This window comes from Eubalaena glacialis, chromosome 13, assembly GCF_028564815.1.
Source record: "Eubalaena glacialis isolate mEubGla1 chromosome 13, mEubGla1.1.hap2.+ XY, whole genome shotgun sequence".
In the NCBI taxonomy this organism is placed as follows: Eukaryota; Metazoa; Chordata; class Mammalia; order Artiodactyla; family Balaenidae; genus Eubalaena; species Eubalaena glacialis.
The window spans coordinates 87,144,292-87,431,435 of NC_083728.1; the positions used below are offsets into that span (position 1 = coordinate 87,144,292).

At 50.0% G+C, this 287,144-nt stretch overlaps 5 protein-coding genes across 7 annotated transcripts in view; 4 read left to right on the forward strand and 1 right to left on the reverse strand.

Annotated features, from left to right (window-relative positions):
- The window catches only part of MYL10 (myosin light chain 10), an 8,583-nt gene extending 5,746 nt beyond the window's left edge, over positions 1 to 2,837 (forward strand). The window contains exons 5-6 of the mRNA XM_061208299.1: positions 2,410 to 2,458; positions 2,739 to 2,837. Coding sequence (XP_061064282.1) covers positions 2,410 to 2,458; positions 2,739 to 2,837 — 148 coding nt within the window. The remainder of the gene's footprint in view (positions 1 to 2,409; positions 2,459 to 2,738) is intronic.
- A 30,677-nt stretch (positions 2,838 to 33,514) lies between these two features.
- COL26A1 (collagen type XXVI alpha 1 chain) lies at positions 33,515 to 208,888 on the reverse strand. 2 transcript variants are annotated; one of them, XM_061208184.1, is made up of 13 exons: positions 208,585 to 208,888; positions 165,625 to 165,747; positions 134,684 to 134,781; positions 55,703 to 55,764; positions 50,030 to 50,186; positions 47,649 to 47,747; positions 46,810 to 46,962; positions 44,894 to 44,977; positions 42,948 to 43,000; positions 39,099 to 39,134; positions 37,888 to 37,935; positions 35,976 to 36,060; positions 33,515 to 35,141 (listed from the first exon to the last, which is right to left on the reverse strand). In XM_061208184.1, exons 1-13 carry the CDS (start codon positions 208,740 to 208,742, stop codon positions 34,981 to 34,983), a joined length of 1,317 nt encoding a protein of 438 aa, XP_061064167.1. In that variant the 5' UTR covers positions 208,743 to 208,888; the 3' UTR covers positions 33,515 to 34,980. The 2 variants fall into 2 exon arrangements, with proteins under 2 accessions (XP_061064167.1, XP_061064166.1); XM_061208183.1 differs by having other exon boundaries at positions 134,684 to 134,787.
- LOC133104011 (histone H3.3A-like) lies at positions 192,550 to 192,953 on the forward strand. The gene has a single exon (XM_061209641.1). The coding sequence runs from the start codon at positions 192,570 to 192,572 to the stop codon at positions 192,951 to 192,953; it is 384 nt and encodes a 127-aa protein (XP_061065624.1). The 5' UTR covers positions 192,550 to 192,569.
- Positions 208,889 to 235,644: 26,756 nt separating the features above from the next.
- IFT22 (intraflagellar transport 22) lies at positions 235,645 to 243,906 on the forward strand. Of its 2 annotated transcripts, XM_061207953.1 has the most exons (5): positions 235,645 to 235,765; positions 237,503 to 237,579; positions 237,707 to 237,796; positions 238,449 to 238,651; positions 239,429 to 243,906. In XM_061207953.1, exons 1-5 carry the CDS (start codon positions 235,727 to 235,729, stop codon positions 239,575 to 239,577), a joined length of 558 nt encoding a protein of 185 aa, XP_061063936.1. In that variant the 5' UTR covers positions 235,645 to 235,726; the 3' UTR covers positions 239,578 to 243,906. The 2 variants fall into 2 exon arrangements, with proteins under 2 accessions (XP_061063936.1, XP_061063937.1); XM_061207954.1 differs by lacking the exon at positions 237,707 to 237,796.
- Positions 243,907 to 284,339: 40,433 nt separating this feature from the next.
- The window catches only part of FIS1 (fission, mitochondrial 1), a 3,759-nt gene continuing 954 nt past the window's right edge, over positions 284,340 to 287,144 (forward strand). Inside the window, exons 1-3 of the mRNA XM_061208367.1 lie at positions 284,340 to 284,475; positions 285,327 to 285,459; positions 286,818 to 286,894. Of these exons, the coding sequence (XP_061064350.1) occupies positions 284,431 to 284,475; positions 285,327 to 285,459; positions 286,818 to 286,894 (255 nt within the window). The 5' untranslated portion in view covers positions 284,340 to 284,430. The remainder of the gene's footprint in view (positions 284,476 to 285,326; positions 285,460 to 286,817; positions 286,895 to 287,144) is intronic.

Below are 287,144 nucleotides of genomic sequence, written 5' to 3' on the forward strand. Positions count from 1 at the left end.
CCTTTGCCTTCTGTTTTGGTTTTTCTCTCCCCAGAGTCTCAGGTGATAGAAGGACTGGGGTCAGGTCAGGGTGTGTCGCAGCCCAGTCTCCTGTCCTGCCTGGAACTCAGGGCATCTCAGGCAGCTTCCAGCCAGGAGCCAGGAAGCCGCTGCCCTGCCCAGTTCAGCCATTACTAGATGTCCCTTCCCCTCTCTGGGCCTCGGTGTCCCCATCTGTGTGGATGTGTACGGGGAACATGGGGTCCCCAGGCGAGGGCTTCCCAGTAGCGAGGGAGGAACGGGTGGGGGTAGAGGTGGGCCCTGAAGGATGACTAAGGATCGCCCTGGCTGGAGCAGAGAGGGCATGTTTGGGGTTGGTGAGGAGGAATGGGCTGTGGCTGGAGGGCGGGGGGCAGTGGGGGGGGGTTGCAGGCAGCACAGAGAGGAAGGCAGGGCCTGTGTGGGGTAGCCCTGGACCTTGGGTCTGCCCTGGGGGCATGGGAAAGCCTAAGAAGCAGTTAGGCAGGGGCAACATGGAGGCCAGCCTGGAGGAGGAGAAGAGAGGGTTGCAGCCGCCACAAGGGTCTTGGCCATCGGGATGGAGGCGAGTGGATGGGTGAGTGAAATACAAGAGGCCAACACCAATGGGATCCAGGGTGTTGGGAAGAGGACTGGGCCAGATGTTAGCCAGGGCCCGAGTGGATGTGGGGATGGAGGCGGAGCCATGGGAAGGAACCAGCTCAGCTGGGGCTGCAGAGAGAGTGAGGTGGCCGTGGGCAGCTGTCCGGCCGCCACTGGGCTGGCATCACTGAAGGAGGGAGCGCTAATGCCTGCTATGCCTGGGAGCCTCAGCCCGGGGAGAGCACAGGGCAGACAGCCAAGACTTGCGGGCCGGGGCAGGCCGGGCAGAGGCAGCCTGTCCAGGGGCTGAGACACTGAGCCGACTTCTGAGCCGACCTCTGAGCTGTCCCTTCAGGGCCTCCAAGGCCTCCCTGGGCCTGTGGGTGACCCTGGGCAGGCAAGATTTCTTCCTTAGTCACAGGCTTCACAACCAATTACTGTGAGGCTTGAGGCCTCGGCTGGAGGCTCATTTTGCTTTCTATTCAATACTAGCATAGCACGTGATGGAGGTGGGGTGGGAGTGGGCAGGGGGGCAGGGAGGAAGAGAGGAGGGTCTATCTTGTCTCTCAGACGTTCTTACAGCCCCTCACCCCCCAGAGTTTTGAGTTACACTCTCCTCAGGGGTCGGGGAGGGGTTCCCAAGGTTCCCGAGGGTTTCTTCAGGCTGCAGCCCTCTCCTTCACCCCTCCCTCAGAGTCCGGGTTCCCACTCCCATCTTGGAGACCTAGGGAGGCACTGGGGGAACCCCCTGGGGTGGCCCGAACCCACCCCTCTGCTGCCACCCACCTTCCCTCCCACTAGAGCAAAGTCAGGGCTGGGAGGAACCCTTTGGAGACCCAGTTTGGGAACTGCAGGCGCCATCCCCAGGCTATGGGATCTGAAAGACATGGCTGCCTGCCAGGCAGGCCACAGAGGAAGCTCTGGTTGAAAGAGAGTCTGTGAAAAGTCCCCAGCGTGGAGAGATGGAAACTGTGACTGTCCTGTAGTAACATAAATAGTGGAAAATGTGCGTCGGTCTGGAGCAGGGCGGCGGCTGCCGGCGCCACAGGGCACATGGGTGCTCAGGGCTCTGGTCAGCCCTCTGGTCCCACCCCTGCCCTCTGCACCCCCTGAGAGCTCTATGGAGCCCTCTGAGCTCCTGGGGGCACCAATCCCTCCCCCACAGCCTCAAATGCCCCACCTCTGGCCATTCCTCCAGGCCCCGGGCAGCTCTGGCCTCTGTGGGCAGCTGCTCTTCTGGACCACCCAGGGGGACAGGCCCCACCCTGCCGCTGCACATCAGTACCCCGCCCGAGCCTCAGTTTCCCTCTCTGTAAAAGGGGGATAATAGTACTCCCTTCCCAGTGCTGTGAGGAGCAAAGGAGACCTGGGCAGGCGCAGGAGGACACGGACCTGGGTAGCCTTCCTGCCCCTTGGCTGAGCGCAAGCACCTTGCACGCTCCGAAGCGCCTTACAGATGTCAGCAAAAATCATAAGCTGAAGAAGCAGTGCATCTAGAACCAGGGCAAAGAGGCTCCCCTCAGTGACCTAGAGGTTGATTATTAGTGCACGATGGGACATCAGAGTGGCCCCCACCGTCATGTCGGGGTCCCAAGGTCATTTCATTGGGTCCCCATCTGATGTGAAGAGGGGAGTCCACATTACAACGGAGGCTGAGAGCTGAAGTGATCGCCCGAGGCCACACAGCCATCTGGGGGCTGTAGGGCCAGCCCTGGTTGGTGTCCTCCTGGGCCATCAGCCCCAGGATCCGCGTGTCCACATACAGAGTGGCCCTTACCCTGAATGTGACCCTTTCTCTCCCTTGAACAGCATCAAAGAGAAGCTCATGACGCAGGCAGACCGCTTCAGCGAGGAGGAGGTGAGTGCCGGCTTTTCAGGGCCTTGCCCAGCGCTGACGAGCATCTTCCTGGGAAGTGCTCTTTCTTTAGTGATCTGCTGAGATGATGTCCCCCTTGACTCCTAGGATGGGAACAAGGATGGGTGGGATCCTGGCCTGCTGGCCTGGCCTCTGTGGCCTCCACCCTGATGCCTCCCTCTCCAAAGAGGGGAGCGACATTCTGCCTCATGCCCTTGGGTGACTCCCGGCTCTGGCCCCCCCCTCGGCCCTGGTTGAGGCTGACTCCCGGCTCTTTCCCCAGATCAAGCAGATGTTTGCTGCTTTCCCGCCAGATGTGTGTGGCAATCTGGACTATAGGAACCTGTGTTACGTCATCACGCATGGCGAAGAGAAGGATTAAAAGGGGACCACCGACGCCCACCCCCACCCCATACACACATTCAGAGGCAGCAAACACGGGGCCGGGCGTGGGGGAGAGGGGCGGCCGCTGAGGAGCCCCTGCAGCCAACGTGTGTGTGCAAGGAAAAGGCTCCCTGGCCTGTGGGTCAGGGGCAAAGTAAGAATAAATAATGTAACAAGGTCTGAGGTTTTGTGATTAATGCTCCAGTTGGGGAGAAAGCTAAACATTCCTATGTTGTTGGTTTTTCCAAAGTTTTTACTTCCTGGCTTTGCTCAAATGTTCCTGATGAGCTGGTGTTTAGAACTAATTGACAGTTTTAATGATCCCCAGCTGGGGCACGGGACACTGCCTTCATTTATGAAGCTTTTATTGAGCACCTAGTGCGTGCCAGCCCTGGTGCCAGTCCCAGGGACGTGGAGATGAGCCAGCCCTGTCCCCGGGCCGAAAGATCATGCAGTGAGGGAGACAAGAACTGGGGTGGGGACACAGTGGGGAGGAGGTGGGAGCGGGCCAGGAGAGACCTGGCAGCTAGAAGCCAGACAGAGGCAAAGAAGGCGGTGGGGGGAGGGGGCGGGGGGGTGGAGTCAAGGGATGTTTAAGGAAGAGGCAAAGATTTCTTGAACAGGGCACGCATAGCACCAACCATATAATAAAAGGGCAGAAACTGGACTTCAAATTGAAAACTTCCACTCAGCAAAAGACACCATGAAGGGCGTGAAAAGGCAAGCCCAGGCTGGAGAAGATATTGGCCACAATAGATATTGACAAAGATCTTAAATCCCAAATATACTTAAAAAAAAATCCTACACATCGGGACTTCCCTGGTGGCGCAGTGGTTAAGAATCCGCCTGCCAGTGCAGGGGACACGGGTTCGAGCCCTGGTCCGGGAAGATCCCACATGCTGCAGAGCAACTAAGCCCGTCCGCCTCAACTACTGAGCCTGTGGTCTAGAGCCCGCAAGCCACAACTACTGAGCCCGTGTGCCACAACTACTGAAGCCCGCACGCCTAGACCCCGTGCTCTGCAACAAGAGAAGCCACCACAATGAGAAACCTGTGCACCACAACGAAGAGTAGCCCCGGCTCGCCACAACTAGAGAAAGCCTGTGCGCAGCAATGAAGCAAAAATAAATAATAAATAAATTAAAAAAAAAAAAAAAGGATGTAAGGTCCGTGGAAGCAAGGGTTTAAAAAGAAAATCCTATACATCAATAAGGGAAAGATAACCAAAACAGAAAACAAAAGCCAGGGTAGGTGACGAGGTCAGTGGCAGAGCTGGGAGTGGAACCCAGGCAGCATGGCTCCGAGCCTGTGCCCACAAGCTCTAGCCCACACTGCTACACCCCGCACTGGGACATGGGGGCGGGGGCTGAACTGGGGGTCACAGTGAGGAGGTCCCTTTCCTTGTCCCTTGCCCTCCTGCATTCCATGTTCCCTCTGGGGGAGGTGGGGAGAGAGGCGTCCCCATCCGCCTGGGGCTCCCAGGCTCAGGACACAAGGGGCAAGATCTGCGGAGCAGGGCTGGGGAAGGCCCGAGGCAGAGGAAGAGGAATATTCCAAAAGATCCCTCCCTCCTCCCAGGCCTTGCTCTCTGCTCTCGAAGAGTTTAGCTTTCCTGGAAATCAAGGACTCAGCTGCCGAGGAACTCGTCAGACCTGTTTGTGTCCCCAGGAACCAGGCCAGAGCCAAGCTTTTGGAGGGAGTGGGAGCCATGGCTACCTGCTCCCCCGTCTGGCAGCTCCGGGCTGCCCTACTCCGAGACACCAGGCCTGCTGGCCCTGCATCGGCCTGGCTCCACGAGGACACGGGGTGGCCAGTGGGGAAGGCCGGAGGGTCTCCATGCAGCTCAGGAGGGGAGACTGGGAGCCCTTCCTTTGCTCATTCATTCCTCCGCCTTTCAGACAGCTGTCCACTTACACCCACTCTGTTCCAGGGCCCAGACGCAATCAGTAGCGCCTATAACACCCACCTGGGCTCTGGGTGGGGGACCCACAGGTACAGGAGGCTCCAGTGGCCTAGGGCAAAGAAGGCGGGAGGGGAGTGGGGGACCAGTCGTGAGGCTATTGGTGGCTCCAAGGCCCTGGCCTCTGCTTTTCTTGGCGTTTTTCACAGCATTGCTTGCTCAGGGCCCCTCCCCCTCCAGCTGGGGCTCATTGGTGGTCTTGGCTGCCCCTGACCTGGGCCTACCACCAGCTGCCTTCAGTCTCCATGACTCTCTGTCTAGTTCCCGAGGGACACCTGGGTTGGCACTCCACGACCCCTAGATGGGTTCCTCCAGGTCCTCCTCTGGTCCAGGCAGCTGGGGTGGTCTACAGAGCTGCCCCTTCCAGGGGTGGGGGCTGAGGCTCCTGAAAGCCAGAGAGAAATTGACTCCTCCCTCCTGAGTCATCATATCTGGAATCACCTTTTTAAAGGTACCAGAACTACTTGTGGCCTCCCCCACCTGACCACCTGCCCCTTTACCACCAACTTTATGGCTCCGTGCTTCCCTGCACAGCCTCATTCAGTTCCTTGAGTGCCCTACATTCCCTCTGGCCACAGGGCCTTTGCATATGCTGCTCCTGCTGCCTAGGACACTCTCCCACCCACTCTCCCACTCTCCCATTGGATAAGTGCCCAATTACCCCTACTCAGCTTTCTGCTCTCAGCTCCACGTCACATGCCCTGTCCCTGAGGCCTGGAATAGGTCAAATCCCCTTCTGTGTACTTTCATGGCACCAAGTACTTTTGCTGGGGAGATGTACATGATGCTGGTCTTCCCCAGAGAGCTGTAAGCCTGGGATCAGGTTGGATTTTGCCCAACACTCTACCCCTAGCAACCCTCACTGGACCTGGCACAAAACAGACTCTTGGGAAACATTTAACCAACTCCAGGAGGCCCAGAAAGCTGATCTTGAGGTGCATGAGGCCTCTGGAGGCAGCTTCTGTGGCCAGCACTGAGGTCTGGGCCTCCAGGAAGACACCACGGGCCAGAGGCTGAGGTCAGGGCCTGCACCCAGGCCAAAGCCATGCCCGAGGCTCCATGGGACCTGCCTATCTGTCTGGGCCTTAGTCTCCGCATAGGCAGAATGGGACCCTGTGGTTCTCCGGGTCCCAGGGATTTCCAGCTCCTTGGCAGCAGCAAACCCTGAGGCCGTGGCCACCCCCAAAGGTGACCTGTCTCGTAAGCTGGCCAGGCTGGCTCTCCTGGAATGCTTGGTGGCCCCAGCGCGCCCTGGAAGGTGATGGGCAGCAAGCCCAGGCGAGGCCATGGCAGGTCTCCGTGTCCCCAGGGAGCTGCGTGCAGGGATCCTGCCCTGCCCTGGTCCCGCCAGCTCCCCCAGCCAGCTGGGTCTTATTGAGGGTAACTAGCCCAGTGAGACGCCTGGGTCTGGACCTTTCATTTTCCACTGTGATCCGTTAACTGGGGCCTTCGGACAGTGGCCCCCGTATAAATCACGAGGGGGTCACTGTTAAGAGAAATGGCAAATTCCTTCCACCCGTGTGGCTGGCTAAATTGATCCTGAGAGCAGATTCCCTTCTGGCGCTCACTCAAGAATGGCCAAGTCCTTTGAAGGTCTTTCCAGGGTGGACCCCGGGGCTTAGAGCCGGCTGGGCGGGGAATCTCCCCGGGAGGCTCTGCTAACCGCGGGCGGGTGGGGCCCCTCCAGGACCTCGTGGTTGCTGGAGAGACCCTGCCTGATGCGGCTCCACCATCACTCTGTCTCCGTGGCAACCCTGGGGACGACTCTGCACCTCTTCACAGCCAGGAAGTGGCAGGGGTGGGGGGCTGGGGGGAGCCAATGGTGTCCTCAGCCAGGAACAGGGACGCTAGACCTCAGAGCAGTAATGAAACATCCCGGTGGAATTTCAGGCCTGGGGGTGGGGAAGGCAAGCAGTGAGGTTCCGAGGGGACGCCCCAGTAGCCATAGAGTCTGTTTGGTGGGAAAACTACTCCATTCCCTCTGTGAGCTGAGCCCTGGGCTGGGCTAAGATTTCAGTCTGGCTGAGGGTTCATCTGGGCCTCCCGGGACCCCTAAGTATCTGTGTCTATTTGTCTCTTCCTGTCTGTCTCACACATCCAGCCCTCAAGTCTCACTTGACAAAGGTGAAGGGAAGCTGAAGGCGGGGAGGCCAGGATCAAGGATGAGGGAGGTTGGGGAGTGTCCTGTGAGTCTGTGCACGCAGGGTGGGGAAAACCTATTTTCTTTAAAATTTAGGTATTTATTAATTTTTGGCTGTGTTTGGTCTTCGTTGCTGTGCACGGGCTTTCTCTAGTTGCGGCAAGCAGGGGGCTACTCTTCGTTGCAGTGTGTGGGCTTCTCATTGCGGTGGCTTCTCTTGTTGCAGAGCACAGGCTCTACGTGCGAGGGCTTCAGTAGTTGTGGCTCGTGGGCTCTAGAGCACAGGCTCAGTAGTTGTGGCGCAAGGGCTTAGTTGCTTCGCGGCATGTGGGATCTTCCCGGACCAGGGCTCGAACCCGTGTCCCTTGCATTGGCAGGCGGATTCTTAACCACTGTACCACCAGGGAAGTCCGGGAAAACCTATTTTCAAATCCCTGTCCTGGGGCAGAGCATGGAGCTGGCTCAGGTGTCCCACAAGGCAGAGCCGGGCAGGTGTCTGGAGGAACAGGGACCCAGCCTTTGGACCTCTCTGGCTTTCTGAGCCATCCTGGGGACAGGCTCCTTAGTAGGAAGTGAACTACCCGTGACTGGAGGTATGCAAGCCGGAGATGGTGAACACGTGGCAGGGATGGGGCTTTCTGGCTTTTAGAACCTGAGTTGCTCCTCAGGGCAGAAAGATAGGGGTGCATAAAGCACCTAGCTCATTGCCTGGTGCACAGTGGGGTATCCCTCCCCCCACACCCACGTGGCTTCACTGTGGTCCAGCCGGAATCACAGAGCCCAGGGCAGGCTGAGCCAGAAGAACCTTCGGTGAACAGATGAGGAAGCCAAGGCCCAGAGGGAGCTCCCCCTTCCCAGCTCCAGACCTACCACATTCCTTCCCTCTTTCCGTTCACACCCCTGAACATGGTCAGGATCACATTCCTGTCCAAGACCTGTTATTGGGGTGATGGGCTCTAATGCGTGTGTGTCAGTGGGACAGAGCGGGGGGGCATGTTAGCATGCAGCCTCTTGGGTGATGATGGGGGACTGTCAGATGTGATTTGGGGCCTGTGGCGGATCGTGGGGGACCTGGGGCTCCTTAGTGACCAAGAAGAGGGCATCCAGGAGATGGGCTGTGTCTTGCTGAGCAGGTCCCTCCGTCTCTGGGCCCCAGACTTCTCGGTACCACGAGGATGCTGGACTGGGCTGGGGAGGCCCATGGCGTGGGCCTGGCGATGGGGCCGGGAGGGACAGGCCGGCCTGGAGCCACCCTAATCGGGGGCTTAGCTCCGACTTCAAAGCTGGCGGTTTCAGCTTCATTGGAATTGTCCAGCCATGGTGGGGGTGGAGAGGGGGTACCTGGTTCCCATCAAGTTCCAGAGGGCCCTTGGAGGGTGGAGTGGGTGGCAGGAGGACAGGGCTGAAGATCTCAATTGGAGCATCTGGGGTTCGAGAACCTCAGCGCCTTATGGCTGTGTGACCTCAGGCCAATGGCTTAACCACTCTGGGCCCTAGTATTTCTCATCAGAGAAACAGGACGAGTGGTACATCCCTCTGAGGGCAGAACCCGGTGTAGGGCCTGGCCTTGGGTCGTGGCCTCAGTCTGCAAGGCCTGGTGTGTGAGCTCTCACTCTGGCTGCGAGGGTGGCCCTTATGGCCCCACAGCGCCATCTATTGACGGCTGAGGAGTCTGGCCAGGCTCCGGCTTCCCCAAGGCCTTTAGAGGCCTGCATCTTCGAAGCAGCCATGGGTGCAAGGTTAAAAGTGCAATTTGAGGGCAGACAAGTTGGCATGTGAGTCCAGGCTGCCTCAGTTCAATTTCTGGCTGGAAGACAAGGCAAGCTCGTTTACCTCCAGATTCCTGCAAAAGGCAGCAGCAGCATTTAAGAGCACCCTCTGTGTACCAGACGCTGTGCTTCACATGCATTCACACGTAGAACTCAACAACCACGGGAAGTAGAGCCTACTACTATCCCCTTTTACAGATGGGGAAACTGAGACCAGAGAGGGTAAGACACTGGCCCTAGGCTGCACAGTAAGTGGCAGAGCTGGGATTTGAACCCAGGCAGTCTAGGTCCTCATCCTCTACTTGTCACCACAGGCTAAGACACATAGCATAGCTGCCTTGCAAGGTTGCAGGTAAGAGTCACTCTTGGTAGTTGGGCTGAAACCCTTGGTTCAAGTGCTGTGTCACAGTGACTCCAGCACAGGAGTTGCATTTGCCCTGGGTTCTCGTCCTGGCTCCACTATTCACTTGCTAGCCGTGGGGCCTGGGTGAGCCACCCAGCGCTGGGTGCCTCAGTGTCCTCATGGATGGCTCAGCGCAAGGGTCAGAGATGAGGCATGGAAGGGACACCCAGCTCCTGGCAACCGTGAGCGCCTCATTGTTCTCAGGTCCCAGGGACGTCCTTGCTCTGAGCAGGTGGGGCCCTGCTGGTCCACGTGTACCCGGAGATGGGTCCACAAAGCCATCCTCACACTGCCACAGTCCTGCATCCCTGGGGCACCAGAAGGCTGGCAACTGGGGAGGAGCTGGGCGTTCAGAGGGAAGGGAACATCATCCCGGTTCCCGCATCCGGGAGAGAGGGCTGAGGCTGCCTGAGCCCTGGGGCCTTGAGTGGAGGGAGAAGCAGCCGTGGAGGGACCTCATCTGTCAAGCCCGCCTCACACCTTGATCCAAGTTTGGTGGGAGAAGTTTTCCTCTTCTTGTAGGCCTCCAGGTGTCCCCTGCATAGCCTAACCCTACCACCCACTTGGGAATCCAGCGACTCCCAGGACAATGATGGGGGTGGGAGGAAATGCCTGCCACCATCTGTTTGTGATCTGCTCTGAGACCCCTTGTTTTCTGGTCCGCAAAGGGGGTTACATTATGGCTCTAGCCACTTCCAGCTCGAAAACTCCCACCTTTCCCTTCCTCCCACAGTGGGCCCATCAAAGTGTTGGATTAACCAAGGACATGGTCCTAGGCCTCCAAACACCTCCACTGGGGAGCAAGCTTCCTGGCCACCACGGTGGGGGATGAAAGGGCCAAGGATGGGGCCACAAGGCTCAGGCTGCTGGGATGGCCGTCCCGGTCCAGCCTCCCTCTTTCCACATGGGCCTCCGTTGAGTGGAATGCCCCTTCCTGGAAGTGCCCCCCTCAGCTCTGTAATTACTGTTTTTTCTCCTTCTTGCCCCACCTCCAAGCTTAAAGTGTTTGCCAGAGATAGGAGTCTGCTGTAGAAGCAGGAGGCCTGGGCCGGCTTGAGCATCGCCAAATAAAATGGAAAGGAAAGTGGGGGCCCCAGAAACCTGCTGTCCAGTTTGGGAGACTTGGAGACGAGACCATAGATCAAGCTGGCCCAGAGGAGCGCTGACCAGGGGCCGTGGACACTCTCTGGGCCACCATCCAGAGAGGCCCTCCTGGATGGAGCCTGTCTCTATGCAACCTGCCAGTGAGGGGGTGAGCTCCCTGTCACCGAGTGCTGGGGGGCGTGGTCGGCCTGAGCCACCTGGTACTTAGCCCTTGACAGTCTCCACAACATTTGGACCCCCACTCTGAGGTTCAGGCCTGCCACCATCTGGGAGGTGGGCCAGGCAGGCAGCAGAGCCCATTTTACAGATGAGAAGGCTGAGGCCCAGAGAGGAAAAGTGACTTGCCTTTGGACATGCAGGCAGGAAGTGGCAGAATAAACCCCAGAGGCTGAGGCTGAGGACTCTGGGCCCAGTGCTCTCCCCATTGCCTGCCCTAGGGGTCTAGTCCCTGGCTCTGGGCTGTTTCCTGGGGGTGGGCACAGAGGACATGGGTGCCCAAAGAGTGCTCAGTGATGGGGCAGGTCATGGACCCCGAGGCAGACACCAGGAAAATGGTGAAGGTCTAGGACGAGGGGGCGTTTTAGACTGCCCGGGGATGAAGCAAAGAGGTGGACTCAGAGGCGGGTGATGGGCAGTGCCTGAGGCTGGAGAGAAACTGACAATTTTTGAACACCTGGGTGCCAGGCCCTGTGCCTGGGGCTTCATGTGGTTGATCCCTCTGAAACCTCTCTTTAGCCCTGTGATAACTGAAAATAGATCTTGACAAAGACCTCATCTCCTAAATACACTTTTTAAAAATCCTACAGATCAATCATGGAACAACAACAACCCCAAATCTACAAAAACCCAGGTAGGTGACAAAAAAAAATATCCAGATGGCAAATAAAGACAAGGTGTTCAACGTCATTCCTCATAAGGAAAACGCAAATTAAAACGTCAATAAGGTACACACCCACCAGAATGGCTAAAATGAAAAAGATGGTGCATATAGTATTCCCATCCTGCCGATGAGGAAGCTGAGGCTCAGAGAAGCTAAGACCCCCGTCCAATGGCCAAGGATGCCCAGGGCCTCCTGCCCTCCAAGCCCGCCATCTTTCTACTCTTAAGGGTGTGGCCAGACTGCCTTTTGCTGACCAGAGACTTCCTGAATGCCTCAGTCACTTTGCAAACCACCAGTGGTCACCTCCTTTGGCCAGGTCCATGCTGGGGGCTGGGAGTCAGGGCCAGCTCACCCCTGGTCTCTGTTCCAGAGCAGCTGTGTCCAAAGAGCAGTGGGTGCATCCATAAACCGCCCACGTATGGGCTGCACAGAGTCCTGGGGGGCCTGGAGGACGGAGCCCTTGCTGCCAGGGCCTGAGGGAGAAACCTGGGCACCGATGAGCCTGAATTGCCAGAACAGGAGGAGCTTCGGGGGGCCAACAGATAGCCAAGTTCACGGGTGATCAGGAGGCAGGCCCTGAGACTGAGAGAAGCCCTCAGGGTCAGGTGGCAGGGCCTTGGGCCTCCAGCCAGAGCTGGAGGTTTATCCTGAGGGCACTGGGAGCTGCCCTCCAGGGCTTGGGGGCCCACATGGGCAATGTGGCCTGGCCTTCCCTCCAGGGAATGGATGGCAGGCCAGTGTTGCCATCCACAGAAGTCGTGACAGAAGCCACTGCTGGACACGAGGCTGGGTGCAGGGAGAGGTGTGCGTGCCCCGTCCTGGTCTCCTGTCCTGCGGGCACTCGGAGAAGCCGGAGGCCACTGTCCCGTCTTTGCAGGGGGAGCCAAGTAATTGTGCCAGGAGGACAGAGGGCAGTGGCTTCTTTGGCCATCTGAGTTCCATTGCTTCTGGGTCAGTTTTGGCTCCCGGGCCATGCCCTGTGAGCTCACAGAAAAGTCGGGCCTCCCATGAGCTGCCGGCCAGGGAATTTTCCATCCAAGAGGGAGTCAGCTGCTCCCCCTGGCTGGTGCCTCCCCTGCAGAGAGCTGGTGGCCATCAGGGGACGAAGCCCGGACCCAAAGTCCCTCTAGCTCCAGCCCCCAGCTGGGCCCGGTGCGTTATGGCCACCGGTTTGCGGTGGTGTGTGTCTGCCTGGTGTCACCAGTCAGCTTTGTCAAAGTCGACCAACCGGAGCGGACAGGCTGCCGGGTCCCAGGGAGCAGGGCCTAGGGGCCTGGGCCACCTCTGCCCCGGGCGCTCGGCGGGTCCTGGGCCCCAGTCGGGCCTGGGCTTGCCGTCAGTGTGGACACCCTGCTGCCTGCCTGTGCAGCCCGCGGCCCCACCCATCTGTGCCCCTTTCTGGGCTGGAATGTGAGTCCGTGGAGCGAAGTGTCGGCCAGGCCCCGGAGGCCCGGGGGCCTGTGATTTGTGTCCTGCACATGGGTCATCAAAGGCTTTACGAGGCCCGCTGGCAGGCCCTCTGTGTTTCCAAAAGGTGAGATCATGCACCTGAAAGCAGGCCCGCCTGGCCCTGCGCCCTGAATGGGCTTCTTGTTCTCCAGAACCCGGTTGTCAGCTTCTGGCTTGTGAAAGGGAGGTGGCTCTGTCAGCCGCTCCTGCCCGGCCCGAGGCCCTGCCAGAGGCCGGGCAAGGGTGGGGCAGCTCAGGCGTGATCCTGAATGTGCCCACCCGGTCGGGAGGCCCTGATCTCTCCGCATCCCTGGTCCCAACAGGCTGGGCGTGGGGAGCGGGTGCTGCATCACGGAAACCTACACTGTTTGGCCCACTCAGCATCCTTGGGGCTTCTGATCCTCAGCGCTCAGTAGGGGCTGTGGAGCCCCTTCATTCAGCAGCTGGGCTCTGATACCTCCCCTGGGATCCAGCCATCTGCCCTGGAGGGGCTTCCAGCCCAAGAAGCAGAAGGACAATAAGTGGGTCTCAATGGTATGATACGGCAGGTGGGATCTTAGAAGGATGAGCACAGAGGAGGGGGTGAATGCTGGCCTGGGGGTGGGGGGAAGGCTTTGTGGAGGGGGAGCTATGGTAGGGGTGGGGTTGACGGCCGACTCAAAGGCCTGCAGGGGCACCGGTGGAGGGCAGGAAGGCAGGCAAGGCACGAGGAGTGGGACAGCTGCTGTGACCCCTCCCAGAGAGAGGCATGAGGCCTGGAGCGCTGGCCAGGGCAGGATGGTGGGGGGTAGGTGGGGGGAGGGGAAGGAGGAGGCGTCTGCCTGGATGCTTAGCGGGTGACCCTGTCCAGCTGGGCCCTCTTTTCAATTTTTAATCCCTTTCTTCAAAATCCTCCATTCCTCCCCATCATCAGAAAGTTTCATTTTGACCTCTCCTCGAATGCTTTCTCAGCATTCCTCCCATAATTTGTTAAATTTTTGTACACTCTTTGACCATTTTTATACTTCTTCGAACTTTCAAACTTTCAAATAAACAAATAAATAAGCCAAAAAGTCCACAATTTTTTTTTTTTTAATACTTAGTGGACCAAGGAAATAAATGCTTAGAAACACATACAAATCTTTTGATGCCGTGTTTGAAGTTCAAAATGATGATGCACATTTAATGTCCTCCAGCAGGGGTTGGTAAACTTCCTGTAAAGGACCAGACAGTAGATCTTTTAGGCTCTGCAGCCGTTTGGTCTCTGCCACGACCACAGAAGTTGGCCATTGTGCAAAAACAGCCATGGATCATACGTACACAAATGACACATACCTGTGCTCCAATCACACTTTACGTGCCGAAATTTCAATTTCATATAATTTTCATGCACCAGTCACCAAATCATATCCTTCTTTTTATTTTCCAGCCACTTAAAAATGTGAAAACCAGGACTTCCCTGGTGGCGCAGTGGTTAAGAATCCGCCTGCCAATACAGGGGACACGGGTTCAAGCCCCGGTCTGGGAAGATCCCACATGCCATGGAGCAACTAAGCCCGTGCGCCACAACTACTGAGCCCATATGCCGCAACTACTGAGCCCGCGCATCTAGAGTGCAACAAAGAGAAGCCACCGCAATGAGAAGCCCACGCACTGCATTGAAGAGTAGCCCTCACTCACCTTGACTAGAGAAAGCCCACGCACAGCAACAAAGACCCAACACAGCCAAAAATAAACAAATAAATAACATTTTTTTAAAAAAGTAGAAACCATTCTTTCCTTGTGGGTTGCACAAAAACAGGCAGCTGGCTGTTTTCTGTAGTTTTTGGACTCCTGTTCTATAGTGTAGAATGGTTAATCTTTTGAAAAATAGTAGTTAAATACTTAGAAATGCATACACATCTGGTAAATGCATATACTATATGTTTTAGTTACTTGTTGCTGCAACAGAGTGCCCCAAAATTTGGTCGTTTAAAACAGAAACAATCTTGCTAAATCTCGTGATCCTGTGAGTTGACTGTGTTCAGCTTGGAGGTTCTTCTGCAAGTGATGTTCATTTGGGCTGCAGCCACCCAGGGGCTCAACTGGGCTGGAATATCCCGGTGGCTCATTCATGTCACAGGCAGCTGATGTTGGAAGTTGGCTGGGACTTTAGCTGGCGCTGTCAACCAGAGTGCCTGAATGTGGCTTCTCCACATGCTTGACCATGACGGCTAGATTCCAAGAGGGGGTTTTCTAAGAGGGAAGAAGCGGAAGCGGCCAGTCTCCTTAAAGGCCGTGACTGGAACTAGCACAGTGTCCCTTCCAGGGCATTCTAGGGGTTAAGCATTACCCATCCACTCAAGCAGAAGCTGGCTGAAGCCCATTTAGGGACTTAGGGCTAAAGCAAACCTGCTCCCTGGATTCCAGGAGCTCCTAGGGCAGCCGGCCCATGAATAGTTTGACAGGATCAGGGCAGAAGCCTGTGCTAAGGGCTGGGGGCACCAGACATTCTGGGAGGTGGACTCCAAGTCAGGATTTCGGAGGAGGTGAGGCAGGGCTGAACCTGGAAGAAGGTGCCGGAGCTGGCCAGGTAGAGAAAGAAAAGGCTGTTGGGCTTCCCTGGTGGCACAGTGGTTAAGAACCTGCCTGCTAACGCAGGGGACACAGGTTTGAGCCCTGGTCCGGGAAGATCCCACATGCCGCGGAGCAACTAAGCCCATGGGCCACAACTACTGAAGCCCGTACGCTTAGAGCCTGTGCTCCGCCAACAAGAGAAGCCACCGCAATGAGAAGCCCTTGCATGGCAACCAAGAGTAGCCCCCACTCGCCGCAACTAGAGAAAGCCCACGCGCAACAACGAAGACCCAATGCAGCCAAAAATAAAAAAAATAAATACAGTTATAAAAAAAAAAAAGAAAAGGCTGTTGATTCCAGGCCCGGGCTGTGCAAGGGACCCCAGGCCACAGCTGCTCGGCCCCGCTGTGGGTCAAGCCAGGCATCCTGGGCAGCTGCAGAGGGGGATGGGGGGTGGAGGGGTGGACCAGGCCAGGGGAGCTGGCAGGCATGAATCTGCAGGGCTTTGAGCTCCAGGCTGCAGAGTTGGGACCTTGTCTGAGGCACTGGGGAGACATGAAGGGTGCAGATGTGAGGGGGTCTCCCCAAGGAGAGAGGAAGGTGCTGGCCTTCACCCAGAAGGCCTCTGGGCCCCTCCCATCCTGGGCTCCCCCTCAGCACCATGCCACCCCCTGACACCATGACCTTGGCCAGGCCTGGGCCCCAGAGCCACCCGCGTCGGGCAGCAGAAAAGCCAGCCAGCCAGAGGCCCACCCACGACTGCCCACCTGGGAGTACGGCCCCGGCTGCTGACGGGCCGCCAGTCGTGCTGGGAGATCCCAGGGTCTCCACAGGGGAGGCCCCGGCGCTCCCTAGGCCCGGGTGCGCAGCCCAGGCTCTCAGTGCCTTTCTGAGAATCCCCGAAGAAGAAAGAAATCAAAGGCTGGGGATTGAAAAGCAAGGATGGGGAGGTATAAAACAAGATTTCTATTGAAATAATTTCCTCTAATTGCTGGTAAGAGACATTAATTTTCCTTTTGAGGCTCCCCGCAGCCCCGGGCGCCCCGGGACGTGCCAAGGTGGCAGCCTGTCTAGCCAGATTATCTCAGCGCCCGTCCACAGGGCTGGCACGGCGCCCACAGCGGGGGCGGGCTGGGTGCTGCTCAGCTCAGGGTTGGGGGGGCCCGGAGTGGAGAGGGAGGTGGGGAGGGAGGAAGCCCCTGATGTGGGGGCTGAAGAACGAGGGGCCTACGGGGCTCTGTGTCTCGGGCAGGCCCCCTGGTCTGGCTCCACCCAGGATGGACGCAGGGATGTTGGGACCCCGGGAGGCCTGGGCCCCTCTTCTTTGCTGTGGAACCACTGGGCTTTGGACACAGGGCATCGGCGGGGTGGAGGCCTGAGAAACTGCTTCCTCACCTTTTCTGCCCTTGACCGTGGCCCCCACCGAGGACAGGTGAGGCCAGCACGGGTGAGACCAGGGTGACAGAGGCCCGAGTGAGCGCCCGCCTGTCCACGGCTCTGCACGGCTCCCCTGGGGGAGGTATGCCTCATTATTACACCCATTTGACAGAGGTGAACACTGAGGTTCCAGGTCCGGGATAGGTCCCACTGTAAGAGGGAGGCTGAATGGAGCTTCTGTCCCCGAGCCCAGGGCCCTTCCCATCACACCTCGGTGTTCAGACAGCAGTGGGGAAAAATGCAGGGGACAATCCAGATTCTTTAGCAGTGCATTCAAGGCAGTCCTCATCTGTTCCCACCTCTCATCTGTTCTCTAAGTGTCCCTTCTCCTGGTCCCTCCATCAGCTGGGCTGGAGGCTTCCTCTGGGTTCCCCCAGCGCCAGGCTTCCTCTCCCAGCACCCGTCACACACAGCGACTGCCCTGGCCCCTCACTGGCTGGTGCTCCCTCCCTCCTGGGAGCACCTCAGTATCTGGGCTGCGTCTGAGCTCCCTCTGTGTCCCACACCAGCCTGGGGCCCACGTCCACCGGGGTGCACGGGGGATGCCAGGTGGAAGGAAAGCCCCAGGCTGCAAGGCAGTGGTGTGGAATCTTTCAGCGGGTGGTGGATCTCATGTCATCTTTTACCCTAAGAGATTTTTCCTTCCCTTTTGATCCCTCGCGATTTATGAAAAATAGAACACATGTGTTCCTGATTAATTTCTACAAAATCACAGAAATGTTGACTTTTTAAGAGAGTCATTTTATGTGGAGGCTCCTCTTAGATTCTTTCAAGACTTCCTCTGCCAGGGAAGTTGAGTTTGGGGAGGAGACGGGTCACCCTGCCACCCCCCAACCTTCCATCGACACGAGAAGCAGCTGTGTCACAAAGGCTGACCCTGGTGGCCAGGTGTCCGGGGGTGGACAGTCCTCACTTACAGTCCTCCTCGGCTCCTCGTGGCCTTTAGGATAAAGTCCAGGCTCCTTAGCCTGGCACTCAAGGGCTATTCAACCCAGCTCTCCCGGCAACTCTGGGCCCCCCTCTTCTCCCTCGGGCACCCTAATATCCAGCCTCATGGAACTTCTACTTCCTCCTAAAACATTCCATTCCGTTCCTCTCTCTATCCCTTTGCACATACTGTTCCCTCTGCTGGGAATGCTCTCCCTCAACTTTTTCCACCTGACAAACTTCTACTGATCCTTCTAAACCCAGGTTCAATGCCTCCTCATCTGTTCGGCGTTGGCTGCCTAGCCCAGGCAGCCCCCCGTGCTTACCCCAGCATTCTAAGTATTGAGTCCTCATTTGACCAAAGAGGTCCAGTCGCACCGCCTTTGGCCTGCCTCTTAGGGTCACCAACCCGGGCACGCAAAGATGAAAGGCTGGTATGTCATGGTAAGAAGTAATTAAAGGGGACAGACAAACCCTCCCCAAATGAAAGCCAGGCACAGTGTTTATTTTTGGTGTTTTATGGGGTGATTTTGAGGATGGGAGATGGAAAAAGAGAATTCCAGTAGGAATAAGCAGCAGATTTCATCATTGGGCTGGGAGGAAGGAGAGAGGAGAAACAGTCCCTCTGGTCCAGTGCTCACCATTGGGCTCCACCTGGGTCCAGAGGAACTGAGTTACTGCCCTGGCCCAGAGCTGGTCCCAGGCAGGATTTTAGACCCCAGCAGAGGTCCCCTGGCTCCCCACCTTCCACCCCCATGCCCACCCCCACCCCGAACCCTGTTCTCAAGTGTTTTGTAGCTGATCTTGTAAGCTGGATAGAATGAATACAGATCCCCATTTTACAGATGAGCAAGCTGAGGCCCAGGAATGAAAGCATCAGCTTAGGCCACATGCTCAGTTAGTAGCCGGGCAAGGATTGGAACACGGGGCATCTGCCCCTACCGCTTAGGCTGATTCTTTCCAGCCCAGCTGTCTCCAGCCATGGGAGAGCGGCCCTCGGGGTCTCCAACCTCCCACCCTGATAGCAGAGGGCACCAAATCAGTCTGTTTCCTCCAGCTGCACCAGGCCCTGGCCTCCTGGACTTCCTGCTTCCAAGCCTTACCATGACCTGCTGCTTCTATGCATGAGGAAGGGGGGCAGAAGGCATGAGGAGTTCCAGCTGTGAAATCACATGGCCCAGCTGTGGGAGGCTGTTCAGTGGGCGGGCGGGCTCTGAGACAAGGAAGACCCTCATATGCCAGATCATCTCCTCCCTATCCAGCCACAGTTCAGAGAACCACCTACCCTCTCCCCAAACGCTAGAGCCAGGGAAATCACAGAGGGCTTCCTGTAGGTGGGGCCCAGCTGTGGGTGGGAGCCATCCTCTTGAGTAATGGGAGCCTGAAGCCACAATGGAGGCTGGGAGGAACCAGGGGTTGGGAAAGAATAGGAACTGCTAAGTGCTGGTAGGAGGAGCGGGTGGTGAGAGCGTGAGGGGAGAGAGCTTGGCTCGCAGGGAGCATGCAGTGTATCATGGAAAACTTCATGACCTTGGGTGAGTCCCACTTCCTGAGCACCTATTAGGAACCTGGCTCTGGGTCCTTCACAACCAGGCCCCAAAGAAGGCATGATGGCAAATGCTTTATCCATGAGCAGGGACCAACATACACCATTTTGGAAGAGGGCTGGGTGTAAATCCCCCATCAGCCAATACTGATCTAGATTCATCTCTGACATCTTGAGCTTCTACTAGAGCCCTTCCTTGCTGTCTCTTGTGAATTGCATTTAATTAAACATTTTCAACCACTCTGGCAGGAATGTAAATGCTCACCAATCAGCCATGTGCTTCTCTATTTCCCAGCATCCTTTGCGATTAGCCTGGGGCCATGTGACTGGTTCTGGCCAATAGGATGTGAGCGGAGGTGACCCGCATTCCTTCTGGGCTGAAGCTGTTATGAGCCAATGTGTCTCCATGTCTCTCTTCTCCTGCTGTGGCAATCTTGGAGGGCCTCACGTTCCAGATAATGAAGCTATGAGACGGAAGAAGCCCTCCACATCGGACTTTGCAGCAAAAACTAAACTTTTGTGTTGGGCTATGCACAAACTTAGGTTTGAGGCTTTCTCTAACGCTGGTTACCTGTGCATTATTACCCTGAATAACACAATCCTGGGAAATAGGGATTATTGTTTCCATCTCGCAAATGAGCACACCGAGGCCCAGAAAAGGGACTTGGCTGAAATCTCTAGAACCACTGTCAGCCCACTGTGCCCAACTCCAGACCCTGTGAGGTGTTCTCGGCCCCTTGCATTGTCAGCTTATTAACAATAGCCCACAGAGGCACAAGCCCAGGAGAGGGAGAGGCAGAGAACAGCTACAGCCTGCTTTGAAAAAATTGCATGTTGTGAAAACCCCATGAGGCTTGTGTAAACCACGATGTGCAGGGTGACTGCTGTTCAGAAAAGCACAAAGGATGCCTAAAATGGGCCAGACGCCTGGGTCCCTCAGGGGAGCAGCAGCATGTGTGCGGGGCATGAGGGCAGCGTGTGAGGCCAGCTGCCAGACGCTCTACCTGCAGCATGATGCACGGCAGGTAGGGGCCGGCAGGATGACAGAGACAAGGCAGAGATAGGGCCTGATTTACGGGCACCAGGGAAGAAAATGCAGCCAAGATTTATGGGGGCTCAAGTGACTCGTTGGAGCCGAGTTTATTATCCATCATGTACATCTGAATGTGTATTTATGGCTTTCCAAATGATTCTGTCTTGCTGAAAATTATGTGCAAAGAACATCAACAGCAGTTCATCTGCATTGAGAAAGGCTGATCCAGAGTGGAGTTCAAGGCCTCTCCTCGTCGGCCAGGGAGGCTGGGGGCTGGTCTCCTTTGCGTGTGCACAGGTTCGAGAAGCGGACACGGGTCAATGGACGCTCTGAGCCAGGCCTTGCATTGGAGCCAGCGTGCGGAGATGGACCCATCTCACAGGGCGCTCGCTGTCTGCCCGGCACTGTGCCAGGCACTGAGCCAGGTGCTAGAGCTCACAGTTACACTGAGGAGGCAGGGAGGGTGAGAATATTAACTCTGCCACTTCACTGCTGGGTGACCCTGGGCAAGCTACTTAACCTCTCTGAGCCTCAGTTTCTTCGCCAAGAAAATGGGAGTAACAATGATGGCTACCCCAGACAGTAAATTAGGAGGCATACAAGATACTGCCTGCAAAGTGCCTGGGTTCTCTGATCAGAGGGAATTTTTCTCTCTCAGAGTTTTAGGTGCATGTGGGTCTACTGGAACCCCAGGAATGCAGATTCCTAACAGGGGCTTGTCTCAGGACAGAGACAGTTAAAAGTGAAAGAAAAAAACTGGGATCACCACACCCCCACCCACCAGGTTCTCAGTCTTGCAAGATGCCCCATTCCTGGTTCTCCTGCCAGAAGACAGGGTTTTTCTTAGAGCTTATTCTGTTTTCATTCACTTCACCTCACTTCCAGGATTTGGGTTATGCTAAAGTTTAACCGAGGAGATGTGGAGAAAAACAAACAAACAAACCAGAAAACTCACAGCTATTTCAGCCATTCTTTGCATTTGGATTTCCCTCCCCAGTCCACTTCTTAGGATTGACTTTCCAGAGTCCTCAGATAGCTGCTTTATGTATTCTGTCCAGGCTTTTTAATTCTCATCAGTGGGAGAGGTAAGGTGGAGTGTGCCTACACTCTCTTAGCTGGATCCAGGAAGTCCTATAACTGGGATTGGTATAACACATTCAGTGACCTTGTTAAACTCACTTACTAATGCTAACAAGTTGTTCACAAATTTAAAAAAACAGTTTTCAATGCAAAAATCTCTTCATCTGTGAATAGCAGCAATTTGTTTCCTCCAATCTTTATATCATTTTCTTGCCTTACCAAAGGGGTTGGCAAACTTTTTCTGTAAGGGCCAGATAGTACATATTTTAGGCTTTGCCGGCCATATGGTTTCTGTTGCAACTATTCAGATCTTCATTGTAGTGTGAAAGCAGCTATAGATAATATATAAATGAATGGGCATGGCTGTGTTCCTATAATATTTTCTGTACACAAACAGGTGGGAAGGAAGCACTTCCGGAACGACAGAGTAAGGACTTCCAAAAATATGCTACTTCATAAAAGCAATGAAAATGCTGGCAAAAATTGTCAAAATCAACTTTTTCATGGCTCTAGAAATTAACCAAAGGCTTTAAACACTTGAGGAGTGTTTTGTTTTGTTTTGTTTTTTAAATTACATGGCCAAATCACAGTCAGAACAGCAAGCTTTGTGAAGTTTTAACTTGCCTTATTCCCATTTCCCTTTTCACAGCTCCACTGTAGGTTTTGAAAAGCAATAGCCTCACAACTATGGTGGTTGTGAAAACCAGTAGCCCAGCAGCTACTAGAAGGGAAAGAAAAGGTTTGGAGCTTCCCCAAAAACCCCATGGCCAGAGAACTGTCACTGTTTGACCTGTCTGGCAGCTCCCTGAAAAGCTGCATTCTCAGGGATTGTCTTTATTTGACCTCAGTCTTTGCTCTGTGTGCCCTAGCTCCAGGGCATTTGTCAAAAACAATCAGCTGCAATTGTTTAATTTTGTAGCTGCCTGAAGTGGTGATACCAGTTGGGGCTAAAGAAAATATTAAAAGGAAAAGCTGGCAAATGAGATGTCCACAGGGGGCTTTGAAAAGCTCCAACATATTCTTGGGTTGCTTGAAGGCCATATGCATGTGCATAGCTCTGCACATGCCCAGGAAAGACCTGTGACGGACCTAATTTCTCACCTCTGGCTGACCTTGAGGCTCTGCACAATCAGGAAGTGAAAGCTAAGGCTAGAGCATTGAAGGTATGCCCCATCACATATGCAAAGCCCCTCAACAAAGGCTGGAAGACTTAACGGTTTAAAGGATTTAAGGAAATCTCTATCTAATCATTAGCTGACCACTAAGCTAACTGAGCAGAAACTTCAGTGGCCAAACACAACAAAGAACACAGATTTTGCAGAATTAGTTCAGGAAAGTCACTAAAGAAATAAACAGTAGCAGCAACAATAACAACAAATCCTTGGCAAATGGTGTTGCCTGGGAGGGGGGAGATCTGATTTCCAGATTTGCCTCATTATATTATTTTTAATGTCCAGTTTTCAACAAAAATTTATGAGACATGCAAAGACACAGGAAAGTATGGCCCATGCACAGGAAACTGTTCCTGAGGAAGCCTAAACACTGGACTTACTAGACAAAGACTTTATTTATTTTTCATTTTTAAAATTTTTTTATATTTTTGTTGCATTTCTTTTATTTATTTATTTGTTATTTATTTACTTATTTTTATTTATTTTTGGCTGCTTTGGTTCTTCGTTGCTGTGCGCGGCTTTCTCTAGTTGCGACGAGCGGGGGCTACTCTTTGTTCCAGTGCGCAGACTTCTCATTGCGGTGGCTTCTCTTGTTGCGGAGCAGGGGCTCTAGGCACGCGGGCTTCAGTAGTTGTGGCTCGCAGGCTCTAGAGCACAGGCTCAGTAGTTGTGGCACGTGGGCTTAGTTGCTCCACGGCATGTGGGATCGTCCCGAACCAGGGCTCAAACCCATGTCCCCTGAATTGGCAGGTGGATTCTTAACCACTGCGCCACCAGGGAAGCCCTAGACAAAGTCTTTAAATACACAGTTATAAATATGTGCAAAGAACTAAAGGAAACCAGGTCTAAAGAATTAAAGGAACAACACTAGTAACCAACTGAACCTAAATAGACATCTACAGAGCATTCCAACCAACATCAGAACACATATTCTTCTCAAGTGCACATGGAATCATATGTTGGAATCATATGTTAGGCCATAAAACAAGACTAAATAAATTTAAAAGGAATGAAATCATACAGCATGTGTTCTCCTGTCTCAACAGAATGAAATTAGAAATCCATAGTAGAAGTATATTTGCAAATATGTGGAAATTAACTAACACACTCTTAAATAACTAATGGGTCAAAGAAGAAATCACAAGGAAATTAGAAAATACTTTGAGATGAATAAAAATGAAAACACAATATACCCAAACTTGTGAGATGCAGCTAAAGCAGTGCTGAGAGGGAGTGTTATAGTTCTAATTGCCTATATTTAAACAGAATAAAGATTTCAAAGCAATAACCTAAATTTTTACCTTATAGGAATACAATAGAGAAAAAACAAAACACAAAGTTTGGTTCTTTGAAAAGATCAGAAAATTTGACAAACCTTTCGGTAGACTGACCAAGAAAAAAAGAGAGAAGAGTCAAATTACTAAAATCAGAAATGAAAGTGGGGACATTATTACTGACTTTACAGAAATAAAAAGGATTATAAGAGAATACCAGGAATAAGAGTATGCCAGAAATTATATAACCTAGATGAAATGAACAAATTTCCAGCAATCACCAATCTGGGTGACTGTATTTTTCTAGTCTAATTACTCTGGGTAGAATCTCCAGTACAATGTTTAATATAAGTGATGAGAGAGGAAAATCTCATTGGTGTTTTACTGGGCATTTCTTTGATTACCAGCGAAGGTGAATATTTTAAAATATGTTTATTGCCTTTTTAAATTTCTTCTTTTGTGCATTTCTTTTTGGCCATTTTTCTATTAGAACATTCATTTTTATTTATTTGTAATTGCTTTTTTAAACATTTATTTATTTATTTATTATTTATTTTTGGTTGCATTGGGTCTGTGTTGCTGTGTGTGGGCTTTCTCTAGTTGCGGTGAGCGGGGGCTACTCTCCGATGCGGTGCGCGGGCTTCTCACTGTGGTGGTTTCTCTTGTTGCGGAGCATGGGCTCTAGGCGCGCAGGCTCAGTAGTTGTGGCGCACGGGCTTAGTTGCTCCGCTGCATGTGGGATATTCCCGGACCAGGGCTCAAACCTGTGTCTCCTGCATTGGCAAGCAGATTCTTAACCACTGCGCCACCAGGGAAGTCCTGTAATTGCTTTTTATATATGACCCTTTGTCACATTTGTTGCAACTATCTTAGCCTTATTTGTAGTTCCCCAATAAATTTAGTTAAAAGGTTCTTTAAAATACAAAGAGATTTAGTTTTATGTATTAAATTCTACCTATCTTATTCTTTTTATTTTTTCCACTGCTTTTATGTTTAGAAGTCTTTAGTCACTCCAAGATCAAATATTTGTCTATAATTTCTTCTAGTTTTTTAAATAATTTCCCTTTTTACATCGAATTCTTTAAATCGTCTGGAATTTATACTGAAGTATGGTGTGAAGGAAAGAGCTAATTTTATTTCTTTCCAAATAGCTAAGCAAATGTCCCGGCATAATTTATTGAATAATCTGTTCTTTCCCCACAGATTTGCAATGCCACCTCAGTAAGTTGAGATGCGGTGATCACCTTGGCAACGGGGCTGTGTTAAAAGCATTTGTTCTCACCAAGTGGAGGGCTGGTGCCCAGCAGGGCTCAGTCTGGCCTCACTGCACATCTTCCCTAATTAAGATGCACTTTTTGGTTTTGTCTTTTTTCAAAAAAAAATTTTCCTTTTATAGCCATGATGCCAAAAGAAAATTAAGGCCAAAGTCCCTTCACGTCTGATCTGTTATGAGCTGGGCCTGCCAGAGTGGTTGGAGCATGGTGGGGGGGGGGCATGGATGGTGGGGTGAGAAAGTGGAGAGTGATGTACTCCTGATACATCCTGAGGACCTGGATGGATGTCATCAAGGTCCTTGAATAGCTGAAGGGCGGGGGTGGAACGGTTATGTTTGAGAATACAGCTCTGATGTAAAACAAAGCAGAGACTTCCGCTGTTGGCCCAGAGGAGCCCAGCTTGGGGCCCTAAGCATTCCCTCCCCTCCTGGGAAGGCAGCTTCTGCCACCAACAGGCAGCAAAGCCCACACTGCCCGTTCTCTGGGGTTCTGGCCTTAGGTTCCCAGAGTTCTCCTTCCCTATCAGGTATCTGTGTCCAGGCTGGAGGGTATGACACCTGGACCTGAGCTCGTTTGCCAAGAGCAGGAGAAGGAGTCCTCCTCTGGGGAGGCGCCAGGGAGCCTGATCCCAGCAGGGGACACCGTGAAGATGCTTGATAACCACCCTGAATGCTGGGTGACCGCAAAGCCACCTACTGTGAGAGGAGAGTGAGCAAGAGGCCATGGCAAGCTATGGTGGGAAGACGCAGAAGCCGTGGTGGGAAGACGCAGAAGCCGTGGTGGGAAGACGCAGAAGCCGTGGTGGGAACACGCAGAAGCCGTGGTGGGAACACGCAGAAGCCGTGGTGGGAAGACGCAGAAGCCGTGGTGGGAACACGCAGAAGCCGTGGTGGGAACACGCAGAAGCCGTGGTGGGAACACGCAGAAGCCGTGGTGGGAACACGCAGAAGCCGTGGTGGGAAGACGCAGAAGCCTTGGTGGGAACACGCAGAAGCCGTGGTGGGAAGACGCAGAAGCCGTGGTGGGAACACGCAGAAGCCGTGGTGGGAAGACGCAGAAGCCTTGGTGGGAACACGCAGAAGCCGTGGTGGGAACACGCAGAAGCCGTGGTGGGAACACGCAGAAGCCGTGGTGGGAAGACGCAGAAGCCGTGGTGGGAACACGCAGAAGCCTTGGTGGGAACACGCAGAAGCCGTGGTGGGAAGACGCAGAAGCCGTGGTGGGAACACGCAGAAGCCGTGGTGGGAACACGCAGAAGCCTTGGTGGGAACACGCAGAAGCCGTGGTGGGAAGACGCAGAAGCCGTGGTGGGAAGACGCAGAAGCCGTGGTGGGAACACGCAGAAGCCGTGGTGGGAACACGCAGAAGCCACGAGCAGGCAGAAGCCATGAGGCCGGAGACAGACAACGAATCGTGGTGAGAGGAGGGATGGACACGCGGCGGAGCCATGAGAATCAGCAACCTGCTCCCGCTGCGAGGTCCCCAGGGCTGACTCAGATCCGGCGCTATTCCCTTGGGGAATCCTTTGTGTCTCCTGCGGTCCCTGGAGCTTTGCAATAAGCCCTGTTACTCTCGGAGGCACTTGGAATGGGTTCATCTTGCTTATAACCAAAGCAGCCCCTATCGCAGTCAGTGTGAGGGGCCCCAGCCTGGTGCCCTTGGCCTTCCACTTGGCACAGCTGCAGGCGGTGCTGGTTGCCCTGGGTCTCCAGGCTTAATTAACCACCCACCCCCTTCCTCTTCTCCCTGAGGACCCGGGTACCCAGGCCTGTAGAGCCCTGGTCCAGGCATCCTTCATCTCGTGCCCTCCCTTCCCCTCCTCAACCAGCGACAGAGGACGGCCTGAAGGCCGGGCCCCTGAAGACCCAGCTCCTCCTCCCGCCTCACACCCAGCACGAGCATCCTTTGGGTGAGAGCCCTGACCCCCGAGATCAGAGCTTCCCTGCCCTGTGCTGCAGGGGGGCTCCAGGCAGTCTCAGGTGGCGGCCCTTGGAGGCTACCAGGGTGGTGCTGGGACAGCCAGAGACCCCGGGCTGGGCACATTGCTGGGTGCAGTTCTGGCTGTTTACCCCGAGTGCTGTGCAAATAATATCCTGTTCTCTGTGAGCCGTGTCGTGAGAAAGATCAGGAAGCTCTGCCCCAGGTGAGGGCAGAGCAGCTGCACTTCAGGACTGACCGGGCCTGACGGCTGGTCTTCTAGCTCACCCACTGGTGCCCGGCCTCGCCAGGGTTCTTGCTGCGCCAGGAATCTGGTAAAGAGAGAGGACAGTGCCGCCGGCAGAGAGGGTGAGAGATTCTGTTCCCCAAGTCCTACAGGATCTTTGCAGATCAAACCTCAGGGTTTGACTGAGATTTCTGGAATGTGTCAGTCCTACAGAGGGGCTTTCAGAGCGGCCAGGGACCTTACAGGTCATTGTAGTGGTTAAGCATATAGGTTCTTGTTTTGCCACAAAGAGAAATGAAGCCCTGATACAGCCACAACATGGATGAGCCTTGAAATCATCATACTAAGTGAAAGAAGCCAGACACAAAAGTGTCTGATTCCATTTCTATGAAATGTCCAGAATAGGTAAATCCGTAGAGACAGAAAGCAGATCAGTGGTTGCCTAGGGGCGGGGGGAACAGGAGGATTGGGGGGTTTTACTAAATGATGTGGGATTTCTTTAGGCGGCTGCAAATGTTCTAAAATCAACTGTGGTGATGGTTGCATAACTCTGAATATACTAAAAACCCCCGAATTGTGCGCTTGAAATGGGGGAGTTGAATGGCATGTGAATTATTGCTTGATTTTAAAAAGCTCAATTACAAAAAGGGGGGTGTAGGCTGCAGGGTGAGGTGGCCTGGGTTCAAATCCTCGCCCCACGACTTGGTACCTGGGCAACCTGGGGCAAGTCACTTAACCTCCTGGTGCCTGGATTTGATCACCTGCAACAAATGAAGATGACAAATCCTGGGGCTGGTGTGGGGATTGAATGAGTCAATGCACATGACGGGCTCGGCATGGTGCCTGACCCATGGCAGCAACTGCTCTTACTAGTTCAGTGAAGCAGCCCTTTGTTGGACAAGGAAAACGGAAGCCCCGAGAGGTTAAGTGACTTGCCCAAGGTCACTGTCATAGACTGAAGAACGGCCCCCAAATATATGTCCAAGTCCCAATCGCGGAACCTCTGAGCATGACATTATTTGGAAAGAGGGTCTCTGTGGATGGGATTAAGCCAAGGATCTTGAGATGAAGAGATCATCCTGGATTACCCAGTGACAAGTGTCCTTATGAGAGACACATAGAGGACAAGACAGACATAGGAGAGAAGGCTGTGAAGACAGGGACAGAGGTTGGATTGATGTGGTCAGGAGCCAAAGGGATGCCTGGGGCCACTAGAAGCTGGTAAAAGCAAACATGGATTCTCCCCTGGAGACGTCAGAGGGCGCACGACCCTGTGGACACGTTGATTTCAGATTCCAGCCTCCAGAACTGTGGAGGATAAGTTTCTGGCAATTTGTTAACGCAGCCTCGGGAAACTGGTCCAGTCACTCAGCCCGTGGAAGCAAAGAGCCAGACTCTTGATTCTAATTATCACTTGAATCCCCTTCGAGTTGTATTTATGTGAATAAAAACCAGCTTCAACCCCAGATACTATGAGAGTTCCGGAGGCGGGTTCTGTGATCCCCTTTCAAGATGGGGACACTGAGGCCCAGTTATCACTTGCCCATCAATGTGTCACACACCCATCAATATGGGGGAGTGGGAGACTGGGACGTGTGAGCCCAGCTGTCTCCTTCGGGACACACTGGCTAACTAGATTTACCAGCCCCTGCCTGAGAAAGTATTTAATTTGCCTTTTACAATGCACCAACTGCATGTTAATTAACTGGCAATTGAAAGTTATAGGTGGCATAAGAATTTATTAATAACATTGGAAATAAATCTCCCTGGAATTCAAGTAATTGCAAATCTCATGAAATTCTCTTTTTTTTATAATCCATAAAACAGGTCTGGCAGAGAGGTGTTCCAGAAACCTCGAGGTAGTTGGGATTGCAGGTGTGGGATTGCCAGTGGGCAGGAGGCTTCTGTTCTGACCTAGGACCGTCTTGGATGCCCACCTGGCCCCCTACCCACCACCTCAGTCACTGCCTCTGGGGTCTGGGAAGGAGTCCCTCTCCTTTGTGAATGTCCTGTGACTCACTGCAGTGATCAGAGCTGGGCACTGGGGATGCACGTGTGACCCTGCCCACAAGAATATCACAGCCGAGTGACGTGGGGTCGGGGGTGGAGCTGTGAGGGTGCCTTGTTGATCCAGAGAGGTGAGGGCTTGGGCTGGGGGACCCCAGTAGCACCCGGACCACCTCTGGCTGGGGCCCAGGGCCAGAGTTGGGCATTTCCTGCCCATCCAGCAGGAGAATAGCCCCCTGTGTGTCTTTGGGACATGCCAAGTGCAGGACGAGTAGAATGTGCCCCCAAGTGCCCTTCCCCTCAGCCTGGAGGGGGCCAACCTCGCCCAGTGCATTCTGGGAAAAGAGATACTCACAGGTGACCTCTGAACCCCTGGGGGTCAGGCGAGTGTCTGATTAATTTCCAGCCTCACCCTGATTCCCTCCTGGTCCCAGGAAACAGGTCATCATGTTCTCTTGAGTTCCAATCCCAAGGCGGTGCAGCAGGAAACGTGAGGTCCTATTGGAATGCCCAAGAGGAACCCCAGCCTGGGCTCACCAGGGCTTCTGGCCCACTTCTCAGTTTTTGACCGTGACCATCCAGCCCCTCCATCCGGCTCCCCATCCCAAGGCAGCACATCAGCTGTGAATTTCTGCCTGAGGTCAGGATGTGCCCCGAGCAGCGGCAAAGCGTACCCCCTCAGCCCCGGCTCTTGCCATCAGCTTCTCATTGCCCGCGTCGGGAGAGATGTTAAAAATATTTTATGATCCGTGTGGCACAGGAACCCACCCATCAGAACAAGTCCTCTTCCTAGCACTGGAGCGGGGTCCTAGATTCTGCGGAGGCTACGGGAGGGGTCGGGATGGTGGGGGGCATGTGAGGAGCTGGGGTCCGTCAGCACAGGGGTGTTTCGATATTTTAACTATAGGTTTCGCTGCCCCAGTGGGAGTTACTGAAGGTCAGCCCAGCCCGAGTCCCCTCCACGCTCACTGTGGCCACCACATCCGGGCACTTGCCAGAAGTCACCATCTGACCAAGGGGATCCTGAATTTCTGCTTTGGCTGGTGGCTGACTAAGGGGTGCTGGTGGGGGTCCCTGGCTATGAGTTGAGGAGCTGCATCCAGGTCCCACACCAGCCCTGTCCAGGAGACCCTGAGGACCCGCCCATGGAAAGGGGGGCCCGAGCCGGGGCCCTGCCTGAGCCTGTGCCCTTCAGAGCCTTGCTTCCCTGGGTTCAGCTAGGCAGGAGGGTGAGGAGAAGAGGGTCCTTCAGACTAGGGCTGCTCAGGATCCTGGGGGAGGGGGGTCTGGAAGGGAAGGTGTTAGTAAAGAGCTGTCGGTCCCTGTCCTGGTTTGATCTGGACACTGGGGCACAGGAGAGAAGTGTGTGCAGGAGGCATTGCCTGGAGGGAGGCTGGGTGTGCCCTGAGGGTAGCTGGAGGATGTAGAACAGAGCAGACTCGGGGGAGGAGACAGGGAAGGGGGTGCGGGGTGGAGTGAGGGGAGGTGAGGCCAGGGGGTCAGCCTGAGCCAATTCTCCCTCCTTAACCCCCTGGGTGGACCCTGCAGGCAGGGCTGGGGTTAGGAGCTCAGAGATGCCCATCCCCTGCACTGGGCTGACCCTCATGAACCCCGTCCCCAGGAGCTGCAGGGAGAGGGGCAGTTTCAGGCAGAGGAGGGTGCCTGGCCTTGGAAGCCCAGTCATGGATCCTAGGGGTGCTCTGGGCAATGCACCCCACCATCTGAATCCATCTTGGGACCTGCAGGCTGAGCAGGTTAGGGTTTCCACACATCAGCACAAAGATGCTCATGGTCATGACAGAACAAAGGACCAGAGGGACACAGCCCAGCTGTCAGGCTGCAGGGGTCAGAGGAGGTGATGCGTCTGAGGCCTTCGCCCAAAGCCAAGAGCTGTGCTCCCGATGGGGCCGTAAGTGCCGGACGCCCCAGGCACCCCCTGCTCTCTCCCACGTCCTGCAAGCACCAAGCGCTGGCCTTGCGGGGCACCAGCACCCATAGGCTGCACAGAGACGAGACCAGGTGGTGCCTCTCTCGTGCAGCTGGCAGCCAGGATGGAGGCCCGGATGATGGCGCCAGGTTGCAGAGCCCAGGCTGGGGACCAGAAACAAGGGAGCCACTGCAGATTCATGATTAAGGGGGGATGCTGCCAGGCTTGCATTTCAGAAAGATCGATCTACCATCCAGGTGGAGGGGAGAGGCCAGACTGACAGTGAAAACCGGCCACAGCAGCCCATCCGCTCCGGGTCAGCTTCTCCCCCTCCAGTATTTAGGGTCCTCCAAGACCTGGTCCCTGGCATCTACTTCAGTCTCCTGTGGGAATTCTGCTCGTCATCTGCCTCCGACCTTTGCTCACACTTGCCCATCCTGGCAGTGCTGTCCCTCAGTCTCTTGGTGGATGTGAAGTCCACTCTTCCTTCTAGAACCACTCGCTGGGAGGCTGTGCAGGGCACAGCTCCCCTGACTTCTCCAGGTCCACGAATCCTGGTGCCCTGGCCCCGTCTGACACCCCGCAGGCTTGGCCTGTCCACCCTGCTGGCACGAGCCCCCGTTGGACGTTGGTTCCCTCCTGCACCCCTGTTGGTCCCAGTGGCTCTGAGGTGGGCCTGGGAGCACCTGGACATCCAGTCCTGGGGGGAGGTCACTCCAGGCTCTGCCAGCCCCCAACCCAGGCCTGCCCCGGAAGGTGCAGGCTCCAGGGCCAGGGTACAAAGGGAGGCATCGTACGTCTAAATATTTAAAACTTATATGTTCAGCTAATCAACTGTTAAATAAGAGATGCTCTACACTCCTACTTTGATAAATATCCTTTAGAAGGACCAGGAAGGCCAGGTTGATTTCAGGTTGTGACCTTGCGGAGTTCTGCACTGGACCGTGATGGCCCGGGCAGAGCCAGGCCCTTGCCCTTTGAACCATCCCACGCCGCCCACTTGCTTCTGTTTGCACTGAGGGGCTTTGTGTGTGCATGTGGACACCCACCCTGCCCGCCTGTGCTCAGTCTACACCCCCCCACCTCCAAACAGCAGCCCCTGATCTAAGGATGCTGATGTTTGTGGGGTCTGTCCTTCAGACATTCAGGGAAAGAGGCCCATGCAGACCATGGGCTGGGGGCCACCGGGGCAGCAGATTTGGGGTCCCGGGTAAGGCAGGACAATCTCTCTTAGGGCCCCCCGTCTGCCGCCGGCTCAGCGAGAACGAGATGCCTCGCGTCCTGCTTCACTAAGGGGTGGGGGGCTTAGCTTGTCAGATGGCATTGGTCCTCACGTAGCCCCAGGAGGTGCACTGCTCCATGAATGAGGCTTCACCCCACAAAGAGGGGGTGCTCTGGGCAGGGGGAGCTCCAGTGAGCTAGAGAAAGAAAAGGGGGCTCAACCCTCCAGGGGGAGCACTCACACCTTTGCCCATCCCACCCTCTCCCTCCTGCATCCCTGCCCAAGGGGTTAACCAATGAGCTGCCCCCTTCCCTCCAAGCCTTTGCCGATGCTGTTCCCCCGCCGACCCCCGCTGATCCCTGAAGACCCCTTTCTCCTCCAAGGCTCCTCCTCAGGCCCCGGCAGATCAGCTGCCCCCTCCATTGTTTCGATGTGGCCACGTGGCATGTCATATTGGCCAGGATTCACCACTGTCACTAGATGTGGGCCTTCCGGGTACGGCCTCCTGCAGCACCGGTGGGTCACCGCGGCCGGGCTTGGCAGCAGCTCTCAGCAGCCGTCACTAGGTGTTCTTGTTGGGTAATGGGGTGGGTGTCCCCATCTGGGGGAAGGCATTCCTTTATTAACAAACTGATATCTCATCTGGGCCAGGCCCTCGGCGGGGGCAGCAGGGAGGGAGGTGGGCTGGGAAGGTGGAAGTCAGCCAGACCCAGCCCTGCTGTGAGGGAGCTTGCGGAGTGCCAGCTCGGGACGAGGATATTCTAGGGAGACAATGTGGGGCTGGGGGCAGGGGGCACCAAGCCCTAAGCTTCCGGCTGGGAACACAGGGTCTTGCAACGGGAAGGAGGCTGCCACCAGAGCAGAACTCCCCTGGGTCTCATGTGCGGTGGGGTGGCCCCAGCAAGGGTGAGCTCCGGCTGGACACGGCCTGCAGGAAGCCCTGGGTGGCATTCAGCCAGTCCCCCACCTCGGCTGAGGGCTCAGGGGAAAGTCCGAGACGCTGGGCCCCCAAGTGGACGAAAATGTCCAGGACCCCAGGCGCGGGGCAGGAGCATGGTGGGTAGGGGTCCCTCTGCCCAGAGCCCTGAGCCCTCCCCACTTCACTCTCCGTCTAGCAGAGCTGGGCCCAGGCCCAGCCCAGAAGCAGAGCTGCTGGGTAGAGGGTGGGGAGCCTCTGAGGGGCTCCCCTCGCTCTCCCAGCCCCACCATGGGGGCTCCCGGGGGGCAGAGCCAGGCCTCCCTGCCTCAGGGCCTTGTGGTCACCTTGGCTCCCGGGGGCTCCCGTCGGACACCCCTGGGGCTGGGCCTGGCCGAAGCTGACCCGGCACAGCCAGCCTCCCCAGCAGCCGCCGCCATAGGACACCAGAGCACAGCGGGGAGAGCACCTTTATTGTCAGAGGGTTACAGGCTTCCCGCCGCCTCTGACCACCCCTCCGTGAAGACAGGCCTGCAGGAAGCCACGTCTTGGCTCCCACACGGCCAGCCCTGCCTCAAGGGGGCAGTCGAGGCCTCAAGGGCAGGGAGAGGTTACCAGGGCCCAGAGGGACCAGGCCACAGCCTCCCAGGCGCACCAAGGGCAGTGGGGACGAGTCGCTCCTGCCACGAGGGGAGACGCACCTGGGGCGGTGCCAGCACCTGTGAATGTCTGAGTTTGCGGCCGTCGCTGAGACAGCGAGAGAGGAGCACCAGGGCCAGTCCAGGGCACAGGGAGAGGCCTCGAGCGCTGTGGCCTTGAGAGCTGCTCTGGGGCACCGGGGACCTGGGTGTCTGCTGCGGAGCCTGGCTGGGACCACAGCGCCGAGGGCGGGAGCATCTCTCCCCAGCAGAGCCTGGGAATCAGGCAGCAATCCCTCCTCCTCCTTGGGACATAGGACTTGCCGTGTAACGCAGAAGTGGCCAACCCTGCAGCTTCCCAGAGAGCCTGGGAGAGGGCAGGGCTGCAGGGATGGCCCCTGGAGGGTGCACATTTGCATTAAATCCTCCCTCCTCCCAGCTCAGCGGTGGGAGGCCCTGGCAGGGTGGGTGGGGTCAGAGAGATTGGGATGCAGCAGTGGGCAATGCCAATTCGGTTTGAGGGTCCTTGCACCCCAACGCTCCTCTCTCACGGTCTCCAAGTCCACGTGACTATTATGGGTTTATTCAAGGTCTCCCTGGCCTCCGAGAGCAGCTACAGGCCAAGCTGCTCCCCAACCCGTGGAGCAGACCCCGAGCCCAGGGAGGGGAGTCGAGGAAGGAGGCCCAGGGCCCCCGCTGTCTCGTGCTGGGCAGGGCCCTGCCCTCCTTCCCAGCTGGAGCCTCAGGAGCCACCCGGCCCGACACCCGCCCTGAGTTTCCCCGTGCAGAGGGGAAGCTGGCAGGGTAGAGGGAACATGGGGTCAAACCCTGCCCCAGCCATCCATGGTCCGGGGGCCTTGGGCAGGTGAGTTACCCTCTCCAAGCCTCTGTCCCCTGTGTAAAGTCGGGGTAACAAGCCTACCTCCTAAGGGTTAAATGAGACAATGTAGGGAAGCTCCTCGGACAGGCCCAAACGATGCAGGGACCCAGTAAAAGATGAGTATTATGACTATTCTCACAGCCCACCCAGCCCACCAGACCCCGTCTCCAGCAGGGAGTGCGGGTGAGGAGGGAAGGGACCAGAGCAGGGCTCTGGCCTCTGGCCCCTGCCCCTGGAGCTGCCATCTGTCCCCAAGGCCCCCAGCCCCCAGGAGCCAGTGTCCCTGACGATCGTCCAGGCCTGGAGCCCGGTCCCACTCGGGGTGTCCTCAGGTGCCAGTGGCAGCACAGGCCCCGGGGCTGGGTCTCTGGCGGAGTCGGGGCTTGTCCTGGAGCACTGGCCTCTTACTTCCTGCCGCTGGCCCGGCCAGCGCTCCTCTGCCCAGGGTTGGGGCCAAGCAGGGCAGCCAGGGAGCCATCGGGTGGGGGGCCACCACGCTTCATCTTGAGGTTGGCTCTCAGAGCGGCGTCCTGGCCGGAGCCCCCATCAGGGGAGGCCAGGGGATCTGGAAGGAGAGCAGGAGGGTGGGCTTGCACAGGGCCTTGGGAGCAAGCAAAGCACCTTCACTTCCAGCCCCGCCAGCAACGGAAGCTCTGTGCCCAGTGAGGACACGACAAAGCAGCAGCTGGCTTCTACTCGTCACGCATCCATTCACTCACTCATTCATCCATTCATCCATCCACTCATTCATCCATTCATTCATACACTCATTCATCCATTCATTCATACACTCATTCATTCATTCATTCATCCATCCACTCATCCACGCGCTCATTTCATTCATTCTCCCATTTGCTCATCTATTCATTCACCAATTCACTCATTCATCCATTCTTCAACAAATGCTCACCAGGGCCAGGCTCCAGGCCCTGCAGAGGTGCCAGGGAGAGACATGGAAACCCCACCCCACAGGGAACTGAAGGCTCAGCAGAGCACGGTGGGGAGACAGGAAGGCGGCTTCAGGGAGGAAGAGATCCTGGAGCAGGTCCTGAAGCGGGAGCTGGTGTTCAGGAGGCCGAGGGACCAGCCTGAGCAAAGGTGCGGAGGCGGGAAAGGGCCTGGGGTAACCGGATGATGGTTCTGTGTCACTGGACACCAGGCTATGCTGGGGAGGGACTTGGGACCTGGATGTCGGTCACGGGCAGCAGGGAGCCACGGAGGGTCCTTGAGCAGGGGTGGGACAGGGCCAGACTGGCAGCCAAGTGAGGGGCCGCTGAGGCAGGGAGAGCAGGCACCAGAGGCAGCAGTATGAGGGCAGCAGGGAGGCGGAACAGAGGGAGATTCGGACTCGGCGGCCACCTGTGGGCCTGCCTGTCCCCAGGTCCTGGTCACTACGCACCGTGGATCCCAATCATGTGCTCCAGGATGAGGACCCTCTCAGCCAGGATCTTCAGCGCCTCCCGCAGCTGCTGCACCCCCTCGCCCTGGGGGGGGAGGAAGCAGCCAAGGTCAGGGCCGTCCTGCTTCAGTGTACTGTCCCAGCCCTCCCCACGCCCGCCACTTCCCTCCTGTCACCAACATCAGTACAACAGCCATCATAGGGTGGACATCCTGACGCCAGGGCTGGGGTTTGAATTACTATTCACAGACACGGAACTTGACGCACAGAGAGGGTAACCAGAGTCCTGTGGCCACACAGCCTGGAAATGGCCAACCGGGGCTTCACACCCAGACCTGTCTGCCTCCAGCCTGGGCTCGTCCTGCTCCCATGGCTGCCTGCTGCTTCCTCTGTGTGCCCTTCTTTCCAGAAAATACTCTGTTGTGGGCAGAGCACCTAGTACGGGTCCACGGGTTGGGGGTGCTTTGCTTGTTTCCTTCCTGGCACTGCCCACCCGAGAGATTTCCACAGTGGTCACCCAGGCGAGAAAAAGAGAGGGCAGAGCCACGGATTCTGGAATGCCAGCAGGAGGACGCGATGATGGCACGTCTGCATTTCTGGGACCCAGCCTACACACGGGCGAAGGACCTCGTGTGTCGAGACACGTGAATGAGCTGATTAATTGAGAAGACAGGTGACAAGGCCACTTTGAAATAAAAAGTGATGGTGGAGAGACAAGGCCCCGCCCTGGAGTCAGCAGCAAACAGGCATCTTTGGCTGGTAGAACATGACAGCTCTGTCATGACATGCAGATTAACTGAGCTTAAAACAAAAGAAAACCAAAAGCATGCTACTAAGTTACAAGAGAGAGGTCTTCCCACCATAGGCCGTGAGAAGCCGGGCTGTGGGTGGTGTCTGGGATGGGGGTGTCCCAGCGAGGAGCAGGGGGTCCAGGCCCCCTCTGTCAGGACCCGGCTAAGCCTCAATCCCTGGGCCACAGGATGCACGCTGATGAGATGGGGCGGGGAAAGTCGTGGGTATCCTCTCTGTCTCCCATCACAAGTGACCCCCGCATCCACATCTTCCTCCCACGGCCTCCTGTGCCCAGCACGGCTGCCCTGATTCCAGTCCCGCAAGGACCTCCGGAAGGTCCCCTGGCCCCAGCTTCACCCCTCCAGCCCAGCCCGCCTCCCACCTCTGCAGATACCCCCACCCCTGGCTTAGAGCCTCCCTCAGCTCTCTCAGTTAAGGGGCACTGTGTGCCCACCGAGCTGGCCAGCCCGCTGAGCCCTGACACTCCCACGGGACTCATTCTCAGCTTGCAAGACCTCCCCTGCTGGCCCTACTGCCTCCGCCCCCTTTATCCATCACCCTGGTCCCCAGCCTCCTCTCCTGGTCCCAGAAGGCATGGCTCCCCACAGCCATGCTGGCACTCCATCTGTGCCCCCTCCCCGTCCCATCTTGCCCTGGCCCCTGTGTGCTCCCAACCTCACTCTTTCATCGTCCTCTCCCACATCCACATGCCCACGTATCCTTCAGTCCACCACCGCGACCTTGGGCACACCCGTGTGCCAGGTGCTGTCATGGGAGAGTCCTGTCCCTGGAGAGGGACCCCACGGCTTGAAGCCTCCTTAAAAGAAAGGTCTTTTCTGCAGGTCTGTAGTTCCTCTGGCCCTCTCCGGCAGGGTCTCCCCTCCACTCAGGCCCCAGGCCGGTCACCCCATCTGTGCTACCCCATTGCAGCCAGCTTCACCCCGTGCTGCAGTCGCTATTCACTCAGCTGTCTCCCCCGCTGGGCTGGGACCCCATTCACCCCGTGACTGATGCCCGGCTCAGGGCCGATGGTGGCAGTCCAGCTCTGTTGGGTACCCGCTCTCCTGCTGAGACACAGCCAAGGGGCAGGAGGGAAGCACGGGCCCAGGGGCACAGTTACCTCAGCGGTAGCTTTCTCCTCCTCTTCCCCCTTCCCACCAGGCTCGCCCTGGGAAGAAAGTCATGCAGTCAATGATGGGTGCAGGGTGGGGCACTTCTCCACCCTCTCCAGCTTCTCTCCCTGGGCACCCCTGCACAGCCTGGCACAGGGTTGATTTTAGGGGCTTAATTCTGTTTCTAGGGAGGGAGGAGTCAGGTTTGGAACCCCACGAGCTCAGGTGTTGCCCCTTCCAGGGATCAAGTCCCCGGCATTTCAGGTCTCTGCTTCCCTGACTCTAAAATGGGGCCAGTAACATCAGCCTCACATTAACACCTAGGTGGCCACTTACTCCTGTGTGACCTTGAGCAAGTTACTTTACCTCTCTGTACCTCGATTTTCCCATCTCCAAAATGGAGCTAATAATAGCCTCATAGAGCTATTAGGAGGATTAAATAAATCAATCTCAATAATAAGCTTGGAGAAGGCATGGCTTTGGAGGCTAACACTCCTGGGTTTAAATCTTGGCTCTACCGTTGCCTAGCTGTGTGACCTTGGGCAAGTTGCTTAACCTCTCTGAGCCTTAGCTGCCAGTTCTGGCAAATAGGGAAAATAAACCACTGTCTCATGGGGTCACTGTGAAGCTTAAACATGCTATGGATGAAGAGGGTTTCCACATAGAAGATGCTCAGCAAAGATCCACCCCTTTCCCCCCAGCCCCATGCCCCTGACATAAGACTTGGGCACGAAGGAGGTACCCACCTCCTTGGCCCTGGAGATAGGGGCTGAGACTCATGAATTCTTATTTCCAAGAGGGGAATTAGAGGTCAGCTGTCTATGTCTCTATTCCTAGAAGGTTCAGAGAAGGCAAGGGACTCTGCAGGTCACACAGCACATTAACCCAGGGGCCTGGGCTCCCTGGAAGGGACCTCAGGACTCTCATCCAAGCCTCGCAACAGGAGGCTATTTCAGTCCTTACTTCATACGCTCAGTGAGGGGGCTCCCACCTCCCAAAGTCACCCCTTCTCAACTTGGGCAGCTGGCACTGCACCCAGGTTGCCCGTTTCTCTCCCCCCGCCCCATCCTGGCTGGGCTGGATCTGGCCATGCCTGGGGAGGCTGGGGGGCTGAACTCAGCCAGGCCGCCTGGGGCAGATGCCCGCCCACCTGGTACCCTGGGCCTGCACCAGAGCCCATCGTCCTGGGGGTGGCCCATCCACACGGTCCCACACTTACAGGCGGCCCTGTCACGCCCCGCTCTCCAGCCAGGCCCTGCAGAAAATCAAACAAAGCAGATTAGGCTTTGCCTGTCCTTGACAGCCTCTCAGTCCTCCGCTGGCCCTCCCCCTGCACTGGGCTCTAGAAACCTGAAAAATGGATGAGGGGAGGAGGATGGCGTAGAGGAAACACGAAGGCCACAGCTGGGGGCCTCCCCGGTCCTGGCGCCCCCACTACTGGCCTGTGTATGACCCTGGGCCTCAGCTGAGCCCTCCATCTCCTCACCTGTGAAATGGGGCAATGCCAAGTATGGTTATCACTCCGAGAAGGGGACCGGATGGCAAAGCACACATCCCCCCAGCACGCGAGAGAGGGGCCCTCAGAGAACGAGTGACAGCAATGGTGATCGTGAGGGTGCCTGCGTGGACTCCCCGTCAGCGCTGATGCCCAGCCGGAAGGCTCCCCAGGGCCCCAGACCTGTGCATCCAGCCGTCCTCCAGCACCCTCACCCAGCCAGCCAGGAGGTGCTCCCACTCGACTTCTCCAAAGTGGAACTCCTGGTTCCCCCCAGACCCGCCCCCGCCCTGCAGTCTCTCCTCTCGGAAAGGGAAATGGCTCTGCGGTCCCGCGGCTGCTCCCGCACACACCTTGGAGTTAACCTTCCCTTTCCCTCCCTCACCAAATTTATTCCATCAGCCAGACCTGTCAGGTTCACTTTCTAAGTATGTCTGTTCACTTTGCCATTTCCTCTGTGCTGCTGTGGCCTCCTCCCTGGTCTCCCTGCTCCACCGCCGCCTCCCCCGCCTTCCATCCCTCCCGCAATAGCCAGAGGGGCCTTGGAAAGCTGTAAATCAGGTCACGGACTCTCCCTCCCTGAACCTCGATGAGTCCCCTTTCCACTGTGACCCAAATCCACACATCAGCCCTGCAGGTAAGGCCCTGCCCAATTCCCCCCCCATCTCACCCCACACTCTCCTCCGCCCAGTATGCACCACGCGTTTCCCTGCTTCAAGACCTCTGCACCTGCTCTCCCGTCTGCCTGGAACGCTCCTGGCATCTCTGCAGGACTGCTCCTTCCCGTTCCTCGGGTCTCAGTCAGAATGTCCCCTCCTCCTATCTGTCACCCCCTCCTGTCACCATAGGTCCTTTCCCAGTTACTCTCTATCATGTCTGCCTCCTGCACTAGACTATCAGCTACCGGAGGGCAGGGATCCCCACTTGCTTGTTCTTGTGCCCAGTACAGTGTCTGATGCAATTGAGGCCTCAGGACATACGTAGTTAATGAATAGCATTCGTTAAGGGTCTCCGAAGAGCCTGGCATTCTCCACCTGTTTTCCCCATTATTTCTCACAATGAACCTACCCAGAAGGGATTTTTATCCTCATTTCACAGATGGAGAAACTGAGGCCCAGGGGCTCAGGGACTTGTTCAGGGTCACGCAGCTGGAAATTGGCAGAACCAGGCTTCAAACCCAGGGCTGTCCGTCCCACTCAGGAGAAAGTCGGGACCACATGGTCCCCTGTTATTGTCCCTTCTCGCTCTTCTTTGACCCCTGTCTAGGAGACATCCCTCCCCACAAACCGCCAATTCTGAGGTCTCGACTCCTTGGCAAGGATGGAGACAGAGACTGGGTCATCAGACGGGCCCCACCATCCACAATGAAGCCACAGTCCAGCCCATCTGGTGGCCATTCTGACATTGTCAATACTGGGACAATGGAGCCTTGGAACCAAGCTCCATCCCTGCAGTGTAGGGGCCTGGGTGGGTCCTGGCAGTGGGTCCTGGAAGGGGGCTCTTCGACACCTGTTCAGTGGGGCCCTGGGGAGCCAGGGACAGGCCGGGCACTGCCTGGTGCCCCTAGCATCCCAGCCCTGGCTACAGACCCTCAGGTTTAAGGAAGGACCACTGCAAGGAGGAAAGGGGCCAAGATGCCACCAGCCTGAAGACGCCCCATGCTGATGCCCGGTCACGCCGTCTCGAGCGGGGCTGGACGAGCAGCTCTGACTTGATCCCCTTGAACCTCCTTGGAAGCTTGCAGGCCCTGGGTCCCCACAAGGCTGCTGCGGGCACGGTCTGCACAGCCACCCAAGGCAGCCCCGCCCGCAAGGGCCTGGAAGACCCTAAAAATCAACCAGCTGGCAGGATCAACCACCCCAAAGCACCCACTGCATTCTTGGCACTCTGCTGTCCTGCTGTGTGACTCTGGCAGGTGACAGAGTCTCTCTGAGCCTCCACTGCCCCATCGCTGCTGGGATAGAATGATGGGATCCCTTCGCACCGCTGCCCTGCCCTGCCACTATGCACTGGGGCCACTGGAGGACCCCCACTGCTCCCAGCCCTTTCCGTGAGAGCATCTGTCGGCCTTTCACACGCCCTCCTCCCCCTCTTCCTGCCCTTTTGTCAGAGCTGAGCAGGCCCAGCCTGAAGGGAGGAGGGAGCCCCCAGAACCGGAGAACCAGGAGAGACCGCGTTGCTGGCACAGGGCTCCTGGCGTGTGGAGCTCGGCCAGACGCCCCCTCCCAACCTCCTACAGTTCCCAGGGCCTCTCCGACCCTCACCGCAGTCCCGTCACTGTCACTGTCATTCTCTCTCGCCCGCCCCCACCCCTTCTCTCTGGGGCCTGTGGCTGGGAGCCTGAGGGGCCAGGAGGGTGCTCTGGGGGGCCCAGGCTCCTGGCTAACCTGGCCACCCCACCTGACTCAGGAGCAGATCAGCTCTGAGGGCCTCCTGCCCCCCCTGCAGCCACCCCCCACCCCCAGGCCCCGCCTGCCGGCCTGGTCTGTACCACATCCACCCTGGCTCTGCCCTACGCCGTGCACCCCACTGGCCCTTCTCCTCCACGCCGTAACCTCCTGGTGTGAAAACACACGGGGGACAACAGAGAGACATCAGGAGCCGTGGGACACTGGTTCTTTGACGTCTAGAACATGTGCTCTAGAGGGCTGGCCTCTGGCCCCGGGCTCCGGCTGTGTCCTCGGCTGGTGTGGCTGGTGCCCTCCCTGTGTCTGGGGAATATTTGTCAAATGACTAAAGGGATGAATGAATGTGTGGGACTCCTGAGGTCCCAGCACCCACAGGGCCAAGGCCCAGATCCACCTCCCTTGCAGTGGGAGGGGGGCCACCTCTCAGCCACTCCACCCGACCCGGGCCTGAGTTCCAGGGACCTCGGAGCCCTCAGTCTGGACGAGGCCCAGGGGAGGGGCTGCAGGAAGCTCCATGCAGACATCCCCAGACGCCACCCTTGCTGCCTCCACGTCTAGGACCACCCCCCTCCTCCATGTGACCTCCCCCCCAGGCCCCTGGGCCCCTGCAGCACAAGGCACATCCCCCTGGCAATTTATTTCTCTTTCACTCCCTGTGACAATCCACCAGGGAGGGCCTGTACACCCCGTCTTAGCAGCTGAGGAAGCCAGAGCCCAGAGAGGCTGCCTTTCTGCCCAAGGTCACACAGCTGGGAGGCAGAGCAAGCTGAGGTTCCGGGCCGCACAGTCAGGCGTCAGAGTGCCCCCCTCACAGGCAATTCTCCTTGAGGAGGGGCCACGGGCTGGGGTGGACGTTCTGTGATCTTGGCCCAGCTCCACCACACGCTCTGGACGACCTCGGGTGGCACCTGGGTCTCAGCTCATTTATGTACCGGGAACCATGTTAGCACCTCCCTGGCATAGGCAGAGCGGGCAGCAAAGGGTCGCTGCTGCTAACAAAACCAGGACCCCACGCCTGCCTTCCCCTGGGGCCCACGTGGACCCAGGTGGGGACCGGCCAGGTGGGCTGGCTCCTTCCTGAGCAGCTGTGCTGGTAAGAAGCCAGGCTCCTCCTTTCCTGGAGAGACAATGCCCCCTCCCTTGCCAGAAATGGGAAAGACCTTACCTGGGATCCTGGTGCACCTGGGGGTCCAGGGGGACCGTGTGGTCCAGGGGGACCTGCCGGCAGAGTCACAGATGGTCACCTGGGGCCAGAGAAGCCCGCTGCCCCCATCAGCTCTGGAGAGGACCTTCCCACCCTCCCACCCCAGATCCTGCCCTGGGTCTGTCTCCATGGGCAGCAAAGGAAGGTGTGGTGAACGAATGGTGGGGAGGGGGGCACCCGCTCCCTTGGCCTCCCCTGCCCACCGCCAGAGCGGAGAGCCCACCTCCACCCACTCTCCCTGCAGCCCTGACACCACAACCAGAGCCCCATCCACGGGGCCACCCCGCAGCCCCTCCCCAGCCGGCTAGTCCCCCGGCAAATCTCGAGTCTCTCCCTCCTCGGGACCTCAGACCTGACCCCTCTGAGGCCATCCTTCTTGCCTGGGTTACTACAACTGCTGCCTGACCATCTGCCCTCCACGCAGCCCCCCAGAGTGACCTTTCAAATAGGTCCCTCTCAGCCCAGCCTCCTCCACCTTCATCAGTCAGATACCCCCTTCTGGAAAGTTCATCTGCATCCGTGCCTTTGCCGATGCTGTTGCTTCCTCCTGGAGCTTCTCCAACCCCTCCACACCCCAGCAAACTCTTTGCTACTAGTCTCAGGCTAAGCATCACCTCCTCCAGGAAGTCTTCCAGGAACCTACCCCACCTCTTCTCTAGGCAAAGCCCTGACACAGACCAGCCGCTACCTCTGGCCACTGTCGGTTTGCATGCCTGTCCCCCCCATGGGCCAGGGAGTGCCCAGAGGGTCAGGCCAGGCCTGATGGGTGCAGTGCAGGGAGTGGTGTTCCTGACTGAACTTCCCGAATGCTTGGAAGAGGGAGGCCTCCGTCCCCAGTGGCCGGCACAGGTCTGTGCCTCTTGGGCTGCTAGGCTGTACCAGTGTGCCCCCGGCATGCTTAGGGAGGACCCGCAGGAAAGTGTACCCCTGGTGGGGTGACGATCTGGACTCAATCTAGCTAAAAGACAAACACCCTCCCAGCTCACTCCCAAATACCACCTTTTAAATGGGGCCACCCTGGCCCAGCTGCTCGCCCAGCCCTGCTTTCTCAGACCCTATGGGATTCACTGATAGTATGTGGGTACTGTTCGCCTTCTCCACTAGAATGTAAGTACCATGAGGACGGGAATCTTTGTTTTGTTTATTTAAGTATCCCAGGAACTTAGAACACTGCCCAGCTGAACAGTGCTCGGTGAGTATTTCCTGAATTCATGAGAGAGTGAATGAATGACAGAGAATGAGTGCCCGGGTCTGGAGCCCTAATCAAGAGGTGCCCCACCCGCTGGCCCCCAGGGCCTCCGTTGCTCATTCATTCACAGGTAGACCCTGTCAGAGGAGACATCCACACACCTGGGTGCCAGCCCCTCCCCTCACTCCCCTCCTCCCCCAGCGAGGGCCCCATCCCGTCCCCTCCCCACACTCCCCTCTTCCCCCAGTGAGGGTCCCATCCCGTCCCCTCCCCACACTCCCCTCCTCCCCCAGTGAGGGCCCCATCCCATGCCCTCCCCCAGGGCCCTGCTCTCTGTCTGCAGGCCCAGGGCCTCCTGTCTCTTATGGGCACCTGCCCCACCAGCTCCCTGGGTCTCCCGCATGGCCCTCACACCGCCCGTGCAGACCCATGCCTCCCCATACCCAGAGCATCCCTGCTCTGGCTCACACGGGGGCAGCCCGGGGCTGCATCATGTGGGTGTCAGGGCTTGTTCTGGCAGAAACACTGTGTCCAGTCCCAGGGGAGCTGCTGCCCGGGAGCAAGAGGCCCCACCTCAAGCCACTGCTGGCTGGGGCAGACCCAGTGCCCTGCCAAGCCCATGACCCCCAACTGGCCCCCTCAAGGCCCCTTGGTCCAGGCCAAGCCCAGGAGGGGTTACCAGTGGAGACCAGCCTGTGCTGTGGCCCTCTGTGCTCACCTGGAGGGCCGGGGGGGCCCCGGGGCCCTGGGACGCCCGCCAGCACCGTGTCCACGGCGGCAGAGGCCAGCTGCGCGTCTGCATCTGCGGGAAGGGCAGAGCGGCCCGTGACGTGGGGGGCAGGGCCGGCGGGGCTGGGGGGCTAGAGCTGAGATCCCCCGGAGCCAGGACAGGCATGCCCGGCCCCACTGGGCCTCACTGCAGCCCTGGTGAGCAGTTGCCATTGCTCCCACGACTCAGAGGAGCACACAGAGGCCAAGTCAGAGGGCAGGGGAAGCCCCCGTGGGCTCCATTTAAAGCACAAACTCCTTCCTGAACACTCCAGGCCCTTGACTCTGGCCCCACCTTGCTTACCACCCAGGCTGGACGTTCTTCCAGGGTCCACCCCACACACCCATCCTGACGTACCTGACTAGCTCACTCCTGTGGGGCCTCCTCCAGGAAGCCCTCCCTGCCCACCCCTCTGAGCTGCAGGGCCCTGGGCTGCTTCCCTCAGGGCCCCAGAGCCGGGTGGAGTCTGTCTAATGGCCTGGGTCTCTCCAGGGGGAGCCCCGTGTGACTTTACCCTGCCCTATTCTCAGAGCCAGGACCAGACAGCCAGGCTTGGAAACGTCTGGATGGGGGTGGCTGCCTCTGCCTCTCCCTCCACTCATGGAAGCCTGGAGAACCCTTCCATAGGCCTCACGGCGGGTGGCCTCCTACAGGTGCTCAGTCCTGGCCAGCCAGGTGTCCCCACTGGGGCACCCCCCACTGTCCCCAAACATTCACACCTGGGTCTTCCAGGAAAGCTGCCCTCCCTCGGGGACCCCAGGGCTGGGGAAGGAGGGTCCTGTCTGAGGAGGGCTCCCAGCACTAGACGCGGCAGGTGGGCAGTGCCAGATGCAGGGCATCGCGCCCAGGCCAGGGCAGGCTGCAGCTCTCCTGGCCCAGGGATGCCGGCTGCTGAGCCCTTAGACGCCCGAGGCACTTTACACGCATCATCCATTCTCCCCACTAGGGGGCACCACTGAGCCCACCGTGAGGGTGAGGAGGTTGGGTCGTCAGGGAGTTAACACTTTCTCCTGCCCCTGTACCCACTGAGGGCAGCCCAGGCCCCTCAGTCCCCTTGGGAATGAGCCCCTCCCTCATGGCTGGGGGCTGTGTTTTTTCACCCCCAGAGCAACTCCATCAGGATGTATTATCACCCCTCCTCTACGGATGGGGAAACTGAGGCTCAGAGCGGGACACTGTGATTCAGGCGCAGGTCTCAACGCTCGAGGGAGGGCTGTGCTGCCGCGGGGCGGAGGGGGCTTGGGTTTCTCCGACAGCTGACAAAGCGGTCCCTGGGATGTCACCCATTCAGAATTTCAAGTCAGTCCTGCTTCTTAAAACCCTTCCCACTCCCCAGGGCCCTTAACCAAAACGATGCCCGCCGTGGGCTGCCGGCCCCACCCCCACCCCCGTCCGCGGGGCCTCCCTGGAACCGCCCTCCCCGCGCGCTGGGGCGGCTGCTTGTGTGCTCAGAGGCGCCCTCTCGCGCTAGACTGTAGCCTCTGCAGGCAGGAGGCTGTTTTGCTCACGGCTGTACGAGGCGGGCGGGTAAAAACAGAGTCCCACATGTCGTAGGTGATCCATCAACACATGTCCAGTGGCCTACAGTGAGGGGATTTGTGGAGAGGACATGGGGTAACGGATGACCCGAGGCCAGGCCAGAGAGCGGAGTGACCCGCGGGGGTCAGACCCCGGGGCAGGAGCTGAGCGCGGGTTGCCGCCCCACCCCGCATCAGTGCCCCCAAGGCGACCCCGCCCCCCACTTGGCAGAGCCAAGGCTCCCCTCGCTGACAGTCGGCTTCATGGGGTCCTCTGGGGAGGGCTGGTCCCGCTGAAGACAGGCTCAGGCCCGCCCTCCCGCCCCACCCCGCAGGCATGACACTCACTGTCCTTGTCTGTCGGTGGCTGCAGGGAGTAGAGGACGCCTTGGGGGCCGTTTGGAGGGAGGCCTGGGCTGCCTGCTGGGCCGGGGGCGCCGGGGGGGCCGGGGCGCCCCATCTCTCCAGGAAGCCCACGGGGCCCTGGCGGCCCCAAGAGGCCTGCAGTGGGGAGGAGAGGAGTCACAGGAGGGCCGGGCCTCGTGGCTGACGTAACAGAGACGAGAAGCAGACCCTGAAGGGGATGGGGCTGGCGAGGGCCGGTGGTGGCCTCCAGGCCCAGGGACACCCTGGAGGGCTCTTCCGGGAGCTAATAACATGACTTCCCCTTCCCAGCCCAGTGCACAGGGGACCCGGGGCAGCTGGATGGGAGGTGAGGGAGGCAGGGACCACAGACCCAGTGGGGGCTCCGGCCAGATGCCCTCTGCCCGCTCCAGGGACCTCAGCTCTGGGGAAGGGGTGCCGAGGGTGGCAGCCAGCCTGGGCCAGCCCTGTACCTGCCCTGACAGGGCCCAGGAGGAGCTGGGTGGTCTCTGGAGGTGTTGTTTACATGGCTGAGCACAACCCCCAGCCCCCAGGAGCCCCCCCGGACACCTGCGCCCACAACTCCAGAAGCCTTCTCTTCCCACAGCCCGGGGCGAGACGGAGCCCTAAGGTGCTTGGGGTGAGGCTGCCGTAGGGGTGGCAGTGGGAAGAAGTGAGCCTGGAGTCCCCCAAGATGGCAGTCATTAGCCCCAGCAAGAAAGGGGGTGTCTGGGATGCCTCGCCTGCTCAGACAGGGGAGAAACCCCAACCCCCTTCCCCCAGTGGACAGAGTCGGGTCGGGGCGTGTGGGGGGGTGTCCTTACCAGGAGGACCTGCTGGGCCCTTCTCTCCTGCCTGGCCCCGGTCACCTTTGGAGCCTGGGGGACCTGCAGGCCCTGGTGGTCCCGTCTGTCCCGGGGGCCCTGGGGATAGAATGAAATGAGGCCTGAGAACACTGTGGGCTGAGCTGCGCCCCGTGGCTCCAGGCTTGACCACCTGGGCTGTCCGGTCAGACCTGCCTCCAGGAATCCGGCCCACCTGGGGCCCCCCACAATGGGCAAAGGGACCATCATTAGCTCATATCAGTCATTACAGCTTGCAAACCATTTTTGTTCCTATTAACGTCTATGATCTCAAGAGCTACTTGTGTCCCCACTTGACAGATGGGGAAACTGAGGCTCAGAAAGGTGCGGCCCTTTGCTCAAGGTAGCAGAGCCAGGCTGTAAATGAGTCAGAATCCTCTCTCCACGTCCTGCTGTCTCCTTGCTCAGGCTCAGGAACTGGGCTTCTGGCAAAGAGCTTCCCAATGAGGCCTCCTTAGAGACCCCAGGAAGCCCTGAAGGACATGTCTGCCCAGCTTCAGGGTCTCCAGGCCCCAAGGGTGGGCAAGAGTAGATGGAGAGGCCAGGGTCCCCCTGTGAGGCCTGGGGACAGCCCCTTCTCTCCCTCTGGAAGCCCTGGGCCTGGGGAGGATGCTCAAAAATGCCTGCTGAACTGATGGAGGCCCTGGAGATGCCGGTTTCCAGAGAGATTCCCAGCTGCTCGCCAGGATTCCAGGGCTCATCCAGGTGTCAGCATTTGTAGGGTTTGTGCTCCACCTGGTGGCCATTCTTGGGAACTGCACGTCCTGGTAGGAAGAAAGGTGCCCCAGGAGACCCGGAGCCCCTCCCAGCTTCCTCCCTCCCCTCCAGGGGGTGTTGGGGCCTGGGTCCTCCAGGGGATGAGAAGCCCCCCCCTTCCCCCCAGCCCCCGCTCCCTCCTCAGTCCCAGAAGAAGGATCTGAAGATGAGCATGGGGCAGCCCTCTGGAAATGAGACTTTGGGGAGAGTGGCTAGAGAGGTGTGGGGGGCTGGGGGGGGCCCCAAAGTGAGACGCCCCCTCCTCTCATAGCAGGACTAACCTCACCCCTGCACCCTCCCAGCCTCCAGAGACTGCAGAATATCTGATGCTTCCCTGGCCCCAGGACTGGCCACTGGAGGCAACTCTCCCACTGCTGGGGGTCTACAGGCAGGGAAGGGGATGGAGCGTGTGCTCAGAGCTGAGTCTGGGCAGGAGTGCTAAGAAGCTGGGGGCTCAACCTGGGGACAGGAGGAGGGAAGGCGTCACCTGCAAAGGGCTCCAGTGGGGCCGAGAATCACTGAGTCAAAATGGCCCTGGATCGCTGGGTGACCCCAGGGGTCACTTTTCTGAGCCTCAGTCCTCTCCTCTGTAACCTGAGCTTTATGAGCTTACTGGAATGATTAGCAACGATATCTGTACAGACTAGGGTGATATAAAAATATTTAATAACTGGCACAGCACGGATACTGACCAGTCAGACGAGATCTCAGCCTTAAACCCTTGAGTTCAGCCACACAGACAGTGCCAGCTCACCACCCAGGGTAAAGCCCCAGCGCTTCTCCTGGCACGTGGCAGTATTCAACAATGCTGACTACTAGTATTACAGTTATTATTACTGTTCTGCAGTCCCAGGGAGCAGAGCCCAAACCAATGGATAGAAGCTGCAGAGAGAAAACGTTTACCTCTGACTTCAAAGTGTGGTGGGAAGGGTGAAAACAACAGGTGAGTGGATGTCTTCCAACTTGGGTCAGAGAGTTCAGAGAGGATCCCCCAGAAGGGGGGCAGTCAGTAAGCTGCCCATCCCTGGTGGTATGCAGGCAGGGGCTGCTGTAAACTTGAGCCAATCAAGGATGGAGCTGGGCTGGGGGCCTAAGTGCAGATGCTAAGGGGCAGCAAGGCAGTCAGTGAGGACAGTAGCTGGACTGTGAGGCAATAAGGAATGGTGAGGACTGCGGCCAACTGCAGAGCTTGAACGGGATCTGCAGGGGCAGCTGTGACTTAGCTGCAGCCAATTGTTTCTCTTTTTTAAAATTTTTGTTTTAATATAATTTTTTGGCCACACCACACGGCACGTGGGATCTTGGTTCCCTGACCAGGGATCAAACCCGTGCCCCTTGCATTGGAAGTGCGGACTCTTAACCACTGGACCACCAGGGAAGTCCCAGCCAATTGTTTCTATTAAGAGACAGCCAACCCCAATGGCCAGAACTTCCATTTTTCTAAGAGAAGCGAGAAATCCTGGTTTTTATGTGAAATCCCCCCAGGTTTTAAACATTAGCTCAGTTTTTCAAAATGCCATGTGGGCATGTATGACCTCCTTGTGCAGGCCCTGGGAGGCCATGCCTCCCCTGTAGGCCTCACTCACCGGCCGGGCCTGTGGGCCTTCTCCTTTGGGGCCCAGGGTGGGCGAGAGGGAGGGCGTCAGGGAGAAAATCCTCGTTCCAGGGCGGTGGGGTGCTCTGGGGGGTCGGCAGGTCATTGTCCGGGCCCGAGGGCCGCTCTGCTGCTTCCAGAAGGAGAACCTGGGCCGGAGAAGGGCAGAGGGTCAGGCCCAGGCCAGGCCGGGGACACATGTGAATGGGAACGTGTGCCCCAGGAGACCAGCAGCTGCCCCCTGCTCTTGGGATCACCAGTCCCCTCGCTGGAATGTTCTCCCACCCCTGCCCCCCTCCCCTTCCCATTTCAGGAAGCCCTCCTGACCCTCGGGCTCAGGCAGGTCCCCTTTGGACACGTTCAGAGTCACCGTACTTTTCTCCTAGGGCGGCTGTCGCTGGGATTAGACAGTGGCTGTTGGAATAATGACCACGGTCACCTCCACTTCACCGGCTCCTCCCAAGGGAGGGACTGGGCCTGCCTCTCCCCCACACACCTGGCTCAGGGCACAGACAGCAGTCAGGGAATGTTTGTGGATGAACGGATGGATGGAAGGAAGGAGGGAGGGAGGAAGGAAGGGAGGGAGGGAGGGGCAGAGGGAAAGAAAGGGAAGGGGAAAGGAAAGGAAAGAAAAAAAGAAGAAAAGAAAAGAAGGAGAAAGAATAAATAAATGGGCCCAGCTTGATGCATGATATTTAGCAGGAGCTCCAGAAAAACAAAGGTGGCCATGGTCACTCAGGGCCAGCCTGGAAAGCAGCCTGTCCTCTCCCCTGGAGGAAAGCAGGGGTCAAAAACCGAAAGGACCCAGGGCCTCGGTGGGAGACTCTCCCTAATTCACGTGAACTGGGAGCCAGGAGGCCTCAGAGGCCCTGCTGTCCCCAAAGAGGCTAGCAGGGGGCGCTGCGTGCCCGGGATCCGCACAGGGCAGGCAGGCAGATGCTAGAACACAGTAGACCCACCCCAGCAGAGGGGGGCCCTGGGGTTCCCGGGCCATATCGGATGGAGCCCGGCTTCCTGTCCCGATCTGCCAGACGGGAAGGAAGAAGTCCAGTGTCTCACGTCCCCTCCAGCTCTTAGAAACCCGAATCCCGCGTCCTGCTAGAGTCTACGACTCAGTGTGTGAGATGAAAGTGTTCTGAGAACGGGGCTGAGGGTGGGCCTGGCTGGGCCCCACCCCGGGCCGCCCCCCACCCCCATCAGAATCACTGGCGTCTAATTCCGCAGGTGCTGCTGCCTGAAGGCATCCAAACTCCAGCCCCCTGGCCTATACCCCACCCTACGCCCACCCCAACACGGGAGTCCGTACTTCCCGGAGGGCCTAATGGGCCCCCAGGACTCTTCCAGTGCCCCTCTGCCTGCCTGTGGCCCTCGCTCGGCCCGTCGTGTCCCCCCTCCCCAGGCCTGTGGCCTCAGGCTCTGTGACAGCCCTCTGCCTCCCCCACCTACGCCTGCCCCCTCCCTCTCCTGCAGCCCCGGGTCCCCACAATCAACAGCAGTGGGTGAGGACCTCCTGCAAAGCAAACCCGCCTAAAAACCGCCAGTATCTCCACACACTTCGTACACAGGCGCCCACCTTGGCCTCACCTGCGTCTCTTCCACCCCCCTCTGCTCCAGCTGCCCTGAACTCTCCCAGTGCCCCTCAAGCCCAAGACCGCCCCACCTCCAAGCCCGAGCTCCTGCAGGGCCCTCCACTAGCCCTGCCCCCAACCCCGATCCCCCCCCACCCCCCCGGAAGATTCTGAGATCCAGTGAGCTGTCCCCTCCTCCCTGTGTCTGTCTGACCCTCTGGGCAGAAGGGGGCCCTCCCCTCCTGTGTGTCCCCTCAGCTCCTGTACAATCACTTTGTGCCCACAGCCAGGGCGGCGGTGGGAGCAATGCCACCAGCCCCGCCCTCAGGAGTCGGGACCACCTGGGGAGGGGGCGCCCTCCTTGCTCTCGGTCCCCAGAGCCCAGCACAGGTTAAGTGCCATGTGATGGGGGAAGCTCAGACCCTGCTACCAGCCAGGCTGGTTTGAATCCCTGCTCTCCTACTAGGTGACCACTATGTGACCTTGTGCAAGCATCGTGACCTCTGTGGGCCTCAGTTTTCCCATCAGCAAAATGGGGGTGATAACACTGACCCTGCAGGGCCACGGGAGATCGGGAGCGCTCAATACATGGGCACCCCGGTTAGTCCTGCTGATGCTGGGACGGTGGGGGGATCACGGGAACAAACGGCTGCCTTCCCAGCGCCCAGGCCTGGCTGGGCTGAGGTTTTGTGGCTGTCCAGAAAGGGTCCCTCTGAGCACCCCCTCCCACCAGGTCTGCAGTGTCCCGGGGCCTGGGTGACAGAGTCTCTGAGGACTCTTGGGAACAAAGTGGCACCCCTGCATCAGATCTCAGGTCCCCATCTGTGTTGGGTGGGTGGGTTCCTGACCCTTGAGGCTCCGGTGACCCCCAGGGCCCCTGTCTCTCAGCCCCTCTCCTTTCTGGTCCTCACAAGGGCTCATGAGGCAGGAAGGGCCGCTGCAGCCCCATCACAGGTGAGGTGGAAATAGAGGCTCAGAGACTGCAAGTGACTTGCCCAAGGTCACCCAGCAAGTAGGTGGTGGGGCCAGGGCCCCATGTGGTGCCTCACCCGCCTCCCCACAGCCGGGCCACAACCTTGGCCTCAGTGGAGCTTCACGGAGGCACAGAGAAGGGGAGCAGCTGGCTCAGATCGCACAGCAGCTCGGGGGTGGAACCCCCCCTCCTGAGACCCGGAACCCCCTCTAGGAACAGAGGGTTACAATTCCTGCCCCAACTACTGACTGTCCACTGGGAAGCTGACCGGCCACGGCCAAGTGGAGGAGCTGGGCGGCAGGGCAAGGAGACTTGTCTGTCGGTGCCTGTGATGTGGGACCCAGAGCCGTGGCTGTGAGGATGGAGGTGAGGAGAACTGTCAGTATCTGGTGCCCCAGGGCTTGGGGGCAGGAGGGTGGGCGAAGGCAGGAGTAGCTCCCTTGTTTCTGGCCTGGCTCTGGGGATGGTGGGATTGCCACCAGTCAAACAGGGGCGCAGGAGAGGGCAGGTTTGGGGGTGAAGGTGATCAGTCCGGGGGGTGAGTTGAGATGCAGTGTCTCGGGGGAACCTCCAGATGGATATATTTAACAGGGAGTAGCCAGGAGCAGTAGGGGGTTTGGAGCAGCTTGGAAAGATCAAGGAGGGGGCACCCGGCCTGGGCTCCGGGGGTCAGGCCCAGCTCTCCTTTTGTGGCAGAGCTCCCAGGACTCCCAAGGGGACCCGCCACCTGCAGCCTTGCCCCTGCACCAGACACCCGGCTCACTTCTTCCTGGGGCACTTCCCACGCAGACACCAAGGCCCACAGAGCCCACGGACCCGGGCAGAGCAGCCCTGGCCATGGTCAAGTTAGAATCAGCCCCCACCAGAGTCCAAGTCCTCCTGGCCTGGCCATGGCCAACCTCCCAGAGAAACTGACCCCATTCCTGCCGGGCATGAGCACACCAGGGCGGGCAGCAGTGGGCGTGGGGACATAGCCCAAGAAAACCAGACCTCGGCCAGCCTCGGAGGGCAGTGGCTCTGATGACGTCATGGCAGCCTGGCTGATTGGCCAGGACACCGCCTTCCTGCACCAGAGAGCAGCCGAGTTCCGAGGCTCCTGTGACCCTCACTCAGGGAAATGCCCTCGGGCTGCCTCCCACTCAGTCTGGTCCTTGGAGTCAGAGTGTAAACTGAGGGGCAGGAGAGGAAGGAAGGCAGGAAACTTTTTCTGCTGGCCTTCCACCCCACCATCGCCCAACAGCCATTCCAGCCTGTCCCAGGAAAAGAGGGTGGCAGGAATCTAGATGAGCTCCTAGGTCTGGGTCCTGTGGCAACTCGGGCACCATGCGGAGTGTAAATGGAACAGTCCCTTGTGGTCGCCTGGCCTCCAACCTCCTCCTCTTCCTTGGCTCCAGAACCCCCTACTGTGTGCCTGCAGGTGTGCCCCAGAGGAGGAATCATGACTGGCCAATTACTCATTTTCCCAGCTCCCTTGCAACTAGGAGGTGGGCATATAGTCCAGTGCTGGCCAACGACAGATAATGAATCTGTTGGGGTGCTTTACTTCCCCCCCCACTTCCTGCCTTTGAACAAGGTATAAGGATGTGAGGCCTTGAGCTGCAGCAGCCACTTTGTAACCATGAGGCACTGACCATGAGGCCAAAAGCCAATTCACTAAGGAGGTGGAGAGGAAGGCTGTGAAGAGTCTGGGTTCTTGAGCCATCAAACCAATCCTGAGACCACTAACTTCTGGACTTCCTATTGAACTAACAATAAATGGTAAGGAATAAGCTGCCAGTGGCTGGGTTTCTGTTACTTGCCACTGAACACATCCCTTCTGATATGCCAAAACAGGTTTCTTGTCTGAAGAAGCAGAAGTTGCAGTTTCCAGGCCTCAGAGTTACTGCTCTCTTATGCCAGCTGCCTGGGTTCTGACTCCCCATCTGGGGTCTGCCTGCCCGGTTCTGCCTTCACCCACCTGACCCCAGCCCTTGACCCCAGCTCCATGTTCTCTCTGACCCCTGTGGGCTCACCTGACCTCAGCACAGTCCCTGAGGCTGCGGGGTTGTCCTGGCTGCTAGCCTGGCTTGTGTCCCCCTCCCTCTGCAGGCTGCTGCCTCTCAGGGCCCTCTGACCGGGCTGACGAAGCTCCCAGGGGCCCAGTTTCTCCAGGGGACACTTGGGCATAAAGCAGGCAGGCGGGCAGCTGGAAGGTGATCCAGATAAGACTCAGGAGTTGAGACAGGAGTCTCCCACCCCCTACCTGGGGATCCAGAAGAAACGCAGTGGCAGCCACCTCTCTGCACACCCGTCTCGAGCTACCTCTCCTGCTCCCCACCCAGGAGCCACCTGAGCTCACGCCTGTCCACCAGCCTCAAAACAACCCAGTGAGGGGCCCGGGAAATGTCTCCTTCAATTTCCATTTTACAGGGCAGCAGACTGAGGCCCAGAGCTAGGAAGGGACCTGCCAAGGCAGAGCAATTACTGGGACAGCCCGACGCCCCCACCCCTTGTAGTCCCCTGAGGTGTACAGAGGGGTCATGACCCTCACCCTCAGGGCCAGAGAGTAAGCCCCACACCCAGCCCGCTGCGGTGGACTTGGCCATGGTCGTGGTGCAGCCTCTCGAGGCAGAGGGAGGTGTCAGGGTGGGAGGACCAGGGGAGGAATTGCTCATGGCGGGAGGGCATGGGCGAGGGCTAAGTGGGCAGGGGACAGCTGGCACGGTGCCAGTCCTCCCCCAGAGCTGTGACTTTTAACACCCCAGGGTACTGGGCCTGGGCCAGGGCAGGCTGTCAGCCAATGCTCTGCCAAACCATGCGGAGGTTTCAGGTGCCTGGAAAATGTCCATCAGGCCAGCCAGCCTGGGGACCCCACCTTTTCTAAAGTCTCGGGTACCAGAAGTTCATCCCAGCATCTTCCCCAGCATCCCTCACCCCTGGGACCCTCAGGTTTCTTGCTCACCCCACTCCCTTCCCCAACCCCAGGAGACTGGCCCGGCCCAGAGAAGGTTACCCAGGGCCACTGAAGCCCCAAACAGCACCCATCCCCCAGGACCAGGCTGCTCAGTCCTGCTGGGCTCCCTGGGGCTGATGCAAGCCCCTCCCCAACCAGCTCCCCAGGCCCAGTATCCCCAGACCATCTGACCTTGGCCTCCAGCGTGGTCAGCCGGTCACTCATGTCACTGAGCCGGGTACAGTTCATGCATTCTGAAAGAGAAGAGGTGAGAGTGGAGTAGATCCTGGGGAGAGAGCAGCCCAGCCACAAGGATAGCCTCTGGTCAGGCAGGCGGGGAAATCTCTGAGCTGTTGCCAGCAAAACTCCTACCCATCCTTCAGAGCTTTATCCTTAGCGCCCCCTCCTCCATGCAGTCTGCCTGACCTCTGACCCTCCTTTCTGGGCATCCACAGCACAGAATACTGTCTGTTTACTCAGTGAATTGTCCGAGCCAGCACCTGGGATGCTTTGTCAGTCTGTGGGTGCCGTATGGGTGGGGTCTTTGCCTATTTTGTTTGTTCATGAATTTCAGTGCCTGACACAAAATAGAGGCTCAAAAAATATCTGATAGTTGATGAATGGATAGTAAATGAGACACGCTCCCTGACTTTGAGAACTACAGTCTGGGGAAGGATACAGGCAAATAGACACAGGCTGGTAAGGGCTATAAGAACAGAACATGCAAAAGAGCATCATGGGGGATGTCAAAGCCCATCTGGGGTGGGCAGTGGTCCAGGAGGGCTTCCTGGAGGCAGTGGCATCTAAGGTGAGGCCTGAGGGATGCACAATGACTGGTCAGGTTCAGCAGAAGGAAGAATAAGGGCTGAGGCCCCGAGGAGAACAGAACAGAGGAGCGTCTGCCAGCAGCCTGGCCTATCCGAGCACACCTGCGGGCCACCAAGGCTGGAGCAGTGGGCTGGGCCCTGACACAGGAGGCCTGGGGGGGAAGAGCTTGGCAGTATCCTGAGGCCAATGGGCTGCTGTTGGAGGGGGTGAAAGCCAAGGTCAGATTTGCAGTTTTAAAAGCTCACTCTGGCAGCGGAAGTGTCCCATGGGTGGGAGTGGGAGGGCCTGGGAGCCGGAAGGCCAATTAGGAGACCAGTAACTGTTAACCTCCCAGGCATACATCTCCCTGGGCTGTAATCATCTATTTATGTCTGTCTCCCCCAGAGACCCAGAGCTCTTTAATGAGGAAATAGATGGTTCAAAGCTGTTCTAAAGAGCTTTTATTGCTCTAGAAGTCAAGAGATGCTTAGATTCCTCCCTCAGTTCAAAGCCTGACCCTACAGGAACCCCATTCTGGTTAAACAGACACACGAGAGGTATTAGGGTAACTCGGCAGGTCCCACTTGGTGTTCAGAGACCCCTTGGCCACAGCGAGGCCCCCATGCTCACCAGCGGGGTCCCCGGCCCCCCATCATCAGCCTTGTCTGTCCCCCATCTTTGTCGCTGAATGCAAACCACCTTGTAAATGTCCCTATTTTAAAATAATGATTGCTCTGTGAGAGATGTGAGGAGACCACCAGGATCTTAGGACCATAGGAGTAGGTGATTCAGGCTGTGTCCTCCCCAGGGGCGCCCAGCCTTGAGGCCAGGGGTGCTGACAGTCCCCACTTTTACAAGGCACCAGCCCTACCTGGCTTTACAATGTGGGCTGGCAGGGGTCCCCTCATCCTCATCTCCCTCCCCATCTACCCTGGGCTCGGCCCAGTCAGTGGTTTATAAGCCTTTTTTAGGAACAGAACTCTTTCTCCCCCAATAAAACCTTGTCAGTAACCCCGATACATAAAAGAGATTAAAGGCTGAGGCGTAAACACTGAAACTTTAAAACAACCAGAAGAATGTATACAGTTGTCTGACTCGGGGACGGGGCAGGACTTCACAAAGGATCAGCGAGAAAGGAGGCGGTTTTCTGGTTAAACATGGGGAATTGAACACACATGTTTCCCTCTAGTTCCTCCCAGGAAAGGGATGGTAAAGGAAGAAAAAGGTACAAACCACAAAGCGGGGAGATGGGCAGAGGAGACTTCTCAGTGAAAGGCAGCCAGGGGCCGAGTCCCAGGCTCGCAGACACAGGAGGGCTTGGAGATCAGGGAAAGGCGAGGGTCCTCTCTGGGCTCAGTGACCCACCCAAGGGGAAAGGCCCACAGGCACTGATACCTGGGGAGGCCCCCTTCCCCCCGCACCCCCTGTACAATGGCCTCCAGTCAACAAGGCCAAAACACACGGAAAGAGCCCCAGGGGGCTTTTAGTGCCTCCCTCCTAAATACAGATGGTCCAGGATTCCTGTGCCTCTGAAAGAGGCCCTTCATGGGAAAGACAGACATCAAAACAAACAGGGTCCCATTTGTCATTCCACCCACCCTACCCTCCACACATCCACCCACCCACCCACCCTACCTCCACCCTCCACCTTACTTTCCACCCACCCACTTTCCCATTCATCCATCCCCCACCCCTCCCTTTACCCCCCGACGCTACCCATCCCCAACCATCCCTTCATCCACCTGGAGGCACCGTGGCTGCCCGTGAGCCCCTTGGTGACCCCGTGCTGATCCTGATGGGCGGGTGGCAGGGCAGCATGAATGGGGTGCCTGCCCTCGCAGCAAAGGCCCAAGAGCATCTCATGGGGGAACAGGCACTGACTCTGGAGGAGGGCTGGCCTGGAGAACTTTCCTGTTTGAGCCTCAGCTGTCCCCTCCACACACAGGAGGGCACCACCCCACCCCGGGGCCCAGCAGGAAGGGGGGGGCAGGATGGCCATGGGTGAGGTGTCAATCAGAGCCCCAGCCCCGCCTAGTGAACATTCCGGAGGCATTTAGGGGCCGTGAACACATTTCCAGGGTGTGAGGCAACAAATAGGACTCGCTGCAGGGGGGAAGGCCAGCAGAGGAAGGGGTGAGCCTTGGGCTCTCCCAGAAACCTATTCCTGGAAAGTGTGCTGGGCCCGGACCTAGTTTGCTCTGGCACCGGGCACCCTGCTTGGCCTGTGGGGAGCGGCTTGGCTGTCAGCAGGCACAGGGGGTTCCAGCTCCCCAGCCGCGGAGAGGCGCAGCCAGCGGGCAGGGGCGAGGCTGCCAGCTCAGTCTCCCTGTGCCACCTGCCCGGGCAGGCGCTCTGAGACTGGGCGGGTTTTATGGTTCCCCTGGCATTCTGTCATCGACAGCAATTAAATTATGCATTTGACTTTCTCTAACTACTCCTCGGAGCGGTGGAAATATGGAGATGGGCCTGGTGGGGACAATCCTGGCTGTGTGACTGGCCGAGGCCCTGCCGCCTGGCTCTGGGCCGGTTCCCCCTCCCGGAGACGCAGACTCTAACTCTCTGGGATTCTAAGGATTCCCACGTTCCCAGCACACACAGGCCCGCGAGGGTTTCCTAGTTTTGAGGACACAGCGGCAGAACCTGTGTTGGGAAGTCTCTGCCAATATATCAGAAGGGTGGATGTGCCAGGCGAACTGGTGTGTGTGTGTGTATGTGTGTGTGTAAGAGAGAGAGAAACTGACTGCTTGGCGTGGTCAGTAGAGAGAGCACTATAGAGGCCACTAACTCACTGTGTGGCTTGCGAGGCCCTCTTTCTCTCTGCACCTCAGTTTCCCCATCTGTAAAAGGGGTTTACATTGCTCAGCTCCAGGGACCTCAGGCTCCTGGACTCTTTGCTCCTGCCCTCGCCGGCCGGCTGCCCTCTCTGCCTCTCTCTTTCTGTTCCTCCTCCCAGGGCACCCCACCTTGGTGCCTCCAGCTTCTGCCTACCTCACCCATCCCTTTCCTGCTTGGGCCACGACACCCTGACAGGCGCAGCCAGGGTACTTGGATGGTTCTGTCCCCAGAGGCCCAGCTCCCTCTGAGAGGTCTCTGAGATGGTCTGCAGGTACGGGGCATTCGCAGGGTGGATGTCACCTGCAGCCAACCCAACGGGGCCCAGCTGGAAGAGACCCCTAAAACCCCCCGGGAGACCTTTGACCCTAGTCAAGACTCCTAGGGGAAGAAACTTCCAAGGAGGTCAATAGAGTAAGATACTGTGGGGACAGAGGTAGGGCAGGCCAGCTAGACTGGCCATGGGTGCACACAGGGCACCACAGGAACAAGGAGGTCCTGAGTGATCTGTTTCCCTAATGTGACAAGAGCTATGGAGGTAAGCTCCCCCCCGCCAAAAGCCTGACTCTAGGGAATGAAAACTGGGGGTAAAGAGGGGTACAGGGGACTCTCCTTTCTCACGGTAAGCCTTGAAGAGCTACTGGCCTTTTTAAAACAATGTATATATTTAATATACATAATATAATTTAAATTTTTAACTGGGTGAAAACATGAAACGTGCTTATGATGCTGTGTGGAAAATATACAATATTGTATCTATTCATGAGCTGGCAGGAAACAAGCCAGTTGCAGGCTGGAGTTCCAGAGATGGTGCCACCAAGACATGATCATTCCAGATTTTTCCAGTCCTGGTGTTTCCAATTCAGCCTGCAGCTCTTAAGTGCCCTCTGGTGCTCTGAGCCCAGCTCCGTGGGTAGCAGCGAGGACCTGCTAGGAATTTTGTAAAATACCTTCCCTGCGGGGTTTCCCAGGTGTCAGAGTGGTTAAGAATCCGCCTGCCAATGCAGGGGACACGGGTTCGAGCCCTGGTCTGGGAAGATCCCACATGCCACGGAGCAACTAAGCCCATGCGCCACAACTACTGAGCCTGCGTGCCACAACTACTGAAGCCCGCACGCCTAGAGCCCGCGCTCCGCAACGAGAAGCCACCGCAATGAGAAGCCCGTGCACCGCAACAAAGAGTAGCCCCCGCTCGCTGCAACTAGAGAAAGCCCGTGCCCAGCAACAAAGACCCAACTCAGCCAAAAATAAATAAATAAAAATACTTCCCTGGGCCTGGGAAGCCACCTTTCCAGTTAACTTGTAGAGAGCCGCTTGTCCAGGTACTTGCAGACAGATCGAATTTTTCTAAGACACATACCCCAGAAGGAAGCGTGGAAAGGACAAGGCCAGGCCAAAGGTGGGGGCCCTACCCTGGGCCCCACTGTGCTCCTCCACACATGCCAGAGCAACGAAGCCCATCGGGGGCCGGGAGCCTGCTGGTTGGATGGAGCTGTGGCTGCTTGCCAGGCCCAACCGTGGGGCTAATGGACAGGACAGAATAATTAAATTCCATCTTTTTCTATATTACGGATCACAGAGAAGGCCAGATATTTTTTCAAGAACTTCTGCCAAGAGTTTTTATTGAAAGGTAATTTGAGTTTCTTCTTGGAGAGGGGCAGCCTTGCAAGGGTGTCATCGCTGTAGAAACACAAATCCCCAGAGGACCAGCTGCGCTGAAGCTGCTCAGAGCACAGTGGTAGCTGGCCACCTCCACCCCCGACACCAGCAGCCCCTGGACTGCAGAGCTTTCCAGCAATGTTCAGAAACCCCCCGTGGGGAAAAGGGACAACACTGGTGAGTGAAACCAATTCACTAATGTTAATCAGTCACCTACAGGGTGAGAGGCAGAAATACCCTGGCATGTGTCCCTCCCTTTATGAGTGAGGATGATGAGATTCAGAGAGGTTCAGCAATGCACTCAAGGTCACACAGCTTGTTGATTAAAGGCCAGAATCAGAACCCAGGCCTTCCATTCCCATAAGGCCATGGTGGGCTGGGCTAGGTGCCCTGGCTGGGGCAGCAACTCTCAACGTGATGTGAAAACAGTGCCTGGACCATAGCTGGACATGGGTGAAGTTTGTGATTTCTTCACCCCACCATGGCCCTAAAGACTCTGCTGACCTAACTGGCCAAGTCTGTCTTCCTCCCTCTCTACCTGCACATCCAGCCCAGAGTTCAAGATTGTTGGGTCTTGTACCATGGCTGGATCACACCCCAAAGCATCTTTGCCCCAATGAAATCTAAAGAGGAATTATTGGAATTATTAAGTTAATTTAGCAAGGTTGATGGAATACAAAGACAGTTTATAAAAATCAACCATATTCCGGGACTTCCCTGGTGGTCCAGCAGTTAAGACTCTGCGCTCCCAATGCAGGGGGCCTGGGTTCGATTCCTGGTCAGGGAACTAGATCGTGCACGATGCAACTAAAGATCCCGCATGCTGCACGCCACAACTAAAGAACCCCCATGCCACAACTAAAAAGATCCTGCCTACAGCAACTAAGACCCAGCACAGCCAAATAAATAAATAAATAAATAAAATAAAAAGCTTGCCTTCAATTAAAAAGAAAATCAACCATATTTCTATATATTGACAATAACATCATTCACAAAAGCATCAAATTATCTAGGAATAAATCTACTGAAAACTATAAAACATCATTGAGAGAAATTAAAGAAGATCTAAATAAATGGAAAGATATGTTCATGGATTGGAAGGCCTTATATTATAGATGTTAACTCTCTCCCACTTGATCTATAAATTCAGTGCAGTCCCATTTAAATCTCAGAAGGCTTTGTGTATGTTGTGTGTGTGTGCGTGTAAATTTGCAAGTTGATTCTAAAATATATATGAAAATGCAAAGGTCCAAGAATAGCCAAGGCAATCTAGAACAAATAGAACAAAAGTGGAAGACTTTTTTTTTTTTTTACAAAATTTTTTTTTTGTTTGTTTATTTATTTATGGCTTGTGTTGGGTCTTCGTCTTTCTCTAGTTGCGGCAAGCAGGGGCCACTCTTCATCGCGGTGCGCGGGCCTCTCACTATCGTGGCCTCTCTTGTTGCGGAGCACAGGCTCCAGACGCGCAGGCTCAGTAGTTGTGGCTCACGGGCCCAGTTGCTCCGCGGCATGTGGGATCTTCCCAGACCAGGGCTCGAACCCGTGTCCCCTGCACCGGCAGGCAGACTCTCAACCACTGCGCCACCAGGGAAGCCCAAAAGTGGAAGACTTTTAGGACCAGAAATGAGATCTATTATGAAACTACAGTAATTAAGACACTGTATTATTGGTGCAAAGATAGACAAAGAGACCCACACTTACACATTCACCTGGTTTATTAAAAAGGCACATATGAGTACAGGAGAGAAAGGATGGACTTTTCAATAAATGGTGCTGGGTCAATTGGACATCCAAATTGAAAAGTAAAATAAAAGAATCTGACCCATAACCCACAGTACACATGAAAGTCGATTCCAGATGGATTGTAGATCTAAATGTTAAAAGAAAAACAATACAGCTTTTTTTTTTGCAGTGCAGTATGGCTTTCAGTATCTTAGTTCCCCAGACCAGGGATCAAACCCATGCCCCGGCAGTGAAAGCTCCAAGTCCTAACCACTGGATCGCCAGGGAATTTCCAACAATACCGGTTTTAGAAAAAATAGGTAACTTACCTTCATGACCTCAGAATAGACAAAGGTTTCTTAGGACACAAAAAGTACTAACATTAAAGAAAACTTTGATAAAATGGATCACATTAAATTTAAGAATTTCTTTTCATCAGAAAACATCATTAAGAGAATGAAGAGGCCTATCACCGAGTAGAAGAGGTCCTTGGAATACATAAAACCACAAAATAAGATGCCAAATGATTCATCTGCCAATGCAGGGGACATGGGTTTGAGCCCTGGTCCGGGAAGATCCCACATGCCGTGGAGCAACTAAGCCCATTCGCCACAACTACTGAGCCTGTGCTCTAGAGCCCGCGAGCCACAACTACTGAAGCTCGCGCGCCTAGAGCCCGTGCTCTGCAGCAAGAGAAGCCACCGCAATGAGAAGCCCGCGCACCGCAACCAAGAGTAGCCCCCGCTCGCCACAACTAGAGAAAGCCCATGCGCAGCAACAAAGACCCAACGCAGCCAAAAATAAATAAATAAATAAATAGATAGATAAATAAATAAATAGATAGATAAATAAATAAATAAATAAATTTAATTTAAAAAAATAAAAACATCTTAGTGATGGTGAAGAAATTTAAAAAGCAAAAAAAGGGCTTCCCTGGTGGCGCAGTGGTTAAAAACCCACCTGCTAACGCGGGGGACACAGGTTCGAGCCCTGGTCCAGGAAGATCCCACATGCCGCAGAGCAACTAAGCCCGTGCGCCACAACTACTGAAGCCCGCGCGCCTAGAGCCTGTGCTCCGCAACAAGAGAAGCCGCTACAATGAGAAGCCCGCACACCACAAAGAAGAGTAGCCCCCGCTTGCCGCAACTAGAGAAAGCCCGCGCGCAGCAACAAAGACCCAACGCAGCCAAAAATAAATAAAAATATAATAAATAAATTAAAAAAAAAAAAGATGCCAAATGGCCCACAGTCATAGGCGGAGGGGTCAACTCATTAGCCGTATCAGGAAATGCAAATTAAACCACACCCACAAGAATGGCTAAAATTAGACTAACAATGCAAGTATCAGAGAGAGTATGAGCCACTGGAACTCTAAGAGAGCATCAATGGAACGTCCATGGAATAACCACATTTTTAAAATGTGGCAGTTTCTAATAGGGCTGAGTAGGAGCAATTCCACCTCTAGATACAAAAATGAATAAATACTTTCACCAAAAAACACGTGCAAGAATGAGCAGCATTGCTCATAATAACCAAAAATTATAAATAACCAAATTCCCATTGGTGGCCAACTGGGTAAATTGAATATTCACAAAATGGACTATTGACACAGTAAGAAGTGCACGCAAACCACGTGCAGCCGCGTGGATGAACTTCACAAAGATGACAGACCCCCCCCCAAAGAGCACACACTGTGTGAGTCCATTTATCGAAAGTTCCAGCACAGGCAGGACAGGTCAAAGGCAGTGGCCTGCAGGTTAGCGGTTACCTTGGGGAGGGCAGTTACCAGAAGAGGCAGGAGAAGGGCTTCTAAGATGATGAAAATATTCTCTTTCTTGAGCTGGACACTAGTACACAGGTGTGGTCAGTGTATGTAAAACATGTCAAGCTGCTGTCCTGCTCATCCTAAACCACCAATCTGACACGTCACCCTCCAATGCTCCCCGATGCCCTTAAGACAACCCCCACCCCTGGGATGGGCTACTTGCCATGCTCTGAGCACCTCTAACTCTTCTAGGCCTTTAGCATTTGTCTGTCTTGCCATCGCATCTAGAAATGGCTTGCAACCACCCCATTGATCAGCGAATTCCTAGTGAAGCACCACCTCCTCCAGGAAGCCTTCCTTGACCACTCTAGGCAGATTCAGGCACCCACCTTCCCACCAATTGCCATGCATCCTGTGTACACCTTGCTGACAGCACTCGGCGGCGTGGACGGGGAACCTCTTGTGTACCCCTCTTCCCTGTGGGGCCATGTCTCACCCATTCTCGTATTCTGAAAAATGGGAGCAGAATGTTCCTCCATCATATGGGGCTGCAAAGATGCTCATGTGTCCTCTTGGGAAGCAGCAGTGCCACCCTTGGGGAGGGGGGTGAGCAGATCTGGAAGGGGACTCCCAGCTCATTGTGCAGGTAGCCTGCCTTGGAGGACCTCAGGGGGCCCCGGGGGAGGGAAGGGACTGCTCTCTTCCCACAGGGGGCCGTCTGTCCCAGGTGCACCCTGGCAGCTCTGTGCCGGGAGCTTCCTCACTGTACACGGCAGGGGCTGCAGCCCCTGAGCAGCTGTTTTCCATTTCCACCAAAGTCAGGAAAAGCGGAAGGGGTTTAAAGTAGAGATAAGGAAGATGTTTTGATGCTGAAGTTCATTATATTCTGGCTTGTGTCATGGTGGGAGGGGAGGAAGGGAGGAAACGTTCTCTTCCGATTTCACAAGAGCAGAGGGTCTGGCCCATGTGGAGCCATGCAGGTCATAATAATGATCAAAAGAAGAAAAACAACTGGAGTTCACGGAGCACTCAATCTGCCAGACGCTAATGGAAGGGCGAGACCTTGATGCACCGCTTTTCATGTAAATTTGTCTAATTCCCGCAACAACCCAATGAGGGAAGAACCATTATTATCTCTGTTTTACAGATGAGGCAACCCAGGCACAGAGAGGTTAGGTAACTTACCCAAAGTCACACAGCTAGTAGGTGCCAGAGGCTGGATTCAAACCCAGGGAGTCAGGGGCTGCCATTGGCTCTTAGCCATCATCCTGGCAGCCTCAGGAACTGGCCTGTTGAAAACGCCTGAAGTCCCAGGGGGCTCCTTGGAGCCCTGCCCTCGGTGGCCCCCACCCTGCTGTTCTCTGGAAATCCTACCCCCAGGGTTGTGGGGTGGGGCTCCACAGCCTTTCCCCAGATGCCATCCTGGCCCCTCACCCCAGCTGAGGGCACCACGGCATTTCCTTTCTAAAACATTAGGGCCCTCGACTTCTGCGGGGAAAAGACAGGAATTAAATAAATGCAATTCTTTAAGAAATGAGACCCTTCCCAAAAGTAAGTAGAGTCCCGCTGCTATGTAGGGATGACATGGTCCCTTTGCCCCCCTTCCCCAGAAGGCAGCTGGGCCCCATTGAGAAGAAACCCAATCTGGCAGTGGCATGGGGTGGGGACTGCGGGGCCACAGGGGCTGGCACGCAGGGAGGGGCATCAGAGCAGCATCAGTGGCTCCAAGAGGGTCAGGGCCCTGCTGCTGGGGAGGGGGTGTGGGAGGGGGCATAGAGAGAGACCAGCCCACAGGCCACGTCCCTGTACCAGAATGCAGACATTCAAGGGTGCGCGTGGGAGTGAGCATGAGTGTGGATACACTCAGGTCTAAGGCAGGGGGTCTACATGGGAGTGTCTCTGCGCGTGGACATTTGTGTTCACATTGTGTGTGTGTCTCTGTCTGGTACTATTTCTTTCTTTCTTCTTTTTGGCCGCACCACGCGGCATGCAGGATCTTAGTTCCCAGACCAGGGATCGAACCCGTGCCCCCTGCAGCGGAAGCGCAGAGTCTTAACCACTGGACCGCCAGGGAAGTCCGTGTCTGGTCCTATTTCTGACACGTGGGTGGAAGCTCAGAAACATTCTCCATTTCCACGGGCCCCGGGGTTTACAAAGCCCTTTCGCATCTTTGACATCTCTTGGTACCTTTGTGGCCAGTGAGGCCCCACAATCCATGGTCCCAATTTATACCTGTGTTAAGGGCAGCTCAGAGTGGGAGAGGACCTCCCCAGGTCACACAGAACTGCAGCAAAAACCCCAATGTGTTCTGGGGAAGGCCAGGAACCCTCCCATCCCACCTACACCCCCCATGGGGACCCAAATGAGCCAGAAGAGGCTGCAGGAGGAGGAGCTGTTAAATCCAGGGGGCTGGGCCCCTGCTCTGGGAGCACACGCCTTCTGATGGACCAGGAATGGGGTCAGCATTAGGAACTGTGCTGTGTGCGTGTCCTCAGGCAGAGTGCAGCCCTCTCTGGGCCTCAGCTTCCCATCAGTCAGATGCAGGGATGGACTTGATGCTCCCTTTCAGCCTTTTGTTCTCTGAGTCAGTAACCGTAACTGGAGCCAGAAGGCACATCAGCTGGGCATCCACCTTTCCCCTTCTCTCTCCTGTGAGAAAAGGAGCCAGGCTTTGCTTCCTGCAAGCAAATGGATCATATCACGGTGGCCCATTCCCTGGCTTCTGTGGTGAAATGTGATCCCCTGGGAAGCATCCTGTTGGGCTGGAGAGGCCACCTGGTGGGTCCAGGCAATCCACAGCCCAGGTGAGGAGCAGAGGCCATGGTTCCATCTTGGCTCACCTGCTCCCCATCACTGGGCCCTCAGCTTTCCTCCACAATAAAATGGGACAATAGTCCCTGCCCTGTGTATTCATGAGGCCCAATCCAGACCTTTGCCATGGGCTTTGGTACTCGCGTTTGCGCAGGAAGGATATGCAGGAAGGGACAAACTCTCCTGGGTCCATGCTGGGCGGGGTAGTTGCTTGGACATCCAGAAGCCGTCAGGAGGACAGCACAGCCGGAGAGAGCACAGCGTCCTCGGGACCCTCCAGGCAGCAAAGATCCAGCCTTCTGGTCAGCAAAGCCTTTGGTATTTGGACCATTTTGGAGAGAAACTCATCTAAGAAGTACCTGACTGCCCAGCCCCCAGAGTGGAGGTATACAGCACACCTGTGCTGACCAATCACAGGGCACCCAAGTGTGGAGGGCGCTCGCCCTTGAAATGAATGTCTCCACTGCACCCCTCCTTCCGCCCTCACTAACCACCGGGATTCCTGAACCCTGGATTCTGGGTCTGGATTCATGCTCTCCCTGAGTCCTTTCTGTGTTGATGATGACGTAGTAATGAAAGCCGTACTTCCTGGGCATCTCTAACGCTCTTCGGGTGTCACCATGTGCATTACGCATCCTCCCCATAGGTGTTTTGGTTCCTCTGTTACAGATGATGAAAACGGAGACTCTGCGAGATTATGAAGTTGCCCCAGGCCCCACAGGCAGGGGCAGGAACCAGATCAGAGATGCTCCAAAGCCAGTGCTCTTTCCTTAACGATTCCTGGCTTCTGATTGCTCTGGCCACGTTGGAAACATCCTAAGCAAGGGAGTTAGAACTGTAGCGTCGGTGAGCGCACCCAAGAAAAGTGTGTGCGCTTTAGTGCCTGGACCCTGGAGCCCCCTGAGGCTGCTCCATCCCTGTCATGGCTGTCTCTGGACAGGTGAGTTACAGCAGGTGATGGCAGGTTTGTTTGACACAATGAATGACTTTCTCATCAGCACTGCTCCCAATGGGCTGTGGAGTGGCTTTCCTTCAGACTGGCATGGCTGGGAGAAGTCCGTCCCCAGAAATCCACGGCATGAGAACGGAACAGCCAGAATCCCGCAGGATAAAGGACTTCTTGGTCCTTGGTTGGGGCTGGAGTAGGGTCCCCACAGCTGGGGGGTGCTTGGATGAAGATGGCTGTGGGACCATTTGCTCAGCAGAGCGATTTCCAGCCTTCCAGGAACATCCCTCAGGACTTAAAGGGGGTTTTATCACAACAGAAATAAGAGATCCAGTCTCTGCAGCCATTTGGGGGATCGAGAAACTGGGGGGAGGGTCATCCCCGCATATGTTTTATCTTTCAGGGTTCACTGATCCAGCTGCTTCTTTTGGTTGGATTTCTGAGGTTCGTGTTCTTAATCTGAAGTTATTGTTTGAAGTGCTCTTCCTCTTTTTTCCTCATCCAGAAAGAAATCATAAATATCTCCAGGGTCCCACAAAGCTGGCAGGCGGCCTTGCCTGGATCTGAAAGCTGACACCAGGCACAGCCCAGGGAGACGAGCTCTGATTCCCGACCCTCTTGGACATGTGGCGTCAGTACTGCCACCATCACTCTGTGTCAGTGGGAAAGAATCCCTTTTAACAAGGCTCCAAGCCCAAGGTCAAGGTTCAGGGGCCATAAAGCAAAGCTGGCTGACCGAGAGCCTCCAGAATATGGGAGGGGCTGCCTGACTCTGCTAGGTAGAGCGCCCACAGCCTCGGCCCCAGGCTGGGGCCTCCCCCTCCTGCAGCGCTGGTCCAGGCTCAGGAGAGGTGATGAGCTCTCTTGGGGAAAGAGATGATGTGCTCCAAAGACAGCAAGAAGGGGCCATAGTCACTTTGGTCTTGGGGCTTTCAGAGGAAAATGGTGGCAGAATTCAAAGTCCCCAGGCAGGAGGTCTGGACGGGGCAGTGCATCAGAGGAAGCCCAGGCAAAGAGGCCTGGGAATCAGCTCTGACTTTTCCCTGCATGCACCTGGGCAGGCCCCTTCCCCTCTTGGGGTCTCTATCCCTCCAAAGGCAAGGGGAAGGCCCAAGGTAGCTTCAGCTTTTATTCAGGGGTCATCTGGGCTCCAGGAAAGGCCTTGGTCTCTTCATGGCGCCATCTGCCTCTTGATGGTTGTTTAGGGGAGCTGGGACATGAGCGTGGGATGCTTCCTCTGACACCAGGTCTCCTGAGTTCTCTATAAGAGGTCGAATCTCAGTCTGGAGGACCATGGGCCTGACCTCATGTTGGAGAGGGCCCAGAGCAGCAGTTATCAAATGCTCTTTTTTTTTTTTTTTGGCTGTGCCCCACGGCATGCAGGATCTCAGTTCCCTGACCAGGGATCAAACCCGTGCCCCCTGCAATGGAAGCACAGAGTCTTAACCACTGGACCGCCAGGGAAGTCCCATCAAATGCCTTTTTAAAAGGAAGAAGTCTTTTTCCTATACACAATGGCTTCTGGGACCCCAACAGGTAACAAATCAAAGAGAGGCTGCTCCGACTGCAGGGGGTGGGAGCCTAGAGCCCCCAAACCACCATCTGCCCCCTGGGTTCAAGGTGGGCAAGAGGTAGATGGGTCTCGGTCTCCCCACCCCCGGTTCTCAGACACCCAAGGGAACAGCATGTGATGAGGCCCGTCCCACATCCAGTGGGGGACGTAGCGCCCACACAGAAGCTTCCTGCTTCGTGACAGGGGGCCGTCTGGACTCAGCTTCCCCAGCCAATGTCTGGGGCTTACATTCTTCCGGGCCTGGCCTGCCCCCTCCCTCAGGGGCCACCATGCACTGGTCAGCTGCCCCTCCACCCTCCTAGCCAGGAGTGGGTCTGGCTGGAGCCCAGCCCCACGTGGCCTCCTGTCGAGACACGGAGGGAGGAGGAGTGGTCAGGTGACAAGACTCCTGACTCCCAGGGTCAAACCTGGACTGCATCCTTCCCAACAGGAGGAGGTTGTCATGGCAACTAAAGGACCACTTGAGATGCGGCCAGTCCCTTTATCAGGCACAGACCTTCACTGAGGATGGATTTTTCTGCTAGTTGCCTGTAGTTTCCAGCCCCTGATCTGACTTTCTAGATCACAAGTCAGACACAATCTGACTCTTTCTTAGAGACACTTTCCCTCCGCCGACTGTCCCAATAGCTTAAAACCCATTCGAACAACAGAAAGGCATTTGTGCAGGATTTACAGTGTTTGCCTAATAGCTCAAGGCTTAGTCATCTCTCTGGGCCCTGCCCATCGACAAGCTGTGTTACCTTGGGGAAGTTACTTAATTCTGAACTTCAGCTGCTTTGGCCCAAAAGATGAGGATAATCAAGGCCACCTCCTAGGGCCCTGAACCGGTTAGAGAGAATGCAGGATCAGCACAGAGTACGTGCAGAGAAAAGGCAGCTATTATCTGTACTCATATTAGAAAGCAAATCTCCCATACAATTGTAAAGACCAGAAGGGGCTTAGGGCTATCTCACCGGGCCCTTTCTTTTAACAGATGAGAAAACAGATCTGGGGTGGTAAGTGGTTCATGGCCACAGTCACACATTTGAGGTGGTGGCCCACCCAGGGCTAAAACCCAGTTCTGGGTATGCACCTTTTCACCTTCCCAGGGCAGGCACCTCGTTCCTCCCCCTTAGTCATTTACACCATAGTAAGAATGAGTCCATACTGTACCACTGGGAGCACAACACCTTACAAAGCACTCTGCCGTCCCTCTCTCCTGCCAGAAGAGCCTAAGAGGAAGATAATATAATCCCCATAATTAAGGAGGAGCAAGATGGTCCAGCCCAGAAAGGTAAAATGTGGCCCAGGATCCGGAAATGCCAATCCTCCTGGCTCAGCGGCTCCATCTGCGTGCAGATTAGGGGAGGCGGACGAGAAACCTTCTGCTCAGGCACGGAGCACAGTTACTGGGTCGGGGTTCTTATTGGCCACGTTTTCCCGCATCCAGATCCTGGTCCGGAGCAGCGGGAGAAGTTTCTTTTCCATGAACAGGGCTCATGTCCACACTGGTCCTACCCCAGGCTCCTGGGAGCCCCGCTGGACTCACCAAGTGGCAGATGGGAGAAGGCTCGGGCCAGACGCAGAGCCCTTGCAGGGGAGGTGAGGGGACCGCCAGAGGCTGGCCTCGGTGTCTGATGCCTGCTCCCTGCTCACAGCTGGGCTGCAGTATGCGGGGAGGGAGAGCCCCACCCTCCTCCCTTCAGCCTCTCTGAGCTTTAAGGATATGGGGGGCGGGGGGGCAGGTGGGCCAGGGATTCTGGCAGATTCCAAGGAAGCGGTCTCGCAGAACCCAAGGGCCTGGGGTGGAGGGGCAAAGAGTGGAGCGGGGAGGGGCTGGGGTAGGACCCAAACAGCACCGCTTTGGGACCACTCACCGTCCCAGCCAGAGCCAAGTCCAAGGACGAAAGGAGTCTGGAATAAGCCTCCCTACTGGGAGTGCGGGGCACCCGGTCTCCTCTTCCTCCAATACCGCCCCCTCAGCCCCGTATCCAGGAGCCCCAAGAGGCAGCTGTCCAAGACTACAAAAGTCTGCCCATCTGGTGGGTGTGAAATGCTCTCATTGTGGTCTGAATTTGCATTTTCCACACTGCTAATGAGGCTGAACGTCTTTTCATAGGTTTTGGAGCCATTTCTCCCCAGCGCCTCCCCTCCAGCCGTGAAAGGCCTGTCCGTGTTCTTGACCCATCTATCTACTGGATTCTTCTGTCTTTTCCATATTGATTCACGTGAGTTCTTTCTGTATTTCTGATACCAACCCGTTGTCAATTTTACGCATTGTAAGTATCTCCTCCTAGCCTGTGGCTTGTGTTTTTGCCTTTGGTAAGGCTGCCTTTTGTCAGAGAGAAGTTTCCCAAACTACTTTTTTTTTTTTTTTTTTTGCCACGCCATGAGGCATGCAGGATGGTAGTTCCCCTGACCAGGGATTGAACTCGTGCCCCCTGCATTGGGAGCTCGGAGCCTTAACCACTGGACCACCAGGGAAGTCCCCCAAACTATTTGCTTTTAATTCCTTTAAAGGTATCAGGTGGAGTCGTGATAGTTACCTCCCTATCCCGTTCACAACTTTAAAGGGGCAATTCTAATGACTCACTCATACTAGCGTGATATTGACTGACTCGGTAGCTGAGTTCTACATGGCCAGAAGTTCCCTCCTCTACCTTGTTTGCCAGGAGTTTCCATCATGAATAGGTGTTGAATTGTATCTCTTAAACTGTTCGTGAGCTGAATCACATGAATAGACTTTCTAAATTCTCCTTGGTCACAATCTATTACTTTTTGTGCATGGCCAGATTTAAATAGCTAATATTTTATTTCGGATTTTTCACTTGACTCATCTATAGCTCCAACCCAGAACCAACTTGGCGGTCCCAGAACTAGGGTAACTTTCAGTCCTGAACCTGTGGGAGGTTGAAGCCCAAGGCTTTGGTTTCTCAGGCTTATTTTTCTCCTTCCAAAGTCCAGACAGACAAGCTTCCTCGTTACCGCGAGCCAGGGGTGGACTTTTCCTGTCTCTTCTTTCACTACGTCTCAACTATCGCATCCCGTAACACAGGAGCCCACCCTTTCCCCCTGTTTTGGCTCAGGTATAAAACTTGGTCCCAGATTCCCAGGACCCACTTCCCCGCCTACCATGGGCAGTCACAGCAACAGCATCAGACCCTCTGCTTCCTTAGCTTACTGGGCACTGGAGCTTGAGGGGGCCACAGAGCCTGGATGGATCGTGCGGGCCCCCGCTTGGTCTCTGCCCTGGAGGGGAGGCACAGAAGCACCGGCAACCTCTTCCCTGCTTTTTTTCAAGCTGAAGTTCTATGTAAAATGTAAAAGAAATGGTTCTTGAAAATGCTGATGAATGAGGCAAAAGGATACAATCTTCCTCCTAGCCAACCAGCCGATCCAAGCACAGGGTAATAATACGCAGTACTTAAGTGCTGGTAGAATTCACAGTAGTCTAATGTTAAGAGGTCACCTGGGCCTGGATTATGGAGAGATTCTCAGTGTGTGAGCTCTGCCCTGGGTTCACACCTTTATGAACAAGGGCTCCTGCTATTGGCCAGAGCCAATTCCCTTGGGCCCAAAGTTCTTTACGTAGCATACACATATATAATATTTATATATATGTGTGCATATATTCACACACATATATACACACATATATATGTCCCCAAGGACTGACGTCCAAGCTCTGAATGAGCATGAGGCGTCTGATGCTGGGATCACACACACACGAACATGCACGCACATACACACACAGGCACACACATGCACATATACTCACAACACATGTGCAGATGCCCACACACGTACACTACATCATGACACTCTCTGAAGTCTTCCTTTTTCTTTTTTTTTTGGCTGAGACTTGTGGCTCGTGGAATCTGAGTTCCCAGACCAGGGATTGAACTCGGGTCCCCGGCAGTGAAAGCACTGAGTCCTAACCACTGGACCGCCAGGGAAGTCCCTGAAGCCTTCCATATAGGACATTCCAGGTTGAGACTTGACTCAAAAGCCAAGAGTTGGGACACCCCTCCATCCAGCCCCGAGGCCTGTGGCATGTGAGGGTCTGGGGGAGCCAGGCAGAAACAGCAGCCAGCTCTGGGAGGCAGGCCTGAGGCTGTATGTGAAGGGGGAGGCCAGGTTTCAGCACCGATCAGCTCCCAGAGCATTCCCCAGATGGCAATGACCCTGGAAAATTCTGGAACACAGAACTGGGCACTCACAACTGCCCAACATTGGGAGAAATAGATAGTAAATGACCTCACAGATATTCATTTGGCAAACACTGCCCAGGACCCTGGCACTGGCCCTGGCATTCAAGATTCAGGGAGTGAGAACACAGACCCAGCCTTTGAAAGTTCCATGGCCCTGGGAGAGGCAACCTACGGGACCATTATAACAGCGAGCCAAGGAAGCCAAGGGGGTGGGGCAGGGTAGTCAAGGAGGGCTTCCTGAGGGTGGCGGCCAGAATATAAAGAGTAAGTCGGAATTACTGGGAAGGGAAAGTGGTACTTAGGTAGTTTCTAAATCTAACTTGGTTCATAATTCCCCAGACTGATGCCGGGAATCCAAGACTCCAGCTCAGGCGTGCCCAGGGCTCCACCAGCTGCCTATTGGTCCAAAGTAGCAGGATCTCTCACCGACCATAGAACCTCTTTCCCAACAAGTGGGGCTGGTCTGCATTCCCAGGAGTCCATGATGGCTGTAACCATAGTTGGTCCCTCAACGAACATTGAGGCTAAACTCCATCTTATCTAGATGGGGACAATGGCCCAGAGAGGGTAGGAATCTACCCAAGAAAGCCCAGCCAGTCAAGAGCATAGCTGGACCAGAGCCTGGGGCCCACACGCCAGCTCCAGAAGGGCTCAGGCCTCTGCAAGTTCTCCATCCTGCAGTTGTCCTCAGCCCCGTCGGGGTTCCCCAGGCTGTTACCAGCTCCCTTAAGGAAAGTCTCAAATTCTCTGGACAACAGGCTCCCCATCAGCTGCGGTGTCAAGTGCAAACCCCTCAGATTGCCCTTCAACACCCTCACAGAGTGGCTCTGGACACCCCCAGCCCGAATCCCCCACCTGTCACCTTCCCCACATCCTCCCTCTGCATCACATCGCATGGCCTGCAGCTCCCAGAACAGACCTTGCCCTTCTCTGGCTCCTGAACTTCGCACATCATCTCTGTGACAGGGCCCTCCTTGACCCCACTGACAGACGCCTCAATCATGGCCGAGCAATGGACCTGGAAGGACTGGGGCCCCATGTTGGGAGGTTGGTGGTCTCGGGGGACTTTGAGGAAACCATTGCTCCTGATGCTTTGGGCAGGGTTGGGCTGTGCCCATATTTAGCACCACTGTTTATGAGCCGACTGCAGCCCCACCCTAGGACAAGACATGGAGACTACGGTTTTGATCAAAGGCTACAGAACCCAGACCAAGTGCAAATACAAGGAGGCACCAAAGCATCCTTCCACTTTTTGAAAAAGGAGGGGGAAGAATTTTACCTTGAATAAAGATAAAGAAATAGACTCAGCAGATGCAAACTATTATATATATAGGATGGATAAACAACAAGGTCCTACTGTATAGCACAGGGAACTATAATGTCCTGTGATAAACCATAACGGAAAAGAATATGAAAAGGAATGTGTGTGTGAATATATATATATATATATATATATATATATATATATATATGACTGAATCACTTTGCTGTACAGCAGAAATTAACACAACATTGTAAATCAACTATATTTCAATAAAATAAACTTTTAAAAATGAAATAGACTCAGAGACTCAAAGAAGAAATGGGAGTTAGACAAGATCACCCAAAAGAAGCCAGGGCTTGAACCCCACCTGCCTACCTCCCAGGACAATGCTCCTTCCTCCATCCACACTGCCCACCCCACCCCAGGCCAGGGGGGCTGGAGCTGGGATCCTCAGATGGAGAGTCAGCACCGCTGGACCAGCCATCTGCAGACCACAGAACCCCTGCAAGCCTGCAAGGGGACAGCACCTCCAAGCTTCATGATCTGATAATAAGAAGAAGTCTCGAGAAGCATCTCCATGGGAGAGGCTTCCGTCTCCACATCTGGCCAGGAAGGGCTGCCTCCAGCTCTGTGAGTTCTTGGAGGCCCAGCAGCAGAGCCCAGCTGGGGCTCTGGGCAGCTGCAAGTGATGCAGAAGCTCAGCGGCTGGAGCCCTTGTGGGTCCGCGAAGTGAGGGAGCATCAGTCTGCTCCATTCTGGGAAGCGCAGGAGATCGGCAGCAGGCCGGCATCACATCGCCAAGGCCATGAACCTGGAGGGGCTGGGGCTGGTGGGGAGGAGGGAATGGCTGGTCAGGGGAGTCCACATCCCACGCCCCATCCTCCAGCAGGCGGCCGAGGGCTCTGGGTCACTAAAGCTCTTGGGGCTTAGGGAGAGGAAAAGGACCGCACACTGAGGCCAGGAACAGAGGAGCCCTCAGGAGAATACGTCTATTGGAAAGGCAGGGGGTTATTCCCCTAAATGTATCACCCAGCCACACACGGCAGAGTGCAGGATGCTCAACTCAGCAGGGTCAGCAGCTGTGTTAAGGCCAGTAGAGGGCTCCAGGCAGGATGGGAACCCAGGATGCTTCTCCCTCCACCATTCACACGTTCAACCTTCCATCGTCCGTTTATGCAACAGACGCTCTACTGTGTCCTGCCGCGGGTCAGGGGCTACGGCACATAGTAGCCAGTGGGTCCAACATGCTCCTTGACCTTGAGTCTGATGGCGGAGACATGGGGTCACCAGACAGCTCCTGTGATGTCCCATGTGCTGTCACAGTAGTAGTGATGGGCCATTTGAGAACACGGAGACATGATTTGTCAGCAGAGGCCCCCAGAGTGGGAGCAAGCAAGTGAAGATGGCAGGGACGCTGGTTAGGGGAAAGGCCAGCCCGGGCAGGGGCCCCAGAGCACAGAGAGCCCAGCACGTCCCGGGTCAGGGTAGCTAGAACACGGGCCCTGGTCTCATCATGCCGGGCCCTGCACACCTGCTAAGGTGCCTGGGATTTATCCTCAGAGTGGCAGAAGCAGAGGAACAATTTAAAAGAGGGAATAAGAAGCAGCAGAGGCTTCACCATGAAGCTTAGGCTTCTGGAACCTTCACTTGCAAGGGGTCCTTCAAGAGAGAAACTCTAGGCAATGTGTTCACACGCTCACAGGTTTTTGTAAAATTCACCAAAGTAAGAGTTTTCTATGTATTCTTTTCATTTAAAAGCCCCTCAAATTGGATAAGCTTCAGGGCCCGTGAACCTGGATCTGCCCCTGGATGATGAGATCAGATCTGGTTGTTAGAAGGTGCTCCCAGCATAAGATGTACGACACCGGGGTGAGCCCGAGCGTGAGCGATGGACCTTGGGTGCTTAGGGTGTGTCCGTGTAGGTTCATCCATTGTGACAAATCCACCCGTCTAGCGGCGGATGTCAGTGATGGGGGAGGCTGTGAATGGGTGGTAGCAGGGGGTACAAGGGAACTCTGTGCTTCAGCCCAATATTGCTGTGACCCTAAAGCCGCTCTGAAAAAAATTAAGTCTTTAAAAAAGACAATTGCTGGGGAATTCCCTGGCGGTCTAGTGGTTAGGACGCTTCCATTGCGGGGGCACGGGTTCCATCCCTGGTCGGGGAACTAAGATCCAGCAAGCCGCGCAGCGTGGCCAAAAATAAATAAATTACTTAATTTTAAAACATTGCTGTTGGAAGGTGCTGCCGGGCTGAGTGTGGGAGGTGGATGGTGTCCACTTTCTTAGAAGAGGGTCTTGTCCACTTTTTCTAGACACACAGTAGGGTATTCCGGGAACGCTTGCTGATGGAGTGAGACCTGCCCCCTTCCCTTTGGGAAAACTTTTCCCAGCCCTGCACTTAGGTGGGTTCCAAATGCTGAGGGTATTTCCTATAGACAGGCAAGATTCCCATCACTTGCTCAGCCCCGCTGTGGCCGGTGACCGTGACACCTCCCAGGCCCACACCTGACCCCATGGGACGGGGCAGCTTCAGGGAGCTGGTGACAGAGCCTGGCCTGGGAAGACCAATGGCATCTAATATTCAGCCTGACATCATCTGGCTGCAGTTCCCAGAGACTAAAATTAGGCCGAGGAAATTTAGGATGCTGCTTCAGATTTCCAAAAGAAACAGGGGTGGGGGCCAGAAAATGGATCATAAGAGAATTTTTGTGACTCAGTCCCAGCTAGGGAAAACAGACATGAGCACCACTTGTGGGAAGAGGTAGAGGAATCTTTTATCCATTCACTATAAAGGGAGACCCAAGCTCCCTGAGCTAGCACACTCCCACTAGGGGCTTCCTGGTTTAGCCCCATTTCACCAGTGGACCCGAGAGATGCCAGGCCCTGTCCAGGGTCAGCTGGAAACTGGCTGGTCTCCATCTTGAGCCCAACTCCTCCATACACTGCTCTGTCCCCCCAAGGACAGAGTTTCCTTGGGGTTTCTTCCCCAGTTATGAGCGATGGGGGGGGGGGTCCCAAAAGTCCTGCTGTTCCATCAGAACTTAGTGTGTTTACCCCCAAGGATCAGCTGAGAAAGGTCTGGGCCACTCTAGTGGGTGGGCAAGTGCCTGAGAATTTGTGGGGGTTTTGTGGCTTTTTTTGCTTGTTTTTCTATAAATCTATTTATTTTATTTATTTATCTTTGGCTGCGTTGAGTCTTTGTTGCTGCGTGCGGGTTTCCTCTAGTTGTGGCGAGCGGGGGCCCTCTTCGTTGCGGAGCACAGGCTCTAGGTGCACGGGCTTCAGTAGTTGTGGCACACGGGTTTAGTTGCTCCGCAGCATGTGGGATCTTCCTGGACCAGGGCTCAAACCCGTGTCCTCTGCTTTGGCAGGCGGATTCTTAACCACTGTGCCATCAGGGAAGTCCCAAGAGCCTGAGAATTTGAAAAGTGACCCTTATCCCATGTGAAATGGGACCCGGCAAGGATTAGGGGGGTCTCTCCTTGTTTTCCCACTGAGGCTGAAGGACCTTGGATGCAGGGTTCTTAATGAGAGATCAGGGAACCCTCGAAGGTTTTCAGTCTCTGAACCCTTGGAAACTGTAAGCAAGACGATCTGTCCTGCACATGTTTTAGAAGAAACTGTCTGAAGTTTTGTCCAATTCTCAGAGTTGGGGATCCATGACCCCCCTAAATGTTAAGACCACTGCCTTGATTGTCCAGTTCAATCCCCCCTCTTACAGATGAGGAAGGAGGGAGGATTGGTTGGAGATGCTGACACACACACATGCAGGTCAAAAACAGGTAGAAAGATGGAGCGGAGGAAATATCAGGGCAGAAAATGGAGCCAGGGGTAAGTGAGGGGATGAAAAATGGAACTGGGAAAACCACCACAATTGTCAACCGTTCGATAGTATGGGGCTCTAGGCTTTTTAAAAGGTAAGACAGAGAATCACATCCCTAGAACAGAAACCACCAGCTGCTGGAGAAAACGGAACTTGCACTTCTGGCAAAGGTCTGAGGAGCTCCTTCAGGGACCTCCCAAAAAGGAGGGTAAGTGGAAAGGTGATGTCCTCAACGCCTCCACAGCAGAAAGCCATATCGGCAGATAAGGAGCCTCTCCCAGGACCTCCCAAGGTCTCTAAAAGCAAACCTGGGCAAGGCAGCCCCCTTACCTGTCCTGTGGGCCATTCTACTGCCCTCACATGGCTATGGTGAGAATTACAGGCACCAGCTGGCATGAATCCCCACCCCACACCAAGCCAGGCCCAGAGTAGGCAGGAGCTGTATACAGATGTGAGTTTTCTTCCTCAAAATGAAAAGAACAGGGACTTCCCTGGTGGCTCAGTGGTTAAGAATCTGCCTGCCAATGCAGGTGACACGGGTTCGAGCCCTGGTCCAGGAGGATCCCACATGCCACGGAGCCACTAAGCCCGTGCGCCACAACTACTGAGCCTGCGCTCTAGAGCCCGCGAGCCACAACTACCGAGTCCGTGTGCCACAACTACTGAAGGCCACGCGCCTAGAGCCCATGCTCCACAACAAAAGAAGCCACCGCAATGAGAAGCCTGCGCACCGCAACGAAGAGTAGCCCCCGCTCGCCACAACTAGAGAAAGCCCGCGCGCAGCAACAAAGACCCAACGCAGCCAAAAATAAATAAATAAATAAATAAATAAATAAATTTTTTTTAAAAATGAAAAGAACAGGACAAGTCACCATCGATGCCTGTTGCAAGGTAGGGAGAAGCCAGGTGGGCAACTGTTAGGAATTTTCTGGCATCTTCAGGACTGCAGTATTCCGAGAGCATCCCCCAACAGAACTGTAATCCTGGCAGCGCAGCAGAGACTTGGGTCTATTTTGGGGATTTCATTTCCAACTTACCGGGCAAATGCTTTCAGAGTTGCAGAATAAATAAACAGGGAGGCGGATGGGAAAACTAACATCCTCCACCCACACCCCCAAACAGCAGATGGAAAGTCTGACTCCAGCACAAGGGCTATGGAAGACTGCAGACCCGGAAGGTTTTCAGTAGCTCCACCAACGGGAAAGAGAAATGTGCTCTCTGAAGAAGCCAAAGAGGGATCAGCAATAAGTGGGAGCCAGGAAAGGGCGATACCCCTCCACACTGGCAGAGCCAACTCAGAACTGGCCTGCCCACGGCAATTACAGCTCAGCACATGGAGCCCTTGAGGCAGCCACACAGCCTCAGTGCTGAGCAAACCCAAGGATGCATTTCATAAACAAGGAAATGGAGGCTCAGAGAGCCTAAGGCCTTCCCCACAGCACACACCGGGAAGTGGCAGAGCCAGGGAAAGAACCCAGGCCTTTAAAAAAGCCAGAGCCATACGTCTTGGCCAACTGATTTTCATCAAGGGTTCCAAGATCATTCAACGGGGAAAGAATAGTCTCTTCCACAAATGGTGCTGGGAACACTGGATATCCGCATACAAAGAAGGAAGTTAGACCCCCACCTCACACTATATACAAAAATTAACTTGAAATGGATCAACGACCTAAATGTAAAGCTGAAACCATAAAACTCTTAGAAGAAAACACAGGGTAAGCCTTCATGACCTTGGATTTGGCAATAAATTCTTAGATATGACACCAAAAGCACAAGCAACAAACGAGAAAATAGATAAATTGGGCTTCATCAAAATTAAAAATGTTTGTGCATCAAAGGACATTATCAAGAAAGTGAAAAGACTACCTACAGAATGGGAAAAATATTTGCAAATCCTATATCTGAAAAGGGTCTAGTGTCCAAAATATCTTGCAACGCGACAACAAAAAGACAAACAACCCAATTTAAAAAAGAGCAAAGGACCTGAATAGATAGTTCTCCTAAGAAGATATACAAATGGGCAACAAGCACACAAAAAGATGCTCAACATCATTAGTTATTAGGAAAATACAAATCAAAACCACAATGAGCTACCACTTCACACCCTCTACGATAGTTAATAATAAAAAATTTTTGGAGGAATTCCCCAACAGTCCAGTGGTTAAGACCCTCTGCTTTCATTGCCGAGGGCGTGGGCTCGACCCCTGGTCAGGGAACTAAGATCCCACAAGCCTCATGGTGTGGGAAAAAAAAAAGGAAAAACAAAACAAAACAGAAAATAGCAAGTGTGTTCGAGGATGTGGAGAAATTTGGAACCCATGTACATTGCTGGGAATGAAAAATGGTCCAGTTGCTATGGAAAACAGTTTGCTGGTTATTCATTAAGGTAAACAAAGAACTACCATAAGACAGTGTAACAGGGGCTTCCCTGGTGGCGCAGTGGTTGAGAATCTGCCTGCCAATGCAGGGGACACGGGTTCGAGCCCTGGTCTGGGAAGATCCCACATGCCGCGGAGCAACTGGGCCCGTGAGCCACAACTACTGAGCCTGCGCGTCTGGAGCCTGTGCTCCGCAACAAGAGAGGCCGCGATAGTGAGAGGCCGCGATAGTGAGAGGCCTGCGCACCGCGATGAAGAGTGGCCCCCGCTTGCCACAACTAGAGAAAGCCCTTGCACAGAAACGAAGACCCAACACAGCCATAAATAAATAAATAAATAAATAAAATTTAAAAATATATATATATACAGAAAGACTTAGTGTAACAGGGAAGAGCTAAATCAGACTCCACGTTCGATCTATTTCTTGGACTTTAACTTTTGCTTTTTGTTGCTTTTGTTATTGTAATCATACATAATGGCCTGCCTCAGGGAACCCTGCCCACCTGTGAATGGCTGCAAGAAAAAAGAAACTAACACATCCCCTCACCAAGGCTGGTCATTCCAGGACATGTTTTGCAAGACTGATGGCCCTTTTACTTTACCTCCTCACCGCCTCTCCCTCTCTGACTCTATAAAAGAAACTGGCATCCAGACCCAGATAAGATGGTTTTTCAGAGACACTGGTCTGCCAGATTTCCGAATAAAGTCGTATTCCTTGCCTCAGCACCTCGTCTCCGATTCATTGGCCTGTCGTCCGGCGAGCAGAGCGAGCTTGGACTCGGTAACAAATTTGGCTTGGCCAGCCACGAGCCTTGCTGCCTAGCTGGTCCCGCTCAGGGAATGTTGGGGCAAGGCCCTAGCAGCTGCCAGGACCATTTGTCCTGAGGATCTTCCCTTCAAAGTTCCCTTGAAGCGGCACCAGGTACCCCAGCACTTGGCAGTTGAGGCAAGGAACCGAGAAACTTCCATTTGGGGAACTTCGGTTCCATCTGGGGCTACAAGTCGACGGACTCGATTCGATTCTGGGGGGTAAGTCGCTCTGGCCTGCACGCTGGGAACATATTCTCCCTTCAGTCTGGGCTTTTCCTTTACGGGAAAGCCGATCTGGTTGGGGTACCCTGCTGGAGGGGGGAATTGTTGTTGGACTCTACCTGATTCTGGGAACCGGTTCACTGGGACCTAGTTCGTTGGTTGTGTAGGGTAAGTCTACCCCATCTGGGAACGGGTTCGTTGGTCTTGTCTTGGTTTTGTCTTGGTTTTGTGTGCATCAGTGCTAGAATTTGTGCCTTTTGTGTTGGAATTTGTCTGCGTCTTTTGTGTCTTGGTGTTATCAAACTTTTAAAAGTGGAAAATATCTATCCTGAAGGAGAGCCCTTTGGGGAATATATTAGATAAATGGGCAAAACATAGTCGTGAGGCTATGACTAAGAAAGACATGATGTACTATTGTAATAGGGTGTGGACCCAATATATGTTAGGATCAGAAGAACGATGGCCCCTGAATGGCTCACTCAATTATTACACAATCTCACAGTTAGAAATGTTCTGCAAAAGAGCAGGGAAGGACTTCCCTGGTGGTGCAGTGGTTAAGAATCCGCCTGCCAATGCAGGGGACATGGGTTCAAGCCCTGGTCTGGGAAGATCCCACATGCGGCAGAGAAACTAGGCCCGTGTGCCACAACTACTGAGCCTGCGCTCTAGAGCCCGCGAGCCACAACTAATGAAGCCCGTGCGCCTAGAGCCGGTGCTCCGCGACAAGAGAAGCCACCGCAACGAGAAGGCTGTGCACCGCAACAAAGACCCAACGCAGCCAAAAATAAATAAATAAATAAGTAAATAAATAAATTTACTTAAAAAAAAAAAAGAGCAGGGAAAAGAGATGAGATTCCATATGTAGGAGCATTTATGCTATTGCATCAGGAGGAAAAGGAGTCAGAGGGCTGCCCCTTTATGGCACAGTGGTCTGAAAGGAAACCCAAGGGGAAACCTGATCTACAAGGGAATAGGAAAAAATGAGAGTGGGGACATGTTATTTCAAAACTTAACCCCTCTTCCAGCCTATCCAGCTCCCCCAGTGGCTGAGCTGGCTGCACCGGCAGTTGTTCCAACTGCCCCCCTCCCATGCCGCCAACATATTCACTGCCTCCTGTTTCCCCTACCCAAGGGGATCAAATAGAAGTTTCTATGATAACCCCCAGGGCACAAGGACCTGGTTTAGTACCACCATCTAAGACCCGACAGGGCACCCAATTTGGACCGGGAGCCACTTCTGCAGCAGGGCAATTTCCCTTGCCCCAATATCTTGTAAGAGGCCAGGGGACTCCCTTGCACTTGAGGCGTCCGATTCTGATTTCCCCACAGGGGCCTGGGTAACATTGACAGTGGGGAACAAGTTGATTGATTTTCTAATAAATACGGGTGATCTTAAGAGGCTTGTAAATACTAAACAAAGGGGAAACAAAGTCATCCTAGGAGAAACTTGACTGTATCTTTGAGATACAAATGTCCTATCTGGTCTTCTCAAAAACCCTTATCTCTGCCATCTTTTTAAAATGCAAATTTTGAAAAAGTGGGTACAGTAATTTAGAACTTGACTTGTTTTCCTTTCCATAAATATTAGTAGAAAGGGTTTAGCCATCTAGACAAGTGAGCTTGATTTGTTCCATCTGCCAGAAAACCAACTTTAATCCAACCTCTTTTGTAAACTGATGGGTTTTACATTGCTGTACCTGAATCAGGGATGAAATTTTGAAATGAGAACTATGATGTTTGTCTGTTTGTTTGTGTATTTGTGTGTGTTTGTGTCTTTGGATAACATTGCTGAGGTTTATCTGTAAATGAGCTCTATTTAATCGGCTTAAAGAAAAGTAAGCGCTTACAAACCAAACAATTCTACATACAAGAGAAATTAGGGCTTCCCTGGTGGCGCAGTGGTTAAGAATCCACCTGCCAATACAGGGGACACGGGTTCAAGCCCTGGTCCGGGAAGATCCCACATGCCGCGGAGCACCTAAGCCCGTGCACCACAACTACTTAGCCTGCGCTCTAGAGCCTACGAGCCACAGCTACTGAGCCCGCATGCTACAACTACTGAAGCCTGCGTGCCTAGAGCCCGTGCTCTGCAACAAGAGAAGCCACCGCAATGAGAAGCTCGCGCACCGCAACGAAGAGTAGCCCCCGCTCGCCGCAACTAGAGAAAAAGCCCGCGCGCAGCAAAGAAGACCCAATGCAGCCAAAAATAAATAAATTAATTAATTAATTTTAAAAAAAAGAGAAATTAAGCTAAATGAGTTTCAGGTTCACGTGAACTGGGAAATATATAGTATTAAATTAATACCTGGTATTAATGTTTAAGTTTGTTGATCTAATTAATATAGACATGTCTTTAGAGCCATCAACATTAAGTTTGTTGATCTAATTAATATAGACATGTCTTTAGAGCCATCAACATTAAGTACTTTCACTGCACCTAGGTTTAATAAAAGTTAAATAAATCTTGTTATATCTGTTGCAAATTTGTCAGCAAGAAAAATAATTTGATATGATGAAACTTTAAATATAAATGAGATAAGACCTTTTAGGTAAACTATAAGAATAATTATGGGGCTTTCCTGGTGGTGCAGTGGTTAAGAATCTACCTGCCAATGCAGGGGACACAGGTTCGAGCACCTAAGCCCGTGCGCCACAACTACTGAAGCCCATGTGCCACAACTACTGAAGCCCGTGCGCCTAGAGCCCCTGCTCCGCAACAAGAGAAGCCACCACAACGAAGAGTAGCCCCCGCTCGCCGCAATTAGGGAAAGCCCGTGTGCAGCAACAAAGACCCAACACAGCCAAAAACAAACAAACAAACAAAGAATAATTATGTTCTAAAAATCATCGAAAATAGTTTCTCCAGATTTTGGTAACTATTACTTGCCTCTTGGTTGTCACTGGAAATTAAGGTTTCTAAGAATCGGTGATTCTAATTTAAATATATATATAATTAAAGCTACTGAAAATAATAAGACAGTATGGTAGAATGTGTGTTTTCAGTTAAGAAGGTAGTAACGGAATTACATTTTACTGAGAAAGTTTTATACATGGTCAGGATTAACTAAATTTACATTGAAGTTAACTAAGTAAATGGATTTTGTTAAGTAAGCTAATACAAGACTGGAATTTGATCTCTCTCTGTTAGAAGTGCTCCTTTTGAAAACAGATGATCCGTATTTGTATTCTTTTAATCGTTTTGTGACTTTGGTTAAATGAATAAGTACTGTTTCACAGTGACCTACGATCCTGTTGTGTTTTAAAACCTTTTTGATATTTTTAACAAACTTCCCAAATATCAAAATCTGACTAAAGCTTTTTAGCCTCCAGCTGACTCTGGGATACTTTGAAAGAACATCTCTCAGACATCTCAGAGACAGATGTCAAACTAAGTTTATTTGGTATGTTAAATTACTTCAAAAACATTGTCAAGTGATTGGAGATGAACCTTAGGTTATAGTGTATGGATAAATGTCATTTATACAGATATTCCAAAATTTATGCGGAATCCCTAACATCTGATATGTCCTGATACATTATCAATCATAATACTAGTTATTCTAAAATGTTATATCCAAGTTTCCTGCTAATTGCATTGTACTCAAATATTTAACCATGCTATTTTAAGTTTTGTCCTGATGCTTTTACAAAATGAAGATTTTCAAGAAGACTGATTAAAAAGGAACTTTTTAACAAATATAAGTTTCTGATAGCCTTTAGATAATATCACTGGACTGGGTAACAAATGACAGAACTAATGGGAAACCTGATTATTTTATCCCGATCAATGGGAATTAATTACATGGGACTGAATGAATTGGTAAATATGATTTATAACTTTATGACTTTGGGAAATATACTGGCTTTAATCTTTGTTTTTCAGAAAAACCTTTTCTCTTATGCTATGACCTACACAAGTTGGTAAAGTATGTAAAAAAGACAAAACGTTTATCTTTTTCTCTCTACCTGATCCTGCCAGAATTTGTTGTCTCCAGCTGGCTCTCCTGTGGACTTAATATTATGCTAATCATTGTTTTAATTTGTTCTTTGTTCCCAAATTGTTTGTGCTTTGTCTCCCTGCTGCACTATGTCTTTGTTAATGTTACTAGCTGCATTACTTATATCCTGTCTATTTTATAAGATGGTTGTCTCTTGCAGTACCCAGTGTGTAACCGGGCCTCCAACAAAACTTCTATGGCTAAACATCTTAAGGAAATATATCACTTTTATAACATAAAATAATTGTAATAATGTGATTCTAGGTATGGGAAGAAGCAACGAGGGAAAATGTCTCCTGGATCATAATTAGACAGAGGATCCAGAGAATCTTTAATTATCAATAGGGCCTAATCCAAAAATTAGCACCTGGAGTGGCATATCAAGAATTTTCACCTGACCTGGGATAAGCCTTCCAGCACCGTGGGACAAAATTTGATTGTGAAATGTCTCCCAAATATTGGTCAAATTCCTGACCAAGAGAAGAGGATCAGTCATTGGCGATTGCAGCCCTCCAATGTGAGCTGGTGAACCCTGAGGAAACTCAGGAAGGAGAAGAATACCTGCCATCTAGCAGCCATCAGACTGCAGCCACTCCCTATGGCGAGCCCTGAGGAAACTCAGGATATGAAAATACAGGATACAGGCCCCAGATAGCTGTGGTGCATATCAAAGAAATTATTTCAGTAAGCCCAGACTCTTGCATCTTCCCATACATAGGAAAACACTAAATTCCTTAACTTGAGATGCAGCCTCCTGGGCTTGAAGTCCTCAAAATTCCTGATAACTCTCAACTTTTAGGTTGTGAATATTTTTAAGTCTACAGGTATAAAGTAGACACTTCCAAAGCGGAACGAAAGACAAATCTCAACATTTGGAACACTGACACCGATGGCGGACACTCCCAGAAAGATCCGTCTGACGGAGCAGTTAGAACGTTGTCACCCCTTTTTCCACAAGATTGTGGAATGGACATTGACAGTGGGAATTGTCACAGGCAAGAGCTAAATCGGACTCCACTTTGGATCTGTTTCTTTGACTTTAACATTTGCTTTTCGTTGCTTTTGTTATTATACTCATACATAATGGCCTGCCTCAAGGAACCCTGCCCACCTGTGAATGGCTGCAAGAAAAAAGAAACTAACACATCCCCTCACCAAGGCTGGTCATTCCAGGACATGTTTTGCAAGACTGATGGCCCTTTTACTTTACCTCCTCACCGTCTCTCCCTCTCTGACTCTATAAAAGAAACTGGCATCCAGACCCAGATAAGATGATTTTTCAGAGGCACTAGTCTGCCATCTTCCCAGTCTACCGGCTTTCTGAATAAAGTCGTATTCCTTGCCTCAGCACCGTGTTTCCGATTCATTGGCCTGTCGTCCGGCGAGCAGAGCAAGCCTGGACTCAGTAACATTAGCAATTCTACAGTTAGACCTTAGGTACATGCCAAGAACTGAAAACAGGTCCTCAAACAGCCATGCGTACATAGAGGCTAACTGTTCATAACAGCACTATTTCCAAAAGGTGGAAATAGCCCAAATGCCCATCAATAGATGAATGGATAAACAAATTATGGAATAATATTCAGCCATGAAAAGGAATGAAGTACTGATACATGCTTACAATGTAGATGAACCTCCAAAACATTATGCTAAGTGAAAGAAGCCAGATACAAAAGGTCACATATTGTGTGATTCTATTTATATGAAATGTCAGAATAGATAAATTCACAGAGACAGAATGTAGATTGGTGGTTGACAGAGGCAGGTGCGGGGCGGGGGGTGGGGGGGCAGTGCGAGGTGGAAAATAATCGGCTAAGGGGTTTTACTTTGGAGTTATGGAAACATTTTGGAACCAGAGAGAGATGGTAGTTATACAGTATTGTGAATGTGCTAAATGCCACTGAACTGTTCACTTTAAAATGGTTAGTTTTATGTTATGTGAAATTTACCTCAATAAATTATTTTTAAAATAAATAAACCTGAAAATCTAGTAGAAACTATAGGATATGCTTCCCTAGGCTGGACAAGACCCCCATCCCATCTCAGGCCCCCGATCCAGTAAGTTGTCTCCAACCGCCCCACGGTGGTTGAGCCGAGTCCTCTGAGCTAAGCCATTAAAGGACACATCCAGCCTGACCACTTGGGCTTTGCTCTGGTGTACGGGCCCCACCCCAAGAATGACGGGCAAAGTCACGCCCCAGCGGGAAAGGGTGTTGGTCTGAAAAAGGCGCTGCTGATGTAAATCCCTCAGTCCCAGACTCCTATCTCCTTTCAGATAATTGCCAACCTCACTAGAGAATTCCTGGCCCCCAGGCACTGCTTCTCTTTGGGACCGATTTACACAGCCTTTCTTACCAGCTGCCTGCACGCAAGCCCCAGGCAGATGCGATATTTGCAAGATGAAGCTGTGGCTCAGACAGGTGAGCGACTCTCCAGGGCCACAGCGGGTGACAGAGCTGGGATGTGAGCCCAGGCTTCTGATCCCCAGGCTGCTGTGATGCCCAATGTCCATTTCACTTCCTGTCTCCCAGCATACAATCCCATGGCTCCCACAGAATGGTCATGATGCCAAGACAGACTCAGAGGGCAAAGCCCTGGGTACCGCCCTTCCCTCTGCACCTCCTTAGCATGTCCCTTTCTCAGTCCCTGGGGCTCCAGGCCCTGCCGCCCCCCCCCCCACATCAGGGCAGGGGTCAGCAGCCTGCAGACCATCAGGCTTCCCCACCTCTCCCTCCACCCCTGCAATCAGTCAGACCTAGGCTCCAATCCTGGATCCTCCCCTTACTAGTCGACAGGTTTTGAGCAAGTTACTTAACCTCCAGGGCCTCAATGTTCTCTTCTGTAAAATGGGACTGAGATGGGAAGGGGGCAGGGCACAATCTTTAAAAGAATGATATAGCCCAAGGACACAACATAAACTGATTAAAACCTACAAGGTCCAAGATGGTGGACAAGCTGACTTCCACTAGAACTTGAGCCTCATTATACGCTCGTTGTAACACATCAGCATATGCTAAATGACACACCTGCTGGTGCCATGACAGTTCCAAGGCCGACCACAAAGGTCAAAAAGTGGGAAGTGGCCCAATTCCTGGAAATCCGCACCTCTTCCCCAAAATAGCTGGAATATTCCTACCACTCATTAGCCTATGAAATTACCCACCCCTATAAAAACTGACAACCCCAGACATTCGTGCCTCTCTTGCCTTCTGAGATGGCCCACACTCTGTCTATGGAGTGTGTATCTCCCAGAATAAACCTCCTTTCTCTTTATTATGGTTCGCTCCTGAAGTCTTTCCTGTGCGAAGCCAAGAACCCACACTCGGCAGCCGTCCCAGGGACTCGCCTGAGACCTGGGACATGACCATCCTCTCTGGCCCCACTTTTCTTTCCTGCAACAGGACTATGGGTAGGGTTGTTTTTGTTCTTGTAAAAATTCATGAGGAAGGACACACGAGGTGCTCACCATGGTGGGCAATTAATGTGCATTGTTATTATTCATTTTCCCCTTCAGCTTCCTCTTGTAAAAGGGCTTAGTTACTCCATAAACAATATCGATGAAGGAATATTTATTTTACCATTTTGAACTGAGATCCTACATGATGGCTACTTCACTTAAAACCAGTATGAAACAGCAAAATGCTCGAAATGAGTTGAGGTGATTTTCAGGACAAGCTTTGGGAAGTTCCTATTCTGAGGCCAGCATTGGGCTGGGGCCTGAACATTCACACCCTAATAAAACCTCTTTCCTGCTGGCAAGGAGCTCACAGCCCAGGGACATCTAAGGGACAAGGGCTATGCCTGAGGGTCACCCAGGGGCTGGGGGAGTCTGGAGGAGGAAGGGAGGGGACCTGCCTGATCTTGGTCAGGAAAGGCTTTCTAAGTCCTGAAGTATGAGTAGCTGACCAAACAAAGAAGGGCAGAGTGGGGTGGGAGACAGGCCATTCTTAGCAGAAGGAATATATGCAAAGGACCAAGATGTGAGATGATGATGATGATAATAATAATATAATAAAAGATACTAATATAGCATTTCAATGCGCCAAGCCCTATTTATTATTTTGGGGGGCTGTACCACGCAGCATGCGGGATCTTAGCTCGCAGACCAGGGATTGAACCTGTGCCCCCTGCAGTGGAAGCACAGAGCCCTAACCACTGGACCACCAGGGAATTCCCCACCAAACCTTATTTTAAACATTTTACAAATATTAACTCATTTAATCCTCACAAAAACCCAGTGAGGAGGGTCTTATTCTCATCCCTATTCTACAGATGAGGAAACTGATTGGACCCAGAAGTTAAGGAGCTTGACAGCCAGCGTGTGGTAGAGCTGGGATTCTGTCTCCCGAATCATCCTTAACCACCATGCGTTTGGAGCATAGACAGCTCAATACCCTTGGAGGGTAAGATGTGAGCAGGTCAAAGGGGCTGGAGATATGAGGGCCCTCAGGAGATGTTTGGATTCGGGCCACTGCACATGCACAACCCTAGGGGGCGCCATCATTGCCCGGCCATCAGAGATCCGTATACTTATTACAACCATTTTCCAGCAGATGGCAGTCAAGTGCCTTGAGGAAGAAGCACCTTTTCCTAATCTGCACAAAGACACTGCATGCACTAGTGGTGATGCTGCTTGGCTTATATCCAGAAGGGTCTCAAAGAGGGAAAGGGAATGTTTAATTTGCATCTTGGACTGGAGGCTGCCGGGGCAGTCCAGGTGATAGGTGGGCGGGGTCTAACCAGGGGCCAGAGAAGAGAGGATGGGTTCAAAGGCTGTGAATCCACAGGACTTAGGGATCCCTGGAACTGGGGTTGCAAAGGAAAGGAAAGCGTTGGGGCTTTGAGGTTTCTGGACTCAACAGCCGCTAGAGCAACACGCATCCCTAAGCAAGGAGAACCCGAAGTGGTTCTAGGGAGTGGTGAGGAGTTGGCTTTTGGACATGTAGGGGGTGAGGAGACCTTTGGAATCTAAGAAGAACATCCAGAGGGTGGCTGGACGTAAAGGAATGAATCTCAGCGCACGACCCATCAATTCGAGATGCTAGCACTCTGGCTGGGAATCCCATCTGATCCAAACCATCCTGCAGAGCTATCATGGGAAACCTGGGAGGGAGTGGGATCTTTCTGTGGTCTCAGAGCAAGTCGAGGTGAAGCCAGGATATACTTCTATCCCACCTGAGTGGGACCCTGAGTCACTGTCGCCCTGCCGTGCCAAGAAGATCCTTAAACATACTCTCTCCATGGGGGCTGCAGAGCCCACTTACTAATAAGGAGTCCGTGTTGCTGGGAACAAACAGAGCCCTGACACCCCAGAACACCGCAGCTGAACCAAAAAGAACAAAGAGATCCAGCGTCCCACAGCCTGGATGCAGCAGACACAGGCTGGCACCGAGGACCCGCCTCCAACGTCTGGACCCGCCTCCAACGTCTGGACCAGCCGCATGGCCCACCCAAGGTCTGGGGTCCCCTTCCCAGCTCCCTTGAGCCGGAGCCGCTGTCGCTGTCCATGGGGGCTGGATGGGCAGGTCTGGCCTGGGATGGGTTTGGTTTCTGCTAAGAGGCCCCCACCAGCTCTTTGATTAGCAGCCAAGACATGCTTCTTTCCAAGTCAAAAATAAAATAAAATAAAGCATGTTACAAAGTGACTCCCTCTCCTCGGCTCATTTTAATGTGGTTTTCGGCATCAGCTTATTAGAGAACATGTGTGTGCAATATGGCTGTCACAGCCGGGATCCCGGGAGGCCGCCGGGCCGCGTAATCAAGACGAGCAGGAAGCAAGTCAAAGGCATGTCTTTGAGGATCAGGTAATTGGTGACTCTCAAATATTTGTCCTCAAGGCTCTGAATGGGTTGGCTTTTACTGTGTCCTTTCCCTTTATAAAACCAAGGCTTTCTCAAGCCTGGTGGAGGGGAGGGGGGAAGACAGAGTGGGAGAAATCAAGGGTTGTGGCTTGGGGGGTGGGAGGACAGTCCCGGGTCTGGCTTCTCCTGTCTTAGGGTCCTCACAAGTGGAACAAGGTGTGGAGGGCAGAGCGCTCCAGCAGGCGATCAGAAGACCGAAGGTCTAGCCTGTAACAACGCTGTGTTATCCTGGGCAAATGTCTGTTCGGCTCTGGGCTGCTAGGTCTCGGTTTCCCCATCTATAAGAGAAGGTGTTTGACCTAAATGTCAAAAGGTGACTTCCATTTCTGACATTCTCTGGTTTCTCTCGGCTGGGGGAGGGGGGGAGGCGGGGAGGCGGGACGGTGGAGCAGGGCTGGTGGAGTGGCCCCAGTCCCAACTGGATCTTGTGGGGTCCTTGCAATTAAGTGGAGTCAGAAGGTGACTTAAACGCGATCAAGCCCACCCCAGTGTGCCATGTGACTCTTTGCCTCAATGTCCCCCCACCAACAAGAAGTCCACTGCCTCTCTGGGAACCTGCCAGGGGGTCATCCCTCCCTCTCTGTCCCTTGGTCCCAGGTGTGCTTGCTGGTCCTCCTTCCCCACCCATGACAGCACTTTAGATGTCCGGGGAGCAGGGACAAGTCTCCTCTGAACCCTTGGCCCAACGTCCCACTCTGCAGCCTCCTCCTGCAGGTCTGGTGTCCATCTGGGGCAGGCTCAGGCGGACAAGAGCCCATTCTGCTAACAGGCCACTCCACCACCCCCTTCCATGGGTGCGTCCAGAGGGAACAGGCAGAGGAGGGTAGGGCATCTCTTGAGCACCTATGATGTGCCAGGCATGCTTCCCTCACGTTCTGTCATTCACTCCTCGTGGGGACCCCTGTTTTACAGTCTTGTTACTTGCACAAAGTCGCCTGATTCGTGTGTAGCGCTCAGAAGTATCAGGAGGCAGTGGAGCCCAGTGGTTAGGACCTGAGTCTAAAGATTGGCCTCACCTCTATTTAGCTGTGTGACTCCCGGCAGGTTGCTTAACTTCTCTGAGCCTCAGTTTCCTCATGAGCAAAACAGAGATAATAATAGGACCCACTTCCTTGGGCTGTAGTGGGATCTAGTTTACGTAAAGCACCTGGTACAGTGTCACACAGGGAGTGTCACAGTGCAGTGCTGAGGCACCATGCGGTGATCCCGGCTCCATCGGGCTCTACAGAACAGTGGGGGACCAGCAGCCACCTCACAAAAGACTCCTTTCAGGGGCGGGGTGGGGGGCCACGAAGGTTGCATTTGCTTCTTTGTGAAATGACAAATCTCTACGGATTCTAGAACACTTCCAAGGATCGGAGGCACAGAGCCCTTGCTCCCCGGGCTGTCACACACCACCTGGGAGGCTCAGACCGTGAGTGTGAGCCCCAGTCACAGATCCTGCCCTTCCTCTCTGTGCATCTTCCTTTTGTTCTACGGATGCCGTGTCCCAACTTACCAGAACCTCCGGGGGCCTGGTTCCAAGGGAGTTGCACTTGCCATGGATGTCAAAATGAAAAGCAAATATTGCAGTTTGTGGTTTCCCATGGTCATCCCAGTCCCCAGGCCATTTCTGAACGGCAGGGGAGGGACAATGCCACACATGTGCTGTGTACAAACATGCACACGCATGCACACACACATGCACTCATGCACACACACGGGACTCACACGCATGGCCACATCCAGGCCCACTCAGGCCCATCCACACACGTGACTAGATACACAAGTGCCCACACACACTGTGGGCTGACAGTGGCCCGAGCCCTCGCTGGAGTCAGAGAATCTGAACAATAATCAAGAGCCTAGGCTGTGACACTTGGTGGCCAGGGACTCTGGGCAAGTCACTGAGTTCCTCTGAGCTCGGGGGCCTCGTGTGTGTAATAAAAAAAGCATCATAAAAACCCTCTCCACCCTGATGGCCTCCCGGGGCCGGGGGAAGAGGACCTATGAGGCAGCAGAGGGAGATGTTTTATGAATCACAGATTCCAGCACACATATCAGTGCTCAGCTTTGGTGTTGCCGGGACAGACAGAAATGCTGGAGCCTTGGGCATGAAGAGGAGCTTGGTGGAAACCCCCTGAATTGGGAATTGCATATGGGGGGACACAGCCTGGATCCCTAGATCCTGAACCGTGAGGAGGGGTCACCTTGAGGCAAAGAGGGGGCACTGGCTCACGCGGGGCAGTAAACCCAGGGGGGGCTGAGAAGTTGGGGTCCATAGGAGCCAGATGGACATGAGGGTTCAGGTCAAGGCCACCTCCCTTGTCCTGAGCCCGCTGCTGAGAGGAAGGGTCAGCTGGTGCCTTACACACACCCTCTTCCCAGAAGTCACTGTAAAGGCTGAACAACTGTAAAACAGGAAGGGGCAGACCCACAGTAGCCCAAACATGTTTCTACGACAGCTCCGGAGCTGTATTCAATAACCCAAAAGAAGGCTGAAGCAAAGGACTCTGTATGGACCACAGCAACACCTGCCACACACGCCCCTTTGCTCTCCAACCTGCCCAGTGCCCACGATTTCAGGCTGAAAGATGAAGAGTCCCCACGTCTGGCCTTGAGGCTCCTTCTCTGGGCTCTGTGTTTCATCAGCACCTTTGCTGCTCCAGGTGGGGTCCACAGACCAGCAGCATCGCATCTCCCGGGAGCTTGTTAGAAATGCAGGCTCTCAGGTCAGGCCCCAGACCTGCCCAGCCCAAATCTGCATTTTACCGAGACCCCAGGTGATTCATGAGCAATGAGACAGTTTGAGAAGCGCTGGTTCACGCCTTATTTTCCAGCCACGGTTTCTGAGACACAAAGAACCAGGAACAGGGAGACAGGGCGGTGACAGCTGTGCCACCACCAGTGCCCTGCATCCTCAGGGCCACAGGAAGGAAAGCATTGCAGGAACAAAGGAGAAGGAGAGCCCCGCAGAGTCTCTGCACCTAGGACGCTAGACCTGGGTCCTGCCATGAAGTCCCATCGCTGATGAGAAAAGAAATAATGAAAAAGGTGTGTGACAGGAGGGACCCAGTACATGTAGCCCAGGCTCGATTCTTTGGGGGTGATGGGCAAACTGGGGCGGTTCTGAGGGAGCAGGCAGGCGGGGTCCTGGGGAGCCACAGAAGGTACTGGGCCAGTTCACCCTGAAGAGGAGGAGGTGGCCCGGGCCAGCAGATGAGCGCTGGGGACAACCAGAGTGAGTGTGCAGACACCACACAGGGTCTCAGTCCCCTCAGAGGAGATGCTCCCTGCAGAGAGCAGGGGCTTCCCCAGGAGGGAGGGAGGGAGTGCCCATCCCTAGAAGTAGCCAGGAAGAGGGTGGACAGCCACTTGGTGGGCATGCCGAGGGGAGGATTGATCCCCCAAGAATGCATGGGCTGAGGCGTCCATGGGCTGAGCCGCCCACTCACACGGGGCCAGGGAAGGGGGTTCCTGGCCAAGCCACCCTCCCAGGTTGCAGCTGCCAGGCCCTGTTCACGGGTCCCTGAGGACGGTGGGGCTCCAGCCCAGCTCCCACCCAAGCCCCGTCTCCTTCCTGGCAGCCACCAGTCCTTCAGAAGTCTCCACCTCCAGCTTTGAAGGAGTTTCAGAGTTGGGGCCAGTAGGTATGGAATGCCCAATACCCCCTCTGAACCTCGGTTTCTCCATTTGAACAAAAAGGGGGTTGGACCAAATGACCTCTAAGGCTTTTCAGGGCTAATCCATCCCACGTGTATTTTTCTGGAGAGCTGTTTGAACTAAGATTGCAAAGCCATGGACACACAGCTCACACACAAGCATTTATGCACACACAGAGTCCTATACACACACATCCTACGTTCACACACGTCCCAAGCACACACATACTACGCACACAGCCCAGGCTTGCCCATGAGGTGCACATACACACCAGGCTTAGGCACACACACCTAGAATCCGAGCACCAGTGTAGACCAGGGTGTATGCTGGGCACTGTGGGGACAAACCCGACCATCTTGCCAAAATGGAGCGTGTGGCTGAGCAGGGGATCGAGACCTGGGGCAGAAACAACAGGCAGAGAGTGACAAGAGCTGAAAAGAGGGCAACTCCTAGAGAGAGCCTGGCTTCCACCTGGAGACACCCAGGTAGGCATCCTGGAGGAGGTGCTCAGTGAATCTGGAAGAAAGAGTAGAAGGTTTTGGGGTGTGAAGAGATAGGCCGTCTCCAAGGGGTGTCACCTCTGAGCCCACAGCCCCTCCTGGCCTCACCCCACCGCCGCCACCACCTCCAGACCCAACGGGGTGGCAGTGGGAGCTGGAGCAGGGCCAGCAGTGAGGATGTGTGCAGGTCTGCTGGCCAACAGCTCTCACGGCCACCATCCCATTTCCTCCCTAATCCTGCAGGCTTATTTCAGTTGGCAGCTCCCTACATGATATTTAACGGCCTTGTTTAAATGATCAGGGCAATTTTCTTTTTAATAAGAATAAAAATAAAACACCTCCAGATATGAGGCCCAACTCCTGAGCCCTGCAGTGAGAATCTGGTTCTAATGAAGCGGACGACGGCCCCGCCCCAGAGGCCTGGCTTCATCCTGGAGCAGATGCTGCTGGACCGATGTGAGGAGATGGTTGGCTTACACAAAGGACATTAAAGATGAGTGTGACTTACAGAGGATCACCCTGGAAGTCTGTGATATAGGATTTGCTGTCAAAAGACCCCCTTCCTCCCCAGATCAGGGGTCTCTGCATAAGGCCAGGTGCAGCATGCTCCTTGGGCCTCACCATGATCTGGAAGAGATGCTACTAGCCCACCAGGCCCGGTTCCATGCCCACTGGGCCACCTTTCTATGTGGTTCCTGGGGCCTCCGGTACCCAAGCCCTGGGCATGTCAGCCAATGGAAAGAGAGCCCACAGCTGGGCATTTTTACACACCCTCCTAAACACACCAACTCCCAGCAGAGGCCTGAGATCCTCGGAGATTCAGGAGGAAAGGGAGTGGTTTGCAAGAACAACCCTGCTCCTTCCAGCAAGGTGCAGATCAGCAGTTCAGCCTGTGTTAGCGTCTCGAGGCTGCCTTTGCCCCCATGGGCAGGGACATTTCCTGCACGTGAACTTTGGAAAAAGGCAGATCTCATTCTGGCCCTTACGCCTGGATCAAGGCAGAAAAGCCCAGTGGGTAAACAAAGGCCTGGGAGTGACCAGCCACTTGCTGGCTGTGTAGCCTTTGACAGGTTACTCGATCTCTCTGAGCCTCAGTTTTGTCATCTGTAAATGGGGATAACAATCGTAATAATATATGATAATATATATTGTTATGTTATATAATTACACATATATTAATGTGATGATATGAAATAAAATAAAATAAAATTATATAATATAATATAATACAATACAATATAGCCTGCTTCATGGCGTTGTTGGGAGGATTCAGTGAGAGAACGCTGGCAGCGAGAAAGCGTTCACTAACTGTGGTATTGTTTCCACGATGAATCAGGACGTTCCCACTGGAAGTTTCCACTAAAGCACTAAGCTGTCAAATACCAAAGTGAATTTAGAAACAAACCATCATGCAGGAAGTTCAAAGCAAGTGACGGAGAACCTCTTAGCTCGCTCCCATCAGAGCTATCCAAGAGTTGAGAGGATTTTTGAAGTTTTATTCGGACAGGATGGGGCATGCTGAGGAACCCCAAAGTGCTGGCCTCTCACCTCAAGTCTGGTGAGCGGGCTTCAGTGGGACAGCTGGTCCGGCCACTTGGAGAGCTTAAGGGGAGTTCTTGTAATTACAGGACACTGAGGCTGTCAGGTGGCCCTGGCCCTGGAAATCTAGAGGGTGAGAGGCTAGCAGGCTGGCTGCTTTGGCGGCACCAACAAGAATTGTAGGATCAGCCTGCCTGGGCATCATCTTAACTCCTGTCCATTGCGGATGAACAGACCTCAGCAGAAGTCAGAGGTGGCCTCTGGATTCCCGGCCGTTGAAAAGGGCAGAAGCAACTGCCAGAAGAGAGTGCATTTGCCCAGGTGATTGGGGTGGGGAAGTGAGGGGTGCCCCTCCAAAAAGAAGGCAGCTCTAAGCATGGAAGCCCCACGCAGAGAAGCCATTTATGAGCATTACACAAGTAGCCGCTCTCCTGCCCTTCTGGCCTCGCCTCCACCCCACACCCCTGCTTCAACCCTGGAGAGGCCAGAAACAGTACTGAGAGAGATGGGGGCATAGTGATGAGGCAAAGAAGGTGAGAATGCCCACTCCACTCTGAGTAGCCCAAGAGCCGGGGAAGAACTCCCACCTTGAAAACATGTTAAAGGGAGTATGGGAGACAATAATAAAGGTGCTTCCTGACCACATCCACAAGTGCTGCTTCTCACACACCTTTTGGGATAAAGGCATCTGCCCCATGGAAGGGCATGTCCTTTGCTTGTTTTCCAGCATCCTTAGAGGGATGACCAACATTCCAGTGGAGAAAGATAATTAGCATGATAATTATTAATTAATTAATTAATTAATTAATTAATTAATTAATTAACAGTAGTCAATTATGTGACACTCATAGGTTGTGGGTGATACATGTCATGGGGAGAAATAAAGCAGAGTAAAGGAATAGGTAAAGTGGGGCAGGGGCCACTCTGCTTAGATAGCTTGATAGGAGAGTGTCCCAGCTGGAAAAAATCGTAAGTGCAAAGGCCCTGGGGTGGACATGGGCTTCTGGTGTTGAGGTACAACCAGAGGGTCAGTGGGGCTGAGATGGAGGAGGCAAGGGGGGCCGAGAGGTGGGGAGGCGGGAGGCAGATGCCAGAAGTTGCCCTGTTCCGTGGCTGCCCCCCAGGGTGGGCAGAGGCCAAGTTGGAGAAGGGTCCCAGACACCTGAGAACAGATCACACAAGGGTGGGACTCTGGGAGGTGGACATTTCCCGAAGCATTTCTGGGGCAAGAAGCAAGGGGCCTGGGGGGAGGCAGGAGACCCCAGTCTGTCCCCACCCAGTCTATGACTCAGACCCCAGCAAGCTCCATCACCACCATTGCTCAGCTGTAAACTGAGTCCTAACACCCACCTTGCAGGATGGGAGGACATGGAGACTACAGCTGGAGACGCAAGGTCTTGGGGTCAGCCAGTGGCCCTGCACCCACGCGGAGAGAGGGGCTGAGGGCCTCCCCCTCCCCAGCCCGACCTTCCCAGAAAGAAGCATACCTCTGCTCCCCCAATCTGGAAAGCATTGAGACCCATGGCTCCATTTCAAGCGCAATTATTACAAACCCTTCAGGGAATGTGCGTTCCAAAATGAAATCTCTCTGTCAAAACTTTCATTAAGGCGCTGTTGCTGTGCGCGGATCAGCTTACACCCATGCCTGCGAGCGTTCAATGGAGACCAGATTCTCGGGGGTGCCGCGTGCGGGGAGCCACTGCACGGCCTCTCTGTCTCCCTCGAGTTTGCAAACCCCAAAGAATCCGTCTCCAGTCTGTGTCTCCAAAAGACAATAGCCTTCGCCTTGGGAACACGTCCGCTGGGATTTCGTGAAAGCTGGTGACAAACATGTCAAGGAAAACACACTACTGTTCGCTAGTCTCCAAGAGCCCTTCCTGACCTCAAACCAGCGTCATGAAGTAACTCATGGGTGGGTAGCATCTTGAGGACACCATGCATGTTGCAGATAGAGAAACGAGGCTTAGCGGCGTGGGATGCTGCCCAAGGCCCACCAGGGCGCTCAGAGCCAACATGAGAACCCGGAGCTCCCAACCCCATGCCCGGTTCTCACACCTGGATTTCCTCTCTCAATCACTCTGATGTGACTTTGATGGCCCCCGGGGCAGGATGCCCAGGGAAGCACCAAGCATCCTAGCACAGGAGGCAGCCTTGGGTTTAGTTTTCCTACAAGGCGAACTAAGGGCTTTAGTTTGGGGCAATTCCTGGACCAGAAGCCTCCTTCCACCAGTTCACGCAGCTCTTCTCAAATGGACGTGGTGGGTGAGGGACAGCAAAGCAGTGACCACCACTGTCCCTGAATTCCCTCCCCGATCTGGAATCCTCCTCCTGCAACTCCACAGACTTCTTTCTGAAACGTGGGTCTGAGTTCTCCTCGCTTCCCCGCTCACCAGCCTTGAATGGCTCCCCGTTGCTGACAGGACCAAGTTCAAGTCCGCCTGGCAGGCGGCATCACCGCGTGCAGCCACGCACCCCACGCACCCGTGCTCCAGAGCTTACAAAGAACCACTCATTTCTCGCTGAATCTGCCTCCATGTTTTTGCATTTGCTGTCCCCCCCACCAAGAGGGCTTTCCCAACACATCTCACCTGGCCAATTCCTCCTCATCTTTCCAGGTCCGCCTCCTCGAGGAAGCCCTGCCCCTGGGGGAGCTGGCCGCCCCGCCCCTGAGTGCCCACAGCCTGTGTCCGCCTCTGTTATGGTACATATGAGGTTGTGTCCAGTTTATCTGTCTCTACGTCTGTCCCCTTGCTGACTGGCATGAGCTCCTCTGGGACAAAGACTGGGTCTTATTTCCCTAATTTTCCACTTATTGCCTTAGTGCTTGGGGCCATAGATCATTACAGGTTATAAGTTCAAATCCCGACCCTGGCACTTATGTGCTGGGTGAGTTCAGGCAAACTATTCAACTTCTTTCAGCCTTGAGAGATGAGTTTCCTTGGCTACAAAATGATGCCAGCCTCTCATGGTAGTTGCAGGGATTCAGTGACGATTAAATATCTTTAAAGGGCTGAGCCCAGTTCCTAGCACGCAAGGCGCTCAGCACAGGACAGACAAAATGAGATGAACACAAAATAGGATGAACTTCCTGCCGCCCTAGCCACAGGTCTCAGCTCCAAACACTGGGAATGCAGAGCGATCGCCCACCTTGCCCGCCAGCAGCCATACAGGCAAGGTCCTACTTTGCTTCCTAAATGCTGCAGACCCATTTTGGTAACAAACTAGATCCAGAGGAAGTAAAAAAAAATAAAGGCTAAGGATGATGCAAGTTTTCCAGCCTGCCAGACAGAGCATGCTGTGAGCCACAAGCATCCACCCCTTGGGGACATCTTGCTCTGATGAGGCCATGCTACCTTTGGCGCCCGGCAGGTGCACGTTCCTCCCCCCGATGGAGGCCAATGGCTGAAGCCACTCTTTGCTCCTAAGACCTGATGGCTCCTGCTGGACGTGGCCTGCCATCAGCCCCATGGCCCTGGCCACAGCCCCCTGGTCCAGGAGTCAGCTGCACCGAGACCCTGCTCCACTCCAGACGGTAGCAAATGATCTTGGCAAATGTAATGTCAATTTTGCCCGCAGACATGGGGCTGCTAGAGGCCAGGTCACATGGAGGAACGCTGAGCCACTTTCTGGTTTCTGCAGAGGGTCTTTGAAGGCTCTGGGCCCAGAGCGTCTGGATGGGGTGCACAGCACCCCAGGCTGTCCACAGTGCCTGGCTGTGCCCTTGCTCCAAATCCCATCGCCAGAAGTCCCCTGGAAACTTGGAGAGCTGGACAGCTTCTCTTGGGAAGAAAGGGAAATTGAGGCCACGTGCTTTGCAAAGCCCCGAACTGCCAGAGCTTGGATAACGTTACAACCCTGTGCTGCGTGCCAGTGACAGCTGGGGGTGATGGCTCCTCTTCCCAGGCAGCTCCCTGATAGCCTGACATTCTCAGCGGATAGTGTAATGCCTCTTTAAGATAACCCTCGAAGTCTTTTTTCTCTGGGCCAGAATAGTATCAGGTCAATTAATTTCTCCAACCGTGGCAGCTCCTTCAGGCTCCGCTTGCCTGGGGCGTGATGATTACAGCTTCCCTCCCCCAGAGATAAGATGAATCACAGCCAGTTTGGGGCAGCAAGTGACAAGCACTGATTCCGAGAGGGGGTCTCACTTGCAACCTGTGGTGGTCCGGACAGCCAGCGTATGCTCCCATCACAGAGCCGGGCTAAGCCAAGTCACGTTCACACCACTAAACCAGTACAGGTGGAGGACCAGAGCCTGCGGAAGAGTGACGCCTGGCCCCCTGCCATGCCTTCCTTCACTTAATTCACTCACTCACTCACTCACTCATTCAACAAACCTGCTATTTGCTAGATTCAGCTTGTGTGCATGGTCCAAACCAGACACGACTCAATGTCCTGGAAATGCAGACAATCCCGGCCCTCAAGGAACCCTGACTCTGGAGCACAGGTTCTTAGCCAGGGTCTAAGGATAGAAATCAGGAGTGTATGAAGTGTGATGGGAAACAGAATTTTATATATATATATATTTTAATAAAATTTATTTATTTATTTATTTTTGGCTGCGTTGGGTCTTCGTTGCTGCGTGCGGGCTTTCTCTAGTTGCAGCGAGCGGGGGTTACCCTTTGTTGCGGTGCACAGGCTTCTCATTGCAGTGGCTTCCCTTGTTGTGGAGCATGGGCTCTAGGCACGTGGGCTTCAGTAGTTGCAGCGCGTTGGCTCGGTAGTTGTGGCTCGCAGGCTCTAGAGCACAGGCTCAGTAGTTGTGGTGCATGGGCTTAGTTGCTACATGGTATGTGGGATCTTCCCAGACCAGGGCTCAAACCTGTGTCCCCTGCATTGGCAGGTGGATTCTTAACCCCTGCACCACCAGGGAAGTTCCTTAGAATTACATCTTTATTTTCACCAACTTCTAACTGAAATTTGGCATTTCTTTCCATGGTGACAGTACTAACAACAATGTGAACGATGCAGAAGTAGAAGTACCTGTATCTTTGTTCCCTCCAGAACTCACAGAATTCACGTTACAGTTGTTACAGCTATCTAGAAATATTATTTACGCTCAGCACTACTTTGACATTCTGGGAGCCATTAGGCTCGCTATTAGATCTTCCTATTTGTGTGTTAGTATAGAAACACATGGGTTATTCTACCTATAATTTGTATTTTTTAAAAGTTGGGGTTTTTTCGGGTTATTTTTGATTTTTTTGCCAGGAGGCTTGTGGGATCTTAGTTCTCTGACTAGGGATCGAACCTGGGCCCTCGGCAGTGAAAGCGCAGGGTCCTAACCACTGGTCCACCAGGGAATTCCCTAAAAAGATTTTTTGATAACTGTAGCTTGCAGCAATTTGTAATCCTGATCGTTTCTTTTATGCATTTAAAAACATTATTCTGAGAAAAGACCTGCAGGCTTCTGCAGACAGCCAAAGGGGTTTGTGGCACCAAAAGTGAAAAGGGGCAGCCGAGATGCCCAGCAGTGTTCACATAGTGTGGCCAGGACTCCGATGATGGAGCAGAGCTGCCATTGCAGGACCCCCGGGGAATCTGGGGCGCTTCACGGAGGAGGTGATTTCTGAGCTGGGTCTTTGCAGAAAAGCAGAGCCTGCTGGGCAAACAGGGAGGGGCTGGGGTGGGAGTCCTTGCCTAAGCTTGGATGGAGGAAGGAAGAAGCGTGGCCAGTTTGGAGGGGAGGGGTGAGGAGGGGTGGGGAGGGGTGAGGAGGGGTGGGGAGGGGGCACAGGTGCTGCGGGGGCAACCAGGGTGCGGTGAGCGCCAGGCTGGTCTGTCCCAGCTTCTCTCTCCTTAGTGCAGTGAGCGGGGCTCAGACAGCTCCGGAGTGGACCCCAGCTCTGGCCGAATGTAGATTTTGCTGAATTTTGCAAATTCAGATCCGAATTTGATTTTGCTCCCCCGTGGAAGGGGTATGACAACGCCTGGCGTGTTTGGGCGTTAAATGCAACAAGGGGCCATAGTTTGCCGACCATACCTGGCACCTGGCAGCGGCCCAAGAAATAGTGACAAATCGTTGTCATCATTATCCATATTATTTGAACCACTACTTCAATCTACTGTTTTTGTTCTTAAGAAAAAGCAAAGAAGGCTTTTCCCAGAAAGTCCCACTGTCTGGGCAAGAAGAGAGAGTAGGAAATGTCACTTCCAGTAAAGTTCAATTCTTACCCTCTTCTCTTAAATTCAGCACCTGTGCTGACCTGGATTCTGAGCCAGTGGACTCTCCCTCAGGCATCCAGAGTCTCAGCCTCCAGGCCGGGACTGCCCCCTTGTCAGCCCATCCAAACCCAGTGATCTTGCATCCTTTTACACCAAAGTGCTCTCACCCCAGAGGGGACAAGTGTCCCAAGTACAGGGCACCAAACACCTGCCATGCATTCGCACAACCTCCAGTGGCGTGCTGGCAAGTGGTTAACAACCGGTTCTCCGCAGGGGCGATCCTTTATTTGTAGTGTTTGCTGGTTTCCGTGGTGGAAATACTCCCCCCCGTGGCCGATTTCAAGCTACCAAAAGGACATCACTGAACACAAAGGTGGATGGTGATATGCAACATCGGCTCTTGTGAGCAAGTAGGAGGCAGCTCCAGTGCACAGCTGACCAGACCTTGCAGGGAAAAGCACGATCGTCCCCATTTTACAGATGAGGAAACTGAGGCTCAAAGAGCTTCCTTGGAGACTCTGAATTTATGTCTCTCTGCTGTACCACGAGGCCTCCCATAAAAGTGCATTATTTTCAGAACAACCCTGGAGAGCTGGCAGAAGGACAGATGGACAAAGAGAGGCTGTGGGGGATGCTATGATTGCCGGGAGCCAGCTGCAAGGGGAGTTCCACTATCCACAGACCCCTGGGAGGGGCCCAGCCTCGCACCCAGCCCCACACCGCCGCCGGTGCAGCCCTGGACTCAAGGTGACCTGCCGGCTCAGACAGCTGCGGAAGGGACCAAGCCTGCAATTTCCCCCAGTGACAGATGCATTTTTTTAACCAAATGAACAGCCACCCAGCAGGCGGTATTTACATTTCCCCTGCAAATGCTTTTTATTGTTTTGGTTTTTTCTTTAACGACTCCCTTTCTTCTGAACCAAACAAAAGCCCATTGTCTGAGTGGTTCCAGGCACCCTGGAATGTGGTTTGCTCCCCTGGGGACCACTTGGGTCCCTCTGCCTCTTGACCCTCCAATGTCAGTGGGTGGACAGGGCTGGAGGCCTGGGACCCTTAGCCGCTGTCCATCTGGCCACAGTGGGACATTGGGCTGGTCACCTGACCCTCCTGAGGCTCGGGAAGTTCATCTCCACACCACCCAGGGATGTCCCAAGCGTCAACAAGAGCAGACGTGATGGGCCCAGAGTAGGCGCTGGCACACAGGAAGCACTCAGAACCTGGCTGGATCCAAACTGGCCCCGGGGCCTTGGCAGTAACACAAGCAAGTTGGCGGGCGACGTGGTCACAGGACCCTGTCCAGCTCTGGCTGGCTGACTGTGTCATTGCTGTCATTTTCTCCCAGGGTGACAGGATGGAATATATCTGACATCTCTTTCTCCAGCTCTGACAGCTGAGAAGACCCCAGGCCTTGCCCTTCCTACAGCTGGGTAAAGGCCCACCCCCAGCCCTTCTCCCCACCCCCCTTCCTCTCCCTTGTGACTTTCTCACCTGTCAGATCTGAGCTCCTCACAGGTTCCCAGTGAGGCTAAGGTACAAGGAATCCCCAGCCCTGCTGAGTATCCATGTATTCCAACCCCATGTGGGAATGTGACTTTGGCTGAGGAATTTCAGGGTTAAACCACTTCGCCTCTAGCTCCGCAGACTATAATCTTGTTAAAGGACCAATTCTAGGGCTTCCCTGGTGGCGCAGTGGTTAAGAATTCGCCTGCCAATGCAGGGGACACGGGTTTGAGCCCTGGTCCGGGAAGATCCCCCATGCCGCGGAGCAACTAAGCCCGTGTGCCACAGCTACTGAGCCTGCGCTCTAGAGCCCACGAGCACAGCTACTGAGCCTGCGTGCCACAACGACTGAAGCCTGCACGCCTAGAGCCCGTGCTCCGCAACAAGAGGAGACACCGCAATGAGAAGCCCGCGCACCGCAACGAAGACCCAACACAGCCATTAATTAATTATTTAAAAAAGGACCAATTCTAACAAAAGGGAAAAAAAGCCATAGTTCTCTAACAAACATAAAATGAACATATGTCAAAGATTTTATTTAACGCATTAATTAAAGAGGGAACAAACCAGTAAGATGCTACAAGCAGTTCAAAGGAAAACTCTGAGAACCACAAGACCATGTAGGCAAACAAGGAATGCTGGGATGAATTTACAAATAAATGCAAACCGACGCATCCCTAGGGCAATAACCAACTGCATTTCACTGGACTCAATTAATTTATTTTAATATGGACAAGCATCGTTTGCGTTATTCCTAGTTTGGTACAGCTTTACAGAGCTGTAAAATACCTCAAAGACAACGAGAGGTGGAGATAACCCAGAAGAATACACTGGTCAGGAGACACAGTCAACTTTTTTTCCCCTTTAAAAATCTGCAATTTAATTGGGATGATGAAAAAGTTCTGGAGATGGATGCCGGGTGATGACTGTACAACAATGTGAATGTACTTAATACCACTGCACTGTGCGCTTAACACTAGTTAAAACGGTCAATTTGATCTTATGTATATTTTACCACAATTTTTTTTAAAAGGCTTCCACGTGAAAGATACGGCAGTAGCCCCACCAGTGACACGGAGGGTTTGCTTCGTGGCCTCAGAGACCAGTGTTGCGAAGGGCTTTGACCTGCCCCAGGGGCTCTTTTCTGCTCAGAACCTCTCCATACCCAGCTTCAGGGGGGAGGCGTCCCTCACAGGGGGTGGAAAACTAAAGGGCTGCAGGTGAACATGACCGTCCCAGAGGAGGGACGGGAGCCTTGGACTCCATCCACCTCGAAGTCCCCAAAACACACCCCCAGGCAGGGCGGCTGGTCCTGAGCCCCTCCCCTTCTGGAGAAGGTGTCCAGGACGTCAGGAGAGAACACTGAACACCTGGTCGTAAGGGGAGAGGTTGAGGTCACACGGAGGAGACTCTCCCACCCCAACCCCTGGGGCCATGTCAGCCCCTAGCTCCCAGGGCCTGGCAGCAGGCAGAGGGGGCAGGCATGACTGGGGAGCCCTACACGGGGTGGTGGGACTCAGACTACAGCCCAGGCTGTCCGGTGAGGAAGGAGCTGCCCACCAGGGGGGAGAGAGCTGCTTCCTCCTCATCCTCCCTCATATCAACTGCCCTGGGGGCAGGAAGGCCCCAGAGATCTGCCTGGGCTGTGCACCCCTGGAGTGTGTGTGGTCCCGAGGCACAGGGCACAGAAGAGACCCCTGTGTCTCCCCCACCCTCGGGGCCTGAAGGGAGAGAGTTCCCCGGAACCCATGCTCCTAGAGGCTCTTTCTCTAATTCAAACGAAGGTACCCTGCGCGGGGAAGGGACCTGGCAGAGCTGGGGGCAGGCTGGGCAGTGCACTGGACACACTCTGCACTCAGGACCAAAATCCACAGGCTTCTCCAGAAACTGCACATGTCCACAACACTTCTGATGTGTCTCTCGGGCTCAGTGATGGCTCTGGGCAAAGAATGCCAGCCTCAGCAAGGGGCAGTGACCATGCTAGGGTCAGCCGTGAACAAGAGGGCTCAGGTCACCAAGCTCAGCCTCGGGTCCAGGTCTGGTGGCTCCCAGGGCAGTGTTCTTGCTCACGTGGCCTTGCCCTCCTCCGGGAGACACCTCCCTGGGGCTTCGTCCCTCCTGGATGCCCAGGGTCCAAGTTCTCTTCCCCAAGGGCTCAAAAACCGTGGTCCAGTGTCTGTGACCAGCCCCCCAGGGGTTCTGCTCATCTCTGGGTTTTTCAAACATCTTGTGCCTCCCCCTCCTGGCTCTGCATCCTCTCAGCTCCCTTTGTCTCCACCAGCACCCTCTGGCCTCCTCTCCCACGCCTGCCTGGAATTCCCTTAATTGGGAGCTGTCGGCCTGGGCTTCCTCCCTCTCCAGCCCCTGGACTGTGCTTGGGTTCCTGGTGCCTGTCTGATGACCAGGGGGGCAAACAGAGAACTCCGGCCTCCCTGGAGATTGCCCAAAGGCTTTAGAATTAATAGTACAGAGTCTGATTCCAAAATAGCATAAATTACATCCTGGAATCCATTACGTTCTGATCTGTTAGGCAGGAGGAAACGTGGTCTGTAGCAAAATAAAAGACATCCTGGAACCCATTATGGAGGCCGATAGAAGACAAAGGCAGCAAAAAAAAGGACATTATGGGATCGAGGTGCCTAATAAACGACGTGTTGGCATCCCCCTTTCCCGGGATGTGGATTAACAACAGATGTACTACACTAATGTCGATTTGTATGCTAATCTAAAACAACTGCGTGGCCTTTGCAGACAGGGTCCTCTTCCCCGCAGCTGCTGGGGACAGAGGCTGAGGCTAGCTGGAGGAGTGCGGGTCTGGCTCCAGCCCTTCCCCGCAGAGCCGTCTTGGGGACCCCCATCTCAGGCTCAGAGCCCCAGCCCGCTCTCTTCTCAAGGTCTCTGCTGAGCCTGGTCTGTGAACCCCAAGACCCAGGGTGAACCCCAAGACTGCTGTAAGGTAGGCACAGGCAGACTGGGGCTCTGAAGGAGCTTCGGAATCAAGAATTCAGCTGGGTCCTCTGTGGGGTTTGATCCCTGACCAAACCTTTCCCAAGGTTCAGGCATGCCGGAAGGTAAAGACAGATCCCAGAATCCCAGAGAATCTCAGACCTGCTGGTATCACTTTGCCCCCCAACACCACCATCCAGGATGGGAATCGGAGGCTGAGAGAGAGAAGTAGCCATCCCAGAGTCACACGAATGCTGCGGCCAGGCCTGGACCCACCCCAAGCCTCCCCTGTCCACTCCCCGACAGCCCAGGCAACACAGGTTTGTAACAACCTGCTCTCAAGGATGTCAGAACAGTCATTTCTGTCCCACCAAAGAGCCTTTCCTGAGGCCTCTTCAGGGTCAGGCCCTGTCCTGTACACTGAGATAAATTAGATGAAGACCCCAGCTTCCTGACCAAAGCAGACATGCAAACAAAGGCAGCCACAGGTCAGGGGACAGAGGCTGAGATCATGAGGACCTTTCTGGTCCATGAGCTCCCAAGTGTATGTCCCAGGGGAGCCTGGGTGGCCCCTGCAAGCACAGTAGCCTATGGCACAAAGGATCCAAACTCACACTTATCACACAGCATTCATGCCTGACTTTGGAATGTGTCCACAACTACGCATGTGTCTGGCACGGCATGACTAGCCCCTGAAGCCAAGGGGTGAACCCCTCACACAGGTGAATTGGAAGGCTGATCAGGCTCCCCTCCCTGCTGCTGGGGCTTCAGGGAGAGGCAGCGTCACCTCTCAATGCCAACATGTCCCGTGCTGACCTCTGGGCTCCTCTCACCTCCCTGCGTGTCTCTGGCCCTTTTTGTCCCCTGGCAGAAGTAGATACCATGGAGTCAGAAGGTAGAATCCAAATTTTGGCTCTACCACTAATTAGAAGTGGCATCTCACATGAGCTCCTTAAACTCTCTAGCTCCTGTTTCTTCATATGCGAAGCTACCTTGAAGCACTGTTGAGAGTTGAGAAAGTAGGACACATGCCCAGCACAGTGCTGGACACTTAGAAGGCGTCTGAGAAAAGTTCCTATCTTTCCATCCTGCCTGTGGCAGAGACAGATGTAATCACCCCAGACCCCATTATCTTCATTATATTTCCTCGACTCCTTAGAGTTGACCAGTGCCACATGACTAGTTTGGGATAGTAAGTTATGAGAGATTGAGACAGTGAAAAGTCCATGCACAGCTTTCCACAGTTCCCCACCTGTTGTACAGGGTGCAGGTGCAAGATGGTGGAACTTCTGTCAACCTGGAGCCCTAAGGAGCTCTGACATGCTGGGTCCTCTGCTGCCCTGCACTGGACATGCAGCTTGAGCAAGAAAGTAACTTTTGTTGGATCAACTTCCCCTAAAATCATGGGGCTCTTTGTTACCATCCTGACTGTTACAACATCCTATGTCATGGGGTTATTATATGGATGATATGAAACAATATGTATTATTGTAATTAGCATACCATGTGAACCCTAACTTTTAGTTTTATTGCTTTTCCCCCACCTCCCCCTGAGAATAAATATGGTACAATTAAAGATCACAACCTGCATTGGGAGAAAATTAGCTATTTTATTTTCAAAGGTCTCCAGCTAGTCTACCCACAAATATCAATAAAAAGAAAAAACACATATGATATCAATGTAACAGTAATCATTATTGCTAGCATTTATTGAGTACTTACCCTGTGGCTAGATCGATTATGTAAATCCTTACTTGATCCTGATAACTCTTTGTAGAAGGCAACATTATTCCTACCTTCTAAGTGGAGAAATTGAGATGGAAGGAGAATAGAGACCTCGGGTTCTAACAAGATGGTATATGGGAAAATCAGAAAAACACCTTTCTACAAACACTTAGAAATGTTGGATTAAAAAAAAAGAAATGCTGGACAAAATACAACAAAGATTATTTTGAATGCATAGCTGACTTCCCAAGAAAGAAAGGAGGTATTTACAAGGATAAAGAGGAAACTGAAAACAGAGTAGCTACTATATGAGCAGATTGTCTAACTGACCTTGGGGAAGGAGTGAGAAGGTTATCACCAGGGTAACCTGGCTGCTTCAGTGTGGGGTTTCCACACCCAGGTGCTTTGAGTGTCTGTGAAGGGGGGAAGGGGAGCACCCCTCATGAAAGATTTTCTAGAAGACTATCTGCCAGTCAGCACAGGGAGGGAATAATGAAGCTCCTCTCTTTTGCCTAGATTTAAACAGAAAATCTCCCCTGATGCAGCCAACCTCAGGCCTGTGCCTTGTGTGAATCTTAGGTTTGAATTAATATTATAAACCCAGAAGAATTTACCCAGAAACCCACAAACCAAGAAATTAACATAAAAATCTATTCCTAGTCAGTGATACTCTGAAGTACCTTATAAAACTTTGTGGGAGAATGGTTCCACAATCCAGGCTACAAGGCATCCTTACAAAAAAAACAAGCAGTGACAAAGAAGAGCTCACCATAAAATAAAATTACAGAAGAAACAAGGAAAACAGCTACCATAAGTGAGAAAGCAAAGAAGACAACCAGGAAGAGTAAACCCCAACAACAGGAGAAAATAAAATTCCAATAAGAAAGAAAATATGAAATATATATAAAGTAAGGATGTTTTAAAATATTAGAGTGCTAAAAGAAAGAAGTTGGAAATTGGATAGAAATAAAAAAGAACTAAATATAACCTATAAAAATTAAAAATATAATCATTGAAAATGAAATAAGTTAAAAGGCACGTTGGACACTGCTGAGGAGAAGACTGATAAAATAAAAGTTATATCTGAGGAAATTTTGCCCAAAGTGCAACAGTGAAACATAAAGAAACAGAAAGAATGAGTGGTTAAGAGACATGGAAGATGAAATGGGGATCCTACCTGCCTAAAAGGAATTTCAGGAGCACCGAATAGAGAAAATGGTAAAGAGGCAAAAATGCTTGGACTTTTCTGGAATTGATTTTTAAATATATGGATCCTCATATATCAAAGATTCAAAGACTGCAATGAGTCCCAAATAGGTAAGTAAACCGATCCAGACCTAGACAAGTCACAGTGAATCTGCAGAACACCAAAGGCAGACAAAAACTTACAATCAACCAAAAAAAAAAAAGATGAACTATCTCCAAAGACGTCTTCAGTAGACCACTCAACAGCAACAACAGAGGCCAGAAGATAATGGTACAGTATCTCCAAAGTGCAGGGCAGGAAGTAACTGTCAACATAGAATTTTATACCCAACTAAACTATCATTCAAGAGTCAGGGCTACATACAAACATTTTTGAACAAACAAAACCAGAAAGAAGCTGAAACCCAGAGGTACTAGGGGAATGCAGATCTTTAAATTGATATACATTTTTTCATCTAACAGAGTACAAAAAAATCACATCTGGCAACACCAAATATTGGCAAGGACATAGAGCAATGGGGAACTTTTGTACACTGCTGGTGGAGTGAAAATTGGAACGACGAGATTGAAGAGCAATTTGACACTATGTAAAAGAGTTAAAGATCAGCATTCTCAGTCTGGGCAAGCCTTTCCTCATGTGCAGAAGGACCTGAGGGCATTCTCTGTAGTCTTGCTTGTATTTGTGAAAAAATGGAAGCAATACGTCTTTTAGTGGGAGAATGATAAATAAATTCGTGCCGTGGAGTATAGTATACTCATGCAGTGGAATACTAGAAATCAAAATTGATGAACTAAGGGTAACAAAGTCATTATGAATAGAGCTCACAAATATCTTAAGTGAAAAAGCAAACTGCAAAAGGATGCATTCAGGAGAACATCATGTATGCAAATTTTAAAACACAGTCATATATATTTTTATAGATATAAATATATATAATAATAGTATAGAAATTTGCCTGAGAAGGGCACACACCAACTTGAGGTTAGTGTTTTGTCTGGGAAGGAAAAATAGAAAAGGCATGGAGGGTGGGGCTTCAGCTGTACCTGGCTTTAGCCATACCTGTTAACATTTTATGTCTTTAAGACACTGTTCTGAATTATTTCAAAGTTTAAAAAGAAAAAACTGTTCTGAAGCAAATATGAGATGATGCTGATGACCGCTGTTTAATCTCAGTGGTGGGTACCTAAGTATCTTATGGGATGTTTTATGTACTTTTTAGTTAGTTTGAAATAGTTCTTATGTACATTTTTAAAATTAAGAGTTTAACTTGACAATTCGTATGGTAAGAGGTACTAAGGGTTACTGAGCTAAGTTGCCCTGTGTCGTGACATGCGTCCGCAAAGGGACGTGCCATTTTCCTTGGCTCACCTGTTTTCAGCAGAGATGTCAGATACACGTTTATCAACACTCTCCTGAAACCCCACTAAAGTGACAGGAAGAGTTTTGGGGGTTTGGGTTTTTTAAAGATATAAATTGACAAGGATAAAGAAAATAGGAGGGGCTTCCCTGGTGGCACAGTAGTTAAGAGTCCTCCTGCCAATGCAGGGGACACAGGTTCAAGCCCTGGTCTGGGAAGATTCCACATGCCGGGGAGCAACTAAGCCAATGCGCCACAACTACTCAGCCTGCGCTCTGGAGCCCGCGAGCCACAACTACTGAGCCCATGTGCTGCAACTACTAAAGCCCGTGTGCCTAGAGCCCATGCTCCACAACAAGAGAGGCCACAGCAATGGGAGGCCCGCGCACCATGGTGAAGAGTAGCCCCCGCTCGCCACAACTAGAGAAAGCCTGAGCACAACAATGAAGACCCAACACAGCCAAAAATAAAAATAAATAAATAAAATTTATTAAAAAAAAAAAGAAAAGAAAATAGGAGAGGAGTCAACCGCAGCAAATGTGAAAACTGCAAAACAAATGGACAAATGGGAGTTGCCCTTGCTGACTCAAGGGTGTTGAGTCCTGAGTCAGCAGTTGGACAGGCTGAGAAAAGCTCGTTTCCCTCCCCCAGAGGGCAGCGGCTCAGGTACTCAGAAAAGTGAAGCTATATGGAGGTGCTAAAAATAGGACAGGTGCAAAGTCTCAAGGAGGAAGAAGTTTCTAGGTCCTCACACCCACTCAGGCATAAAACTGGAGACTTATTCTCTGGAGAGAAAAAAACAGAATCTCGTGATGGAAGAATACCAGGTGTGATGGAGGGTGAGGGAGCCATAGAGAAAGCCTGCGGGTTAAGTGCAAGTTTACAGGCTGAGGGTCAGAACCTCCCCCCCAGCCCTCCTCCCCACCTCAGCTCCCAGTATGCAAGTGGCCAGACGGACACCCTCCAAGTTCAAGATTAGACATATTATCTCAGGGGAATCTAACCAGTCCACGAGAACATCACGGAGGGTTTACTACACACTCACCACACATCTGCACACACCACACACAGATAAACCTCACACACTAATGCACACATGTGCACAGACATTACACACATCATAATTCACTACACACACATACCACATAGACACAAATACCTTACAATCCACTCGCCAAAATACACACCCCTCACATGCTCACACGTATCACGAGCACCCACCATGCATAGACAGCACACCCACCCCTCACACACGCATGCACTTGCACCAGTGTTATGCATACACGGACAATATGCATAGTCACCACACACATCCCATACACACTAGGCGCATGCACACATTATAAACAGGACACAGATGCACATGATATATGCAAACAGCCCTGGTCCATGAGTCCACCTTGCGATCCAGTGGCCTGGACATCCAACCTGGCCCTTGGTCTCTGAATGAGGCCTCTGGAGACCTATCCTGATGCCAGAACAACCAACCAGCCACCTGCTTCTCTTCATCCTGCCCAGGCCTTCTCCCCCAGCCCGGGGAAGCAGAGCCAGCTGCAGCCACAGCGTGACCCTGTATGTAATCATTCATTCATCCATTCATTTCCTCCTTAGTGAGTGTGGAGCAGTTCAAAGGCAAGACCAGGTTTCTGGTCCAGGATCAATCACTTACTAACCATGTGGCCTTCATCTACCCACTTAACCACTTAGCCTCGTCTTTCTCATCTGTAAAATGGGAACATGGCAATGTCTGCCTGTTCCATGGGGTTACCGGGAAGGTAAAAGGAAATCGTGCCCTAGGGCCAGGTGCAAGGCAGCACCTACTTCTTTCGGGCCAGGCACTGGACCGGTTGAGTGCTCCCAGGAGCTGGGCAGTGAGCTGGGCACTTCCAGAAGCCTCTAGAACCTCCTAAGACCCCTGCAGAGTAAGCCTTAACTTTCCCATTTCATTACTGGGGAAAGTGAGGCTCTAGGCAATCATTTGCTTGTCCAAAATTTCATACCTAAGAAATACTGGGGCCAGATTTGACTGTAGACCGAGGGGCTCCAAACCTCATTTTTCCTCCTTTGGGTGGCGTCCTTGCAGACCAAAAAGGAGCAGAGAAAGACCCAACCCCCAGGCAGCTCATAGAGTAGTTGGGAAGATGGACATGTAGGCAATTGAGAGAAACAGGAGGAGGAGGGGAAGAAGGAGAGGGGGAGGGGCAGGAGGAGAAAACCCCAAGACTGGGAGAGAAGCGCTGAATGAGAGGCCCAGGCAATAAATAACTGTTCAAAGCAGAGTGAGGCACAGGGATTCTGGAACATTCCAACCCCAAGTCAGGAAATGCAGCCTCTCCTGAGGGGCAGTCCAGGCAATGCTTGGCCACAAAGAACATTTAGGAGGTTCTTATGGGAACAGGGGACCCAGGGCCAAATGAACCCCCTCCGCAGAGCCTGAGGGTCCCAGGGAGGCCCCTCCGCCCCCTGCAACACTTCAGCTGGAAGGCGTGAGGGTTTGCACCATAGATTCCAGTGTTTATGGGCTCCTCAGATATGTGGGCACTTCATAAATGCGATTTGATGGTGAAACAGCTGGCTGAGGGACAGGCTGTCCTCATCCCAGCTGCTCTGTGGTCCCCTGGGGGTCATTTTCCATGTTCAATCACATTTTCATGTGATGAACACGACCCTGGTCCACATGTACAGGGATCGCAGAGTCCGTATCCTTAGCGCATGCAGTGTACCACTGTCTGGCATCGATGCCTTCCATGATTGAATGGGTCCACCTACACAGCAAAGGCACAAGTGCCCCGCAAAGCTAGCCACCCTGTTCAAAAGCTTGGCCATCCCTCTGCCACATGCATGACTGCAGCGGAGCCCTCATGCTGTCAGGTACACAACATCTGGGAACAGACCCCTGTATTGTGCCCCATGGCTTCTGGCACCATGGAATGTCATTGCCAGATGCCAGGGCCTCCCCTGTCTCAAACCTAGGGCCCAAGGTGGGCGTCCTCAGCATCCTCAGTATTGTCAATCCCAGCTACAAAGGCCTTCGTGTCTGCGGTATTATAAAATGTATATATTTGATCTCTGGCCCCAGTCCCTGGCACCAAGCTCCTAAAACCCTTGGAATTTCCAGAGTGAAGGGAGCATCTTTTGACATCCATAAGGAGCCCCTTTCAATCACACCTGAGTTCATACTAATGAGGTGACTCCTGTTGGGTCCCTAGATAACTTTAGGTTGGGGGCTGGTAGCCAAGGGAACCAACCACGTGATTAGGAGGTTGGAAATTTCGGCTGGAGGGGCTGGAGATTGAATTCAATTACCAATTGCCAATGATTAAATCAATCGTGCCTATGTAATGGAACTTCCATAAAGCTCCTAGATGGTGGGGTTTGGAGAGCTGGATGGATGAACACACAGAGGTGCTGGGAGGGTGGTAGACCCAGAGAGGCCATGGAAGCTCAGCACCCTTCCCCCCACCCCTCGCCCTGTGCATCTGTTCCATTTGGCTGTTCCAGAGTTCTATCCTTTATGATAAAACTGTAATGGTAAGTCTAGTGCTTTCCTGAGTTCTCTGAGTCATTCTAGTGAATTATCACACTTGAGGGGGTGTCGTGGGAACCCACAGATTTGTAGTCAGCAGGGTGGCAGAAGTGCAGATAGCCTGGGGACCTCATCTGCAGCTGGCGTCTGAAGTGGGGGGCAGTCTTGTGAGACTGTGGGGTATCCACTAACTCCAGGTAGTTGGTATCAGAACTGAATTGGAGTGCTGAACCCCCAGTCGTGGTCAGGGAGTTGGAGAATTGGTGTTGGAACAATGTATTCGGTGTCAGAAAGAAAAACAAAAACACAACAGTGTCCATCTATGCCACAAAGATATCCCCTAAATTGCTACCAGCATAACTTTCAGCCTTTTTCACAGAAGGAGACCCCAGGATTTCCGGGCCAGGCCCCCTCACATCAGCACTTTTCAGCCTCCCAAGCTGTTCCTCTGTCTTGCTACATTTCTCATCACCAAAGCCACAGGAGGTAAGTCTTAAATGCAAAAAGGCATTCTTTCTGCTCCACACGCGTGTCTCCTGCTTTGCTCTGCCAGGCCCTAGAGGACTGGTAGGGGGAAACGTTCGTGCAGGAAGCTTCTCTCTTCCGCTCCCATTTTACAGATAAGGAAACTGAGGCCCTGAGAGGTTGGGACTTGCCCAAGGTCCACCCAGCTCAGCAGGGCAGAGCTCCAGCTACCAGGTCTCTGGAAACCAGTGCCGGTCACTTCCTGCTCTGGAGGAAGCCGCCACCTGGGACCAGAGTCTCCATGAGTCCCAAGGGCCTTGCCCCAAAGGCGGTGCCTGCCACCCACAGATGCCAGAGAGGAAGCGAAAAGGGAAGAAAGCGCCTTTCCTCCTCCTCCTCCTCCAAGAACAGTCTTTCCCAGCATATGTTGGAGTCACAGAAATCTCTCGTTAAAGTTTTACAGTCTAACCACTGAACATGCTACTTTGTCTCCATAATTTATACCTGACCTGGGTGTCTAGACATGACATCATGGTAAGGTATGCCTCGTTCTGTGGGAAGTTTACAATAACCAGAGCTCAGCATCATTGTTACAACAGCCTTGCTCCTGCTGAGGGGAGCCCAGAACTGCAGGCTTGCAGACCTCAAAGCTACACCCCTCCCCAGCAGAACAACCGTTTCCAGGGGAGAAACCGATGTGCAGGTGACTTACAAAGGTCGCCTGGCCAGGAATAGTCACAACTTCTGGCCTCGCACCCCAAGCTCTGTCCACACCACCTGCCACCTCCCAGGTTCCATTCCCAGCATCCTTGGTGTTGATCAGCTGCCTTGAAGGGGAATTTGGTTGGACCCCAGCCCCTGGCTGTAAATTTCCACTCCCCAAAGGAGAACAGCACCTCGGCAGGTGAGATCACTCACCTGGCCTTCAGCCTAGGACACCCAGCACCGCCAGCAGGACCAGGGACCCCTGATGCCCTCTCCCTGTTGGGGCTGCTCAGAGTCACTGGCAGCTGAATGAACCCCACTTCTGTGGCCCCTAGTGCCTGGGAAACTGTGGGCCTAATTCTCATGCTGCACTCAGACCCCCGTCCTGTTCAAAAACAGCAGAGACTGAATCAAATCTTTCTCTCTCTCTCTCACACACACACGCACGCACGCGCACATGCGCACACAAGAACAGAGATTTTAAGGTCCATTTCAGCCCAAAGCACCGTATTTGGAAGGGAAAGACACCATAATCAGTCAATACATATTTCTGGTACCTAGCACTGGGCATTGTGTCTAGCACTGGGCAAGTTGGGAGAACAATAATAGTAACAAGAACCACTCATTAAGGGCCTCCTGTGCCCATCAGGTACTTTTTATTCATCTCATTTGATGTGCAATAGAATTAATAATTCTGCAAGACAAGTATCATTGTGCCCACTTTACAGATGAGGAAACTGAGGTTCAGAGAGAGGAAGTGACTTGCCTACAGAGCGATTGTGTGGAGCCAGGATTTCAGCCCTTGGTCTAGGTTGAAGCCTGTGGCCTTTCCACTGTCCAAGCGAATGAGGGATACAGAATCTTTCTGCAGGGATAGACTGATTGCTCCACGGTGCTGGGCATGTGAATTGTGCTGGGAGCCAAGCCTAGATCCCCTGTCTGGGAGCTCTAACTGGGAAACAGCCACCATGGGCAAAGCAGGACCATAGGAAGGGGGAGGGTGACCAACCCTTCCTTTCCTCCCAGATGGGTGGAAAGCCGTTGCCCCATGGTGCCCAGGGTGCCCTTACTCTGGGCCAGCTGGCCTGGCTCACTCCACACTCCAGGGGATCATGTGTGGTTCCTCAGGGAGGTGAGACTTTGTTCTCCACTCTGCTTGTCCTGTTTGTAAAATGACCACACTCTGCCCATGGGTTTCCGGTTACATGGGAAGGGGCCTGATGCCTTATATCACCGCAAGGCGCTTCCTGATGTCTGCGTGGGCTGGAGTTCTCCCTTCCCCTCCCCCAGCCCAGGGCCCAGGGGCTGCAATTCTGTTAAAATGGTGCAGAGAGAACCTTCCTGGGCTCCCAGTGGACCCCAATCAGGCCTTGGTCGGTCACGTGGCATTGGAAGAAAAATATTTAAATGGAGCCCATAAAGCAAATCAGACTGAAGCTCCACCCACTGGTCCTGGTATAGTTCATCCACCATGGTCCCCAGGGGCAGGAGAACCAGACAGGGCAGCAAGGATGGAGGCCATGGTGGCCTGTGTGATCTGGAAAAGGATTGGGGAAACTGAGTCTGCTCAGCAAGAGAGAGGGACAGATACTGTATGATGGGAAACTGTAAATATGAAGCAGGGCTTACATGTAGACACAGGCTCGGGGTGGGATTCAGATGAGATGTTAAAGAAGCTGCCTCTCTGAGCCCATCCACCTAGGACGTGAGGACCCAGGTACCAAAACGTAAGAGGGAGAGAGGGATAGAGGGATGGATAGATATGTCACCAAGCAAATATTGGGGGTGGGCCCCCATGATGGGGTTAGTGCCTTTACAAGAAGAGACACCAGAGAGCTCTCTCCCTCTCCCTGCGTCCCCACCATGTGGGGACATAGCGAGAAGGTAGCCAGGAAGAGAGCTTTCACTGAGAACCGAATCTGCCAGTATCTTGATCTTGGACTACATAGCTTCCAGAACTATGCAAAACAAATGTCTGTGGTTTAAGCACCCCAGTCTATGGTATTCTGTTACAACAGCCCGAGCTAAGACAAGCAGATCCAAAGAGCCTGTCATTGAGTTCATGAGGAAACAAACTGTGCTGTCACCTCATACAGGTAAAGTGGGTCAAGCTTCCCCAAGGGGCACTTGGGCAGCCCAGAGGGTGGCTCTCTATCCTTCCTTGGGGCAGGACAGCCCAGCCACCCTCACAGAACAGTGCCGGATGGGGCTGCATTGTGCTCCCTCCAGGGACCCTGGACGCGGCCTGCGGAGGTTGGAAGGGTGAGCTTGGCGACATCAGGCAGGACTCCAGCATCCCCACCATCTCCTGCCATGACTCCAACATAGCTGGTGAGGGTTATGGTCAGGCACCAAGAGCGCAGGCTTGCGCAGCTCTGGCACGTGCTTTGCACACACAGCTGATTCTGTGGTTCCAGGAGACTCAGCTCCCACCAGCCCCTCCTCACCAGGAAGGCCCTGCCATGCTCTCAACTTCCCATCCTGAGAGCTGGGCCCTCTCTGCCCAACACTAGGATCAACTGTAAGAAAATGTCCTGTCCAGCCTTCAGAAGGGCTGGACTGCCACCCACCTCCATCCTCTTTCTAGAAAAGACTGAGCTGAGGGTCAGGATAGCAGCAGGCTTTGGCAGAGGAAGCCTAGTCCAATGAGCCCACATCTGTGTGTCCATCATGGCCTGTCCTTGCCATCTAAGAGGTCTGGACCACTCTTCTGGGGAAGGAGAGGGTGGTTCACAGCCGACTCTTTAAGATCATGGGTCACGGTGGGACACCCTCCCTGTAAGTCCCTCCTCAGCTCAGGCATGGGGCTCATGGTTTGCTTTGCTCGGTCACATCCTGTGGCACCGCTGTTCTCCAATCTTCAGTATACCCCAGTTCTAGGACTGTCGTGATGGGTCCAGACCTCCCCTCACCCTCCCATGTGTCACCTGGGGTCGAGACATGGAGGTCCCCAGTAAGAGTACGGGGAGCTGCTGATGACCCTGCAGTCCTGGAGGTCCCAGGAGGAGAAGCAGAGATACTTAGAAGATGGAGTTGTCGGGTCGAAGGTGCTCCCTGGGTGGGGCCCAGACAGCGCCATCCACCATAACAGGCCAAGGCTTCTGCCCAAGCACAGGCAGGCCCCAAACAGTCACCCGTAGACCCTGAGGGTGGGGCTGGGGTGGACCAACAGCCTCTGCCAGCCACTGGCTCTGCCCAGCCTGGACAGCATCACACGTATAAGCTTATGGTTGATGACCATTGGCCAAGGCCCTTCCCCTCTCCCGGCCACAGCGTGGCTGTGATGTGCTCACTGCCTGGGACCCCAGCCCCATTTGGAAGGTTCTGGAAATGCTTCCCTGCAGCAGGCCAACCCAGTCCTCTCCAGTGCATTGGCCCTGGCAACTGCTGCAGCCACCCAAAGCCAAAGTGTGTGACCTTGAGCCCCAGCATGTGGACTTGGCCCCAGAGAGGATCCTAATGAGAAGCAGGAGGAGGAGGAAGAAAACCAACTCCTTGATCTGCTGAATTAGTGTAACTACTCCTCTCTTTATGTTTTCCCCTATTTTCCTAATACCACGCCACCCCACCCCAACTTCTCCCTGCCAACATGCAGGCTGTGTTCTAGAGAGTCCTCCACTCCCTTCCTGAGTGTTCTGGAAAGAAGCCCGCTGGCATCTAGCACGTCACTTAGGGGACGAACATGTTCTCCCTGGAGCCTCAGATGTTAATTGAGGGACCCAGTTTCCCCCACAAAGGCTGCCTTGGCCCAGCCACTCAGCGGGCAGAACACACATCTGCTGCCCTTTGCCTGGCCCCCGCTTCTCGCCCATGCACAGCTCCCCAGCATCTCACCCCATACCGGGTCTATGTGGTCCAGCCCCCAGTCTCTGGACTGGCCGATACTCACCTCTCAAAGAGGTGATTGACTAGAGCAAGAGAGCCTGACTGTCCCAGGCTCTGCCCACCTCAGCAGAGGCCCCCATCTCCCTCCCTGTGTTCAGCACATCAGAGGGAGTGACAGGAGAGCCTTGTCTTACACCTGGAGCCTCTGCCCCGGAGAGACGCCGGATCCCTGTGGCCAACGGGAAATGTCTAGGTTTCCCTGGAGGTCGTGTAACCCTGGCCAGGAGAGTCTCAGAAAATTCACGAGCTTAGCAATCATCTCCCTTGGCATCACTGTGGCCCCTGCCATGCCCTGTGAAATGCCCGTGGATGCAGAAGCAGCAGCCTCGGGGAGGGCTGAGAGCCCTCTGGATGTGCAGACAGCCCAGCAGCTGAGCAATGCGCCAGCGATCTGGGCTAGCCCCCGTGCAAGCGCTTTCCAGAAAAAGAAAAGGCAGGTGACATCTGTGGATATTTACAGCCCCACACAGCATGACGGGAGGTGCCGAAAGATGCTTGCCTGACAACAAAACCCATCTCGATGGCTGGAACCACTCCAGGCTGGGATGGAGTATCAAAGGGCCCGGAATCTCATCAGTGAGGCCACACTGTCTGTTGAAGCGGAGAGCAAGAGCCGATGCTGAATGGAGCAGACCCTCAGCCCATTCTCCACATCAGGTCAGGGCCGGAAGTCTACCAAAGATGCCAGAAAAGAGGCAGGTGTTATAAGCGGTTGAATGGTCAGCGCCCTAGTGGTCCTCCCAGCTCAGCCAGCCAGAGAGCGGGCAGTGGTGATGGTACTTTCTTCTTCCCATCACTCAGTCTCCAGCTCCCCCATGGGCTCCAGAAGGGCCTCACATAAATCATATCAACATTTCTCTAAGCCTCAGTTACTCGTCTCTACAATGGGAAGAATCATCCATCCACCATCTGAACCTCATATCTCACACCCATGAAAACGGCCTTTGTAATCATTCATTCATTCAAGAAATGTATTGCATTCCAGCTCCCGGCCAGTGACTGGTCACTCAGTGAAAAGACTCTCTGAGTGGTAAGTGGAGCAGAGGTTTTACCTTGCAGGTTGCCGAAGACCCTGGAAGCAAGGAAGCCAAGTCGGGGAAGGCAGGGAAGGCAATTCTTCCAAGAAGCTTGGCCAAGAAAGGAAGCCCGAGATGGGATGGTGGGTAAAGGGTGATGCAGATTCAATAAGATTGTTTTCGTAAAGATGGGAGATGCTTTATGTGCTGACGGGAAGAAACCAGTGAGTGAGAAAGATGGAACCTACAGGAACTAAGGGATGCCCAGAGGAGTGCAGACCTGAGAAAGTGAGCTGAGTTGGACCCAGAGGGTAAGGTCTTGAGCTGGAGGAAGATGGCCCCCGCCCCAATCCCGACCTCGGGTGGGTCCCAGAACACCTCTAACAAGTCTTTAGCAAAGCCTTTTTTTGACCAGATTATCTGCTCACCCTCTATCCCCAGCACCCGGCAACACATACACAACCCCCATCTGGGAGCTCCTGAGGTCTCCTTTTCATCAATGTGACCCAAGCATCTTGCACAGTGCCTGGAACCTCCAGGCTAATTTGAATATATGGTTCTACTGGCTTGTCCCACCCTTTAATGGCAGCCATGGTAGGAAGTCTCCGAAACATCATCAGATTCACTGAACATCATTTCCCTAAAATGCTGAGCTCTGCAGATTGGCCAGGAGGCTACAGCCTCCTCCCAAGAGAACTCCTTCTGGCTTTGAACCCTCAGCCATTCAAAACACAAACACACTCATATACAGAGCTCGAGCCAGGGGTGAAATGTCAGCATCGTCTTGGACTCAAATCAATCAGTTCAGTGCTTGGATGCACTGGCTGAGCCACCTCGCCCCAGGCCTGCCCTTGCCCATATGGAGGCCCAGAGGATTCATTTCCTGTCCTGGCCAGGACTCCAGCTCACACACACACACACACACACACAGAGGAAACATCCCCTAGTTGAATGAAACTTACCATCTCCTGATGAGTTTGAGGCAAAGCTCCTCCACGACACCAAAGCAACATGAGATATTGCCTTTAAAACACCAGGGACCAGGCCACAGCAGGTACTGCATGAAGGAGCCAGCTGAGAGTCCAGCTGACCTGTCCTTTGTGCTGGGGCAAATTTGAGTGGGATTCCCCAAGACCTTAAAGGTCGCAGGTAACTAAGAGTAAGGATCATTTAATCAGGAGCAAGAGACCCAGGTTCCAATTCTGCATCAGCCACTTCTCAGCTGGATGAACTTGGCCAAGTTCCTGGTTCACAGGTGTCTGTCTTCTTCAAGTGTCCTCACATGGCAGAAGGGGTGAGGGAGCCCTCTTGGGTCTCTTTTACAAGGTCACTAACCGCATTCATAAGGGCTCCACCCTCATGACCTAATTACCTCCCAAAGGCCCCTAATATACCTATATTTTGAGGAATAGGTTTCAACATATGAATTTGGGGGGGGGGGACACAGACAGTATATAGCAGCATCTATACTGTGGAAATACAGAATAACGTGACTGAAGGCCCTTTTGAAAATATAAAATACCATCTCAGTGGTGAGGAATACTGACGTGATTAGACGACGTTGGTAAAGGTGTTGGTGTCACTTCTGCTGCCAGCCAGTTGAACTCACTGGAGGGACATCTACTGGTGGAATGTGACTTAAGGAACACTTTTTAAATTAGGTTTAGTGATGAAGTAATGGTACTGTATCCCATGCTTAATGCTGACTCCTTTGATCAGCACTGGCAAAAATCATGTTCCAGATTCAGAGTCAGTCAACAGCCTTTACAGACCCTAAGTGCCAGGCACTGTGTCAGGTACCACAATGCGAAATCATCCTCTAGAATTTCTCAATCTGTCCACAGCAGTGTAATCAGCAACCTTTCTAGGGGCTAATTTGGCAGCATGATTCAAAAACCTTGATATGGTGTGTATGCTCCTTGACCCAATAATTCTGCTTAGGAATTTATCCTAAGGAAATCATTAAAGGTGTGGACAAAGATTTAACTAAAAAGATGGTCGCAAAGTTCCAGTGCCAGTAAGGAAAGAGTAGCTTGTGTCAGACTAATTCCACTTTAGATAAAAATAACAAACTCTAGATAAGAAATTTTAAACAACTATTTGAAGGCACTAGAGAGCAACAAAAAGCCAGCAGAAACTGGTGGGAATTCAACCCTTGCAAAAAGGGAATAGCACCGAGTGAATTCTACATTACATGGCTTTTCCCCCAAGGGCACACACCAATTCAAGCAGTGCAGGGTGGCCAAAACTCAAATCAAAAACTGCAGTTGTTTAGTCTTAAGGCTGCCAGAGGACCTGGAAACTGGAGGAAGAAATCTAATTAGGGAGGAACAACATAGAGCAGAGAGCCTCAAACTCTGTGTACAAACTACCCTGAAATCCTTGGCTGATCCCTGAACAGTGCATGTGTAGTGGAGATTCCAATGAGCTCAGCAGAAAACAACAGTGGGAAGGCTACAAAAGCTGAGCTGATATATCAGCTGCTACCCAATAAAAGGAAGGTGATTTAGAGCTTGAGTCTCTCCAAGTTAAGGGGCTTAGTTAACACCTTACTAAGCTTGCCTTTGAAACCAGAAAAAGGCTATGCCTTAGGTGAAAAAACTATATCCCAGGTCTAAGAGATTTACATATCCACCCCAATAAAGTATAAAAACCAAGCCTTCACAAATGTATAGTGATTTAACTGCTTGCTACAACAAAAATCAACAATCTCCCAAGAAACCAGAATCTCTACAAAATATCATTCAAAGGGTCCAGTTTACAAGCAAAAGTTGTTAACATCGAAGGTAGGTAGGAAGGAAGAAAGGAAGAAAGAGGGAAAGAGAGAAAGAGGAAGGAAGGGAGGAAGGGAAGAAGAAAGGGGGAAATGCTACCCAAGTCGAGAGAAAAGTGTCAATACAAACAAACCATAAGATGACCCAGATGTTGGAAATAGAAGACAAGGACCTAAAAGCAGCTATTACATATACATTATTGGATAAAAAATAAATTATATGCAGAAATCTTACCAGGGAAATATAAACAAAACAAAAAACCACACATATACACACACAAGGAAATTCTAGAACTGAAAAGAATAATATCTGAAATGAAAATTTCACTGGATGGCTTAACAGAAGATTGTAAAAGTCAGAAGAAATAGTCAATGAACTTGAAGACAGATCAACAGAAATTATCCAATCTGAAGAACAGAGGGGAAAAGAGATCCTCAATGACAGTATCAAGCAATCTAACATGTATGCAAATGGAATCTCAAGAGGAGCAGAGAGAATAGGGCAGAAAAATATATTTGAAGAAATAATGGACAAAATTTTCCGAATTTGGTCAAAAACATTGACTTATAGATCCAAGATGCTCAAACAACCCCAAGCAGGAGTTTTTAAATCCCACTTGGTAACATCATAGTCAAACTGCTGAAAGGCAAAGATAAAAAAAAATCTTAAAACAACCAGAGGAGAAAAGGAAACAATCTTAGTGTGGAAACAATATGATGACAGCAGATTCTCACCTGAAATAATGGATGCAAAAAGACAATAGAACGACCAAACTTTAAAATAACTGAAAGAAAAAAAAAAAATCCATCCACAATTATAAACTCAATAAAAATATTTTTAAATTAATGGAAAATGAAGTATTGTAGATAATGTGTAGAAACTGGAGCCCTTGTACATTGCTGGCGGAAATGTGAAATGGTGCAGCCACTATGAAAACAGTTTTGCAGTCTCTCAGCAAGTTAAACAGAAAATTACCACATGACTCAGAAATCCCAATCCTAAGTATATACTAAAAAGAATTGAAAACAGGTGTTCAAACAAAAACCTGTACATGAATGTGCATAGCAGCACTAATCACAATAGCCAAAAGGTGGAAACAACCTAAATTCCATCAACTGATGAATGAATAAACGAAAGTAGTGCATCCATATAATGTAATACTATTCATTATTCAGATATATGCCACAACTTGGATGAAGCTTCAAAACATTATGTTAAGGGCTTCCCTGGTGGCACAGTGGTTAAGGATCTGCCTACCAATGCAGGGGACATGGGTTTGATCCCTGGCCCAGGAAGATCCCACATGCCACAGAGCAACTAAGCCCGTGCACCACAACTACTGAGCTTGTGCTCTAGAGCCCGCGAGCCACAACTACTGAGCCCGCGTGCCACAACTACTGAGCCTGCGTGCCACAACTACTGAAGCCCATGCGCCTAGAGCCCATGCTCCGCAACAAGAGAAGCCATGACTATGAGAAGCCTGCACACCACAACAAAGACCCAACACAGCCAAAAGTAAAAACAAAAAAACCCCACATTATGTTAAGTAAAAGAAGCCAGACACAAAGGCCACATATTGTATGACTCCATTTACATGAAATATCCAGAATAGGCAAATCAATAGAGACAGAAAGCAGATTTGTGGTTGCCAAGGGCTAAGGGAAGGAGAGAATGAGAAATAACTGCTTAATGGGTGTAGGGTTTCCCTTTGGGGTGATAAAAAATTCTGGAACTAGATAGCATGATGGTTGCAAAACACTGTGAATGTATTTAATGCCACTGAATTATACACTTCAAAATGGCTGCAATGGTAAATTTTATGTTATGTGTATTTTATGATATATATGTATAATATAGATAGATGATAGATAGATAAATATTAAGGCAAAATAGATACTAAAAATTTTTTTTAAGTCGAGAGAATTCACTACAAGCAGATCTGTACTACAAGCAATGCTGAAAGATCTTCTTGGGGTTGAGGAAAAAGGATTCTGGATGAAGGCTCAGAGTTCCAAGAAGAAATAAAGATCACTGGAAATGATAACTATGGAGTACAGAGAAGACTATTTTTCCTTCTCTTCACTTCTTAAATAGTAATCTGACTGTTTAATGCAAAAAAGTATAATATTGAATTGTAAAGTTTATAACATATTCATATTTAAAGCATATGAGGGACTTCCCTGGTGGCACGGTGGTTAAGAATCTGCCTGCCAATGCAGGGGACACGGGTTTGAGCCCTGGTCTGGGAAGATCCCACATGCCACGGAGCAACTAAACCCATGAGTCACAACTACTGAGCCTGCGCTCTAGAGCCCGCGAGACACAACTACTGAGCCCACATGCCACAACATTGACACAGACATTGAACAATATGAGCACTGTTTCCTGAGAGAAGGAAAACAAACAAGGTAATTCCTGGAAGCACTTTCTGCACTGGAGCACATGAGGGTGACACTAGGTAGAACACGGCAAGCTCTCTGAAATGGAGAGAGAGAAATCAGAGTACAGGGAGGCTGAGGCAAATTTGGTGAGAGGAATACCAGAGAAAAGAGAATTATGTAGAAAATTATTCATTCATGGGGTCAAAACTTATTGAACTGTATACTTCTGGTGTGTGTAAATTAAATACATGTAATGAGTTGTATGCAAATTACACTTCAATAAAGTTGATTTAAAATGTGTAAATAATTATTAAAATAAGAAATAGAAAACATGTGTGGCCCTATATAGATGAAAGAGAATGAATTTGTTATCAAAAACTTCCCCACAAAGAAAACTACAGGTCCAGATGGTTTCACTGTGAACTCAAAGTTCAATTAAACTCTTAAGGAAAAAGCAATATGATCTTTAAAAAAAAAAAAGTTTTCAGAAAATAGAGGAGGAAAAATGTCCAAGTCTTTTTATGAGAACAGCTAAGTCCTCATAATTAAAAACTGATAGACATTAGAAGGAAAGAAAATTACAGATAAATAACAAACATGGAAATATAAAAAAGAATAATGTATCCAAAAGAAGTTTATCCCAGTAATAATAAGGTTATTCCCAGGAACAAAAAGTTAGTTTAGTATTCCAAATCAATGCAATGTGCCACATTAACATAATAAAGGATAAAAATATAATCATCTCAATATAGATACAGAAAAAGCATTTGATAAGATTCACACCTATTCCTGATAAATACTCTCAACAAACTTAGAAGTGACTGTCCTCATCTGATAAATGGCATATATAAAAAATCTGCTGCTAATCACATACTTAATAATTAATTGTGAAATATTGAGAAATTCTCCCTATGATAAGGAACAAAGCAAGTATATCTGTTCTCACCACTTCTATTAAACATTTTGCTAGAAGTTCTAGCCAGTCCAATAAGGCAAGAAAAAGAAATAAAAGGCAAAATATTTGAAAGGAAAAAGCAAAAATGTTTCTATTCACAGAAGACATGATAGTTTATTTAGAAAATCCAAACAAATCAATAAATAAGCTGCTAGAACTAATAAATGGATTTAGCATGGTTTTCAGACACAAGGTCAATATTCAAAAATCAAATATATTTCTATATAGTAACAGCAAAATGATTATAATATGAAAAATTTTAAAGCAATCCCATTTTTTAGAGGCACTAAAAATATGAAATACTTAGAAATACATTTAATAAAAGACAAGCAAGCCCTCCACTGTGAAAACTACAAAATATTGCTGAGAAAAATTAAAGCTTTATATGAATGGAGAGCTATACCATGATCATGAATCAGAAGATTCACTATTAAGACCTCCATTCTCCCCAAATTGGTCTGCAAATTCATCACAATCCTAAGCCCAATTCCAATAGACTTTTTTTTTGTAGACATTGATAAAAGGACTGTAAAATTTTTATGGAAATGCAAAAGAACTAGAGTGGTCAAAACAGTCTTAAAAAAGAAGAAATTACAATTACATACCATTCCATTCTTACTGGAACAGCTAAATTTAAAAAGACTAATAACATCAAATCTTAGCAAGAATGTGGAACAATTGGAACACTTTGCTTGTGAGAGTATAGAACGTTAACATCTCTTTGGAAAACAATTTGGCTGTTTCTTATTAAAATTAAACAACTCAGTTAAAAACAGGCAAAAGTCTTGAAAAGACACTTCACAAAAGAAGATATACAAATGGCTAGTAAGCACATCAGTTAGGCATACAAAAAGATGCTCAACATCATAAGTCAACAGGGAAGAGCAAATTAAAATCACAATGAGAAAGCATTTCATACCCACTAGAGTGACTAAAATTAAAGGCTGACAACACCAAATGTTGACAAGGATATGGAGCAATTAGAACATACTTTGCTAATAGGAGTATAACATGGTAAAACCACTTTAGAAAACAGCTTGGCTCTTTCTTATAAAGTTAAACATACACCACAACCAAGCAATTCCACTCCTAGGGATTTACACAAGGGAAGTAAAAACATACATATTGATAGAAAGACATATACAAGAATGTTCACAGAAGCTTTATTCTTAAAGGCTAAAACTAGAAATATCTCAAACATCTATCCACAGGAGAATGGGTGAATAAAATTGTGGTTATTTATACAATGGAACAATACTTAGTAACAAAAATAAACTACTGATACACATGTAACAACATGAATAAATCTCAAAAACATTATGCTAAGTGAAAGAAACTATACACAAGAGTATATACTGTATGGTTCCATTTACATGAGGTTCAAGAATAGGTAAAACTGATCTATGATGATAGAAATCAGAACAGAGGTTGCTAAGTGGGGGGAACTTTCTGGGAGGTGATGGAAACATGTATGCATTTATCAAAACTCATCAAATTGTACACTTAAAATTGGTGTACTCTGTATATGTGAATTTTACCTCAGTTAAAAAAAAAAGATGTTTACAGCAATTTTTAAAATGGAAACAACTTAAATATCTTTTAGTGGGGGATAGTTAATAAAGTGTATACCCAAACTCCACACCACTGAAAATGATACGAGAGAAAGCAACCTATTGACAAGGAGAGATGTTCGTGACAATTTATGTGAAAAAGAAAGTTATCAAACAGCATGTAGAGTACAACAGACATGTAAGCACAGAAAAAGGTCTGGAGGCTTTTCACCAAAGTGAGACTGGAGGTTACCTTAAGAGGTATAATTCTGGATGTGTTCATTTTTTCTACATGGAACACGTACTTGCTTTTGTGATAAGAAAAAAAATATTTCTAGATAGATGTTATAGATCCATAGATACAGTTAATTCTCCTTATTCATGGTAGTTACATTTCATAAAGTCCCCAGAACTCTGAATTAGTGAATACTGAACCATCACTCATGGGGGAAATACAGGATTTGGTTCCTGTGAGCGTCTGGTCACAACATTTTCGTCAGCTAATCAATACATAACCTTGTTTTATGTGGGCTTTTATCTAAAGACATCTTATTGAATATATAGTAGATTCACTAACATTGAACTCACAGCCAACAGCACTATAACGCATGCCGAACAAAGCTTACTTAACGCATGTATTTTCTCAGGAAGGCACATCATAGTCTTTTTGCACTTAAGAACACTGGACAGCCCTATGCTTGGGGATATTTTAGACAAGGGAATTGTCACAAAAAAAGGGGGGGCACAAAAATGCAAAAAACACGGCACTAAACAGACCATGAAAAGGACAATTGTTTGCATGAGAACTGGAACGAGGAAGCAGAGGGTCACCTGGTTCAACCTCAGCTGGTAACACACGTGTTAGGCGACTCAAATTTTCTGTCACTCTGCACATAGCTGTGAATGACCACAAAAGTGGTCATTGATTTGGGGGGGGGGGTAACAAATAAATTTTAGCAAGTAGGCCAAATTCACAAATATAGAATCCTCAAATAATTAGGATCAACTGTATATAGACTTATCTATGGAGGAAAGTATCCCCAAGCCTCGGGCCAGCACTCCTGGGGTGTCCAGGGAGGAAAGGGAGGGGGAGACCCAGCAGTGGGGAAGCAGGCCCAGAGACAGGCCACCTGGGAGGCAGGAGCCACCTACCCCCAGGCAGTCCCAGCCCCAAGTCCTAAGACCAGAGACCTGACAGCTTGGAAGGAAAGCCAGACACAGCAGAGAAAGATGCTTCTCCTGGGGAATCTCATCTGAACCAAAGCAAAACCACAAAGGAGGGCACCTCTGACCTGCTGGCTTTCCAGAGAGGCTGGACTGGGAACCGAGTGGGAGTTCATGGTCCAGACCCCTCCACAACCATCTCAGGAATGTGTCTGAAGTCACGGACACCGCCTTGATTTTGTCTTCTGTCATTACTGTTTCATGTTTGGGAATGCAAAGTCTTTACCAGGGCTTACAGGAGCCAGTCCCGACCTCAGCCCAGGGCCTCACGCTCCCAGGAATTCCTCAGCCCCGCAGGGTTCCCAGGACGCTCGTGCTCAGAGCTGGGAAGGGGCTGCTCAACCCTGACACTCCCTGAACAAGGCAAGCCTCATCCCATGCCCTAAGATGAACACACATCCCTCATCGAAGTGGGCGAATCTGGAAGGTTCCTCCACCAGGGAGGGGCTGGCAGAGACTCTGAGGCTGACAGTGTCTGGAGTGGTGCCGACACCTCTTAATAATTAGCTCAGGACGCCCAGACGTTTCTGGTGAGTGCATTGATAATCCATATCCCTGTGGTCTACCAGGTCAGAGCCTTCTTCTGGAGGTGAGGTGCTAAGCTCTCAAGGGCGGGCACCTTTGGGGGCATTTAACCAGCTCACAGTTACATCTCCTCTCCCAGGAAGGATGGGCCCCCAGCCCTGCTTGAACCTACTCCTGTCCTGATGGGAAGAACCTCCCTGAAGACAAGGATTGCCCCCCACACATGCCAGGTCTGCTGCTCGCCAAATGCTGTGCTTCGTCCATTCGGTCTGCAAGAATTACCCAAAACATGGACGTGGGCAAAAAGGTGATGGCCTAACCTTTTAATGTCACGCTACAGCATTCTCTAAGGAGCCCACCCAAGGGCCATGGGACATCCTGGGGGGAGCTCACCTTGTTTACTTGCCATTCACTGTGGATTACAGCCCAGGTTCTGCAAAGTTGGATGTTAACTTGTACAAAACTGGGGATATGTAAACAATTTCTGCTCAGTAGAGAGGATAACCCCAAAGGTTTTGTTTTTATTGTCCTGTAGGATCTAACGCAGTGATTTTATTTCAGGTTCTTATTTCATATATATTTAAAATATATCATAGTTCCTATATTTTCATATGTACGAAATATATGCATTATATATGTGTATATTCATATATATGTGTATACACACACACACACACACACACACACACATCAGTAAAGGATTAACCTAACCCAAAGAGAGGTCTGGCCTTTGCACTTGGCTCCTGGGAGGTATCTCTAAGCTCTTGAAATGTCCTATTGGTAAGAGGGTCTGGGAGCCTTGGGCCAGATAGTTTATGCCAACACTGTGATTTCTGGGGGCATCCCTCGTGCCAGCTCAACCACCAGAGGGGCTAGAAACATCTCAGCCATGCAGGAAGCCACCATGTATACACAACTGAGTCCCACTAAGAGCTCTGGTTCAGGGCAGCAACCTAAGCGTGGTCTTGGGGACCCCAATCTGCATATTTATCAGTTTCTCTAATCTCTTTTGAATCAGCTTTGCCATGTTGCTGGTTCCACAATCCATGAGTTCAATACAACGCACGCTCACAAGCCACTTGTGTGAGAATTATGACTTACACATTTTGAGACTTACATTTCATCTCGTGGTTCATTCATTTCTCTAATGAAGAGAATATGAAGAGAGATGAAAAACATATACGCTCCAGCACTGCAGTGTTTCCAAGAGAGGAAGGAAGGGGCCCCATTCGGGTGTGGCTTAGTTACCCCTAGAGGAACTGGACAGCCCTGCAGGGTGGCGAGGGGCGGGGGGAGGCCAACGTGAAGACACATGATTATAGTTGGCTGAGGTGATAACGAGGTGGCGGGGGGTGGGGGGCCCTCAGAGGCTCCGGAGCTGAAAGAAGGACCCAGGAGCCTTCCTAAGGCTTAGGGAGGGCTTCTAAAGTTGAGGTCTTGATGGCAAGCCAGTACTTCATCGGGTAGAGCCAACGGTATTCATTTTATTGGTCACTGAAAAGCGCTGAGTCAGTTACTTAAGGGTAAATCAGTCACTGCCCTTGAACACCCTGTCTCCCCAGCCCCTCGCAGAATCCAGAGGACAGGTCTGCTCTACTCTGTTGGAGGGACCAGAGGTCTCTCCCACAACCATGGTCCAAATCCTGGTTCTCAGGGCCTCCGACCTCAACAAGGGACCCAGTGTGAGCCGTGGTCATTCAACACATAAAGCACAACGTCCTGCCACCCACGCCTTCACCTGGGGGAGCCAGGCCTCCCCTCAGCCCTTCACACCTGGGGTCCCTTCTGTTTCTCCCCAAAGAAAGGCCCAGGCAGTCCTGTGCCCCCCAAGTATGGGCCAGCCCCTGAGGCTGTCCACCTCCCTTCCCAGAATCAGGCTCACAAACCAGTAAAGGAGGTACCACTGGACTCTTCCACGTCCCAACCCCTTCCTTCAGCTCAGCTTTGGGCCACAGGCTCACTGAAGCATCATCATCATTATTATTACTGCTCTTCCTGTTCTTAGGCTATTATTTGTAATCCAAAGACTTTTAGGCAGTTTACAGTAAAAGCATACACATATAGAGTACTTATATTTTAAATATACATATAACTAAAATCAGTAAGTTAGGTAATAAAAAAAGATGAGAGAGGATCATTTTGTCAGAAAGTCGAGGTTGAGGAGAACTACTGTTTCCAAATTCAAAACTGACCCCTGAGCCTTGGGACTGCCCAGCTCTTCTAGAAAACCAGGTGGGCTGCAAACCTGTTTGTCAGGCAGGACCCACTGTCCCTGGATGTGAGTGCTGCGGGGATGGGCTCTGTCGCTGTCTCTGAATCCCACCTGAGCACTGCTCTCTGGGCCCATCAAGCTCCAGTGCCAGACTGAGCCTGGCTCCAGGGCTCAGAGGGAAGGCTGTGGCTCTGGGTCCCGACCTCCCCTCCTCCCTCTGGGCACCTGCCCAGCAACAGGGCCAGGGCAGCAGGGTGAGGTCTTCCTGCTGCTGCCGCCCACCAGGTCCATCTGCCTTATTCTACAACCAGCATGGCTTCAAGGCTCCTGGCTCCTCATCTGCATTTGCTCAGAGCCCAGATATCCAGCTCTGCCTGCCCCAGCTCTGGGGTAAGTCAGAGCCAGAGCAGAAGAAATAGGCTGTACATTGAATCTCCTCCCCAGGCCAGGGCTTACGATTCTCCTTCATGCCTGGCCCAAGCAGTGCACACGGGACCCCACCTCTGTGCCCACAGGCAGGGTGCCGGGCTCACCCCAGTTTGGCCAGTCCCGAGCATTTGGTTCAGAGATGCTTAGGAAAAAGAAGGAAGGAATGTGGAAGAAAGGAGAGCTGCTCACAGAAGGAGGGCAGGGGAGGGAGGAGCATCCGTAGACTCTGAAGCTCGGCCCGGCCAGCACCCCCTCCTCTTGCCCCCTGCCCCCGGAAGACTCACCCTCGTCACAGTTGCTCCCGGTAAAGCCAGGGCAGCACCTCCACTCCAGCGCCGTCACAGTGCGGTAGGACACTCTGTACGTGGGTCTGATCAGAGTCCTGTAACTAACACAAGGGCAGAGTCAGGACAGTGTGAGCACCTCCCCACCCAGATCCCACTCCTGCTGAAACCACCCAGCCTGGGGCTCTGGGAGCCCCCCAGGCAATAGAGCCCATCATCCTAGCTCTGTTCCCACAGGCTATGCGGCCCTGGGCGAGTGACCACCCCTCTCTGTGTCGGGTGCATTGTAAAGTCCCTTCCAGCTCTGCCTTCCCACAAGTCTCCAAGGGTGGCCCCCTAGGGTGGGGAAATGACTGCTACAGACTGAATTGTGTCTCCCGGAAATCATATGTTGAAGCCCTAACCCCCACAATGTGACTGTACTTAAGCATAGGCTCTGAAGACGTAATTAGGTTAAATGAGGTCAGAGGGGTGGGGCCCTAATCCAATAAGATTGGTGGCCTTTTAAGAAGAGGAGGACAGACAGAGATCTCTCTCTGCGTACATGCACACACTGAACAAAGGCCATGTGAGGACACAGAGAGGTGGCTGGCTGAGAAAATAAATTTCTGTATTGCAGCCATCTGGTCCATGATATTTTGTTAAGGCAGCTCAAGATAATGAATAAGGAAAAGAAAAATATCATTAGAACCTGTACAACTTCCAACCACCCACAAGTCACTTAACTCCAACCTTTTTCCCAATCATTATTTCTTTTGGTTGATTCATCCAATGAATATATATACGTATTTTTTTTGGCTGCGCCCCGTGGCATGTGGGATCTTAGTTCCCCAACCAGGAACCGAACCCGTACCCCCTGCGGTAGAAGCACAGAGTCTTAACCACTGGAGTGCCAGGGAAGTCCCCAATGAATATTTATTGAGCATCAACTACATGCAATACTGTGGTCACAGATTAATAAAACGGAGTCCCATCCTTGAGAAAATCCCAGCCTGATAGATGAGAGAGAGACACTTCAGTGAAAACTTGCAATTCAGTAGTGGGGCCCTTGCAGCAATGAAATGCTCCTGCAAACTGCTGTGGGATTCCATGGTAAATTTTCACACAATTTTGAAATTTTTCTTGAAAATAAGTTTGATACTATTTTGTGAAACTCCAAGAATAGTGAATATAAAATATATGACCTAACCACACCTCACAAACAGATATCACCTCACACCTGTTAGAATGGCTATTATCAAAAAGACAAGAAATAAGTGTTGGTGAGGATACGGAGAAAAGGGAACCTTCATGCACTGTTGATGGGAATGTAAATTGGAAACCACGGAAAACAGTACGGTAGTTGCTAAAAAAAGTTAGAAATAAAACTACCATAAGATCCACTTCTGGGTGTTTATCCAAAGGAAATGAAAACACTAACTCAAAAAGATATCTGAACCCGCATGTGCACTGCAGCATTATTTGCAATAGCCAAGATATGGAAGCAACCAAGGTATCCATCAATGAGTCAGTGGATAAAGAAAATGTGGCACACACACACACACTAGAATATTATTCAGCATAAAAAAGAATGAAATCTTGCCATTTTTGACAACATGGAAGACCTTGGACAAATACTGTATGATCTCCATTATAGGTGGAATCTAAAAACAAAAAAATAAAAACAAACCAAGCTCATAGATACAGAGAACAGACTGGTGGTTGCCAGAAGCTGGGGGACGGTGGATAGGGAGCAGTGCAAAATGGGTGAAGGTGGTCAAAAGGCACAAACTTCCAGTTATAATAAGTCATGGGATGTAATGTACAGCACGGCAACTATAGTTAATAATACTGTATTGTATATTTGAAAATCGCTGAGAGTAGATCTTAAAAGTTCCCATTACAAGAAAAAAAATTTTTGTAACTACTTGTGGTGATAGATGTTAACTAGACTTATTTGTGGTGATCATTTCACAACATACACAAATATCGAATCACTATGTTGCACACCCGAAACTAATTCAATGTTATCTATCACTTATACCTCAATGAACACACACACACAAACACAAAAACATATGACTGATTTCCACGAGGGGCAAAAATTCGGCTTTATTATTCGATTTACATGCATCATTATAACTTGGCTGCTTGATAAAGTCTGCACAACTTCCTCTTGAAAGCAAAACTGCATGACTTCACAGAATTTGCATCTGCTGACACCAAGCAACTTAATCGTGAATGGGAAAATTATGAATTAATTGGTGGCAGCAGGCGTGACGTTTTGAGATGCACTGTTGACAGGAAAATACATAAGCCAGGTTTTGAATTTCAGAAATACTGCACTAAATCTGAAGAATCCTGCTACACTAATTTTTCTTTCAAAAAAAAAATCCTCTCACTCATGTTTCGTAAACATTCCGGCAAACCAGCTTCCCTCTGGAGCTCTAAGTGGGAAGGGGGGGGCAGGGGCTGGCAGTGTGCAGCCAGGGGCTGGAACTTTCGAGTGAGGAGCCAGAAGTCTGCACAGAGAAGTGCCCAAGAGCAAATGCAGGCCTTTGGACTCTCAGATCCACGGCAGGAAGCAGCTGGCATAGGCCACTGGGGAGGGGGTGGGGGGGGGGTGGCAGAGGACCAGTCATTGTCACCATTCCTTATAGAAGGAGCCTGGGGGGACATAAGTGGGTAGGCGAGCCTGGGTCCAAGGAGTCCAAATAGACTGTCTGTATGATAAACACACACTCACACGATTTCTCACTCATATGTACACTCACATGCTCACACACACACACGTACACACGCTCACAGCCTCTTCCTGCTGCAAATTTCCCAGCCAGGAACTGGCCCAGCTGGGAAAGGGAAGACGCTTTAATTTCAATTTAAAAAGTCAGTTTTAAAATTAATTCTTAAAAGAAGATTGTTGCTCTGGCTGAGAGGGACCAGAAAAGCTATGGAATCCCTCCCATAACCACTGCACCATGGAGGAGATGGAGCCCCGGGCTGTGGGGGCATAAGCTGAGAGTTTAGGGCCCTGCCTCTGATTCACGATGTGAATTGCACACGTTCCTTAACCTCCCTGAGCCCGTTTCCGGGTCTGCCCGCTGAGGACTGGGATGCTGGGTCTGAGGCTCCCTGGGAGAGCACATGTGAGAGCAGAAAGGGATGTGTAGCTGCTGCGCTTGCGAAACACAGATCTGACCCCTTTCTTCCTGGCCAGCACCTTTCGCCTGTCCCCACTGTGGTCAGGAGAGAGTCTGAGCTGTTTAGCCACGGGGGCCAGTCCTTCTCCAGCTGCCACAGCTGCCCTCAGGCCCCCTGTGCCATAGGCTGCCCCTCGGACTGCAGCCCATGAGCCCTCCAAAGGTGCCAGGCACTCCTCACTTCGTGCCCTGAGTGATGATGGTGATAAAATAATAATAGCTATAGTAAGAGCTTTGCGTACTTACCACGTATCAGGCACCATTCTGAGTGCTTTACGTTTGCTGACTCATAACAACCCTGACAGGTGGATGCTATTACTATTCCTAATTTACAGATGAGGAAACTGAGGCACCGAGAGCTTCAGTAACTTTATCAAGGTCACACTGCTAGAAGGTGGTGGAACTTGGTTCCAAACCCAGGCAGAATTAGCAGAACCTAGTAATACTAATTTGTGTTCGTTCAGTACAGGGGAACATTGTTCCTCCCTGCATCCGCACAAGGTACTGATCTCAGGCCCCTGAACCAGAGGGAGAGCTCGTCCCCCAGAGGAGGTCTCTTTCTGCCCCCTCCTTCTGAGGGCCACTGGCTGGCCTGTCCCGCTGCGGGACCAGAAGCATCCTGGTGGCCTGCGAAGTCCAGGAGCAGGGCGAGCCAGTAGGTGGCGCTGCTTCACCAGCCCAGCAGGCCAGGGCTCAGACCCTCAGATCTCCCTGAAGGCCCAGGGCAGGTGCAAGTGTTCATGGGCTGTCCCCATCGTTTCACCCTCCATGAGGAACTCCCAGCCCTTCCCCTGGGCTCCAGTCTGCAAACCCACTGATCTTTCTAAAATGCAGATCCGCTTTTGTGACTGCCCTCTCTCAAAACCTTCCATGGCTCCCATAGACTTAAGACCACACTCTTTAGGTCAGCAAATAAGGCCCTGCCTACCTTTCTCCCCTCCACTCCTCCCACCACAGCACAAACAAGCAGCTCTTCCTGCCTCTCGGCCTTTGCACATACATACAGGCTCCTCTGCCTACTCACCCCTCCTTCTTTACTCTGCTGAGAAAAATCCCCAAGAGCCTTCAGGGTGTGACTCCACATCCCCTTCTCTGTGAAGCACCCCCAGCCCCAGCCAGAGCTGACAGCCTCCCTCCTCAGTACCCCCAACACCCTGTACACAGCTTGGTTTTACGTGTGGGGTGCCTGCCATGTGCCGGGCACTGGGGATACAAGAATGAAGGAGGCAGCACGAGCTCCACTCTGCCAGAGCTGGTGGCACTAATCCTGTATCACACACGTGAATATGTGGCCATGAGCGGTGGTCAGTGCCAGGGAGGAAAGCGCTGAGTTCACTCCTCACATTGTAATGGATTTGTTTTCTATTTTTAAATTAAAATATAATTTACATGCAGTAAAACACAGATGGTCCCCAACTTATGATGGTTTGACTTACAATTTTTTGGATTTCATGATGGTGCGAAAGTGATATGCATTCAGTAGAGACCATACTTGGAATTTTGAATTTTGATCTTTTCCCCAGGCTAGCCATATGGGGTACGGTACTCTCTGGTGATGATGGGAAGCTGCCGGTCAGCCCTGCGATCACAAGGGTAAACAACCAATACTCAGCAGGATACTGTGTTGCCAGCATTTTTTTCGATACTGTGTTTCGCGTTTTCCCATCCCATCGTGTCTACAAAATGCCCATCTGTGTCTCCTGCTTCTGGTGAGAAGAAGAGGGCAATTACTCTTGAGATGAAACTCAAGATAACTGCCCAGCATGAAGGCGGTAAGCCAGTAACAGCCGTCGCAGGTGAGTTAGGACTTTGGCAATCGACGATCTTGACCATCTTAAAGGATAAGAAGCAAATGAGTGATGCAGTGAAATCATCAGCATTGGTTAAATTCACTGTCATCATGAAGAAAAGGGCTGGGCTGACGGATGACATGAAAAAAAAAAAAAAGGTGTCTGGGAATTTCCTGGTGGCCCAGTGGTTAGGACTCCGCGCTTTCACTGCTGAGGGTGCGGGTTCAGTCCTTTGTGGGGGGACTAAGATCCCGCAAGCCGCACCGTGCAGCCAAATAAATAAATAAATAAGAAGAAAAGAAAAAGAAAAAAAAAGAAACTTGTCATGTGGATGGAAGACCAGGTGCAGAAGTTCATACCACTTAGCCTACTGACCATCCAGGCTAAGGCAAGAAGTCTTTCCATACACTAAAAAAGTGTGTTGATGATTCTACAAATAATGCAAATGTTTATACCAAGTTATGGTCGGTTCCAATGCTTCAAAAGGCAGCATAATTTTCATAATGTGAAAGTCAGCGGTGAGGCAGTAAGTGCCAATACTGAAGGTGCCAAAGTTTTTAAGGAAGAGCTTCAGAGGATAATTGTGGATGAGAAATATTTGCCAGAACAAATATTAAATGTCGATGAAATGAGCTTGTTCTGGAAGTGTATGCCAGAGCGTACATACATTCATCAAGAGTCCAAGACGATGCCAGGATTCAAGGCATTCGAACACCGTGTAAGGCTGCCTTGGGGTAGAAATGTTGCAGGGTTCCAATTAAAGTTTTTCCTAATCTACCACTCGGAGAGCCCTAGAGCATTCAGATATGTGAGCAAGCATTCACTTCCCGTTTGTTATCACCATCACAAGAAAGCCTGGATGACATAAGCATTGTTTGAAGCCTGGCTTTTGAAGTGTTTTATCCCTCAGACAGGAGAATATTGAAGGCAAAACAACATCCCATTCAAGAGTCTGCTGATCTTAGACAACACTCCAGGGCATCCACAGCATACCAGCGACACGCATCCTGATGTCAAGGTTGTGTAGTTGCCACCGAACACAACTGCACTCATTCAACCCATGGACCAAGGCGCCACAGTTACGTTCAAAGCACACTCTTTACACCAACGGTCTGTGCAGGCTGTTGAAGAGACGGGATCTGGCCGAACACTCTGAGAGTTTTGGAAAGCTTTTAACATTCTAAATGCTACCCAGACCTTCGCTGCCTCATGGGAAGGAGTCACATGGCAATGCATGAACAGCATTTAGAAGAAAGTTTTAAAGACATGCGTGAACAAGTTCAAAGGCTTTAACTAAGATTCTGCTGTGGATGAAATAGTCCCAAGATATTAGTGCTTGGGAAACAGCTAGAATTGGACATTGACGAAGAGGATGCTCGTGAGATTGTTGGTATTGAAGCTGAAGAACTTTCCACTGAGGAGCTGATCGAACTGGAGGAAGAAAGAAGGAAGGAAAGAGGAGGAAGTTATGCCTGAGGCACCAGGAAAGTTCACAGCAAAGAAACTGGCAGAGACGTTTGCTGCTATCAGCAGTGGTATAAGGATGTTAGAAGAAATGGACGTCAATTATGAGACATTCGCAAGAGCTGACAGGCAGATACAGGATGTTCTTGCTTGCTCTAGAGAAATATAAAATGGAAAGAAGAAACAAAGTGGACAGTCCAAACTTGATATCTCCCCGAAGAACACTATGCCTGCTAAACCATCAACAAGTGCCAATGCCCCAGTGCCTTCTCCCAGCCATTCTCCAGCCTTATCAGAAGAGAGAGAAATTGACGATCTTGTCGTTGTACCATCCCCATCATCCAGCAATTAATCTTAGTTCAATGCCTCAAACATTCTTCAGGCCCAACGTGCCTTCAGCTGTGTACGATAACGGTGGGTACCCTTCCATTCTGTTCTTCACTTTTAGTACAGTATTCAATAAATTACATGAGATGGCCAACACTTTACTATGAAACAGGGTTTGTGTTAGATGAGTTTGCCCAACTGTAGGCTAATGGACGTGTTCCCAGCATGTTTAAGGCAGGCTAGGCTAAGCTACAATGTTCAGTAGGTGTATTTAATGCATTTTCCACTTGCAATGGGTTTATCGCGAATGTAACCCCATCGTTAAGTCGAGGAAGATCTGTAGATAAATCTAGTGTTTAGCTCAATGAACTCTTACCTATTCAATATGTTTACACCAACATTCCCATTGCTCCAAAGTCCTTTTGTGCCCCTTCCAAATTGATTACCCAGCCCCCAGACATAACCATTCTTCTGACTTCTCTCGCCAGATACTAGTTTTGCCTGTTCTAGAATTTTATATAAATGGAATCTTACAGCATGCACTCATTTGTGTCTGCCTTCTTTCACTCACCCATCATGTCTGTGAGATTCATCTATGCTGTTAAGTGTAGCACTCCTTTGTTTCTTTTTATTGCTAAATAATATTCCATTATGTAAATATACCACAATGTGTCTATTCTCCTGTTCATGGACATTTTGGCTATTTCCAGTTTTGAGCTTTGATGAATAAAGACACTATGAGTGTTTTTGTACAAGTCTTCATGGACACTTTTTCACTTCTCTAGGGTATATACCTAGAAATAAAATTGATGGGCCATAGGATGGTTATATGTTTAACTTTAGTAGATGCTACAAACACTTGTCCCAAACCTATCTGGATGAACCAAGTTCACATGCCCAGCAGCAGTGTATGAGTTCCAGTTGCTCTATAACCTCGCCAACATTTGATATTGTCAATCATTTTCATTTTAGTCATTCTAGGGTGTATGCAGTACTCTTTCATTATGGTTTTAACTTGCAATTCCTACTGACTAAAGTTGAACCCCTTTTCATGCTTGCCAGTTAGATATCTCCTTTTGTGAAGTGCCTGTTCAAGTCTTTTGCCCACTTTTAAATTGGGTTTTGGGTCTTTCTTATTGATTTGTAAGATACATGAGAGACCTTTGTCAGATATATGTATTGTGAATATTTTCTCCCAATATGTGGCTTGCCTTTTCATTTTCTTAAAGGTGTATTTTTTTTATTAACTTGGACGTATTTTTGATACCAGTTTTTAAAAAAAATATTTATTTATGTATGTATGTATATATTTATTTATTTTCACCAGGTCTTAGTTGTGGCATGCAAACTCTTAGTTGCAGCATGCATGTGGGATCTAGTTCCCTGACCAGGGATTGAACCCGGGCCCCCTGCATTGGGAGTGTGGAGTCTTATCCACTGCACCACCAGGGAAGTCCCTTAAAGGTGTATTTTAATGATCAAGTTGTAAATTTTGATCAAGTTCAATTTATCATTTTTAAAATTTTACTATCTGCTGGGTAGGAGTCAAGGTTCATTGTTTTCCATTTGGATATCCACTTGCTACAGCACAATTTATTGAAAAGACCTTCTTTTGGCCTAAATTTTCCCACTAAAATTAAATTATTTAGTGCCTTGTTGAAAATCAAATGATTGTTTAAATATGAGTCTATTTCTTGACTCTCTGTTCTGTTCCATTGATCTGTTTGTCCATCCTTGCACCAAAACCACACTGTCTTAATTAATATAGCTTAATAGTAAGTCTTGAAATACAGTAATGTAAGTCCTCCAATCTTGTTCTCCTTTAAGGTTGTCTTGGACACCTAGGTCCTTTGCATTCCCATTGACTTTTTTAATTGGCTTATCAATTTCTGCAAAAAAAAAAAAAAGCCCACTATAATTTTGATAAGGTCATATGGAATCTATAGATCAATTTGTAGAGAATTGACATCTTAAAAATTTGAGTCTTCTTATCCATACATATGGCATAACTTTCCATTTATTTAAGTCTTCTTTAATTTTTCTCAGCAGTGTGCCATCTTTTGTTCAATTTATCCCCAGGTATTTGTATTAGTCTGCTCGGGCTGCCATATCAAAATATCGTAGACTGGATGGTTTAAAACATCCTCACCAACACTTGATCCCAATACATCTCTGCCCATCTGTGAGCCGTTGAGCAAGTCCTGCCTCTCTGAACCCCCTGTAAAGTCTGTCCCTGCCTCTCTGAGCCTCCTGTGAAGTCTGAGCTGAGATGCAAAAACTTACAGATCCCTTGCTACCCTGAAATTCTCCAGATACAATGTGGAGTCTCCCATCTGGTGTCTCACTAGCCCTGGTTGTTTTTTTTTTTTTCCAAGACAGACCAATTCTAGGGACTTCTGATCTCTGTGTATTTGTTCCCTCTGTAGGGCAGATCCTGGGACTTCCCTCACTGTCACTCGGCAAATTCAGGGACATATATTCTCCAGGGGGTTGTTAATCACTCAACAAATATCCATGGAAACCTTGACCCTACCCCTCTCTGGCGCCTCACATCGACGAGTCCAGGGAGGTCACTCACCAAGTAGATCCTACCTGCCCACTGCTCTCCCCCACCCCGCCCTAGTCCAGCCTCCCTCATCACCCTCCCAGACAGCAGCAATGGCCCCTGACTGGTGCCCAAGCTTCCAGCCTATACACAGAAGCTGGCTCCAGTGATGTTTTCAAAGCACAAATCTCCTCCATGCACCCTTCCTGGCTTCTCTTCAATCTTAGGACAAAAACCAAATCCTTAGTATGACCATGTAGACTTCCAACTACTGTCCACCTTGGCTGCCCCGCTGCTGGCCGCCCCCCCTCCAGGCTACTCAGAACTCCAGCAGCAATCGGCTTTTGAGTTTCTGAACCCCCAGAGCTCCTTCCTATATCAGGGCTTGTCATCCACTGTTCCCTCTGCCCAAGATGTCCACTAACTCCAATGCAGCCTCCAGTGTCACCTCCTCTGAGAAGCCCTCCTTGATCAGCCCACCCTTCAGTTCCACCCACCCCACTGCAGGCTGAGTCCCTTCGATTTACACTGTCATAGAACCCTGACTTCTAAACACTTATCACCCTTACAAGTATATAAGGGTGATCGCACCTGTGCGATCATTTGTCTGATGTCTGTCTCCTCCACTAACCCCAGGCCTAGTTCAGGGTTTGGCACATCATACATGCTCAATAAAGACTGGTGGAATGAATAAAACAATCGCTGAATAATTTGTACCAGATGGAGTCCCAGGCCAGGAACTGTAATGCTAACCAAGACGGGGTGGCTCTCTGGAGGAGCTCAGGGTGACATCCATGGAAACTGATGGATGCGGAGAGAGGGAGCAGGGCATGGCCACTTCCATCCACCAGGAGGGCCCAGCAAAGACTTCCCACATGAGGCGACACTTGAGGGAGCTCTGCTGAGCTAAAAAGGTGAGGCGGCAACCAGCACCAGGAGAGCCAGGAAATTTGGGTGAAGTTTGGTGCATCTGGGGGGCAGAGTGCCTGGACAGGCAGACAGGGCATTCGGGGCCGCTGTGAAAGCCTGTAGTGCAGGCAAGGAGTCTGGACTGCGTCCGTGGAGACTGGCCATGCTCTCCAGGCATCCAGGGATGCTCCTGATCAGTAACATATTTCTGAGCCTGCAAGAGATTCTATTAATTTATACATGTATATATACGCATATTATTTAACATCTTTGCATGTATAAAAAATCAGTAGAGCTTAATTTCTCTCTTATTTTGTAGATTAAAAAATAAACAGAAGACTTGATACAGTCTTTCCACCCCTCGACAGACAGCCTTGTGTACCCACGGGGAGACCACCATTTTCCTCGCCATGGGGAAGCCACCCAGGCACTGTGGCTCAGAGGAACATCATGATCAGATCTGCTTTCAAGAAAGACCCCACCTGTGTTGGCATGGCAGCCGGATTGGACAGGAGAGATGGGAGGTGAGGAGGTGAGTCAGGAGGCTGCTGGCCGAGGAAGAGGGGCCAGCAGGGATGAATGGCCACACTTGATGGACGGGAAACTGAGGCCAAAGAGGGGGTCAGATTCCAGGTGATAAAGCAGCAGAGGTTTGACTGAACCAGACCTCCTGATGGGAGCCCCATGTTCTCTCCCGCTCAACAACACATCGAAGCTGCCCCCCGACCCCTCCCAGGAGTCAGAGGAGGGCCTTGCCCTCTGCAGCGCCCCCGGGACCCTCCCAGTGAGCACAGCGGTCATGAGGTGCTCTGAGAGTCCTGGCCGCAGTCCTCCAGCCACTCAGTGACTGTCCTAGATAGGGTGCAGATGAGTCCTGTGTGTCCCCAAAGGTGGCCCTGGGTGCACAAGGTCATGTGAGAGGGAATATGAAGAAAGACCTCCAGGAGGGATGAGGTGCCCGTCACTGGAGGTGTGTAAGCCCAGGCCATGGCTCTCTGGCCTCCAAAGGCCATGTCCCCACAGCATCATGAGGTCCTTCAGTGGGTGCCAGGACAGGGCCATCGTCTGGGCATTGCCTGCTGGGAACGACTCTTGCAGGGCAGAGACCTCATCGGGTGGAGGCGGGGGGCCTCCCTCCCTCACTGGGCACCGCAGCTTGCAGGCCCCGGCTCCTGCCCCGGCCCCACTTCCTCAGCAGGGACCACCACGAGAAGGACCAGACTGGGAGGTACCGAGACAGACTGGAGACTCAACAGGAAACGGGAGTGGGGGTTTCAGAAAGGGAGGCAGGAGATTATTAATCTCTTGATTAATAGCAGCGGGCCGGCGGGGAGGGGGATGGGCTGTCCCACCGCAGTTCTGCGGCAGCCGGCAGGGTCCTCCAGGCTCTGGTCTCCCCACAGTCCAAGCTAGTCTTTCCCAAGTGCGGACGGAAGGGACAGAAGGCCCAGAGGGCAGTGTCCCCCGCCCAGGCCGCCGCTCCCACTCAAGCCCAAGACCACGGTCCAGTCGAGGGGGAGGTGGACACATCGTGGGCTTCTCGAACCACACAGGCTGGCCGAGGAGGGGCAGGAAAGCAGGCCACGTTTTAAGAAAGCACTAAGTCCAGGACTTCATGTGGCCTTGAGGGCGGCAGGCAACCCAACCAGAGGGGGGAGGCGGCCTGGCAGGGGGCCGTCTGGCGGAGGCAGATGAAGTTCCGGCAAACCCCTCGGCTCAGCACATCTGGAAAAGGTTGGCTCTAATGCCATCAAAGAGCTCGGAGGGGCCAGGGAGACAGCCGAGGGCAGGAGAGCCAGGCGGAGGAAAACTTAACCCCCGAGGCCCTGGGGCTCCTCCTTCCAAATCTGTCTGGCCCTGGGGCCCACCCCCTCCAGCAGCTGAGCGGGGGCTCGGGAGGGCAGGAGGGCAGCGACGAAAACGTGCGACATCCCGCTGCAGTGAACCAGGCACAGCCAGGGCTGTGATTTCCACCCCAGAGCAAGACGGGGGCGTTTATCCCCATTTCCCAGAAAGGGAAACTGAGGCACAGGGAGGGGCAGCACCCCTAGTCCTCTCCACTGGTTCTGAAGGCCCCTCACAGGGAAGTGTCCCGGTTCAGCCCCTCACTACAAGCCAGGAGGAGAAGCCAGCAGGGAAGGGACTCCCCCCCTCCCCCGCTCCGGCTGTTCCCTCTCCCCGACCTGCACCCCCTCCCCTAGCGAAATCCCCTCATCCCCCAGATCGCAGCTCAAATGCCCCCCAGAGAAACCCCAGAACCAGATCTTGTAGCAGGGACACCCTCCGCCCCCGCATAGCTGTGAGTCTTTGATTGACATGTCCCTCCCTCCACTCGCCCGCCCCAACTCTGAGAGGGAGGGGCCATGATCTTTTTGCACACTAGTGCCTGGCGCTTAAGTGCTCATTCAGTACCAAACAAACAGCTAAACAGACCAAACGCATGATCTGAGAAACCCGAGTCAGAGCTGCAGGTCCTGAGACCAGACCCGGCCCGGCAGGACCCCGCTCCACACCAGCTTGGACTGACTGGGCGCCGGGCACCATCCTCTGGGGCTCATGTTTGTATGTGAACATTAGGTTTGGGTGCCACCCTCACCTACATACACACAGACACACACACACACACACACACACACACACTACAAAAACCCAATATAAAAAAATCACGGAATGGGAAAATCCAAACGGGACACAGTTGTATTACAATTTTTTTTTTTTCATTCAACAAGAGGATGGATACGTTTCTTTAATGAACATTTGTTAAGCAGCTTAATGTGCCCAGGCTCTGGGATGAGGACACTGTGGTCCTGCCTTTGAGGTGTTCATGGGTGGGTGGAAAGAGTCAGCCCCGAAATCAGACCGTCTGGGTGTCACATGGTTGGACCTGCATGGGTGATGGGTGTCCCCCACCCCGGCGTTCTCTCCTAGTGCTGCCCTGACAAGGCCCTCCCCCTCCCTTCCGGGTCCACCCCCCACTCCTCTCATACCCCCTAACTCCCCCCAACCCCTCACCCCCCCACCTCCCCCCACCGCCATCCCACCCCCACCCCCGGGCAGCTTTGCTCCTACAGCCATCCTCTGCCCGCCTTCACAGCCGCCTCCCCTCTCTCCCAGGTCATTGCTGGCAGTTTACAAACATGCTCCTGTATCTCCTATCTTAAAAACAAACAAAAAAAACCACCTCCCTGGACCTCTTACTCCCCTCCAGCTACCAAGCCCCATTTTAAAAAAAATTTTTATTGGAGTATAGTTGCTTTACAATATTGTGTTAGTTTCTACTCTATAGCAAAGTGAATCAGCAATACGTATACATATATCCCCTTTCCCATTTCTTCTTTTTTTAATATTTATTTATTTGGCTGCGCTGCGTCTTACTTGTGGCACACAGGATCTTCGTTGCCGCGTGTGGGCTCTTCCTTGAGGCATGCAGGATCTTTTTTTTTTTTTTTTTAGTTGCAGCATGAGGAATCTTTTAGTTGTGGCATGTGGGGTCTTCAGTTGCGGCATACGGGTTCCAGTTCCCTGACCAGGGATCGAACCCAGGGTCCCTGCATTGGGAGCGCGGAGTCCTAGCCACTGGACCACCAGGGAAGTCCCCCAAGCCCCATTTCTTGCTTCCTTCACAGCAAAACTTCTTGAAAGAGTTTTCTATCCTTCGGATCTTCATTTCCTCACCTCTCGTTTTTCTCCTCCACCCACGCCATCTCAGCCTCCATCCTCACCACTCCCCAAAACTGCAGTTGCCAGGTCCCCAGTGACTCCACGTTGCCAAATCCAATGGTCACTCCTCAGCCCTCATCCCGTCGGCCACCCAGAAGCATTGAAAGACTCACAGTCTCCCTCCCAAAAGTCTCATCCCAGAACACTGGGTTTTCTTGATGCTCCTTCTGACCTGCCTGCTGCTTCTCATCTCCTTAGCCCTATCTCAGAGGCTGGGGCCCAGACTGTTCCGGGATCAGCACCCCTTCTCCATCTATTCATCCCCAAGTTCACCTCCAGTTCCATAGCTTTAAATACCATCAAAATGCTTATGATTCTCAATCATCAAGTTTCCCCAATTCTAACATGCACATACTGTTACACTTTAACATCTCCGACATTGGGATTCATGTAACAGTTGATGGTGCACTATAGCTTAATTAGCAACATTCTTAGTGATCATAAGAGAATGCACTTCTTCCAAACCAATGGCATCTGAGAATCCATGAAATTCAATATGGCCCCAGGGTCTTCCTGGAACTCCAAACTTTTTAAATCAACCTCTTGCTTGATACCCCTCTCCCCGTGGATGCCCCATAGGCATCTCACACTTCACTTGGCCAAAGCAGAGCTGTTGTTTTCTACCTCCTAGGGGTGACCTCCTGTCAGTGTCCCCAACTCAATGAATGGCATGCCCAGCCAACCAGCCACTCACACCAAAAATTTAAGGTTATCCCAAATTGCTCCCACCCATAAGTAATCAGACACTCCTGTCATCTCAGTTTCCAGAACACCTCCTGAACCCACTCACTTCTCTCCACTTCCCCAGCTATCACCCGCCATCATCTTGAGCCTGTGTCCATTTTTCCCTCAGCATCCAGTGATCTTTTCGAAACCTAAATCAGCCCATCTCAGGACCCTCCAAAAAGCAGAGAAAAAATAAAACCAAAGCAAGCACAAGGAAGGACATAGTATACATAAGAGCAGGAGTCAATGAAATTGAAAAGAGAAAAACAATAGAGAAAAATCAATGAAACCAAAAGCTGGTTCTCTGAAAAGATTTTTTTTTAAATGATAAACCTCTAGCAAGACTGGCAAAGAAAAAAGGAGAGAAGACACAAATTATCAATATCAGGAATGACATTGGGAAGATCATGATACACATAAATTTAACAACTTAGAGGAAAGGGACCAATTCATCAAAAAACACAAATTACCCCAACTCACTCAATATGAAATAGATCATTTGAATAGCCCTATAACTACTAAGGAAATTGAATTTGTAGCTGAAAAACTCCCCCTAAAGAAATCTCCAGACCCAGATGTTCACTGGAGAATTCTACCAAATGTTTAAGAAGAATTAATACCAATTCTATATAATCTCTTCCAGAATATAAAAGAGGAGGGAGCACTTCCTAACTTATTTTATGAGACCTTGATACCAACGTCAGACAAAGACAGTACAAAACCAGAAAACTACAGACCAATATCCATCATGAATATAGACACAAGAATCCTTAACAAAATATTAGCAAACAGAATTCAGTATTACATTAAAAAAATTATATACCATGGCCAAGTGGAGTTTATTCCAGGGATGCAACGTTGGTTCAATATTGCAAAGTTAGTCAATGTAATCACCATATTCACAAGCTAAAGAAATCACATGACCATGTTAAGCAATGCAAAAAATAATTTTGGACCAAATTCAGTGCCCATGATAAAAACTCTGAGAAAAATAATAATAGAATTTACTCAACTTGATAAAGAACATGTACAAAAACTTTACAGTTAACATTATAGTTGATGGTGAAATGCTTTCCCCCCATAACTGGGAACAAAGCATTCTCTCCACTCATTTATAAGTTCTGGAAGTTCTAGTCAGTGAAAGGTTGAGAAAAGGAAATAACAGACATACAGCTTGGAAAGGAGGAATCAAGACTGTCTCTATTTACAGATGACTTGATTGTCTTTGGAGAAAATCTCAAGGAATATACCCCAAAACTCCCAGAACTAATACATGGATTCAGCAAGGTCATAGGATCCAAGATAAACATACAAAAATCAACTGTGTTTCTATATACTAGCAATGAACTCATGGACATCAAAATGAAAAATACAATTTTACCAACTGTACCAAAAATACCTATTTACAATCACTCCAAAAAAAAAAAAAAGAATAGAACTTGTATGCCAAAAACTATAAGAAATCCAAGAAATCAATGAAGAAAGATGAAAGAAATAAAAAAATATCTAAATAAATGAAAACAAAATCTAAATAAATGAAATCCATAGTTCTGGATTGGAAGAGTCAACATAATAAAGATATCAATTTTCCCCAAGTGGATATACAGGTTTAATGCAATTCCTGTTAAAATCTCATGAAGATTTTTGGTAGATATAGACAAGATTAGTCTAAAGTTTATATGAAAAGACATAGGAACTATAGTAGCTAAAACAATTTTGAAAGAGATGAATAAAGTGGGAAAAATCAGTCTACCCGATTCCAAGACTTGCATAGCTACAGCAATCGAGACCATGTGATACTGGCAGAACTATAGACACACATATCAATGGAACAGAAAAGAGAACTTAGAAAGAGAACAACACAATTGTGCCCAAATGATTTTTGACAAACATGCAAAAGCAATTCAATGAAGGAAGGATGTTTTCAACAAATGGTACTGGTGTAGCTGGGACATCCATAGACCAATAAAATGAACCTCTCCCTAAATCACACACCTCATGCAAAAACCAACCCAACATGGATCATGGACTTATGTGTCAAATATAAAACTTTAAACTTTTAGAAAAAAAGAATAGGAGAAAATGGTCTTAGACTTGACACCAAAAGCATGATCCATAAAATGAAAAACTGATCCACTGGACTTCGTTGAAATTAAAAACTTTTACTCGGGCTTCCCTGGTGGCGCAGTGGTTGGGAGTCTGCCTGCCAATGTAGGGGACGCGGGTTCGAGCCCTGGTCTGGGAAGATCCCACATGCCGCGGAGCAACTGGGCCCGTGAGCCACAACTACTGAGCCTGCGCGTCTGGAGCCTGTGCTCCGCAACAAGAGAGGCCGCGATAGTGAGAGGCCCGCGCACCGTGATGAAGAGTGGCCCCCACTTGCCACAACTAGAGAAAGCCCTTGCAAAAAAAAAAAAAACTTTTACTCTGCAAAAGAGTGTTAAGAAGATGAAAAGGCAAGCCACAGGGTGGGAGAAAATATTTGCAAACCACGTATCTGACAATGGGCTAGTATCTAGAATATATAAAGACATCTCAAACCTCCACAGTAAAAAAAAAAAAAATCCAATTAGAAAATGGGCAAGAGACATGAAGAGACATTTCACAAAAGAAGATATCTGGATGACAAATAAGCACATGAAAAGATGTTCAACATTATTAGCCCCTAGGGAAATGCAAATTAAAACCACAATTAAACAGACTACACAGAATGGCTAAAATAAAATATTGTGACAACACCAAATGCTGGCAGGGATGCATGAAACTGGATCACTCAGACTTTGCTGGTGGGAATGTAAAATGGTACAGTCACTCTGGAAACAGTTTGGCAGTTTCTTTAAAAACTAAACATGCAAATGCCATATGACCCAACAATTACACTACTGGGCATTTACCCAAAGAAATAAAAACTGATGTTCACACAAAAACTTGAATGTACACGAATGTTTATAGCAGCTTTATTCAATATAGCCCCAAACTGGAAACGACCCAGTTGTTTTTAAATGTCTTTTAACAGACACATGGTTAAACTAACTGTGGCACATCCATACTACAGAATACTACTCAGCTATAAAAAGGAAGGAATTCTTGACACACCCAGCAGCCTGGATGAATCTCCAGAGAATTATGAATAAAAAGACCCATTCCTGAAAGGTTATATACTGTATGATTCCATTCTTGAAATGACAAAATTATAGAAATGGAGAACAGATTAGTGGTAATGGTGGTTTCCAGGGGCTGGAGGGAAGGGAGAATGGGGAGTTATTGTTTAATGGGTATAGAGTTTCAGTTTTACAAGATGCAAAGAATTATGGAGATGGATGGTGGTGATGGCTGCCCAACAGTATAGACGTCCTTAATACTGCTGAATTGTACACTTAAAAATGGTTAAGATGGCGGGACTTCCCTGGCAGTCCAGTGGTTAAGACTCCACGCTTCCACTGCAGGGGGCGCGGGTTCGATCCCTGATTGGGGAATTAAGATCCCGCATGCCATGTGGCGTGGCCAAAAGAAAAAAAAAATGGCTAAGGCAGCAAATTTTGATTTATGTGTATTTTAACACAATTAAACTATGTCTTACAACTGCTTATGAATTTACAATGACCTTGAAATAAAAAGTTTAATTTTTTTTTAAAACCTAAATCAAGACATTTATCATCAGTACTTAAAACCTTCAATGACGTCCCAGTACTCTTACAATAAATTCCAAACTGAGGCTTGTTGAGATCAGTCTCTGCCTCTGTATCCTCCTCACCTGCTCTGCTTCTGGACACAGACCTTTCTCTCTGTTCCTTCATCTGGGACCTCGCTGCCTCAGGGCCTTTGCACCAACTATCTCCACCCCATCTTCACACGGAGGCTCTTTCTCACCATTCATGACTGAGCATCAACGTCATCTCTTCAAAGAATCTCTCTCCCATGTCCTCTAAAGTAGCCCGGATTTATACTCAGTCATTACCCTATTTTAATTTCCTGAACTCGTTAGGAGGGAATATTTTTTTCTTGTTTTCATATTTACGTGAATAGAAACTCCATCAGAGAGAGGATTTGGTCTTATTCACCATCATATTCCCCCCCGGGCACAAAGTAGGCCCTTAATAAATATTTGTTGAGACGCTTGAGTGGATGAACAAACACAAAGAGGCCTACGTGGAGCTCCTGGGGGAGTGGGTGGGGGCACAGGGAGGGACTGGGGACACATGCCAGTCCTCTAGTGCATTCCAAATCGGCTTCAGTGTGCCCAGATTCTGTTACACTCATGTTTTCACAACCACACCCTCCCTTCCCCCACTTGCACAGCTTTGTCATAAAAATGTCATCGGGGTGTAATGAGATAATGTGCTGACTTCATAGCACTCAGCAAAGAGAGGCGCCACCAAGGATTATGGCCCCGCTGATCCCCAAATCTAATTCTGCAGAATTGCAGAAACCCCTTATCCCTGTGGTGGCCCCAGCCCAGACTTCACACTGAGCAGGATGGGCAGCAGGAGGACGCTGGTGCAGGTGCCCCAACCACTCGGCAGCAAACCAGCTCTGTGTCCCCTCATGAGTCACTTGATATTTATACCTCTTCTCTGGGAGTCGTAGCCAACGTACCAAGAGCATATCACCAGCAAGACACTGGCCTACACATGCTATCGCCCCAGCACTGAATCCCCCCAATAACTTCATACAACGCATCATTTTTACAAATGAAACAAGTGAGACCCCAATCCCCACCCCTTTCTCTTCCTACCCTCAGCTCCATCCCACACTTGGTGTGTGGACCCAGCCTGCACGTCCCAGCTCCATCCATGCTCCTCACTCCCACAAATAGCCACCCCTCACCCTCCTCTTAAGGCTTGGGGTGCACCCACCACAGGCACCGTCCCCCAGATTCAAGGAAGAGGCCAGAGCAGGCCTGGAAGCCACTCAGGGCTGTTTAGCCAGGTACCCAGAGAATGGTCTAGAAGCGGGGCATAGGCTCCAGATGGACACATCCCCCTGGCCTCAGGGACTCCTTGCCCCATGAGGATGGGCATGGCTGAAGGAGGGCCAGAGTGGCCTCCCTAAAGGGTCCCCTCTGCCTGGGTAGAAGGGCCCTAGGACCCAGGCACTCTGTTCTGCGGGGTAGGGGAGGGGGTGCAGGTAGGCCCCCATCATGCCTGAGTCCGGCTCCATCTCCTACGGCTCCTCAGGTGGTAGAGCGTGGCCAGCCTGCTCCTCCGAGAAAACCCAGAGCTCTGAGCCAGCAGGACACTCCCCAGGCACAGATGTGATGGGTAGAGGGCTTCTCACCCAGCTCACGCTCCTTTCTGCCTCTTCCCTCCTGCTTTGGGCTCTCGCTGCCCAAGGTGCTCCCATCAAAGGAGAAAGCAGTCCCTCAGCCAGTTGTCTTGGCAGGAAGGGTGGGGAGATAATTCTATTTAACTGAAGGCTCCTGGACTAGATGCTGCAGAATCGAAGGGAAGGGCCAGCTAAGCCCCAACTCCTCAGCTGAGTGCATTGGGCCTGTGGTCCCCCCACCCCTGCTTCATGTGTCCCCCCATCTGTCATCACCCAGCCCCATGCAGGGGTCTGGAGCCCCTGAGCCCCTCTCATCGTGGCCACCAGCTGTTCTGTTTCTTTGCTGCGAGACCCTGCCTCAGCTCAGATGTCACCTCGTCCCAGGAGCCTTCCCAAGCCCCCTGTCAGGATGAAGTGCCTGGCTTAACTTGGACCCCAGCCACCATTCAAACCATCCTTCCTCGCTCCTGGAGAGTCATCTCTTTGAAGAGAGACAGATAGCCATGTGCTCTCTTTTGGCCAGGGCCTGGCATGCAGCCGGCCTCCAGGCAAACATGAATGAATGAGTGAATGAATGAATGAATGAGTGAACAAACAAGACATTCCAGGCCTCCTGGGAAGGGATATCCAGGGACAGGGGTCTTCCGAGCAGCCCAAATCATGTTACCTATTTCTAGGCAAAGCTAAGTGCACCTCTAAGAGAGTGACGAGGCCATTGCTGATCCTAGGGGTGGGAACACGGCACAGCCTGTGTGCCCCAGGAGAAGGTCTTAATATCTCCTGGACTCCAAGGAGGGGACGCCCGTGGACAGCCGTGTCCAGGGGATTGGGCAGGCCCACCAGCATCCATTTATTAAGTTCGACTCCAGATCGAGCTCACGGTGAGTGAATGGAGTCGGGGGAGAGGGACGGACTAGGATCCGGGCCCAGACTCAGCACCCAAATTGGGGAGAAGGGAGGAGGAGGCCAGCAAACAACCAGCGATGAAGACAGTGCTCCTGACTGGACCACAGGCTCCAGATACACGGGTCAGAGAGCAGCCCCTCCCCTCCCCAGGCGGCGCCCAATCACATGCCACCCAGAGCACTTCCTGGCCCCGCCCACCGACCAGCCCTTCCCACCAGCAGGCTCACTGCCCGAGACAACAGCCAGGTTAAACCCGGACATTCCAACCCTTCTCCACCGGGGCTCAGCCACGCTCTCCTGACAACTAGGCTGGGGCCCCATGTCCTCCCTTCTGGTCACACTGTCACAGCCACACGAGGGAACTGGGATGGAGCCCCGTTTCCAAACACGGCCAGAAGAAGACAGGACGTTTAGGGTTCTACAAGCTTCCTTGTCATGTTTATTCTTTTCTGGTCAGACTGCCCACAATTCTACACAGGACCTGGTGAAGCCTGGTCCAGGAGTCTTCAGTTAAAGATGAATTCCCCTGAGGTGTGTCACACCTCTGGTGAAGGGATCCAGCTGAGGGAAACCCTTCCTTATAGGGTGGAAGCACCCCAGCCCGTGGGGGAGTGGGAGGCAGGAAGCAGAAAGGAGAGGGATGTGGGCAAAACTTTACCAAGTTCATGATAACCTTCTCCAGGCAGACACAAAACCCCCAGAGGATCTCAGGGTGAACAGCAGACACCGCCTGCCCTCGAGGGACAGACTCCAGCAAGAGGAGAGATGGCCAGGCAGACAATTAACTAAAACAAGTCCAGCTGTGCTCTAGGAGAGGACAAATAAGATTCTGGGGGAATATAACTGAAGGACTTATCACTTCTGCTGGGAGGGTGCAGCTGGACCTCCAAGGCAAAGAAGGAATTCACTGGCCAAGGGAAAATAACAGTTAACAAATAACTGTCATTAGCATGTCCCAAAACACATCACGCACACAGCACGAACTAGCACTTTCTCTCCTGGAATCCTAACAACCGCCCTACAAGACAGGCATTGCCTCCGTTTTAGAAATAAGGCTCAGAGAGGGCAAGTAACTTGCTCAAAGTCACACAGCTGGTCTTTCTGACTCTGAAGCCCACCTTACTGTATATCCCCCAACCCCCATAACAGGCTATAAGGATGGCAAGGAGGCGTGAGATGCATAGAACAAAGTAAACAAAATGCCACAGAGAGAAAGAGAGTGCAGGTGAATTATTCCCAGGGCCAAAAGGAAAACTCCTCCAAGAGTCAGAAATGAAGAAGGAAATAAGGGAGGAGAAAAGCAGTGGGGGGAGCCTGGGTGTCTTTAGTATGCGATGGTGAGAACAGCCTCTTCCTTTTCCAGTGAAATGTGGACAAATATCTGTTCAAACACGATCACATCATCTTAGATGACACATTTGGGGGACATTGTGCACAAGCTAAACTATATCAGCCCCAACCAAAACATTCACAGGGATCTTGACAAATTTGCACCAGCTCTCGTGAGAATGAGTCGCCCTCCCTCTTTCTCTTTCTTGTGTCGTCATGACCAGAAATCTAGATACTGATGTGACGTGATAAGGTGTTAGCTAAGGCTACTGCAGCAATTAGATTGTAATATATAAATGTATCAACTTGTACAACTCAAACTTACACAATGTTGTGTGTCAATTATGTCTCAATTTTTTAAAAAAGAAAAAAGGTAAGAAATCTAGGATCTGTTCATGTCCTAGAGATCAAAGGGATGGTAAGATGGAGGATGAAATGGAGAATTAGGAGAGGCAATCTGCCACCGATCACACCACAGTCATGAGCCATCTTGTTTTCTGTGCAGAATTCTGTGTGAACACAAATAAAAGCATCCAAAATGTTTCCAGAAATGAAGGGAACAACGGATTGAAATATGGCAAGACACAGCTGAGTAGCCAGGATTATAAACAAGAGAATACAGCACAAGGTGGCTATGGGGGTTCAGCTGGGTTTTGCCACCCTAACCTCAGAGTGAGAAATGCAAGCTCAGAGCACGCCCAGGCCCGAACTACCTGCTGGGAGCTGCCTTGGGGTGGTTTTCCTGGGATCTGCTTCTTTATTTATTTTTTTAAATTTTATTGAAGTATAGTTGATTTACAATGTTGTGTTAATTTCTGCTGTATAGTAAAATGAATCAGTTATACATATATATATTCTTTTTCATATTCTTCTCCATTATGGTTTGTCACAGGATATTGAATATAGTTCCCTGTGCTATACAGTAGGACCTTGTTGTTTATCCATCCTATATATAATAGTTTGCCTCTGCTAATCCCAAACTCCCATTCCTGCCCTCCCCTACTCCCCTTCCCCGTTGGCAACCACAAGTCTGTTCTCTGTATCTGTGAGTCTGTTTTTGTTCTTAGCTGAGCCATGGCCCGGCCTCAGGTTGCATTCCCAGAGCACTTCTTACAAGCCAGGGTCTGTGCAGGACTTCCCCCACTGAACTTCAAACCATCCTCCAACAACCTCTTATGGAGCGCTCTATCATTCCCATTTTAGAGGTGGGGAAACCCAGGCTGAGAGGACAAATCCGGGCCAATGAAACATCAGGGGAATCAGCTGAAGGCTCTGGAAAAGACAATCCTCTCTGACAGGAAAAAACGGTGCCAAATCCCCTTTCCTCCTTTTTTGGGACACTGTTATATGAGATGTGATGCCTGGAGCTGCTGCCGCCCTTCTGTAATCTTGAGGAACCATGTGGCAGACACACAGGGGCTGGCAGAGAGGAAGATAAAGGAGGCCGAGATCTTGAGCATATCATCGGCCCAAACGGAAGCACCTCTTCCAGATTGTTGTGAGATTAATAGGCTCCTGTTATCGAAGCCTCTTTCAGCAATGTCATCTATTGTTTTCAGCCCAAGGTATCGTGAGACACGGGAAAACATGCATAAGACACAGTCTCTGCCTCAAAGGGCTCCCAGGGACCTCCCAAGCTCCTCCCACCCTGAGGCTCTGCTCTGGGTAATCAGCCCAGCACACAGACTTTTGCAGCATGCAGACTCTTAAGAAAACTGTAAAAGTATGCTTTAAAAAATTAGGCTAAGAAACAATAATCTCACTGAGACAGGGCTATACAGTCTGGAGCTTTGTCTTTATTTTTTGGCCGCACCACGCGGCACGTGGGATCTTAGTTCCCCGACCAGGGATCAAACACATGCCCCCTGCCCCTGCGTTGGAAGTGCGGAGTCTTAACCACTTGACCACCAGGGCAGTCCCTGGAGCTCTTTCTTACCTCGGAAAACTCCCCTCACAGGATGCCCCAGCTCAGGAAAGCTCTCCCCGCGGGTCTGGGCCCCACTCAGTCTCCACACAGCACCAGGGACAGACATAACTGTGCACTTGTTACTGTGGTGCTCTGACTAGTGTTCCCCTCCCCAGCCCCACGGTCATCTCTCCAAGTCAGGAACTGGTCCGTGTTCTCACCCGCACTCTCCTGGGAGCCTCGGGGCCCGTATACAGGAGGAGGTCTACAAATGTTCATTTGGGGCAAAAGGGAGCTGGGCCTTGAAACCTCAGGAGCATCCCAATGGGGCCTGCTTGATGGGCCAGCATCAAACCCAACCCAGTCCCTGTGACTCTCCTTGTGACCTTGGGCAAGTCATTTTGCCTCTCTGAGCCTCCATCTCCTCATCGCAAGTTTGCAGACCGGTTTAGAAGACAAGAACTTTGCTCCATAAAGATCTGTGCTCACAGCTCACCATCACGCACTCGCTGTGCCCGATTTCAAAGTGTTCTGACAACTTTGATCTCATTTCACCCTCCCGACATAGAACCATCAATTCGGTAAGGCTTTTTCAAGGTTTCTTGAGCCCCTGAATGCTAGGCACTGGGGGTACAGAAGGGAGTAAGATAGCCCCCACCCTCCCCCAGCCCCCAGGCTAGAGGGCCAGGCAGACGATGACCAGGCTGACCACAGGATGAACACTGTGGGTCAGAGAGTGACAAATGCTAAGAATAAGATTAAGCGGGATAGGGCTTCCCTGGTGGTGCGGTGGTTGAGAATCTGCCTGCCAATGCAGGGGACACGGGTTCGAGCCCTGGTCCGGGAAGATCCCAAATGCCGTGGAGCCTGTGCTCTAGATCCCGCATGCCACAACTACTGAGCCCGCGTGCCACAACTGCTGAGCCCACGTGCCACAACTACTAGGCCCGTGCGCCTGGAGCCCGGGCTTTGCCACGGGAGAAGCTCCCGCAATGAGAGGCCCGTGCACCGCAACGAGGAGTGGCCCCCACTCGCCGCAACTAGGGGAAGCCCATGTGCAGCAACAAAGACTCAACGCAGCTAAAAATAAATAAAATAAATAAATTTAAAAAAAAAAGATTAAGCGGGATAAAGGCTGGAGAATTATGGGGGCTGAGGTAAGACAGACGCTGGAGCAGAGAACTGAATCACGTAAGGAGATCCAGCTTTTCCAGCTGCTCGGGGTGAAAGCAGTCAAGGCAAAAGGACAAGCAAATGTGAAGCTCCGAGGAGGGATGCAGCCTCCAGGCCAGCAAGGTCCGTGTGACCGGAGCCCAAGGAGCGAGGCAGCCCATGAAAGGCCATGGGGTCAGGAAGAGAACAGGGTCCATGTCACATGAGACCTTGGTTGGCCGCAGAGAGAGGTGTGGACTTTTAGGTGAGATGGAAGCTTCTGGAAGATTTGGAGTAGGGTCGTGCCATGATCTGCCAGAAGGAACTGGAGGGGGACAGGAGGGACGTGGGGACACAAGTGAGGTGGCTGCTACAAAAACAATGCATCGTATGTGAAACCAGCAGAACTGGGACCTGAAAGCAGCATGCACGTGATACCCCAGGTCACCAGGCAGCAACCCGCCACCCTCCTGCCCAGCCAGCAGCTGGAGACCACAAAGGGGGTACACCCCAGTTCTAACTCAGATATGAGTTACTGGTGAGGAAGAAAAGTGGGGTAACCCCTCCTTCCTTAACAAATAACAATAACAGAAGTAGAAATGACAATTACATCAGAAATACAGAATTCCTTGAAAGAATGGGAATTAAGTTTTCCTTAACAAAGTTCCTGCTGGCTAAGTTTTGAAGGCAGAGGGAAGGCTCGTGACAAACGCACGTCCGCTCTGATTGAACATTCTGTTCTCAGCTCCTGATGCCAAGGAGAGGGAGAGGCCTCCCTGAAAGGCCTGTAAACACCCACCCCAAAGACAAGACCCTGATGCTTCTGAAACATTATTCCTGTAATTTCTTAAGTCATAAAGTAAAGGGCAATTGTGAAAATTAATGATCATTTAACATTTTTTCAGTTGAGGTCAGTAATTCAGTACTTAGCTCGTTTGGCTTTTCTTAAAGGTGCCTTACTGTATTTAGAAAATATAAAAACCTCAAGCTGTAATTTTGACATTAAGAAAGCCAGCCCACTGTTCCCTTCCTTCCAAGGTTTTTCAGTAAAGGGAATCCTGACAGTTCATTCTCTAAACCCAAATACAATACAATGGCACGTGTGTGTGTGCGCACATGCGTACGTGCTCTTTTTTGCTTCCACCTTGGGAGCTGACTGTGGGGTGCACCCAACACATGGGACTGTGGCTAAAGTCGAGGCATAAACTCTTCGTGTGCCTCAACTCCAAAGACAATATGAGTTTGCTGAAGTCAAATCCCATGTCTTGTAAAGAGCCACTTCCAAGCTTGGCTCCCCACTTGCAAAAAGCGAGACTGGTGGGGTCGGAATTGTGAGACAGGCAGAGCCTTGCTTCTCGGTGGTCTGAATTCTGGGACCAACGAGCAGCTTCGCTGTTTGAAGGGCAGGGCAGCCACTCCAACACTGAGCAGGAGCCACACTGTCAGGTCCACTTACAGACCAGCCTCCAAAGACCCTTCTTCTCAGAAGATGCTCCCAGGATCAGGAGGTGGTGACCTGGTCATCTGATGCTCCCTGCCGATGAGAAAGGCAGGAGGTTCTTGGAATTCGGCTCCTGGGACATGAGGGAGGGAGGGAAAGGCGGGGGGCGGGTCTCTGTGCTCTCTGCTGAAAAGGAAAGGGGGTCAGCATCTTTTCTTCATTATGGATCCAATGGCCATCCCTCTAGCACAGCATTTAAAAGCAGTCCTTTAGGGACTTCCCTGATGGCACAGTGATTAACAATCCGCCTGCCAATGCAGGGGACATGGGTTCGATCCCAGGTCCGGGAAGATCCCACATGCCGTGGAGCAACTAACTCTGTGCGCCACAACTACTGAGCCCGCGCGCCTAGAGCCCGTGCTCTGCAACAAGAGAAGCCACCGCAATGAGAGGCCTGCACACTGCAAGGAAGAGTAGCCCCCACTCGCCACAACTAGAGAAAGCCCGCACGTAGCAACGAAGACCCAACGCAGCCAAAAATAAAATATAAATAAATAAATAAATTTAAAATAAAATAAAATAAAATAAAAGCAGTCCTTTGCCTTCAATTTTTAATGGATGTATCCATTTACTTAGCCATTCCTCCTGAAGAATGAGTATATAAAAACACTTGTGTACCATGCGGACCCAAACTTAAGAACCTCTACTACTAAAAAATGATGAAAATAGAAAATCACTATTTGGCCAACATCATAATAATAATTATGGCAAGCAAGAATCACCAATGGATGCTAAAATTACTGGGTGAAAGTAGGATGAGGAACAGGACGTTTGTCTAGACTCAGATATCTCCCTGCGAGATACTTATAAATGAAAAAGGGAGAAATAATTACACAACAGTGGAGAAACCTGGCAGACACCACCTTAATCAAGTGATCAAAGTTAACATCACCAGTATTGATTGATGTACCTCTTAATATGATGCCCTGAGAAAGGTACAACATGCCTTTTACAGTCTCCTTGCCAAAAATGCATAACCTCCATCAAATAACTAGCCAGTACTTTCACAAGTGTTAAGGTCGTGAAAGACAAAGTAAGACTAAGAAATGGCCCCAGATTAGAGGAGACTAAGGAGATATGACAACTTAAATGAAAAATGGGGAAAAAAAACAGAAAAATGATATTAGTGGGACAGTTGGTAAAATTTGAATAAGGTCTTAGTTTATAGTATTGCATTGTTGTTAATTTCCTGGCTTGGATAATTGTACTATGGTTATAGAAGATACTAATCTTTTTTTTAAGATTTTTTTTGATGTGGACCATTTTTAAAGTCTTTATTGAATTTGTTACAATATTGCTTCTGTTTTATGTTTTGGTTTTTTGGCTGCAAGGCATGTGGGATCTTAGCTCCCCAACCGGGGATCGAACCCGCACCCCCTGCATTGGAAGGCGAAGTCCCAACCACTGGACTGCCAGGGAAATCCCAGAAGATATTAATCTTAGGGGTATGCTATAGACTCAATATTTGTGTCACCCCACTAAATTCATATGTTAAAACCTAACCCCCAGTGTAATGATATTTGGAGGTGGGGACTTTGGGAGGTGATTAGGTCATGAGGGTGGAGCCCTCATGAATGGGATTAGTGCCCTTATAAAAGAGACCCCAGGGAACTCCCTCATCTCCTCTGCCATGTGAAGATACATTGAGAAGAGGGCTGTCTGTGAACCAAGAAAAGAGCTCTCTCCAGACAGTGAATCTGCCAGCACCTTGATCTTGGACTTCTCAGCCTCCAGAACTGTGAGAAATAAATGTTTGTTGTTTAAGTCACCCAGTCTATGGTGGTTTGATATAGCAGCCCTAACGGACTAAGACAGGGAAGCTGGGTGAACGGAAAAGTTATGCAGAAACTCTGTTTACTATTTTTTGCAACACTTACATAAATCTAAAATTGTTCCCCCAAAAAAGTTGGAAAAAAAAAAAAAACACTTGTAGGGACTTCCTTTGTGGTCCAGTGGTTAAGACTCCACGCTCCCAATGCAGGGGGTCTGGGTTCAATCCCTGGTCAGGGAACTAGATCCCACATGCATGCCACAACTGAGGAGCCCACAAGCTGCAACTAAGGAGCCTGTCTGCCGCAACTAAGAACCAGTGCAACCAAATAAATAAATAAATATTTTTTTAAAAACACTTGTAAAAGTATTAAAATATATATAATGATGCAATTGAAGCATGGTCTGGAATGGCTAAACTAGGAAACCACTTAAATATCCATCAATTGAGGACATGGGAAATAAATGATGATACTTTTCTACAGTGGAATACTACACAGCTGTTAAAAATGAGGTGGCTCTATGGGAATATATTTCAAAATATTTTTCTGGGGGAAAAGCAAGTTGTAGAACAAAATAACATCATTTAGTATTTGTTTAAGAAGATACATTTATAATCAGGGACATAGAGAAGAGACTGGTGGTTGCCAAGGGTGGTGGGGAGGGGATTGGGAGCTTGGGATTAGCAGATGCAAACTGGTATATATAGAATGAATAAACAACAAGGTCCTACTGTATAGCACAGGGAACTATATTCAATATCCTGTGATAAACCATAATGGAAAAGAATATGAAAAGAATGTATATATATGTATAACTGAGTCACTTTGCTGTAGAGCAGTAATTAACACAACATTGTAATTCAACTATACTTCAATAAAACATAAATTAAAAAAAGAAAAAGAAAATATATTTACATATATACATATAAGTGGAGAAAACAGTCTGGAATGACATATTAATAATGGGATTATGGAGGTGACATTGGGAGAGGAAGAATGCCCATTTTTTACCTTATTCAGTTATTACCGAATGTTTGAATTTTTTCTGCAGTGAGTATATATCACTATCTTCATAATAAAAACAAACAATAATAATTCTGGCCGAGGACCAGACTCTCTGCCACATTTGTGGGTCCCACTAATTCATGCTGCAGGCTGATTCTGGTGTCAGCTCCATGGTGAGCCCTATAGGGGGCAGCACTGTGTGGGCACAGGCCCTGACTCATGGGCTTATTCTCCATCTCTGGTGATGAAAACATATCCAACTCATGATGACCCTCTGATGGTTAATTTTATGTGTCAACTTGGTTGAGCGACAGTACCCAGATATTTGGTCAAATGCAAATGGATGTTGCCATGAAAGTATTTCTTCAGATGAGATTAATATCGAGGTGGTAAACTTTGAGTAAAGCAGATTACCCTCCATAATATGGTGGGCCTCATCCAATCAGGTGAAGGCTTTCAGAAAAAGACTGACTTCCCCTGAGGAAGAGTACATTCTGTCAGCTGATTGCCTTCTGATTCCTTCTGCAACATCAGTTCTTCTCTGGGTCTCCGGCCCATTAGCCTATCCTGCAGCTTTTGGATGCGCCAACCTCTACCACCACATGAGCCAATTCCTTAAAAATCTCTCCATCTCCTATATATATATATCCACCACACACACACACACACACACACACACACACACACTTATTCTATTGGTTCTGTTTTTCTGGAGAACCTTGCCTAATACAGACCTCATGCAGTAAGTCCTTTCAGCGGAGGGCACAAAGTGCTCTCTTAACACAGAAGGGAAAGGGATTTGGAGTTTGAGGAGGGTGATCCCAGGCAGAGATGAGGAAGGGTCTTTGAGGCAGAAACGCAGGGCTGGAGAGGTTTGGGGGTGAGGGCATAAGGGAAGCCAGTCCCTGGAGCTGCAGCAGGGCCTGGAGGGGGAGAGGACAATGAGGCACTGCAAGGTGGGGTCTCAGAGACCCAGAAGGTCTGGTCATTCATTCAGAGCTCTCCCTGTGAATGCCCAAGAGCTGCTGAGGGCTGGGAGAGGAAGGCACTGGCGAGAGGAGCAAGACTGTGAAAGGGGCCGGGCTTGAGGTGGGCGGGGCTGTGGGGGCGGGCCTATGAGGGGGCAGGGCTTGAGAGGGGGCGGGCCTATGAGGGGCGGGTCTTGAGAGGCGGGGCTTGTGGGTGGTGTGTGAGGGGGCCTCACCTGGCCCTTCTGCTCATCAAATACCCACTGGATTGTGAGGACTCTTCCGTGTGGGGAGCATGTCCCTTTCATCTTTGCGCACGCACACCCCCCATGCCCCGTACACAAAAGGTGCTCCATAAATGCGTGTCCGACTCTGTTTCCGAGAGTCAACCCCCCTATCCCAGCAGCTGTGCGAGGGTTGGATTCATCCAAGGGAACAGAAAGGCAAGGCAGAGCTGGTCAGCCCCGCGGCCTTTACCTCACGAGGTTGGCGCAGGGCCCGGGCCACCGGCAGCTCTGGTACACGCGCTGGACCACTGTCTCTGAGCCGTTCTGCACCTGGCAGGACACCGTCCGTGTCACCGTGTGATGGCACCAGTGCCTGTGGGGAGAGCAACAGTCAGGTCAGTCCTGCCTGTTCCTGAGGTGCCGACTGTGGATCAAAAGGCCGTGCGGGCCGAGGAGGGGCCCCTCCACAAGCCTGAGGGATGGTGCTCCTGGGTAAGGGGCCCACTGAGACCCTGCGTACTGGTCTAAGGGGAAGGGAGAGTACCCACACCCCCTAGCCATCAAGCCCCAGCATCACTTCAGTCTTCAAACACTCCGTGCGAAATCAGTGATAAAGGCTGTCCCCCTGCCAGGAAATCCCACTCTGGAGGGGAAGACGCTCGGCGAGATGAAGAGAACACACGGGAACACTGGGTCATAGGAACAAGCACAGGATGAGCACAGGGAACTATGGGAACCCAGCAGGGCCCCCAACCCAGGTCCTAAGAAAGGCCAATCCGCTGAGAACTGAAAGGTCAGAGTCAGCAGACCCAAAGTGTGGGGGCAATGAGGGGGGGACAGTTCACAGAGGAGAGAGCAGGGTGAGCAAGGGCACGTTGGTGAGACGGACTGCAGCCGCCCAGGGACCAGCGTGCAACTAGGCGCGGCCTGAAGGCTGGAGGAAGGGGAGTAGCCAGGAGAAAGGAAGAGGCGGGGAACCTGCCAGAGGTGGGTCTTATGATATTGGTGGGGAGCCACTGAAGGACTGGGGGGTGGGCGCGGTGGGGAATGACTCAGATGGGTCTGATTTTAGAAAAGCCCCTCTGGTGCAGTGTGTAAGAGCTGAGGAGGCCTGAGCTGGGGCCTGCAGGGGGGAAGAGGGGACATGTGCAAACAATATGGTGATTGGATCAAGATGGCAGACACCGCCCCCTCCCATCTCCAGATCCTAGATATTGAAAATCTAAAAATAAGTCCCCACTGTGACATCGGCAAGATGGTGGGAGAGAAGGTCCCTTACTCAATACCCTTCAGTAACAATAATTTGGCAGCCATTCTCGAACAAAAATGCCTTTGTGGGAGCTTTGGGATTTTTGCAAACTATTTATCTGATAAGGATTGATATCCAAAATATATAAGGAACTCATAAAACTCAATAGCAAAAAAATAATAATAATAATCCAATAAAAATGGCCAAAAAATATGAATAGACATTTTTCCAAAGAATACATCTAGATGGCCGACAGGTATATGAAAAGGTGCTCAATATCACTAATCATCAGGGAAATGCAAATCAAAATAAGATATCACCTCACACTTGTTAGGATGGCTATTATCAAAAAGACATGAGACAACAAGAGTTGTTGAAGGTGTGGAGAAAAGGGAACCCTGGTACAGTGTTGGTAGGAATGTAAATTGGTGCAGTCATTATGGTAGGTTCCTCAAAAAATTAAAAATAGAACTACCATATGATCCAGGAATCTCACTTCTGGGTATCTATCCAAAGGAAACAAAATCAGTATCCCGAAGAGATATCTGCACCTCCACATTCATTGCAGCACTATTTACAACAGCCAAGATGGAAACAACCTAACTGTCCATCTACAGATAAATGGATAAAGAAAATGTAATGTATATGTACAATGGAATACAATTATTCAACCATAAAAAAGAAGGTAATCCTACCATTTGTGACAACATGGATGAACCTAGAGGACATTATGCTCAGTGAGTAAGTCAGACAGAGAAAGACAAATCTGTATGATCTCACTTATAAGTAGAGTCTGAAAATGTCAAACTCATAGAACCAGAGAGTAGAATAGTGGTTGCCAGGGGAGGGGGAATGGGAGAGATGGGGAGATGTTGGTCAAAGGATACAAACTTCCAGTTACAAGATGAATAAGTTTTGGGGATCTAATGTACAGGTTAGATCTGTACATAGTGATTATAGTTCATAATACCATATTGTATACTTGAAATTTGCTAAGAGAATAGATCTTAAATGTTCTTACCACACACATAAAAAAGGTAGCTATGTGAGATGATAGATGTGTTAATAATCCATGGTAATCATTTCACGATGTATATGCAATTAAATCATCATGTTTTAAACCAAAAAAATCAAGTTGTACAAGCTGAATAAACACATTTTAAATTTGTCAATCGGAGCTCAATAAAGCAGAAAATACAAATAAATAAGTCCCTAACAGTATTGGAAAACAAAAAGCAGTGGGCCAGATATTTTGAGGAATCCTTGAGAGACTAAAAGCACATGGGAATAAATTGAAGGAGGAAGCACAGTCCAAAACACACAGGGAAGACTGGGGCTCAAGGTGGGTGCAACATAGGAGCAACAGAGGTGACTGTCAAAGGACCATGGTAGAAGGAGCCAGACAGGTAGGACCAGGATCCCTATCCCTGCTGGTGTCAAGAATCAGGCATTGAACTCACTTGTTTTGTGGCAGCTGTGGTCAGAATGGGTGCCTCAAAGGCTGATGACCTCCAGAAGAAACAGGGACCCTCTCAAGGTCAGACAACTGAATTCTTGCACATTCTTTATCCTATACCACCAACCCTCCAAGAGGCAAAGCAGCAGTGAACAGAGAAGCAGAGACAAGCTAATGGAAAATCCCAAATGCCAAGAATTTCAAATTCTTTAAGAAAAAAGGCCAATACCCTGAAAGAAAGGCACTGACTCAACAGATAATAAATCACACTTCAAGAAAAAACAATTAATGAAGCAAATAATGGAGACAGTTTTTTCAAGCACAATTAAAGTCCTTAAAGAGATAGAATTTTTCACTCATAAGAAATATTATGAAATCAAAAAATTAGATATGTTAGAAATGAAATGTATGACTGTGAAAATAAAAAGGCTCAACAGATGGGCTGAAAACACAGAATAGACAAAGCTAAGGAATGAGCTGATGAGCTGGAAATCTGAGCCGTGAACTTTCCAAGGATATACTGCAAAGGGACATAGAGATGGAGAATGTGTGAGAAAAGGTGAGGTACCTGGAGGACAGACCAAATTCCAGCATACATGGAATTTGTAGCCCTGGAAGGGGAGATCAGAGAGAGCACAGGGAAGTATAGACTTGAAGCAATAATAGAGAATATTTCCCAGAGCTGAAGAAAGACATGAATTCTTTTGCGTGTGTGTGAATAATGTTTATTTTTTATTTTTTAATTGAGATATAGTTGATTTACAATGTTTCAGGTGTATAGCAAAGTGATTCAGTTATATATACATATTCTTTTTCAGATTCTCTTCCATTATAGGTTATTACAAGATACTAAGTATAGTTCCCTGTGCTATACAGTAGGTCCTTGTTGTTTATCTATTTTATATATTGTAGTGTATATCTATTAATCCCAGATTCCTAATTTATCCCTCCCCCCACCTTTCCCCTTTGGCAACCATAAGTTTGTTTTCTACGTCTGTCAGTCTATTTCTGTTTTGTAAATAAGTTCATTTGTATCATGTTTTCAGATTCCACACATAAGTGATATCCTATGATATTTGTAAAAGACATGAATTCTTAATTCAAAAGGGCCCACTGAGTGCTAAGCAAGATGAACAAAGACAGACATATTTCCGTGAAATTTCAGAACACTCAGAATGAAGAGAAAATACTAAACACTGAAGAAAGAAAAGAAAAAACAAATCACCTACAATAAACTGAAATTAGATTTCTTACGAGCAGTATCAGAATCAAGAATATAGTGACACAACTGCTTCAAAGTGTTGAGGGGAAATATTTAGAACCCAGAATTCTATACCTGAACAAACTCTTCTTCAAAGGTGAAGGCAAAATAAAGACATTTTCAGATGCACAAGAACTCAGAAAGTTTACCAGTCACCTTTTCTGAAAGAATTACTAGAGGATGTATTCCAACAAACTAACGGACATAGGAGCGCATAGGAGGAGTATATTAAATATGAGGAGCAGTTACAAACAAATAAACAATAATAAGATTTAAGAACAGCCTAGATCTAAAATCCAAGGTGATCTCAATATGGACAATGGCAAAGAGGGGGCAGCAGGAACTAATATTTGCTGAGATTTTTGTCTTGTTTAAGGAAAGGCTATAGAAACTGTGCAACTTTAAGTTCAGTAGATAAATATGCAATTAAATTTTTAAAAATTTTTTAATTTTAAGATAAATACTAGGAAGCGTAGGAAGAGGACATAAAACTGACAAACCATGAAAGAAAGAAGTTAAACAAAGAAAATTGGATTAACCCAACAGAATGCTAGAAAAGCAAGAAAGTAGCAACAGAAAACACAATAATTAGAAGACAATGGAATTAGAAAGGAGAAGAAAGGAATTAACAAAGATGGAAGCAGAAATTAATGAAATAGGGCTTCCCTGGTGGTGCAGTGGTTAAGAATCCACCCCCCAACACAGGGGACACGGGTGCGCTCCCTGGTCGGGGAAGATCCCACATGCCGTGGAGCAACTAAGCCCGTGTACCACAACTTCTGAGCCTGTGCTCTAGAGCCCTCAAGCCACAACTACTGAGCCCACGTGCTGCAACTACTGAAGCCCACACACCTAGAGCCCGTGCTCCACAACAAGAGAAGCCACCGCAATGAGAAGCCCGTGCACCGCAACCAAGAGTAGCCCCCACTCGCCACAACTAGAGAAAGCCCGCGCGCAGCAACGAAGACACAACGCAGCCAAAAATAAATAAAATTTAAAGAAAAAAGAAATTAATGAAATAGATTACTTTCGAAAGTGAATCAACAAAATCAAACACAGGTTTAAAAAAATCAAATAGACAAAACCTAGACAATTTTTAATGAGAAACAAACAAAAGACATAAGAAGACATTAAGAACAAGAAAAAAATCCATACAGAGATTAGAAATTGTAAATAAATATTATGTCTGATCTTACATCAACATTTTTCAAAATCTTGACAATTGGACAATTTTCTAGGAAAATATATTGGCACAGTCAAAAATACCATGAAAGAACATGAAAAAGTAATCAAAAGTTGATCCCTCTCCCCAAAGGCATCAGGAGACCTGGTTCTGCCACCAGTGTGCTGTGTGACTTGAGCAAAGTGATGTTCCCTCTCTGAGCCTCAGTTAAATAAAAAAATTCTACCTCTCAAGGTTATTGTGAGGACTAACTGAGCAGATCCATGTGGCACTACCTGCCCCAAGGTGTCATGATTGATTAGCTGGCTACTGAAACCCCACCATGTTCATACAAGTGTAAGGACTGTCCTTCCTATTTTGCAGATGGGAAAAGAAGTACTGAGAGATGAAACCTCACTGACCATGGCTCAAATCAGAGGCCGAGCTGGGAAGGGAATCCAGCCTTCCTGCCCAGGCGGCCAGTAGGGTCCCACCTGTACAATACAAACCACTGCCTCTGCTAGTTACTCAGGGAAACTGGGCCTGGACCCCTCCTCCATCTCTACCAGGGAGCTTCAGCACCACCTCGGGCGTTCAGCATGAGTCTCTTCAGGATGAACTGCTGTCCAATCCAAGGACAATGCTCCACCCTGAGATCTGCCCCTGGCGATCTGGAACAGGCAGAGTCCAGCCACCTCTGGGTCAGAGCTTTCTATAGGGAAATGAGCTATGAATTGGAAAACATTTTTAAATGCCTTGATTCATCATCTCCAGACATTTGATCTTTTAATGGGCTGTAAATGGCTTCCCAAAATTAAAACCTGGCCAAAAACAACGAAGAAGGCAGGCAGAGACAAGGAAAGAGGGCTCCGGGCCTTTTCAGATGGAATTCTAAACCCCATTCATCTCCAGGCACCCGCAGTTCCAGGGAATCTCGGTGTCAGGCACTCTGCTCCCATATGGGGTCCCCCTTAGGATCCCCGTCTCCTGAGTATCATATCTATGTCTCCTGTTTTGTGGGTGGCATCACACCACCGCCCACCACCACCCCCACCCCTGACCATGGTGGTGCACAGTGATGGGTGAACAAGGCTGTAAGGGCTACGGGATGACTCCGCCCAGAGACAGGCTTGGCAGGAGAAGTACATCCCTTCTGTGACCCTGCTGGAAGGACTGGCCCAGGGGCAGAGATTTTGGGAGTGGCAGGGCTGGTCTTCAAACTGCTTAAGAAGTAAGGGTGGCCTCAGCAGCCTTCATCAGGATGGGGCAGGACTGGGTTTATTTGGGGGCATCATCTCAGCGACATCCCTCATCATCTCCCCCCCACCCTCCTCAGCTGAGCTCTCGTGGAGAGTCCAGGATGGGAAACTCACTCCCAGCCTTGGGGACGGATCTGCTCCCCAGGAGAGGCCCGCTCCCTGATGGGGAAGAGCAACTGACTTGGCCCTGCTCCACCAGGCCTGGGGGCTGCTCCTACAGCAGCTTTTGCCACGCTACGTGTCTGGCTCTGTGGCTTGGCCAAGCCGTGAAATCCTTAATTTAGAGTCCTTTGGGAAAACAAGTGCTAAGTGCTTTCAGGAAATCATGTCATGATGGAATGGAGGGGTCTTCAGGACACCGCCAGCCCATGCCCACCTCTGAACATAACTAAGCAACCCATCTGTTTCAGCCGGGGGATGCCACCACATCAGCCCTTCTCCCCTTAACCCTGGGACCCCCTCCCGCACCAGCCCATGAGCCCCAGTTCTATCTGAGCTTTGCTTTGGGACCTGATCTCACCTTCCCCTCCACCCCCAGGACTCTGAGCCTGAACCAAGCCTGAGGGCTTTGACAGTGATCTCCCTCCCCACGAGGACCACCCAGTCTGCCCCCATGTCACTGTCCCATGCTCTGCTCCACCCCAATGTGGCATCACCTCAAAGCTTCCTCTTGAACCCCAACATACGTGCCCCACTTGCATGGACACACATCCTCATAGCCCATGGAACACCTCAGGACACACCATTTCAATCCATCCACTATGGAGACCATCGCTATCCAACCCCTTCTCGCTCCATCTTGGTGACCAGCACCACTAAGTTCCCGGTCCCCTGACCCAGAACCCCCAGGGGCAAATCGCCACAGAACCCACATTTTCCCTCCCTTACTCTCCACAGCTGATCAGCTCCCACGTCAGGCAAGTCCTGCCTGCATCCCAGCCCTGGTCCCGTAGTCCTGATTCCCACAGCCAGGGCCCTGCTAGTCGGCCAGCATCTGCCCTGTTTCCCTGCAGTCTCCTCGAGGTGCCACCAGAGGGCGCTCCCTAAACCACAAATCTGGCCCTGTCACCTGGCCTCTGGAAACCCTTTCCTAGCTCCCCATCCTCCACGGTTCCCACCCACCTCCCTGTTGTCACCTCCCACCACGCTCCATCTTGCCATTTACCCTGTCACTTTGTCCTCCCTGGCATGCCATCCCCCCTTCTTTCACTCAGCCAACTCTTACCCTACCCATCTCCATTCAGGCTCTGTCCCCTCCTGGAAGCCCTCCCTGACCCCCTGCCCTCCCTGTATGCCTCTATATTAACCCTCATCACACCTGAAGACCACAAGCTTCGGAGGACAGCAGGCTCAGGGCAGGCCCCATAAAGGTGTGCTCATCTGACCCCAAGCCCCGCATCCCAGAGGGACCTTTTCCCGTCCACATTCACTCACTCTCTTACCAAAAACTGCTTCTCGGGCTCAGCACCGTGGGGTTTGCTCCTGTGGCTGCAGCCACCCACCTCAAGGTTGGGGGTGTCCTGTGTCAGGCCCCTCTCCACCTGGCCCTCACTGTTCTATTACCTGACCACACCTGCCTGACCCCTACAGAGGCCAATTCCAGGGGGGTTGCCTGCCAGCTTGGCTCAAGAAACTCCGTGAGAAATGAGGTTTGCAACCTAAAGGCCATGGCCAAGTGGATAGGCAATTCGGATGACGCTGAGGCCACACCCATGACAAAGAGCCCACAGGGCCTGGGCTGGTTCCCTGAGAGATGCAGGCAGAGGAGCCAGCTCCCAGCCCCTTCCAGGGACGGGAAGAACAACTCTGGCACAAATAGAATCAGCCTGCCAGGACCCTTACCATACAGAGACCCTCTTCTGTGGGCAGAGTCAGGCCCAGTACCCCAAGACCCGTTTTATGGTTGGCAAAGCAGTTTCACATACTGTTATAGGCTGAATTGTGTCCCCCTCACACACAAATTCATACATTGAAGCCCTAACCCCAATTACCTCAAAATCTGACTGTATTTGGAGACAGGGTCTTTAAAGAGATAATTACATTAAAGTGAGGGCCTTAGGGTGGGTTCTAATCCAATAGGACTGGTGTCATAAGAAGAGGAAGTTTGGATTCGAATGTGAACACAGGGAGAAGGTGGCCATCTGAGAGGCCTCAGGAGAAAGCACCCTTGTCAGCACCTTGATCTTGGACTTCCAGCCTCCAGAACTTTAAGGAAATTAACTTCTGTTGTTTCAGCTGCCCCCTGTGTGGTACTTTGTTATGGCTGCCCTAGTCAACTCACACACATACGTGACCTTGTTTAATCTTCTCAACAAGTCTCAGGTAGGAATTCTACAAAGAAGGAACCCCAGACTGCAGGGGAGACTCGAGGTCACACAGTGATAAGTGATCAGTTTAGGTTCTTTTCTTTTTTTTTTTGAATTGAAGTATAACTGACCTACAACACTATGTTAGTACCAGGTGTACAACATAGTGGTTCAATATTTCTATACATCACAAAATGATCACCACGATAAGTCTAGTTACCATCTGTCACCATACAAAGTTTTTACGATATCATTGACTGTATTCCCATACTGTACATTTTATCCCTGAGATCTGTTTATCTTGTAGCTGGAAGTTTATACCTTTTATCTCAGGTCTTGAAGATCAGCCTTTGAATTCCAAACCCCAGGCTGTATCCACCTTGCCAGTGAGGACAGCAGAGAGTTAGACAGCAAATACAGCATCCCCTGGCAGGCCCTTATGAGCCGTGTCCCTCAGGGGACCACCTCACATGCAAAGCAGCAAGCAGAGGGGACGGCCCCCACCTCATGCGTGAAACCACTGGGACAACTGTTGAGGGCAGTTCAGGCCACAGCAGGGCTCATAGGGTGGGCTCCGAGCCGGTCCTGTCCCCTGCCCCCTCCTCCCTGCGGTTACCTAAATCAGACCTCCATTCAGCCTCACACAATCCTGGGTGGTCAGAACGGCTGTTATGCCAGTTTTCCAGGTAAGGAAACCGAGGCACATCCAAGGCCACCCAACAAGTCAACAGACAACCCAGATTCGAGCCCAGCCCTTAGCCACCTGGCTACCCTGCCGAATTGACTTAGAGCTCACCCTGAGTGTGTGGGTCTTGGCATACAGTGGTCTGTCCACCTGGGGCCGTGCTGCCAGGAGAGGGCCGTGCCACAGACCATGATGAAGGCAGCGGGGCTGCTGAGAGAAACTGCGGAAGACCAGGAGCTGGCAGATGCAGGGCCTGGATCTTGGGAGGGGGTCAGGATCCAAGCTAGATCTCCCCAGCCCAGAGCAAGGAGCCAAATCTAACAAGATGAAACATGACCAGGCAAATGTGGAGTCCTGCACTGCAGCCCCAAAACCCAGCGGACAAGCCCCAGATGGGGCGCAGTGGTTCTCGCCAACAATAAGTTCACTGTGAGTCAGAGGTGTGTGCAGCCTCCAGAAAGCAAAGGCAATCTCAGCCCGTCTTAATAGCAGAATAACGTCGAGGACATCCCTGCTCGCCTCTGCACTGGCCCACAGATGGTGGACCCTGGGCTGTGCCACCCAGATCCCCCTCAATGAAGGGTCTTTAGACCTCAGCTGCCCAGAACCACCTCGCCCAAGGCTCGGCTCTTCCTGGGGCCCCGTCCAGAGTCTGGTCCCTGCACAAGATGAAAGGCTCAGTCATATGGACCTCAGGACAACTCGAAGGGCCATATTGTAGGTGCAGGGCCCCCGGGAGGTCAATGGTAGTTGTCACTGGGTTCACATCAAAGCTCAACTTCTTCTAACTCCTGCTTCTGCCCCTCCCTTCCACAGGCATCAATCTTAAGAGGCGTCCCCAATACACATCCTCCCTCTTGGACCGCATCTCAGAATCTGCTTCCTGGAGACTCTACCTGGTGTCTGCCTTGAGCCCCAACAGGAAAAGGAACAAACTGAGAGCCAGTGCGCTGGGAGGAGAGGGCTGCGACCGCTGTCCTCTGAGCGGGAGGCACCAGGGCTGGGAGGAGGGGAAGGTTGGCCTGCAGAGCAGTGAGTGTCCATGGGAGGAGGACAGGTCAGAAGCCCAAGATTTGGTGACATGGAGGGGAAGGCCCCATGCCCCTCGGGTCCACATCTGCCCTCTCCAGCAGCGGAGGCCTGTCGACAATGCAGCGTTCAGATATACTGAGCAGAAATAAGCTGAGGGCCCTGGTGGCGGGGGGCAGCTCTGGGAGGTCAGCTTTCCCACCCCCCGCCAAGATAAGTGCAGGGGAGCTAGACAACACTTGCTCGTGGGGCCGCAGAGGGCCCGGAGTCGGGTCAGAACACGACATCCACCAGAAGGCAGACTTCCACTCAGGCTGGGGAGGTACCTGCTTCCGGAGGGTGGGCCGTGGGTGCAATGAGCTGCCCGCACGTTTGTAGTGGGCGCCCTGTCCTGGGAGGGGAATGGTGAGCAGAGGCAGGACACCCACTCGCTGGATGGAGGGTGAAGATACACCATTGACCCTCAAAGAGCATGGAGACTCACCCTACTGGAAAAGAGGAGGTAAGACATGCAAGATTTTTGGGTTCTTTTGGCTGCGCTGTGCGGCTTGCGGGATCTTAGTTCCCCGACCAGGGATCGAACCCAGGCCGCCGCAGTGAAAGCGCCGAGTCCTAACCACTGGACCGCTAGGGAATTCCCAAGACTCGGAAGATTTTTAAATGAGAGGGGAACCCAGTCAGTGGGGTTCCAGGAGGACCCTCTGGTGGCAGGGGGGAGGGCAGAGGCTGAGCCCATTTGGGATAAACGGGCACAGACCATGAAGGGACCAGCCGAGGCCCTGCGGAAGCCCCCTGAAATGGTCTTTACCACCTGGATCCAAACGGGGCCAACGCATGGACCACTACGCGGTGTCTCCCAACAAAGTAAGCGTCTCTACGGCTGACGTTGCTCTCCATCTCTCATCTCTCATCCACCTAAACCACTGTCTGGAGTTAGGGTTTTGTTTATGTAAGGATAACTGGCTGTATGTTACACTAAGGCCTGATGGGTTTTCAGGGCACAAAAACCAGTAGGAGTGTTTGGATAAGCAGATCAATTTGCCTGTATCTCCTGACAGTCGTTTTTACTGGAACGGTACGTTTCAAGGCAACACTGGGGAGGAATTTAAGTACATTTAAGGTCACTGACTATTAGAGGTACAGGATGTTGATCCGAAAGCCCTGCGGCAACTGACCAAACGTTTCTGTAAAAAAGGAGGGCGATGGCACAGACTCCAGGGTCCCGCACGCACGGAGGTTTGGAGGGCGAATGCAGATTCGCGTGTGTGGGGGGCTGGAGAGCCGGCAGGCCCCGGGGAGCACCGCTGTGCCACAGGCAGCCTCTGGGCTTCCTCCCACTTCATTATTGTCTGCATTCATCCTCTAGCACCTTCCACAGCGGAGAATTCCTGAGGCCTCCCCCACCTGAGAGGAGGCTGGAAAGAACCCTGCACAGAACATCAGCTACTTAGGGGTTGAATTTCCCATTCAGAGGAGAGCAGCTAAGGGAGTATATGATTTGGCCGAACAGACCATGTGGTTTTGAGCATTTTGCCACAAGTTGTGAGAAGATGGGGCCAAATGCGTTGCATGGGGTCAGCGTTCCTGCCCACGTTTAGGGGGACCACGTGCTGAGATGCTCTCTGGCTAAGCAGACCCCATGACCAGCACTTTTCACGAGAACCCCTGAACCTGGCACATCGTAAGTGCTCAGTAAACGTTACTCTTATTCCTGCTTTAGCTTCCAACTTCCTTCAAGTGGATAGGGTCACCTTCCTTACTCAGCATCACCCGGAAACCTGTTACACATGCATATTCCTGGGGCCCGTCCTCACAGAATCTGAGTCATTAGGTGGTTTTGAGAGACGGTGCACTTGAGAAAGACCATGAAGGACCGTGTCTTTGAGAAAGACACTGCTAGATCCTGTCCTGATCTTGGACACAAGAAAGCTCCGCTTTCCGCAGAGGTCACTCACTGACCAAATGCATCCTGGTGCCCCAGTGGACACCGAGGACCATTGGCAGGTCCAGAACAAATGCACAGCACCTTGCTGACTCATTGCGGGGATGAGTAACGTTTACTGAGCGCTTACGTTGATTGTACTTCATAATGGGAATATAATCATGATCCTGAACTAGCTCTATCTTTTCTGGGACAAAGGAAGACTTTGCTCTTTACCCAATGGTATCTGCATTTTTTTTCTCCACTAGATGATGGACAGTTTCAGAGACTATATCTGGGTCTGTGAGGGTCAGACTGCTCTGGCTTGACCAGCTCCTTGGTTTGGGGTTTTAGGATCCTTGGGATGTAAATGTTTCACTTCCATAAACATCAGCATAGCATGTGCCCCAAGACTCCTACTGTTGACTGCCAACCAAGGCGCTGGCTCTGCATGGCGGGGCCAAGGGGGCATCACTCGCCGATTTGCACAAATGTCCATGGAGCCCCTGCCTCATGCAAGGCCGCTGACTAGCTGTGTGACCCCACACACTATGGGATGTGGAAAGTGCCCAGGATGTGGGTGGCTCAGGAGAGCCGGGCTCCCGTTCTGGTTCTGCTCTGCCTAGCTGAACGGGCTTCATGGCACCTGAGCCTCTGTGGCCTCTTCTATAAAATGGGAATAATAACATGCAGCCTGGGATCCACAAAAATAAATGAATGTGTAAGCAGTTTGTCACTTGTAAAGGAACATCAGTGGTAGTGACCGCCATGGTTATTGCTGCCAACAGCTACGGCCAAAGGCCATACAGCAGACTGCTGGGCAGGGAGGTGCAAACTACTGGAACATTCCCCTGAGGACCCAGCCCCTTGGAACTCAGAATGCCCATCTCTGAGAATCTCTGCTGCAACATTCAGGGAAAGGAACGGTGCCCCGTGAGGGAGGGGACACATGGAAAGGCCACCACTCCTAAGCTCCCACCACTGCAGATGTGCTGGAAAATTCTCCTGCTTGGTGAAGCAGTCGGAATGTTGTTTAGGTGTATTTTCCAGACAGCATCTCGCTATGGACTTGGATGGAGGATTACGAAAGCTTTGTACCACAAGAGGTTTTGCAAAGATCATCTTGCCCCAACCCCCTCTCTTTACAGGTGAGAAAAGAAGGGAAGGACCCAAGGTGGATGGCAAGCTGGTGGCAGAGTCGAGGACGAAAGCCAGGACTCCTGTTTTTAATTTTCTCCCCTCCTTCTGCAATCAGCGGGGAGAGTGGTTCCCAGTGTTCACTTGAGGCAAAAAAAACTGATAAGAATCTGAGGAATGTGACGGCTGAAAGGGACTGACTGTGGAATTTGGCATTTGATACCCGCCGAGGATCACACACAATTACGACCAAGCGAGTCTCGTGTGAGCAGAACACCTTCTCGACCTGCATCCATTTCCAAAGGAAAGGGGTTCTGCCTCTAAACACCAGGCCCAGCTGGGTGGCCCATGACACCCCAGAAACCCACAGCTGTCGGAGTCTCTAAGGAATGCCTCAATTCCCCTGCAAAGGGCAAAATCCAGGAGAATGAATGCAGTGTTCCGAATTACATCCTGCTGTTTGTGAAGTTTGCCTTTTCTTTGGGATCACCACTTCTCAAATCTGCCTTTGCTTCCTACCTCTTAGAGGTATCTTGCTATCAGCACTAATCATTGATGGCTCATTAACCCCTCCAGCAGGTAGCCGGGAAACATGGGTTAAACACCAGTGGATCCTGCCCTTTCCATCTGAGATCAGCCAGTGGGTTCCAGGGGTCTTCCTCACAAGAGCTTCCAGAGCTGTGGATTGGGGGGGTCCAGCCGCAGGAATTGCTGTGTGACTTTGTACAGGCCCCATCCCTCTCTGGGCCTCTGCCTCCTCCTCAGCAGCAGATGGAACCCACAAGGCAGCATCAGAGCTGGGGGACTATTACAGAGGCCATCACCCCCACCTCGGCAGAAGGGCCCGAGCAACACTGCCTCTCGCCCAGAAGCCAGAACAGTTGGGGAACCGGACTGGCCGAGCAAGGTACCACGTCCTCCAGCCGGCCAGGGCCAGGCTTCTACCACCCACAGGACTGGCGGTGTCAGGGAAAGCCTTAGCCCTACACCCTTTCCAGGCAGGTAGTTCTGCAAACACCTGGGTCTCCAAAATCATCCCCCAGCCAGGGGCTCGGAGAGACTTTCCAGCAACGCAGAGCCACCCGTGTGGGGCTCGTCAGGCACAGATGTGAGCCGTTGCCCACCTACCCCGTCTAACTGCGGCTTCCAGAGCAAAGACACTCGAGCTCCTCATGGTGGTTCTAAGCCATTCGGTCCATTAACTTTTTTTTTTAATATATAAATTTATTTATTTATTTTTGGCTGCATTGGGTCTTCATTGCTGCACGCGGGTTTTCTCTGGTTGCGGCGAGCAGGGGCTACTCTTTGTTGCGGTGCACGGGCTTCTCATTGCGGTGGCTTCTCTTGTTGCGGAGCACGGGCTCTAGGCGTGCAGGCTTCAGTAGTTGTGGCTCGCGGGCTCTAGAGCACAGGCTCAGTAGTTGTGGTGCACGGGCTTAGTTGCTCCGCAGCATGTGAGATCTTCCCAGACCAGGGCTCGAACCCGTCTCCCCTGCATTGGCAGGCAGATTCTTAACCACTGCGCCACCAGGGAAGTCCCCGTCCATTAACTTTTATTAAGCCCTCTCTAGGCACCAGCCCCTGACATGGTCACTGGCTGACAGAGCAGGAAGGAGACCTGCGATCTGGGGGAAGGACCACAGAAATAGGAGGCAGGTGATGAGAACAGGCCAGGACCTGGGATGCTGGGGGAGCCCTGAGGAGGCGATGCCTGGCTCTGCCGGGGAGGGATGGTAAGGTCAAACTGCCCCGGCCCTGCCCCACTGCCCAGGGACTCTGATCCCCCAGAGCCACGTCCTGCCTGGGCAGGGCCCTCCATGCCGGTGGCAGCTCAGTCTTCCCTGGTCTCCCACCAAGATGCTCTACTGTCCTCCCCTCCCCTCCTCTCCTTTCCCCCCACCTGCAGGCCGCCCACCTCCCACTCCACTGAGAACGCTGAGCCCACAGGCGCACACTCCCTTGGCTTCTTCCCCAGCCTCCTCCAGGCTTACCAGGGCTGAGTCCTCCCCCTCCCACTCACCTGGAAGCAGGTGGCCTCTCCGCCTCTCAGCTCACCTGGGATCAGGAGGCCATGCCAGGTGTCCCCCCACCTCCCAACCCCTATTATTCCCTGCTTTCATGTCCATTCTCCACTGGATCTTACCCCAGTGACCTGCATGTTCCAGGCTCTCGCACCAGATCCTGGCCCCCACGCCCAGGGTTCGTCCTTCTCTCTCCTCCTCTTCTTCGGGGTCGCAGTTATCAAAAGAGGAGTCCACACGCCCGCGTCTCAGTCCCCGTCTCCCAAATCTCCGCTCCTGACTCTCTGAACTCTGTCAGCTCCTCCCCTTCCTCCTCCCTCTCTGAGCCTCATCTAGATGTCGGGGTCCCGCAGATCCCATGAACCCTCCCCCGTTTCCCTCTATGCCCGCCTGGAGGGAGCTCGTCCACTCCAGACCTCTACCGGGAAGGCCCCCGGTCATCTTCTCCAGGACGTCCGGGCACTGCACCCTCCCCAGGCTCAGATGCAAATCCAGCATCACACCAAACCGACTTCCCTTCCCCACGCCTCGGCCCTTCGTTCAGCAAACAGCACCATTCCCCAGCATCTTGGCCCCCTCTCCTGCACCAGGGCTTTATGCCGTCTCCTCAGCACCCACTGGGCTGCTGCATCACCCTCTCACTCCTGCTGCCACTGGTCCAGGCCTCCCAGGCCCCTCCCAGGATGCACACAATCCTGGGCGGAGGGGAAGGACCCCCAGCATCCAGCACCAGCCTGACTCCGAGCCGGGGCTGAGGAACGTTCATGAGGAGGATGGTCATTTGCAAAAGCTTGAAAGCGCTAGAATTGCCAGAGAAGCGGTATGCGGCTGGAGTGGCCTCGGGGTTCCAGCCTTGGCCTGAGGCCGGGGGAGGCCTCAGAACAGTTTGTAAGCAAGGGCAGGACATGAACACAGCTAAGTTCCAGAAGGTTTTCTCCTGAGCCCCTGTGTGTACGACCCCAGGGCTGAGACCCCACCCGAAGGCTGCAGCCTCCAGAGAAGCCTGGTCCAATGTAATTCCTCAGCACCACTTTGTTCTCCGCTGTGATTGAAGGCAGATGTCCCCCTGGTCGGGCAGCCCACCTTCCCCTCACCTTTCCCCTCTCATCTGGCGGCTTTGCCCAAGTCCTCCAGGCACCACAGGGCCGGCCACAAGAAAGACACAAAATCACCAGAGAAGAATTGCCCCTCTCCCCTGGCATCCGGCAGAGAGACGCACTTTCAAGTTCTTGGTTTGTTTCTGCAGTGCCATTGTCTCTCCAGTCCCGCTGATAAAAGGGCTTTCCTCCCAGGAACGCCCGCAGACAGGTGATTCCCACAGAGCAACTCAGGAGGGCCCTTCCATCTGCACCTCATCCATCCCAGGAGCGCGGCCGCCAGGACCAGGCTGGCTAATGCACTCCTATTTGTGGGTTTTGCCATGGGATCAAGAGAGAAAATTAAATCCATCACAAGCTGCAGGATGCTGCGAACCAGGCCTCCCAACAGTCGTTCACACAAGAAAAAGCTGAAAACTAATGACTTGCAGTTTTCCTGCTAGAAAGGTTTCTTTTAATCAGGCCTGTGGTGGGATTGCCGAGCTTTTGGTTAGAATTCCTCTGGATAAGGGTTTCTCCCCTCCAGAAGAGACCTCACAACAGTGAGGCCTGGAAACCCGCTTTTTTTATTTTTCTAAACCATTTTATTGAGGTATGATTGACATACAAAAAGCTGTACATATTTCATGGATACAACTTGATGAATTCAGAGGTAAGTATACGCTAGGGAAACGATCACTACAATCTATGCCACAAACATATCCATTACCTCCAAAAGTTTCCTCCTGCCCTATTTATTATCATTATTATTATTACTATTATTTTGTGGTAAGAACACTTAACACAAGGTCTACCCTCTTGGCAAATTTTTAAACACACACTACAGCATTGTTAACTACACAGCATTTCTAGAACTTACTCATCTTTGTAGCCTTTGACTAGTACCTCCCCATTGCCCCTCCTCCCACCATTCCACTCTCCGCTTCTATAAATTTGACTATTTTAGGTCCCTCCTATAAGTGGTCTTATGCAGTATTTGTCCATCTGCATCTGGCCTATTTCATTTAGTATTCTGTCTTCCAGTTCCATCCATGTTGTCACAAATGGCAGGATTTTCTTCTTTTTAAAGGCTGAATAGTATTCCACTGCACATCGATACCACATGTTCTTTATCCATTCATCCGTTGATGGGCAGAAACCTGCTTTAGGTGACAGAAAGTTCCAGCAACAGCCCAGAAGAGCGGAAGGTCTCCTGCTTACTGATCCCCAGAGCCTTGGAGTCAGGACGTGGGTGCTGTGACCATTCTCCAGATGAAAAGACTGTGGTTCAGAGTGGGGACATGGTGTGTTGGTGTGCTAGGGCTGCTGTAACAAATTACCATCAACTTAGCAATGTAAAATGATATATACTTATTATCTTACAGCTCTGGAGGCCAGAAGTCCAAAATCAGTCTCACTGAGCTGGAGCCAAGGTGTCGGCGGGGCTGACATCGGTGGGGCTGGTTCCCTCTGGAGGCTCTAGGGGAGAATCTGTCCTGAGTCTTTTCCAGCTTCTGAAGGCTGCCTGCAGTTCTTGGCTCAAGGCCCCTTCCTCACATCACTCTGACCTCTTAATTCCATCGTCACATCTGCCCTCCTGCCTCCCTCTTAGAAGGGCGCTGATTAGCTTGTGCTCACCTGGAATCTAGGAACATCTTCCACCTCAACAGCGTTCATTTAGTCACATCTGCAAAGTCGCTTTTATCACGTAAGGTAACATATTCACAGGCTCTGGGGAGTAGAATGTGGACATCTTTGGGGGCTTTTATTCCACCTCCTACACAGGGTTGGCCCCAGGCCACACAGCCGAGCGGTGGCCACACCAGGCCTGTGGAGGGAAGTGCAGTTCAGACAAGTGGGAACTGGGTCACAGACCTTTGCCACCTTTTCGGGGTTCCCAGATGTGACCATAAGCCTGGTTTTGGGAAACTTGGTCCCTAGTTAATACAGAAGGCGTGCAGTACAAAACAACGGATATGAAAAGAAAGGAACTGTTGGAAGGTGCCTACAGACAGGACGCAGGGGGTGGGTGCGGATGGCTCAAAAGGGCCAGACCCACTGCCCTTGGGGCGCCTCTGCTCCTGCTGGTTCCACCAATCTGGAGAACCCTCCCACCTCGGCACCCACCTCCCACATCCCAGCTCTGCTGTGAAGCCCAGAGTGACTTCTCCCTCCCTGGGCCTCAGTTTCCCTGCCTAGAAAATGGGGATAATACCAGCACCTAACCTGTGGGGTCATTGTGAGGAATGAGTCAATATACGTAACACAGGAAGAAGACCGCCTGGCACAGAATAATCACGAATGACGTGTTTGCCATTGTAATTAGGCATCGAGGATGTTCCAGGGACTTCAGTGAGCAGGACAGACCCTGTCTCTAAGCTCTAAGGCCTCTAGAACTGGGTCCAAATGCAGAGATCGCTCCCTCCCCCAGAGAGTCTTGGAGAAGACGAAGACTCTCCTTTCCGCCTGAGGTCTCCTGGGTCCAGCTGTCACTCAACCAGATCTGTGCCGACACACACCCAGGGTACACAGGAACTGGGGGGGTGGGTCACGGCCCCTGCCCCGGATGAATTCACTGCCCAGACAAAGTCAGGCCTTCAGGAAGGTAAACAACAACCAGAATCCCCAGCAGGCCCCAGCACTTCCAGCAGAAAGGGGGTGACCCCCCACACACACACACACATTCCCACGTGTGCTTGTGTGCAAGCAAACTCCCGAGACTGGAGAAACTCCCCTCTTGTACTGGAACCGGACCCCCGGCGAGGCAAACAAGCCTCTTTTCTTCGCCATCTGCTCCGGCTCTGAAGGCTGGGGCCCTCCCCATCCCCCTTTCCTTCCGCTTCCCCATCCCCCAGGCATCCGCCAGGCAGCACTGACCTCGCACAGAAGGCTTTGGTTAGCAGGTCAGGCTGGGGAGGCAGGGTGGGAGCAAAGGGCACAGGCCAAAGAGGAGACCTACAGAAGGGGGATGCTCTTCGGAGGGAATCCTGGAGCCACAGGGGAGGAGAGAGGGGAGCGGAGCTCTGGGGGTGTGTGGGAGGCCCCAGCTGGCCAGGCCCTTTCCCACCCCTCCACCCAAGGCCCTCTGCAGCGGGCCCTCAGCTTCCCAGCCCCAGAGAAGGAGTTCCCAATTCCTAAGACCTCACCAGATATTTACATTGAGGCTGCCTCAAGGAATTTTCTGGAAAACTCCTTCTCCGCCCACTCCCACTTCAAAGGAAAAAGCAAGACCCCTAAAGCTGGTGGCCTCTGTGGCTTCTTTAAAGTGGCTTCTGGAAAGCTGGTCTGGTGGGAACAAAGCACAGAAGAGGACTTTACTCCAGGACCCCTCGGAATTATAGACCTGCCCCGGAGGAGAGGTGAGGCCAGTGCCTCAGTTTCCCGGAAGATGGTGGGCCAGGCGTTCACTTGTGTGTTCACTTATTTGTCCCTTGCTTTTGTCCCCGGTTGTTTGTACCTGTGACTGGGCTGAGGTTTGGGTCTTTGCTCCCAGTGGGTGTCTGACCCATATGAGCCCCTGGACCATGCAAAGTTGACTTTGCCTCAGTCAACTCCATAGTTCCTGGCACTCATAGGCCCACCTGGAGTGTTTGAGTGTGAATTCCCTACAGGCTATTTTCTCTGTGGCCTTTGGAGAAAGGCTCTGGTTCTTATCTTCCCCAGATGGTCCCTCTTCCCCTCCCCCAACCAAGGCCCTTATCTTGTGCACAAAATCCTTCCTGGTTCAGCACAACTAATGATGCTGGTTAAAATATCAAAAATACATATTATTGAGTGCATGGCTAAGTTGGAGAGAAAGGAAAGGAATTTGTAAGAGGCCAGAAACTAAAAAGGTATGAATTCAGAGGGATAAGCTCGCATTGCTGGGTTTACGGATCCCTGGCAGTCTAGCCTGAGGATGATGGGAAGTCAGTGGGAGACCCTGGTGTAAAGTCCCATGGACAAGGCAGGCAGGAGAAATATATAAATGTCTCAGCCTTGGCTCTTGGATAGAACACCTAACCTTAAGCCTCATAAACATGCCACCTTTTCTCAGAAAGCTGCTGGAGGATGTGTTCCTTCACAATGAGGGAGCAAACCAAAAAGAGTAGATATGAACTGTAGGAAAGAGGGTGCCCAATACAGGGAGGAAGCTTGGGGCAAAGGAAATCCCCATGTTGTTGGTGAAAAGCAATCCCAATATTGTAGGTTTCCACCTGCCCAGATCGCAGCAGATCAGAGGTTCAAGGAGCAATTGCTGGAAGAAGATGAAAGTAATGGAATATCTCATGCAGTGTCAGGAGGAAATCTGCACAACTGGGAGAGAGTTTGGAGATGAATTAATAAAAACACAGAAAAGCTAAGTGAACAAAAACAAGAAGGGTCAAAAATGTGTTCAGGAAAAGCCATCATAGTACACTACATGGCTCAGCTATCACTTGTCATAGAATGTAAGACCTGAGTATTGTGCTAACTAGAATTGTGACATAAAGTGTCTTGGGAAAATGGGGGCACAGGAAATGTGTGTGAAGGGGAGGGCAGCGTGTGGAAGATGCTCCACTCTCATCTTTCATAGTGGAAAATTGATACCTAATGCCCGAAACAGAAAAATCAAGCTGTAGCAATGTAACTACGTATCTTAGATATGTGGGTGCAAATACTAAAAATATGAAAAGTAAAAAGAGTTGGAGTGGTTGTCTCCGGAGAACATGAGAAAGGAAGTGGATGATGGAGGGCTGTTGTTTTTCATTTTAAGCCTTGTAGAACTATTTGGTTCTTGAAACTATGTACATATGCAACTTTCATAAAAGTTTACAAATGAAATTAAAAGTTAAAACACATGATCCAAGATGGATAATACCAAGTGCTTTAAAGACTTTTCTTGTTTAATCTTCTCCTCTGGGACTTCCCTGGTGGCACAGTGGTTAAGAATCCACCTGCCAATGCAGGGGTCACAGGTTCGAGCCCTGGTTCGGGAAGATCCCACATGCCACAGAGCAACTAAGCCCGTGCGCCACAACTACTGAGCCCGTGTGCCATAACTACTGAGCCTACGTGCCTAGAGCCCTTGCTCTGCAACAAGAGAAGCCAGCGCAATGAGAAGCCGGCGCACCGCAATGAAGAGTAGCCCTCACTCGCCGCAACTAGAGAAAGCCCGTGCGCAGCAACAAAGACCCAACGCAGCCAAAAATAAAATTAATTAATTTTAAAAAATAATAATAATTCCTAATATGATAAATTCTATTATAAATCTTCTCCTCCACTTTTGGGGTAGATATGATGGTTGTCCCCACTTTACAGATGAGGAAATCGAGGCTTGTGGAGAAGAAATGGTTTCTCCTAGGTCACACAGCTGGCAGGTGGTAGAGGCAGGACTCAAACTACGAGTCAGACCCTTGGCCACCAAATTATACTACCCTCAGAAACAAACCCCCAGGCAAGATCACCTCCCCTGTGCTACATTATGCCTCAGCCTCCACAGGCCTTGAAAGAGGGTGGTGGTGAATTGTGACTGGTGAGATATTCTCCGGAAGGTTTTACCATTTGCCATTTTACCGTTTTACCGTTTGCCAAGCTGTACTCACCTCTCTGCAGACTGGTGACATAGCATGAGCCCCTGACTTTATACGGCTGCAAGGCTCTGATGGGCGTCATATCTGGTGGCCCATATCACTCCACTCCAATCCTTCCAGACCTCCAGAGGCTCCTCATGGCCCCCAGGATGAACCATGCTCACCTCAATCCTTGCTTCTGTCTCTCATTCTCAGAACCCAGGGCCACACCATGCCAGGCCCCCTCCCACCCTCTTGCTGGGCCTTTGCTCACTCCTTGTTCTCAGTCTTCCCCATCTCTGCCTCTTCTTCCTCCAGAGCCACCTCAAATGTCACCCCCTTTGGGAAGCCTCCCCAGCTGTCCTGGGTACCACATTGCTCCTGCCTCTGTTTCCTTGTATCCCTTTGTCCAGACTTTTGTGACTCCAGACCTCCTGTGATAATTGTTCATTTAGTCTCCTCTATTGGACTTTGAAGACAGTGACCTTCTCTGAACCATTTCTGCACACTCAGCAACCGTTTAACAGTCCCTGCTAAACCCTGGGCATCTGGAATATCTACATAATGACTGAAGACCGCTTCATTGAGGTTTCCAGGCAAATGTGTTAAAAGGCAGGACCCAAGACTAAATATATTGACTTTCCTCCTTAACAAATCCTGTGTGATCTCAACTGTGCAAAACTATACATATATATATATGCAAGCACACAGCAAAGACCAAAGGAAATATGCCTCTCAAAAATGGAATTATTGGGAAAGGACAGTCTTTTCAACAAAATGTGTTGGGAAAATTGTACACATGTAATAGAATGACGTTGTAATAGAATGACGTTGTAATAGAATGACATTGAACCCTTACCTTACACCATTTACAAAAATTTACTCAAAATGGATCAAAGACTTAAATGTAAGTCCTAAAAGAATAAAACTCCTAGGGCAAAATAGAAAAGAAAATGTAGGGCCAAAGCTTCTTGACACTGGATTTGGCGATGATTTCTTGGATATGACATGAAAAGCACAGGCAACAACAGAAAATATAGATAAATTGGACTACATCAACATTTAAAACTTTTATGCATCAAAGAACACAGTCAACAGAGTGAAAAGGCAACCCACACGATGGGAGAAAATATTTGCAAATCACATATCTGATGAGGGGTTAATATCCAGAATATATAAAGAACACTGACAATTCAACAACAATAACAACAACAAAAAAAACCTGATTCAAAATTGGGCAAAGGACTTAAATAGACATTTCTCTACAGATGATGAACAAATGGCTAATAAGCATATGAAAAGATGCTAAACATCACTAACCATTGGAGAAATACAAATCAAAACCACCGCTTCACACCCATTAGGATGACTACTATCCAAAAAAATTTACAAAATAACAAGTGTTGGTAAGGATGTGGAGAAATCGGAACCCATTTGCACTGTTAGTGGGAACATAAAATTGTGCAGCCACCATGGGAAACAGTATGATGGTTCCTCAAAAAAGTTAAAAATAGAACTACCATATGACCCAGTAATTCCACTTCTAGGTATCTAGCCAAAAGAACTGAAAGCAGAGACTCAGAGAAATGTGTACACCCATGTCCTTATCAGCATTATTTACAATAGCCAGAAGGTGGAAGAAACCCAAGTGTCCATCAACAGATGAATGGATAAACAAAATGTGGTCCACCCATAAGATGGAATAGTATTCAGCCTTAAAAATGGAGGAAATTTTGACACATGCTAGAGCATGGATGAGCCTTGAGGACATTATGCTAAGTGAAATACGCTAGTTACAAAAGGACCAATACTGTATGATTCTACTTATACAAGGTACCTAGAGTAGTCAAAACCATAGAGAGAGAAAGTAGAATGGCAGTTGCCAGGGGCTGGCAGGGAGGAGGAAATGGGGGGTTAGTGTCTAATGGTTGCACAGTTTCTGTTTTGCAAGATGAAAAGGGTCTGGAGATGATAGTGGTGATGGTTGCACAGCAATGTGAATATACTTGATGCTAGTGAACTGTTCATGTAAAAGTGATTAAGGTGGTAAATTTTAAGTTGTGTGTATCCTATAACAATAAAAAGAATTAAATTTTTAAACCTACAAAAATGGAATTATAAATGATTTCTTTCTTTCCACTTTTCCATATTTTCCGAGTGATCTATGATAAATATAATCAGGGGGAAAATAAACCTTTTTTGAAAGAAGATGTCCGGCCCCTTTCACCTAAACATCTGTGCTGGCCACCGGAGCCCCAACCCCTGCTGCTCCCAGGCCTGCTGGGCCGAGAGCTTCCATCAGCTTTCTCTACCTGACACCAACATTTGGTTTCCATTCCCAACGCTTCACATAATTCTTGGAGATCAGCTCCTGCCGGTTTCGGGTCCAGCGGAAAGAAAGCGGCCCTTGGGAGGGTCAGCTTGCATCCCGTCGGGGTGCATTTGGCTGGGCCCGCACTGAGCTGTCTTGCCCAGACACCCCCCAGCCCCCAGAGCCCATCCATCCTGCCGGCTACCCACCCACTGTCAGTGGGGCAGGCGAATTTCCTGGTGCGCGGTAACCCAAGCCCCTCTCTGCTTCCCACGGGCATGGCCAGGCTCTGTTATTAATCTTGGGGCAGATCCTATGTCCGAAGCTGAGACAGCTGTCCCCACATGCAGCTGCCCCGGGCCAGCAGGCAGACAACTTCCAGCCCTCCCGCCTCCCTGCCAACGGCCAGCCAGGGAATTGAACTTTCCTTCCAAACCCCTTGCTCGTGCAATGCCTGGACCCTCACACTGCGTCATGGCCCAGCGGACCCCTGTTCACTCCCTGGTTCATTCCAGGTTAGAATGCAACTCCAGGATCCTGAGTGACTTGGACTTCTTGGCCTAGAAAGCAACTGTGGTGTCCCAGTTGGGCTGCGGTTGAATCAATAAGGGATTGTTTGAGCCCACGCTCCATGCTCAGCCCCGGGTTACCTGCTGGGGCAGACAAAGCCATCTAGGATGGGGCTCATGACCCCAAGGGGCTCGAAGCCCAGCTGCAGAACAAGCACATGAAACAAGAATAAAGCAAGCCAGGACAGGGCCTGGGGAAAGCTGCTCGTGGCAGCCACATGGCCAGGTGCTCCGCCATCCAGAAGGCAGAACAACCCACCCCAGGGGCCACTGTTCACTCTAGATTCCAAGTAGAACACACAGCCCTGATTCAAACAGCTCATTGAATGCTCCCACAGGAACTGGCTAGGATTAGTCCCATCTCACAGATGTGTAAACTGATGCAAGGTAACAGGAACTTGCCCACAGCTAGACAAGGGGCCAAGGTTCTGATGTCAATTTGCCTGACTCCAAAGTTCTGAGTATTAGGTCTGTGCTTTGGGGACCACCCACCGCAGCCCAACTTGGCTGAACCTTTATAAACTGACCTGCCTACCTACTCACAGATGGCAGATGCCCACCCAGCAGGAACTTACTTGGCTTTATCACCTATTTCTGGCTCCATATGGGCAGATTCCAGGGATATGGCGATAACCAAGGCAGACAATCCCAGGCCCCCCGAAGCTTCCCTGCTAGGATGTGCCAAGATCCCAGGCACTGATGACTTTGGCCCTCTGTATTCTCTGGGACACAGCTGTGACTCAGTCTTAGCTGTCCCTGTGATTCCCCCACCAACGGGTGCAGAGGACCAGAGTCGGCCCACACGACCAGCCCCGGTCCATACGCAGCAACTGGACAGCTAACGCATGGACTAAAATACAGCTGGCATCAGTCTACAAAAGTGTCATGCCAGTCCGAAACACTGCTCTCTCGCCTTAGGAATGCTTTGGGCCACCTGCCACCTGCGGTTTTCAGGGAACACCATCTACCTGAGCACCAGTGTGGAAGGACATAGGTTCATGTTCTTGGCTCTGCTAAACAAGATGGCCCTTGGTTTTCATTTCAACGGCATTTCCCAGCATAGGACAAGGTGGGTGGGGGGAGGGAGGAATTCACATGCTCCCCACTCCCAGCTCAGCATCTGCCTCCCCACCCGCTTCAAACAGATGCTGGTTTTGTTAGAGAAAAAGAGGTAGACCAAACAGAAGCTGACAGCTCATGGTCTAGGACCAGGGCTGTTTTCAGGAAGAATAAGTTGTCACTGATGGGGAAGGAGAGGGCAGATGCGTGATAATGGCAGAAATAATTTAGCCTCATCAGAATGACTGGCCCTACAAGGAGTCTAGAAACCGCAGTCTATTATTAGGCTATTTGTTTAATAAAGGGGGGATGAAAGGGAGGGAAAGGTGGGTGAATCCTGGGTCCTTGGACTCCAAAAATATCCTATCTATAAACCAAGAAGTGAGGCAAATATACCATCATCTTCTAACCACGTCCAGGACCCACACATTGTCTGCCTCTCTTCAGAGTAAACAAGGAGGAAAAGAGGGAGCAGAGAAGATGACTCTGGGGGAGACCAAACCACAACCCACTTTCCTTTCTCTCTCCTCAGAGCCCTCTACCTCACCATCCTTTGTAAGAAAGATGAAGCCTCATTCTTCCAACTCAACCAAGATGTTGACTTACACAGTGATCAACACACACACGCATACACACAAACATACACACGCACACACACACACAGACACATTGGAAGACTATAGGATTCTCTACCTCAAAAACCCTAGAGAACCACCTGAAAAACCATTAAAATATTTTTTTTAATGCCTTATGGTAGCAGGACATAAAATCAACGTACCTCAAATCAACAGCTTTCCTATTTGCCAGACATCAACATTTAAAAGTGTCAGGGAACAAAAAGAACTCATTCACGATAGCAATAAAAACTACAAAATGCCTAAGAATAAATCTAACAAGCTCTGGATAAATGGAGCAGAAAGACTGAAAAACACACAGTATTATAAACATTGAATTCTATTAATCCATTAAGTCAACACACCCTAGATCAAAATCCCAACAGCATGTTTTATAGAACAAGAAAAGATGATTCTAAAATTCACCCAAGATCTTTCAATTGTGTTCGCTGCTGCCGCCGCCGCGGCGCTGTCGCTCTCCAACGCCAGCGCTGCCTCTAGCTTGCGGAGCTCCAGCAGAAGGGGGGTAAGTCAGGAGGTCTCTTTACCATGGCTCGTACAAAGCAGACTGCCCGCAAAGCGACCGGTGGTAAAGCACAGAGGAAGCAACTGGCTACAAAAGCCGCTCGCAAGAGTGCGCCCTCTACTGGAGGGGTGAAGAAACCTCATCGTTACAGGCCTGGTACCGTAGCGCTCCGTGAAATTAGACGTTATCAGAAGTCCACTAAACTTCTGATTTGCAAACTTCCCTTCCAGCGTCTGGTGCGGGAAATTGCCCAGGACTTCAAAACAGATCTGCGCTTCCAGAGTGCAGCTATTGGTGCTTTGCAGGAGGCAAGTGAGGCCTATCTGGTTGGCCTTTTTGAAGACCCCAGCCTGTGTGCTATCCATGCCAAACGTGTAACAATTATGCCAAAAGACATCCAGCTATAGCGCGCCGCGTACGTGGAGAAGGTGCTTAAGAATCGACTATGATGGGAAACATTTAATTCTTTAAAAAAAAAGAAAAAAAAATTTCTCTTCCTGTTATTGGTAGTTCTGAACGTTAGATTTTCCCCCCCCCCCCCATGGGGTCAGAAGGTACCTAAGTATATGATTGCAGGTGGAAAAATAGGGGACAGAAATCAGGTATTGGCAGTGTTTCCATTTTCATTTGTGTGTGAATTTTTAATATAAATGCAGGGACATAAAGCATTAATGCAGGTCAAAATGTTTCAGTGAACAAGTTTCAGCAGTTCAACTTTATAACAATTATAAATAAACCTGTTAAATTTTTCTGGACAATGCCAGCATTTGGATTTTTTTGGATTTTTTTAAAACAAGTAAATTTCTTATTGACTGCAACTAAATGGTGTTTGTAGCACTTTAATCATACAGTGATTCCATCCATTCACTATACTTTTCTGAGTTGTCCTATATGCAAGTACATGTTTTTAATGTTGTCTGTCTTCTGTGCTCTTCCTGTAAGTCTGCTATTAAAATACATCAAACTATTAAAATAAATAAATAAATAAAATTTAAAAAATAAAATTCACCCAAAAGAAAAAGTGTACAAATGCTAAGAATATTTTGATAAAGATGAACAGCAAAGAGGAATTGCTCTATCAACTAACAAAACATAGAATAAGGATATAGTAATTAAAATAGTGTAGTTTTGGCACCAAATCAGATTAAGAGTTCAGAAAAAGGGCTGTGTACATAGGGAAGTTTAGTATGTGATAAAAGTGGCATTTCAAATTATTGGGAATAGATGGATTATTCAGTAGAAGCGTGAGGGGAGGTTTGCGGGGGAAAAAACAAAAGTTAAATCCCTACCTCACAGCCTCTGTAAAAACTTCAGTGGGAAGGCCACGCCCTTATCATGACTCTTTACACAAGGCTGAGTCTTAACAGGTTTTTGAGGCTCAAAGCCACTTTCAGTCTTAATACTGTTTGAAATCTAACATCAATCCAACTCTTCAAGGCCCCAAATCTTTCCCTTTTCATTTCCATTTGTGCTGTAGGCTAAATAATGCCTCATCCCAAAAGATGTACTCATCCTAATCCCAGGAACCTGTGAATACGTTATCTCACATGGTAAAAAGGACTTTGCAGGATCTTGAGGTGGGGAGCTGATCCTGGATTATCCAGTGGGCCCAACCTAATCACAAGGGTCTTATAAAATGGAAGCAGGAGGATCAGAGTCAGAGAGGGAGGTTGCAGGAGGCCCTTTGAAGATGGAGGAAGGAGCTGTAAGTCAAGGAGTGCCAGCAGCCTCTAGAAGCTGGAAAAAGGAAGGAAATGGTTTCTTCCCTGGACCCTCCAGGGAAGGACCAATCCTGCGAATACCTTTTATCCCAGTGAGACCCACTTCAGACTTCTAACCTTGAGAACTGTAAGATAATAAATGTGTGCTGTTTTAAGCCACAAAGTTTATGGCCATTTGTTACAGCAGCAGTAGGAAACTAATACAGCTTGCAAAGTGGTTAGTCCTTTCCTGGATACTCTCTGTGATCCAGGCACTCTGCAAGAACCAAGAGATACAGCACCAAACAAGATCCCTGCCCTCGGAGAATTTACAGTCTTAGCACAGACAACTATTAACTAATTATCAATCAATTAATTATAGGATTGACTTACAGTTATCATGAACTTCTAAGTAGGAGAGTAAGCTCTGAGGGCATTTAACAAAAGGGCCTTACCTTACCTTGTGGAGGGGGGGCCAGCAAAAGGTTCCCTGAAGATGTGATGTTTAAGCGGATCTCTAAGCTTTGAGCAGGAACTAGCTAGGCCAAGAAAAAGCAAAAACTGATCAAGGCAGTGCAAAGGCCCTGAGGCAGGAAGCAGCTTGAGATTAAAAGGTAGCCAGTGATGAGCAGAGCACCCAGAGAGACAAGAAGCAGGCTAGACGGGGTTGGACTGGGCTGATATAGGGGTCTCTCCCATCAGTTCAGCTGCCTCTCCAGGAAGGTACGTATTCAGAGCTCTTGCATGAAGACTTTCAGAATCTGAGCTAATTGTCATCATCAGCCAGGGGACAAAAGAGAGAAAGAGCCTGGCAAACCCTGTAGAGGCCCAGGATCCCATGACCCCAGAAACAGAGGGTGTCCGGGCAGGTTGAGACCTCTCAGAAGGGAGAATCAGCCGTCTGGCCAAGTCAATCAGGGAGGGGCAGGAAGAGGTAAGTGCTGATTCCCCAGATAAGCCCTTGCAGGAATGACAAAAATGTCAGATGCCAGAGGCAACTGGCGTGGGTGCAGACAGCTGGAGCCAAATCAGAAGGAAACTGCCACCTTCTCCCCAAAGGCCCTGGCGCCTCCGGGGGCCAACAGCGCCGGCAGGGTCAGCGGGCAACCTGCAGCAGGGCCAGATTCCAGAAGGTACCCTCTGGGGAAGAGGGAAGCCTGAGCCTTTCACAATGGCTCCAAGCAGAGAAGCCCCTCTGCCAGGCCTCCTGAGTGCTAGGAACTGGGGGACTTCTCAGCAAATGTCACACAGTCCCTGACCTTCCAGAATGTGGAAGGGGGAGGGGACCAGACCCTTTCAAAGACATAAAATGTTTCGGCTGCAAACTGCCGCCAGGCATGGGCGCAAACACACACACACACACACACACACACACACACACACACACACACACGCGCGCGCGCGCTCAGCAAACATCCATCCTCCTGCAAGTGTTGGTGCCCCCAGGCTTGTTCAGAGGGTGAACTCGGGCTGGAGGGAGCTGCAAAGGTGGGGCCGTCGGCCAGTGAGCAGGCTGCGCTAATAATAAGCCTGCATATTTAATAAACACATTTCCTCATTTGATCTCAACCCAATCCTATTAGTTTCAGGTTACTTGTGAGGCGTTGAGTCAATGAAGGGAAGCGCTGGCCTGACTGTGGGTCCCCCGTCCCTTCTCCCCCATCCTGGGGCCACACAGGGTCCCCTCAGCTGTCACACTCCCGGGACACAAAGCTCCTCAGAACTCCTCAGCCTCTGACTCGCCACGGGCATCTCAGGACCCCAGACCCTCCAACCTACTCCCCAGTCATATTTTGAGGGCGACCCTCTGTGCTCATCCACCGCCCCACCCCACCCAGTGGTGGAAGCTCTGCTGGGAGAGAGGACCAGCCCCCATCCCTCACTCTTGGCCTTGAAAACCTGAGCGGGCTCTCAGGGATTCCGAAACCCTGACAGGACCCTCCCTTCTGTGTTTCTCCGGCTCCTCCACAGCACCAGGGTGGGCAACTGCAGGGCGAGGTTGCAAATGACCCCAGCCAGAGGTCCTCTGCAAAAGGCAGAGGGCACCATAACTGCTGAGGCATTTAACCTTGACCCACTAGGTCAGCGTTTCCCAGAGCACCGCGTCTGGAACACCAACCAAACAACACGCTCCCCAGAAAAGGATCCAGTGGTCCCAGATATCTGCGAAACTCCTCTTTTCCCCAAGCTTTGCAAGGTCCATCATCACACTGCCCACTCTGGGAAAGCCTTTATCATTTCATGGGGCTGTATAGAGTGTCTACTAGATACTGTTCTAAGCCCTTTATGAATATTAACTCACTGAAGCCCCAGAACGACCTGAGGAAGTAAACCCATGCCCATTTTACATATGAGGAGACTGAGGCACAGAGAGGTCAGATGATTCGGTCAGGGCCACCCAGAGCGGGGATGCAGACCCAGGCCGCCTGGCTCCGGAGGCTGCTCTTCACACCCTCCCTCTTTCTTAAGGAAACTCTTGAGCTTGGTTCACCAGCATTTCCCAGGCTGCTTCTCGTAACTTCCATTAACACCTGACGGAACAAGCTTGGCAACATCGTTACGGGCAGCAGGGGAGCTGGCAAAGGTCAGCAGTCAGCTGGCCAGCTCTGACCTTCCCGCCCATCACTCCGGAGGTGGCTGGGGGTGGGGCAGACAGAGGCCCAGAAGGTGGGAGCCCCCGCCTCTTGCCCAAGTGCTACAGAATTAACCTGGACTGGGTCCAGCTTCTTTCAAGGTGGTCTTGTCCAGGCCACCAAAGAAACATCTAGACCCTGGTTCCAGGGAGGCAGGGAAAGGAAGCCCAGGCAAGGAAGCGGGGGACCCCTGACTCTTCAGAGAGGAGAACAGCGTGCCGTGTGTCTCCTTCCATAGGATCTGCTTCAGGATTCCTGAAAATCCTCTAACAGTTAGTTATTGTTACTCTATTCCCCTGCTCCAGGCAGAGCTGGTCTGGGTCCAGCTTGCACACTCTCGAAGCGGCAGTGAAGTGTCGGACCAGTTCAAGCCAAGAGAAGCCTGCAGCCGTGTTCTTATTGCCATAGGAATTGTTTCTCTGGGAATGGATTTTAAAATAACAGAGAAGCTGAGGGGGGAGAGGACAGCCAGAGGAAGGGCGAGGAGATTCAGAAAACCCTGGGGCCTTAAGAAAAGGCCTCACCAGATATTTACATCGAGGCCATTCCATGTGATTTTCCACCCAATCCTACTTCAAAGGAAGAAGCAGGACCCCCTAAAGCGGGTGGCCTCGGTGGCTCCCCTAAATGTGGCTTCCAGAGCTGGCCTGGTGGCGGGTAGAGCACAGAGAAGGACCTCACTCCAGGACCTCTTAGAACGACAGAACTGCACGGGGGCAGAGGCCACCCCCTCGGCTTCCCAGAGGACAGAGGTCAAGGCACTTGTTCATTCACTTGCTCAAAACGCAACCACGGAACACCTGATATGCGCAAGCCTGCGCTAGATGTTAAAAATACAAGTATTTTACAAAAACACAAGGTGCGTGAACACCACGCTTTGTTGCCTTTTCAAAGCTGAGAAAACACTGGGGAGTCTTTGCAAGGTTCCAGGAAGCAAAACAGCCAGCTTCTGGCATCCCACGGGCACCGGGAAAGTCCAGGAGCCCCAGGCTGCAACCTGTTCTGCCTGTCCGCGGTCCAGCAAGTGGCCGGATGCTGCCATCCGCACAGACTCTGAGCGCTCGTCACTCGGCAGCTCCATCCCCACTGCCCCAGCCCTGTTTCAGGGTTCCTGACACTGCCTGTTAGCTGCCGCCCTCCTCCGGCCCCATCTCCTCCACACCAGTAACGCTGACACAGGACCCACTGTGACCAAGCCTCGACCCAAAGCCCAAGCTCCTTCGGGCTGGCAGAAAAGGGGTTTCACCCTCAGGCTCCAAAGGCCCCACCTGCCCCACACTCGCAGCCCTTGGTCCAGCCACTCTGAACCCAACTGCACAAACCATACATGTCACGCACCGTCACGCCTCCCAGCCCTTACACAGCTGTCCTGTCCGCCTGAAATTCCTCCCCCCCAGTCACTGCAGAGAACACCCCCTCTCACCCTACAAGACCCACTTCAAACGTGATTCCTCTAGAAAGGCCTTGGCATGTAGCCTTGGTCCACCAGGCCAGCTTTTCCCAAGGTATGGAGTCTGGAACGTCATCCCAACAAAAGGATTCCACAGCCTCATATGTTTGCGAAACCCCCCCTTCTTGGCAATCTTTGCAAGGTTAGCACACTATACACCACAAGCACGAACAGAATGTTTAGTACATATTTCTCTAAGCAATTTATTAATTTCAACTCATCTAAGCCTAGAACAACCTTATGAAGTAGATCATCCCCATTTTACAGAGGAGAAAACCGAGGCACAAAGACACTCCAAACTCCCACACACCTAACTCCCCTAAACAGGTACTTGTTCATATGCCCCTTGCCTACCTGGCCCACTTTGCACACATTTGTGTCACAGCAAATTCCACACTTGCTCCTGGGTCTTCCCCAACCAGCCTCTGAGCTCATCAAGGGCAGAGGCTGAGTCTGAATCAGCAATCATCTCACTACCCCCAGCACCAAGCATGCAGTAGGTGTTTGTAGTAACTTCCTGAATGTAAGGCTCCAGGGAACCTGGATCCAGTGGCAGGGAAAAGGCCCACAGGTGGGGGCGGGAGGGAGAGGTGGAAAGGGGATCATTCACCCCCCTGGAGTTTACAGAGAACCCCTCTCATTCAGGGCTCAGGGCAGAACACCCCTTCCCCCATGGTTCAGCCCCCAGCTTCAGCCTCCAACCGACCGACTGTGGGATCGGAAAAGGTTGGGTGGTTAAATGCCCAGCCTGGATAAGCTCCCATGTCCAAGAGGCAGGGGTGGATGGCAGGCAGCCCAGGCTCAGGGCACAGGCCCAGCTCATGCACTCATGTCCCAGGTGGGCCCGTGAGGGCCATGCTAGGGAGGAAACAGGTAGGAGAAATGATTCCATCTGCGGGGAAGGAGAGCAGGAAGTGAGTTCTCGGTACAAAAACCACAAGCAATCACAGATACAGGAGGCGCAGGGAGCCGCCCACAGAGAGGGGAGCAGAGCAGTCCAGGAAGACTTCCTGAAGGAGGGGGTGTGTGACTGCCCCCAGAAGAGGGTGGAGCCGAGGTATGGGGTGGGGAGGGGACAGGCCAAGCACCTCAGCTCAGCAGAAAGAACAAGAAAGAGGTTTCGGAGTCAGAGTCTAGAGAACCAGGCAGGGGAACTGGGGTGATGGGGCCAGAAGACCCCTGAATTCTCCCAAGGCACGGGGTCTCCCACTGCTGGTCTTAAGCCAGAGGGGCTGTGGAATCAATTTTCTGAGTCTTGGCAAGCACTTTTTTATGAACTAGATAGAGTACCATAAAAAAGAAAGTATCACATATGGTAATAGTAAGCATGATTTTGTGAAACTTATTTCAGGGGTATGTGTATGCGCATTTGGGGTTGTGTGGGAATGTGTGTGTATGTGTGTGTAAGTGCACGCGCATGGACTCAGGCACCACATAAAAGGTATTTCCTACTACGGGTCATGATGAAAGAATCTCAAAAAATTCTGTTCTCCACACAGTGCTTCCTAAACCTGGTGGCATCCAAAAAAAAACCCACTTGGGGAGGCCATTAAATACAGCTCTCCAGGACCTAGACTTCCTGAGTCATGTGTGGGTCTGGATACCCAATTCTTTAATCTCCCCAGTTCATCGTGATGAGCCAATCAGCGACCTGCTGTATCTAAGACCAGCTAAATAATCTGTGGGACTCATGGCAAACTGAAGTTAAGGGACCCCTCATTCAAAAAGCTGGGTCATTAAAGATAGTAAAATACAAAGTGTTTTCCTCTCTTCTGGGGTCTCTGTCTCTCTCTCTGTCTCTCTGTCTCTCTCAACCTGTCATTTGTTTAGTGTTTCATGTGTGCTCCCTCGTGCACAGGGATCCTTGGGGGGCAAGTGCAGACCCCTCCCTGCAACTCCACGGTGTGTAAGTGTGCGTGCCACCCTTCCCACTAGCTAGCGGGCTGAAGCACAGCGCCCCGGTCCGGAGCAGGGAAGTCAAGCCAGGCATATCCCCTTCCCAGGGGCCCACCATCGTACAACGACGGATGGGCAACGCTTCAGGGTATTGCAGTCTCTCCCCAGGACACACTAGAATCGGTGTGGCCAGAGGTTCTCCCCTGCTGAGTCACCCTTTGAGCACACGGTAGCACTGCCAGCCCAGGGCGGGGACTGCAGCCGCCACGTCCCACTCCAGGGTGGCACGGGGTGCGGGCACCCAATCCCAACCCCCTCTGAGCCCACACCCAGGCTCCGGCCAGAGGCAGAGGGTGGCAGCGGGCACTGGGCAGGGGTGGAGAGGGGGAGGCCAGGTGGACCTGGGGTGCCAGAGGGGTGGGGAGTGAGTAGCGGAGAACCCGCCCCAGGGAGGCGGTAGGAGGTGGTGAGAGGTGGGTCATGGTCAAAGCTGAGGATCAAGTTCCTAGTGCCCCATGGTCCCATCGGACTTCACTTACAAAGCACACATTTAAGAATAAGAGTATCGAGAATTTGGAGATGGTGAGCGCAAAGCATTAAACTCCAAGCATGGACCCTGCTGAGCGTTGCGCCCTGGCCTCTGCACTGGTCAAATGGCCCTGCCTGGGAAGCTGGGGGTGGGGATGGGGAGGCTGGACCAGGAAGAACGGGGAGGAAATAGCGCGGTCCAGCACTGTCATCATAGCAGGGGTCAGACCCTTTCCAAAACTGACTCCCAGAGAATTTCTCAACGGAAAACCATAAGCAGTCGCACGTTCTGAAATCCATCCTACCATTCCTTAGAATAGTCTGAAAATGGGTAAATACCCTAACGTCAGGCCAGAATACAGCTGTGTTTCTAAAAGGGCAGGAGCAAGCCCCTGGGAGCCACCCTGAAGCCTCCTTCCCCAAAGCTCCCCGTCATCTCTGAAAGGGGTCTTTACATCCACGGAGAGTATGTGACCCGTGCCACTGGGACTGCAAAGTGACCCCCCGTAGGACCCACATCCGCTCTGGATTCAGGGCCTTGGTGGGTCCTTGGTGGATGCGATCCGGTTCACTCCACACAACTGGCAGAGCCCGACTCTATTCTGGGCCCTGGGCTGGGTCGCAAACAGGCGGGTGATGTCCCACCTGGCGCTCACTGTCTAACGGGGGACATGGCAGGGACGACACAGAAAGGGAATATCTGGACACAGCGTAGCTCTGTCACCACGACGCAGCCTCTTTTGACCGTGGACATCTGGGGAAAGGCTGTCCAACTTTTGAGGATTCAGGGTACATGTGTCCTTGCTCCATCCCCAAGACTCACTCCACATCCCCCCAGAACTGCCTTAAACCTGGGCGAGAGGAGCCCCATCCTGGGCACTGAGGTTTCAAGGACCCCAATCTGGCCCCTCTCCAGCCACACCCCACCCCACAGGGCGAGGAGACCATGGGGCCGAGGGGACGTGACCCTCCAGAGACCACAGCCCCCCTCGTGGAACAAAGGTGGGTACCCAGGGGCCTGGAACTCCCTCCCCAGACAGCTGGGCACACTCAAGCAGGGGGTATGGCCAAGTGGCAGTTGTCAGGGTAAGGAGAGGGGCTTCTGGGCTGCACTAGAGTGTCCACGGGGTGTGGGTGAGGCCTGACCAGGGCCGGGTATCTGGCGGGACAAGGAGGGAAGGGGAAGGTGGCTCTTCCTGCACCGCCAAACTCCCACACAAAATTCATGGAGGCAAGACTTCTAAACCTGAACCCCGACCCCCACCCCCAGGTCATGAGGAAGGTGTGTTTGTCAAGGTCAATGACAGAATTTATTTTATTTAACAGTCTGTAAGCTTGAATTATATCTTTTAAATATTTAGACATACAATGTGTGGGCTTCCCTCTGTACCCTTGCCCCAGACCCCTCAAATGTGAGGAGTGGGTCGGGCTGGCAGGTGGTATAGGCCAGGGAAGGCCGCTCTCATCCCCACAAGGCTATTTTGACCCAGCATCATTGAAGTGTCATCTTCAAATGTATCCCAAGAAAAACCTGCTGATGGGAATACAAAATGGTGTAACTTCTATGGCGGGAAATTTGACACTATCTGGTAGAATTACGCATGCATTTACCTTCTCACTCAGAAAATCCGCTTTAAAAAAATGCATCCTAAAGATTCATTTGCAAAAATATGAAATCAATAACTCACAAGGCTATTTATTATGGCATTACACGTGACACAAAAGGTTAGAACAACACGATGTCTATCAGCAGGGGACTTGCTGAAAAAACTACAGTCATTGGCACCACCGAGAACTACACAGCTACAAAAATGAATACAGGAGGGAATTCCCTGGAGGTCCAGTTGTTAGGACTCAGCTCTTTCCCTTCAGGGGCCCGGGTTAGATCCCTGGTCGGGGAACTAAGATCTCGCAAGCCGCAGGGCGTGGCCAAAAAACAAAAAAAAAATAATGAATGCAGGAGATGAACATTCTGGTGATGGCTGGACAACCCTCTGAATGTATTTAATACCACCAAACTGTACACTTAAAGATGGTTAAGATGGTAAGCTTTATGTGTATTTTAACCACAAAATTTTAAATCGTGAAAAACAAAATGAATGCAGAAGCTATCTATGCCCTGATCTAGAGCAATCGCCACAGTACAATGTGAAACAAAGAAAGCCAAGTGCAGAACAGTGTAACTAGTACACCACCTCTGCATAAGAAAAAAAGGAAGGGATAAACAACAAGGTTCTACTGTATAGCACAGGGAACTATATTCAATATCCTGTGATAAACCACCATGGAAAAGAATATAAAAATGAATTATGTATATGTATACATACATATGAATCACTTTGCTGTACAGCAGAAATTAACACATTGTAAATCAACTAAACTTCAATAAATTTTTTTTAAAAAAGAAGGAAGACACACTCACACACTTACATTTGCAAAATGAAACAATGGAGAGATAAATCAAAAATGAATTCAAAACATGATTCCCTACAAATAGTAGATAAGCGGGAAATTATTTATGCAAGTATTCCAGTAATTAAATGAAAAAGAAATGTCAGAATTAGAATAGGACCGTTTTGTAACCCTTAATGAAATAATGACCTAGGCAGTGATCATCAACACCTGTTAACATCACAAGAGGAGAGATGACAAGATGTTGTGTGATTCCTGATATGATTCTTTTTTTTTTTTTTTCCTGATATGATTCTTAATGGAAGAATGCTACACAGCCATAGAGGTAATTTTGCCCAAACAAATAATAATAATAAAGAGGAGGAGAAGGAACCAAAATCTAATCGAGCCTCCCTATCCAATTTCCAATTTTCTGGACACACTGAGGATAGGGGAACATGTTAACAGGCACCATGAGGATATAATCAAACAAATCCTGAACAAGGAAAACGCTATCAAAGCCTAGTTTCTTCAAAATAAATTGCAAAGTAAAGAGAGCAAAGAAGGAGGGAACCTATAGGCAGTGGTATTCTGGTGAAGGTTTGACACCCAGTTCTCCAGGAAAAAAATGTCATGCCCTCCCATATTAGTCAGCTCAGGCTTTCATAACAAAACGCCAGAGACTGGGTGACTTAGGCACCAGACATTTATTTCTCAGATCTGGAGGCTGGGAAGTCCAAGATCAAGGCTGATTTAGTTACTGGTGAGGACCATCTTTTTGGCTTGCACACAGCAGTTATCTGTGTCTTCACATGGGAAGGAGAGAGAGACAAAGAGAGAGAAGGCGCTCTGGTCTCTCTTCCTCTTCTTATAAGGACACAAATCCCATCATGGGGACCCCACCTTCATGATTTCATCTAAGCCTTCATCTTCATAATTACCTCCCAAAGGCCCCACCTCTAAATACCATCACATTGAGAGTCAGGGCTTCAACATATGAATTGCGGGATGGAGGGAACATAAGCATTCAATCCATAACACCTCCTGATATGATATAACACGATCCACTGGACCAACTATAAAGCGTTCTTGTCCTCCCCCACCACCACCAAAAAAAAAAAGATCCTAAATCTAATCAAACATTTACACCTAATCTCTAACATAGAAGAGATACAGGGCATAGAGGATCCAATTATTTACACCACTGGGAAGCAGTCAGCCAAATCTAGAACCTGGGATTCTACAGGACAACTGGCCTTCTTCACCAAGTCAATGGCAGGGGGAAAAGCCTTCTTTTATTAGGTTTTTAAAAGTATTTATTTGTTTGGCTGCGCCGGGTCTTTGTTGCGGCACACAGGATCTTTAGTTGCAGCATGTGGTATCTAGTTCCCTGACCAGGGATCGAACCCAGGCCCCCTGCATTGGGAGTTCAGAGTCTTAACCACTGGACCACCAGGGAGGTCCCTGGAAATACTTTCTTTTAAAGGAGAGGATTCTCCCACAATGAAAAAGACTAAAGAGACACAGGAAGTTGAAGGTCAAAAAGCAGTGAAGATGGCTGGGCCGTGGGGAGCCTTCCCCCTGCCACCACTTGCCAGAGCAGAGAATTCTAAAGCGTCTAAGAATTCCTCATTTGAACTTGGCTTTCCAGGTCACTGTGAAGGTATTACTCATCAAGGTTAGACGATAGGACCTACTTATTTAACCATCCGTTAGCTTGATTCATAACCTGTAGATATTCAGCCCTGTAGTATGTGGTCTCTCTTTGTTCTCATGCCTCGGGTCCTGTACAGAAGGAATAGGTTTATGGAATGCGTGCCACTCTTCAGGGCAGAAGCATAAAGCAACTCTGTCCCTCCTCCCCTGCCCCACGAACCCGCCCTCTGGGTGTATTCATTCCTTCCCCTGCTTAAAATCCAGGCAGGTCCCACCACTCTTCTGGTTTCTCTTAGAAGAACATTCCCACTCCAAGAATTAATATTAACTTTTATCCAAATTAAAACCTCTCCATCAACAGCTGGGAGATGTGCACCCCAGATGGGGTGCGGGGCCCCCTTTCTGGTTCTCACTCCTCGTGCCCGGATGACTCGCTGCTATGTTGGACCCTTTAGGGTTGGATACAGAGATGAGGAGCAGACAACAGACAAGACTTCTAATCACCATCTGTGAAAGGGAGGGAGGGAATGATCAGGGGAGGGAGGCGGGGAGAAGAGTGAGATATACATCCATTAAAGAGTTTCACCAATGTGTTATCCTTATACTGGCAAGTCCTTCTGGGAAGAACAGGGCTGGGCAGCTGAGAGGCTCCATCCTTGTGCAACCCTGCCGGTCAATTAATGTTACATTTCCCTTTAGCTTTTATTTGGCATCCGAATAGCACTGTGGATGACAAAAGTCATGAGTGGCCCAAACACAGGGCTGCAAGATTCTACTGGAAACAGGCCTCTAAGGAATTGGGGTCCTCTTCTTTTTGCCAAAATAGCTTCATCAGAGGGGCCCGCCCTGGGCTTGTGATGGAGGTGACCAGAGCAGAGCATCCCTGGGCAAAGCAAGATGCCCCCAGCACATGTTAGACACAGACACCCAGCCCAGGAAGGTAGGTACAGGTACACACACACACACACACACACACACAGAAAGGAGAACACAAACCGCCAACAGGAGCAACAACCATGAAATAAGACTATTTGTCAAGAAACAGCCCTGTAGCCCTGCCCATCAGCTGAAACCAAGCCACTGTAAACACATGTATGGAGCCAAGCAGAGGCCAAAGCTGTGAAGAGCCCTGTGCCAAACGCCGTCCCCAAGCCTTCTGCTTCTGGAGCGAATAACACACAGGAACATGTGACACCAGGCCAGCTCCAGCCCATAACTCGCCCAGACCCGAATCAGGTGCCTGCAGTGCCCACGCAGGGCTTTGCATGGGAGGGCTCAGTTACGGTCCAGAACACCCATCTCAAGCATCTGGAACCCGCCCCAAGTCCTTAACACCCCCCAATATCCTATTCAGAAATCCATTTTCCACAAATTCATCCAGATCCTCCCTGAACCTAATTATACCTTCTCCCTGCTCCCATCCTGGTAGAAAGAGTTCTGGAAGATTACATTTGTTTGGGCCTTTTTTTATTTGTGCTAAAACTATCCTTTCCAAGTGTCTCTGGAGGTCCCCAAGTTCCAGCCCACCAAACGCCAGAACCCCCGTCCCCATTCACTGGCTCCCTTCATGGACTTCCCCTCTGGCCCCTCTCTGCATGCAGAGTCCAGGCTGCCGGAGCCTTCCCCCCCCCAACCCCACCCTTACTCCCAGCCCCCAACACACACACACTTTTGAATTACAAAAGTAATACATGAATGTACCCTCCTTGTAAAACATGCAAACAAGACACAAGCAGAGGGACTTCCCTGGTGGCGCAGTGGTTAAGAATCCGCCTGCCAATGCAGGGGACACGGGTTCGAGCCCTGGTCCAGGAAGATCCCACATGCCGCGGAGCAACTGAGCCCGTGTGCCACAACTACTGAGCCTGCGCTCTAGAGCCTGCGAGCCACAACTACTGAGCCCACGTGCTACAACTACTGAAGCCTGCATGCCTAGAGCCTGTGCTCCACAAGAGAAGCCACTGGAATGAGAAGCCAGCGCACCGCAACAAAGAGTAGCCCCCGCTCAATGCAACTAGAGAAAGCCCGCGCACAGCAACGAAGACCCAACGCAGCCAAAAAATAAATAAATAAATTTATAAGGAAAAAAAAGACACAAGCACACAGAGGGAAAAAATGGGAGTCCTCTTTCACTCTCTCCCCTAGTCCAGCCCCAGGTCTCTCCCTATAGGTAACTGCCAAAAATGGTTTCCTACCAACTTTTTTTCTGGAGATATATATATAGATAGATAGATATAGATCGAATTTTTTTTCATAAGTGAGATCATGCTAGACATATCATTCTGCGATTTGAGAAGCTTAGTTTTTAAAATACGCTCCTATGGAAGTGTGCAGAGTCCACACTACTGTGGGTGTTTGGAGAATAATACTAATAGGAGCCTTGGAGAAGTACTTCCAAACAAAACGAAGGAAATAAAATTGCACGGAAAAATTTCCTGAAGCACTTTAAATGCTCTTCTGAGAACGGCCTTATCCAGCCATTAAGTGTACCGCTCTTCTCAACACAAAACACCCCTGTCTCCTTGATACAAGACGCTGCCAGAATTCATCTTGATAGCCCTCCCTGGCTTGGTAAACACCATGGAGGACAGAAGAACTGGGACCTGTCTCTTGCCTTGCTCCATAAACGATAAGCAGAGTGGTGCCATAGAAAGCACAGGATTTGGAGAAAGAAGACAAGAGGTGAGTCCTGAGTTGCCACCGAATTTGGGGACCTCTCTCTGAGCCTCAGTTTCCTCCGTTAAAGGAAAGATAATACTCTAATAGCTAACCCTGGGGTGGTTTTAGGATCAAAAGAGATGGATGCTACCAATGCATGCTGTGTGTTCTAGAAGGCTATTACAGCCGTGTGAGTCGTAGTTACTATTAAATGGGAAAAGCTAAATTCGAATGAGTTACGCAGACGAGGGATTTGGCAACTTTTACTTGAGTACTTAACGCGTTTTCTGGGGGAATTCAACCACGGATTGAGAAGTTGCTGCCCTAACCGTCCTGGGGTGGCCAGGGCGCCACCTGCCGGCGGAGGAGGAGGCCGCGGGTGGGTCCGGGCACCGCGGGCTCCGTGACCCTGCTCCCTCTCCGACCCTACCACGGACTCATGCGATCGGAGCCGGCTCCAAGTTCCCAGGTGGCTGGGGAGCCGCAGCCGAGGCTCCTCCGCGGGCCCAGCCCCGAAGACCGGACGGAATCGCCCCTCCGGTGTCCCTGGCGGCCGGCGTGAGAGTAGGGGGCCCGGATGCAAGGCCTTGGCATCGCGGGAACCTGCTCCCCAACACAAAGCCGCGGCCGCGCAGGTGAGCTCGGCGGAGCCACGTGAGCCGGTAAACGTCCAGGAACTGAGCCACCGAGCCCCAGCCAGCCACGGTCACCCCTTCGCGCGCCCCCGCCGCAGGTCTGAGCCACCTCCACCCGGATTCGGGAGCCGAAGGGGCGAAGGTTGGGAGAGCAAGGAAAGGAAGGGGGGGTGGGCGCGGCCAGAGACCACCGCAGTCCCAGCCCCGCACCTTCAGTCTCTCCGCCCCGAGCCCCCAGCCCCCACTGTCTGTGCCCCGATCACCCCGCGTCCCCAGCCCCCCAGTCCTCGACCGCCCCACGCCCCCAGCCCCCTATCCCACCTTCCCAAGCCCCAAACCCCGCCCCCGCGCCCCCAGCCCCAGACCGCCCCGAGACCCAGCCCGCGCCCCCAACCCCCAATCCCAAGATCCCAAGCCCCAAACCCCACCCCCCGCGCCCCCAGCCCCGGGCTGCCGCGCGCCCCCAGGTCCCGCCGCCCCCAGCTACTCACCGGCGGCTCCCGTAGCCGCTGCCGGGAGAGCCGGAGCCCTGCTCAGGATAGCCGTGGTGCTGCAGGGCTGCGGCCGGGAAGGGGTAGAGGAAGCCGGTGGCCAGCGCCGACCCGCAGAGGCAGCAGCACGCCCAGGGCAGAAGCAGAGCCAGCTTCATCTTGCGCGGCCGCCCGCGGGGACCCGGAGTCCCGGGCGGGAGGACAGTCGGGAGCGCACCGACGGCCGGACCGAACCCGCGGCCCCCGCCGGGAGCCGAGCGAGCGCGCCGGTGAGCGAGCGGAGCCCAGGTCCGAGCTGGAAATGTCTGGGGGGCGCCCACGCCTCTCAGGGCCGCCTTTTCAAATTCGGCGAGGTGGGCTCTGCGCCGTCAAAGGGGGCGTGGGGCTTTCTCATTAACCCTCGGCGGTCCGGGGCCGAGGAGGCGGCAGTGGCGGCAGAGCTGGGGGTCCGGGGAGCCGTGCGCCCCGAAAGCCAGATCTTGTGCCTGGGTCCCCAAACACACGCTCTTTAGAACCTTCCCAACCAAACCCTGTTCGGGTCGCAAGTGCTTACGGAGCACCCACTCTGTGCCTGGCAAGTTCACCTGGGCAATGTTGTTTAATCCCTACAGCACTGCTCTCTATATAAGGTGGTGCCGTTCCCATTTTTCAGAGGTACAAACTGAGGCTCAAAAAAGTTAAGCAGAAAAAATACACACTCCTTGTCCAAGGCTCTTTTGACCAAACCATTGCACACCCAGACTTCCCCAGAATCCTATCCCCCTTTCACCTCCAGCCTCTACCTTGCCAGCTGTCTCTCTAAGCTGAGAAGCAGCTGGGAAGGAAGGAAGCATTTGATGTGGGGTGAGAAGCTGTCCCTAGACTCACAGATTCATGAGGCATCGTATCTGGGAAGGAGCTGGGGGAAGATGTAATACAATCCCACCTTTTACAGATGGGAAGGCTGGGTCTCAGATCGCACACTGAGCCCAAGGCCAGCCTGGCCCCAAGTTGGTCTTTTCTGGACTGCAGGATCCCCATAGGGCTTGTACCCAGCACAAAGCAGGGGGGCACCTGAAATCCACCCTGTGCCCCACTCCCCCAGGGAGAAAGTCTTTTTCTAATTCTCCCCAGAGCAACCAAGGGTTGGCAGAGGTCCTGAGGCCAGCTCTGTCCCTGCTAACAGTGGGGAGCTCCTAGTCCGTAAAATGCCAGTAGGACTGGAGAGAAGCCATCAAGTATGGAAGTGCTCCATGGACTGCAACCCATTTTGTAAAAGAACTGTGGGATTGTTGCTAAAGGAAGAACCGGAAGATGCTGTTGAAAATGTGGAGGGAAAGGGCCGCTCCCAGGGCTTTTGTCCTCCTGTTTACATATCCCAATATGTATCCATATGTACATTTCCCCTATGTACCCCCTTGAGTACAAATACCAAGATATCATCTCCAACCCCCTTTATCCTCTCCCCAAACCACCCATTCAATTCCCTCAAATCCTACCTGGGCCTTTTATTTCTTTTTTTTTTTTTTTTTTTTTTGGCCACTAGGCATGCAGAATCTTAGTGGGATCTTAGTTCCCCAACCAGGGATTGAACCCTCGCCCCCTGTAGTGGAAGGGTGGAGTCTTAACCACTGGACTGCGGTCCCCTGCCTGGGCCTTTTAAATGGAACTTCCACACTTCCCAAGTCCAGAGTTTCCATCTAGGAATCGGGATGAACACAGCCCATCTCAGAGTGGACAGCCCCCTAATGGGAAACGTCACTTGCACCTAGGACCACTTCCTTCATCTCGCCCTCCATCCTTTTCTCAAGGCCTAAAAGATTTGGAGAATTTGGGTTATCAGGGGATTTTCAGTGCCTCCCCCAAAAGGAATCTGAACTGTGTTCCTTGGGCTGTTTTCCAACACCCAATAAATGATGAGGTCATCCTCCCCTCCCCCCCCGCCCCCCGACAGGAATTTGTAAGCATCTGTCTTCCTCCTTTCCCTCCTTTACTTGCATAGTGAGATCTTAAAGACCAGAGGAATTCCATGTTGCTGTAAATCGGCTTTATGCTGTAGACATTGCAATAAGGGAACAAGAATTTAGTTTTTATCTTAAATTCATTTTTCCAGTGCCATGGGCTGCACCCAAGCTAGAGGGACCAAGGACAGGAAAGGATACCACTATTCCGTAACTGCAGGATTCTTTTAGGATGAAAAGCTTTAGGAAAAGAATTAATACATCCCAGAAACTTCAGGACTAAGGCAGGTCTAGTTTGGTCCTCTGTTTCACTTCAAGGACAAAAAGTTCATTCTGGCCCTGTGAACATGTATTGAGAAACTTCTGCGTGTCCAGCACTGTCCTGGTGCAGTGAACACTCTTAGAGAAGCAAATAACATGGTTCTCACCCTCAGGATGCTTACACTATTCTTTAGAAAGCGTTAAAATGGGCTTTTTTTTTTCCTTCAAAAGCCAGCAGGGGGACTTCCCTGGTGATCTAGCAGTTAAGAATCCGCCTTCCAGTGCAGGGGACGCGGGTTCAATCCCTGGCCGGGGAACTAAGATCCCACATGCTGCGGGGCAACTAAGCCTGCACGCCACAACTAGAGAGCCCACGCGCCGCAACTACTGAGCCCTTGTGCTCTGGAGGCCCTGCCACAACTAGAGAGAAGCCTGCGTGCCGCGACGAAAGATCCTGCGTGCCATAACCAAGACCCGAAGCAGCCAAAAATAAATAAAATTTTAAAAAAGCCAGCAGGCAGTCTGGAGAAACACTCTGCAAACAAGAGGAGGTTCCATTTAGAGGGCAAGGGATTAAAAAGACAAAGATGCAGAAAATCAAGAAATGTGATATCACACACACCACCCAGACGCAGAAGCCCCAGGTCTGCTCCTGGTGCCCCTGTTGACTTGCTGGGTGACCTGGAGTAAACCCCTTCCCTCTCCGGTCCTCCCCAGCATCTTCATTTGTAAAATGAAGAGTGGACTGGCTTGTCTCTGAAGACCTTTCCAGTTCTGGCCTTCTATAATTCACTTTCCCTTCATCCTCCACTCCTATCACCAAGGCAGCTGTGGATAAACCCAACCCTAGCAAGCCATCACTCTTGTAGGCAAGATTTCCAGCGGCAGCAGCCCCGTAATGGGAGCCGAGAAGAATGGAAAAGGATTGTGTGGTATCACATTCTAACCCCTCCCTCGCCCCCAGAGGACATCAGGTAGTAGAGTCCAACTCCAACCGGTACCAGCTGTGTGACCTTGGACAAGTTACCTAACCTCTCTGAGCTTCTTCATCCGTAAAATCAGAATAATAACTGTACCTAATGTATGGGTTTGCTAAAAGAATTCAATGAATTATTCACACAAAGTGCTTGGAATCATGTGCCTGACACATTGTAATGCTCAATAAATGTTAATGATTATTATTTGCAGAGCTTTGGTGAAGGATAAAACTGAAGAATGGCTCCCTTTTCAAAGCCCCAAGTGGGCTCATACCCAGGAGTGCTTGGAGCTTTCTCAGGAGACTCTGGAGCCCCGGGATAAACCTGGTACATCTTTCTCTGTGGTCGACAATTTAAAATGAAACTTTATTTTAAAACAAATACGGGAATAGTATTGAATAGAATGCGCCACTTGCATTATTTTTCAAGATAAAACATACTTGTGAGTGGCGGCAAAAGCGGGAAAGTTTGAGCAGCCCCGAACTAAAGGGCGTACTGGTGCCCTCAGAAGGTCCAGTGCCTCCTCAAACATCAGCCACCCCGGCTGGCCCCTGATCCAAACTCCACACAAGTACTGGTCTCTGTATTTCTGTACTGTGCCCGCGGCACTCACCAAATACATGCTAAAGCCCCAGGAGAGACAGAAGCCACTGTTCCCAAGAGCCCAAGAAATCAAGCACTGAAGCCTTGGAGTTGGGACCGGGGTCGTAGTTCTGGCTCCCTCCTCCTCTCTTCCTTGGTGATCTTCAGGCATTATACAGCGTGCCTCCACCCCCAAACCTCGATAAAATGGAAACTGGACAATTGAGGGTCAGCAGGGTGCCACTGAGCCCTTAGCTCCTCGACCTCTCACCACAACTCTGACACAGACAATCAGGGTTCTCAGAATCTCCCCATTTTTCATACAAGGAGATGAGAGAAGTGATCTGTCTGCGATCTTGTGCTCTCTCCCCCGTCTGTAAGTTCAAAAGAGCCTTAGAAACGGGGTTGTTTGTACAAAGAGGGATCAGATTTCTTGGTGGAGGTAGACAAACCCCCCAACACACACACACTAGAGAAGTGGGCTCCTCCGCAACTATGTTTCCAGGCCTTTCTGATAAGAAAATATCAGTCAGCATCCTCTTGGGCAGACAAAAAGCAGATCTTTGCTTCTGCTGAAGTCAGCAGAGAGACCAACTGAACGGAGAAGTAAATACTCATCAAGCTGAAGCCAAGGTAAATATTGACCTTCTGGCATGATAAACCCTCCTGTTAATCTAAAACAGAAATCTCCCCCTCCTCCGTGAGTACCCTTATAGGACATGGATCCTGCAATTCTCCCAGAAGTTCAGGGAAGCAATAGTAGGGACAGCCTGGTTTTCATACTGATCTCTCTAGCAGCCCATCCTCCCAGCTGTTCCAGATCCCAGGCCAGCACAGGAATGGGCTGGATTGACTCAACATAGCAGGACAGTTGCAACAAAGGGCCTTCTTTGTTTTGCTCCAAGCTTTCTGTACTTGGCCAGGGGCAAAATATGAGCAGAATGTGGATATAATGGAAGATGCCGACTCTGAATTTTCTTCTTTACCTGGACACCCGCAAAATTCCACCCAGCCCTATAAAAGGGAACACTTCCTTGCTCAGCATACCTGTTTCCCTAAACTTTGGCAGTGAAATAGACGTTCAGAAGACAGCAAATTAAGACAAATACTTCATGCATCTAGGTCTTTTTCGCATTAACATTCACGTATGGCTTTAGCAAGTCGACTGTCTCTGTCTTCTCTTGTAAGAAATAAAGAAATGATGACACAGACACACACAAAAAAAGTAGACAGCAAATTAGATGGCTACCACCATAGCCATCACACACACACATAGCCAAACACAAATTTCGAAGGGAAAATGAAGTATTAAAAGCAAAACCTAAAAAACACTAAAAACATGGAGTCTGCCCAACAGCCAATGCCAAAAGCCCAACTCAAACGTGGTGATAAGAAGTTTGACTGCTGACTAATGCAGCCACAGCTAAACAAATGCTTCCCTAAGAACTTAATGAGATTACTGGGAAAAATGAAGAAAGGGGATGTCTTTGTCTGGCTGGCTGCTATAACAGAATCCCATAGATGAGGGGGCTTAAAAACAACAGAAATTTATTTCTCACACTTCAGGAGACTGGAAGTCCAAGATCAAGGCGCCAGCAGATTCATAGCCAGGTGAGGACTTGCTTCCTCGTTCACAGAGAGCTGTTTTCTCACTGTGTCCTCACATGGTGGAAGGCGCAAGGGAGCTCTCTGGAGTCTCTTTTATAAGGGCACTAATCTCACTCAGGAGGGCTCCACCCTCATGACCTAATCACCTCCCAATAACCCCACCTCCTAATACCAAAACCTTGGAGGTTAGGATCTCAACATATGCATCTGGGGGGAACACAAACATTCAGTCCATTACAGCTATAAAATAAAGAAGAGGCAACACCTGGGGAGTGTTGGCTTAACAAGCTTTATCCTCGTACAGGCATGAAGATGTAGGGGGTTTAGACACAATGAACCCATGTCAATGATAGCCCTCCCTAGCTGCCCCTAGCTGGGGGTCTGTGGTGGGGGCTCTGCTTAGAGCTCCCCACCCTGGTTCGCCATACCCCCTCCACTGCCCAGTTCTGCAGTTCAGCACTTGGGGCTCCTACATGAGAGCTTGTTGGTAAAACAAACCAACTGTGAGTGAAAAGGAGAGCCATCAGGGCAGGTAGGTAACAAGAGAGACGTTGGGCTTAGAAAAGGAAAGGGAAAAACAAAACCATGCAGGAAAAAAGAACTAAACTTGTTCTCTGAGCCACAGGGATGAATTGGGGGCCAATGGATGGAAGATGTCAGCTGAATATAAGGAAGAACTTTGAAATAGGTTGTCCACAGTTGGATTTAGCTGCATGGTGGGTCGAGGGGTGAGTTCCCCATCACTAGCGGGATCCAGCCAGAGAGTGGGGTAGCACCTAGTAGAAACATTATAATTAAGCAGAAAGCACTACCTATGGCCCTGAGACCATGATTCTTGAACCTCAGAGGCAAGAAAGGGATTTAATTAACTGTAGAATTTTCCCTGAACAGGCATGAATAAGTATGGTAGACGTTACCAGTGCTCACCAACATCTGGATCTCCTGTCCTCTCTGGGCACAAAGAAGACCTCCCTTACCAGCCTCTCTTGCAGTTAGGCAAGGTCATGTGACCAGCTCTGGCCAGTGAGCTCTGAGCAGAAAGGAGCTGTGCCACGTCCAGGACAAAGAGGAAAGAAAGAGTATGAGTTCTCTCCAAGCCCTCTCTGTCCCTGCCACAGCAGATGTTCTCCAGGCTGGGCCTTTGTCAGCCTGGATCCCTGAGTGCAGAAGACACTCCCCACCACCAAGCCTCTAACTAGCACTGAACATCCTTTGTTTTGTTCAGCCATTGGGATGTTAGGGTCAAGTTGTTACAGCAACACCCAGGCTTTCCTGACTAATACACTGAGGACATATGTGTGGTTTGGTTCCTTGGTGCAAAGGGTCCTTTTGCCCTGCAGGAGCTGTTACAAAATGACCGCATGAGGGCAAGGTTGGACCTTCTGATGCCTGTCCATCTGCATTTTTGCAGGACCTAGGTCGCACTTTCCCAGCTGTGTCCTTTATTCTCACTAAGTCCTAATCCATGACAACCAAACTTCATAGGTGAGGGTCGATGCTGGCCCTGGTGGTGGCCAGCCAGGTTAGGCATCACTTTCACTCTTAGTTGGACACTTACAGGATCCTTAAGAAGGATGTAAATAAAGAGGAATTTCCCCGATGCCGTATGATCCAAAGTTAGCAGCTCTGAGGAACGAGTCGGGGCTGAAGGTCTGGTTCAGGGACATCCATGCAGAGTCGAGAGAGGCCTTGAAACAAGAGGAAGGATTTAGACCAAGCTGAGAGGCAGGGAGGGCGCTGTGAGCGGCAGCCTGGCAAAGGAGTGAAGGTGGATCATGTGCTGTGGTGGAAGGGCTGAGGAGTGGAGGGGCTGGGATGGAGGGGGAGGGGCATGCTCAGCTCAACACACCTGTGCACACACCAGGTACACGCACGTGTGTGCAGGCACAGACCCCTCCTAGAGCTGGAGAGAGGCCATTGCCCAAAGGCAGCTGTCCAGGTGAGCGAGGGCTCTGGTCCCCGACACCTTTCTCTCCCCACCCATGACTCTAGGAATCATCTTCAACTCAGCTCCCCGCTGGAAGCCCAGGGCTCATGAGAAAACCCATGAGGAGGAGTTGTCTGTGGGACTTTGGGGAGCCCCCAGGCTAAGGGTGGCAATAGGGGACCAAGGTCTTCTTATAAGCAGGTCTAAAGTCAGAGGGCTGAATGTGGTGAGGATTGCAGATCCGAGAGCAAAAATCAAAGGTGCGCGCGAAAGCTGGACCCTGGAAATCGCCGACAGGGTGCTGCTTCTGATGCTCAGTCCTATTGCTCTGAACGCCCGAATCCTCTGAGCGCCACAGGCTGCTGCCACCTACTGCCCCTCGGACCGCTGCATCCTCATCTCCTGGAGGCCCCCAAACTCAGCACGTTAAAACTGAACTCGCCTCGCTAGGGCCACTGCCAGCCCACGCTTGTGTGAATTAGGGAAAGGTGCTCCCTGTTTTCTGGGTGGACATAGCCCCTGTCAGCCTCAGCCCTCAGAGCCCAGGCTGGATGTCAGCTCCCACTTGTCTATTTGGAGAAGCAGCAGGACACCTACTCGCCAGCCCTGTGGGCCGGCCCCACCGTGTCTCTTCCACCTGGAATCCGTATCACAGTGTTACTGCACCCCCCACCAACCAAACTGAAATCCAGTCCCCCTGCCCCAATAGCTGATGGGGTCTCCAAGTCCCACCTATTCTAGATAACTCTGAAATTCATTCCCTGCACACTCCCACCCCTGCCAGCTCTCATGGCCACCACCATTGCCCTTGTTCTGCCTGGCCTTTGTCAGGTCCTCTATGAGCTTTTAGAATAACTTCCTAAGAAGTCCCCTGGCCTCCTGTCTCCCCTCCCTCTGCCCTTTCTTCTGCCTGGCTGCCAGAAAGCTCCTTCCAGAACACTCTGTGATCCCCTCGCTCTTGCTGAAAGAGACATCTGCTGCCACCCCATCATCACAGGGAAAATCCTCACTTCCTTGACTGGGCACTCACATCCTCTCCCACCTGTTCCCGTCCTGCCTTCCTTGTCTGTCCTGCCACCACACCACCCCCACTTCCGCCTACCCCGCCCCCCCCATGCTCCAGCCACAGAGCAACACTTGCATTCCCTCAACAGGCCGAGATCTTTCCCACTGCCATGGCTTTGCACAGATTGCTCTCTCTATCTGGCATGTTTTTGGCATAGACTGAATGTTTGTGTCCCCTCCAAATTCATATGTTGAAATCCTAACCCTTAATGTGATGGGGCCTTTGGGAGATGACTAGGTCATGAGGGTGGAGCCCTAATGAATGGGATTAGTGCCCTTATAAAAGACCCCACAGAGCTCCCTCCCCTTTTTGGCCATGTGAGGACACAGCAAGGAGATGACCCTCTATAAACCAGGAGTCAGGCCCTCACCAGACACCACATCTGGCACCTTGATCTTGGACTTCCCAACCTCCAGAACCATGAGAATTATCATCCCCCCAGTTCATGGTATTATAGCAGCCCGAATGAACTAAGACACTTCCATCCTCACTCAGTCTCCTCCTGGTGAGCATTCTTCAGGATGCAGCTCTTCACCAAATCCCCCCAACTAGGATTGATACCCATCCTGTGCTCCCAGAGGTCTTTCCACAACCTTCTTAGTCCACACCCACTTCCATTTGCCATGGTTACTTCTTAACATGTTTGCCGTCTCCCCTACCACACACCACACACTCTAAGAACAAGGGTAGTTTCCCACCCATCTCTGTCTCCCTGGGCCTAACAGCAACACACTCAGTCCAAGCTAAATAAATATTAGCTGGATATCTGAGTAAATCAATGAACCACTTGGTTCATTTTCCCAAGCTCCCAGGAAGAGGAGGGCCGATGTGCAAAGGTGCCTTCCAAGGGGTGGCATCTGGAGGACATTCATTAAAGTTGGGAACCTGAGCAACACAATTGTTTACTCTGTATTCTTCCTTCTTTGCATGTGACAAAGAAAAAGAGAGAAGCACAAATGAAAATGTCAGGTGGGTCCTACAGATGACCAGACCAAAGAAGGAACTTGCCATTCATTTCAAGAGAGACTGGTATCTACCCCACTCACATCTCTATCCAAAATTGAGTTTATCCTAACTTAAGAAAGGAATGTCAGGTGCAATCTTCAAACCAGAAGTCTCCAGATAGCCCCATAAGTACCAGCCCACCAACATCTTATAAGGATTTACCATGTTGGTCTTTGTTGTACGTAATCTAAAACACCTTTCCAGTGCTTCTCGGAAGGCATCTTTTGCTGAAAAGCAGAGAGGAAGGCAGACCATGTTCCCTAAGGGTGGTTTTGCACTGATACCAAGACCCAAAACAAAGAGAATGAAAATGTTGTTCCATTTGATAAAGCCTCACTGCAGGGACTTCCCTGGTGGTGCAGTGGTTAAGAATCCACCTGCCAATGCAGGGGACACGGGTTCGATCCCTGGTCCAGGAAGATCCCACATGCCACAGAGCAACTAAGCTCCTGCACTACAGCTACTGAGCCCACGTGCCACAGCTACTGAAGCCCGCGCACCTAGAGCCCGTGCTTTGCAACAAGAGGAGACACCGCAATGAGAAGCCCGTGCACCACAACCAAGAGTAGCCCCCGCTCGCCGCAACTAGAGAAAGCCCATGCACGGCAACAAAGACCCAACACAGCCAAAAACAACTAAACAAATAAATAAATAAATAAATTTAGTTTTTTAAAATCTCACTTCAATTTACTATCATGAAGTATCTGTTTGAAGTCGAGACAAGTTCTAAATAAGCCCTTCATTGAGAAACCAGCAAAAAAGGGGAGGGGGGTGAGAAAGCAGCCAGAGTGGAACTCTGATTATAGACTCATTAATTAAGACCATGACAGTCCATGGAATTGCCTTTGATTGGAAAAATAGATGACTGCAGAATTAAAGGCTTTGGGGGAAATCTTTTCATGCTTAAAGAGAGCCAAAACTTACTTCAAGGATTTTAAAATTAAGGCACTATTAAAGCTAAGGCGTTGGTTGTGACCAGAAGACCCTGTCAATTTAATCAAAATCTTATGGGGAGGAGGGGGACAAAGTAAGTGACCCGTTTTGTTTCAAAGCCCTGTACAACTGTCTGATTCCACGCACAGGCTTTTTTTAGGCTGGCCTGGACACCCTCACAGAGCCACCCAGAGGGACCCCGCCATGGGGTCTTGGGGGGGGAAGCAGCCCCCAAGTCCAGCGTGCACCTCTCGGTGCTGGACGCTGCTACCCACCTGGTGTGAGGGTGGGGCTCAGGGTGCAGCACCAGCCTGGTCCCGCCCGAATCTCTCCCTGGTGTCCCCACTGCCATCTCCTGGCCCTCCAGCAAGCATCCAGGCCCAACAGAACCCCAGCTCAGACACTTACTACAGGGTGCTTTGGGCAACTTTCTTAACCTCCCTGAACTTCAGTTTCCTTCTCTCTCTGTGAGGTGGAAAGGATATTCTCACCCAGGGTCACTAGGAAAATCCATACCTATACACATTCATACCAACAATATTTGAAAAGAACCAGGCCTATGGAAGCTCCATGTGTATTGGTTCTCTTCCTCACTTCCTCTCTCCAACCCTTCCCTAAGTGACCTTCAGAAAAGATGGTTCTAGAATGCAGATCATATCATTGCCCTCCAGGACTTTGCAGAGGGTGCCAAGGATTTAGATTTGACCTCACTTTGAGCCTGATGCTCAGACCAAAAGGCTCTCTTGACCTCACCCCTTGCCCTGCCTGCTCTCCCTCAAACACCTGCCATGGCTCCCGATTGCCTACAGAATAAAGTCTGAACTCTCTTTGAACCGGCATTTTTCGAAGCCCTTCATGAACTGGCCTCAAACTACCCTTCTGGAATCATCTCTCACTGCTTCCTTCTTTACCAGCACGTATTCCAGAGCAAGCCATATACACAGGGTTGGGAAATTGCATGAGCTAAGATGCAACAGTGCATGGCTCAGTGCCCAGGACCCAGAGGACTTGGGGAGACACATAAGTGAACCCACAGATACAAGCAGTGTGACACCTGCATGGCGTGTGTAGGGAGTCCCAGGAGAGGGGCTGGCTGCTAGACCAGCCTGCGGCAGTTAAAGGTGTCTCAGAAGAGGAGCTAAGACCTAGGGATGCGTAGGAGTTCACCCGAGAGAAAAAGTGGGGACAGTGTACCGAAGGGGAAAGGAGGAGCAGGGGCAGAGAAGATGTGGGCGAGGGCAAGAGATAAGGCCAGTACAGCTGAACCGGCACAGACACATCATTAGGGGCTTAGTGGGCCAAAGCTGTCCCATTGCAGAGGATGGAGCCCCCCAGAGGAGTTTCAAGAAACAAAGGACAAGAAATAATCAGGTTTGCATTTTAGGAACATTCCTCTGGCTGCAGGATGTAGAGCAAACAGGCGCAGGGAAGGTGAGAGGCTGGGAAACCAGTTCAGAGGCTCTTGCAGAAGCCTGACTAGAAGTGGAGATGGTGACGAGGGAGCAGATTAGAGAGAATACCCCAAACTTTCTGCCCAGTTAGAGCTGCATTGCCCAACGCAGTAGCCACCAGCCGCTTGTGGCTGTTGAGCTCTGGAGATACATCTGGTCCAAAGTGAGATGGCCTACACATCTGGCATACACAACAGATTTTGAAGAGTTAGTTCAAAAAAAATTTTTTTAATATTTATTTTATTTATTTATTTATTTATTTTTTTGGCTGCATCAGGTCTTCGTTGTGGCACGCGGGATCTTCGTTGCGGCACGCGGGATCTTTTTGTTGTGGCGCGTGGGCTTCTCTCTAGTTGCGGCGTGTGGGTTTTCTCTCTCTAGTTGTGGCACATGGGCTCCAGAGCGCGTGGGCTCCAGAGCGCATAGGCTCTGTAGTTTGCAGCACACGGGCTCTCTAGTTGAGGCACGCGGGCTCAGTAGTTGTGGCGCACAGGCTTAGTTGCCCCGCAGCCTGTGGGATCTTAGTTCCCCGACCAGGGATCGAACCCACCTCCCCTGCATTGGAAGGCAGATTCTTTACCACTGGACCACCAGGGAAGTCCCTAGTTCAAAATTTTAAAAAGAATGTAAAATAGGGGCTTCCCCGGTGGCGCAGTGATTAAGAATCCCCCTGCCAATGCAGGGGACACAGGTTCGAGCCCTAGTTCGGGAAGATCTCACATGCCGCAGAGCAACTAAGCCTGTGTGCCACAACCACTGAGCCCACGTGCTACAACTACTGAAGCCCGCACACCTAGAGCCCGTGCTCTGCAACAAGAGAAGCCACTGCAATGAGACGCCCACACACCACAACGAAGAGTAGCCCCCGCTCGCAGCAACTAGAGAAAAACCATGTGCAGCAATGAAGACCCAATGCAGCCAAAAATAAATTAATAAAATAAATTAATTTTTAAAAAGAATGTAAAATATCTCACTAATAACTTCTATATTGATTCTATGTTGAGATTATATTTTTGAGATACTGGGCTAAATAAAACTGTTAAAATTAACTCTTCGTATTTCTCTTAAATGTTTTTTTTTCTTTTTTCTCTTTTCTCTCTTAAATGTTTTTAATGTGGCTATTAAAAACTCAAAATCACGTCTAAATCTTACATTCTATTTCTATTGGGTGGTGCTGAATTAGCGGGACCATGGAGGGGGAGGGGGTGCCTACAATGACTCTGGGTATCTGCTCAGGAGACTGAGTGATGATTAGGGTGATAGCGGGTACCACACGCAGCCCCCGCTTCCTGGATGCAGGTATGGTCCCAAGCGCCTTAAGCCACGTGCTCTTTTCATTCCTCCCAACAATCTAATGAGGCGGATGCCAATGCTATCTCCATTTTACAGATGGGAAAACTAAGACACAGAGAGGTCACAGGCAGAGCAGGGATGTGGAGCCAGGCAGTCTGACTCCAGGGTCCAGGCTCTTAGTCACAACCGATACTGCACTTCTAGAAGTCCCATGAACGGAGGCTGGGAACGGGGCGGCAGGCTGACAGGGTGAGAGAAAAAAGGAATTCATTTGGGGATGCGTTGAATGTGGATATGCCTCTAGGATATCCAAGAAGGATATTTCACTGGAACTCAGGGGGTAAGTCCATGCTGGGGATGGAAACTACAAATCACTGCGCAGATCATGACGAGAGAAACAGCCAGGATAACTCTCCACACAGCCTGTCCTGAGCCCCTTCCTTCCTCCCTCACCCCCTAATGGCCCACCTCCGACATATACAGGATCATCGATTTGCTGATTCATTTGACAAATATTTATTGAGTGCCTATGACATGCCAGGCCCTTAAGTGGGACCTCCAGTCATTATGTGCTTCACAAGATGATGCAATAACACAGCATCATCCACGGAGAATCCCTGTCTCAAAAAGACATGGAACCTCAATCTCATGAAGCCTCTACGTTTAACCATGAATTTATTGGAAATACGGGAGACAGAGGAACATGTTAAACAATACCAGAGGGAAGCAATCAGCCAAGTCCAAATGCAGGACGTTCACCAGGCCAGTTGACCTGGCTTCTCCCAAACACAAAGGGCATGAAGGAAAAAAAATAAGGTGATTAAATTAGATCAAAATTTAGATTAAAGAGACTTAACCAAATGCTATGGTATCCTGGATTGGATCCTGGGACAGAAAAAAAGATATTAGTGGGGAAAAAACCTAATGAAATCTGAATTAACTCTGAAATTTAGTTAATAGTAATATACTCATGTTAATTTCTTACTTTTGACAAATGCACCATGATTGCCTAAGATATTAACATTAAGGAAAACTGTGTGAAAGGTATACAGGAACTCTTGTACCAGCTTTGTAACTTCTTTATAAATCTAAAATTATTCCAAAATAAAAAGGCTTTTTTTTTAAAGAGAGAGGGGCTTTAAAAGTATAAGAGCCAAATACAATGGATGGCCCTTGTTTGGATCCTGGTTTGAACAAATCCATTGTAAAAACGTCTTTACGACAATCGGGGAAATTTGACTATGGACTGGATATTAGATGATATTTCTCAGGAATCGTTGTTCATTTTATTAGGTGTGATAATGACATGGTGGTTATGTTTTTTAAAAAGCCCCTATCTGTTAAACACATGTATGTACCGGTGAAATGACATGATGTCTGGGATTCACTCTAAAATACTCCGGAAAAGAAAAGTGGTGATAAAATGGGGGCGAATATGGTTGATAATTGTTAAAGCAAATGATGCGTATACATTTAAGTTGTCCATATTGACAAGTTAAGAAGAGGAAGGAAGCGGGGAGGAGGGGGGTGGAGGGGGAGGGAGAGGGGAAAGAGGAGGAGGAGGAGAAGGAGGAGGAGGTCTGTTAATGGGTTTAGAGGCGTCCCTCTGAGATGCAACAGTCTGGTCATCAGCTTGCTTTGTTTCCCTGATCAAGACTCACTGCCACTCCCAATGCAGGGGGCCCGAGTTCGATCCCTGGTCAGGGAATTAGATCCCACATGCATGCCACAACTAAGAGTTCGCATGCCGCAACTAAGGAGCAGGTAAGCCGCAACTAAGGAGCCTGCCTGCCGCAACTAAGACCCGACGCAACCAAATAAACAAATAAATATTTGTTTTTAAGTCTGCTCTTAAAAAAAAAAAAAAGACTCATTGCCAAGCCACCAAGTGACACACATCCTACCCTAATGATGGCACTAGCAAGGTAGCAGGACAGGGTAGCAGCAGGGAGTTGGGTCCTGGCTTCACACAGCCTTCATTCAAATCCTGGATGGCCTCAAACAGTTCCTGTACCTTGGTTCTACCTTCTATAAAATAGTAATGAAGGTAATAATAGTACCTACCTATGAGGTTGTTGAGAATTTTAAAGGAATGGATAGGTGCAAAGTGCTTCAGGTTGGGTGTGGCACCCAGTAAGGACTCAGCACATGTTAGCTGATTTCATTACCATTAATACATGTTCCCCAGCCACTATAAACCGGTGACCATCGTGTTCCTGTCTCCTGCTCCCCAGCCTCTCCTGGACTTTGTAACGTATCCCACATGAATGCTAAGAATTGCCTCAAGTTGTTTGGCTAGAACTGTGCCTTTTAGTTTTCACATGCTCCTAATCAGAAACAATTTGATTAATGCCCTTCACCATTTTGAGAGTCTTTAGATGGGTCAAAGACATCTCTTTTCAAGTAAGAATTTGCCAAACTCTCTGGCCTTTCCTTATAACTAGCTGATGACAGAAGCAATGTGATGGTGATCCTTGATGATTCATTTGCCTGGGGGAGAGGGGACCTCATGTCCTGTGGCACCAGGCTCTCCCACCGTCTGTGTAGGAGTGAGCACGCCTTTGATTTATGATCTGCTCTGCTGTCCTGCAGCCCAGCGTCCTGTCCAGCCTTTGCAAGACAGCTGTGCCGTGAGCTGAAAGACATTGAAAGGAATCCTTTGCTGACCCATCCTCATCCGAGCACACTTGCTCTTTGCAGGGCAGGTATGTAACTAGTCAGTTTACACGTGACGGCATTACACAACACAGTCAAGCCTCTTTCTGGCTCCTCTTGTGGTTCTAATTTGTAGTAATCTTAAGTGCCTTTCTTAGCAATTTTTCATGCCTATGGAGAAAGACCATTCCACGAAAAAGCGTTACCCTGGAGTTGGCCCAGGTTTGCACAGTTCTAAAAATCTGATGGTGATGGAGCCCTTCCCAAGTACCAGGAACTGAGCTGAGTGCCTGGGGTGGGTTAGCACATTTGTCCTCAAAACAGTCCTACAAAGCAGGTGCTATTATTATGGCCATTTTACAGGCAAGGATACCGAGGCACAAAGCAGTTAAGTAACTGGTCCAAGGTCACCCATCTGGGAAGTTACGGAGCCAAGCTTTGAACTCAGACCGTCCAGCTGCAGAGCCCAAACTCCTTGCAGCACTGCTTTGCACAGCAACTCACCCAACAGGGACAGCCAGGGACTATAAATTCCTGTCTGATTTGTTGGGATGTTTTTCTCATGGCTACTGAACTGATTGGATCAAACCATTTTGTCGTTGATGATGGTAATGATGCTGTTTGGTTTGTTTGTTTGGTTGGTTGGTTGGTTGTTTTCCCTGACTGAATTAATTCTGGCTCTGATGTGTCAAGCATCTTCATGGACATTATCTCATTTTATCTTCCCAATTATCCCATGACATGCAGATTACTATTCCTATCTTACAGAGGCTCAAACAAAGACTTATGCTTACCCAAAGTCATATTACTAGTGTTTAGACAGAGTGCACAGAGCTGAGCTGCCAGTGGCTATGGGAGAGGGCCTTCGGCTCATAGACTAGAGCACATGATCCTGGCCTCCAAACTTCCACCAAGAGATTCAAAGAGAAAAGCTGGAGGCGAAACAGAGCAGGACTCTCCCAAGGCACCAATGGGAGGACAGCGACAGGAAACCTGCCTTCTTCTCCTCATGCTTCCTGACTTGCAGTCACCATGACATGAGGAAAACCATCCTCCCTTCCAAAACTTGCTATGAAGACTGATTAGATACCAGAGGCAAACTGCTTTGAAGGGCGGTGATGGAGGAAACACCCTGTGTTTGTGTTTGGCTTGATTCCCAAGGGACTTCAGACAGCGCTTAAGGCCATTGAATGGATCTGCTCTGGTGGCTGGGCTGCTTTGTGTGAGAAAGGAATTGTTTCCCAAAACATGTCTCCTGGAAGGGCTGCCAAAGTCACCAGGCTCTGCTCCACACCCAGGCAAGTCTTCCTTTAGCCTGGCCATCACGCGAGGAAAAGGAAACTCACACAGTCAGTTCCACCACGGGCTGGTCCATGAAGTGTTGACACGTACTTAGACATCAAAGTGTGCCTTTGGAGAAAACAATTACCAAATGTTTTAGAACATGACTCCAATATGTAAATTTTATTGGGAGGGAAGAAGAAGATGAGATCAGTGGATGAGACACAATATCAAACCACAGAATCAGGATGGAAGGAGCATCTCAGGACACTTAGTCCAACCACATCCATGGTCTATTCCTCCTCTCCCAGCCAAGGAGTCAACAGCTTGTATCTGAACACCTTACCCACTGGGCAGGTGGTATATGAATTACTAGCTGATGATAAGTAAGAGAAGAAACACATCATAGAAGTTAGCCGATGTTTTCAACATAAATTTTCCTATCCCAAGCCATAGGCATCGTTAATTTGGGAACTTTGAAAGCTGATTTTATAATATACTCTGTGGATGACACTGAAGGAAAACAGGGGCTGTCATACATTGCTGGTGGAAATGGCACAATCTAGGTAGAGGTCAAATTAGCTCTATTTATTCAAATCAAAAAGTGCACATATCCCTGGTAATCCAATGGTTAAGACTCCATGTTTCCACTGCAGGGGTCACAGGTTCGATCCCGGTAGGGGAACTAAGATCCCACATGCCATGGGGTGTGGCAAAAAAAAAAAAAAGTGCGTATACCCTTTGACCCACTTCTGGGAATTTATCCTACATATGTATCAGCGCACGTCAGAAATGAGATACACGTAGTGTTTGTTATTCATTGCAGCACAGTTTGCAATGGTATCATGATGGAAACCACCAAGTGTACATCAAAACAGATCCGGTTAATTAAAGTACGGTACATCTACATGGCAGAATACTGTGCAGCTGTAGAAAAGAAGACAAAAGCTCTCACTACACTGATCTGGAAAGATCTCCAGGCTATACTGCTAAGTGAAGAATAGAAAAGCGTGGAGGAGGATATGTAGAGCATGATGCCTTTTGCGCAATAAAGGGAGAAATAAGGCCATATACTAATATTTGCTTATATGGGGAAACAACGCAAGGTGCATGAGAAATCAAGAAAAGTGGTTCTATATTTGGGAAAGGGGTTGCAGAGTGGGGGCGATGGGAACAGGTGGGAGAGAGACTTCCTCCGGATTTTTCTTTTTCTAACATTTTTATTTTTAACCATGTGAATTTGTTACCTATTTAAACACACAAATAAACATAAATAAAGCAAAATTTAGCCTTAAGTTTTTTGGGAGAAAGTTGGTGAGCAGATGGTAGAGAGTCCCATTTAAGCCAAGGTCTCCTGAGCTTTCTCTTCTCCATCCCCCTCCGTAATCCAGCCTTCTAGCTCAGGGATCCACCCCTGCTATGGAACGCTCCATTCCCTCCCCACAGGGAGAGGAGACCTTGCTTTTCTCTCCCTTCCTGGGTCTTGCATCTCCAGGGCCTCAGACTTTGTGCACAGGCTACTGAAGCACTGCCAAGGCCAAGGGGAGGACTGCGTCCTGGTTCCCAGGCTGAGGAAGGCTATTGTGGGCAGGGGGTTTCCTACTTCAGTTTCTCTATCAACCAGCATTGCAGCTAATTTCCTTCCTAATTATTTAAGAAGCAAGCACATCTCTCCAAGTCAAATAGTAATTGTTTCAGGAGACAACGTGATCTAGTCTCATAGGAGGAAAAAATGTTCCTCCTGTCTCTTGGGAAATGATGACCTGGCATTATCCTGCTAGGGCACCTTGGATGCTTCTCCAGCCTGGCCTGGAGGGCAGGTGCTGCCACGAGGAAACAGTTGTTCCCGGCTCCTCTTCCCCGTGTAGGGTGCCACGCAGTACCCCCCAACGAGGGTCTTCCTGACCCCAGCTCTCCCACCTCTAAAAGAGGGACTGAAAGAGTTTTTCTGCACTCCATCACACAATAATTACATCTCCAAATACAACCTATTAACACAAGGTTTACCTGATTACTGATATAAAATAAAAAATAGTGATTCAACTGTACTGAGAGGATGCGGAGACAACAGGTGGAGGTGGTAACAAGAGAGCTAATACTGGGACTTCCCTGGCGGTCCAGTGGTTAAGACTGCGTGCTCCCACTGCAGGGGGCATGGGTTCAATCCTCGGTCAGGCAACTGAGATCCCACGTGCCACATGGTGTGGCCAAATAAAAAAATATATATTAAAAAAAAAGAAAGCTAATACTTTACATATTATCATAACAGAAAAGTCAATCAATACACTATGTCTAAAACTGATATATTGAGAAAAAAAAGCACTGTAAGCATAAAAATTTTGTATTATAGAGATAACTACCAAAAGAAGTGGGTGGAAGTGGTTGTCTGGGTGACGGGTAGGGGGACAGTGTGGGGAATGCAGTGAGAGGTGAATTCTCACTATTTTTCATTTCAGACTTTAAAAAACACATACGGATATTCCTTTCATACATTGTTTTAGCTTAAAAATTAAATGTAAATAAAAGAGAAAAAAAGGTTTAAATATACAGTATTAAAGGAACAAGTAAATCCTTCAATCCATCCATACCAAGCGGGAAAAACAGTCTATAAAAATAATGACCTTTATTGAAAGTCAAAAGGTACATTTTATAATATGTTAACTACTATTAAGTGATGGGCTTTTGACTGAACCATGTGCTTCTGATGCTTCAACATCCAGGGCATTGCTGACTCTGGAGAGACCACCCCTCCCCGGACTAGCTAATTCCTAGAGACTGTAAACCACAGGCCTGCCTCTGAGCATGCTTTTCATATGCAAACCAACCAATCTGGAGCCCACATCCCAACCACCTCCTTTCTCTCAGACTCTGGACCACTATCCCCCTGCCCTAATCACCTGAGGGCCAGATGCCAGGCAACTAGGGACAGCGCCTACATCCCAGAGCCCCCTGAAATTATTCAAACCAGCCAATCCTAATCCTGCTGACCCTGCCTTACCCTCTCCTTCCCACAGAAACCACAATAAAGGCTTCTGCCCACAATTTTCTCTTGCTCCCTCTGTCTTTCCACTGACCCTGGTGCTTCCCCACGTGGTCCCCCATGGGGTGCTGTGCACCCTCCTCTTAGGAATTGTGAGAACAAACTATCTTTCCAATTGCAACCATCTCCTGATCTGTTGGCCTCACCAGACCTGAATAATAAAGACGACATTTCAAAACAGCTTTATATGAGGGTGGCATTCTTTCAGAAAAGAAGGCTCTAGAATCATCTTGGTTAAATTTCAGATTAAAGTCTGGCCCCGGAAGAGACAATGCATCAAATCTGAAACTGCATTAGGAAAGTAAATCTTTCCATGAATACATAAATGTTGCACACTCCATAACACAAACCCTCTAAGCAATCCACAGGTGTATCACAGTGTTTCCCAGGCATCGTCAGCTACAGTTTCACATGCCTACATGATCTAATTTGCTCCTAAACAAAATCTCAGTGTGGGAGGCGAGTTAATGAAGACTTCTTTAGGTAATGAATGTGGCTGGAATTTGCAGCTACCCGTTGACTGGACAGTAGCCTTCATTTCAAGCAAACAGAATCTGGAGCAAACTAAGTCGAGAAAGCAGGAAATTAGCTAAGTTCAGCAAGAGTGAAAAAACTCTCTATGAAGAAATTTCAACAGGAATATATCATGTGTTAGTCAAGGCATTAACTTATTTGCAATAAGTTAAACATATAAATGCTCCCTCCTCTAAAAGGAGGGGGGAGGGGTACAGCAAAAGTAGATTAGTGCTCAAAAGGTACAATCAGTATAGTGGGAAAACTCTTGTGATCAAGGGCATGGAAAGAGTGCATCAAAAACATCACAAGTGTTATAAAGATCTGAGAGTGTTACAAGTGATGGTAATTGCCAGATATCAACCACCTAATGTACCAGGAACTGGGCTAGATTGCTTGTACGTCTTATCTCATTCAATCCTCCTAGAAACCCTATAGGATTGGTCTAGGAACGCCATCTCACTGGGTGAGACACTAAGGTTCGGTGTTATCTATTGCTACGTGACAAATTACCCCAAAACTTAGCACCTTAAAGCAACAATAAACATTTATTATCTCAGTTTCTGTGGGTCAAGAGTTTGGGAGTAGCTTAGCTGGGTGGTTCAGGCTCAGAATCTCTCACAAGGTTGTAGGTAAGATGTTGGCAGAGCTGCAAGTCATCTGAAGGCTTGACTGGACCAGGAGGATCCACCCAGGATGGCTCACTCACATGGCCAGCAGGTCGATGACAGTTGGTAGGCAGGAGGTTTCAGTTTCTCACCCCGTGGGGCTCTCCACAGGGTAGCTTGTGTCCTTAAGACATGGCAGCTGGCCTGCCCCAGAACGACTGATCAAAGAGAGTGGAAGACAGAAGTTACAGTGTCTTTTTATGACCCAGCCTCAGAAGTCACATATCCCTCACTACCCTGTTGGTTACACAGGTCAGCCCTATTCAGTGCAAGAGGCACTACACAAGAGCATGAAAACCAAGAAGAGATAGTCATGGGGCCATCTTGAATGCTGGCTCCCACTGAGCCCAAGAGTATAAGTAATCTTCTATGGATCACTCAGCTACTTTCGAATCCCGGCTTACTCCGAAATCAGCGCTCTTTCCACCACACAACTGCCTCCCCAAAGCCTGCATGCAGGACACTGCCAAATGAAGACAAAAGGTCCTAGTTATGCCACAGCCCTGTTTCATTGTTTTTGCCAAAAGTTTTATCTTCAACCCCCTGGGAATTTTTTTTTAATACATATATTGAAAGCATAGCTCAGGCTTTCTAATGGGAATTGATGAAAAATAATTTTATCTTATTGACTTTTCCCTAAACCAAACTTGCTGAACCTTATCCTTGGCTAGAGCTTTTTAAAAGACAATAATAAAAATAAGGGATGCCTGCATTAATAGAAGACAAAATACTTCCAGGTTACAATCCATTTTGTGATCATTCTTATCTTTGAGAGTTCATCCAAATATGTTCAAATCTCTATGTTGTAGGAGGAGGTGATTGAAGGGCATTTTTATTCCCTTGAATAACAGGAAATCCATCATTTACTCTTTAGTAATAAAAACTGCATGTGTAAGAATTGGGACCATGGAAGGTCAACTCAAATTAAAGATTTTATGACAGGGAGGTTATATTAAATCTTTTCAACAATTTATAGAAAGGATTTGAAATACGTCAAATGTATTTCTTTAAGTTTTTTCAAGTGAGAGGTTTTATTGCATCAAGTCACAGAATCAGGAGAAAAATTACTCTTAGGTCATCCAGGTCTGGTCCCTGCCAATGTCATATTGCTCCCTTCAGGACCAAAGGCTGGGTATTAAGCTATCTGAAGTCAACCTCTTCTAATTAAAATGAAAGTCATAAAGCAAAGTATTTCAGTAATCTACTATAATAATACTCCCAAATTTATATAGTACCTATATCCAAGAAATGTAAAGCAATTCACAATTTTTATTTCTCTCACCTGGAAACAAAAACTAAAGCCCCCAAGGCAAGTATAAGGGAACTTTCATTAACTTACATATTTATAGAATAAATGAATGTGCACGTGTATGTGTGTCTGCATGCGTGTGTGGGGAGAGAGGGAGACGGAACTGAAATTTATTGAGCACCTACTGTGTACCAGGCTTTGAACTGGGTCCAGTGGACCCAAACATGAATAAGACCCTTCAAAGAAGTCACAGGTTGTTAAGGGATGTAACATCTCCCAGTAAGGCTCAGGAAACACAGGGGCTGAGGAAGCCCTGACTCTGGACCCGACACAGCTGGTGCAGACTGAGAGGCAAAGCCATTTCTGTGCACAGAGGACACACAGCATCTTTTCACACAGAAAGGAGAACCACTACAAAGCCTCATGGCTCCTGCCTCCTCCCTGACATCAGTTTAGGGTATGGACTCATCACGTGCCTTTTAGTAATAGCTCCAGTCGTGAATTAAAATGAGATTATATTTGGAAAAGCACAAGGTGAAAGGCACAATACAGGTTGGTCTCCCCATCTAGACTCGAGCTCCGTGTCTTGAGCAAGATGGTAAGATAGTAAATGTATAGGAGTCTACACATTTTTCAAAACTCAAAGAATACTTAAAATAGGTATACTCTATTGTATGTAAATTATAACTAAATAATGTTAATTTTTTTAAAAACGACAGACTCAACCAGAAAAGCATATGCTCTTCCCTCTTCTTCTTTCCTTAATTGCAGGCATGATGCCTGGAGGCAAAGCAGCCATCTTGTGACTATGAGGTAACAAGCATGAGGACAAAGACTAAACCTTAGGACAGCAGAGAAAAAAAGGTGTAAAGAACCTGGTGCATGAGGCCATTTTTGCGCTGCCGTACCATCTCTAGACTGTCAACCTTCACACTAGAATACAGTTTTGTTATTTCAGTCAAATTAATTCACACCCAAAATACAAAGCCCCTCCATCCAGATTATTTCCACTCCATCTTCATTTTTCATCAACTGAGAATGCATCACTCCTCTTCCTCCAGAACCCCAATCTAAGGATTCAAGCACATAATCTTCAAAGGTGCATTGTGAAAACGGGGGCCTACCCAAATGCCAGGGGATACAAGTTCTCTGAAGACTCATGTCTCACTTGACCCGAGATGAGCAAACAGCACGCTCTTCAAAGAAATTCTCCCTCTCTCCCTCTTCAACTTCATGACTCTTTGATAACTTCCAGGTGATGTGCTTAAGTTCTACAGAAAGGGACTAGACTCCGGGAGACACTCAACACCTATTGTCAGCCTTTAAAGCCTCAGCCAAAATTGGATAGAGTCACCTTTTAGGAACCTGTTACAGATCTCTATGTATTTAGAGCCTGGTAGAATGGGGATTTATAAGATGTATGGAGAAAAATATTGAACAATGCACCCCAGGTTGTAATCATAGCCTCTCCGTTGGGAGTTTACTCACTGTCTGTCTCTTCACTAGAATGAAAACTTCAAGCGGTAAAGAGGGAAAGGGAGAGGTCAAGGGTGAGGTAAGGGAGCCAAACAAAAAAGAAAAAGGAGATTGCACCAAAAGAAAGTAAACGCATGATCATATTTAGCCATTTTTACAAAGCTATATGTATGTGTGGTCACGTGTTTAAAGATAGTAAGTGAAAAGTATTTTTAAAAAATGATCAATGACCTCCACCACATCTGATGGTTGATTCTTCACCTTCCTTGACTTCTCTGGATCTCTTGGAAGCATCTGACAAAATGGATCACTCGCTGTCTTGCAACACCATCCTGACTTGGCTTGCATGATGCCACACTCTCCTAGTTTCCTTCCTGCCTCTCTGGACGTTCCTTTTCAGCTTTCTTTGCCAGATTCTCCTCTAAAGAGCAGAGTGTCCCAGGGCACTACCTGTCTACACTTATCTTCTCTGCCAACACTTACCCACTAAGTGTTCTCATCTAGTCCATGGCTTTAATGGCATTCCACATGCTGACTGATATCTCGTCCAGATTTATAGCTCTAGTCCTCACCTCACCCATCAGGTACAGAATCTTATATCCCATTTCTCCCTCAACAACTAGCAGGCATCTCAAAACTAACATAACCAAAATAGAACTCTTAATCTCCCACCACAAACCCTGCCCCAGTCTTCCCAAGTCTGGAAATGGCAAACATTATTCATGTCAATGAATAATGACATTCATAAGTCAATGTCCCGGGACTCATCCTTAACTCCTCTTTCTCTGACATCTAATCCATCAGCAACTCCTGCTACCTCTACCTTCAAAATGTGTCCCAGATCCAACCTCCACTGCTGCCCTAGCCAAACCCCCATCATCCCTCTCTTAAGCTACCTGAATACCCTCCTAATTGCCATGTATGCATCCACACTTGTCCCCTTTGTTCCACACGGCAGCCAGTGATCACTTTTAAACATAAATCAGATCATGTCAATCCACTGCTCAGAATCTTCCATGATGACTTTTTTGGCTGGCCAGTTTCCTAGCCAATATCAACTCCCCATCCCCACCCCCACTCCCACTCTGTGCCCCACTTCTTGGGAAAAGAAATGTGCAAAGCTACAATCTATATTTCCCAGATTCCTTTGCAGTTATGGAGGCTACATGACACAGTTCTAACCAATGAGACAGAAGGAGAAATCACTGGATAGGGATTCTAAGGAAGCCATTGTTTTCCTGAGAAAAGGGAGTCTGTAGTACTCTATCTCTTTTGAGCTTTGCTCTTCTCCTTTGTTCCTGCCTAGAAAGCAAATACACAAAGGTGGAGCAGCCAAAAGACGTCAGGAAAGTAAGGAGAAGGCAGCTGCATCAGCCCTTGTATGCCCATCCTTGGATTCTTTGTTAGGTGAGAAAATAATAAATCCCTTATTTGGTTAAGTTGCTGCGGTGGAGTTTCTATGACACATAGCCAAATACAATCCTGGCACAGGCTTCCAATCACCCTTAGAATGAATCCCCAAAGTCTTATACAACCTCTCCAAAAGTATCTCCTACCACTCTCCTCCTTACTCTTCCTGCACCGGTGTCACAGGCCCTCTGGGCTATTTTTGGAACATACCACGTTTATTTCCACCTCAGTGTCTTTGCCCTTGCTGTTCTGCTGGATTGCTCGTACCCTAGATCTTTCACATGCTTTATTTGCACCCTCTCTTTACTCAGTTTTCTGCTTTAATGTCACCTCTGCACCAAGGTGTTGCCTTGACTACTCCATCCAAAATTGGCTCCTTCACACTCTTTTAACTCTTTAGTGATTTATTTTTATTCATAGCGTTTACCAATATCTAAAATTGTCTCTACCTGAGAGTACTTTTTTATTAACTTGTTTACTTAATATCCATCTACTCCACTGGAACGAAAGCTTCAAGAGGTACGGGCACATCCCCAGTACCTAGAAGAACACACAGCAGTCATTCAAAAGATATTTATTCAATCAATCAGTTAAGGACATCTTGAACTTAAGGCAGACTCTTCCTTACAGTTCACCTTGTATTTTTTTTTTTTTTTTTTTTTTGGCTGTGTTGGGTCTTCGTTCCTGTGCGCGGGCTTTCTCTAGTTGCGGCGAGCAGGGGCCACTCTTCGTTGCGCTGCACGGGATTCTCATTGCAGTGGCTTCTCTTGTTGCAGAGCATGGGCTCTAGGCGAGCCGGCTTCAGTAGTTGTGTCTCGCGGGCTCTAGAGCGCAGGCTCAGTAGTTGTGGCGCACGGGCTTAGTTGCTCCGTGGCATGTGGGATCTTCCCAGGCCAGGGAACGAACCTGTGTCCCCTGCACTGGCAGGCGGATTCTTAACCACTGAGCCACCAGGGAAGTCCCAGTTCACCTTGTATTGCAAAAAAATGCAGTTTGGTATTGGATTTATTTTGGTTTTGTTGTTGTTCTTGTTATACTAGCACTTTTGGGGGACTAGCGTATTTTGTATTGGCACCCTTAGCATACAATTTCATGGCCTCACCCAAATTTCTGCACCGGCTCCGCCTCCGTAATTTAAAACTGACCTAGTGACTGAATTTAGCAGCAATGCGTTCAGACACCTGCACTGCCCGTGAACAAGGCCGGGGCATTATCATCCTTTTGGCTTCTCCCAGATTATCCAAATGACGGTGAGTGGTGAACCATAGAGACTCATTTTCTCCCTGACCTTTTCTAGACTGGGCCAGGGATATGATAAATCCGTTCTCAGTGTGGACAGTATCATGCCAGAGTGATATAGGCGTCAGATGCCTGGTTCTAACCCCACCTCACCAGCTACTTGGCCCGTTTGAGCTCTCGGGGTTACGGGGAGGAATAAAGGAGATTTGGGACCCCGCGAGCTCTGCGGGCTCCCCCGCTCACAAGCGAATCTGGATCCGGGTTTTTTACTTCCCTCCTACCCTCTTGCTTTGCCTTGCAGCCCACCTCCAACCCGAAACCCACGCCGCCCACCAGGCAGCCGGCAGACCACCCCAGAGCCCCTCGGGCGCCCGGCCGGTACCCAATCCACGGCAGAAACCCGCCCACTCCCGTCGGCCCCCGCGACCGCTCCCGTCTCCATGGGAACGAAGGCAGCCAACCGGCGCGGCGGCTGGCGCGGCGGCTTCCTCTCCGCCCTGACGGCGGCGAGGACTGTGGCAGCGCCTGGGGCTCCGGCGGGTCTGCGGGCTGCGGGCCGCGGGCCGCGATGCTGAAGGCCAAGATCCTCTTCGTGGGGCCCTGCGAGGTGAGGCCTGGGCCGGCGGGGCGGCAAGCGGGGCCCGGGAGGGCGTGGGGCCCAGGAGCCGGGAGCGCAGTCCCACCGCGCCCATCCTGTGCGCCGCTGGCTTCACCGTGAACTCGGTGTTCCCAGACCTCGACCCGGTTGTACTAAGGCCCGAAGGCCCAAGGTAGTGAGTGGCGTTATGGAATCAGAGCCTAGATCTCATGACTCTCCTTTGCGCCTGTGGGTGTCCCTAATGAGATATGTCTGTGGAACAAGAAAACCAGGAGGAAAGACTGAACTATTACCTGGTCTTGGAACTATTAGCTTTTCATGTGGGTGGTGATGGCGGGGGATTAAATCTACCTGTGTACTTCACACCGTACACAAGAATAAAATTCAGATGGACCAGAAAGCTAAATGTGTAAAAGAACAATTGTGGAAGTAGTAAATGAATAACTTTCCAACTTAAACACCCATCAGAATTGCCTGGTGGGCAGTTGCACAACTCGCTGGTCTTATCCCAGAGTTTTGATTCAGTAGGTCTGGGAGGGACCTGAGAATTTGCATTTTGCTGATGCTGGTCATCCAGGGACCACTTGCTGGGAACCACTGTAGTAGATGAATATGTGGAAAGCTATGTTTTTAATCTTGTGACAGGGAAGGTCTTAAACACAACACAAAAATGAAGAAGGCTTAAAAGAAATGACAGCAAAGTTAAAGCCAGGGGAAAGTATTAGCAAAATGCATGACAAAGAAAGAACTCATAGGTAGAACATACAGGAAAGTTTAAGAATCAATAAAGAAAAGAGAAGCAACTCAAGATAATGTAGCAAAGTCTGTGCACAAGAAATACAACTGACCAATAAGTATGAAAAGATGCTCAGTCGCACAGTCGCAGAACACAGAACAAACAGATGGCACTTATTTGCTCATCAGTTTGGATGAGAAAAGTTTAGAATATTGATAACATGCAGTGTTAGAATGCTTTCAGGGAAAGGAGTATTCTGGGATTGCAATTTTAAATGTGCACAGCTTTTAGCGTGGCAGTTACATTTCTCAAAAGCTACTGTAGCTAAAGACTCCTCCACGTTCCCCATGAGTCCTATACAATATTGAACAGATGGAAACACCCTCGGTGGCCATCAATGAGCAAATGTCTGAATAAACTAAGGTACATTCTTACTTTGTGCAGCAGTGAAACAAAATAAGGCAAATCCATGTAAACTGACACAGAGAACTCTCCAAGACGTAAACTGTTAAATAGGCAAGTAACAACAATATGCTCGGAATTATGAAAAGCAAAACAAACATAGATACCTTTTTTAAATGGAAATTCTCAAACATATACAAGGGGAGAGAGAACAATGAATCCTAGTATCCATTACCTAGCTTCGACAGCAAAATGATTTCTGCACATACACATCTCCCTCTCCCTTACTACTCTTCTAATTTACCAGCCTTTCTAGTCCTTAAATGTGCCACGTCCATTCCTGCCTGGTGCCTTTGAACTAGCTGTTCCCTCTGCTTGGAAGCAGGTAAAGTCACCCAGCAGCAGATCCAGCACTGAAATCTGTGCTCCCTGCAACCCAGAGCAGGCTGTGCCCACCCAACCAGAGAGAGCCCTCTGCCCTGGTGATCTCAGGGTGGCCGTGGCCTCTACTGCATCCCACCTGGGTCCAAGTTGGCTATTGGAGGGCCTGCTTATGGTTTACTTTTCTGCTTTTCAGCAACGATCTTTCACTGTCTTCACTTTCACAGAGTGGAAAAACCGTTTTGGCCAACTTCCTGACAGAATCTTCTGACATCACTGAATACAACCCAACCCAAGGAGTGAGGTGAGCCCTGACCAATCCGCGTCCCACGGAGTCCCTGACCATCACCCGCCCCTGACTTTGGTGCTGGTGGCATCCGCAAAGTATAATGTTTCCTAAGGAGAGGTGCTGCTCTTGTTCTTATGTTTAGGATCCTGGAATTTGAGAACCCACACGTTACCAGCAACGACAAAAGCACGGGGTGTGAATTTGAGCTCTGGGACTGTGGTGGCGATCCAAAGTACGTTTCCTTTAGAGCATTTGCTCCATCAAATGATTCAAAAATCAGCTGCCTGCCAGGCACCTTGGACTTGGGCCTAGCGAGCGCCCTTCCTAGCATGTGTTAGGGGCTCCATCAATTACTGGTGACATGCATTGCTCTTGAAACTTTAGTGACTGGGTTATGATATAATGAGAGGTCATCTATCCATGATTAATACTTAGACATTATTTTCAAAGTCCACAGTTAGAAACCAGAATCATTGCTTATACGTGGAATCTAAAAAAAAATGGTACGAGTGAACTTATTTATAAAACAGAAATAGAGTCACAGATGTAAAAAAAAAACTTATGGTTACCAGGGGGGAAAGTGGCGGGGGGCTGATAAATTGGGAGATTGGGATTGACATATACACACTACCATGTATAAAATAGATAACTAATAAGGACCTACTATATTAGCACAGGGGACTCAATACTCTATAATGACCTATATGGGAAAAGAATCTAAAAAAGAGTGGATATGTGTATATGTATAACTGAATCACTTTGCTGTATAGCGGAAACTAACACAACAGTGTAAATCAACTATACTCCAATAAAAATTAAAAACAAAACAAATGCAGAAACCAGAGCCACCTACCCTTCACGCTGCGTCCTTTTCTGCCATGCAGGTTCGAGTCTTGCTGGCCAGCCCTGATGAAGGACTCTCACGGGGTGGTGATCGTCTTCAATGCTGACATCCCAAGCCACCTGAAGGAAATTGAGATGTGGTATTCCTGCTTCGTCCAGCAGCAGTTTTTACAGGATACTCAATGTCTGTTAATTGCACACCACAAACCAGGCTGTGGAAGTGACAAAGGAAACCTGGCTTTGGGTAAGGAGCCTGGACTTCTCCTTTCTGCTGTAGTCTGAAATGCTCTGGGCATTTGTATATTGCCCTGTGTCTTGGAAACCAGCAGCCCTGTGCAGTTAAAGAGCATCTGCTGTGTCCTAGACATTGGTTTTTCTTACCACGTAAATCAGAACTGCTGGGTTGGAAGATCTGCTGTACCATCCAGGCCAGGATGCAGACACTTTAAAAGTAAGCAGACACTAAGAGGGGAAAAAAACCTGGTTTTAGCCACTCATCGGTACTATTAGGGACACTCTTTCCTGACTTGCCTTTAAGCTCCAATTTGCATGTGACACACACCATTACAGCGGTGTCAAAGTGATCATAAAAAACAACTCAAAATTCAGAAATGCCTTCCTCTGGTGTAAGAACAAAGAAGGCCTGGAAGTGGCTTGGAGAGCTGTGATCCTGTTGCCAGGTGGCAGTGTGATGAAACCTTTCTCTGTTAAATTGTGTCAAGCAAGGCACAACTTTATTTTTGGACTTGGGAAAGTTAAACAAATTGGCTCCTGTAAGACTCAGGTCCTGGGACTTCCCTGGTGGTCCAGTGGTTAAGACTCCTCGCTCCCAATGCAGGGGGCCCGCATTCGATCCCTGGTCAGGGAACTAGATCCTGCGTGCCACAACTAAGATCCAGCTCAGCCAAATAAATAAATAAATATTTTTTTAAAATAAAAAATAAAAGACTCAGGTCCTTTGGAGCTAGAAATAGCCCCTCACTAAAAGTTCATGCCTAATTACATTATTTTCCTTTTTAAGCGCCACCCTTGAACAAGCTGAAGCTGGTGCACTCAAATCTTGAGGATGACCCAGAAGAGATCAGAATGGAGTTCATAAAGTATTTAAGAAGCATAATCAACTCAGTGTCTGAGAGCAGAGACCGGGAGGAGATGTCAATTATCACCTAACCGGCCTTCACCTAGACGCTTCCGCATCCCAAATGAAGTCAATTTCAGTGCAGATCTGAAATCCATCCACCTACTAAGGTTCTCATCTCCCTTTGGCTGTAGAAGACATTTTCCTTATTTGGCCAAAGGTAACAGTCAGCCAGGGAGTTGACTCATACCATCTATTCTCTGTCCTCAGTTCAGCTGAGAAACTCCTGTTGTTGAATTCTGATTCCTTTGCCCCAGATCTCTCCAGAGAGCTGGAAAACTGAGGTGGTTTTTTTTCCCCTTCACATTATGTCATACTGTAAAAGTTGTGGAATTGTAACTGTCATAGCCCAGTGATACCAACAGTAGTTTAATCCACGTAGGTTGGTTTAAATGTGATTTTCATTCCTTAATCTGTACAATTTGCCTAGGATATTTTTGAAAAATATTAGCATTTAACCTCTCCAAGATTTTATTTTTATTTAGATGCCCTTGATATCTGGACACCATATCACACTGGAAGGTGGAATACATATACATCCCCTAAAAACGTTTTTTATTATCTCAGGGGAATTTAATTCTTAAATATTATTTCATGTAATACAGGGAAAAGCAATGTTTTGTTGTCATAACAACCATTTGTAAAACTAGTCAAAAGATTTAATGCTCAGGATAAGCAAATATGGTGAGTTTATAGCTTATTGTACAAGTGAGTTTGTTTTAGTGATCTTATGAATTATTGTTCTTTCATAATTTGTACTTTTTGAATTTTTTAATACAGCCAACCTGAAAATATATTAAGTAGATCAAAAGTTAGATGTAGGGACTTCCCTGGTGCCGCAGTGGTTAAGAATCCACCTGCCAGCTCAGGGGACATGGGTTCCATCCCTGTTCCAGAAGATTCCACATGCCGCAGAGCAGCTAAGCCCATGAACCACAACTACTGAGCCTGCGTGCCCCAACTACTGAAGCCAGTGCGCCTAGAGCCCGTGCTCCGCAACAAGAGAAGCCACCACAATGAGACGCCCGCGTACCGCAACGAAGAGTAGCCCCTGCTCGCTGCAACTAGAGAAAGCCTGCACGCAGCAATGAAGTCCCAACGCAGCCAAAAAAAAAAGTTAGATGTAGGTCTTTTCAACTGAGAGTGGAAGAAAAGTAGAGACACAAGAGATGAAAAATATGCTTGGCTGCGTTTCACTCTTACAGTGAAGAGGGCTGAAATGCAGCTGTGTGGGCAGTCTGCTTGAGAGAGTGGTGTTGGCAGATAATGACAGTTCCCTGGTAATTTATTTATTTATTTATTTATTTTTACATTTTATTTTTATTTATTTATTTTTGGCTGCGTTGGGTCTTCGTTGCTGTGCGCGGGCTTTCTGTAGTTGCGGCGAGCAGGGGCTACTCTTCATTGTGGTGCATGGGCTTCTCATTGTGGTGGCTTCTCTTGTTGTGGAGCACGGGTTCTAGGTGCACTGGCTTCAGTAGTTGCGGCACACAGGCTCAGTAGTTGTGGCTGACGGGCTCTAGAGCTCAGGCTCAGTTGTGGCATACAGGCTTAGTTGCTCCGCAGCATGTGGGATATTCCCGGACCAGGGATCGAACCCGTGTCCCCTGCATTGGCAGGCAGATTCTTAACCACTGTGCTCCCAGGGAAGCCCCCCTGGTAAATTTAGGTTGAACTACAGTCAACTCTTAGTAAACTGCCTGGATTATCCGTGAGCACATTTTAGGCCCAGGTTAATTTCCTTCTGCCTGACCTGCTCTCAGTTGGAACTTTTGCAAGGAACACAAGATTATGTTAATGCAAACTGTAGTAAATCTTCTTTACGTAATAGCTGCAATAATAATAATTGATCTTGAGACTACAGCTCCAAAACAGAGATTATTTTTATCTGATTTTTAATGATTATCCAGGAGCTCAATAGAAAAATTAACCCAGCAGCTTTCATTTATGTTCATAGCCAGAGTACAACCCTTGTGAGCCCTTGAATCGAGAAAAATGTTTTAAAATTTAAGAGGCCACATGTGCACAGGTTACAAGAGACCATTTAGTGAAGAAGTCTCCCTGTCTTCCCTGTCCCCAAACCCCATTCCTGTGCACATACGATTGTGCTTTATTAATGGAAACAGTAGCAAACTATTCACACTTTTTTACAACTTTTTTCACTTTTTTTATTTGGAGGATTTGTGTAACTATATACAGAGCTGCCTTTTTCTTTTTTACAGCTGCGTAATATTCCACTTAATCATTTACTTGGGAATTTTATATTACAATTACTAACAATTTATGTTGAAATATTATATTTTTATTGATGGACATTTTAATGGCATTGAAAAACATGATTTGGGACACAAGTACGTTGAATGTGGAATTTTAGGGAAGTGGTTTCAACCATCAGCGCTTTTGAGGGAAGGATAAGACAGCTGGTCTTAGAATCCTACTTCTGATTTACAGTGTCACAGAACCATTTTCTAAGTGCACAATGATTTTTGCTGTGTGTACTGGCGTATGGTTAAAATTCCTTTCTCTGTATCACAGATGTGACAAGGCACATGAAAGCCACAGAAGCATGAAACAGCTCAGACGTGTGGGAAACTTGGTAGTGGATCGTCACTCAAGGATGTGTGGAGGAGGGAGTGTCTGAGTGAGTGAGGCGGAGTGTGTGGAGGAGGGTGGGTGTGCGTGTGGGTGAGGAGAGAGGACCAGGGGTCAGATGGTGAAGGGCTTCTTACACCCGGCCAAGGTGTCAGGGTTTGAGCTGCCACTGAAGGATGTTCACTGCAGGTTGATGTGGTCGGATCTCCATGGTAGAAAAGCCCCTCTGACCGCAGTGTGAGGGCTGGATCAGAAGGAGGACGAGTGTAGAGGTGGCGGCTGTCATTCTTTGGTTTGTGGCTCCATCACTCCAGTTCTTCAAGGCCAGCATCTTCAAATCTCTCTCTGCTCCATCTTCACATTGCCTTCGCCTCTGTGTATCTGACTCAAATCTCCCTCTACCTCATTCTTGTAAGGATACTTATAATTGCATAGGGCCCAGGATAATCTCCCCATCTAAAGATCCTTAATTTAGTCACATGTGCAAAGACGCTTTTTCCAAGCAAAGTATCATTTACAGGATGTGCACGTTACAGGGAGTGGGGCCTGATGTCTTTGCGGGCCGTTATTCAGCATACCACAGGTGCTGTTCACTGAGGCATTAATGGAAGAGGAGGACCAGGTTTTGGGGGGGTGACAAATGACTAGTTCAAGGTGACTCAGCAAGTTAGGGACAGGGACAGAACTGGATCCCATGCCCCCACTCTTTCCACTGTCTTGTGTAACTGGGCAGATGAGTCTACAAGTGGACCTGGCTAAGAGTCTCACCCTTTGAGACTGAACCTAGTAAAGCAATAACAACCACAGCAACAACAGCAGGGCAAATAACCATTTTTGGAGCTAAACCACCCAGAAAATGGTTTGCAAGTATGTTGCAGATAGATCTAGCATCATATTTCTTGAAACCAATCAAATGACCAAGTAGTATTCTGAAGCTCTGTTGTAAAGAAAATTACAACTTATATTGTAACCTGAATGTCCGTATCTCAAAATTGTTCAGGAAAGCTCCTGGAGATCATTATACATTTGCTGGAATACCAGAAGACCCTTATGTCCAAAGTGTAGGCTAAGTTGCTATAACAACAGATGGAGCTTTGCTGGTAACTGAGAACATATAAGAGTTAATAAAAGAGCAGTGCTCCTGATACCCATTGAAAAGGTAACTGCATTGGTACCACTTAAGAAAATCATTCTGAACTGTGGCCCTTCTAGATCTTGACTTCAGCCTTCCCCACCTGATTCCTGAGAACTACATGAATATCCTGGCCTTGGCTGATGCTTTTTCAACAAACATACTCTTTCCTCAGGCAAGAATTGAAGGATTCTACATTTTAAAAACCAAAACCAAAGAAATTAAATAAATGAGGAAGATGGAAACTCTGCTTTTGAATGTTAAGAAGAGATTACGTATTTTTGACTGTGACTTCTAAACGGCTTTATCAGTTAAATAATTCTCTATGTTTATGATCTGGGCCATTCTTCCTACCGAAGTTAAAAGCTAATGGAAATGTTCTGTCTGCCAAGTATTCCCACTTCATAAGGAAAGTTTCTTGGTGCTTTGATGTGGGCAACACCTCATCTGTCTTCTTACACGTACAGTTCATTCCTATCTGGGCTTTCTGATAGCCTTTAAAAGTATGCCTCCTTTCTCTAAAGCCTCAGGCAGATTCACTCCACGCTTACAGCTCTTTGGATCAAGTGTAATTATAGATCTTAGACTTTCAAAGTGTTGTGTAAAAAAAAAAAATCTATTAAGACTGTTTATAATCCTACCGGAGTTTTGTGATAAGTAATTCATACAAGAACCATCGTGTTTTTGTTTTTTGTTTTAATCTTTTGTGCGACTTTACAAGACCTGGAAAACACCTAGGTATGAATTAACCAGATCATGTAATGAAATATTTTGTTCAGAGAAATAAAATCCTAATTTTATCGAAGTATGAGGAACTTGGTTTCTACTGATAGAAACCTTTTTCAAGAATATTTTGCAAATCCAGCTACACTTGGAACGTATCACCCTTTTGGGGGGGGGGGCAACTGTTAAAAGCAAGAAGTTGTGCTCTGCATTTTAAAAAAATGGTGGCAATGGCTTTAAGATGTCAATCACAAATGAGATGAACAATCTAAAGAGAATGGTTCTTACATATGAGGAGACTAGTGGGAGACAGTAGGTGAGAGGTCAAATATACATGCCAGCCGGTTAATGTGGACTTGGTTCTATTAGCTGTGTAAGAGCCCTAAGAGAGCAGGGACAATTACTTTGGTGGCCGTGAGGAGAACAGATTTAAGGGAGTGTCTGAAATACAGCACTGAGGGTTGGCACGAAGAGAAAGGGAGAGATTCTGTACGTATTGGGGAGGTAAACATTGTGTTTGAGTGGAAAAGAAGGGAGAAGCAGGGAGGATTCAATCCCGTATCCTTACTGTAGGTGCTCGAGGTAGTGGCTGTTAATCAATGACTACATTTCCCATGGCCCTTAGGGCAGCGCCATCTGCATTTCCCAGAGGGCTGTGCGATGCTCACGCTGGCCCTGAGCATTGGTGGAAACACAGTTAAACAGGAGGGAGTGTACTCTTTATGTTGCTTTATAAACAAATTTCCCATCCTCATTCTCTCTTCTATCCCTCTTCTCTGTCTCCAACTCCTCTGTCCACGGGCTTCAGGGGCCCAAATACGCCGGGACCGGTCTCCTTGGCAACAACTCGATGTTACCTCTTCGGTGCCCCGCGCGAGCGTGCCCGGAGGCTTCTGGAAAATGTAGTTCAGCCTCCCGGCGGCCCAGACCCAGCCAAATGGCTCTGCCTCCTCGGGCCACAGAATCAAGGGCTGGGTGGCGGGCGCGCGTGGCCGGCCCGTTTGGGAGCCGTGGGGGTAGAGGCTGTTCTGCATACAGCCACCCGGAGGCCCAAGCCACGGACAGTCTCAGAGCCGACTATCCCGGCCCGTCTCCGTGGTAACCGGCTGGCCGCAGAGGGCTGTGGGAAGTGTAGTTGGGCGGCGCCGGCCCGTACGCAAGGTCTCTGCCTTTACAGCTCGCTGCCGAGGTCAGAGCGATTTTCCGGCGTCCGGGCGAGCTCCTGCCGCTTTATCTCGACCTCCTAGCACCCCGACAGGTGGGCGGCCGCCCAGAAAGGTAGGGGTGTCGGCCCGGCCTGCCCCCACCGGCGCCGCTCGGTAGGGTCAAGGCGAGGGTTCCCTGGGAGTAAGTTTGACTGCGGTTCGCGTAGACTCACACAGTGGATCTTAGTGATGAGATGGGGATCCGACTGAATCAGAGTGGAGCCTTTAGAGAGCATCTAGTCCAATCTTCTTCTGTTAGAGAAGCGGGTACTGAAGCCCAGAGAGAGTCAGTGATTTGCCCCAGATCTGCTCACGCCTTTACTTCCAGCACAAAACACAGTGCCTGGCACAGAACTGGCGCTCGAGCATTGTGTCATTCCGTTCTAAGGACAAACTGTTGAAATACTTCAACAAATTACTAGATTTTTTTTAAAAAAATTTTTAAGAGGGAAGTGGACCTGAAGAGACTATCAACCAAATGCAACCTGTAGACCTTATTGGGATTATGATTCTAACAACCAATTGTGAAATTTTTTAAAATCAGGGAAATGTGATCATGGACGATATTAAGGAATTACTGTTTAAAATTTTTAGTTGTGATAATGATCTTGGGGTTATGCTTTAAAAAGGAAAAGCGTTTTAGAGACACATACTGCCCATTTTATGGGTGAAATGATGTCTGAGATTTGCTTGGAAAATATCCATTGTGGTGGGAGAGGGGAGAGCAGATGAAAGGAGATTGGCTGGGTGTCTACTGGAGGTGGAGATGGGTACAGGAGATCACTAAACTATTCTGTTATCATACATATTCCCCCAAAACGTCAAGTGTAATTTAATTATCTGCTAGAGATACATACTGAGTTACCTATCAGAAAAAAGATATACTGTCTGAGATTTACTTTAAAATACTCGACAAACACATACACACACAAAATATGGTGAGGTGTGGTGGAAACAGGAATGGCAGTAAATGAATAGCTATGGAGGTTAGGTGATGGGAACATGAGAGTTCGTTGTATTATTATATTCTCTTTAGTGGGATTGAAAATTTCTATAATGAAGGGGTTTTATTTGATTTTTTAAAAAAACATATTTTATGTATTTCAGAACGTTTCTGAAATTAAGCTCATGAGGAGTTTCTTTGAAATGTAACCCTCCCACAGCACAAGTGAGCCTCCTTGGGAACTTCTCCAGTCAAGAATGACCCTAGCAATGATGGGGGCTGTGTCCTTGGCCCTCCAGATCCAGTCCCTTAGACCAGCATCAGGGAACTTCCCAGAGGGGAAGCCGAGGAGCTGCCCCGCCCCAGAGAAGAGTTTCAAGCAGGAGAGAGAAGAGAGGAGTGGGGAAGGTGACCAGAGTGGCCAGAACTGCCGGCCAGGTGAGCTGCTTGTCCCCAGCCAGAAAAGTTGTCCAGGCAGAGACCCCATGGATGGAACACGCGTGGCTGTAGTTTCTGAGCAGACCCAGCCCTCGTTACAAGCCAGAGACCACGCAGAAGAGAACCCTCCAGTGTGAGCGTGTGGAATACACTTCCAGGTCACCCAGAACCTGGCGGCTGGGGCCACTGCGAGACCAGGTCAGGAGGGTGCTACTCTGATGGGAGAAGGATGAGCACATGAGAGAAAGGCAGAGGGGCAGGGACCCCGAGGCTGGGTGCGTGTGAGCTGAAGGACGCAGCTAGAGAGAAACGGCCAGGAGGGCAGCCTCCAGGAAGCCTGGTCCCCAGCACGGACCTTCTCAGCGTGGCTCGTGTTCCGCAGGTGTGAAATGCCCAGGGCTGCCCGGGCAGCAGCTTCTCACCAAGCCACTCAGCTCTCACACTAGCTACCTGGCCTCCACTTCAGTACCCCCTTGGGGCACTTTTCTGTCACTTCTGCTCTTTTTTTTTAAAAAAAATACATTTTTTTCTCTTATCAACAAAAGTAATACATGACCAAGTTTTAAAATACGTATAAACGCGATGAAAAATTTAGTCACCTATTCCAGAGCCTATACCAGAATCACTGGTAACAGAGTGTCTTTCTAGCATTTTCTTTCTAAGCATATATATACATTTTCTCCACTGTTCAGGTTTCTCAAAAAACAAACAAAAAACAGGTGGGAACCTCCTGGGGTCCACAGCTCCTTGCAGCCCCAGCTTCATTTCACTGGGCTTCCCCAGCCCAGCGAGAACCTAGAGTCCGGCCTGTTTGGGAACACGGGTGCAGTACCTCTTTTGGCCACAAGAGGGGGGTGCCTGCCCACACACGTCCGTCCCAAAGCTCTTGTGGGGACCTTCAGGTCTGCCCTTCACGCACCAGCGGTTTCCTCCTTGGGATCAAGACACCCGCACTCGGCCCTAGCTTTATTGCTCACTCGGCTCACTGCACCTGTTGGAAACCTCCTTGGTTCATGAGGAAAAAGGACAGAACTCACACGCTCACTCTGACCACATCTGCCCTAGTTTAGACGAATCCTTGGACAACTCTCCTGGCGGTTGCAGCCCTGGGCTTCCGAGGGAAGGGATAAACTGCAGACTGCTCAGGGCCTCCCCGCGATTAACATTCTTCACGGCTTCCCGTTTTTCTTAGGGTCCAGTCTGGGCTCCTTCTAAGGGCCCTGGATGACCTGGTCCCTCCTCGCCTCCCTCCATGTCTCGCACTGTTTTCCTCACATACATGACACTGGCCCTCTTTCGGCTCATCACCCACAGACCTGCCAGTGCGGTTCTCTCTAGAAGGCGCTTCCCAGCACACACCAGGCTGATGTTTATTCTTTCAGCTCTTACCTGACGCGTCAGCCCTTCCCAGAAGTCAGCCTTAGCGGTGCAGGTCGAGGTTAGGGTTCTCCTCTGGCTTCCCCTTCAAAACGCATAGCCTCCTGGATCGCTCGCCTCCTTCTAGAATAGAAGTCCTGTGTCCGTCTTCCTCACTCAACATCCCCAGCACCGAAGCACAGCGCCTGGTCCTCCGTAGGGCTCGGGAGAGATTTGCCTAGTGGATAAAGGGAGGAGTGAATGAATGAGTGTGCCTTTCTCTGCTCCCTAAAGTAGAGTCTACCAAAGCCAGTCCTCTTCTCCCCTTCCATCCCCTTTCCTCCCGCTTCACCAGGGGCCTCCCACTGTCCCCGAGGCCTCTGGCAACATCGCCCAAGGAACGGTGGCACTAAAGGACCCATTCTCTCCCTGTGGTGATGGGAAGACATTGGGATCAGGAGTGAGACAGACCTAGACCAGCTGTGCCGCTTGCTAGCTGTGCATGCACCTGATTTTCTTTACAAAGTGGAGACCACGGATGCCACGCACGCAGGGGGCTCGGAGACAGCACATGCTAGCCTGTCACGTGGGAGGCAGTCATTAGATCAGAGTTCTTCCTCCCTCCCTCCCCAGCGCTCTCTCCAAAGCCCCCCTCTGAAACCAGGGACACAGACACCCCTGCAGTCTCGAAGGTGCTCCTGGTTTCCTGATTCCCCTCTCTCTTCCCCAGGGTGGCCCGAGCCACTTGTGGCTGACACCTTTTCCCCTGTCCTTTATCCCAACACAAACAATGTGCCAGCTACAGAGTAGAGGAGATGCTTGAAAGATATTTGTTGAATGAATGAATGAAGGGACAGGTCACAGCAGCATCCCTTGGGGCGTGTTCGCAAGTTGTCAGATGTAATGGTGGTCATCACCCTCTTGATGGGCAGATGGCCTCCTGCCCCATGGGCAGCACCACTGACAGGTGGGCACGTGGCAGACACAAGGCCAGGACTTACTGAGGGGAGAGGAAGGAGGAGGGACCATGAAGAAACATCGACATCGAGGCCCTGTGGAAAAGGAAATTGCTGAGAGCTCCGGAGCCTGGCTTCTTCTCCCCTGCACAGCACTAGGTCCCTGGGCAAATGGACCCCACGGGCTGCAAGCGAACGACCATGTCCCCAGAGCAGACTCTCTCCCAAGGGGTGTCTGCGTCCCTTCCAGCCCAAGTCTGTCGTTCCATTACAGGTGCTAAAAGTGCAAGTTCCAACAAAATCGTTTTCTAAATTTGCCCTTTCATCATGTTTTCCTCTTCCATGACCATTTGATACGACGTGTGCTCTGAGGCCCCTCTGACAGTCCTCCTGGGGCCCTGCATGGTCTCCGTGTTTCCTGAGGCCGGAGAACCCCCCAAGAGCCCCCTCATTTATGATGAGCATCTGCCCTCTCTCCAGTTGAAACCTTCGGGTGATGAATGAGGGCTGATTTCTCTTGAAATGATCACCACCCGATTCATTACATGAATGAATCTGCAGAAGGGCTTAGCCGTTGTTGGGTGAGGGTTGTGTTTTCTCGGAGCGCCATTGTGCTCATGAGGATATAGGTTTTCTCCCGTGTGATGGGCTCCAGGCTGAGCTCTTTGTTTGCGCTGTCCTTGCTTCCCGTGCCCCCAGCCCTCGCCCTGTGAGTTCTCAACTGTGACAGCGGCTGCCTCGCTTGGAGGATTTTCCTACATTGGTGCCATTCATAGGGAATCTCTCTAGTATGAATTACGAGATGAATGGAAATTTCCCCTTATTCAGAATATCCAAAGATTTCCTCTGCCGAATGAATTCTTTGATCTCCTGCCAGAATCCGGTCCAAGTGTTTGGCCACGTGTGTCATGCTGGTGGAGTGAGGTTTGGGCTTAGAGTCTGTGGTTTCCCAAAATGATACCTTCAGCATAAAGGCTCCAGATCCTGGCCTCTGAGGAGCAGCGGTCCCCCAGGATGGCCCCCGCCGTGCTGCTTTGGCACAAAGGCTGAGCACAGGTGCTGACAGCATGTCCTTGGCCCTGGCCTCACGCTGTGATGACACCGTAGGAAATGAGAGTGTCACAGGCCCCCAGTTCGGCCACACAAAGCTCTATGCCTGCACGAACCCTCTAGCCTCTGGCTGTTGTGATTACAGCAGCGAGAAGAGGAACCACTGGCTGAATCCTCTGTTTCACAAGGGGGTGATGAGGGAACCATGTTCTGAGCACCCACGGTCATGGCTCACGTGCAGCTCCCCCAGGAATGCAGCCGCCACCACCATCCCTCCGAATGCTGCCCACCCTTCAAGCCCGGCCCAAAGCCCACCTCTCTCATGAAGCCTTCCTGGGACCCTGCAGGCCTGCAGTTGGGCTCCCAGCCTGCACTGTGCTCACCGGATCCACTGCCCCTGAGCCCCGTCTAGCACCCCGGTAATGCTCTGGTCCTTCATGACCTTCTCATGCCTTCTTCTTCTCGGACAGACAGAAAGCTCTTCAAGGAAGAACCACATCTTGTCCTTTGTATTCTCCACGGCACCTATGAGCACCGAGGGACTCGGACGACTTGGGGATTGGCGACTGTATGCGGCTGTGGACACCGCAGTGGACGCAGAGAGATGGATTTGTGGTTCAGGGCCATCTCAGATGGAGATGCGCTTACCCTTGACTGAAGACATAGCCTGCCTTCTCTGGGATGGTTGTCGGCCATTCTCCTCCAGGTCACACAGGAGGAAGGTCAACTTGTCCTTATTGCCACCCCTTCCCCCCGACCCGGAAGCCAGATTAGCCCTGATGTCCATAAGGTGGCAGATGCTTGGTCCCCATTGCTGCGGCTCTGCCTGGGAGGCGTTGCTGGCTGCCGTGCATTGCGCTCACCTTGGGAGTGACCTTGAGCAGGGGAGGCAGGGAACAAACAAGAAATCAGGATGTTGGAGAGCTCGCCGGTGTCCTGGATAAGGATGGCCGGCTCAGGGTCCACCCTCAACATGAAGTTGGAGCTCTTTGAGAACAAGGCCTATGTCTGGAGCATCTCTGTGTTCACAGTGCCTCGCTTAACACCTGGCACTGAGTGCTCCTGTAGTTACCAGCAACCAGCTGGAGGTAACCAGGAGAACGGAGGTTAACGACTGTACTGAAACGACCCACCTGTGCCACCCCCGCCACGAGTACATCATCCTTTCGTATACGGTGAAGTTCTGGGTCCCAAGCACAAAATGCAGGAACATCCCTTGTCTTTTGTTAGCTGCAAAATCTCTATCTCCCCTACCAAAAAAGGGGACAGATTCTGTGTGTATATCCAGGGATTTATATAGCCGTGGCGCTCTCTTCTAAATTTCTTTAAAAGCTATAGTAAGTTAGAAATGTTCGTGGTGGGGTTGATAAGAGTTAGTCCCTAGTGCTGCCACTGCCCATAAGAACTGCATTTCCTAGAAAGCGAAGGCTGCTTCTAAACAGCTGAACCTCGAACCTGGTGAAGATGTGAACAGATTGCTGAGCAATGAGGAGAGAGAGGGAGGGCCCTTGCCAGCTGCCTCTCCGCCTGCTTCCCCAAGGCTTACGAGCTCACGCACGCCGCCGTCTCTGGGCAGGAGGACAGCTGCTCACTGGGTTTTCATGCTCCTGACTTGAAAGCGTATAGCTGCAACGTCATTTGCACTGGATCTCCAGAACACCCAAGACCAAATCTTATCACCCTTAAATAGGGTGACCCGAACATCTGGATTCGGCTGGGCAGGTTCAACTGCGGCCATAAGTCAAGGGCCTTGGTTCTGTCTGCCAGCGAGGTTCCTCTCCTCCACATGGCATCCACTAAAATGGGGCTGAAATGTCCAAAAATGGCTTTTTCCTTCCTGTGCCTGGTGCCTCCGTGTTCTGCCATGGGGCGTCTCTCTGTGTAGAGTGGCCTGATCTTCTTATCTTGTTTCCCTGGGCTCCAGGAACCCACTGTCTCTGCTCTTCTCCACTCCATTACACCTGCCCCCCCACACACACACACAGCCCCTCCCGTGGGGAGCGGCCTCATTCAGCCCCCCCGCCAGGTGGCTGTGTTGTATCACATGACCCCCTCTCTGTCACCCTCCCCACACCACACACACAGGCAGGTCAGGGGACCAGGATCTCTACAGGCTGGCCAACAACTTTTGAAGTTACCTGACTCAAAAATATAAAGGAAGCCAGTCAGGCCAGGCAGTTTCCCCTTCTAGGAAATTTGAACCCCCAAATCAGACCGTATAGGCAGTGTGTGACACGATGTCATGAGGGCAAGTAGGGCCATGTGCTGGCCAGAATTACACTGAGGAGGAAAATTGGAGACTGAAGAAAAGCAAAACAAGCTGTGACAGGGAGAAAACGCATTTAGAGTTGCGGGAAGAATGAGCCTCTTGTGGAAGAAGATAAAGGAGGGAATAACCTGAGCAGAGCCGGGACTCCGTGAAAAAGGCAGAGAGAGGAGCCAGCCCTGGAGCCGCCCTGCTGCCCGGGCTCGCCAGGCCTGCCTTGCCCCGCCCCCCCACCCATGTGTTGCACTGCAGCAAGCTCGTAACTTCTTCCCTTTGCTGTCTGTTGGCTTAGAAGTGGGCACGTGACTTAGTTCTGCTCAAAAAACTTACAGGGAAATGGCTGGGGGACCTTCTGGGAAGATTTTGCTTTCTGATTAAAGAAGAGTGAAGAGGCCTGTCCCGTCTTCCTGCTTTGAACAGGGATGTTTGAGACGTGATACTTGGAGCTGTAGCAGCCATCTTGAGACCAGGAGGCAACAAAACCAAGGGAAAAAGCCAACATACCAAGGTTGGCCGAGTAGACAGACAAAAAAAGCCTGGGTCCTTGATGATACCGTTGAGCCACTATACCTATCCTGGAACCACCTACTTCCAGTCTTATTGATCGCTAAATTGAATGTCTTTATTTTCTAAGCAGATTTCTGCTATTTGCAGCCTTTGGCATTCTTAACCAGTACAGCACTCCTCTGAACCTCTCTGTCATCAATTCCGTAGAGCCCCATGGCTCTTGGTGTAGCTCCAAATGGAAAATCAGCCCAAGTTTAGACATTGGAAATCTTACTTGTAAGGTAGGAAATGCAAGTGAAGATTGGTCACAGCCTACATAGGCAAGCAACTTTAGCACTTAGTTCCAACTCCCAGGGCCTACAGGGCACCGACAAGGAAGGAAAGATTCAGGAAAGTTCAGGCATATGAGCATGTCTTCTAAAATGGGGCTCATCTTCTAAAATGGGGCTTAATGATGAATTTTAGAACAAATCAGTGGGATAGGGGTGGGGGTGGGGTATGAATCCCTGGGATGCAGAGCCTAAGCACGGGCCAGAAGGCCACGGAAGGCACATGGAAGGAGCAGCAAGTTGGAATGGGCAAGTGGTGGGTTGGGTTGGATGAATTCTAGAGAAGGAGGCCAGTCTCATGTAGCAGGATTTTATGAGCCCCACGTGCTAGCTGGAAGAAATGTATGGCAGCTAGAACTAAACTGGTGCAAAACTAAGCCCTTTAGTTCCTCTCCAGCCAGCCTTAGTGACATTGCATATCCTCTTGGGAATAAGGTGCCATGAGTTGTGGCCACTCCCCACTTTCTCCATTCTTTGTCCCTTCTCCACCTGTCCCTTTTTTCTCAACCTTTTCTTCCTGTCTTCTCTGTGCAAAGCCAGGAGCCAGAAATGCTCACGACCTGGATCTCTTCTCCTTCAACTGGGGAATGGATATAGTGGTGAGCAAGGATGTCTTCTAGGAGACCCAGAATCCTAGGCTAGGGGTAAGGAGTTAGGTTGGGAGGAGAGAACACAGTCGGTGGATAAGAACCTGATGAAGCTTTCTTCTGATCCAGCTTCCATCAAGCAATGTGGTTTTCGTGTCGCTTCAGCACCAGAAAATGTGCCTGACCCTTCCCTCATGAAATGAGAAGTTGAACTCAAGAACTGTAGCCCTTCCTCTTTAAATGTCTAGTTTTAGATACAAAACAAAGAGAAACTGGCATCCTCCTAATGTAGCCTTCAAATACGAATGATTCCATTACATTCAGAACTTGAGAAAAATCACCACCCCCTTTTCCCATCACAAAATAGTCTTCAGCAGTAAAGAGATGTGGCCCGTAGAAGTTCCTCGAGTTAATGGGGCCCGAACACGGATATGTTGCAGTCCTAGTAGAATTTGTAACCTCCAGATCCTGCCAGTAAGCCTCGCCCCCTCAACGCAGTCCTTACACGCCCTACATGACTTATGGAGTCCTGACCCCGAAGGCCCAAGCCAGGCCGACTCTGCTGTTTACCTATTGCATGACTTCATTCATTCAGCAGAAATGTACTGAATACCTACTAGAATTAGAAGTTAAGCTTATAGAAGCAAGCTTATAAGCTTATCTTCCTTACCTTCCTTAAGGAAGATAAGTCATTAGAGACAAAAAATAAATTCTATGAGATAATCAGGGAAAGAAATGAAAGCTTTGGTTGCAGTGGAAGAAGCAAAAAGTTTAAACCCCTTCTTAATGCAATTAATGCTTTAATGCAATACTTAATAAACCCTGAATCCCCCCCACCCCACCCCGGCAAAGTTTCCCCATATATCACTAAGGATTCTCTGAAATCCAATAAGGAAAAGAACTGAAGGCTTTTCCTCAGTCTCCACAATCAAGGTTTTTCTCCAGAATGAATTAGCCTGATTACTGACTAAAAGCTCTCCCACAATCTTTACAACGAGAGTGTTTGTTTCCTGCGAATTCTCCAAAGATGAGAAAGGGCTGCACTATCCCCAAATGATGCTCCACGTTGGCTGTACTCACAGGCTTCTCTCCAGCATGAATGATCTGACGTTCAGCATACTCCACGCTTCCCCTAGACAGCTTTCCACATTCATCACACACGCCCGCTTCACATCCCGAATGAATTAGCTGACATTGTCTAAGGCTAGAACTCCGATTGAAGGCTCTTCCTCATCCATTCTGCTCCCAGGGCTCCTATCCGCTCTGAAATCCCAGATGTCTAATTAGCTCTGAGCACTGTCTAAAAGCATTTTCACAGCCATTACGTGAATATGGTTTTTCTCCAGTGTGAATTCTCTGACGTTGAATGAGCTTTACTTTTCCTGAAAGCCCTCACATTTATCGCATTTGTAGCGTTTCTACTGCATGCGAATTAGCTGATGCCGTGTGGCATCGGAATGCTGCCAGATGCCTCCTGCAAACAGGGATTCTCTCCAAGATGAATGTTAGAATGTTCAGTAGGCTGGGAGCCCTGAGAAAAGTGGCCTCTGCACATAACAAAGATGTTCTCTCCAATATGCATACTGTAATATTGAATAAATTCTGAATTCTGTTCTAAGAGTTGGCCACATCTATCTTATTTGTGGGTTTTCTCACTTCTAAAAAACATGTGTATAGAATTGCAGATTTTCCCATATTCATCCCATTCATGGGACGGGGTCCCTAATGGTTCTCTAGGATGTCTCTGTATTTACAGACCTCTCGAAACTCAGACCTGGTCAGTATCCCACAGGTACCTTCTCAATGCATCCACCTATGAATCTGCGGCTGCAGAAAGTTCCCGTTCAGGCTAGATTGTTGTTCTTGGTCCCAGGCTCGCAATATGAAATTACAGAAAATGTAAATTTCAACTGTTGTCTCTTAAGATAAAATTTCTTGGACTGAGAATGAAAGATTTGGGGAAACTGATGATAAGAGTGCCTTTGGGCGAATATATAAAGCGATGGGTGTGACAGACTGCTGGTTTCTGATATTCTCTTTTCCTTTCTTAACCCGATTTTGGCCACAGTGAGAAGTTACCCATTAAAAATGCTCACCTTCTCCAGTGACTGGGAAGGAGCACGTGGGCAGTTGCAAGGAGGTGGTTCCCACTGTTTCTTGATCTGGGTGCGGGTCAGATGGGTGTGTTCACTTTGTGAAAATCCCTAAGTGGTATACTTTTTACTTTGAAAAGTTTTTTTAAAATCACTTCCCCATCCTCCCAGGCAGCCCCAGGACAGTTCTAGCAGCTGAGATGAGATCAGAATTGGGCTTCCAAGAAAACTTGTGACAGGGAGCGAACTCTGGAGCAGAAACCTTTTGCCTTTCCCCTACCTGCCCCCTTCTTTCTGCTGGATCCTGGTCGTGATGCCTGGAGGTGCAGCAGCCATCCTGTGAGCACATGCAGGAGGGCCACATGCAAAAGAAGGCAGTGAGCCTAAGGAAGGTGCCCAGTCCTGGTGGCCTTAAATTTCTCATCTCCAGACTTTTCATTGTTTTTATTCTAGTGGAAGAGAAATGATTTACATTTGATTGTGAGTAAGGTTAGGCATCTTTTCCTATGTTTTCTGCCTCTTGTTTTATTTTCTGTTTGTCTTTCCCTTTCTTCCTGTGCAAAACGTCTGTACTCATTGAAAATGTTAGCCCTTTGTGTGTCAAATGTGTTACGGATAGCCTTCCAAATGTGGCATTTGTTTTTTGAGTTTGTGTGTGTGTGCGTGCGTGCGCCTGTGTGTGTGTGTGTGTGTGTGTGTCTTTAAACCAGAGGTTATTGCATTTTTATTTTATGGCTTCTGAATTTTGCATAATTTTTATACTTTTCCCATTCCAGAACTGTTAAAATACTAACTCTTTTTAATAGTACCTTTATGGTTTCATTTTATTATGTTTAAATCTTGGATCCAAGTGGAATTCAATACAATGTAAAGAATTAGGTCAAGATCCAGGTTTCTCCCTCCCATCACCTCGCAACACTGTCTAGGGAATAACTATCTTTTCCCAGCTATTTTGAAATGCTACCTTTATCATGTGTTAAATTCCATTTGAATTTGGGTCTTTTCTTGAATCTCTGTTTATCGGTCTGTACCTCGACCAATACATCATCATCTTAATTATTTTACTTTATAAGTTGTTTCAATATCTGATAAGGTTACTTCCCTCATTGCTCTTCTTTTTCAAAATGCTCATGGGTGAAAATAAGGTGGGTGAGTTGGAGCTGGTGAGAGTCAGAGACGGAACACTGTCCTTGAGAGACTCAATGTGGCCAGTCGTGTGTATGACCAAGACATTCAATCAAACGGAAAAGGATGAAAGGAGAATAATGTAACATCCTCACAAAATATTCTGTTTATTATGACGTCAGGGATTGCACAAAGGTTCTTTAACACAGGTAGCATATTAACAATATCCTTATTTTAAGCACTTATCCCTTTCCTCTACAATGTATTCCTGGAACCGTTTTGTAAAAAAGTCATATTTTCTCTTAATAACTCCTCATATCCAGAAACTCGGCATCAAACAAGTTATGGTTCTAATAAATAGGTCATGAAAGCCCAAAGAGAAAACTTCGGATGGTCTTTAGTAATATAAAAGGGTAACATTATGTTTCAAGTCCTATTGCATGGCCACGTGTGTACTCAAGATGACTCTTCTACAGGCCTCAATGTCCTGTGAAGTCTACATAAAGCACAGACCATTCTATCTAGTCTAAAAATAGCCCTGTCTATGTCAAAAGGACAAATATAACATTAACAATTGTGCTTCCCTTTTTGGAATTTCAGAGAGTCATGAGGAAATTATATGTAAGATCCAAGACTCTTCTTAAAATAAGCTTTCCAAAGAAAACTGAAATGGCTCTATTTCTTCTGATAACTTTCCTTGAGACAAACAGAAGCATTCAGAATAATTCCACTGGTTTTATGGCTGCATATGGTTTTAGGTTTTTCCTAAAAATGGCTATTATAGTATTTAAAGACTTCCTTAGGACATTAGTTTTGAGTGCCCAGAAGTATTAAGAGAACTAGTCTCTCAAATCATGCCTTTTTTTTTCATCTTTTCTGTGTAAATGCTTGATATTGGTGTAATGAATATTAAAATGAAATGTTTGGAAAAATATGGACCCAGTAAAATTTTTTTTTTGGCTGCGTTGGGTCTTCATTGCTGCGCTTGGGCTTTCTCTAGTTGTGACGAGCGGGAGCTACTCTTCATTGCAGTGTGCGGGCTTCTCATTGCGGTGGCTTCTCTTGTTGTGGAGCATGGGCTCTAGGTGCGCAGGCTTCAGTAGTTGCAGCACGCGGCTCAGTAGTTGTGGCGCACGGGCTTAGTTGCTCTGCGGCATGTGGTATCTTCCCGGACGAGGGATCGAACACGTGTCCCCTGCATTGGCAGGCAGATTCTTAACCACTGCACCACCAGGGAAGTCCGGACCCAGTAAAAATTAATGCCTCTAATAAGTCAGAATTTGTAAGAAGAAAACAAGATCTGATGTAAGTGTAAAAAAAGATATTATAATGGCTGCACAGTGACTTCCTTCCAAAAAGCACAATATGGAAATAGGAGGAGGGGGGAACTTCACAGTGGAGAAGCCTGACAAACACTGCCTCAGCCAGGTGACGGTCAACATCACCAGTGATTAGACATGTTGATAGTAGGTACCCTTGATATGATGTGATGACAGCAGCACTTCGCCTCTGTCTGTGGTCTTTTCCGCCAAACCCATAACCCCAGTCTCATCATGAGAAAAACATCACACAGATCCCAGTTGAGGGACATTCTACAAAATGCCTGAGTCCTCAAACTGTCAAGGTCATCAAAAACAAGGAAAGTCAGAAACTGTCATATCCAAGAAGAGTGTGAGAAACATGACAAAATGTAACGTTGTATTCTGGGTGGCATCTTAGAACACTGGGTAAAAACTAAGGAAATCTAGATAAAGTATGAACTTTAATAATATATTAGTATTGGTTCATGAATATGACAAATGTACCATAAAATGTTAGTAATAGGAGAAACTAGGTATGGGGTATATGGGAATTTTCTATGTTTGCAACTTTTCTGTAAACCTAAAACTATTCTAAAATTAAAAGTTTATTTAAAAATAACCTAAAAGTATTAAAAGAGGTCAGTGATGGTTACAGACAAGATGACATAGACACAGTTTCCTCTATCCCTCCCACCAAGTACAGCTAAAACCCTGGACATAATGCATAACATTATAGGAAGAGTCTGAAAGGTAGAGAGAAGAAGGCGACTATCTAGGAAACTTGAAACTCAAGGGATGACACAGCAATGAGTTACTGGATTTTCTTTTTGCTCCCTACATATCCTAGACTAGCACAGAAGAAGCCTGCAACCCAGAAAAGCCAATATGTACAGAAAAAGAAAGAAAAAAAAAGCCCCAATCAAAGCCTGCTCTCTCTAACTAAAGGACCAGGAAAGGAGCAGCCTATCAAGACAAAACTTATTTTGACAATGTCCACCCTACTCCAGACAAACGCCATGGGAAAAAACCCCACCCCACCCCAGAATAAACAGAGATGGAGTGTGAGTCTAGACCCCCACTCTCACTTGCTACTGATGGGGTGCTCCTCCCCCTCCCCACTGTGTCATCAGTGGGGAGCCTAAGCTTTCATCTCTACCCTGTGATAATGAGGCAGCATCCACTTTGCTTCACCAGTATGGTGTCAGCAGAGCCCACTAAAATAGAAGATTTAAATAAGATTCAGAGTCTTGTGATACCCCAATTGTCCAGGATACAATAGAAAGTCACTCGTAATACCAAGAATCAGAAAAAAGTCTTCCAAATAGCTATGTTATTTCTTAAAAGAAACAATGTATTACCTGTAGGTATCAAAATTTGTGGGACACAGCTAAAGCAGTCTGAGAGGGAAATTGGTAACACTAAATGTTCACAAAAAGATCTCAAATCAATAATTTAAGCAACCACCACAAGAAACGAGAAAAAGAAAAGTAAAATAAGGGGACTTCCCTGGCGGTTCAGTCGTTAGGACTCTACACTTCCACTGCCTGGGGGCCCAGGTTCGATCCCTGGTCGGGGAACTAAGATCCTGCAAGCTGCACGTTGTGGGAAAGAAAGAAAGGAAAGGAGGGAGGGAGGAAGGAAAGAAGGAAGGAAGAGAGGGAGGGAGGGAGGGAGGAAGAGAAGGGAAGGGGAGGGGAGGGGGAGGGGAGGGGAGGGGGGGAGGGGAGGGGGAGGGGGAGGGGAGGGGGGGGGAGGGGAGGGGGAGGGGAGGGGAGGGGGAGGGGAGGGGGAGGGGAGGGGAGGGGAGGGGAGGGGAGGGGAGGGGAGGGGAGGGGAGGGGAGGGGAGGGGAGGGGGAGGGGAGGGGAGGGGAGGGGGGGAGGGGAGGGGAGGGGGAGGGGAGGGGGAGGGGAGGGGAGGGGAGGGGGGGGAGGGGGAGGGGGGAGGGGGAGGGGGAGGGGGAGGGGAGGGGGAGGGGAGGGGGAGGGGAGGGGAGGGGAGGGGGGGGAGGGGAGGGGGGGAGGGGAGGGGAGGGGAGGGGGAGGGGAGGGGAGGGGAGGGGGGGGAGGGGAGGGGGGGAGGGGAGGGGAGGGGGAGGGGAGGGGGGAGGGGAGGGGGAGGGGAGGGGGGGAGGGGAGGGGGGGGAGGGGAGGGGAGGGGAGGGGAGGGGAGGGGAGGGGAGGGGGAGGGGGAGGGGAGGGGAGGGGAGGGGAGGGGAGGGGAGGGGGAGGGGAGGGGAGGGGAGGGGAGGGGAGGGGAGGGGAGGGGAGGGGAGGGGAGGGGAGGGGAGGGGAGGGGAGGGGAGGGGAGGGGAGGGGAGGGGAGGGGAGGGGGAGGGGAGGGGAGGGGAGGGGAGGGGAGGGGAGGGGAGGGGAGGGGAGGGGAGGGGGAGGGGAGGGGAGGGGAGGGGAGGGGAGGGGGAGGGGAGGGGGAGGGGAGGGGGAGGGGGAGGGGAGGGGGGAGGGGAGGGGAGGGGAGGGGGAGGGGAGGGGGAGGGAAAAGAAAAGTAAGCCTGAAACAAACAGAAGGAAGGAAATAATGAAGAGCCAAAATCAATGAAATGAAAAAAGATAAAAACAACCGAAAGGCATTTAAACAAACAAAAAACTGGTTCTTAAAAATAAAAAAACAAAAACCGGTTCTTTCAAAGACCAATAAACCTCTAATAAGACTGATAAAAGAAAAGGAAGACACAAATTGCCAATATCAAGAATAAAACACTGAATGGCTCTGAACTGGTGAATCTAGGACGAGCAAGCAGGCATGTGAGGGTCCAGGCAGGAAACCTCACACTAACTCTATTCCAGGTTGCATGACGTTTCTAAGTTCCTAAGCCCAGACCTGCCTACCAGGGAAATGGAAGTCCTCATCAGAAGAGACTGGTGGTGAGAATGATGTCCCGCACCCAATGTTCACCTCCGATGTGCCAAAAGAAGTGGCTGAACACGTAGCCAGAGAAGCAGCAGGTTGGGGCATACAAGACGGTGCCAAGGTAACGGCCCCACCACGATGCACACAACACACCACGCAGCACCGTGGTAATAATGCCTGTGGGGTAGTAGCGGAAAGTCTGTTAGGTCCCACCTATCCCCCTTCTAGCAATTTCAGAGGAATTAGCCCAGTTTCTTCCAGACCCAGGGCCTCCAGCAAAACAGTCTCCCCCGTCTGTTGTCCAGAAAACCTACAATAAAATATACGCATCATCGCTAAAGCTCCTTAGGTCTTAGGTCTACCCCTTAAGTCTGCCCCTCACCTTGGATAGAAGAGAAGATCCACAAACCTTTTCTGAACAAACTACCTACGTAGTTCTACCCCTTGAGAGAAATTCCTGATAATTCTCATCACTTCACCAGTGCCAAGGCCAGGAAATCAATGTCCCACATTTCTGGGCACCCATGCCAAGCACAGCACAGAGCAGACCAAAGTATGGAGGAAAGTGGAAGACATCTGTATGGGTAGTTTTCCAGCCATTGTCACCCTGGTCAATCATCATCTCATCCAAGTTGTACTGAACCGGGTCATTTCCAAAGCATGCACATGAGAATCACAGCCACAAAACCCACCAGTAAAAACATAAGCACCATGGAGCTGATGCTGGATAACCAATAGATTTCCAATGTTTGGGGGAAAAAAACGCCACCAGCATCACCACAACACCTGTCACTCCAACACTCCACTGAAGCCTCAGACCAGCACACGCTGTAAGTGTGGGTGAGGCTGTGACCCACCCAGGCTATTGGGTTTGACGCCCCACACCGAGATACTGGCAAATGTAATTCAGTATCCGTGGAATTCTAAGTGGAAGTCCAAGAGGTCCAAAGCCCTATCCTGTGGTTGTGTGGCAGGAAGCCACTCCCCTCCATGTAGCCCACAAAGCCATGGATTGTCAAGTCATTCACCACAAATTCAAAGCAATACAGCCTTGATGGCCTGGCACAGCTGTGCCACCTCAAAGAGCTGGTCAGGAGTCAGACAAGGTCTCCTGAGGCATAGGCTTAAAGTAGGGTTGCTTAACCTTGGCACTGCTGACACTGTGGGCTGGATAATTCCCTGTTGTGGAAGGCTGTCCTGTGCATGGTAGGATATTTAGCAGCATCCCTGGCCTCTTCCCACTAAATGCCAGTAACCACCCCCAGTGTGACAGTCAAGAATGTCTCCAGGGGCTTCCCTGGTGGCGCAGTGGTTAAGAATCTGCCTGCCAATGCAGGGGACATGGGTTCGAGCCCTGGTCTGGGAAGATACCACATGCCGCAGAGCAACTAAGCCCGTGCGCCTAGAGCCCGTGCTCCGCAACAAGAGAAGCCACCGCAATGAGAAGCCTGCGCACCGCAATGAAGAGTAGCCCCCGCTCCCCACAACTAGAGAAAGCCCGCGTGCAGCAACAAAGACCCAACACAGCCAAAAAAAATAAAATAAAATAATTTAAAAAAAAAAAAAAAAAGAATGTCTCCAGACATTGCCCAATGTCTTTTGGGGGACAAAATTTCCTCCTGTTGAGAACCACTGGGTTAGACTTTATAATGCTGGAGTCTCCAAAAGAGCAAGTATGATTTGACCTAGGGAAAGGAGAGAGGCCAGGAATAAGAAGTTCTGGAGAAGAATAAGCAAAAGATCTCTAAGATAGGATTTGCTTTAAAAAAACAAAACAAAAACAAAAACAAGCATGACATGGAAGGTTAGGTGGAGAATAAAAGAGCCAGTTAAGAAAGAGCTGAAAGATAGGTATAGAATGATACAGAACTACCTAGGAGTGATATCTGGGACCTTATCATCAACAGAGAAGCTTGGAGTCAGGAACCCTGGGCTCTAATATCAGCTCTGCAATTCCCTATACATGTAGTCTTCCTACAGAAACAGACTCATAGATACAGAGAACAAACTGGTGGTTGTCAGAGGAGAGAAGTTTAGAGGGTTGGGCAAAATAGGTGACGGGGATTAAGAGATACCAACTTCCAGTTTTAAAATAAGTCACAGGGAGGTAATGTATAGCATAAGGAATATAATCAATAATACTATAATAACTGTATGGTGACAGATGATTACTAGACTTATCATGGTGATCATTTTTTATTTAATATATTTAAATGTTGAATCATTATGTTTTACACCTGAAACTAACATAATATTGTATGTCAACTACGCTTCAGTTTTTTTGAAAAAGTATGTTTCTTTCTCAACTCAATGTAAATAATACCACGTGTCTTGCCTGCCACATAGGGTTATAGTTAGAATTCCAGTCAGGTAATTTTTCCATAAATGTGCTTTGAAACCTAAAAGAATAAAATATTGGGTATCACTACAAGCTCTGTAGAACATAAAAGGATAATAAGGGAATACTATAAACAACTCTACCCATATAAATTCAACAACTTGGATGAAATTAACCAATACCTTGAAAACCACAAACTACCTAAACTCACTCAATATGAAACAGATAATATAAAAAATTGATTTGTAGTTTCAAAAACACAACTTATCTCAGTGGCCCCACAACTAGTTTGGTGATTCACTGAAAAGACTCACAGGACTCCATATAAAGTTATACTCAAGGTTAAGATTTATTACAGCAAAGGATGCAGTGCAGGAGCAGCAGGAAAAAGATATACATAGGCAAAAGCTGGAGGGGTCAAATGTATACTTTCTTATCTCTCTACAGGGATAGCACAGACACACCTTCTCCATGTGCAAACTGCAGGGACATATGTGAGATGTCCTTGCCTAGGAAATTCTACTTGAGTCTTGGACTCCAACTTTTTTTTTTAAATTTATTTATTTTTGGCTGCACTGGGTCTTCGTTGCTACGCACAGGCTTTCTCTAGTTGTGGTGAGTGGGGGCTACTCTTTGTTGCGGTGCACAGGCTTCCCATTGTGGTGGCTTCTCTTGCGGAGCACGGACTCTAGGCGTGTGGGCTTCAGTAGTTATGGCTCGCGGGCTCTAGAGCACAGGCTCAGTAGTTGTGGCACATGGGCTTAGTTGCTCCGCGGCATGTGGAATCTTCCCAGACCAGGGCTTGAACCCATGTCCCCTGCATTGGCAGGTGGATTCTTAACCACTGCGCCACCAGGGAAGTCTGGAATCCAACATTCTTAAAGGGAGTTGGTCACGTACCTTCCATGTGACCAAGCATGGCCCCAAACCAGGCACCAGGGGCACATCATGAATCATTACATTTACTTTAAACATGTTGACAGCCTAGTTCTTCTCAACCCACTACTTGGGGCATATAGAATAACATCTACCCATTGCTATGTGAACATTCCAGAAATGTAGTTCTCAGAGTTTGACCAAGGGTCATCACCATGGATATAGAGACAAGTGAGAAATGAGTGAAACAGACCTGCTGCATTCAGCAGACACAGATAGTTTCACTGGAGAATTCTACCCATATTTAAAGAAATACTAACACCAATTATACACAATCTCCAGAAAATAGAAGAAGGAGCACCTTCTACCTTATATTATGAGGCCAGTATTACCATGACAGCAAAACCAAAGACTAGAGACTTATATTCCCCATAAACACAGATATAAAATCTTCAACAGAATACTAGCAGATTGAATCCAGTGCTATATAAAAACAATTTTACATCACAACCATGTAGGGTTAATTCCCAAAATGCAAGGTTGGTTCAATATTCAAAAACCATGCAACTAGAGATTATCATACTAATTGAAGTAAGTCAGAAAGAGAAAGACAAAGACCATATGATATCATATATATATGGAATCTAAAATATGACACAAATGAACCTATCTATGAAACAGAAACAGAATCACAGACATAGAGAACAGACTGGAGCTTGCCATGGGGGAGGGGGTTGGGGGAGGGATGGAGTGGGAGGTTGGGGTTAGCAGATGTAAGCTTTTATATATAGAATGGATAAACAACAAGGTCTTACTGTATAGCACAGAGAATTATATTCAATATCCTATGATAAACCATAATGGAAAAGAATATTTTAAAAAGAATGTGTGTATATATGTATAACTGAATCACTTTGCTGTACAGCAGAAATTAACACAACATTGTAAATCAACTCTACCTTAATTTAAAAAAACTTTAAATGTAATCCACCATATTAACAGGCTAAAGAAGAAAAGCCATACGATCATATCAACTGATATAGAAAAGCGTTTGACAAAATTCAACACCCATTTGTGATAAAAACTCTCAGCTAACTTGGACTAGAAGGGAACTTCTTCAACCCAATAAGGAGCATCTACTAAAAACCTACAGTGAACATTATATTTAGTGGTGAAAGGCTGAATGCTTTCCTCCTAATACTGGGAACAAAGCAAAGATTTCTGCTCTCACCACTCTTATTCAATATACCGGAAGACATAACCAAAGCAATAAGGCAAGAAAAGGAAATTAAAAGCATACAGATTGAAAAGGAAGAAATTAAACTGTCCCTATTTTCAGATGACATGATTGTCTACCAAAAGACAAACCCTCAAAAAACAACAACAATTTTAAAAAAACTTCTAGAACTAATAAGTGAGTTCAACAAGGTCTCAGGATACAAGGTCAAAGTACAAAAATTACAATACATGTACACAATAATTACAAATAACAAACATCTATTAGAATGACTAAAATGAAAAATACTAATAATAGCAAATACTGGAAAGAATGCAGAGAAATTGGATCTCTCCCATCTTTCCAATGGGACATTCCCTTTTGCCAGATGTCTGGGGCACTATCAAAACCAGAACCACTTTCAGCTAAATTCCCTGCTTGAGTTTTCTTATACCACCTCTGGAATGCAGATTTAGTCTACTATTCCTCAGGGAGGCTAGGTTTGGTTTACTATCTCACAGGAATCTTTTCCCTGTGCCAAAAGGACACAGGTTTACATCTGGTCTAACCTTATCCTGAATCCAAAAATGTGTTGGGTTAGGGATAGTTGGCTTTTTCTTATCTCTCACCTTAGATGTCCCTTGGACTTTCACTTCTGTCCCTCTCAAGCCATGAGGTAAGCAAAACTGTAATTCAGTTTCATAACAGTTCCCTGCTGAGTTGGTAAATACCTTCAGGGCAAAAGCAGTTTTAAGAGTTCATTCACACACTAAAACCAAAGGCAACGAAAGCAAAAATAAACAAGTAAGACTACATCAAAGTAAAAAGCTTCTGCACAGCAAAGGAAATCATCAACAAAATGAAAAGGCAACCTATGGAATGGAAGAAAAATTTGCAAATCATATATCTGATAAGGGGTTAATACTCGAAATATATAAAGTACTCATACAACTCAACTGCAAAAAACAAACAAATAATCTGATCAAAAAATGGGCAAAGGACCTGAACAGACATTTTTCCAAACAAGACAACAAATGGCCAACGGGTACATGAAAAAGTTCTCAACATTACTAATCATCAGGAAAATGCAAATCAAAACCACAATGAGATATCACCTGATACCTCTTAGAATAGCTATTATCAAAAAGACAAGAGACAACAAGTGTTGGCAAGGATGTGGAGAAAAGGGAACACTTGTGCACTGTTTTTGGGAACATAAATTAGTGCAGCCACCATGGAAAACAGTACGGTGGTTCCTCAAAAATTTAAAAATAAAACTACCGTATGATCTAGCAATTCCACTTCTGGGTCTTTATCTGAAAAATGAAAAAGAAAACACTAACTCAAAAAATATCTGCACCTCCATGTTCATTGCAGCATTATTTACAACAGCCAAGATTTGGAATAACCATATGTGGTGATGGATGTTAACTATTAACTAGACTTACCGTGGTCATCATTTCACGATATTATATACACATATATAGGATCATTGTGTTGTACACCTGAAACTAATGTCATATTATATGTCAATTATATCTCAATTTTTAAAAAAAATTTATTTACCACCTCTGAGTCTGTCTTCTAAATCATGGCCTGGTAATGTTTTGCTATCTTTGTTAGGTCTTTAGTGTTTTCAAGATGCTTTATTAGATTTCAGCTAGCATTTTAGTTGCCCTCAGTGGGAAGATTGGCCTGAATAACCTAGGAAGTGGAAATGTCCACAGCATACAAACACCCTGTTCACTCTGTTTAAGATGACCTTCTCCACCTGACGAGCATATCCTTTATGACCCAGCCAAAACTTTCTCACGTCTTCTAAGAAGAGTTCCCAAAGCACTGCACACACCGCACCGTTACAGGCTTTGTGTTTCTCTATTGTTGGTATGAGTCTCGAGAAGTATGGTCTGTGTCTTCTTCATTCATAAAACATCAGGCACTGAGTTTGGTCGAGGTCATGTAAACACGAACTTTAGTCCCTGACCTCAAAGAAGTCACATTTTTTAAGAGAGAAATAGAGAGATTTATAATTATACATGATGGGAGCTGGGAGACTTGGGAGCAGAAGAGGCTGCAGAAATCCACAGGAGAGACGCCTCACTGAGACCAAGAGGGTCTCGGAGAAGATGCTTGAGCTGAATATTGAAAGACATCTATGAGTTAATGGGCTAAAGAGGGAATTAGCCCTCAGCAAAGGGAGCTATCCGTGCAAAGGTCCAGAAGTATGAGAGATCCTGGTGTAAGTAGAACAGTTATGAGAGGTGAGACAGGACCAAGAAAATCTTAAACTAAGGAGTGTCAGGAACTGGTCTGCTGTTGAGAAGATTCTTCTGGTAACAGGGAGCAGACAGCCCGTGCGGTGCGGAGGGTAGTGACCCAAGACAAAGAGCACGTCGATAGCAGAAGTGCTGCTGAAGTTATTAATCATCTCTGTCCCGTATGTCAGTCTCTCCTCTGCTGGCACTTTCCCCACTGGTAGTTGACCATGTGCAGGTCTCTTTCAATTAATTATTAATGTTAATAATCAACTAACTATAATAAATACATATATAAAACTGTACCCACGTGTCCTCCTCTATCTGCCACCTATCTCGTTTCTCCAAACGACTTCCTCCGTTCCCTCTAACTGAACCGCCACAGCACTTCCCTTTCTGCTAAATCCAAGCAATCCTTTTCTTACTTGACTTTTCAGCAGCCTGTGATAATATGGACCCTTCCCTTCTTAAAACTCTCTTTCCTTGGCTTAGGCATACATATTCCTGGTTCTCCTCCCATCTCTTGGGCTACTCTTCAACCTTCACTTAAATGGGTTTCCGACTATTTCCCTAAGCTCACCTCCTTCTCACTCTCCAGTCCAAGGCAGCAGCTGCTTTCCTCCCATCCTGATGCTGGTGCCGCTTGGATCCCCACACCCTGCACAGCACATCCTCCTGATTTTTAAGCCCATCATCCCCAGCATGTGGGTGTCTACTCTTCTTCCGCCACACATCCTGCCCCCTCGCTCTCTGCACCCGCTCTACTTAGCAGACCTGGCCATCCTACCATCAAATATCTCTGGCATCCATTCTCCACCCTCCCTGCTTAATCCAGACCCTCCCTAAATCACTCCTCACAGGATCAATGCATCGCCCCATCTTTCCCTCAATATCATTCTCCCTTGTGCTGCCAGAGTGATTTTGTTAAGACATAAATCTGATCATGCTAGTCTCCTGCTTAAAACTTTCAACAGCTCCCTATTGCCCACAAGATGAAGGCCCAGCTCCTTTAACTTAGCACACAGGCCCTGCATCATCTGGACCCTGCTGCCTCTCTAACCTCAGCCCTCATCCCCTGCCATTCCCTGATAACAGTCCTTTATGGAAACCCTTTATGATTTATTGAGCACCAATTTTTTTTTTAGGTAGTGTGCATTATTTCATTTGATCCTCAAAACAACAGTATGAAATGGTTATTATTATTTCCATCTTAAAGATGATAAAAATGAGGCTAAGAGACGTTGAGAAACTCGCTCGAGGTCATTCAGCTATTAGGTACTGGACCCAGATCCAACTGGGAGCAGGACTCCAAAGTCATATTCTTAGCTTTCACCCTAAACTGTGCTTGATTCCTTTCTATGCCTGGCCAGCTACTCCTCAGCTTTCAAAACTCAGTTCTGCCATCACCTCTTCAAAACTTGGCTTTAACTTTCTTGCATTCAAGACCCCTCCCCTCTGTGCTCTCATCATCAGCATAACTGAATGAGAACACTGCCCATCATATTGTAGTAATTGCTTTACCGTTTTCCCTCACTAAACAATGACTTTGTGTTGTTTTTCTTTATTGTTGTAGTTCTCGCACTTGACATTATACCAGGCACGTGGTGGGTCCTAAATAAAGTTTGTTTTGTTTTTTTTTGCATGCGTTGGGTCTTCGTTGCTGTGCACAGGCTTTCTCTAATTGCAGCGAGTGGGGTATACTCTTTGTTGTGGTGCGTGGGCGTCTCACTGCGGTGGCTTCTCTTTGTTGTGGAGCACGGGCTGTAGGCGCGCAGGCTTCAGTAGTTGTGGCACGCGGGCTCAGGAGTTGTGGCTCATGGGCTTAGTTGCTCCGCGGCATGTGGGATCTTTCCGGACCAGGGCTCGAACCCGTGTCCCCTACATTGGCAGGCGGGTTCTTAACCACTGCACCACCAGGGAAGTCCCCTGAATAAAGTTTTACTGTATGGAATTCCTGGCTCTGCTACTTGCTAGCTTGTGGAAACCTAGCAAAGTTATTTCACCTCTTTGTGCCTCAATGTTCTCACCTGAGCTTGTGTCTTTATCTGGAAAATGGGTATAATAATAGCCACCATGGAGAGCTGCTGAAAGGATGAAGGGAGAATTTATCTGCAGGCCCGTATACAGTAAGTGCTCAATAAGTGATGCCTGTTATTAGACTGTAATATACACCTTCAAGAAGGTTGGCCTCTCTACACCACCCTTAGGGCTAAACACCTTTATTAACATTTCATGCGAATCAGCTGGGACTGGGTTCCTGCCCCACCAGCCCTGCTGGGACTGGGTTCCTGCCCCACCAGCCCTGCGAGGCTGCAGGGTGTGCGGTCAGAGGAAAGACCCCTCCCCACACCCAGAGCTCCCTGCAGGGCTGTCAGGGCCAGCTAAGGGGGCTGCTCTGGATGCTGAGAGCTGAGGGGAAGTGGGGTGACCCAGGTCTGGCCAGAGGAGGGGAGGAAAGTGCATTGGGGCTCACAGGCCTCCAAGTCTAGCCCCTCACTGAGCACAAGAACTACCACCCCGCGCGCTTCAGCAAGTGCACCGAACGAAGCCCAGCTCTGTGCCTCCCGCCAGCCCCTCCGGACTCACCAAGTGAGGGAGCTCCCCACCCCCCGTCCCCCGCAAATCCCTGCAGCGGAACACCAAGTAGGGTTATCGGAATGGTGAGGGGCCACAGACGCTAACACACCCCTGCAGGTCTGATGCCACACCCCTGACGATCACAGGAGGTGTGCAAAGACCTTTGTTTTAGAGGTTAACCTTTTGGAGTTAAGCTCCAGCATCTGAAAAACTCTCTCTGCATTCCACACTCAGAGTGAATGGCACAAGCCATCAGAGAGGCCAGGAATGCACAAGGCTTGCCTGGGAATCAGGTCCAGAAAGCTCTGGAACAGAACCCAAGGGAGGATTGCATTGTGCACTTACCAAGGCTTCGTAAAGAATATTTTTGTGTAATTACAAAAAGAAACGAGTTTTCTCATGCAAAATGACTTTTGCGTGTTGTATTAGTTTGCCAGGGCTGCCCTAACAAAGTACCACAAACTGGGAAGCGTTCCCAGTTCTGGAGGCTAGAAGCCCAAGATCAAGGTGTTGCAGGGTTAGTTCCTTCTGAGGCCTCTCTCCTTGAGTTGTACGTGGCCATCTTCTCCCTGTGTCCTCACACTTTCGCTCTGTGTGTCCGTGTCCTAATTTCCTCATCTTCTGAGGACACCACTCATATTGGCTAATGCCCTCATCGTAACTTAATTACCTCTTTAAAGATCCTATCTCCAAATGCAGTCATCCTGGGAGACTGGAGGTTAGGATTTCAACACATGAATTTGGGGGCTCACAATTCAGCCCATAAAGCTCAGGCAATTCCACATTGAACAAAAACCTTCCAAGCACATACAGATTTATCTAAACTTCAAATTTCTTTGGGCTTTTCCACTGCTTTCATCTCCTCTCAGCTGTTAAATCAGTAAAAGTCCCAATGTTCTAAAAATACCTTCACAATTTTGACATTTAGGATGGTTCAATGCCTTAGCTGGCTCTCAGATTTGCCCAGCTTGATATGATCTCATTTTTTTTTTCAGAGGAAGCAGCCTCCGTTCAGCTTTTAGTCACAGCTGGCCTTCTGGAACATCCTTTCTAGCATCTGAACACTTCCAAGTGGTGGGAGGGATGTTTCTGAGACTGGAACATTTTGAGTAATCTAGCTCACGCAGACATTCTTCTTCAAGAATGACTGAGCTACCTAACTTTCTACCAGAAACAGATGATTGTGCATCAGAATTACTTTTTTAAAAAGCTTATCTACCACATATCAAAAGAAATATTAGCGCATAGGAAAACTGCTGTGGACCGAGAACCAGGAGACCTAGGAGCCCTGAGAACGTTACTTCACCTCTTCAATCTTGTTTTTTCACTTAAAACACGAGTGGCTGGATTAAAGGTCTTCTGCTCATTCCTGCTATAAAATTCTAAACGTTAGATATAAAACAAACATGCAGCTTTCATCACACCGGCATCCTCCTAATTCACCCTAAAACTACAGATTAAATTCTGACCTTCGGCAGAGTTACCCAGCTACTACTCATCTCAAATATTCCTTAGCAATGCAGAGATGTAGCCCACGGGAGGGGCCGGGTTTATAGGGCACAACCCTGACCACGCTGCAGTGATTTAGAGTAAGCAGCCACAATTCTGTCATGAGGCCTCCCCAATTAACCAAAACAGATTCTTCCGACTTGGCCCTCATGCTTTCTCAGTGTCTTATGGGGCCCTGCCCCATGACTTACAAAGGTCCTTGCTTTCCTATATTTATTATTTTTAGGATCTTTTGAAAACTATGAACCCATTCTTCTCCCCCAAATGTATTTGCATATATGTGTACACATTTTTTCTCACATACAATTTTGTGGAGTTCACGAACTCTTTCAAAGCCCAAGTGTAGATACTGTCACCTACCCCCAGGTCAAGGACCCTGGATGTCTGCTGGACTATTAGGGAGCACAGAGGATGGTGTGTTCAGTGACCAACTTCATTCTACTCTTATAAAAACAGAGCTCAGTTCAAAACAGATAACAAACTATTCTAACTATTAGAAGCATGGCTATTTCTTTGTCAAGCAATTTATGAAATTTTAAAAAATATTTTGGTTTTTAAACTATTGTACTTGTGTTTTATTTTTATTTATTTATTTATTTGGCCAAGTGGCCTGCAGGATCTTAGTTCCGCGACCAGGGATCAAACCCAGGCCTCGGCAGTGAAAGCATCGAATCCTAACCACGGGACTGCCCAGGAACTCCTTGTACTTGTGTTTTAAAAGGTGTTTTACAAATGAAATTTCACTTAACAAGAATACTGATTGTGGCTATTTAGCTCAGGGTATGAATAATTCCTGCAGTTCTTGGCAGATTATGGTTAGAAATCTTTTACCTACCCCTGCACTGCAATAAATATTTTTGCTTTCTTCAACAGTAGGTGTCAAAGCAGCTAATTTTGTTGCTCTATCATTGTGTAAGTTCATACTTATAAGGAGGAAATCACTGAAAAAGGCTTGAAACTAAAGATCATTTTGCATGAATCATGCATAGTTTATTGAATAAATGAAATCTCAAAAAAAATAAAAGGTGTTTTATACTTTTGAATAATGTCTATAGAACAATGAATGTGTGAATACATGTATAAAAACAATGAATGCTTTAATGAAAAACATTTACATTTAAAAATATACTTTGCATCATGTTTTGTTTAATCACTATCTTAAAGTAAATGTGACCTATGTCACCTCCTCCTATTTCCCCAGGTAATCAGAAATTGATGGTGCCTTCTCACTATACCACACAGGTTTCAAGGGAATAATTAAATTATTTAAGTGAGCTGACAACTTCCAAGCATCTTTTTTCATACTGATTTATCTACAAATAGTCACTACTTTAGTGAAGAACATTCCTATTACAAAATGACCCTCAAGGGTTTTTATTAATTAATACTAACCCAGGTCAATTTACAGTACTTGAAAGTGATAAAACTACACACTTTAAAAAAAAGAAAAAAACTCACAACTTTTAGTGAAAGACCTACCATAATACTCTCCTCATACACTAATTAGTTTGAATTCACGTGTGAAATTAAAGTGTAGCAACCAGGAAAATAAAGCAATTTAAGTGAGAAATCGGAATAATAATCTAGAATATTAAATAAACTGGATTATTTTTAATATGCTAGTATTGTTTAGGGGACTGTGAAATAATAGAAAATAAATGTATGGGTCTCTGCCCCCTATTCCTGGCACAGAGCTCCTAAAACCCTTGTAATTTCTTAATAAAAGCACTAGGAGCATAGGAGCATCTTTTGTTCTGATGTTTGGTGTTCGACCCTGGTTCCTGACACAGGGTTCCTAAATCCCTTGGAATTTCCTGAGTGATAGGAGCATCTTTTGTTCTAATAGGATGACTCTTGGTGAACTGAATGAGAGGCTTGTTACCAGAAAGACCAAGACATGATGAGAAGCTTAGAATTTTCAGCCCCACCCTCATTCTCCAGAGAGGGGAGATGGGCTGGAAGTGGAGTTAATGATCCATCATGCCTACATAAGGAAGCCTCCCTAAAAATCCCAAATGTTTGGGGTTCAGAGAGCTTCTGGGTTAATGAACAAGTCCATGTGCCAGGAAAGTGGTGCACCCCCAACTCAAAGGGAACAGAAACTCCTGAGCTCAGGACCCTTCCAGACCTCAGCTTACGTATCTTCTCATCTGGCTGTTCATCTGTATTCTTTACTATATAATAAACCGGTAAACGTGTTTGCCTGTGTTCTGTGAGCTGTTCTAGCAGAGTCGAATCCAAGGGGGGATGCTCATGGGAACCTTCAATTTGTAGCCAAGTCAGACAGGAGTTACAGGTAAACTGGGGAACTATCACTTGAGACTGGCATCTAAAGTTGGGGGGGCCAGTCTTGTGGGACTGAGCCTGTCACCTGTGCGGTCTATGCTAACTCTAGTTAGCGTCAGAATTGAATTGAATGGTAGGACACCCAGCTGGTGTCACAGAGAATTGCTCGGTGTGAGAAAACCCCACACATCTGGTGTCATAAGTGCTGCGACTGTGGTTGTAGCATGAGAGTGAAGGAGAGACCCAACAGGAAGAGCGAGTTTTACACAGGCGGTGAGCCTGGGACTGAGATTATAGAAGAAATAGATGACATAACATATGAGGAAGTCATACTCTAGGTCTTCAGCAGGCGGAGAGTGATTCAAAAGTTTAGTGAAAATATTATTTCTCAACTACCCTAATGAAAGCATTATCATTTTAAAACAAATTCCATGCTAACCAGATAGGTCCTCTGATAATTGACCTGATTTCTTTGAAAACAAATGCCCTATGTCCAGACTGGGGCTTCCAATCTTTAGAGAGGTGCAGCCCTTTTATTTTCCCTATAACCGTGTAAGCTCGGTGGCATGTTGTTAGTCAAGATCAAGAGAATAGAGATAAGGGTTTAATGATTTAAATGTGTAAAATGTTTTCACTCCTATAATGTGCCAATTTGTTACACTCCCTGCTGTTCAGATAATCCTGGCAAACTATACAGAAAAAGGCAGTTCAGCAGTTGTGAGCCTGGAAATAGAAAAAGTAAAGCCTTCAGATGACCATAAAGGGTCCTACTGATGAGAATATGTGGACAGTGTATCTTTCTTTTTATATATGACTGACTTATTTCACTTAGCATGCCTTCAATGTCCATCTATGTTGTCGAAAATGGCAGGATTTTATTCTTTTTTTTACAGCTGGTAGTATTCCATTGTGTATTTATCACATCTTCTTTATCCATTCCCCCATAACTTGGCTATTGTAAATAGTGCTGCAATGAACATAGAGGTGCAGATAGCATTTTGAATTAGTGTTTTTGTGTTCTTCAGACAAATACCCAGAAGTGGAGATAGAAGGGTCAGATGGTACTTCTATTCCTAATTTTTTGAGGAATCTCCATACCATTGAATAAAAGTGGCCAAAGTGGCCTTGTCTTATTCCTGATCTTAGAAAACAAGCTTTCAGGGACTTCCCTGGTGGCACAGTGGTTAAGACTCTGCGTGCCCAACGCAGGGGGCCCGAGTTCGATCCCTGGTCAGGGAACTAGATCCCACATGCTGCAGTTAAGAGTTTGCATGCCACAACTAAGGAGCCCGCGAGCTGCAACTAAGGAGCCCACCTGCTGCAACAAAGACCCGGTGCAACCAAATAAATAAATTAAATAAATATATTTTAAAAAATAATTAAAACCATTCACTTTAAAAAAAGAAAAAGAAAACAAGCTTTCAGATTTTCACCTTTGAGTATGATTTTAGCTGTGGGTTTTTCATATATACAGGCTTTCTTATGTTGAGGTATGTTCCCTCAATACTCACTGTTAGAGTTTTATCATAAATGGGTGTTAAACTTTGTCAAATGCTTTCTCTGCATCTATTGAGATGATATGATTTTTATTCTTCATTTTGTTAATGTGATGTATCATGTTGATTGATTTCTGGATGTTGAACCATCTTTGTATCCCTGGAATAAATCCCTCTTGATCACGGTCTATGATCCTTTTAATGTATTGCTGGCTTCAGTTTACTAATATTTTGTTGAGAATTTTATGCAGTTTTTTTTTTTTAATTTATTTATTATTTATTTTTGGCTGTGTTGGGTCTTCGTTTCTGTGCAAGGGCTTTCTGTAGTTGCGGCAAGCGGGGGCCACTCTTCATCGCGGTGCACAGGCCTCTCACTATCGCGGCCTCTCTTGTTGCGGAGCACAGGCTCCAGACACGCAGGCTCAGTAGTTGTGGCTCACGGGCCTAGTTGCTCCGCGGCATGTGGGATCTTCCCAGACCAGGACTCGAACCCGTGTCCCCTGCATTGGCAGGCAGATTCTCAACCACTGCGCCACCAGGGAAGCCCTGTTGAGGATTTTAGAATCTATGTTCATCAAGGATATTGGCCTGTAATTTTCTTTTTTTGTGGTGTCCTTGGCTGGTTTTGGTATCAGGGTAATGCTGATAAAATGTGCTGATGAAAGTAAAATGTGTTGGGAAGGTTTCCCTCCAACTAGATATTCTAGTTCTTCTTCTGGCAGCTGGAATTCATTGCTGAATAAAAACTCACTGATCCAGAAATTTCTCTTGCCTCTTTCTGATTTTTGCCTCCTTCCCTTTTCCAAATCCTAAGACCAAAGTGGTAAACAGCAAAGGCGATGTCATTCCCAGAACAGACAAGTAGGAAAATCACACCTAAATAGTTTAAGGTACATCTGTTGTTTGGGTGGGGGGGTGGGAACCCTTTTGTCTGTTATTGCTCTCTGAAACTCATTCATTTGGAAGAGGCACTCCAAATAAATGAAGTTATTCATTGTCCAAATGAATGGCTTTATGGATAATCACCATGGCTGAGAGATAACATTGCTGTGGTAACTACCACTGCAGCCCTGTCTTTTCCGCTTTAGTGGCCTGAAAGAGTAAAGTCATTTCTCCATATGCTTACCACACCTCCCCCCATTCCTCATTCCTTTTAAAGTCTTTTTCTGCCCCTGTCACACTAGTGAAATTACTCTAAGCTCTCTAGGCTCTGATAACTATTATAAAATGTTTATTATGTGTGCCAAGTGCTCTACAATCATTATCTCATGTTCCCTCCTCATAATAGATTCACTAGGAAGGCATTAGTATTTTCATCCTGATTTTTCAGCTGATGAAACTGAAGCTTAACTAGATAAGGCAAATTGATCACAGTCACAAGGCTATAGAGAAATGAGGCTCAATTTGACTTTTCCGCTGTCCAGTGGTTCTCAAACTCCAGCGTGCATCGGAATCACCTACAGCATTTGTAAAAATACCGACTGCTGGGCTCCATCCCCAGATATCCTAATTCCGCAGGTGTGGAGCCGGGCTCGATAATTCGCGTTTCTAAACAATTCTCAGCTGATGCCCATGCTGCTAGTCTGGGGACCGCATTTAAGAACCACTGTTTCGGGACTTCCCTGGTGGCACAGTGGTTAAGAGTCTGCCTGCCAATTCAGGGGACATGGGTTCGATCCCTGGTCGGGGAGGATCCCACGTGCCAAGGAGCAACTAAGCCCGTGAGCCGCAATTACTGAGCGTGCGCTCTAGAGCCCGCGAGCCACAACTACTGAGCTCCCGCGCCACAACTACTGAAGCCCATGCACCTAGAGCCCCGTGCTCCGCAACAAGAGAAGCCACCGCAATGAGAAGCCCACGCACCGCAAGGAAGAGTAGCACCTGCTCGCAGCAACTAGAGAAAGCCTACGCGCAGCAACGAAGACCCAATGCAGCCAAAAAACCCCACTGTTTCACACCTTTGCTCCTCAAAGTGTGTTGGAGAATCCATAGCAACGGCGTCCTCTGGGAGCTTATTAGAAACGCAACATCTTGGGCCTTACCCTAGACTTCCTGAATCAGACTCTGCACGTTTAACAAGATCCCAGGTGATTCATGGGCACGTTGTGTGCACTCACCACATACTTTCGAGCCAAGACAGACTCTAAAGGAGGCAACAGGTAAATTTTAATTTACAGTGAGCCTCGCTGGGGCATGGGTTAGCAAGTAGGACTTCATTCACCCCCGGGCACAAGGGCGGGCTGTGAGGTTCGGGGCTCCCAGGCCTCGGCACCACCCCCTCCACCTCTCAGTCGCACCGCGCCCCGCCCCGCCCCGCCCACGCCCCGCCCCCACGCCCCGCCCCCACGCCCCGCCCCCCACGCCCCGCCCCCCCACGCCCCGCCCCCCCACGCCCCGCCCCCCCACGCCCCGCCCCCCCACGCCCCGCCCCCCCACGCCCCGCCCCCCCACGCCCCGCCCCAGGCTTCTCTCGGCTCCGCCTCCCTGCGGAGGGCGACTACTGCGCAGAGGCAGACGCCGCGCTTTTCCCCCTCGAGGCTCCCGGGGTCCTCCGGATCACCGAGCACTTCTTCTAGAGCAGCCCCTGAACAGGTACCTGTACCCACTTCTCCCATCTTCGGGTGCCGACCGAACCGCCACCCGGAAGTGCAAATGTCTCCGAGGTTCTTAGCGTCTTTTTTAGAACGCCGGCCGTTACTCTTTCATTCACCCCACGAACGATTCTTGGGTGCCTGCCCTTTGGCAGAGAGATGAACAAGACACGGCCCCTGTCCACATAAAGGATTGTAGGACTGGGTGATAAATGCTGTACCTCCTAGGGGCTGGAGGTGCGGGGGCCGGATAGAAGAAAGATGTCCCGGAGGGTAACGGCCCTGAGCCCGGCTGCTAGTTGCTGGCCATGTAGGGACTCAGGTGTTTGGTGGATGGAGATCTCCGGTTGGAGAACGTTCCGGGTGGAAGAAAGGTGGCCGTCCCACGAAAACTCTCCGTGTGCAGGGCGCGTGGGTGCCTGGAAATGAAGCTGGAGAGGTAAGCAGAGGCGATCCTGAAGGGCTTCGTATGCATAAGAAATTTAAACAATGTCCTGAGTAGTCTAGACGGTATTTTAATCAGGAGACGTGAAGTCTGATTTGCACTTTAAAATGCAGCTGGCAGCCAGGCTGGGTTGGAGGAGGAAAACACGTGAAGGCTGTTAGAGAATGGCGACAGAACGGAGGCAGAGGTATCTGACGTCATGTATTTATTCGTTAGCTGTCTTTTCTCTTCCACTAAGATGTAACTTACATGGGGGAAGGACTATGTCTGTTTAGTTCATTTCTCTTACCCAGCACTTAGAAGGGTGCCTGGTACACAGTAGACCCTTAACAAATGTTGGTTGGATGGATGAATGAATCAATTTGCGGTTGATAGGACTTCCTAACTAATTAAATAGTAGCTGAAAGTGGGAAGTAGAGGAGACAGATCACTGAAGATTGGAAGAACACAAGTAGTGGAACCCTGTTTAGTGGGTGTTTGCTGAGAACTTCTCCTGGGCTGACCACTGACAAGATGCTGTAAGGCAGAAGTCCAGAACAGGCTCCAATTTCTGGTGTAGTCAAGGGAGGGAATCTGCCACCAAGTACCACTTCTAGGTTTTAGTTCCACCAACAAAAAATGTCCGTTTCTTTTCTGCCCACTCACAGGACTGAATTTGAGAAGTACATACTTATTTGTTTTGTTTTGAGTATTATCAGCCACATGCCTAGAATCCAAATGACTATGACTTTAAGGCTGTTTATTATTATATTGATGTAACGTAATATTGATGTGCCATCATTTAATAAAACCATTCCCTGGTGCTTTTTTTGTTTGTTTACCTTCGCAGATATGCAGGAATGAATATCTTTTTTTTTTCAATGAATTTTCTTTATTCAGCATTACAATTTTTTAGATTTACCACGTTGACAAATGTGTCTGTACTTCATTTTCAATGTTCTATATTCAATTCTATGTGTATATACCATAAAGTACTCATTCTTAAATTCATATGAAAGGTATTTGGGGGCTTCCCTGGTGGCACAGTGGTTGAGAATCTGCCTGCTAATGCAGGGGACACGGGTTCGCGTCCTGGTCTGGGAAGATCCCACATGCCGCGGAGCAACTAAGCCCGTGAGCCACAACTACTGAGCCTGCGCATCTGGAGCCTGTGCTCTGCAAAAAGAGGCCACAATAGTGAGAGGCCTGCGCACCGCGATGAAGAGTGGCCCCCGCTTGCCGCAACTACAGAAAGCCCTAGCACAGAAACGAAGACCCAACATAGCAATAAATAAATAAATAAATAAATCTTTAAAAAAAAAAAGGTATTTGGGTTGTTTCCAGTTTGAGGGTTTTTTTTCTGTTACTAAAAATGATGCTATAAACATTCTTAGACATGTTTTGCCCATGTGCAAGTTTCTCACTAATGAATAGCTGGCAGTGGAATTCCTAGATCAGAGGTATTCATATCTTTTTTTTTTGAATTTTTTTTTTTTTATACAGCAGGTTCTTATTATTTATCTGTTTTACACATATTAGTGTATACATGTCAATCCCAATCTCCCAATTCATCACACCATCACACCCCCACCCCCCCCCCTTTTCCCCCTTGGTGTCCATACGTTTGTTCTCTACATCTGTGTCTCTATTTCTGCCTTGCAAACCAGTTCATCTGTACCATTTTTCTAGATTCCACATATATGCGTTAATATACGATATTTGTTTTTCTCTTTCTGACTTACTTCACTCTATATGACAGTCTCCAGGTCCATCCACGTCACTACGAATGACCCAATTTCGTTCGTTTTTATGGCTGAGTAATATTCCGTCATATATGTACCACATCTTCTTTAAGGAATGAATATCTTCATGTCTTTTCTTTCTTTCGTTCGTTCTTCTTTTTTTTTTTTTTGGCTTTTGTTGAATATTTTTTCCTCACAGGAGTAGATTACTAGTTAAATAATATTTTATCTTATAGCTCTTACTATATATTGCCTGATTCTCTTCCAAAAAGTTAATCATGGCAACAGCAATATCCATTTTTGCAACAGTTACAAATTGAGTATCTACTCGCGCTAGGCACTGAGCTCTAGGAGCATAAGATGAGCAAGATAGACAGACCCTGCCCTCCTGTCGCTTCCAGTCTAGTACAGGAGGGTGGCATTTATCAGCTCATCACACAATAATTAGAAACTAACACATAGTGTGAACTAAAAATACAGGCCGCTTGCCAAGAGGCAGAAACCAGTTTTACAACAATCTCAGCAGCACTGGTGGTGGTTTGGGGAGTTTTGTTTTCAATTTTACTACCGTGTTTTACTAAAAAAATGGTTTGTCAGGATTGCTTTGCCTGTTTTGATTTTGAATTAATCTGAATTTTTCCTTCCTCGTTCATCTGCTGCTTAAGGGAAGTCCTCTACCGTGCAAAACCAAAAAATTACAAATTTACACCTACATTTTTTAAAGACGAAAAACTAGAGAGTACTTACAAACTTGTCATATCCTTTCTTTCTATTTATTCTTTAACTGACTCTTCATCTCTGAAGCTGAAGCAGGACTCGGGTTTGAATCCCAGCTCCTCCACTTCTAGCTCTGTGACCCTGGGCAGATGACTTAAGCTTTTTGAGCCTCTGTTTCCTTATGGATCAAACGGAGCTCATACCTTCCTGGTATGATTTTGGACCACAGGTCATGTGTGAGCATTCCTTTACGGGGGAAAAAAAGAGACGAGAGCAGAATAAAGTCTCTGGCTCCTGGCAGATGTTATTACCATACCCAAACCAATACTTGTGTGGCTCACAAAAACACAGGGCGAACTAAGAAAGGAATGAGCGGGTTATAGTTTTATATTCTTAAAATGTAGGACTGGTAATGCTCTGCCTCTCTACAGGAGACCTCACCTAGTCTGGATGCCAGGGAAGGCCTTCCCTAAGGAAGAGCCTTAGAGCTTAGAACTGAGGGTCAGTAGGAGCTCACCAGGTCACTCAGGGCACAAACCTATCTGTCACCCTACCTCCCTCTCACACATCCGATCCATCAGCAGACCCTGCTGACTCTCCCTTCTGACCATATACCCTTAACCCCTTCACCCCCACCGCTGCCACGGTAGACCAGGTCACCGCTGCCTCTTGCCTGGGCCACCACAGCAGCCACCAGAGGGATTCCTTTACCATGGATCATTTCACTCTGTTGCCCAAAACCCTCCAGTGCCTTCCCATCACTCATCAAATTAAATCCAGATTCCTTCCCAGAGTCTACAAGGCCCTACATGATCTGCCCCTGGCTACCCCTCTGCCCTTACTTTCTAAACAACTCTTGTGCGTTCCTTCCTTAAGGCTTTTGCACCTGCCCATTTGTCTGCTTGGAATGTTCTTCCGCCATTTACCTGCATGGCTCATTCACACCCTTCAGTTCTCTGCCCAGGTGTCACCTCTCCAGGGTGGGCTTCTTTGAGCTCTCCTCCAATAGTATCCTCTTCTCTCAATCCCTTCTCTCAATCCCTTTCCCCTGCTTTATTTGTTTTCAAAGCATTTTCAACTCCTGCCATTATTGTGTTTTTAGTTATTTACTTGTTCAAGTATTTTTTCTGTTTTCCCCACTAAAATGCAAGTTCCATGAGAACAAGAACTTTATTCAGCACTGATCCCTAGCACTTAAACAGTGCCTGGCACACAGCAGGTGCTCAATGAGTATTTGTTGAATGAATTAAATTATGAATGAATGAATGAATGAGCCATATAAACAAAGGGGGAGGGGAAAGATGTTCCAGATAGAGGGGACTGCATGTGCAGAGGGCCTGTGGCCACTGGGGGTTTCAGACCTGAAAGAAGGCCTAACAGGGAGAGGCAGTGATGGAGAGATGAGGCAGAGAGGTAAGCACAGACCAGACAATGAGAAGGACAATGAGAAGCCATTAAAGGGTTCCAGATAAATTGAGAATTGTGTTTTTATAAGGTCCCTCTGACTGCTGGGTGGTAAATTGACAGTAACGGGGCAAGAATGGATGCAGGGCACCAGTGAACTGGCTGTCAGTGTCTCCCAAGGCAGAGATGACAATGGTTTGCATTTGGATGCTGGTTGAAGAAGATGGAGAAACATAATTTGGATGTAAAATTAACAGGCACTACTTCTTATCCCTGTGATCCAGGGTGGATGGCTATGCTAACTAGACCAGAGAAACACAAACTCAGACTTAGGATCTCTTCACTGGCACAGAATTGAGCCATGTGAGTAAGGCATTCCTTCCCCCCCCCCCCCACAAATATACATTTAACAAACCCTGATGGAGCTTTTGCCACATGCCAGGCCCGTGCCAAGAGCTGCAACAGATACAAACATGGATAAGGGGCAGCAGGCCACCCGAAGGAAGTAACGTCCTGATAGAAATAATGCCCTTTTGGCTTTCTTATATTCCCTGCCTTGCTAGTAGTTGCCCTTTGTGCTCGGTCCTGTTTTCACCCATCTGCTTCGTATTCCGTACATCTTTTTACCCTCTCTGCTTACCTCAAAGCCCAGCCAAAATTAGAAGCTCAATACATCTTTGAATGAATGTGAATTTTTCTCCTTGACTATTATGGAGCCAGTTCCCTAAACTGAGGTTTCTCTCAAAGTTTACTGAGCTCATATCACAATCATTTCAACTGTCCAAACCAAATAGAGAAGAATAACTTGCCAACTTAACTCACAAGGCTATTATGAGGAAAGAAAAAAAAAAAAAAAAAAATCAAGGGGCCTTGCAAATGTGAAAGGTGTTTGGATGATAATCCTTTGCACTTGCACTGCCGTCATTACTACTGTCGGCTTTATTTCCTGTTTATTCAACGAATATTTCTTGAACATTTACCTTGTGCTCGGAGCTGGAGATGCATGGATAAACAAGATACAGTCTCTGCTCTCATGGAACTTACATTCACATGTGTACTGGAGCACTGTGGGTCAAGGTAAAAAGAAATTTGAAAATGACTACCTGCCCAGTCCCATCACTGCACAGAACACAGATGCCAGAGTGGCATGCAGCATTTCCCCTTTCCATGCTTTGTTGCTTGTCACTGCCAAGCTCCTTATTGTCCATGACCCCACATGGCAGGCCTTTCCCCCTTGGGTACACCCAGAGGATGCTTTATTAAATAATATTTAGAAGACTGGACCCTCTCTGCAAGCAGTGGCAACAGCTTTTCTTTAAATTCCCATTGATAGCATCCCCCATTATTATGTATTCCAGTCCTGGGTGTATGGTTAACAGATCAGTTTTCTTTCCTCTTGCATTATAAGAGTCAGCCGGGGCCCTGGAAACCCTGGTACTAGTTATGATTTTCTTGCAGGCACTGAGAAGTCACATAGCCTCTAGGGTCCTAGATATCTGGGAGGAGAGAACTGGGCGGGGGGGGGGAGGAGCGAAGGAGGATTACACTGGTCCCTAAAATTATGTGATTCATGCCCAGTTCCCCACCTTCTCTTTCCGCTGTTTTCAGTCTGAGGGCTAACCACCAAGACATAGTCTCAGAGTTTAGTGAGGCAGCCTCCGTAGACGGAGGCACACTCAGGGTACCCGGGAAGACTGGCTTGAGGACAGGTCCAGCACCGCCTGCGGCCTGCGAGCCGTGGGGGAAGGAGAAGGACCTGTTGGAGCATGCGCATCACTGATCCCAGCTGCTCCGCGGCGGCGGCGGGGGGGACGGAGGGGGGGGCGGGCTCGCGGCGGCTACGTGAAGCGATTGGCTCTGCGTAGCGGAGGGCGATCCCGCTTCCGCCGGACGCCGGAAGTGACTCTCCGCCCCGGTCAGTGGGCCATAGAGAAGGTGGTACAGTAGCGTCTGCATTGTGAGCATTGCGGGGCTGGCGGCCATGGAGGCCGTGCTGAACGAGTTGGTGTCTGTGGAGGACCTGCTGGTGAGGCCCGGCCCTGAGGGAGGGAAAAGGAAGATTCGGAAGGGCGGGCCCTGAGGAGAGCCCGGGTAGGGGCCAAACCCTCTTCCCAGCATCAGCTTTGCCTAGGGAAGTCGAACTACGGCTCCCGGCAGCCCCTGCAGCGTCCGGCTCCTGCGCAGAGGTTCCACTTTGCCCCAAAGGCTAATGGGAGATGTAGTTTCCTGCGCCACCACGCCTCAGCCTGGGGGCCTGGAGTTTGACGGGTGCTGAGTGCATGCAGTAGCTAGGAGGTCAGGGTGCGGGCACCCGATTTTGAGTGCTCCTTCAGTGGCAGGGGGAACACAGTGACCACCTTAAACTTTCATATATTAGTCACAATCCGGCACGGTGCTGAGTACCTTTCAGGGGAGATCTCAATCTTTGTAGCTCTAGTAGGAGGTAGGCACTATTTTTATTCCCGTTTTTCAGATAAGAAAGGGTCCAGACCGGCAGGGTGGGGATGGGAGAAGCAGTCTCCGACGAGGGACCGCGTGGGCTGTTGTTGAGCAGTTCTGACAGCGTGTTTACTGTTCAGCCTCTCGGGGTCAGCTGCTCCGGGAGCGGTGCCTGGAGCCGCCAGCAGGTGGCATCTCCAGTCGGTACCACTAGGGGGAGGGAAGCAGAGGGGGGCCAAGACAGCCCGCCACTAAGAAGCAGAATGCCTGGGTCCCAGGGATGGAGATGGCAGAACCTGGGGTACCAGGCCCCAAGACCCGCAAGGGAAATGTGGCAGAGGGGAAGATGGAGAGTAACAGGGAAAGGGACACCCAGGTCCTGCTACAGTGTGGCTTGCCCCTTCACCTCTAAATGACTCCTCTCCTCTCCTATGGCAGAAGTTTGAAAGGAAATTTCAGTCTGAGAACGCAGCAGGCTCAGTGTCCAAGAGCACGCAGTTTGAATATGCCTGGTGCCTGGTGCGAAGCAAATACAACGATGACATCCGTAAAGGCCTTGCTCTGCTGGAGGGTGAGGTGCTAGGCTGGCTCCCCAGCTCTCCCCTTCCCAACTGCCATCGTCCTCAACCACCGTTGGCCTGGTTCACTCCCTCCATCTCAAGTTCGGGGATCCTTTTTCAACATGGGACCTCATAGTGCAGTCACCTCGCAGTTATTTACCAGTAAACGCACTGCAAAATAAGGGCTCTACTTAGCCTGACTTCTCCCACTGTGCTTTTGGCTACTTGCCACCTCATCGATGGTTGTTTTGCCAGACAGAGTCATAGCATGTCGGTCCCCACAGGACTTTGGTGATCCCGTAGTCTAGACATAAGGAAGGTGGCTTGTCTCGGGTCACACAGCTGGTTGATTTATGGCTGAATTGGGACTAGAAGCTCCTGCCTGTGTGTCCCAGTCCCATGCTCTTTGCCCCCCACCCCCACCGTGTTGCTTATTTAGCAGCTGTTGTTGAAAACCTTTTGGGGGGGCGGTGTGGAAGAAGTACAGAAGACGGTTCCCAAAACCTGTGAGCACATGGTGCTTTTTTGATCAGAATCCTATTTCCTGCTGGTTTTGGATGGGTCACCATTTGTCAGAGGCCACAATACTTGACCTTTAAATTTCTCTGTACCCCCTTTCTCTTGGTCAAGTAATGGTGTATAAGCAATCACTGTACTAGCCAAGGATGCCTGTTGTAAATCCATAAAAGTAAGACTCTTCCTTAATGCAAATCATCTCCGCCTCCATTTGTCTATTTCTCAGGTTTCCTCTACAGCAGGGCACAGCTGTAGAATTGGTCTCTAAACATGGCCAGTCTAGTTGAGGAGGCAGTACAGACACTTGGGAAGATGTGTAAACACCTGCAAAACCACTTAGCAGCAAATTCTAATGCAGAGTACAACTGAACACATGAGCCTCTGGGAAGTCACTGAACTAAGAAAGTCAGGTGGGGTCTTTCAGGGAGGGGTAACTGAAGGTGAGTTTGGAGCTGTTTTTTTAAAGGGGGAAGGAGTGCAAACTGATTTTGAACACTATTCTGGTCAGCAAGCGGCTGTAGTTAAAATACACAGCAGATGCCACAGCTGAGTAGAGATGCCTTTTGGCTTCTCCGGTGCCTTGATTTCCTTTCAGTTCACTTGGATGAACCAGAGTTGACTGTAGTGTTGATACCGGGGTGTGGATCACTGGGGCATTGGGGCAGCTGGGGTTCATGCTGCCCCAGAGCTCTGGCTGGGAAGCCCGGAGTGACCGGAGCTGAAATGGAGGCTCAGGACAGTGACTTTCTCCCAGGATCTTATAGGTATTCAGGGAGTGGAGGGGGTCTCTGGGACACAGGCACTAGGAAGGGAGAGAAGGGGTTTTTACCCTCTTCCCTCCCTCCCTCCCTAGAGCTGCTGCCCAAAGGGAGCAACGAGGAGCAGCGAGATTACGTCTTCTACCTGGCTGTGGGGAGCTACCGGCTCAAGGTAAGGCAGCGAGCTCCTTCTCCCCCTCCACCCGGCCTGGGTGGCCAAGCTCCCTCTCATCTCTCTCCTCCATCACAGAGCCCAGGCCCTCTGGAAGGCTGAAGAGGGCGGTAGGCAGGGGGTGGTGTTGGGTACAGAGGTGCAGGGTGATAGCAGGACGCTGAGGGAAGATGAGAGACAGAGGATCCAGGTGCCGAGGGTGTGGGGAGCAGTGTGACGTCAGCAGTGGGGTGCAGCCCCAAGCCTTGGG

Bases quoted from the DNA above. Each gene is read 5' to 3' on its own strand.
- IFT22 (XM_061207953.1), top strand. From the start codon at position 235,727: ATGCTGAAGGCCAAGATCCTCTTCGTGGGGCCCTGCGAG. The intron at 235,766-237,502 runs GTGAGGCCTGGG...TCACTTTCACAG, and splicing joins TCTTCGTGGGGCCCTGCGAG to AGTGGAAAAACCGTTTTGGC. The intron at 237,580-237,706 runs GTGAGCCCTGAC...TCTTATGTTTAG, and splicing joins AACCCAACCCAAGGAGTGAG to GATCCTGGAATTTGAGAACC.
- COL26A1 (XM_061208183.1), bottom strand. From the start codon at position 208,742: ATGAAGCTGGCTCTGCTTCTGCCCTGGGCGTGCTGCTGCCTCTGCGGG. The intron at 55,765-134,683 runs GTGAGTCTTCCG...CTTCTCTTTCAG, and splicing joins CGGGAGCAACTGTGACGAGG to AATGCATGAACTGTACCCGG. The intron at 46,963-47,648 runs GTAAGGACACCC...TCCCCACTGCAG, and splicing joins GGGCCCAGCAGGTCCTCCTG to GCCTCTTGGGGCCGCCAGGG.
- LOC133104011 (XM_061209641.1), top strand. From the start codon at position 192,570: ATGGCTCGTACAAAGCAGACTGCCCGCAAAGCGACCGGTGGTAAAGCA.